The sequence below is a fragment of the Mytilus galloprovincialis genome, chromosome 1 (genome assembly GCF_965363235.1).
Source record: "Mytilus galloprovincialis chromosome 1, xbMytGall1.hap1.1, whole genome shotgun sequence".
NCBI lineage: Eukaryota > Metazoa > Mollusca > Bivalvia > Mytilida > Mytilidae > Mytilus > Mytilus galloprovincialis.
Window position 1 is genome coordinate 89,310,559 of NC_134838.1, and position 288,358 is coordinate 89,598,916.

Here is a 288,358-nt window from a genome sequence, read left to right on the forward strand (position 1 = left end):
TGGATATTCATCGATTCTAATGGGGTCACAATTGTTTTATTATACCGAACTAACAATGGGTGGGCCTTTTAACACTTTCTATATTCTTTTCATAAACAAACAGTGAAACACAAACTGACGTTGTCGGAAATTTCATTTGTGTTTTAGAATTTCTCGAGTGTACAACAAAGGTAGATTTTTTTTGTAAATTATTGATGTCCCTGAAAAGGACCGTTTATAAGATATATCATGAGATGCTGACACTCTGTTCATGCCTAAAACATTTTTTCCTCGTCTCAATTGGCTTCCAGTGTAACGTTAACGCTGCCATTTTGTTTATTTACGTCTGTGGCGTCATTTTCATTGCAGATAACTCGAGTGCAAATCAAGGAACTGAAAAGGTTATACGCCGGTGAATAATTGTGTTATTCAACGCTGGTGTAAAATTTTAGGGTTATTCGTCCTTCCCTGCAATTAAATGAAAACTAACTGAATTATTCCATGTCACGTGACAAGGTGTTACCCAATAAGATTGATTGTAATATATGTAAGGTATAATAATACCTAATGCGATAGATATATGTTTCTTATATTTGACGTGCGTTCCCACAGGCACTTGTTTCTATCCATTGGAAGGTCAACTATCCATATAAATATGGAATGGATAGTCGACCTTCCAATGGATAGAAATAAATATGGATAGTCGACCTTCAAATGGATAGAAACAAGGGCCTGTGTGCGTTCCCATCGATTAATAAAACGTTGTAAAATGATTTGGTCTATTCAACTTTTTATACCTCTGCTTTAAACAAAAATACAAACAGGAATATACTGTTTTGCCTCTGTCTGTCCGTCCGTCCAACGAGTATTTATGTTGCATCTTTCTCAAGAGCCACACAACAAGGATATCTGAAATTTGGTTTCAGGGACTTATATATAAGTCAGCTATACCGTGTGATGCGTTTTCAGATTCATCACTCAACAACTTCTAATTTACCGCCAAAATATACAATTTTTTTTATAGTAAAACTATTCAAAACATATCAAACGTTTTGTTTAATTTGAAGCACTACAAGACATTAAAAGGGTACATGCATGTGTAAGAAAAATTTGTTCCGGTCTGAGATTTGTTCCACTGGAACAAATTTCATAGGAAATATATTCCATCGGAAGTTAAATCACAGAAAATTTGTTCCAGCACTGTAAAATTTGTTCCGGTGTCATATGGTATTTTGAACCCCATGGTAAATTGACCCCGGGGTCAAAATACCGCTATGGTAAATTGAACCCCCCCAATGGTAAATTGAACCCCCCCTGTATGGAAAATTGAACCCCCATGGTAAATTGAACCCCCCTGTTTTTTTCATCCTAGATGATTATTAGAACATTTTACATTATTCTAAAGCTTATCGTAGATTAAAAAATCATTCATACAAGAAGGGGAGGTACATTTTCCATGCTTAATTAAAAGAAATATCTTTGCTTGGTATAAGTGCTCTGAAGTCTTAACCAACAAAATGTCATTCAAAATACTTATTGACACATCATAACTAGACCATATGTAGCTTGAATGCTTTAATTATTTGTAATTATAACATATGTATATATATATATATATATAAGGGTAGTTTTGATTTTCCATGGTAAAAAAAGGGGGAGGGGGTCAAAATACCATGGCAAAGTAAAATTTTAAAAATATCCTTTCCAGCAAGTTAAATACATACAAACTACTTATTGGTGAATTCTAACTACATAAAAGAGTTCGAATTGCCAGAATTTTGGAAATTAAAGGTCTAGAGTAGGGGGTTCAATATACCGCAGGGGGGGTCAAAATACCATGGCAAAGTTAGATTTTCAAAATATCTTTTCCAGCAAGTTAAATACATACAAACTACTTATTTGTGTATTCTAACTACATAAAAGAGTTAGAATTGCCAGATTTTTGGAAATTAAAGGTCTAGAGTAGGGGGTTCAATATACCGCAGGGGGGGTCAAAATACCATGGCAAAGTTAGATTTTCAAAATATCTTTTCCAGCAAGTTAAATACATACAATTTTCAAAATATCTTTTCCAGCAAGTTAAATACAAACAAACTACTTATTGGTGTATTCTTACTACATAAAAGAGTAAGAATTGCCAGATTTTTGGAAATTAAAGGTCTAGAGTAGGGGGTACAATATACTGCAGGGGGGTCAAAATACCATGGCAAAGTAAAATTTTAAAAATATCTTTTCCAACAAGTTTAATACATACAAACTACTTATTGGTGTATTCTAACTACATAAAAGAGTAAGAATTGCCAGAATTTTTTTAATTAAAGGTCTAGAGTAAGGGGTTCAATATACCGCAGGGGGTCAAAATACCATGGCAAAGTAAAATTTTCAAAATATCTTTTCCATCAAGTTTAATACATACAAACTACTTGTTGGTGTATATTAACTACATATAAGAGTTAAAATTGCCAGAATTTTTTGAATTGTCTAGAGTAAGGGGTTCAATATATCGCAGGGGGTCAAAATACCATGGCAAAGTAAAATTTTCAAAATATCTTTTCTAGCAAGTTAAATACATACAAACTACTTATTTGTGTATTCTAACTACATAAAAGAGTTCGAATTGCTAGAATTTCTGAAATTAAAGGCCTATAGTAGGGGGTTCAATATACCGCAGGGGGGTCAAAATACCATGGCAAAGTAAAATTTTCAAAATAACTTTTCCAGCAAGTTTAATACAAACAAACTGCTTATTTGTGTATATTAACTTCATATAAGAGCTAAAATTGCCAGAATTTTTTGAATTGTCTAGAGAAAGGGGTTCAATATATTGCAGGGGGTCAAAATACCATGGCAAAGTAAAATTTTCAAAATATCTTTTCCAGCAAGTTAAATACATACAAACTACTTATTTGTGTATTCTAACTACATAAAAGAGTTCGATTTGCTAGAATTTCTGAAATTAAAGGCCTATAGTAGGGGGTTCAATATACCGCAGGGGGGGTCAAAATACCATGGCAAAGTAAAATTTTCAAAATAACTTTTCCAGCAAGTTTAATACATACAAACTGCTTATTTGTGTATATTAACTACATGTAAGAGTTAAAATTGCCAGAATTTTTTGAATTGTCTAGAGTAAGGGGTTCAATATATCGCTGGGGGTCAAAATACCATGGCAAAGTAAAATTTTCAAAATATCTTTTCCAGCATTAGTTAAATACATACAAACTACTTATTGGTGTATACTTACTACATAAAAGAGTTCAAATTGCCAGAATTTCTAAAATTAAAGGCCTAGAGTAGGGGGTTCAATATACCGCAGGGGGGTCCAAATACCATGGCAAAGTAAAATTTTCAAAATAACTTTTCCAGCAAGTTTAATACATACAAACTGCTTATTGGTGTATTCTTACTACATAAAAAAGTTAGAATTGCCAGAATTTTTTTAATTAAAGGTCTAGAGTAGCGGGTTCAATATACCGCAGGGGGGTCAAAATACCATGGCAAAGTAAAATTTTCAAAATATCTTTTCCAACAAGTTTAATACATACCTCGCCATGTTATTTTGACCCCCCCTGTGGTATATTGAACCCCCTACTATAGACCTTGAATTTCAAAAATTCAAGCTATTTTAACTCCTTAACATAGTAATAATACTCCAATAAGTAGTTTGTATGTATTGAACATGATGGAAAAGATGTTTTGAACATTTTACTTTGCCATGGTATTTTGACCCCCCTACCATGGTATATTGAAACCCCTACTATAGACCTTAATTTTTTTTAAATTCTAGCAATTCTTACTTTTAACATTGTAATAATACTCCAATAAGTAGTTTGTATGTATTTAATACACTGGAAAAGATATTTTGAAAATTTTACTCAGCCATGGTATTTTGACCCCCCTGCAGTATATTGAACACCCTACTATAGACCTTGCATTTCAAAAATTCAAGCTATTCTAACTCCTTAACATAGTTATAATACTTCAATAAGTAGTTTGTATGTATTTAATATACTGGAAAAGATATTTTGAAAATTTTACTTAGCCATGGTATTTTGACCCCCATGCGGTATATTGAACCCCCTACTATAGACCTTGATTTTCAAAAATTCAAGCTATTCTAACTCCTTAACATACATTGTAGTTATGATACTCCAATAAGTAGTTTGTATGTATTTAATATACTGGAAAAGATATTTTGAAAATTTTACTCAGCCATGGTATTTTGACCCCCCTGTGGTATATTGAACCCCCTACTATAGACCTTGAATTTCAAAAATTCAAGCTATTCTAACTCCTTAACATAGTTATAATACTCTAATAAGTAGTTTGTATGTATTTAATATACTGGAAAAGATATTTTGAAAATTTTACTTAGCCATGGTATTTTGACCCCCCTGCGGTATATTGAACCCCCTACTATAGACCTTGAATTTCAAAAATTCAAGCTATTCTAACTCCTTAACATAATTACAATACTCCAGTAAGTAGTTTGTATGTATTTAATATACTGAAAAAGATATTTTGAAAATTTTACTTAGCCATGGTATTTTGACCCCCCTGCGGTATATTGAACCCCCTACTATAGACCTTGAATTTCAAAAATTCAAGCTATTCTAACTCCTTAACATAGTTATAATACTCTAATAAGTAGTTTGTATGTATTTAATATACTGGAAAAGATATTTTGAAAATTTTACTTAGCCATGGTATTTTGACCCCCCTGCGGTATATTGAACCCCCTACTATAGACCTTGAATTTCAAAAATTCAAGCTATTCTAACTCCTTAACATAATTACAATACTCCAGTAAGTAGTTTGTATGTATTTAATATACTGAAAAAGATATTTTGAAAATTTTACTTAGCCATGGTATTTTGACCCCCCTGCGGTATATTGAACCCCCTACTATAGACCTTGAATTTCAAAAATTCAAGCTATTCTAACTCCTTTACATAGTTATAATACTCCAATAAGTAGTCTGTATGTATTTAATAAACTGGAAAAGATATTTTGAAAATTTTACTTAGCCATGGTATTTTGACCCCCCTGCGGTATATTGAACCCCCTACTTAAAACCACAAATTAAAAAAAATGATAGCCAATAAATTGTAAATTAGATTATCTGCAATACTATTTATCAAAAACAGGGGGGTTCAATATACCGCAGGGGGGTTCAAAATACCATATGTTAAAAATGACCCCGGGGTCAAAATACCATGCGGTATAATGACCCCGGGGTCATTTTACCGCATGGTATTTTGACCCCGGGTTCACTTTTTAGGGGGTTCAAAATACCATATGACACCGGAACTAATTTTTAAACCAAATGTGAAACAAATTCCGGAACAAAAATCACAGCTCCAAGAATTTTTAAAAGTTTTAAAATAGCGAAAAAAGTTCCTGTGATTTAGTTTTAAACGAACATATTTCATAGAAATCAATAAATATTAATGGTCCACTCAAACCTATTTCACAGAAAATAAGTACCATTGCAACATATTTCACAGTAACATTTTTATTTTTTTGTTATACGTACCATTCAAATTTTAAGAAGTCATACTAACAAATAGATATCAAAGGTACCAGGATAATAATTTAGTACGCCAGACGCGCGTTTCGTCTACATAAGACTCATCTGTGACGCTCATATCAAAATATTTATAAAACTAAACAAGTACAAAGTTGAAGAGCAATGAGGATCCAAAATTCCAAAGAGTTGTGCCAAATACGGCTAAGGTAATCTATGCCTGGGGTAAGAAAATCCTTAGTTTTTTCGAAAAATTCAAAGTTTTGTAAACAGGAAATTTATAAAAATTACCACATTATTGATATTCATGTCAACACCGAAATGTTGACTACTGGGCTGGTGATACCCTCGGGGACGAAACGTTCACCAGCAGTGACATCGACCCAGTGGTGTAAATAGATATCAAAGGTACCAAGATTATAATTTAGTACGCCAGACGCGCGTTTCGTCTACATAAGACTCATCAGTGACGCTCATATCAAAATATTTATAAAGCCATACAAGTACAAAGTTGAAGAGCAATGAGGATCCAAAATTCCAAAAAGTTGTGCCAAAAATGGCTAAGGTAATCTAAGCCTTGGGTAAGAAAATCCTTAGTTTTTCGAAAAATTCAAAGTTTTGTAAACAGGAAATTTATAGAAAATACCACATTATTGATATTCATGTCAACACCGAAATGTTGGCTAGTGGGCTGGTGATACCCTCAACTGATGGTCAGTAATGAAATGCAGTATTTATGTTATCTATGTATATTTATTGTAGAATTATAACGTTTTATTGGAGCTGGTGTTCGTACTGTTGAACGTTATTGTGAGTATTGAAACAGCATGCAGTATTCCAAACAGACCTGAAATAACAACCTATTACAGCAGCGATCCTTACCCCAAGTATGTCAGTATAATTTCTTATTAAGAAAATTGGATTAATTCTATTTTAATACTATTTAATGTCAACAGAATATATCGGACAATTCTTATTGTCAAGCAAATTCAAAAAATGATACTATCGTCTATTACAAAACACATGTCAACAATGAATACAATTATGGTTAACAATTGAGTTTCATAATACAAATATGCTTCAAGGAGGTCTACATCTTATATTTGTGGTAGCAGTCCACTTATATAAACGATCCTATTTTAATCGATCTTGCTATCAAGTATTCTGTACATGAAATAAAGAAACAGAGCTAAAAATCATGATAGTAATTATAAAAACTTGAAAAGAACTTCTCTTTTAATTTCCATCTTCATATTTCATAAACTAACATTTCTTGTAGAAGACAAATAAAAAGGGAACTCAGACGCAATAGTGGTATCCGAACACAGATAAGAATAGCTAAAAGAAGTCTACCAAAGTTCACTGGATTAAGAAGACACAAAAGAAACACGTAATTCATTAAATTTGTATGATAATTTTTTTCTGGAACAATAAACAATACGGTAATCGGTAGAAATATAAATTGACTCTTAAAAGCAGACCACAACATGCAACACAATCAAGGAACAAACACAGATATTGCTCATCCATGTGTATTTTTGCTCAACTTCTCATGTTCGTACACATTTTTAGCTGTTTGGCGTTTGGAGCTGATTGTTCGTGGTGAAGATAACTTTATAAATCTAGAAAAGCGCTTTGAAATCATAGAGTATGTTCATGTTTTTAATGTTTTTCGTCAATGTTACATGAACTCTCACACTACTATGGTAATGAATTTTTATTGGAAAGAAGTCCGTCCTGTTATCTAGCACCATTAATAAACGAGAAAGTTTTAACATTAAATAAAGTATCTATATACATGTATGTAAATTTATTTTAATTTTTAATATTTTCACGTGATATACGTTGTCACCAGCATTTTAACAAACAAAACGAGAGGTTTAGCGCTATAAAACAAGGTTTAAGCCACCATTTTCTACATTTGAAAATGTGTGTACCAAGTCAGGAATATGACAGTTCTTGTCTATTCGTTTTTTTACTGTGAAATTACTTTTTATCTCTCAAATTTTATATACTTTTAGAGAAGTCAATCAGATTTTTAATGAAAAGATAGAGTTGACAGCAAACAGATTTCTCCTGCGTTTTATGGGGTAAAATTATTATTTATTACTTTGTTTTTTTATAATAAGGTGTACAAAGGTGAGATGTCTATCTGATTAAAACTCGTTCAAATTATAGAAACAGACATATAAAAAAGTAGAGAATTGAATGTTTAAGAAAAAGTAAAATATAACTTACCAACTATACAGGGGACACGAGTAATCTTGGAGGACAATGAATTACACATCAAAAGGAACGAGAGTACAGATCAACACAACAACAATAATCAAATTCAAAATCATAACTTAAGGATAGTTGCACCGTATTGACTAGATGGCAATGTCGGTGTCGGTGGAGGAAAAAAAACTCATTAAAGAACGGGATAGGCTTTATTATATGGTACAACAGGCACACGTTTCGTCTAAGGTTCATCAAAAATATTCTTTGGTTGTTGTTTCTTTGACACATTCCCCATTTCCATTCGCGATTTCATTAGAGAACTTAATCAATTTGAAGTTGAATAGAACTTAAACCCAAAATTCCTATATAAAATAAATACAGATGATTAATGATATATCATGTCATCGCAGAATAGTTAAATACTGGTTTCACGTTGACATAAAAGTGGTCATTGGCGATCAAGGCAAAACATTTGTGAAAGTGAATTAAGAACATTGTAAAAAATAAATCCTAAAAAGTAATATCAAATCTTGTTATTGTAATGTATTTTATGGAGTAAAAACCCCTTTATTGTTTCCAATAATTATAACATTTAATGAATAGTGAACAACCACATTAAATATATTTTAAGACAGTACACCTCGGGGCAGTAAAATTTAACCAGCAGTGACATCGACCAAGTATATTTTTTTCATATATAAAACTCATTAGATACTATTAAGTTTGTACCAGCATTTGCGTTCATTCTTAATATTGAAATGTAAGGGTTTTTTTTTATGATAATATATAACATATATAAAGTTTGAGGATGAACACGGATGCGGCCACTTTCGTTATTGACAAAAAACCACCTAAAAAGTTACATTTTTTTGGCATATTTGATAGATTTTTCATATTTAAGCTTGAATCGGAGCGTTTTTAATGACTACATCAGTAAAAATCTTTCAATACTAATTGAATCAACTGAAATAGACACTTAAGTGTTTAAAAAGTGTGCAAAATCTTTCGTCAGATGGACCTGAAATTTTAGGCCAAAATCTGCCCTTACCGGACCTACTTCTTTGTTTAGACCGAAATCAGCAATCGTTCACAGTACGTGATGTTTTTTCTGAATATATGTGTGCAAGTAATTGTGTTTATTCTGAGAAAAATTGACTTATTTGTGACGGCGTAAATTTGTTCCAATAGATGTGTAATTGGTATAGAGTTTTTTTTAGGCGGGACGTATTTTTATATATATTGTTCGACTTGTCGTTTGTTCTTCTGACTATATTTAATTGCGCAGTACGACACATCTAATTTTCATATTTTGACTAAAATCTGATTAAAACCGTTCTTAATATTTCATTATATTTTTTCATCAATATGTAAACTACTGTAACATCTGTTATTATCAAATGTAACTAGATTTTGGTCTTTTTGCACCTTAGATGCTCTCTATTAAATTTTAAGTATTACAACCCAAATGTCATTTTGGGATGATAATCGTGTAATGTTGTAGTTCTATCTTATGAATACTAAATGGGTTTTTTGTTTGTTTTCTACACAAACAATAAGAATATACGCCGTCATATGATGGTAAGAAAATTGGAGTGTAATATATTGCATGTACTATATATGTCAATTAAAAGATTACTCATTGCAATCAAGTAATAATTTATACATTGGAAATAAAAAAAAGGCAGGAAATTGTATTTGAAGCTTATTCTTTATCATATTCATTCATCGTCTTGTCGCAAATAATTTCAATAGGATATGTTTTTGCAATTTCATGTTATGCCCCAACAAAGGAAAGTTTTAGGGCATATTTTTTTTTACCCCTGTCCGTCCGTCTGTTTGTTCTTCTGTCCTTCTCTTTATGGGGAAATAGTTATTCAGCATAACACCTCCTACAGTTTGAATGCTAGGATGTTTTTACTTTGCTGATTGTTTGTATATGTATTGAAGATGTGGTCAGGGTTTTGATTTTAATAAATAATTGCTCTTTTGGGAGAATGTTGAACTTTGTCATTTTTGTAGCATTTATTTGTACCAGAGATAGTCCTACAGTGAACGATAAACATATGTGCTCCCATGATCAACTTTGTTTATTTTAAAATAAAACTTTGCATCTGCAGGGGCATCATCTGTGTCTCCCAGACACAATAATATATCAAAGAAAGTCTAACATTGACTTAAGTTATAATACAGTTACTTCAGATTGGAGTAAGGAGGGGGTCACTTTGTCTAGTTATGTAATCTTTCCTCTTAAATCGTGATTAATATACACGTTTTATAAACTTTCTCAATTAATAAGCATGAATATTAATGCTTTTGATTTATTTGCTGATTTCAGTTTTGGTTTCTCTGGAAGCCCAGTAGAAGAAGATATGGGACCACCAGTGGAAATAAGTCAAGCAGATTTTGATAAATTGAAAAGAACGCATGGTAAGGACAAGGAAGGGAGAGTCATAGAAATAACTGAAAACGAGTTTAATGAGCTCAAAGAAAAGGCTGGCGGAAAAAAAGCGACTACACAAACACATTTTCGTAATGTACCAGATTCTCAGTTTCCAGGTGTCATAAGCATACCTTCAAATCACCAAACTAATTCTCGGAATGTACCAGATACTCAGTTTCCAGATGTCATTAGTATACCTGCTAATCACCAATCCAATTCTCGGAATGCACCTGATACTCAATTTCAGGGTGTTATGAGTATACCTGCAAATCGCCAAACTAAAACTCGGCACGTACCAAATGCTCAGTTTCCGGGTGTCATCAGTATACCTGCAAATCACCAATCCAATGCTCGAAATACACCTGATACTCAATTTCCTGGTGTAATTAGTATACCTTCAAATCACCAAACCAATTCTCGGAATGTACCAGATACTCAATTTCCAGGTGTAATTAGTATACCTTCAAATCACCAATTCAGTTCTCGGAACGTACCAGATACTCAGTTTCCGGGTGTTATTAGTATACCTGCAAACCGCCAATCCAAAACACGAAATACACCTGATACTCAATTTCCAGGTGTAATTAGTTTACCTTCAAATCACCAAGCCAATTCTCGGAATGTACCAGATACTCAATTTCCAGGTGTAATTAGTATACCTTCAAATCACCAATTCAGTTCTCGGGACGTACCAGATACTCAGTTTCCGGGTGTTATTAGTATACCTTCAAATCACCAATTCACTTCTTCGAATGAACATGATACTCGGTTTTCAAATGCGATTAGTGTACCCGCAAATCTTCAAACAGATTGGGAAAATGTACCCGTTAACAAATTTACGGGTGTACAGCATATTCCAATGGACAGCAAGGTGCAGAAATCCACAGATCATCAAAATAACTGGCAGTTCTCACCGACAGTAAGTTCAAATAATATTCCTAATGAGAATGCATGCATTGCAACTAGACGCTTTTTCACATTCAAAGATAAAGTTGCATATAAAGGAACTGAGTGTTGGGTTCATAATGGCTTCAAAAACAAGAAATTTTCATTCACACAATGCTCGTAAGTATACTTGTATCATTCAGAATGTCAATCTGTGCAAAATTTACAATACTGTCCATGTGTTGGATAGTGATACATATTTGATCTTTTGATCTTTTATGTTATACTCATTAATTCCGTTCTGAACGTCAGCGGCAGTCGGTATATAAAGAAAATGTAAGGCGCGCTTGATCAATGCTACGTTAATTACAAGAAAGTTAGAACAAAGAATCTGTTTTGAACACTATTTCCAGTATAAGCGTAAATGATTTGTCTGTTATTTGTATTCCGAAACTCGAATTAAAACTACATGTTTGTATTCTTTTGTATAAACACTCGAAATACCATTTTGTTTTTTTTTTTCCCTCAAAGAATCACGACGAGTGAATACTTGGGATCGTTATAATTCGAGTGATACAAATTTTTGCGTTGAATGCTATTTAGTGATAGAGGTGTATGCTCTCATGGAGTTGTGGTAAGTTCGCAAATAAGTCTATTATCCATCCGTTTAATAATTCAAATGGCCAGAATGGAAACATCTCTAGAGAAGTGTATGGCATTCAACAATGATAAAACCTCATACCGTTTAGTCATTTAAAAAAAGTTTCGAAATTAAAACAATTGAAACTGGAAAACCAAAGGCCTGAATATGCTCGTATTGTTTAAACTTATTGTCTCAGTTTTATTTCAATTATCTTTTGTTATAACAGCAATTTATTTTTGTTGTCATGTATAGAAATCGAAGTCCAGATCATAATGTTATTCCTTATTTGTATCTCCTTTTCATTTCCCTTCTGATAACTTTTTTGTAAGTAAAAATCATCTTTTTGTCTATTTCAGGGGGTCGTGTTCCAGTAGACAATCAAACAAATGTCTACCTGCAGCACCGAGGACGTATGCTATTTGGTTTTACTGTACAGGACTATGGCAGAAATGGCAAAAATATGAACTAATACTTTCACAGCAGTGTAGTTGTATCAAAAACAATTGTATTTGAGTTGAAGTATACTTTTACATTGTTAATGTTTACATTGTTCGTGTTCTTTAAAAAAAACATTTAAAAAGTAAAATCACAAAAATACTGAACTCAGAGGAAAATCTAATCGGAAAGTCCATGGCTAAATTAAATGACAAAACACATCAGTAACGAATGGACAAAAACTGTCTTATTCCTGAATTGGTACAGGCAATTTCAAATGTAGAAAATGGTGGATTAAACCTGGTTTTATAGCGCTAAACCTCTCACTTTAGTGACAGTCTCATCAAATTCCGTTATATTTACAATTATGCGTGAACTAAACAGGCATAATAAATAAAATAGTCAAATTATGGGTACAGCAGTCATCATCGTGTAACAATCTTAAAAGGAACATTTTAACAGAATACAAAAAGATCTATCTACAAACACATTCATTGATTCTCGTGACTGACGTCAGACAATTTTATACGTCACATATTTTTGTCGTTCAAGGTTTATACAAACAAATTTAAAACTTCACATGGGCAATGTTAGCATACAGGGTTAAAAAAGTTAAAATTACGTAAGAATTAATTTCAGAAATAGACCGAGATTTAAAATAGTCTAAAAGTTCTATAGAATTTATAGGTAGTTCATTCCACGACGCGATTGAATAATTTTGACGTTTGTGGTTAAACCTTTTATATGTATTTCTAATTTCTTGTTTATAATATTTGAGACATCAATTCATCCATTTTACCACATCTTAGCTCGCGTCTCAGACTGTGGTTTACAACATACGCCGTCTCTCTGCTAAGTACCGAACGTGACGTATACCCGAATATGACTGTTTTTCAATAGGACATTCCCATTGCTATACGACGTGTGCCAGTATTTATAAATCCAATATGCATAATTATGTCTTATTGTTATAATAGTCAAGTTAATTTCCATTTCCGATGACGTATCAAATTATAAGCCTGGTACCTTTGACTATTTACACCGCGTATCAAATTATAAGCCTGGTACCTTTGATAGCTATTCTATGGATAAAGTATTATGTTATTCCAATTAATTATGCCGTCACAGCATTCATTTAAAATAGCCTTTCAAGAAACTAATTCTCAAATATTTGGATAGTGTTCCATAAAAGTGTATGAATTTCAAGATCAAATATACGTCACAAAAACACGACACCGTTTGTGGTGTGAATGGATGTCGTTAATGGGAGATGACAGTTGCTATTATGTGGTTTACATGTTACTTTTATATTATTCTTCTATGCATTTCTCTGTGCTGAGTGTTTATGAATTTGTTTGTACTGTATTCTGTCATGTAGTGTTGTCATTTTAGTGATATTTTTATAAGAGAGGTTAAGCTAGCCAAAAAACAAGTTCAGTCAATCATTTTATCTTAGAATATCCTTTACAAAGTCAGGAATATGGCCGCTGTTATCAAAGAGTCCGTTTTTATGTATGTTAACGTTTTTGTTGCCGTTCGTGTTTTTGTTGTTCCGTTTTTTTCTCTTATACATTGGTTCTAGTTTGTAACCCAGATTTGTTATGACTTTTCAATTTGAATAGCGGTATACAACTGTTGCCTTGATTAATGTCTACAAAAAGAAGTTGAACATATTGGACTGTTGGGCCTATAAAATGATTGCAATAACAATATAGGAGATCAAACAATGTTTATTCTGAACACAATTAATGTTTCCCTTAATTGAATATACATTTCAAGATACACATGCATAGACTGACGATAGTCATCTTGTTTTAAAGATTAGAAGCCATCTTTGCATATATATAGATATATAAGAAAAAAGACAATATAGGGTAAAAGTCAATAAGATAGAAAACAGATAATATAATATTCCATGATTTTGTACAATAGAGGAGAGGTCCGACTTGGAACTCCATTTTGACATGGATAAACAAAATTTAGAGGAGAACATACTTAGGGAGCAACCATTTAGCTTGAAAGGTCGTATATTTTTTTGTCAAATAAAGGCAACAGTAGTATACCGCTGTTCAAACTCATAAATCCATGGACAAAAAACAAAATCGGGGTAACAAACTAAAACTGAGGGAAACGCATAAATATAAGAGGATAGCAACGACACAACACTACAATGTAACTAAAACACACAGAAACGGACCAAGCATCAGACAAAATCCCACGAGAATAACAAATATAACATCAAAACCAAATACATGAATTTGGGATAGACAAGGACCGTGGCACGTCTTATCGCAATGTCAATTTGATATCTATATCATAAACGGGAAGCTTAATACAAAAATTTATGATAAAAGAGATGATTTTTCATTTCCTATTGTTAATTATCCATTTTTAGATTGTGACGTTCCCTTGTCACCATCTTATGGTGTTTATATATCTCAACTTGTACGATTCGCTCGTGTATGTAACAATGTATTAGATTTTAGCGAGAGAAATTTATGTATTACTGAAAAATTATTACACCAGGGTTTTCGATATCACAAACTGGTCAAAACATTTACTAAATTTTATCACCGGTATAAGGAAATAATTCGTAAATATAACTCAACATGCAGACATCTTATACGTTCAGGTATTTCACATCCAAAATTTTATGGAAATATTCTTTATAAAGCACAAAAATGTCAGTATTCTCCTCAGAAACTAACAAAACCTTTAAATAGACTTATTAAAAGGGGATATAGTTACGATACTGTTGTCAGGTCATTAAAGATTGCATATTTTGGATTTAACATTGATTCACTGATAGGGTCTTTGCATCGGAACTAAACACATTTATTTCTAAAAAAACAGTTGTTGGCATGACACGGGTTATGTTCTTCTCATATATTTTATGATAGTATGATACTAAACCCCTAACGGGAGGGATTGTACCTGATATTCATATGATGAAGACATAATCTTTCAATCAGTTTAATTGAGGTCTGGAGCTGGCATGTCAGTTAACTGCTAGTAGTCTGTTGTTATTTATGTATTATTGTCATTTTATTTATTTTCTTTTGTTACATCTTTTGACATCAGACTCGGACTTCTCTTGAACTGAATTTTAATGTGCGTATTGTTATTCTTTTACTTTTCTACATTGGCTAGAGGTATAGGGGGAGGGTTGAGATCTCATAAACATGTTTAACCCCGCCGCAATTTTGCGCCTGTCCCAAGTCAGGAGCCTCTGGCCTTTGTTAGTCTTGTATGATTTTAAAAAATTTTAGTTTCTTGTGTATAATTCGGAGTTTAGTATGACGTCCATTATCACTGTACTATTATGCATATTTTAGGGGCCAGCTGAAGGACACCTACGGGTGCGGGAATTCTCGCTACATTGAAGACCCATTGGTTGCCTTCGGCTGTTGTTTGCTCTATGGTCGGGTGGTTGTCGCTTTGACATATTCACCATTTCCTTTCTCAATTTTATTACACTCAAAAATAAGAGAAAACAAACGACGCAACGTTAAATTGTAACACACACAGAAACGAACTATAATATAACAATGGCCATATTCCTGACTTGGTACAGGACATTTTTAAAGGAAAAAATGGTGGGTTGAACCTGGTTTTGTGGCATGCCAAACCTCGCACTTTAATGGCAATGTTAAATATAACATAGAAATGACAACATAATATTACAGGACTATAATACAAATAAATAGGAAAACGTATTAGACAAAGAAACACATGATTAATGAATAACAAAAAGCATCAGGTTTAAAATTTAATACGCCAAAAACGCGCCTCGTCCACACAAGACTCACCAGTGACGTCCAGATATAAAAGATCGAAAGCGAAAAAAAGTACAAAGTTGTACAGCACTGAAGATCAAAAGTTGAAAAAGGTTGTGTCAAATACGGCTAAGTTTTTATGCTTGGGATAAGAACATCCTTATTATTTAGAACAATTAATGCTATTGCAAACAGTAAATTTTATCAAATGAATATAACAGATATACATAATGAAACTGAAGTATTAACTCATTACATAAAACAAACACGAATACATAATGAATGACCAACACAGAATAGACACACCCGATTCAGTCCAGGCTTATAATTGTTGAATTATTGTTTCTCAAAGTCAGAAATTTTTTTATAATTTTTTTTTTAGTTTTTCGACGCTATCGATCATTTTTTTTTTTTGTTCGAAATTTAACACTTTTAAACAAGGGGAAAATTTGGATTCAGCATTTTTTTTTTTTAATTAAAATGTGAATATTTTTTTAGGACCCCCGCCCCTTCTTTTTGACGTGAAAAAGTTGTTCTATAAAGTCAGGCACGTGAACATCTGGCGGTATTAAACAATTGTTTGATTCGTATTTTGTTTGTTTTATTGTATCTCAAACCTCTCCCTTATCAAACTTGATGAGACGCTTAACAAACATACATTATGTAATGTGTACAGGTAAATTCTTTAGTTTTCTATGTTGTGTCATGTAAACTATTGTTTGTATGTTTGTATTTTTCATTTTTAGCCATGGCGTTGTCAGTTTGTTTTAGATTTATGAGTTTGGCTGGCCCTTTGGTATCTTTCGTCCCTCTCTTAAATATATAGGAAACACAGTCTTGAGTATAGAATGAAAAGATATCAGTTGGCTGCAAGCATAATGTCTGAATTAACCACAGTTGATAAGTTATAAATTTTAAACAATATGACATATACATGACGTTTTTTGGTTTGTATAGTCTTATTTGATCCCAAAGTTCTCTTTGTATACGAAGGAACTTGGTGCCAAAGTAATTGCTGTTTCATATTTTATACTGCAATCAGGTATTTTACTATACAGATAAAGCTATACGTATAAACGTTAGCTTTATACGTCAATGACCTCAACTCACCTATAAGCCCCGCCTACTTACAACGTCACGTCACAACCATGACAACGTGTAGTAACAATGGTCAAACTTTTATGAATTTAAACCTGTTATGTCTTCAAATTGGTAATTTATATACCATGTTTATCAAATGTTATTAATTAAATTCATTTTCCCTTTCTAAATTCCTTAAATTGTCAATGCTTACCGCCTAGATTACGCCCATAGGGAAATACCCCAAAATGGTACCCCAAGGGGGAAATTCCAAACACTTTTTTTTAATAATATTTGTTTCATATTTTTATTATTTTTTTATTTTTTTATCGATTTCAGTATAAAAACAATATACGTATAGTGTCTTGAAATATGAAATTTATTTGTATTCGGCACAAAACGGGAAAATGCTCGGTAGAACCTCGCATTTTCCCGTTTCTAAGCCTCATACAAATAAATTTCATATTTCAAGACACTATACGTATATTGTCTAAATGCAAAATGTGTTTAACGAGGTTATCACTAGCCCAGCAGTCAGCACAGAAGTGCTGACATGAATTATCATTGATATGGTCATATTTATAGATTAAATTAGCCGTTTACAAAACTTTTGAATTTTAAAATACTAAGGCTTTTCTACCCCAGGAATAGATTACCTTAGCTGTATTTGGCAAAACTTTTAGGAATTTTGTTCCTCAATGCTCTTAAACTTCGTATTTTATTTTGCCTATTTAACTTTTTTGGATTCGATCGCCACTGATGAGTCTATTGTAGACGCAACGCACGTCTGGATTTAATACAAAATTTGATCCTTGTATCTATGATGAGTTTATTAATCATGCTCGAAAAGCATCAGAATTATTGTTTCTCAAATTAAATAATTTAACCATTTCAAGACGACATTTTGATTGGTCGTTAATAACATTCTTATGTGGGCCAGTACTGAAGCCATGTTAGCACAAATTTGAACTTTTGAAAAACTAAGGCTTTTCTACCTCAGACATAGATTACCTTAGCTGTATTTGGCAAAACTTTTAGGAATTTTGGTCCTCAACGCTCTTCAACTTCGTACTTGATTTGGCTTTTTTTTTTACTTTTTTGGATTCAAGCGTCACTGATGAGTCTCTTGTAGACGACACGCGCGTCTGGCGTATATACAAAATTTAGTCCTGGTATCTATGATGAGTTTATTTACAACCACTGGGTCGATGCCACTGCTTGTGGAGATTTATTTCCCCGAGGATATCAACCAGCCCAGTATTCAGCACTCGCACGTTTTGTGCTGACATGAGTTATCATTGATATGGTTATATTTATGAATTAACTGTTTACAAAATTTCGAACTTTTGAAAAACTAAGGCTTTTCTACAACCACTGGGTCGATACCACTGCTGGTGGAGATTTATTTCCCCGAGGGTATCACCAACCTAGTAGTCAGCACTGACACTTTTTGTTAGTCCTTGTATCTGTGATGAGTTTATTTAATGAATGAGGTTACGACCTTGGAATTGATGATAATTAAAAATGCTACTTTCTTCTTGCGAACATCTAACTTTCTGTGCATTAGATACGAATCTAACAAGGTTTTAGCTTTCTGACTTAGTACTTTTGGTTATTATCTTGTTCCAAAAAATTTTGTTGTTATTCTACAGGTCTAAAAAGTCATTTTTTTTCAAATGATTTCGATAATTTGTTTTTGTGTTCACAATAATGAGACAATCTTATTTTTAATATATGTGTATATAGTTACATACTGAATATTAGTGTATTCAACAAATAGACGTTTATTTAAAAATAAATGTCTTCCTGTACCAGTGATTGTGTTACGTCACCAAAAAGGTCATTGTTTATTCCTGTTTAAAGGCGGTAATTTGATACAGCTGTAGTATATATTTATTTACAACCCTAGTTCCTGCATTATACATTTCTTCAATCTTTTCTCCTCCCACGCAATATTTTGATATATCTCTCTGAGTCTCAGTCCGATTTTGAGGAAAATGTGATAACTTGTCAAATTTTAACTCAAGTTGTACAAATGAAATTTCCAGAGTCTTAACCCTAATCCCTTTGTGATTTTATGAGACCTCAAAAATATAATTACTGAGTTTTCTTTTATATGAAAATGTCCACTTTTAACATTGTATGCTCATACGTTAATGAATGTATTATAAAATGCTCAAGGAGTCATCACTTTTATTCATTGAACATCTAGTTTTCATTTGAATCCAATTGACGAATTAAGGTACCCATCGTTCATCTTCTATGAACATGTGGAGCAGGATCTGCTTACCCTTCCATAGCACCTGAGATCACCCCCAGTGTTTGGTAAGGTTCTTGTTGCTTAGTCTTTAGTTTTCTATTTTGTGTCTTCTGTACTATTATTTGTCTGTTCGTCTTTTTATTTTAGCCAGGGCGTTGTCAATAGATATAGGAAGATGTGGTGTGAGTGCCAACAGTTTATTTTCAATCTACGACTATCCCTCTGGTATCTTTCGTCCCTCTTCTAGACATAGGTTTTTTTTACCTGAATAAACTTTTTTTCTAATTTCTAATTTCAGAAGGTTTAATTTAAAAAAAAGTATATACTCTCAGTGTAACTTCTATTATCAGTATGTGTGCGTTTCATCTTTAGATATTGCTCATACATAGTTTAACCAGAATAGTGTGTCTAATAATGCATCAAAACTAATCATCCAGAGTGAGCCTGAACTTTAAGCAAAGTAAAAAGTAAAATCACAAAGTACTGAACTCTGAGGAAAATTCAAAACTGAAAGTCCCTGATCAAATAGCAAAATATAAAGCTCAAACTCATCAAACGAATGCATTATTTTGATTCAAAATGATAATAACATTTTGTGCTTGGACATGATGTCTATTTTTCAACTGATAGAAATGTAGAACATCATTTGTATGATGTTGAAGTCAATTTCGTCTTTATCGTTTAAAAAGGACAGTTATATCACATGTGCTTGTGTGCAGAATTTTGATATTAGTTTTGTTGTTATCGTTTTGACTGGATATTCAACCACATAATTAACACTACTATGTTTATATATTTATTGGCAAAATGAAGCCATTCAAGTACCAAGCCACTTTGACATTTTGTTTTCATAACAATAATTTGATCACTATTGATATTTTTAAATAAATTTTAATTACAAAGTTGCTTCATATATAAACTTCAAGAAAAATACAAATATAATATTTTTGAAATAAGTGTTTTCTTGTTCAAAGAAAATAATCTCAAAACTGAATTTTGACTTTTTGTCCTGTGACTTTCTGTCCTTCATTCTATGTTTCTACTTTGTTTTTTAGGTAAATTGTCAACTCGGATGCACTTCTTTCAAGTTTGTTTTGTTTGTATGGATACATGCAGTAAAATAAGGGATTGTATCAGAGATGATGTTTTCCATATCAAGTCAATACATAGTAAGAAATAATATGTATACAAGGAGATATGGTCGGTCCTATGTCAGAAACCTCATCCAATCTTTTTTGTTTTTGTTTTATAGTAAATAAGGAGTCAATGACAGATCTTTGATATTCCTATTCTATTCCCAGGTAATCATGGTAATTGACAATGGATATTGACACCTTGTTACGTATTTGTTGAAGAGAATATTTTGATCTCAATATATTTGCATTTGCTGTCTCATTGACATATCCTAGGTGCCCAATAATCTTCATAAAAATAAGATGGTTTAATACTACTTTAACTGCATACCAAATATCATTGACACTCTATTCATGTTTCCACTAAACCAAATTCAGAGGCGGATTTAGGGGGGCGCAGGGGGCCCGGGCCCCCCTTTTTGGGAAAAAAATTGGTTGCTTATATAGGGAATCATTGAAGCGTGACTGGAGCGGGCCCCCTCTTAGGTCAGTCAGTGGGCCCCCACTTATGAAAATTTCTGGATCTGCCACCGAAATTGACGATGTGTTTACTCAATGGCAGTTCAGACCATTTTGAAACCAGTTTACATTACAGTTAACGTGACATAAATATTTGACATTTCCGCTGTGGAGAGGATCATACCCAAACAGACTCTCACAAGGAAACGAAAACTAGAGGCTCTAAAGAGCCTGTGTAGCTCACCTTGGTCTATGTGAATATTAAACAAAGGACGCAGATAGATTCATGATAAAATTGTGTTTTGGTGATGTGTTTGTACATCTTACTTTACTGAACATTCTTGCTGCTTACAATTATCTCTATCCATAATGAACTTGGCCCAGTAGTTTCAGCGGAAAATGTTAGTAAAAATTTACAAATTTTATGAAAATTGTTAAAAATTGACTATAAAGGACAATAACTCCTTAGGGGTCAATTGACTATTTTGGTCATGTTGACTTAGTTTTAGGTCTTACTTTGCTGTACATTATTGCTGTTTACAGTTTATCTCTATCTATAATAATATTCAAGATAATAACAAAAAACGGCAAAATTTCCTTAAAATTACAAATTCAGAGGCAGCAACCTAACAACGGGTTGTCCGATCCATCTGAAAATTTCAGGGCAGATAGATCTTGACTTGATAAATAATTTTGGCTATGTCAGATTTGCTCTAAATGCTTTGGTTTTTGAGTTATAAGCCAAAAACTGCATTTTACCCCTATGTTCTATTTTTAGCTGTGGATGCCATCTTGGTTGGATGGCCAGGTCACCGGACACATTTTTCAAAGTAGATACACCAAAGATGATTGTGGCCAAGTTGGATTAATTTGGTCGGTAGTTTCAGAGGAGAAGATTTTTGTAAAAGATTACTAAGATTTACAAAAAATGGTTAAAAATTTACCATAAAGGGCAATAACTCCTAAAGGGGTCAACTGACCATTTCGTTCATGTTGACTTATTTGTAAATATATCTTCGATGAACATTATTGCTGTTTACAGTTTATCTCTATCTATAATAATATTCAGGATAAAAACCAAAAACAGCAAAATTTACTTAGAATTACCAATTCAGGGACAGCAACCCAAGAATGGGTTGTCGGATTCATCTGTATATTTCAGGGCAGATAGATCTTGACCTGATAAACAATTTTATCCTGTCAGATTTGCTCTAAATGCTTTGGTTTTTGAGTTATAAGCCAAAAACTATATTTTACCCCTATGTTCTATTTTTAGCCATGGTGGCCATCTTGGTTGGTTGGCTGGGTCACCGGACACAATTTTTAAACACAATACCCTAATGATGATTGTGGCCAAGTTTGGTTTAATTTGGCCCAGTAGTTTCAGAGAAGACTTTTGTAAAAGTTAACGACGACGGACGACTCCGGACTACGCCGGACGCAAAGTGATGAGAAAAGCTCACTTTGCCCCTCGGGCCAGGTGAACTAAAAAATGAAAAAGTCTATTACATATGTCATTGGAAACATATGAGAAATGTGGAATTGTTTCAAACATCCGTTCAAGATTTAAACAAATATGATTTCATTTAATAAAACTCAAGACAACAATTGACACTTTGTTTTTAAGGGAGCTGGCTTCTCAGTTTCAAAGTAATTAACTTTTCAAAACACTAGCATATATTGATAGGGGATTAATAAAGAGCAAAAAAAAATATATAGGTCACCGTGGTTGTTTTCGAGATATTAGCTATTGAAATTTTTGCGGGAAAATGTTCTCTCTTGACTTTTCATAGCTTTGTCATTGACAAGTTTAAGTCCTCAAAAACTTTTAAAAAGTAATTAAAATTTTATAAGAATTTAACAGACAGCTTATCATTATATGTGTAAAAGAATTATAAAAAGAAAAATGGGGGTCACCAGGCAAATTTTGTTAAGGCATTCAAATGGATAAAACCAGAGGATTCCGAAAATCTTACCAAAATTCCAAAACATGACAAGCGAGCTTCCTTAACTGCAGATGTGAAAGGAAATGTTTGCTGTGTTTTTAAAACAAGACTGATTTTCAACATTGGTAGACATTAAATTTTTCAATATTTTTACAATGAGAATAGGGAAGTGTAAAATACTGACAATTTAATGCCTTCCATGTTAAAAGGACCATTGGGCATTATAATGATTATTTTGACCCTAGTAAAGCCAGTTCATACTTGTTCTAGATCAATTAAGCAAAAAAAAAATCACTAAAAAAATCACAAGAAAATATTTTATCTGGTCCCATCTACCTTTCTTTCTTTGAGCGTGATTGAACTGCATGGAATTATAATGCACAAAACATATTCGTTAAAGACTAATAGATAAATCATTTGAAAAGTATTTTAAAAAAGTCTTCAAATTAGCTAAAAAATGTATTTTAATGGAATAAAAGTATTAAATGTCCAAGAAGAAATACAAAAAGTTGCATACATTTGTCAAAAATAAATGTGTTATTTTAGAGAGTGGATTTGTTTATATACCAAAAATGACATCACATATTAGAATTTCTCTTTTTTTCTGTGTATAAGATTGATTTTCATAGTAAAAAATAGCTAACAATGTTACGTACATCAAGAAAGATTATATTCCATAATGAAACAAATACAACATATTAACATCAATTCAAATATAAAAATGTGCAAAAATAGGAAAATCTTGATCTGACTGATCGTACTTTTATCCCACACACTATGAATTGGTTTCTTCATTTGATCCATCATTAATGTTTCCTATAGAACTGTTAATGCTATCTGCTCAACATATAAGTTGTATTAGCAAAGTAACTCTGTAATGGTATGTGCATCATTTCTACTAAGTATGCATAATTCCTCTCTGAAAAAAATAAAAGAAAGGTAAATAACAGAATCAATACCGGTAATGTGTTTGAAAAGTTGCAACCATTAAATGTCCTATTTACAATGGCAATTATTCAAATACTGTAATGCTGAGTTCACACGTAATTCGAATTTGATTCACATTAACTAATTTGAATTGGTTTAATTCGCATTCGAAACGTTTAACGGCCAAACGTCAATTCTAATTCGAATTGCAATGCGCGTCAAATTCGCTTTACTGTCCTAACTATGTTAACTTTTAATTGGTATTAACAAAACGCGTATTTCTAATGCAAATTAGTTTTCGAATCAATTCGAATTAAAAAAGAAGAGTGTGTGAACGCGATTAGCGAATTCAATTCAAATTAAATGTACATGTGAACGAGGCATTACTGTTCTTATGCATCAAAAATAAAATTTCTGTCAGCTTTAAAAAAAGATAATCAAAATAAAATATCTGCCAAACATTTTTGAATTATTTTTATATAGTGCATTAACTTTTGTTAAATTGTCAAATTCGCTTTACTGTCCTAACTATGTTAACTTTTAATTCGTATTAACAAAACGCGTATTTCTAATGCAAATTAATTTTCGAATCAATTCGAATTAAAAAAGAAGAGTGTGTGAACGCGATTAGCGAATTCAATTCAAATTAAATGTACATGTGAACGAGGCATTACTGTTCTTATGCATCAAAAATAAAATTTCTGTCAGCTTTAAAAAAAGATAATCAAAATAAAATATCTGCCAAACATTTTTGAATTATTTTTATATAGTGCATTAACTTCATGGCAAATGATGTGGTCAAATAAAAGAAAACTTTCACAATGAGTGTTATTCCATTACTTGTTTTATATACATTTATGGTATGAAATGTCATTAAACAATCTTATTGCATGTATAGAAGTAGGTGTTGATTCATTTTCAATTGCATCGTAATAGTCAAACATGTTGATTTAAAGAATTCAACATGGCTAAGCCTGAAATTTCCAGTGTTGAACATTTGACCCATGAAGCATGCATATCACATCACATTGTTCAGTTACAAATAGATATAGGAAGATGTTGTGTGAGTGCCAATGAGACAACTGTCCATCCAAATAACAATTTATAAAAGTAAACCATTATAGGTCAATGTACGGCCTTCAACACGGAGCCTTGGCTCACACCGAACAAAAAGCTATAAAGGGCCCAAAATTACTAGTGTAAAACCATTCAAACCGGAAAACCAACAGTCTAATCTATATAAAAAAGTCTGTAACACCAACCTAACAATCTTTGTTTTATGAAATTTTACACTAAAATAACAACTGAAGTGGACTGATTTGTTTATTTTTGCTTTACAATAGAGATAACTGCTTTGTATTTGAAAAATCGACTAAGAAAAATGAGGATGATACTGTTGCAAATTGAGTTTACCATATAAATCAGGTGGAAGGAACAGCCATTTTTGTATATTAATGTGTTTGTACTAAAGGTAGATATTGAATGTGAATAAACTGGTTGACAATATATAGTTCATCATAAAAGAAGAAGCAAATTGAAAGGAGAATATTTACCATTTTCAGGTGTAATAAAGCCATGCCTAACTAGGAAATCCAATACAATCAGAGCAGAATTAGGTTTAAAGTCATCTGATACTATGGCATCCATAACCTGTCAAAATAAAATAATTAGGGTAATTTTGATACGGTTAAAACAAGTTGGTGGAAAATGTTAATGTGTATCAATAAAATTTCAAAATTCCTACCAACACTTGTTTTATTAAGTATGATACACCACATTTTTGAAACAACATTTTCCCTTTCATCTGATACTTTGCATCTGAGTTAGGCCAGGATTTTTTAATTTGTTGGTTTACGGATCCGCCGTCCCTGTTTTGACGATTTTCAGAATAAAAATAAAATTGACTTTTCATGCTTTTTTTATTCCTGCTGACCCTAACAAATGCATTATCCCTGAAAAATAATTAAAATATTCTTTTTTTAAGAAATGAAATGCATTAATCAGTAACAAAATTGATAACACTTTCTGTTGTGAAAAAAAAAAAAAACCTTCCAATTTACGTTTCTAAATAGACAAATCAATTATAACTGACCTAGAAATGTGGTTTGCGCAAATAATATTGCGGAACAAAACCTGTGTTTAAAACCAATTACACAATAAGTTTGTTTCCCTTATTTGTCATCAGTCCGCAAGATGAATCATCTCAAAAAAATAGACTCGTCCAAATGTGGACAGGTCGGAAGACATCAAGTTAAAGTACTGAATATTAACAAATCATTTGGAATTTTCTTGTTTCGTAGATAATCAAAAAATATCGTCCATTTGGATAAAAAACAGGAATGCATGACAACAGATTAACCCGACTCATTTTTCCAGTGGATGAGTCTATAACGTTTTTGACATGTGTGTTGAAACTAATTTTTGTACGACTTTTTTTACATTTTTTTCTTTATCAGTTTTTGTGCTTGACGATCATTATTCACCAAGTTTTCTTGAATTGATTAAGAGCTACGCAAATCTGTTTTCCTTGTTTGTGAAATGGTGCACTCCCCCCTTTTTTACGGGAAATTGTTAGACAATGTCAAGCGATGTTTATGACAGCTGATCAATAATATTTCATCTAACTAAAATCAAAAAGAAATGATGACAAAATAGCATAACAAACATATTGTTAGAAAGGTGAAATAGATATTTATTTTGCATATTTTTCTGTCTTGAAAGATTTTTTTTCCCCACTGACCGACCCTACTTTTTCATGCAGAAAATCTGTAAACCAACAAATTTAAAAACCCTGGCCTTACCAATTCTTTATTTATAGCTATACTGTGAAGTTTTATTTGTACAGGTCAAAAGTAAGTCCCAGAAACTATAATGACAGAATTTTTGTCAAACCTCCCTTTTCCAATGTATTTTTTGGAACACACACTGTCAAATATTTGCCAAACTTGACTAGATGATTACCCATGAGAAAATCCACTATAGATTTTGGTGTCAATAGGTACAAAGTCAAGGTCAGCACCTATTGGCAGACTGAAAGTTTGACAAAAGTATTGTTTAAGAATGTTATCTTTTGAACCAAATTTGACCAAAACTAATTTCAATATGCCCCATGGGATTAAAAAGACCGTTATATAGTTTGGGGTCAATAGGTTAAAGATCATGGTCACAGCAGCTAGTTACAGAAGGAAATTTGATTCCACTTGTTGTCTACAAACAATCCAACCTCAGCTACAGAATGCTACTTGGAGACACAATAAAACCAGATGCTCTGCAGGGTGCAGCTTTATACAACCACAGAAAACTTAAAAAAATTTAAAATGGACATTTACCTATTATGGTCCAATATCCAAAATCTAAATACATGGTTAAATTCAGCATATCATAGAACCCCAAAAATTCAATTTTTGATTAAATCAAATAATGTTCAATTTTAGACCCTTTAGACCTCAATGTGGACCAATTTGATAACAGGGCCCAAATATTAAAAATCTAAATACATGGTTAGATTCAGCATATTAAATAACCCCATATATTCAATTTTTGTTGAAATCAAACAAAGTTTAATTTTGGCCCAATTTGAACCAACTTCAAAACTGGGCCCATAATCAAAAATCTAAGTACATGTTTAGATTAAGCATATCAAAGAACCCAAAGAATTCAATTTTTGTTAAAATCAAACTAATTTTTATTTTGTACCCTTTATACCTTAATGTAGACTAATTTGAAAACAGAAACATAAAATAAGAATCTAAATACACAGTTTAATTTGGAACCACATAATTCATTTTTTAATGAAATCAAACAAATAAAATTGAGAATGGAAATGGGGAATGTGTCAAAGAGACAACAACCCGACCATAGAAAAAACAACAGCAGACGGTCACAAACAGGTCTTCAATGTAGCAAGAAATTCCTGCACCTGGAGAAGTCCTTCACCTGGCCCCTAAACAAATATATACTAATTCAGTGATAATGAACGCCATACTAATTTCCAAATTGTACACAAGAAACTAAAATTAAAATAATACAAGACTAAAAGCTTAGTTTTTTACCCTTTTGGCCCCTAATTCCTAAACTGTTGTGAACAAAACTCCCAAAATCAATCACAACCTTTCTTTTGTGGTCATTAACCTTGTGTTAAAATTTCATAGATTTCTATTTACTTATACTAAAGATATTGTGCAAAAACCAAGAAAAATGCTTATTTGGGACCTTTTTTTTTGGCCCCCAATTCCTAAACTGTTAGGACCAAAACTCCCAAAATCAATCCCAACCTTCCTTTTGTGGTCATAAACCTTATGTCACAATTTCATAGATTTCTGTTTACTTATACTCTAGTTATTGTGTGAAAACCAAGAATAATGCTTATTTAGGCCCTTTTTTGGCCCCTAATTACTAAACTGCTGGGACCAAAACTCCCAAAATAAATCCCAACCTTCTTTTTATGGTCATAAACCTGTCAGTGTGTTTAAATTTCATAGATTTCTATTAACTTATACTAAAGTTATAGTCCGAAAACCAAATGTCTTCAGACGACGACAACGCCAACGTCCTACCAATATACGACCAAAACATTTTCAAATTTTGCGGTCGTACAACAAGAATGTGTCCCTAGTATATATTTTGGGGTCAATAGGTTAAAGGCCAACAGCAGCTAGTCATAGAATGAAATTTGATTTCCACTTGTTATCTATAAACAATCCAACCTCAGCTGGAGAAGTTACTTGGAGACACTATAAAAAATGTCAGTCTGTCATCGAGTTTACAAAGTTTAAAGTGAAAGATTGGGGAAAGTCTTAATTGGGGACATTTACTTATGAGCCATAAATCATATCATTCCTTATCTTTGGTTGAAATTGCACCTTAAGTTGAAAAATACTACTTTTGATTATTGGTCAAAAGGTCAAGGTTACAGAAGCAATAATCAGAAAGTTTGGGCAATTCCCCCCTTCCCAACATTTCACATACATATAAATTGTCAGTAGACTTTTAGTCTTAAATGTACTCAACACAAGCAAAAATTCTGCAAAAGATTTGTAAAGATCTTAACTTGGCTAATGCATCAATGGTGCTGATGCTTCTGTAATTTTTATGTTGAAGCATCAACACGGTTAAGACCAAACCAAACTTTTTTTCGGACATTTATGGGTAAGCACTGTTAAAGTCACAATGTTGCTCCCATAAACACAATTGATTTTTTTCTGTGGCCTAATGGGCAAATGGTGATTTATTTGAAATACCAATGGTATATTAGGAACACATCTGTCTATAGTAATATACACAAATAAACTACCTGTTCTATTGTCATCAGTTCAAAAGCTCCAACTTCACCATCAGCATTCACAGGTTGGTAATCAGCTGGTAACTTCAGGTCAAATAAATATTCACATGCAGGAAAAATTCCTCGTTTATCTTCCAATATATAGCTGTAAACATAATAAATTAAATATAATATCAACGCTTCATTTCTGAAAAGAAAAACATTTATTGTATAAATCGTTCAGTCTTTAAATGGAGTAAAGTACTGTAAAATGTGAAATTTTTACCAGAATCAGACCTTTACAAAAATCATGATAGAGAGAAATTCTAACGTTACTTTGATCTTTAAGGAAGACCAAAACTTGACTTAAAAATTGCTAAAATTAAATCTCATGAACAGGTTTTTCCTTAGAAATCATGAAAGTTAAGCACTGCAAAAATAAACCATTTTACAGTAGTACTTACAAAAAAAACGTATGTCCAAAACATCCATTTCTTTATTACTTAACATTTAGTAATGGACATACAATTGAATAACTCTTAAAGAATCGGCAGATTTTTGTACCTATTGCCGATTCAAGGGATACTCACGTTTAGTGGTTTCATTGGAATAGACCAACCATCAAGTATTACTCTGCTTATTCCAGAGGCTTTGCCCATTTAGAAATGGACCTCAGCTTATTCCAGAGGCTTTGCCCATTAACAAATGGACCAAATACTTTTTTAAGTTGAGGTTTATATTCATTTCTTCAAACTGATTAACTGTCAAAAAATTGTGGCCCATTGTTAATGAAATGTTGTACGATATGTTGTCAGTATCATTTTAATGTGTACTTAAGGGGGCTCGCGATTCTAAATCAATTTTTTTATTTAATATAGGATTTCTCTATATTTTTCTACAAATAAACTTTATCTTATACTTAATACCAAAATGAAATAAAAAAGGGGGTCACTGTTCATTTATGCTCACAACCTGCCTTTGAAAAAAGCATACATTTCTGTTAATGTCCCTTTTTTCTGTTAACTAATAGGAGAAATAGTGGTAATATTGAAATAAAAAAAGAACTAAATTACAGAAATCGCTCAAATTTTACAATTATTTAGTTTATGTACAGCTTATTCGAAAACAACAATTAAAAATATAGGTCACCGATGAGTTAAAAAAGATATTTCAATTTTAATGCCAAAAAAATGGCATTTTTGCACCAAAGGGAGATAATTTGGAGCACTTCAATGACATCTACATTTTAAAAGTCACCTGGGGCCAACATTAATTGATATTATGGAATTACTTTTGTACCATATGATAAAGTAACAACTACTAAAGGTAATAAATATAAATTTGTAATGAAAAATTAATGTTTAATTTTTTTCTGAAAATCTTATACCTGCGAGCCTCCTTAATACAACCGCACCTTCAAATATATACAGTTAACTTTCTGATATGAAAGCAAACGGATATAATATGTTTTTAGATTACTAGAAGCTGTCTCATCAACACATAATCACAAAAACAACTTCACAGATATTTTATTGATGGAACCATATATATGTATGTACATGACATATTTTGTAAACAATCCAGATGTTTCTAAAATACAATGAAATTCATCATCGTGCCCTCCAATTCTAACTAAAACCAATCATTCAAAGTGATTGATGTCTTTCCCAGACCTTGATATTAAATTTTCACATGGTTATATATACACAAAAATTTATCATAAACAGAAAGACTTTTCCAATCTATTCTTCCATTCGTAGCTTCTTCTTATTGAGTCCATTGTCTGAGGTGCATGTGTGTTTATAGTGACGTCTTGGATTTAAAGAATGTAATATTTTATCAAACTGATAATTTTGGACTAACCTGATAATAATTTAAAGCATGAAGCAATAATTTAAAATCTGTTTTGTTTTTCTACACAGTAATTTGGGTGGCATTACAAAAGATCAATCATCTGAAGTGGTTTTCCTGTTCTGCTTTTTATTCTATTAAAGTTCTTTTATGTAATAGCACATTTTGTATATCTATTGAGAAAGATAAGTAACAGAGATTAACAAATATTTGTGTTGATCCTGTCTCATTTGAATGTGCCTGTCCCAAGTAGGAGACCTTGTCAGTAGATGTCATGTGTTATAACTAAATGTTTGGTTTTTTTTATCTTGAAGAATTGTGTGTCAAGTGTATATCTTTGATTTTTTCGTTAAAAATGTTTTCTGATCTTTTATTAGTATGATTTAGAGCACGGCAAATTGTGTAATCTCCTGTGTATTGTTAAAGACTGTATGTTGCTTTCAAATTACTTATTTTGTTTGATTGCTATCTCATTGATATATATCCCACATCTCCTTTTAATAATATCCACATCCCTCCTGTACCTCTTTTGAAATAGAAATATTTGCCACTAACCTAACACACCCTACTCCTATTAGTTTGTCTGTCAGATCTTTAGGTATTGATGCTTCCTCTTCACATTCTTTAATTGCACAGTGTCTTACTTTTAATCCTGAGGCCAGCCCACCTGCACACTGAAATAAGTCATAAAAACATTCAAATCACATAGGTATATACTGTCAATAAACAAGCATTCTGTAAGTATTGCATGGCAATACATAGTCCCCTACAGGTTAAAAATTCATTGTATTGGAACAAAATTATAACTTGATCTATAATTTGGTGTAAACTACTTTATATATGTAGGACTCTAAAGTGCGATGGGGACGCTAAAGTACTATGGTCACGCTAAAGTGTGATGGTATACCCTAAAGTGCGATGCCACCATACGCTAAAGTCTGATGGTCCGTGAAAGTATTATGTAAGAAACGCAGTTGGATTATGACGTTAACAGTCGTTTATACAAACCCTTGTCCTGCAGCCGACTTGGCACTTTACTATATAAATACAAAACAGTATACACATAGGTTTCCTGTGTCCTGTTTCTACTGGAAGAGAACATGCATGTCCAATTATATCATTGTTTACGTTGCAGTTTAAAATATTATCGATTTTATTCAAAGTTAAGCGTACAAAAAAGTTTGTTCATTGTAGGAAAATATAACATGTATTTGTACTTGTTACAAAGAGGGAGAAAGCTTGGAGAATATATTGCATTTTCCCCATAACTAGATTAAAGCTTGTACAAATAATATTACTTGTTCCAACATTTTGAATTCGTAATTACAATGACGAATGTACAAAAAAAAGGTGGGGGCGTTTAGAATATTGATGAATTGTGTGAACGGCAAGCTACGCCAATTATCCAAATATTTTTAAATACGTTTGAATTGAAGAAAAAAAAATTATCAGGAAACACATTATTCGGTCACACCTAAATCATCTCTTTAGCAATTATTACGTGGTTCGTCTTCTATTTATAAACGTACTAAAGCAAACAAATAAGCATCGCACTTCAGCGTGAGACACCATCATACTTTAGGGTAGACCATCGCACTTTAGCGTGACCACCGCACTTTAGAGTACCATCGCACTTTAGAGTCCTACATATATATATATAAAATCAAGTCAATATCTTCAAGCATGAAGAAAAAAAGTGCAGAAGACTGATTATTTGAGTGAATTCAAATTCAAATTCCAAAATCCCAAGCTTAAAAAATACCCAATTCCGGAGTCCTGATAAAGGTCATCCCATCATTATAAAACTATATTTCAATTATCAAATCAATACGCTCAAGTGTGACAAAAAATGTGTGGAAAACTTATTATTTTTGTTAATTTTCTAAGTCAGAGGACCATAACTCTGCACAAAATCATCAAACTGGAACAAGTTCAAATTTTTATTAGACAGACAGACAGACAGACAGACAGACAGACAGACAGACAGACAGACAGACAGACAGACAGACAGACAGACAGACAGACAGACAGACAGACAGACAGACAGACAGACAGAGTGTAGCATAATTGCCAATGAGAAAACTATCAATAATGACCAAAAAACATAGATTCGACACAATCTTAATATAATATTTGCTTAAATATGCAAAAGTGATTAGACACAAGTCAATCAAACTTAGAAAGTCTTCTGAAAATCTTGCATCACTTTATATATGAGTATTCTTTCAATATTTATTCTGTGGCCATAATGGACCCTTTTCTTTTTTCTGTATTTTTTTTTCTCACCAGAGCCGACATTATCTATCTTCTCACCATGTTATCAAACTTATTAGGGTATGTAGGTTTAGTGGCTGATCTTCACCAGAGCCTGACCTAAGTGTCATACTAACCATATTATCTAACTTATTAGGGTATGTAGGTTAGTGGCTGATCTTCACCAGAGCCTGACCTTAAGTGTCATACTAACCATATTATCTAACTTATTAGGGTATGTAGGGTTAGTGGCTGTTCTTCACCAGAGTCAAACCTTAAGTGTCATACTAACAATATTATCTAACTTATTAGGGTATGTAGGTTTAGTGGCTGATCTTCACCAGAGCCTGACCTTAAGTGTCATACTAACCATATTATCTAACTTATTAGGGTATGTAGGTTTAGTGGCTGATCTTCACCAGAGCCTGACCTTAAGTGTCATACTAACCATATTATCTAACTTATTAGGGTATGTAGGTTTAGTGGCTGATCTTCACCAGAGCCTGACCTTAAGTGTCATACTAACCATATTATCTAACTTATTAGGGTATGTAGGTTTAGTGGCTGATCTTCTGGCAATCCACATCATTAACTGATTGTCTTTTTCTATAAAACCATTGATATGTACACCATAACTGATAGCTCCAAATAAACCTGAAAAATATTTGAGAATACAATTTTCTATTTGTATTTAATTATTTTTTACTGTTTATAAATATCTAATTTGAAATGAAAGGAAACAGAAGTAGAAAACCATCCGAAGACTGTTGCAAGTTTCTATGTCTATTTATGTTTTGTGTTAAACCTGTCGTTTATAATTATAACAGGGTCACTAGCCTATCAACAGTGTTAGTGGGTGATATAACTAATTGATAAGACAGTCCAGTCAGAAATTTACACAAAAAGTGAATAATGGGTGGGGGGTTAACTTCGATATTTTTTTGGTAGAGGTGTGCCATTTTTGCCTCAAAAAACGTATCCATTTTAATATAACATTCACTGAAATTCAGTACCTATAGTTATATAAATATTTAAGAAAGAATGACCTATACTTATATACAATATTTAAAATATGACCCATGCTTATATAAGCACTAACTCACAGGGGTTCATTTGGGAACTTATTTGAAAGCACTTTGTTTAAAAGGTGAACTTTCAAATGAATTGATTTAATTTAATATAATAATTGACCATTAATAATGTAAGATTCTCAATAGCATATTTATATATGATATGTAGATCATACACCAAATCTCGCAAAATTATGACCCATATTTTTGGCACATCCCCGGTAACATGGGCATAACTTTGGCTTTCAAAATATACATACATCCTGTATCTTATTTACATTCTAACATTTATTTAATATCTGATTGAAATTGAACTAGACTTACATACTCCAGACCTTTCAACTTCCATATAGGCTTTCTCTTTTGGTGATGTCCTAATGTCAAACGTCTAAAATATACATATTAAATATTGTATAACTAAACAGCTGATATAGAACTTATATTCTTTAGATATTTTCCCCCCATGATTATAGGTTGTATACTTTTAAAAAAGTTTGGTAAAATTTCATGATGGTTTGAACAGGAAGTTATTGATGTCTAAATAATTTAACAACAGACTGAACCTAAATGTTGATCATGGCTGTAGTAGCCACTGCTGTTATTTAACAATAGACTGAACCTAAATGTTGATCGTGGCTGTAGTAGCCACTGCTGTTATTTAACAACAGACTGAACCTAAATGTTGATCATGGCTGTAGTAGCCACTGCTGTTATTTAACAATAGACTGAACCTAAATGTTGATCATGGCTGTAGTAGCCACTGCTGTTATTTAACAACAGACTGAACCTAAATGTTGATCATGGCTGTAGTAGCCACTGCTGTTATTTAACAACAGACTGAACCTAAATGTTGATCATGGCTGTAGTAGCCACTGCTGTTATTTAACAACAGACTGAACCTAAATGTTGATCATGGCTGTAGTAGCCACTGCTGTTATTTAACAACAGACTGAACCTAAATGTTGATCATGGCTGTAGTAGCCACTGCTGTTATTTAACAACAGACTGAACCTAAATGTTGATCATGGCTGTAGTAGCCACTGCTGTTATTTAATCATGGCAGTAGTAGCCAATGCTGTTATTTAATCATGGCTGTAGTAGTCACTGCTGTTATTTAATCATGGCTGTAGTAGCCACTGCTGTTATTTAATCATGGCTGTAGTAGCCACTACTGTTATTTAATCATGGCTGTAGTAGCCACTGCTGTTATTTAATCATGGCTGTAGTAGCCACTGCTGTTATTTAAATACTGTGTTCAACAAAAACCGCTTAAGAAACAACAGTCCTAAATATCATCATGATCATGTAGGTTTATAAAAAAAAAATTGTTACCAGAAGTTTTTGTAGGAGGACAGAAAAAATCTATAATACATATTCCTGCCATCTCAAAAAACATTTCAGTTGAATTAGTTTGTATATCATACTTGTGGATTGGTGTAAATCGCAATGCATACATGTATGTATCTTTGTTTTTTCTCAATCTAATTATGACTTTTGAACACCTTGATACTACTGTTGTCTTTATTAATATTTACTATTTTCATGATTTTGGGGTACATACATACAGTATATCTTATAAAACCAGATGCTCCGGAGGGCGCAGCTTTATACGACCGCAGAGGTTGAACCCTGACCGGTTGGGGCAAGTATGGACACAACATTCAAGCTGGATTCAGCTCTAAATTTGGATTGTGATTAAATAGTTGACACAGGTTTCTGACACAGAATGAATGTGGTCTTATGAACTTAAAATACTTTTTTTTCCTTTGAGCAATTCACTATGTTGTTGAATATTAATCCTCTCAAAAAAATGTTTGAAGAAATTTTCTTTTTATTTATGAAATCTGAAATGAGAAAAATTTAACCCCCTCCCCCCCATTTTTTTTTTCACATCCCCCTTTCCCTTTTTCCAAAACTGATCTCAATTCAAATTTCTAATGTAGTTTGCAACAATAACTACTCATTTAAATACATCATAAAATATTAAAATGTAACAAAAGGTGCTTGTTATCACTGAATGGTTTAATTTATCAGTTGGTAGTAAAAGTGAATATACATTGTATATTGTATAAAACAATGATTTAAGTTGATTCAACTACTATTCTGGACAAATAAAGATAACTCCAATCAATTGAAAATTTCTTGCTATTGCACAATATTGTGCAATTAGATATTTCTTGCTATTGCGCAATACTGTGCAATTGAAAATATTTGCTATTGCACAATACTGTGCAATTGAAGATTTCTTGCTATTGCGCAATACTGTGCAATTGAAAATTTCTTGCTATTGCACAATACTGTGCAATTGAAGATTTCTTGCTATTGCTGAATACTGTGCAATTGAAAATTTCTTGCTATTGCACAATACTTAATATAATAATTTTGGATCCTGATTTGAACCAACTTGAAAACTGGGCCCATAATCAAAAATCTAAGTACATGTTTAGATTCAGCATATCAAAAAAGCTCAAGAATTCAATTTTTGTTAAAATCAAACTTAGTTTAATTTTGGACCCTTTGGACTTTAATGTAGACCAATTTGAAAACGGGACTAAAAATTAAGAATCTACATACACAGTAAGATTTGGCATATCAAAGAACCCCAATTATTCAATTTTTGATGAAATCAAACAAAGTTGAATTTGGACCCGATTTGGACCAACTTGAAAACTGGGCCAATAATCAAAAATCTAAGTACATTTTTAGATTCAGCATATCAAAGAACCCCAAGGATTCAATTTTTGTCAAAATCAAACTAAGTTTAATTTTGAACCCTTTGGACCTTAATGTAGACCAATTTGAAAACGGGACCAAAAATTAAGAATCTACATACACAGTTAGATTTGGCATATCAAAGAACCCCAATTTTTCAATTTTTGATGAAATCAAACTAACTTCAATTTGGACCCTTTGGGCCCCTTATTCCTAAACTGTTGGGACCAAAACTCCCAAAATCAAACCCAACCTTCCTTTAGTGGTCATAAACCTTGTGTTTAAATTTCATAGATTTCTATTTACTTAAACTAAAGTTATGGTGCGAAAACCAAGAATAATGCTTACTTGGGCCCCTTTTTGGCCCCTAATTCCTAAACTGTTAGAACCAAAACTCCCAAAATCAATCCCAACCTTCCTTTTGTGGTCATAAACCTTGTGTCAAAATTTCATAGATTTCTATTCACTTAAACTTAAGTTATTGTGCGAAAACCAAGAATTCTATTCACTTTTACTAAAGTTAGAGTGCGAAAACTAAAAGTATTCGGACGACGACGACGACGACGCCAACGTGATAGCAATATAAGACGAAAAATTAAAATTTTTGCGGTCGTATAAAAAAGCAATTAACACCACTGTATTTGTAACATATATTTGATTTAAATGATTAACAAAGTACTATATATTTCTTACTTCATTTCTCCATCCATTAAGAGTCACTAGTACTTTTTGTTCTCGTAAATCTGTCAACACTTTGTGTACTTTCTCACTTCTTTCCTTTAAAGTTTTCAGGTCATCAGACAATTTCAGCATGGTAGGGGATGAAATGAACACATCGGTGTATTTCTGTAGATGGGGTAGTACATCTGGTCGGATTATTCCTACTTGCTTGTCACTTACAAAAAATGGAAGACATTTCAGTTTCGAGGATCCTGTCGATTAAACATAATAAAATTAATATTTGTTGTCAGACTTTATAGAGATATGTACACTAAAAAACATACTGAAATGTGTGACAGCCTGACATACCTGCCAACTGTCACTATTTGCCAATAGGCCCCCAGGATTCCTCTATGGGTAAGGTCTGAGTCTTCTAAATGTAAACAGTCTTCAAGCTTGGCCTGTAAAATTGCTTTCGAGCTTGTAAAATTCTTCTCTACAAGCCAACAGAATCACCAATTGATCTTCTGGCTTGTGGACTAAAAAGTTAAGCACCAAGGCTGTATAAATATAAGAAACAGTGTTGCAGACCATGTTTGGGTATGTGAAACACTCAAAATACTATTAAATAAATAATAATACCAGATGAACAACTTCAAGTCCAGTCCATATTTTAGGAAAACCTGATTAGTGTTTACAAGATTATACAAAATTGTTCTTTAAATTTTCTGTTTGAAAAATGAAGTCTCTATTTTATATCCATTGCAATTTACTGCAACTTTAATTCTACAAAGTAAGACATTTTACATGTATTCCTACTCATGAAAGGTAGCAATCATGTCCTAAAAGCTTAGCATGTGGTCAACATGGTCAAGAAAACTTTGTTACTCTTAGTCATTGTTAATCAAAGTGATGGATATCACTCATGGAAAGATTAGAAGAGTAGTTTGAATTATTTCATATTAAGGTATGGTGGGGAAAAATGAACATTTATAAAGCGCTATTGCTGAAAATTGCATTTACAGCAGGTCTTTAGAAGGAAACTTGCTTTTCCAGTATGAGGATAAAATGAGCTCAAATTAAATACTATGGGTCTCTTAATTTGCACTATTTTATTTAAACTGCAGTTTATATCTTATCGAAATTATGTTGCCGGTTCTGAAGATGTTTCAAAAAACAAAAAATGCAAAAATTCTTCAAGTAAATGTTACCAACTATCCTTGTAAGACATAAATCTGGACCAACAGCTTAAAACTTTAAAGTGTCAACAAAAAAAATTTGAAAAATGTTGTTTTGGGGTATTTTATAAGTTGAAACAGAGGTTATATGGCATTGAAGATTAAAAGTTTTAGAGTGTCTATTGATCAATTTCTTAAGTATTTTTCAACACAGGGCATTGAAAAACTTATCTTATTGAAATGTGGATTCTTTCTTGAATGCAAAAATATATATTCACTTCTAAAATAGACTTAATGATTGATGGAAAATAAACTAATAAACAATGGTTTGTTATAATTAAAAGTTTTAAAATTTTTAAACTGTTTCAAGCCAATTCCTGATAAAAAAAAATGTACTAATTTAATTGTTGATTAATTACAGGTGATTATTGGAAATTTATCAAGTAAATTATAGGCATTACTTAAATACCTTTCATTTACTCATATTTATATTCATATTTCATTTTTTTTTAAGATCTTGTTAATCCATTTATCATTTATCTTTCAGATATAATTTACAGAATCACTTTATGTAATGTAGATCAAAAGTAATTGCCAATAAATAAATCTAGCATCCTTATATAAATACCAAACATCTAATATACACATTTGTGTATTCAATTATGAGGTCAAATACTTGTGTATTAAGAATTATATGTATATTGAGTGTTCTGTATAATTATGTAAGACTGAGGTTGATAGGTAATGTGGTCAATTTGATTGGCAGTTTAGGAGGTGGGGCATTGTAATTTCTTTAAGGTCCACCTTGTCTCTGATTGTTTACTGATAATGACAGTTGTCAATCATACTAGTTGAATCAATACCCAGTTTCCTAATCAAAATGTTTTTTAAAAAGCCTGCACATCAACACACCTTAATGACATACATTTTTGAATGAACTGCTCCAATAATATACCCAGTTTTTTTCAGTTTATATGTGTAGTATGTGCACATACATGAGAATCATAGGGAACTATATTTCAGTGTGAATACATTTAGTAACAGTAGCTAACCTGTCCTGTTGTTAGGGAGGCCGGTGCCTAAGTAAAGATTTAGAACAAGTTCTAATCTTTCCAAAAAATTAAATAATTACAAGCTATTAAAAGTTTTGATGATGTGAACTTACATTAATGTCAAGGTTGAATGACATAAGTCAGACTTACTCTCATTATAATGTTGCTTCATATTAGGTCTTCTTGAAGCTTGTTTAAATTATTGTTGTGTGAGGAAATTGATGATAAAATTGAAATTGATAATTGAGAATGATGTTGTCTGCTTATCTGGTTATAATTTATGTAAATATGTAAAGAGAACAATATTAACAATAGTTAGAAATATTTACCTGGTAACAGAAAATTATTGCATCTGTCCACCACATAAATGAAATTTCTGGCAGACATAATTTATTTTCTTATTTATCAACTTCTATATCTGCAAGTGATAACAATAAAGTCAATATATCATCACTAAACTATACTTTCATAGTGGAGTCATCACATAATGTGTTCACCTAAAAGACCAGCTGGTTGCTAGAAATTTCATACATGATATTTGGATCCAAACACACAAGAAGCTCTGCTGAAAAGTTCGAGTATACACAAAATCCAGCTGGAACTAGATAGGTTCAGATCACACACCTGTGACAAGGCGTCTGATGATTTTGCTAGAGTTGTCTTCCTTTGCACACTTTCTATTTCAATTAAAAAAAAAATGTTCAAATATCAAACATATGTTGAAACAAAACGATTGGATAAAAGGCAAAATCTGTTTAAATGCTTTCCTATAAGATGGATTGAATAATCTGATAGTTTATAATATGTTTCTGATAATTCATAGACCATTCATTCATTGTTGCAGTCAATCAAGGGAGGCAATCCTCCAACTTCTTTTTATTGGGTATGTTTATAACAAAGGATTTGTATAGTCTTACTATACAAATCCTTGTTTATAATAAATATATAATACATAAATATATATAATTCTGTCATATTTTAAACCACATAAATAAGTAATGGTAAAGTAAATGAAACATTAGTATATGATATATATTGACACAAATAAATAACCTTGTATCTATATTTGAAGACAGTCAAAAAGATCATTTATGAGATATGTTAAAAATAGATAAGTTTATTTCATTTCCTTTTGTATACATGGTAAACAATTGATTTAATTTTTATCAGTTACTTGTCATCTCTTTGTTTTAATATATACAATAACATGATGCCCTTTGTTTTTGGGAAGTGTATGTAAAGATTTTTGTCAAGAATGAATACACTATATCCTTTCTTTAGTTTGTTTTTTAAATGACAGACTTCTTTACTATACTTATATTTGTCAATCCATAATAATATGGACTCATGTACATTTTTTAAGTTGTTGGTTTTTCAGGTTTAAAAGTGTGTACACCAGTCAGAAAGTGTGACAGCACAAGGACAAAAGCTAAAGAAAATGCCTATTTCAGTTTAAAATTCAAGTTTATTGCTTTAAAAAGATAGTATTTTATTAAATGTTTGCTGAGTTTCAAATTTCTCACAATCTAGGGTCACGAGTGTGCAGACCAGTCAATTGTTTCACTTTACTAAAGTAATCCCACAACTATGATTTAATACAATAAATATAACTACACAATCATGACAATGTGAGGAAATACAATATATTATAAATAAAATATTGGAAAGTTTAAAATATTTATAAACAAATACAACCAATCACAGTGAGGATCCAGAAATTTTCATAAATGGGGGCCCGATTTCATCACGCTTCAGTGATTCCCTACATAAGCAACCAATTTTTTTCTCAAAAGGGGGTCCCAGAATCGTACAAAATCATTTTAAATGATTACTTATTTGGATATTATTTTAGATTCATTTTGGTCATATACATCTTTGGCTTTAAAAAGTTTTGGTTTAAGGATGTATTCTTCTGATGTTTCAGTCTATTAAATTCTGGAATTATTTCCAAAACATGTGATACAAGTGGAAAACATCGATGAATTAAAAAAAAAAATCAAATTAACTCTGTGAAAAAATTGTGTATTCACAATATTAAAGAAGTTTTTAAGAAATAGAATTTTCAAATTTTGATACCAATCAAGTCATTCTCATCAACCAAAATGTTTGGAAAATGGGTGAGGGATAAAAGAAACAATTTTACTAGAAACATGTACATCTCATATAAAAAAAATCTTTTCAAATTTCTTAAATATGTATTTTTCAATCATTAAAACGAAGAAGTTGAAAATACTATGCTTTTTGTTTTAAACAAAGAGAAAAATACCAAATTAACAAAATTGACAGCATGGTTAATTTGACACAAACAGCAACAACATTTTTATAAAACTTTCTTATATTAACACCTACCTATAGTTTGTTTAAGTTAACTTTATTCAGATTGGTCCTCTTTATCTCTACTGAAAGATGAACAAAAATTATATGTTAAAACTGTGATTCTAATATGAAGTGCTTCATTCGCTTTGTGAATAAACCCATGCTCTAAATCCAATAAAATTTGTTTGCGCATGCATATATTGACTAAGTACAGAATAATGAATTTTATCAAATTGGCATGCATTTAATATATTTCATTAACTTTAAACACTTATTCATTTATCATGATTGTAATGTGTTGCAATTCAAAATCGACATATTTGACCTAGCTAGATACGACAACCATTCATGCTGGCTGTTCTGCAAAACTATTCTTTCTGAAAAATCACATTGCCAGTGGTAAGCTTATTTACAAACAAAAAAAGGGAGCTTCATGGAATAGCCTACACAAACATGCTACACTTATACCGATCAGACACAGAAAGTACCTTAATTGTCCTGATCAGAATCGAAATAATTGATTGCAAGCTATACTTTATTGTAGTTTTAACATGGATAGGCATTATATTCATGTTATTTTGGCCCTCACTATCGATCGGGAAAAAATAATCACAAATATAATGCCTACCCATGTTAAAACTTCAATGAAGTATAGCTTGCATAAATTATTTCTTAATTGTTTTCATGATAAAAATCGATAAAAATGGGAAAATATCAGAATTGGGTACTTTCAAATGGCCATAGCAAAAACAGAAGTGCACCGCCTTATGATTTTTTTCTTCACCAATTATTTTTTACAGTCATATGTATACACAAAAAATCAGGTTAAGAAAAAAAGTTTAATTTTAGAAATTTTTGGCTCCTCAGAGGTTAAAGCAAACTGATGAAATACAAGGAACCAATCAATTGCTGGAAAATCTTAGTTTTATTGTCATTTTAACAAGCATTATTATTTTGCCATGGCAGGTATTTTGAGAACATTTACATTGATTTTGACTTAATTTTGGAATAATAAGTTTTTCATATAGGTTAAAAAAAAAGTTTAATAGGAAACAATTTTCTGTTTGATGTTTTTCAAAATGAAATAATCTTTGTTTTAAATTTTTTACTTAGATAAGTTTTATTTGGTTGAACACTTTTCAGACATGTATGTAAGTTACTCCTTTTCCAGGTAACTGAATATTTTTTTTCCCCTGTGCTGTAGACAAATCTAAACAAAATCATTTTTAATCAAAAATTATGTATTGCATATTTTGTCATTGTTTTCAGGATTTCTTACAATTTTATTATGCAAGATATGTCTAATATGTTGGTGCATTGTAGAGTTTGGATACTCTTTTACAATAACTTAACTAAGTGCAATATAAGATAAAATTCAAAGCTGTGAAATTTGAAGGCCAGGCTTATTTTTGCTACAGTAACAGATAGATAACCTTAAAAATAAAGAAAGGAAAATTGTGCATTAATTTTTCTTCTCTTAACATGATAATAGTTGTACTTGGTCTCATCCTTTGTTTGCTCTTTGAAATAGTCCCTTTGCTTTAGGTATTAGCGTTTTAAAGAGTTATTAATGTCTATAAAATGTGCAACATATTGTCTTAATAGATATATAAGAAGATGTGGCATGAGTGCCAATGAGACAACTCTCCATCCAAGTCACAACTTGTAAAAGTAAACCATAATAGGTCAAAGTACAGTTTTCAACACAGATTCTTGGCTCACACGGAACAGCAAGCTATAAAGGCCCCAAAAATTACTAGTGTAAAACCATTCAAACTGGAAAACCAACAGTTTAATCTATATACAAAAAGAGAAACAACAAACACTGTGACTTATGTGATTACCACATCAACAAAGGACAACTACTGAACATCAGATTCTTAAGTAAGGACAGGTACAAACAAATGCAACCAGTTTAAACCATTTAATAGGTACCAACCTTCAACCTTATCTGAAACAAAAGTGTAACATCACAACCAAGGGTCCGGAAACTGTCATATATGCCAGGCTTGACCGATTTGGAAACTCAAAAGTCCTAAATGATTTATTAGGATTTCTGTCTTTTTTTTTTACAGAATAATTTGGGTCATTTTATTGAGATCAGGGTTTTTCGGTCGCCATTTTGAACTTATTTTTGTTTGCAGGTCATCAAGAAAAATAGATTTGTTTGAGACAAAATAATTTTTTTACTGATTTGTGTTGCAACATAATAAATATTTATCATTAGTTTGTTGTTTATTCTATAGATGATATAAAGATTAAGATTAGTCTATTAAGTATTTTCATCATTCGAAGGTTACAATTTTTTATTATGTAATACTTTAACAAAAAAAATGTACCTGAGGATTCTTTGTTTAAATATAAAATGACATCATAAATCAAATTGTTACAACAAGACCAATATTGAATAGGTTTGCATATTTCAGTTACTTTTTCTAAGAATGAAAACACACACTTTACAATTTCATATTTCAGAAGCTCTTTATTTGATTTACCTTCATAAGTAACACTCATAGCCGAGGGGTGTAAAGGGCGGTATCTGCATGGAAGAACGCGAAATAATATTGCCATTTCACAATGAACGAACAATTAAAATGTCTCACAGGTTGAACATTTTATTGATTTCACAAAACACGGTGAATAAAGAACCTTTTTCACGGCTGCACGTGAAATAAAAATGGAAAACCAGTGAAAGTAATATGGAATTGATAGTACAAAAATAAAACACAATAGGCCTAAGTACATTGTTCATACACATTCACCAGGATTGGCTATTTTGTAACTATTCAGAATACGTAAATTACATTTAACATTTGCAGTTGAATTAGTTTTGAAAATAATATTATCCAGCTACATGTATACATGTGTCAATGAAAACAATGCTGCCTTGTTACACAGAGGTCAAGGGTTCGAGTCCCAAGGACAAAGTGATTGAGCAAAAAAAAACAAACATGCTCTCTGCTTACATTTGGCACTCAAGTATAAAACCACAGTGGTTTATAGAAGGGAGTTCTAGCTAAGACGTCACATGCGAGAGTCATAAAGGTATTAAGACTCTTGAGGTTAGGGAAATTTGACAGGATCCCTTCCCTTTATTATAAGATACTTAGTCAGCCTTTTAAAAGCAGTAAAGCTATGGAAGTACATCCTTAGCTTAGTCCGTTGAAGAGCTGCCTATAACATAAAGGTCTCAGGTTTGAGTCAAGGAAGAGACTAAATGATTTTGTAGAATCGTGTGCTGTGGTTACAGAATTTTCATAATATATTAATGAGAAAATAAACGTTTTGTAATAAAATAAAAAATCATTTGAAAGTACTGTCAATACTTAAATTTGTAATTGTCATACATGTGATGGACTGTGAAACTCAGATCAGGAGATTTGGAAATTTTGGTCAGGAGATTAGGACTCGTGCAGATCATGAGGTTTTTTATTGACATAAATTTTGTTGTAAATTTAACCGTATGATGTAGAAATTGCCTTTTAATGTGTTTTTTTCTTCAAATTTCCATCAAAATGTAATATGTTTATAGTGCCCTTGTTGCCTTTCTAATTGAATGATATCACATTATTGACTGTCTTAATTTGTGCTAAAAGTCCTAAAAAAAAGTTTTTGAATACCTCTTTTTAAAAAAAGATTTGGTGCTATTTCAATACCTGCCTTATATAAGTCGGTATAACTACCGGATATGGGAATTATTCAGACAAAAACCTGTCTAAATACAGTGTTAATTTTTAACATCTATCATTGTGTGTTTATTAGGTTTGGCCATGTGTGCAAAACCGAAACCAAATAGTGAAAGTACAGAAAGCGCATGGCAAACCGGAAATTAGAAAGACAATTGCAAATGGCGGAGTATTTAGACCTGTAGTTGAATGACACGGTTTACCATAAAGTACACAATGTTTCCAGGATAACTAACACGCTTATGCCCAAAACTTATCATAGTAAGTATTCTGTCCTCTTTAGTTTATAAAGCAGCGGGCTTAAACTTCAGCTATGATTAATGCGATGATTCACATTTCGATTTCCGTTTGTCAACAAGCTCAGGTCGACACTATTAAAATCCGTTGTTACAATCATTTAAGTCCCTATTTCCTTTCTGGCAAGTGCTTATATATATGAAGTCGTTAAACAATTTAGTAAACTTCAATTGACATGACAAACTTTACATGATTTAATGCCGTTTATTTGAATAAAATGCAGAGTTCTACAGTAAAATATCATCACAAAAAGACACAATTATTCCAAAGAATGCAAGATATTCATTTGTTATTTGTTTTTATTTTCAAATACTTAATACAATTTATAAACCTGACCTATATAATGTTGACATGCTAAGAAAGTGCACATGAATGCAGTTAGACTATCCACAGTATGCATTCACTAAAATTAAAAGTGTTAGTTATTTGAAAAAAGAACTGGATTTTAAAATACACCTTATTGCTATTTGTCTGCTACTACTGGACATCACACAGGTTCCTGTAAAATTTTGACGTCACAATACAAAATATCTGACACTACCATGAAAAAGTGGGTGTTCTTTGATGTCAATAGCTCAAGCGGGACAGGTTCTCTGGTCAGCCGTGAATAGCAATAAAAGCATAAAATCAGTTTTTGGGTTACGATTGCTTTCAAGCAATCGGTAGACTTTTACCAATTGCTCAGGACAATGCCCTCACATCAACCGTTTTATTCTAAACATTAAGGACCATCTCAGATTCTTATGATTGTCTTGGTTTAAAAGGTAAAAACAAACAAAGGGATTGAACTTAAACAGCTTTCCTACAATGTTCTTTTCATAATCTTCATGTTTGATATTTCCCTTGCCTTATATGCGTGTTTTTAACAACACGGAAAATCAGAATCAAGCAGTATTTATATTTAGTGTTTTTATAAATTTAGAAACACGTCAGAGGGAATTCCCCAGTTGTGATAAAAATGCGAGAGTTCTCAGCATTCTGATAATCTATTTCTGTCATATAAGAACTGAAGTGGAGTTTTACTTATATGTCACCGTTATTAAACTGATATTTGATATTGTACTTCCATAAAAAATAGAGAACCATTTAGGTTTAACATGTTTAATATATGTTCTTACTACAGGGTTTGTTTAGGTAATTATGCGCATGCGTATAGTTTTCTTGACTTCAAGGGGTACTAGGTTAAATGGTTGCTCTGGATTCCCCACTCGATTGATTAATTTATAACTCATGGGATCCTTTCTATGTATGTCTGCTATTGAGGGTTATTGTTGTTGCATAATTTTAAATCATATGCATCATTTAAATTAAAATAAAGTAGGCCAAATAAAAATATATGTGTGGTTCCAGTAACCCGACCGACCCTAGTTTAAACCCCCCGACCCTAGAACTTTTTTTTTCATTTCTGAAAAATAAATTTCAAACGATCTTATTTTGAGGACTGTGAATTAAAATAATATAAAATTCGTAGATTTCTGTCATTTGAATTTCCATAAGAAGTATCTGTTATTGGTAAAATGCAAGAATTCATAACAATTTGTTGTCAAATTGCAACAAAATTAATGAAAAACGAAACCAAACCAAACACTTTTAAATTGGCCGACTTCCGGTATTGACGTGTGTAATACTGAAAACAATTTCGGTAAACACGGGATTTTTTTCCGGATTTTGACAATCCTAAATAAAATTTAGAAAAAAATAAATAAAATTTGCCGACCTACCGACCCTATTTTTCAAAAGTATGTAACTGGAACCACACATATATTTTTGTTTGGCCTTAGTCCTCATTGTTCAGGTTTATTGTCAACACCCCTCCAGGCGAAATGGAGTCTTCCATATTATCTTTTCGAGTTGTCTCCCTTCGAGAAGTCACTTCCGTGAATTCTGATTCGAAACATTACGTTGAGAAAAATTAACTCGTTCTGTTAATAAACGTTGTATTATATTAAAAACGATCGCTATTTAAACCGAGGAATGTGTACGGAGAGGAGTCATGATCACTGACCCAAAGGGAATTAAATATTTAAAGAGATAGGAATGGGGTTCCTCCTAGAATTAACGTAGGAAAATTTGTGATAAGATACGAAGTGAAATACTTCTCTCACTCTGAGTTTCAGTGACTGCTGTACATGTGGAAAGTACATTGTCACACACTTTTAACCGGGCTTTGGCTATTTTGTAACTATTCAGATGATGTAAATTACATTTTACATGTGCAGTTGAATTAGTTTTGAAAATAATATTATCCAGCTACATGTATACATGTGTCAATGAAAACAATGGCAATCGTATCCCTCAGAGCAATCTGCTCTTTGATTAAAATTTTGTTCAATGTTGTTTTCTGGAAATGACTTGTGCTATTATGTTAATTATATATAATTCATAAATTGAACTAGAATTAACCCTTTAACTTTAAATCTTCTGTGTCATTTATTATTGATACCTTTATCTTTCTTCCATGCATTTCATGCTCCGTGTTTTATCATTGTCAAGTCATCTGGTGTTGGGTAGCAATATTAATTTACTTTATGTTTGGTACAAATGGAATCAGGTACGTTCGCCCTGTGTCGTTCGCCCTGAGTTCGTTCGCCCATAGAGTCCGCTCGCCCTACTTTAGAATATCAATATTCAGGGCATTGAAGTTGAATAATCTTATCCAGATATTTCTATGGTATATATTCTTATATTTAAAAGTTTATGGCTTGTTTAGGATCATTAGGATAATTAATTGTTCAATGACTAATATAAAATATTCAGCTTGAAATTAATAAAAACAATGATGTACGAACTGTAAATCATGAAACGGATTTTCAAGTACATTTATTATAATACTCTGGGACTAGTCTCATTTGAACTGCATACATTCGTGATTTGACAATTATTTTGCTAACAAATATCAATAAAGATATATTAATACATATTGTATTCCAAGTATTCTACTCTGCAAATCAAAGGGAAAATGATAAATTGATTGCGGCAATATAAATATTTTGTCAATTTTTCAACAAACTTTAACATATTTTGTTAAAATATTTAAAATTATGTGACTAGACAACAATTAGAAAAAAATAAAAATCAGGGCGAATGGACTCTGGGCGAACAGGTGCTAGGGCGAACACGAATCAAGGCGAACAGACCCGGATTCGGTACAAATGTCCCTAGATATTTTGAAAAATTTTGGTGCGACTGAGTTAAGGGACAGGACACAGTTGTTGTGCTTAGGCAAAAAAAGAAATGTATGTCTGTGTACGGTTACCCGTCCGACCCTATTTTGAGCGCCGACCCTAAGCCATTTTATATTGCGTAAAATGAAAAATAAACTGAACTCATGTTAAAAGTGAAGATAGTGTTGCCATATATACATCCCAATGTTCATAATCATAAATAAGATAGCTGATTTTGCAACTCGTGTTATGAAATAAACATTTTGCCGCCATTTTTTTCCAATCAATAACAAAGGGAAATTTTCCAATCATTAAAATTACGGGTAAATCTCGGACCACAACAGGACCAAACCGCACACTCAAAAGCATGTCACAAAAAATAAAATGAAAATACCGACCAACCTACCCTAGTTTTTTAAAGCATGTAACCTTAAACAGACATATATTTTTTTTTTGCCTTTCAGAGTTATTTTATTAAGTCCCACATAATTTTATTTATCTGTATAATTCTGAATAATTCAAAACACATAAAAAATTCATTGTTAAACTAATTTATCTGTACAGGACTCACACTAGCAGTATACTCAGGGGGGCAAAACACTCACTTTCCCCTATGTCACTTCGCTTTTCCCAACTGTCAAAAGCAATATTTACTCAACATGAGGTGTTGTTCAAAAAGTTTCAACTTTAATCAAGTTGACGAAACAGCAAGTTTTTGTCCCACCTAGGGATGTAATGTGATTTTCAGTCTGTGTGTTCATATGTCTATCCCACTTCAGGTTAAAGTTATTGGTCAAGGTAGTATTTTAATAAGTTGAAGTTTAGCAACTTGAATCTAGTACAATATATATACCCAGGTGTGAATTGAACAATATGTATAATATATATTTAAAAAAAATATAGTAAAAACCCAATATTGTAGGCCCGCAAACCAGTGAGCACTTCTCTTTCAAATAACACAGTAGAAGGAGAAGTGCTTTAAATAAAGTATTTATATTATTATATTATTATAAGTCTTTCGACTCTCCCTATCAATTTTCAAAAAGAAAAGTCACTTCTACCTATGATTTTGAAGAAGTGTGATCATGAGCTCTGCCTGTTTTTGCTGTTGTAAATATATATAATAATTTTTGTATCAGTATATTTGTAAATACTGTCTTTGTGTCTGCAAATATAACTTTTGGACAAAGCACAAACATGTATATATAGGGATAGTGAGGTTTGTCAGATAATTTTCAATGCTGCAATATGAAAGCATTGCAATTGTAGATGATATGACAGTTGGTGCTTTTATCAGTGGTAGTTATCTCCCTTTGAACATTTAAGTCTTAATATTTTATCTGAGAAAAAAAACATTCATTAGATTCTCAAGACATTATTTAGTAAGTAAGGTAATTTTCATTGGCATTCTTTTAAAGAAGAACAACATAAGTCACCTTGTTGTATGTGTCATGAAAGAGATATATTATATTGATGGATTTATCCAATAGGACTAAAAATAACTGTAAATATTGTCCATTTTTAGACATAACTGTATCCTTACAAAATTGATAAATAGAAACTATTTATGAAACAATCAGAGAAAGACAACTTTGCCATACATAACTTTCCTCTTTGTCAAGATTGAAACATTTTGTGGTGAAAGCAAGACATACATACATTTGTAGTGACAGGGCTTATGCTACCAGGCGACTTGGGCGAAGAAGTCGCTTTCCCAACCGTCACTTTGCTTTTCCGACCCCAAAAAGTGAAAACAAGTCGCCCTGTTGTTTACGATGCTCGCTTTCAGTCACTTACGTCATTAGACATTTTCAATTTTTAGTAAGTTGATAAAACATCCAATTTTTTATTGATAATTGAAGCAATTCAGACATAAACAATTCATTTTCTTCAGAAAGTCGCTTTCCCAACCGTCACTTTGCTTTTCCGACCCCAAAAAGTGAAAACAAGTCGCCCTGTTGTTTACGATGCTCGCTTTCAGTCACTTACGTCATTAGACATTTTCAATTTTTAGTAAGTTGATAAAACATCCAATTTTTTATTGATAATTGAAGCAATTCAGACATAAACAATTCATTTTCTTCAGAAACGAGGTTGAAGCATTGTCTTAACAGTGTAGCAGGTTATTAATTAAAAAAAAAGGTTTTACCCTTAATTATGAGTTGATTTTTTGTAAATTATATAGTGATGACTTTCAGAATGACTTTGCATTTAGCTCCAGTTCTGTTGACAGTAATTCATAAAACTGTAGGCTGAGGCAAACAAGATGTACAAAAATGTACCCACACATCTGGTTAACAATTATTGTAACTGATCCCTGAATTACAGTAACAAGCATGCCTACAGTACATGTGTACTTAACATTACATTTCACATGACTCATTGTCTTGTGTCAAAGCTTCATCATTTGACTGTTACACAAACTAGTTTTTGTCTTTATTGATTATTGATTAAATAATATGATGAATTTATACACATGTTGTTATGTAGTTTGTAAATGGTCAATACTTTTTCAAATCTATATTTTTTTTAATACTTTATTGCCTTAGTAACAACGTAATAACAAAGTCATATGATGTATTATTCCTTCTGTCACAGTCCAAGCACAACAGCTGGTGTAAATTTATATGTATATATAATGTATCGATCAAAATAAGGTAATTTCATGCATTTTACAAGCTCTAGTATAAACCAATGTATAAACACTGAATTTGAATTGAACATAAAAGGCAGATTCCAAATATTAGACTGCTTTACAGCAATTCTAAGATAGCAGTCTTTAAATGCTGTAATAATTGTACAGTGCATATTCACCCTTAATCAAGTGAAATAAAACTAGTTTTGTATCATTTAAAGAAATACAGTTTTAATCCTTTTATGCCAAAGAGCATTTTTCTTGTCTTGAGAAAGGTAACTTCTTTGCCAATGTGATGTCAGGTTATAAATGTTCCTTCATAATATACAAATGTAAGTTCCAATTAGAAAAAAACAATTTCTGGAATATCATTTCCACTGGAATGAATATTACAGTACTGTAAACATGTATCTTCCTAATTGGATAAATGGTATAGAATATTTGTTCTTATAGGAACAGATGTTATGACATTGTTTATAACAAAGTTTCAATTGGAACTTCTGTTTTAAAACTGGATCAAATATACATGAGCATGGGAACAAATACACATGCATGTACATTGTTGGTTGACAGTGCAACATTCAACATTTTGCAATTTCCTCCAATCAAGACAATTTATAAACATAAATGAAACAGCTTATTTCCAAAAGTAATTATTTATTTAAAATTTGTTGAATGTTGTCAGTTATGAAAGACAAACAATTCAGTGAAAATATGTACTGTTTTTACTAAGTCCACAAAAATGCAATTTATTATAAAACATCAAGTACAAAATATATGTATATTTTCAGGAATCTATGTTTCTGATGGCTTCAAATTCTTCACCTAATTTTTTTTCTTCAGAGAACTAAAATCCATGAATTTTTAAAACCCATGAACATGTGCCTAAACAACAAAAACTGATACCATGGAATATAAGCACTAGTGCTCTCACATTACTTAAGTTTTTTTAATGGGAATTGGGAATGGGTAACCCAGAACCAGAACATCAGTTAAATACATGTAACTTATAAATGTCTGATGCCAGCTCCTTAGAATCTAGCTGAAATGATGTAATGATGCGTGAGATGGTGATGCTCCAACTCATCAATGCATGTAGAACTTGTAATATATTTTACATTTGTAGCTAGTAACAAGAGAAGTTTTTTTCTAATTATTATTACCATGACAAATAAACAATAACATTTGTCTTGAAAAAATAATTGATATTTGTTTTGTACTCTATATATTTAAATTTATGAATATCATGAGAAATTATATCATCACTTCTACTCGACCTTGAAAATGTTGGTATTATTCAGTATACTGATGGATATTTAAATGTTAATGTACTGCAAATCAATGAGGTTTTTGTGGTTTCATCAATAATTTTCTACTTTCTCTGACCTGGAGATAGAATATTGTTTAAATGCTCTTCTTTCAATCAATGACTTCACAAACTGAGGGAAGCAAAAATAATGGAAAAGCTTTTAAAAAATGTCTATATATTGTGAAGACAAATAATTTTGATATCAAAAATATTAAAATTTATATGTCCTTTACAGCAGCTTATTGAAAGAATTATCAATTATCAATTATGCATTTGCAATCTTTTCTTCAAGCACAATACAAAGGGATAGAATTACAATGTACATGTTGATAGCTCTTTTACTGAATGATCTGTGGAACATATTGAAATTTCGATATTGATTTGTAAATAGGGCAATGGTATTTTAATCTGTTCAAATATAAGAGGATTCTATTTTGTGTTATGAGGCATCAACAGGGAAAACATTTTAAATCATTTGAACATTTAAAAAGGGTGTAGGATGTTCTTGCTATGTTGGAGATCCACTATTGGTAGCCTTTGGCTGTTTTCTGCTCTTTGGTAAGGTTATTGTCTCTTTGACACATTCCCCAATTTCCATTCTCAATATAAGTACATGTAGAACATGTATATTAGAAACATGACAAATATAATAAATTATTATTTAATAGTGATGTAATACACAATATGACACCATTTCTTACCTGTAAATCTTCTTAACCAATATATCCATTAATCATACATATTTTCTGTTGGGATTTACATTTTAATATTTTATCATGTTGATCACTAAAGAATGGAAAAGTAGGAACGGTCTTGTTATATAGTTGTGTGTTCAAGCTTGGGAGTTTGTAAATACAATAATCTAAATTGATGCCATAATATTTACGAGAAGTAATAATTTCTGTAAAGGAAATGAAATTATGAAATTTGTTCAAATATTTGTTGAAAATAAGGAAGTTTTGAAATGGTGCCTTGGTAAAAGAACATGTTTTGAAACTATAGAGGAACTATTTCTGCCTGTTTGGACAAGTCTTCATAGATTATTCTAAACAGTTCTGATGTTTTTATCATGTTTATGTGAAATATTTTTACCTTCCATCAGGTAACAGGAGAAAGTGTTTATAAGATAATTACGATATCATATGGTCAGTAATAATCATTGAAACCCTTGAGGAAGATCTTAGAGAAGCTCAATTTCTTACATTATATACACAGGAAGTGGTGAAATTTACATCATCAGATGATTTGCAGTTAACCTTTTGGCAGCTAAGATCATTTTCAGATCACCTGGAGGGTAAATTATCCATCAGAAACCTAGTGAAATGATCTTTTTATTGTGTAATTTAAATTTTGTGTAGTAAGCTTAAAGTCATTAAGATATCAATTTTTAAAAAAAGTGTGAGTTTGTTAAATAAAAATTCCTTCAATGCAGAAAGATGGAGAGATAAGTAGTTACATCAATATTTACATGTGTTAACAGGTGGAATTTCAAACAAGAGGTACATTGTACATTTTGTGGAAATTTTAGCTCTGGAGAAAATTCTGATTTATTTTCTTGATAAAAAGCTGCATGACTTGGAAATGTGACAAATGGAAAAGAGATAATTTGCTTGATGACCATAGTTTTATTGAATAGAAGATCTTACTAGGAATCTAGTATTCATCATTTTAATGAGATTAAATGAAAGGTGATCTGTCAGAAGGCTTTGGTATTGTCACGGTATGTCCTAATATTGTAACAATTTCATCAAGTGATAAGGATCTAAGTCTTATTTGTTGTGTATTCACTTTTTAAATAGAAATCTGCGTTTGCTTGGAGATTTTAGAGTAGTGATGTTGAAATTTTTTCAATAAACTTGGAATTAGTTTACCAATAGTGGAGATTGTGTGAGAAAAATACTGAAATTTCCATCACAATTGCAGGAAGGCTAATGACGATTTTCTTTCTTGGATCTTATTGTGATGTATACCGTTTTATTTAGTGTTAAACAGCTCCTTTTGTTAAAATTATTGAACATGAAAATTGAGCACATGGTTTAGAATTAATTGGTATTGACAAAATCCATGTTATAATTGATCAGGAAATCAACATTGCTTGAATGGAAATGTATCAGAATCATTGACTTGAAAAGAGCCTTCAAGGTAGCATATGTATAAAAAGATGTACCATTACAAACGATTATTAATTAGTTTGTACATGGATTAAGGATGCTCGTTAACATGATGAATGTGAAATCAATTGATGAATTACACAAGAGACTATAAATTCATTCCAGGAATATTTCGTTGAAGCATGGAACCTACTTTTAATTTAGACATTTTTTCCTCTGTTGAAAAGATTTTTGATGGAACCTATATATCTATGTTGTGATAGTTAAGAAAGTTCATAGACTGAACACTTCATATTACATATTTATTAATGAGTGTTGCTGATATTTTCTACTTGAAAAGTGCATAACATATATACATATATAATTTCATGGGGGAAATTATTTCAGCATTAAATTATAAAAGTTTAGTATATTTATGAAAGAAATAGTGAAAATTCAATATATTTTGACATGAACAATTGAAATATGAGTGTGATACAATCAAACCAATATAAATATATTGACTGTCTAAAGGTGTAATATATAAAATACAACAGACTTTTATGAATGAGTGATTACTTCAAACACGGTTTTTATCTAGTTTGTAACAATCAGGTTACATTACAAAAGAAATGAAAGAAAACTAATAATTGAAACAGTTGTGAAAGTGAAATTCCAGCATAACTGATCTAGGCGTTACTAAATAGAAATATTTGTTTCTTCATAATTATATTTTGAAAAACAAGTGGATTTTAAAGTGGTAAATATAATTGCTCCTTAGTAGTTGTCAATTTTGTTGACTCCTTAAAATTGGTGTTATGATATTTTAGGATTTTTCATATTAATAAGGAAGATGTTTTTTATAGTATTTGATGAGAATTTCATATGAGCAGATTCAATTTATGGTTAACAGATATGTGAACTATCTGTTTAAAAATCAGCAACTCTTGCAGATATCATAAACAGATTGTCACTTGTAGTGGGAAAATTTTCTTTGAAAATGTCAACCAAATCAAGCAAGTCGAACAAGTCTAACAAGAAAGTAGGATTTGTGGAAGATGACAAACCATGTAAATCTAGAGAATCTAGAAGTAGATTCAGGAGTCGAAGTGGTCGGGAGAGACGGTCAAAGTCTGAAGTGTTAGTCTCAAATAAGGAAAACATTCCTAAAAAAAGGGAAAGGAGTTTAGTTTCTATGGTTCGTGATGGAGGAAGAAACTCAGTCAGAAACCTTGTCAGACTTTTTGAATCTAAAACAGTAAGTAGTAACAGCATGTAGATTAAGACTTACATGTATGAAAGATGAGCCTAATTATCAATGATTATAAATTATTCTCAAATTTTAAATGCAAAGAAAAGTAACCAGAGAAAGTTGGACATTCAATTATATAAAAGTGCAGATTTTAAGAAATGTACAGTTCCTTATTAATCAAAAGTTAAGCAAGATAAGTACATGTAATGTGGGTTTCCAAATTTACAAATAATAGTATGCTGATTCTTTGAACAATGACATCTGATGAAGGAATGTTTTGAATGCACATCTTTCATTTGTTTTTATAAAACAAAAAATCAACCTCAAATTGTAAAAAACAACAACATAAAGATAAGTTTTTCACAAAATTTACATATAATTTGATGAAAGTTGGCAGGTATGAATTGGTGAAGCAGATCTGCATCAGATTAACAGTTTCGTTCTTTTGATGTGTGGTATTACTGCTACATCAATTTGTGCTATTTTTTGCTATTTATCCTCCTATTTTTATGTCTGATGAGAATACAGGAATTTCTTTGTTGGTTTAGATCAGTTTGTTTCATGAGGCTTTTTATTTGGAGCACAGAAGCATCATACAAAATTGTCTGTGTAGAGGTATTTTCAGTGCCAAAAAATTGCTTACAAATCAACCAAACCACCTTACACAGTAAGAGTGCAGTTGTAAATTGTAGTACATTACTGTAGATGTATAGTATTTGAGGTAAATTAATGGTAGCAATGGAAATGTTTGGGTGAAGCCTGTAAAACTAGGTATCTTTTGTTGATGGATGGGAAATATTAGATCAGAATCTGAGAGGTTATGAGAAGTTAGAACTTTAACAACTCTTGTTTTGGAGTAACTACATTGGTCAGTTGAAAGGCAACATTTATGAATCCATCTGAAAGTCTTTGTTTAACAATGACCATCATAACTCTCCACACATATTTTGATTTTTTTCCCTATCATCTTCAGGCTTGGGACATGCACATCAACCCTCTCCTAACCTGGGTTAGTGGCATAAGAACTAACTACAAAAAAAGATAAGTTGAAAAAAGCTGAACTCAATGGATCGATACATTGTCTTTTCTCAACACATATTTAATTTGTTAATCTGCATTTCTTCCTATTTATACACTTAATTATTTTTTAGCAGACTTTTAAAAGAATTTAATGTGTACACCTCACATTTTAATACAATGTAGTTATACATATTGATATTATGTTATCTCCCTTTGCCAAACTTGATTGTTCAGTGATAATCTGAAGGGGTCACATACTTTTTGTCTGCTACCCTCCTGACCGAAAGAAATCATAATAATTGATACTTCAACACTCTCTTCTGCAGGAAATGAAACTTTCGACCTCCAGTTTTTGATTCATTATTACCAATTTTAATTTGATTTCTGCGGTTTCTCATTGCCCAAAAAGGTTGTCATACAGTTCTTTAATGTGTTTCCTTAAATTTGTGATATCTACTAAACTCATGCTTATTCGTAGACTTCGTCAAGTGTATGATTTTTGTATTCCCAATACCTAAAGTTGGCCATATTGGATTTTTTTTGTGGCTTCATATCTAAATTTTGTTTATACCCTTTTATCTTTCACTATGCATTTGAAGGTATGAAATTAGCAGGGGCCCACAGGCCAATGGCCCCTAAAATTTGGTGAGGACTACTTAAATTTCTGCTTTTCTTGTATAGGACTATCATGACTATATATGTGGGCTACAAAATTTAAGCTGTGGGCTACCATTGCAAAAGTCTTACGTTCTATCCCTGCTATGCCAAGTTTCATGCTTATACCATTAAGTGATCAATTATTCTGATATCCGCTGGACTAGGGGAGGAAGGGCAAATGATCACAAATAAATATCAAATGAAAAGCTAGACTACGCAACAGAACCAAACCTCCGCAGATTGTTCTGCAGGAAGAGAGGATATACAGTTTTACTATTTTTAATTTGAACAAATATTTATTATTTATTTCTGATGATGCTAAAAGGCAAACAGGAAATATAGGAGACATATGTCCTCTATATCATGTATATATATATAGGAGACTCAAATCTGTATTTGTTCATATTATTATTGGCACTAATTATGCCCTAATGGCTTGTTAGCCAATTATTGAATCTGCTTATAGATGATATGATATTGCATTTTTCCTCAGATTGGGTGGTCATTTAAATTATTAATGAAAGTTGAAACATTATCATTTAATGTTACATTTTTTAAAGGAGCGATTTCGTTTGTATGGTTTTTTTTGGTGTGTTTTTTTTTCCAGTGCAAAAATAGTCTGCTTTACAGTGTATACATTCATGACATTATGAATAGGTATTGCATTATATTTTTTCAGAGTTGATGCATGATCATTTATATGTTACAATTTTCTTCTGTTTTTCATGTCACTTTTGAACTGATTGAAAAATGGTGCAAATGCACATTACCTGCAGTAAGGTCAAGGTCACAAAATTTTTCTTCAAAAAGAAGTTTTATTTGTAAAACAATACAATGAAAACTCTAGAAAGCTATATGGCATTTGTCTTTTTTTTAATCAACATAAACAATTTGTTAAGAGAAAGTTCAAATTGTATTAAATTACAAGTTTACCCTATGGTATCAAAATTAAAAACCCAATGATGGATACATACTTATGATACATTAAGATTATTTCTATCATATAGACAACAGTTGAAATAAGTATTGAATATTCATCCTCTTGGCAGATTGAGAAAGATAAACAAATTACAAGAGAATTATTACCAGCTGTTCTTTTGAAACTTTGAAAAATCAATCAGAGGGAAGGACAGGTAACATTATTTCAGATTGTTCTGAGGTCAATATTAATGTTCATGATACAATGCACTTTACTGAATATAGCAAGTATTTTCAAGATATGAAAGTTAATAATGTAGAAGATTTTTGTGCATGCAGAGGTAGCAATATATATATATATTTACACACAAACGTATGATTATTGTTAAGTTGACCTTCAGTTCTTATGAGTGCTAAACTTACTTGTGTCATGTATGCAGCAGAAATGTTTGCTAATATATAAAAGTCAAAGTGACAACCCATGTTCTCTAGCTCATGAGTATAGGTATGTCAAAATCATTAATTTGTTCATGTTGCTGAATATGAAGTTTTTGTTGAAGTGTTTTGTGGGCTGTTTGTCATTTCATTGTTCTACTTTGTGGACATGGTGTTATTCAGTTTTTCATTGTTCAAAAAATTGTTTAGATCTTCTAAATTATATGACACAAATGCCATAGAGGAAATTCCAAAAAAAGTATCAAGATTGTAGCTGCTAGATAGAGTATCTTATAAAAAGAAATTTAAAGGATTTGTAAAATCATATTATGTCATTATGGTATCTTTAGACAGGATACCCAAGACGAGCACTGAAAATCTTAAATGTGAGTAAACTGGGACTTGTTGGAAAGGAAAATCAAATATTGATGGACCAAGAAAGATTTCAATGATAGTTTTTATGCCCCATTTATGGGCATTATGTTTTCTGGTCTGTGCGTCTGTCTGTCTGTTCGTTCATCCATCTGTTTGTCTGTCCATTCGTCCATCGTCCTGCTTCAGGTTAAAGTTTTGGTTAAAGTTTTTGGTCGAGGTAGTTTTTGATGAAGTTAAATGCCAAATTAGAGATTTTCCCCCATTTTCACAGTCCACTGAACATAGAAAATGATAGTGCGGATTGGGCATCCGTGTACTGGGGACACATTCTTGTTAGTTTGTACAATTAAGTATGATTGAGTTTTCTGTGGAGATTGTTCTGACCTAAATCATGTTGATATTTATAGTTGTTGGTTAGCTATAGTCATATAAAGGAAATGTCATCTTCAAAGGAGACTCATCTTTATCTTGATATCCGTTCAAATTTGTCGTATCAATAATTAATATTTCTCTGAATAAAGGAATATAAGAACTCTGAATTGACCATGTGAACTATTGCCATCATTTTGATCTTTGTCTTTGTCAATCAAGTAACAATCAATATATAAGTCTAGTGTCAGAAACTTTTTGAAAAACATTGTATTCTATGCATACATGTCAACCTCTGACAATGGGAAATCATGTCATGACATGATATGACATGATATGACATGTCAAAAAGCGTGTGAAAACATGTGACGTAGATGCAGACTTTTGAATATGAATGTGGTCATGTTCATAATTTCACATACAAATTTGTTAATATACAAAAAACAATATATATTCTACTGTGAACTTTTATTGTATTAAACAGTGGTCTCTTATGTTGTTTCTATGAAACAACTAAACCAGATTCAGCCAACATGGCCAAACTGGGAATTAGTGATCTTTTGGATACTGTAAACCAACTTCTTTTAGCAAGCGATTTATTTTCACGAGTAGAAAAATATCGCGAATATATTCGCCTGGAATTTGTAAAACTGGGATTTTTCCTTACTTTACTACATCAAGGAAACTCAATAATAGCAAAATTAAAAGGCCACGAAATAGACTAGAAAGGGCTAAATACAAAAAAAAGTATCTGCGAAAATAAGTTGGTTTACAGTATTTAGAAGAAAGTATGTATAGTTTGTTCCTACCAATCAACCAACATGTCCAACATGAGTAAAAATAAATCATAGGGCTAAATGGGATACTATTTTTCTCAATGTGCTACACAGTGATAAGATATTCCTCACATCTTCCAAAAAATATAAGGGTTATGTTTAAGTTTATTTTTCCGTGACCAAGATATATCTGAAATCATGGCAAAAAAGGCAAAAAAAGTCGAAGCCAAATTATAGAATTTTTGAAGTAATTCAAATAAAATGCAGTGTTTTATTTGACTGCAGATCTTATTAAATATGATTTATTTGACTGTATGATACTTTGCACCTGAAGACAATGCATTTTATCTATTAATAAAAAGATGAGGCACTTAACTCTCCATGTGGCTACAATAATCCACAGGAAAGAAGTCATAAAAATATATACAGTAAATTGTTTAAATCATTAAGCATCTGTATTATTAAAAACCTTCAGATATCTAGGTCATGGATGGTTTGAAGAAGATTCTGAACTCTAAACATGATGAGTCTGCAATAATGTAATCAGAATTCTCTGTCATTACCATTGAAGACTGGTTTGAAGAATAAACTTTTGCTACCACAGGCCTAATGCTAATTGCAAAAAGATAAAAATCCCAGTAGAAGTTTTTACAGGCTTGACAGTAGTTTTACAAGACTGGGCTGGTGGGCCTGTTTGTATTGACTGCAGTTCATGTGACTAAATATGAAGAAATGATTTCTAAATACTAGTTTATTACTTAAGATCATATTAAAGTTGCAAATGTTCCATACCACCATTGTAAATGTTTGTGATTAAAACCTTGCTCTATGTAAGTGGATTAAAAGTTTCTTGATATTATGAAGGTATTATTTTCATCAAAATGATCATAGATAAGCCCATTAACCATTACCACATAATTTGTATCTGAAGTGTGAACAGCATTGTACAATAGTACTTATGATATGGACAATACTGTTTCTGCCATAACATTTAATAAACACTGGGTTGAGTCTTAACAATCTCCTACAGTATGAGATTAAAATTTGAAATTTAAAATTAAACTTGACTTTTAAAAGATTGAATGATAAGGTGTCAATGGAGCAAAGAGTTCTAGACAATTCATAAATTATGTTACAAGGTCCTTTTATAACATAATTACTTCAAGTGTTGGGTTTCATAACTAATTTCTTATTAAGTTTGGCCTATTAAGATAATCAGATTATGTCTGAAAAATTTTAATCAGGTCTTTACAAAAAAGACTTAAAATTTAATGAACTGTACAATAGAACAAAGGAGAAAATCGTCAAGACATGAAAAAATCAATTTTCAAGTTCAGTTGACATTGAATTTGTTTTATTTTCTTTACAACATACATGTAATATTATATGATATTCAATTTACCAGTCAATCCTTTACCTAAGTATTGACTGAGAAAGACGTATACACTATACATGATGTAAACTTGTGTAAATGGATTATCTAACTGAAATACCTTCAAAACATATGTTTTATGCTGTCTGCAATTGTGAAATGGAACATACGGCATCATACAAAAGTATAAAATATGATTTACAATAAAAAGTGGTTATGAAGTGAAATAATTAAAGTTTGAAGTTTAACAGGAAGTTAAAATGAGGATGAAGGAAAGAAAGGATTGTGTGACTGCTGTTGATGGCGTGTGTCCCTTCTGTGGTTAATATAAACTTCACATTATCATGTCAGTATTTTTGTGAATTTCCTAATTATATTGTGGATATAATATTGTCAAATAAACTATGTCTGGGACATTAAGAAGACGTCTTACTAAAAAATGGGTGAGTTCAATGAAGTGTAATTAACGCACAAGAATAGAACTATTGATACATATTTATATATAGAAAGTATTTAGAAGTCATTTTTATTTTTATTAAGTGCCCTTTGAAGTTGTATTATGATGAATTTTATAACATAACTTTAGAAAATGACTTCCCAAGAACATCTTAGTGTTAATGAAATCAATGTGTGTATCATTTTTGTTACAAACAGTTCAATTCTTAATGTTGTCAATTTGAGGAAATATTTCAATGGATAATTTTGTATATCGAAACCCACAACAATGTGAATAGAATGTTATAAAAGTTGTTTAAATGTCGTTTGTAAAAATACATTGTTAGTTGAATTTTTGTCTGGGCTACATTAAGTCCCGTAGATTGTTTAAGTTGTTATAAGTGATGATATTTACATTGTATATATAGAACATTTCGTCATGTTTTTGTCTCACCTTCTATGAATGTCACAGAATGCAAAATAAAGGGATGCTTATCCAGTAGATGTGTCTGGCAAGGTTCTTAACTTTTTGTATTATTTGAAGCTGAGGCTAACTTTGTTTCTGAAGATACAAAATGTAGAAGACCTGGATTCTTCACTTTGTAGACAAATGCCTTATGTTCTGATTTCTGCCTCTATACATGATACAGTGAACTTTCATTTTCCAAAAGCAGTTAATAAGTCCCATCCTTCTTCCTGGTTGACATCCTTGCAGAACCTATCTATTGTATCCGATATGTTTGCATGAAATATTAGCCACTGAACATTAAGCATTCTACAAGTAACAATCAGTCAAGTTAAACCATATGTTAGAAAGTTTATGTTTAGCATATGTCTGTTGACAGTGTTGTCCTTGACGTCATTAATGATTTTTATTGTTCAGTGACTGCTTTCTTATTACATGACTTTTTTTCATTTATAGGTTATAAGATAACTATATTCACCTGCATTTTAGTTTAATTTTACGCGGTTTCAGTCTTAAATGAAAGTGGCGGCATCGTGCTCATTCTTAATATTGAAATGTAAGTTGTATTTTATAATAATACATAACATATATATAAAGGTTGAGGATGAATGCAGATGCGGCCACTTTCATTTTTGACAAAAAAACATCTGAAAAGTGACATTTTTGGGCATATTTGATAGATTTTTCATATTTAAGCTAGAATTGGAGCGTTTTTAATGAGTAAATCAGTTATAATAGTTCACATAAACTTATTGAATCAACTGAAATAGACACTTAAGTGTAAAAAAATTGTCTAAAATCTTTCGTCAGATGAACTTGAAATTTGAGGCCAAAATCGGCCCTTACCGGACCAAATCCTTTAAAGTTGCAATGCAAGATACAAACTGAACTTTTTTTGTCATACATGCAAATTTAAGGATATTTACATCCTTGCACTAAAGTTAGACAGTAGAACAAATACACTTTTTCTGTCAGTTTATGTGTCTGCCAAAAGAAGTTTTTACTTACATGTAATCTGGGTTATTTACCATGTTGAGAGAGGATGACCCCTACATCAAGGTCATAAACATATATGTCAAGTTAGACTGATAGGAAGTTGTTGGGAGATGCTGCACTTTACAGTGCCCATCATTTTAATAATCTGGTTGACTTAACGATTCAAGCCTAGGTATATCCTTTTGATAAGATGCAGTTCAGAATTTGTAAAAATGAATTTTTACTATTGAATAAGAAGTATTTGAAAGAAGATTTTTAAGATTGAAGCTGTTAAGATAAGAACTGCAATAACAGTATTGGTCCTTCGGTTATAAGGTTTAATTAGTATTTGGAAATTTATGACAGATCTTGCAATTGACTGGATTTCCTACTTCTACTAGCTACATATAGCAGTATAGTACAAACAATATTAGAGAGTTTTCAGTTTGTATGATTCATCAGGATTTTGGAAAAGTTTTGTTTTAGGTTACCCATTTCAAAACCCACATTGGTCAATGCAATTTCCCATGTATCAGTAGTTTTATATGCAAGTAGAAATTGACTATATTTTAAGATCTAAAGGCTTGATCTATGTTCATAGCAGTATGCGTGCTGAAGAACATGTATAGAAAATTCTAATCCATTTTGTCTTGATTATATTCATGTACTACAAATACATTACATATAATCAGAGAGAGTGTCATTAATAAATGAGAGTCGGAAATCTGAGTATCCAATATCTTATTTTGAAGTTGAAGATATTACTTCTAAAAGAATAATTATTTTTTTATTTTTAAAACTTGAGAATTGATTAACTTTAGAAAATAAGCTAGCTAGGTACTAGTTTCCACCTGCTTTATAAAAGATCTTCATCTCTCAACACCTGGAGAAACATACATCAGGTGTTACAGGTAATCAACATCACTTTCACTGGCTCAATGTTGCATAAAACTTGATGTTATTCAGGAAGTATGGTACAGAAGTTTTATGCTGCATGCAGTTTGTGTTCTAAGTATATGTACCTACATCTTTGAAATAATGTACGTTTTTTAGGTCTCTTTACCTGTGTCTCTTATCTTGAAAAAAGCTATATATGTTAAAAAAAATCTGTCAGATAGTGAAATGTTCAGAATGTTGATATTTAGATTCTGTATTTTATCAAATCTGTTGCACAACTTCTTACAAAAGTTATTAACTTTAGGGGGGGGATCCCCCTTTTTGTTCCTTTTATTTAAAAAAAAAACTATTATAGATACAGTGAAACAAATAAGTCAACATTGCCCAAATATTCAGTCAACTCTTAATAGGAGTTATTGCCCTTATGAATATATTTTCTTTTGCTTTTGTTGCCTATTACCTGATTTTAAAGGCTTATATTGCTTTAACTATGAAAGATAGATAATATATTCCAAAAGTAAACATGATCAACAGGACATGATCTACAAACATGTCAACATAGCCCAAAATTGTCAGGGAAATCCTTATAGGATTCATTATTTTCCATAAATCACAATTTTTACCTTTTTTTTTTGTATTGTACAAAAAGTATAGATACTAGAATCTGTGACCAACAAGTTATGGTCAATAAAAAAGAGATTTTAGACTTAGTCTATAATATTCTAGTCTACTTAACAATGCATGTTGTTATTGTTGAAGGTGCATTCAGTCTTCATGATAATCATGAATCCAGTGGTCTGAAGCTCAATTTAATTACAAATTCAGTTAGTTCTTTTTGCATGTAGACATTGGGCTGATGGGTCTGTGGTTCAGTGGGAAGACTGTACATACATGTAGATCCATGTGAGAGACAAAGGCTCCTTAGAGTCTCTAGTTTTAACTCAAGTGGGGTTATGTGACCAATTGTCATGACTTTCTGTTCTTAAATTTCTCTGTCATTGAATATTCTTCATGAATAGGGAAAATTTTCAGAAGGACTATAAGCAGAACTGTACCAAAAACTTCTATCCCTAAGTAATCACCCTCAGGCTGAGAAGCATAACAATTGAATGTCAAGAAGTTTTAAAAACATGTTTCAGAGAAAAGTTGACTCATTTGCTAAGAACTACATATATAAAAATTCACATGTACTAAGATTCAAATATGAAATCATTTTATTACTAAATGTATGGAAAAGGATTAAGTAATGTGTCTACTGTATAGAACATTTAAGTTGTAAAAGCAGCTGGACAGGGTCCAAAGAATGGCTATTTGATTGTTACAGATATTATCCTTTAAAGATATTGTACCCAGATGACCATAGCATCTATAAATCAATGAATATTTAATGTAATATTGTTTAGGTGAACATAATATACAAATCAATGGGTTTATAAATGAAAACAATTAGGAAGCCAGTCTGTACTGTTGTAATGAAGCATTGTTAAGTATCTTCTGTGTGTGAGATTGATGATAGAGGAAGATAGATTTCTTATTGTTTATTTAGGTGTGAAGTCAAACTTTTTGTGATTTGTTGTCAATTCTCCAGCTGGAAGCTAGTTAAGGTGAGAATTTCTTGGTCTTACTGCTGAATGAGTGTGCTGATTCGAAATCAAAGGTGATTTGTTGCTGACCATTGTCAGGTTGTTCCCGGAAGTTGTGAATGGTCAGATGTCATTTTTTTAATGATTTGTATACTTTGTTTTAATAGGAATATTTCATTTTAAAGGATGAACTTATTACTTTACATTAAAGAGAGTGTAAGTTATAATCAGTCAACTTTTGATGTAGTTAAAAACTTTTTTACGTGTATGCAATAAAATTGGGGAGGAAAATAATTTGATTAGAAAGAAAAAAAAAATGCCTGGTCTATATTACATTTATTGTTGAAATGTGCCAAATTATTTTTCATTTCATGTATGTTGTTGTTAATTACTAATACATTTTGTACGATAAACTATTATTAATAAATTTTGAATAGCTTATATTTGAGGGTGGTCATACAGACCAAAAGACAGTAAAACAAGGTGAAAGTCAATGACATGCTTGACCTCATTTTTGTTCTCATTGGTCAAAAATAACTTAATTGTTGTATTGATTGTTTGGTGTACATGTAGTCTTGCTGGGTTTTTTTCTGATCTTGACTTGATGATGGTACTGTAAGTTAATGATATACCTGTAGTTGAACATTAAGGTTTTCAACATATGTTCAAACATGATCAGTGAAGGAACATGATATTTCAGTGTGTGCATTATTGTTTGAGTACTTTAAGATATTTTCAAATTAATTTAGATAATGATTAATAAACTGATCAACCTAAGGGCCAGTGTGTACAATTTGTTAACCTTTTACTTTAAAGTTTTGATTTGAAGTACAATGCATTGTCCTAGAATTTGAGTGTAGTATTACACCTATAACAAGGCTTATTTTAACATGAAATATTTATCGTAAAAATCTGTTTTGTTCAAGCCACAAAGTTTGCTATCCGTGAATATTCATTTTGGCAGGATCATAGCCCTGCATGTTAGGTCACAATAATAAACATTTAACAGAAGCAGATGTTTTGTAACACCCAGTCATGATATGATCAAAAATAATTATGTAATGCTTCACAAAAGAATTTCACAACTGGGGTAATTGGAGAACCTCCATTTTAAACATGCATACAATGCACCAACACATGTAAAATATGCAGTAATTGTTTTATCTGTGCTATTTTACATTTGTTTCTTTGATATTTCGGTTTTTTGGCAGTCTGGAATCATAAATTTTTGTAATGTTATAAATGATTATGAAAGTGCATCAAGATTGCAATGAGATTGCATATGATTCATTGTATCTTGGAGACTTTCACTTGCCATGAGACCAAACTCAACAAAACAAAAGACATGAAATAAAGTGTGAATGATGACTAAGATTAAACAATATTTAAATAAGTCATCTGTGTTTGTTAAAATTCCGAGCCATACTGGTTTGTCTGGACACATTAATGGACTGTCATATCTAGGCATTCAATTTTGTAAGGTGCTATTTGCCCAAGAAGTTTGTATCCACATAAAATAATGCTTATATTGACCACTATTGCTTTACCATCTTATTAGAATTGAAATTCTTGGTCCAGGTTAACATGTTATCATCCAAGCTAAGTTAGGATACGTTTGAATTTTGAAGTGGATATGATATAATATATAATTGGTGTCATTTAGATGGTAGCCCTCAACATGCAATGACTTCCTCACACTTGTCGTACTTGTCTCATCAGCAATTGAGAAATCCACTAATAGCAGTCACTGTACTCTTCAGAAATTCTATGGTTTGTTGCATAATTTGTAATGAAGTCTGAACATAATCATTCAAGAGAAAAGTAGAGATAATAAAGTAATCACTGTAAACAGTTTAGGAAATTGTTGATATAAAATTCTATTTAGATACATGAACTTGTTTCTGTGACAGATGTTTCTGTCAGATAAACTGCTGGATTCATTTGTTTTATTTCAAAGCACAATGTGGGGACACAGATGAGTTTAGTTCCATTCAATATATTGTCAGCTTAGTGACAGAAGTATCAATAAATAGAATAGATTATATTGATGGTGATTGCAGAGTATTTTGCAAAAGATGATGTGTTATACAAATTATAAAACAAAGAATTATTTTTGAAGCAGTTGCCTTATGAATGTTTATAAATATCAAAATATCATGGATTCTGTTGCAAATCAATCTTTTTCAAATGAACCTGCTCTTTATGACATGATATATTGTAATGTTGCAGTGACCTGCTGTTAATGATGAAATTAACAGATAAAGCTGAAACATTTAATTAAATTGATTCATTGAGTAATTGTAAGAATTGTCTACCAAAACCAAGACCAAAACAGTCAATATAGCCAATTGTCTTGAAACTGTCTATACATTATGATCCATACATTCAGGGAATATGGAGTAAAAAATGAAAAATTAAGAAAAGTTTCATGAGTCTTGCGTCTTAGCAATGTGACTTTTTTTTTTTATGACTTTAAGGAGCAAACATACAAAAATGTTTATTTCCGTCTTTATTTCTTTCAAAGTTGTTATGAAGTAAATTGAGCAACCACAATGCTATCAATGTCTTGTCTTTCTTCAATGTACTGCTTCTAATAAATGTTGCTGATTGGTTTTTATAGCATCCGAAATTACTGTATTGCTGTATAATGAAGATGATTGAATCCAATGTATAATCTTGATGCATATTAGACTTTTTTGTCAGAAATGATAGATCTTATAAAATGTACACAGTAAAAGACAAAAATTTGTCACTCTCATACCCTAGAAGATATACCTATAAGATAGACATTAAACCCTACAAGTTATTTACTATTATTATTTATTATAGGTCTTAAAAACTGTAACACTATGCAATAACAAATACAGTATTTGTTTTAGCTTTTTGTAATATATAAACTCTGTTCTTTGTTCCTTATTAAAAGTAGTTTAACAAGAAAAGGCCAATCGACAGGAAATCGTTTTAAGTATGGTAACTGGATCTATTATCCTGTTAGTATGAAATTACGTCTACTTTAGGCATTTTAGGGAAGTGCACTGAGAAACAGCTTCATTGTTGCATTATAAGTTGATTTTTTTAACATTTTAACAGGAACATATTTTATTTGTGAAACCTTTCATATTAAAATTCAAGGTAAATCTTTACAAAGAAAACAGCTTGAATAACAATCAATTAGAGTTATTTCCCCTATACCATTTATCAAATGTTTCCAACAAGGCATTTTTGCCATCAAAACAAGTATGTGACATTAGTTCCCTTTAAAGATATGAAGGTTAAAAGAATAAAGTCTGCTGCAGTATATGAATAAATAGAGATGTGGAGTATGCTTTAAATAAGACAGTAACCCGATGACACAAATAACCAAAAGACATAAAAAGGTCTAAAAATATGTCAAGCTTTAAATAAAGTAAGACCCAAGTGACAAGTCAATAAAGAAATTTTGAATTAATAAAACAGGAACTGTAAAAAAAATATTACCACCTATGAGGCAAATTATTCCCAAAAAAAAATTGTTTTCAAATAAATTGGCTGACGATTGCAAAGGAGCATGTACAATATTAGACATTATTTTAGAGAAACACAATAAGGTACACAGTTTGATTAGGTTGAGTTCTTGTTTACATGTAATAAAAAAGTAATTACAATGTAGTAATGAAAATTTGTTTATTTTCCAGATGAATGAAGGGAGGAAAAGTCAAATAGTATTACCAGATGAAAGGAGATTAGACCTACTCATTCAGGTAACTTAATGTTCACGTTTTCATGGAAACCTATCTATAATAAATACTCAAAGACAGTTAAAAATTCATTTGTGAAGCAATGATAATAACCAGACTTATTGGCTATTAGTGATGAATTAGTTGTTTGTTTGGTCTGCAAGTCTTTACTGTTGAGACTGTTGAAACGTAAAAGATACAGGTAATGTTACTCAAAAGAATGTACAGTCAGCTATACTGTATTGAATCCAGTATAATTGGTTTTCTGTGGTAGTTCTGCCTCAGTATTGGTATTTAGTTTAAAATGGATTATTTTTATCAGTGATTTAAGGTAGCACAATATAATGATTTGTTCACCTCCAATCAGACAGCTTTAAACTGGCATTATTACTTTATACTTTCATAATTAAGGAACCAGTAGAAAAGATTAGTTTATTTAATGGTTATAATTTTATTATTATATAATTAATTTCAGTTACTATGGTTATTGACTTATAAAGTTGGTTAGAGCTTATAAAGAATAAAACTTTTAAAGTGTTTCAAGATAAATTTTAATGATTTCATGTAATCTTATTTCAAGGTGAAATCTTCTAGGAGTGTGAGGATTCTCATGGCTCTGTTGGTTCCTTTTTATGACCCCACTGTAGCAGAGGGGGCATTTAGTTTAACCCTTGTCCATCTGTTCGTACATACCTCCGAAAATTGGTTCCTGCTCTCTCACTTTAGTTTGCCATTCATCTATCAATCAGATTTTCTTTGTTGATAATTTTCTGTCATAGCATGGTTGTTAATATAAAAAAAAAAGAAGATGTGGTATGATTGCCAATTAGAAAACTCTCCACAAGAAACCAAAATGACACAGAAAAAATCAGTATAAGAAATAGAACATTATTCATGATAATAGAATAAGTAGACAGCTTTCTCACAAGCAAAAACCCCTAACTGTAAAAATATAAGGGCATACACTACAGGCACAGGGAAACATTCTACTGATTCCACAGCACGAGTAACATTTAACCCTGCAGTAAATATAGAAAAGAAGATGTGGTATGATTGCCAATGAGACAACTCTCCACAAGCCTATATATGACATGCTAGCCTATAACATTTAATTTGAAAAGTGTAAATGATCTGTAATACTTATAGAACTGCAATGAATCAGATTATTTATTTGTCTTCATAATAGTTGTTACTGTAACAAGAATTCCATAATCCTTTTGAATATGAAGCAATTTTCTGTAATAATCCAAATTATATCAAATGAAGTTTTATTTAGTATTGATATATTTATTTTTGTTTCTTTTCAGCCAAAACTTTACACAAGAGAACTTTTAGATCTAGTTTCCTCCCATTTCAAATTAAAAGAAAAAGAATATTTTGGGATAAATTTTACAGATGATACGTAAGTATTATTAATGTTATGATATTTATTGTCCATTGAAAGGGAGACAATTCATTATCACTTTAATACATGGGAAGTAACTCTGTCAGCCTTATCTAATACTCAAAAACATGATACATATAACTGAAATCCACTTTAAGAGTTCATAAATGTGAACATAACTGTTAACATTTTAGTGAGTTTTGCATGTTGACAGTGAATGACTGTTAAATAAAGTGATTTGGCATATGAAAAACAAATTAATGGTACTTAAAAGTAGTCTTTTTTGTTGTCTAGGCAATACAATAATTAATTAGATAGTTGGGATAAAATGACCATTGAAGCAGAAAATTACATTGAAATATAAAGTGTTGGAAGGAGAGAGAAAAAACACCTTGATTTTTCAGAGGATGAGTTGGATTTGTAGCAATAGTTCAAAATATTGACATTTTTCAATAAATGTTTTACTCCAATAAATGATAAAATGTAATTTAAAAGAACATAGTTCTTTGCCAATTTGAATTGTTATGAATGTTAATTCATCAAATACTAAGTGTAAACTCATCCAAAGTTCCTACTGTAGGGACATATTATTGCATAACAGAACCCTCAAAATGCTTGTTTTAAAATAATTTTGTCAGGGTCAGTTACTCATAAATTTATCTTTTTAGGATTTTGTTGAGTAACATTTATGAGGATGCTGTAAAATGTAAGACATAGGGGTGTTAATTCAACAGTTACCTTATGTTCTAAAGTTTCCCTCTGGCAAATGTCAGTTGCCTTGGACTTTTACACATGATTTCTGAGGGGGAGGACAGGGGGGTACCCTTCTCCCTTCTCCCAACCCTCTTCTCCTTTCTCCTACGCCCGTTCTCCTTTCTCCAATTAGAATAAAACATCTCCTTTTGAGATATTTTTTCTTGAAATATTAGATCATTTTTTAAAAGGAGAGATATTTTATTTTTTCTCCTTTCTCCAACTTTTTCTCCTTTCTCCCAGCCTTCCTCTCCTTTCTCCTACCCCCTTTCTCCCTGTCTCCCTTACCCCTGTCCTCCCCCTCATTTCTCTGTTCTTATGAGTGATAGTACAACTATATTTGGTATATAAAATTATTTCAAGTTCTATATGTCTGTCAGACAAGGATTGTCGGACCTTTTATCCATTAAAATTGAGAATGGAAATGGGGATGCAAGGATGAGTGATCAGTGTTTAAAATTTCTCAGATACTATAAGCAAAATGTCAACTAATGGAATAATTGCAAGGTGTACATCTTCATATGACAAGGATCATCTCTGACCTTGACCTCATTTTCATGGATCTTTGATAATGTTAGTGTGATATTTGTAGTAAAACCTAATGATTCTAAAGATCTGCAATTACTTAAATCATGATCAATAAAGTAGGCCGATCATTTCAGTGTATGATCTCGACATACATCCTTTTTGTACTACAATGTGAATTCCTTCAATATTAAGTGCTGTCAGTTCCAGTGAATATAATCATAATATGCATGTTGGGTATTTATCCTTAAGACAGCAAACAAACAGCAAAAAGTACCTGCATTTAGAGTGCATTATATTCTATGAATATGTCAATGTCTTAATTGTTAAAGTCTATAAAAGTTGTGAATTATAAAGCAGAGGCATAATTATATAAAGAGACCTTTCATCAACACCAAATTCTCCAAATACCGAAAAAACATAAATCGACATATGTCAAAATAATGGTATTGACAAACATTACAAACAAGTACAAACAAAAACAAACAAAACAAAACAAATAAGATACAATTATACCAAAGAATATTTGCAATTATTGAAATCAGCTACAAGCTCAAAGTTCTTCATATGATGAAATGATGTAATATTTTAACTCCAACTCTCTCCTAAACATTTGTCCCCTGAGTCAGGGGCCTAACATCACTTTTTATAATGTTCAATTTGATTGTAAAAAGGCACATTACTTCGACCCATTCTAGCATGTTCACATTAAATTGTATTCAGCATTTTATCTTCATTTGTGAAATCAGCAATAGACTTTAAAAGAGAAATATTATTTTATATAATGTGGCTTATGTCAAGAAACCACAAATATTTTTCTTAAGTATCCGTTACGGTGTCATATATCAAGAATTTTCTCTATTTTAAAGTACTTAACAAAAGTTCAAAGGCAAACATTTAATTCCTTATTATCTTTGGATTTATTTTAAAGGTTGGTGTGAGTATCATGTAAAATTTATAGTTCATGTTCAAAAAGTTTTTTGCTTTCGTTGATATTTGTTTTTGTTGATATTTGTTTTTGTATTTATATCACCTTTTGGCTATCAATCATTTTTTTGGTGAATACACATCCTTCCTACCAAAGTTTGTATCACATGACCTGTGTGCCATGGTACACCTAAATGCCTGAGGGAGCACATGGACAAATGATGTATTGTAAGAAATAATCTATCACCATCAAGTATAAACATTTGTTTATGACTTTTTTGTAACAAGCACGTACTTAAATTTATCAGTGGAAATATATTTAATTCTCTTTGGTAAGTATGCTGCATTTAAACCTTATAAAAACATACTGTCATTTACACTGTCATTCACATCAAGTTTATTAAAAAGTTAACTAGTATTAAAGACTATTCAAACAGTATAGGTTATCTATGTTTTTGAAGGGATGGTGTACATTTTATATAAGAATAAGAATATTTATTATTTAAATAGATAAGCTTCATCAACCAAATATTTCTTGACAATAATTGGCTATACAACATGTCTATTCATTAAGCGAAGTCTATCAAGCATGTACATGTAGTAGTGGGTGGCAGATTTGGCAAATCTTTTGTTTATTGTCCCGAGATTAACCCGAAATCAAAAACTAGCATGTAGTTTCTAAAAATTTAAAGGGCTGAGAAGACATCAATTTTATTTTGTGTATTGAGATGACTAATTCTCAAGTTGTCATAATTCACTTTTCAAGCACAGGTTTGTTTTTATAGATCGATTTAGGATTGTACTTAACTTCGGATAAGAAAATATTTTACATACTTGCAACTATTAAATTATTTGAAAAGATTTTTTAATTTGAAGAAATCATATGGTTGTAAAATTCTGTGATCTATTAGGAAGTATAGGATCTATCAAAGGATTGGTTAATTCACTAAAGGTATGTGATCAATCTGTTTAATTCTAATTGTCTACAGATGATTTATTGAAAAAAAATCAGTGCTGATTTATGTATTTGCCCTCTCATTTTAAATGAAAAAAATAATTATCATCCTATAAGCTAACAAAACATGAAAATATATGATTTCACTTAGGTGCTTGTCTCCTGACACTTTTATAGGCTGTCATATAGGAGGTAATTTGTCTGGGTATAATGGGTTAGAGGTTGTTCAGGTTAATTAATGTACTAAGGTACTCATTCAATTTACCGGTACTATCATAAACTCTAAAGATTGATTCATAGATTTTTTACTAAAACTTTTTTTGTTAATTATTTCAAAATTAAGATTTCAGTTTTTCTAATTGAACCCTATTTTCAACTTTTCTATCAGTAAATGCAGTTAAAGTGAACAAAAATATTTTTTCTTTAAACTTTGGTGGACTGGAGAAATTATTACTGACTTATTTCCAGTGTAAACCTTGTACTTACTATGCATGTATATATGATATTGAATTAGGATTTACCTATCCCTGTTTACACTAGAAGTAATTTGCTAGGATTTAATACCATATACATTATGGCTGATTGATCTTAGTTTCTGTTAGACTTGTTACCGCAAGGTGTAGTAATAGAAATGGAGACAAATTTATTGCAATAATTCATAAAATCATTGAAGAGTAAATAATGATTATATATTAATGTAGGTGTTATTTTCACATACAATGTAGATAATGTGAGAAAAACTGTAGAGATCAATGGATGATTAAATATGGACTACATATAAAACAACTACACACCTTTGCTGTTAGCTATTGTTCTTGTAAACGTAAACATTAATGATTTAGCACAGGCTTGATAGGCTAATGATAGGCTTGACTTCAGGTTCCTTATATATGATCATGATATTTCAAAGGAATAGAACAAAAGTAGTATTTGCTTTCTTTATTCTCCAAAAATTGCATGTATACCATCCTTTAGACGATTTTCATATTACTGACTTTTGATTCCCGCTTTAAATGTATGTATTAATTTCTGACCTGTTACTTATTCTATGGATAGGACATCCTTCCTTGTACATTTTGTACTTGGTCTAGTGAGAGCAACCAAAAGAAGTAAAATCAAATATGATAGGTGCAATTTGGGGATGTGGGTGGCAGTTTACTGTTGTCTGATGATTTTGTCATGTATAGAAAACACAAAATATTGAATTGCCCCAAAAATTATACTGATTGAAGGATTGATTCTACTTCTTTACCTTGATCTTGCTTGACCAAATATCAGGATGTCCTACCATAGAGTAGAAAAAATATAAATTCCAGATTCATTAAGTTATAAGATTTCATTTTAAGGAGTAAATATTCATCGAACAATTGTCATTTTGCTGTGACTTCATATTAGGCTTTTTGTCTGCAAAAAGGGATACATTTTAGCATACAATAGATTCATTTATTTTTGTGGATTTGGACAGATTGTATTTTCATGGATTTTTGATTTCTGGATTTTCTTAAGTCTGCGTAAGTGTTTTATGTTTACCCTCCAAACCAACCAGGAATAATAATGAATCCACATTAAATTTCAAGTATTTTACCAAGCACCTGTTCCTATGATGTTTACCCTACATACTTGACTGAAATCTGTAGTGACCAATAGGAATCACTTCTGTCATCATGCATCCTTATTGTGGTCATTCACATCTCTTTCTGTTCATGTGAAACAGCTTGAAAACAAAGTGACAGAATTCAACCAAACTTTCAGAGACTCTACCAATAAAAATTGGCCACCGAGATATAGCTAACTATGCTGAAAGCAACATTATACACCAACCATCAATCAATCTATAATAGAAGTATTGTACAGATTCCTTCAGCAATGTTTTCTCTCATTTAACTATGTTTCAAATAATTCTTGATTTGTACTTACATCAGTGTGGTGATTGTTTATAACTGTATCTTTTCAGGGGTCATAGTAATTGGTTAAATTTAGACAAAAAAGTTTTAGAACATGATTTTCCAAGGAAAACTGGGATATTAACACTCAATTTTTCTGTCAGGTGAGTACGCTTGTACTTAAATATACCAGGATATATGTGGGCAGGTGAATTTGAAGTTTGTTTATATAATATTTATAACAGGAGACATGAAGTATATAACACATATTATTTAACCACAATCCTAAATTTTAGTTGTGGTATGAATGTTGATTGCTTAACATTTGACAGTCAGTAGATGAGTAGTTGAGCATGATAATAGTTAGGGGGAATTAACAAATTCTTTGAACTGATTTAAGGGGGAAACATAACTGTAGAAACGGAAAAAGATAAATTGATCACCTGATATTGTTGATAGTAAGCAATACTTGTGTATGCAACTTTATTCTAAAGTTATTCTGTAGTGGTTCAGATCATTTTGATGTATTCGCTTAAGAGATTTCAGAAGAGGTCCATTTATATTATAATAAGAAGATGTGGTGTGATTGCCAATGAAACAACTGTAGGTCACCGTAGGGCCTAGTTCATTACCAATTTAAAAACTAAGTGAAGTCAACTTATTAGAACCAATATGTTAATGGGATGTGTAGGTAATAATTCTTAAAATAAAATTTGTATTCTGTACTTGATAAAAGTGAACAGCTCAAACTCAGGCATTTTGCATTTACATGAAATCTGGTTTATTTTGAATTTGTCAATTGGAAGGCAGTAGGAGTGACACTTCTTGCATACTTTGGAAAATTCATTTGATTTTTTTTTCTCTGTGAAAAAACATATTAAAGTGTAGGAAAGCTTCCACCTGCCATTAAAAAAATGTTGTTTCATGGTAATGTTGCCTGATGTTGAGTGCTGAAGTTCATGTGTTTGATCCCATGTCTGATCCTGGAGTTCATCTGTTTGACCCAATGTCTGATCCAAACTAAAGACTTCAAAATTGATGTTTGCTACTTCACCACTTATTATATAACATTTAGCAATGAAAGCTAAGACTGATCGGCTCCTACAATATTATTTACAAGTAGATTGCCTTTTTTCATATGAAATGTAATTTTTTGAATGAGCATGCATGTTAAAATATTCTGTCTTAACAAATTGGTCTAGTAGCAAGGAGGATTCATATACTAAATATGGTCCAAAAAATTTGCACTGAGTGTCAACCATACATCTGTTAATCTAAAGTTAATCCTCATCAATAAGTTAGAATATATTTCACAGACATTGATCAAATGGAACAATATTGTGCTCACAAACAGACATGAGTTATTTGGATTTAAAATTTGGATTTTTCAAAAAAAAAAAATAAAGCTATCAATCAAATTGACAAAAAAAAAATGTTCCATTTGTCTGACAATCCTGTAGTCATCTCATTCCAATACCTGCCATGCTAAAAATCTATAATTCAATTTTGCTGTACATATTGTAAACAGTGTTGACATTTTATAAAATAGTTACATAACAATTGCCATAATGTTGTTTTAATTATTGTAGGTTTTACGCAGACTCTATTTCAAGTCTCAGGGACACAGCGACTGTAGAATTATTTCATCTCAATGCAAAACAACTTATATTTCGGGTAAGCCTTATTTCTTTCTACATTTAAAGTGTAGACATATTACAGTTGTTCCAGTGAGTCTCTATTGCTATCTTGCAGTGTTCTCAAAAAGTGCTGATCCGCGGGATTTGATCACAAAAAATTTGCAAAGGACTGACTCAATTTTGGTATTTTGTAACTGAATAAGTAGTGAGGACCAGCAGTTTTTCTTCATTGACCGCCAGATATAAAAATATTTCAAGCTCTGGACTCTTGGAGTAAGATATTTTATTGCTAGACTCTATCTATTATTCTTTTAGAAGTTATAGTGACCATCAATCCTATTATTGTAAGACTTAGGTACTTATGATGTCACGCATAGCAGGATAGTTGACCAGTAGATTGTTTGTTTTAGAATACATAGTAATGATTGATATGAATATATCATTGGTCAATGACCATGTTGTCTATGAGGTCGTTAACATGAAATTCATTGTTCTCTCTGAGACCAAGAGGTAGTGACTGGTACAAAAGTGATGTGTTTTCAGTGACAAAGTGTGGGCTTATAAGTTTATAGGCGATACTTAATATAGCCCAAATTAAGTCGTAATTTCAAGTGTATAATGTTTGGTCAAAAACACTGATGTCAGATATATATAAATATCCCATGAAGTTTAATAGTCATCACAGAATTATTTTAGAACATTGACTGTGAACATATTTGAGTAAAGTACATTTAGGAAATTCTGAATGAATTTTAACAGTTTGTTTAATTTCTGTTGGTCTTTAGAATAAAGATAAGAAAATAAGGAAATCTATTCAGTTACCAATACTTTGAATATAACTTCAGCCTATACTTATATTACTTGTTATTTGTTACGTGATGTTGATAATGCATTAGTTGTTCCTATACATTGTATTAATCTTTTTACAGGACCAGATAGAATGTGATAGTGATACTGTATTTGAATTGGCAGCTTATGTTTTACAAGCAACATATGGAGATTTTCCTGAGTAAGTCTTTTTAATAGCCATAGCCTTTTAGGAAGGAAAAAGGTCAAAAATTCAGGAAATGCAGAATCTTTGTACATGTATTTTCGATGCACCTATCTTTGCTTCAAAAGAATTATTGTTAGCATTGTTGATATTGTACAAAGCTTCATGTAAGTTCTATTCCTATATTAATCTGTTTTTATAGGCAAGGTCAGTCAAGATATAAGAAATCTAAATTTACACCAAAGTATAAGAATAACATGATCTCCTACTGTTTAAACTGCTGCGGATTTCAGAAATAAGATAATATAATTTCTCTATGGATATATTGTATTTTGAAAAGCTTTATTAAAGAAACAGTTGAATGTATATAACAGCTTCAGTTATTAGTAGGAACATCTATTACTATGATAACTTATATCACATGGATGCTTGATAGTCAGGGTGGTTGTAATCATAATAAAAACATCAGCAACGACCCTGATAAATCTCATCAAATAAAATTTACTGTATGATATGCATCTGTCTGCATGTCTTTAGTGCAGTAAATGTTGGTAGAAAGTGCAACTATTGTATTATGTCTTGAAATGTAGGTATAACTACAATTTCAGTCTTTTTTTGTAGTTCATTAATGTATCCCCAATGCTCTTTTAATTTGTTTTTCTGAATGTAAAATAGTTGGCAAATAATGAGATATTTATCATTTCTAAATTGTTTGTTTTTCAGTGAAGAAAGTGTGCGTTCTGAATTAAAAAAGTTACCTCTGATTCCAACAAGTGCCTTACGAGAACATCCATCCATTTCATATTGGTAAGTGTATACAACTTTAAGTAAGTGATAACTTGCTCTTTAAATAAAGGAATTTTATTTTGCTTTATTGAATACCTGTTTTCATAGCAAACAGAATTGATACTTTTATGTGTGTTTTCTAAAATTTTGATATAAAAAAATTTGTCTGGTATAAAAAAAAAATGATTTGATTTTGTGTTGATCCATCAGTGCTTTTCAGGTGTATGACCATGAAATTGAATTTTTCCAGAACAAATGTGGCAAACAAGTCTGCATCAGATAACAAAATGCATTAGAAAATGTCTGGGATGAATTTCTTTTCGTTTTACAGCTACTAGTTCTGTAATTTGTAATGTGGTTTGGTTTTGGTTTATTTGATATCCTTTCTTGTCATCAGGGACTGCTTATAGCTATCCTTTCTATTTTGTCTTCATATTAATGTTATTATTTCTGTCTATGATATTTAATCGGTACTTTGTCTTAACCATATATAGAAATAAGAGGACGTGTATGGAATATGTTTTTGAAAGTGATTTAAGGTCTTGTCACACTACTACATATCATCACAGTAATATAATCGGCTTACTTACTCTTATAAATTCTTTTGTATAGTTATTTGCTTGTCTGAAAATGACGAACAAAGTTTCGCAACCAGAAGACATGATGTATTTTTTTTCCAGTTTGAGAATTTTTGTTGTCACTGTTCAATAAAATGATTGATTTCTAAGGAAGGGTTTTGCATCACAAAGCAGTTTTATGTGTGCCATGATCTTCATCTCAAAGATGATATTATAAACAATGGTGGCTTTTCAGGAGTTATGACTGTTGTTATTTATTTGAATTTAGATGCTACCTCAGAGTAAAGTAATATAAAAGGGCAGGCCTTGCAAACAGTTGTAATTTATAGATTGCACTCAGAAATCTGCAATATTGTAAATTAAGCCATATTGCAGTCTATTTATATTCAATGGTAAACAGATTTTAATTATGTAATCTGATTGCATGATATTGATCAATAGAACTGATAACTGCTTGGAGGAAATTGATTTGAATGAGCCGACTTGACAGAAACTGTAAAATGTGATAATGCCAGCAATTTGCATTGTTTTTATTAGATAATAGTAAAGAAAATGTTAGAGGTAGGATCCTAAAGTTTAATTGAAATGTCAGTCTAATGGATTTTTGTTGGAATGGTTTTCGCATATTTGTTGATTTGTATGACATGCGAAGGCATTATTTAATAATGTTTTCTTCTCAGATGGAAGAGATTTTGGTTCAGACAAATAAGTTACGTATTGATTTTCATGTATGAACCGATTGCCATAATTTTGTCACCAACTCTAAACTATTACTAGATTGGTTAAAGGATAGTTCAGTTTTGAGAGTATATTTTGCAATAGTTAAGTGTTGAGGAATGTATGTATTCATGGGTTTGTTATTGTAGCTCTGGGCAAATTTTCATTGTTACGTAATTCAGATGTTGTTTGTTTATCAGGTAAGACTAACTACCTTACTAAAAAGTAAACTATAATGGCGATAAAATAAATGTTAGTCCAGATATTAAAATGAAGCCTTGATTTTCATGATAGGTCCGCTAATTAAAGCTATAAATCTTACTTAGATACATTTTGTACTTTTAGTGCCATGTATTTTCCCAAATATTTATGTCAGAGAATAATCACAATCTTTGTTTTAGTAAACCTTACATAGTACACACACTTAAACGGATAGTACTATGATTTTCATTAAAATTACTTTTTTAATCTATATGCCGGATTTTGTACAAAAAATAAAATAATTATGATTAAAACAATTACTGGTTACGTTCCATTAAGCATTTAGAAGCTTTTTAACGTTTAACACCTACATTTATTTATTATCTATAGATAATAATTCGATGTTAAGCCCAACCCTTATTCATATGACCTTTACTCTTCAGTTCCCAATGCGCAATCGCACATTGTGCCTCGAAGGGAAAATGGTCGAACAGGGGAATGTTATCGCGGAAATGGTACGCGAATTTACAGTTTCAGTGAGAAAAGAAACAAAAAAGAGGTGCAGACAAGTTATTGTAAATTAAAAATAAAAAGCGTCGATGAGGTCGGTCAATAAAATCACTCAAAACACCTGCGACGCAGGCAAAGTCAAACAGAAGTAGCCGACGGTTTGCGTAATGTTTACATTTCTTAAATTTTCCAGATCACATGAAAAAAAAATCAACGTGTTCATAATTGTCAAAAATATGTTTATAAATTTACGGGCAGTAATCTCCCACCTTAGAAGAAATTAGAAATCAACTTCCTAAACTTTAGTATTATTCTTCAAGTGTATCCTTCATGGAGGCCCCGATTTAACACACACACGTGCATACATTATCGGCATGGTTTGGTCATACAAATGTAATAACAAGTGTATAATATCGCCATTGTTGGAGAATCTTGGGTTGGAATAATATGCCGGTATTTATTATATTTTTTATTTACATAATTTGATAAATGGCGTCAAATATGTACGTTTAATAAAGAGTAATTATCAAATATGTAAGAAAACAAAAAGCACGTGTTCGTATCTATATATATCTTGGTTAGCTCACTCACTATGTCGGCAAAGTTCGGGAAGTAAACCCGATGCATAATTAATGAGGTGAATAGGCACACAACACGATATGAATTATCAATTATTAACACTTCTGTAGTTTATTAAAATATTTTAGCGATCTAATTGCTTATATTTAGTACATATCTTTGATTTTAGCAGCTTTAAAACTTGTTCATAATTTTGTCAAAATCGTAGCTACTATCCCTTTAAGATTTGTGTAATGTGTATAATTGGTTCATTAATTGTTTTAACACATTCCTTGAGATGTCTCCATTAATTATTTCTGTGTATGTGCTACTAAGCATAAATGCTTTGATTTATTTATGGAAGTGCTGAAATCATTCAGGTTAATTTTCTTTTCATAGTATTAACATTGAAAAGTCAGAATGCTTAATATTTAAAAGTAACATTTTCTGTAGCATTAAAATGACTATTCATAATATAAAGATAAGAAGATATGATATGATTGCCGCTGGGACAACTCTCCACAAGAGATCAAATGACACAGAAATTAACAACTATAGGACAAATGTCAAACGTGTTATAGTCCAAGTTTATTATAGCACAAGTTTGATCTGTGTAGTTCGTTAAAACTTGACAAATGTGACATATAATTCAGTGGCGGATCCAGGGTGGGTGTTCCGGGTTGGAACCCCCCTTTTTTTTGAGGATCAATGCATTTGAATGGGGACATATAGCTGGAACCACCCCTTTGTCCTTGGTTGAGACCCCCCCCCCCCCCCTTTTTTTAAATGGCTGGATCCGCCCCTGTAATTTGACACCAAAATATAAACTAGCAAAACATTGAAATAAAGACTGGTCAACAAAAGAGTTAGTTATATAATATTACAATTATGTACAGACTATATTTGTCATTGAAAGGACATTGGTCACTTGTCAATATAAAAGGTTTCTTCACTGGAAACTATTTGTAGTGGTGATAAAAAGGAATGCTATCCTGATTAAATCTAATCTAATGATAGAGGTAATGTCAATTAAGGAACAAGAAAATCATCATCCAGCTATGAAAAATGTAATGAAGAGCTTAACTTAGATTAGCTTGATGGAATTGAAGCATTTAAAACTAGTATCAGACCCTTCATGCTGAGTTTCTAGATTTGTTAAATTAAATTTTCAGAACCATTTAGAAATTTTTGTTAAGATTTTATCATAGCTTTATTACATACTTAACTTTTATGAGTTAAAGACAAACTTAATGTTAAAGTGAGAGAAAATCTAACAAAACATGAAATGCATATTTAACTTTATCATCTGATGAAAAATTGATTCAAGTTTATGGAACATGGTTGTCATTAAACAATCATAGTACATAGTAATTTGGATGTCATAAAACGCTATGTATAGCAATTTAATTTTTTTATAATGATGTATAATTCTAACTGAATCATATTTAATCAAATATACTTGCCTGGGAAAACTAATGTTTGAAATTAATGTTCAGATCTCATGACCTTTCATAGACTAGAAAAGTGACAATTAACCCCAAATAAAATATCAAACTAGGACAATAGAGTTTTGCAAAATGTAGCTTCCTTTTGAAGTTCGATAAATATTTTGGTCACATGACTGTTCCCCAGTATGGGGTTATCTAACCATCTCTAAAATGTATGCTTTTTATCATGACTGTGTATTGAAGTAGTCGGAGAAGAATCAACACAATTGTAAGTTGTATTTTATACTTAACTTTAAATTCATATTTTTGATTATTTAAACTGATTGAGTACAAATGTTTTAGTTCTGTTGAATAGACAACTTAATTTTAAATTCATATAAATTTTGCATTTATTATGCTTTTCAAATTCTATAAGGATTGACTTTGTGAGCTTGAAATATGCGAAGTTGGACTTGCTTTGAAACTGTTTAGTACTGTATAAAAATCTCGAAGCTTATATCTTTTAGATAACTATTTTACCTTTACAATAAGAAACACCATTTGGAAAATTAAAATCCAATTACCCTAATATCATTTATATGTTGTATAAGTTATTTTAATAACTTGACCAAATTAGAATAGAATAGGAAATGAATTTGTATGGAATTTCATAAAGACATATTTATTTTAGATATTTTGAAACCATTATATTATTAAAGCCTGTTTATGTTAGGGTATTAAGCAAACAATATGACTTTGGCAGGTGAGATTGACCTTGTTTATTTTTGCTGATAAGTATATTGATATAAGTAAATGGACTTACATCCACACCTAATATCCTGTGGCCAAGTAGGTTAAAAAATGCTATCCTGGTGAATGATTTTCTTATATCTTGAACTTTAACATTGGAAAAAATACTCAAAAAAGAAAATAAGTTATACCAGTAATTAAGTGTATTTAATAAGAAGTATCAAATTTATTTTACAAAGATTATAAATATTTTTTTAGATGCATTCATATGCATTTCGTATAAATGTCTAGTTTATTTTCCTAAAATAAAATGAATTAAATGAATTTTAGTTTACCTTGACCCTTCTCTTATGAGAACTAATCCTTTAATGATTAGATAAGACCTCCAAAAGAAAACATTGATATTACTTATGATTACATCACTAGTCTGGTCAGTGGTATATTTACTGTCCATTATTGGATATAAGATTATCTACTACAAACAGGAAATGTAATGGTATATGTTTTGTCTGTTAAGAAGCTCAGGTCCTTTATTTCACCAATTATTCTGATACAGAGAGGATTTATAGATGCTGGTGATATACTAGGAATAAGTTGTTTGAACTGTGTCTGATCAAGTGTAGCATCTCTATAACAACCTGATGACCTGGGATAAATGCCACATCAAGTCCAGTCTATGACAGTCATTTGCTGGTCCTTCTTAGTGAATATTGATTATCTAAATGTTACCATGTATTTATTGACATGTTTATAAGCGCTGTGAATATATATTTTATTGTAAAAAGTTACTGAGATAAAGGACTATTACTTCCTTACTGTAGCCCTCGTAGGGGCTTCTAATACGGTAAGATAAAAAGTTTGTTACTGTTAACAAAAGTGTTTGTGGTTAACCAATTCCTTACTTGCAAATGATTGCTGTATAAATTTCAATCCAGAATGTTTTAATCAAAAAGTCTCATTGACTTGAGACAGCTGTATTTTCATACTCAGAAATCCTGTAGGGTACACAGTTTCTATCGTTGTTTTGATCTGTGATATTGAAACCCTGTGGTATAAGATAAAAGTAGATTAATTAGAGATTGAATAAAAGTAACTGAGATGTCAGCAATGTTTTAAGAATGATAAACTTGGAATATTTAGGGTGCAATCTTAGCATAAAGTCATTTGTCATTTAAGATAAGATAGAATCAGAATTTCCACTGATAATTTTGTTGTAATATAGCTGTGAGAAATTAAACATACTGCATATTTATCAAAACATTTTTGGTTCTTACTGCTTTTGAACTGTAAACAAATTTTATGATTGAATCTTACAGTATACACTTATGCAATATTCTCTCCAAGGGAATAGATATCTTACAAAAACAACAATCATTTCCTGAGAAAAACATTTATTAGAACATTGAAGTTGTGGCACTTAGAAATATTTTTGAGGACTATCTTCTAATATAAAGAGATGTGGATTGAAATATCAAAACCTGGAAGACCTATTGAAATATCTGATTAAAATACGTTTTGTTTCCAGATAACAAGGTTTTAATAAATAGCGTACAATTAATTTTGATAAGATTAATTGACTTGTAGATTGATTAAGTGTATTAAAACTGCATCAGTTGACTTGGAATGTAGATTTAACTTGATCCTGTTCATATGCAGCTGTCTTCAAAAATATTAATCTGTCTATAATTTGTGAAGTATGGATGATAGGTATCTCAGTAAGATCAAATGTCATTTAGATTATGTGTTGAAAATATCTTGAAAGAAATATTAAGGAAGCTTGTAATGATCATCAAGTCTCAAATATTTCTTCCTCTTTAAATGTTTGGTCAATGATAATAAAAGACTGATTGCCACATTCTTCATCTTGAATCAATTTCTATTGTTGTTATATCAAATGTAATATATTTCCAAAGAGACTTGATTCAAGGAAGTTATTCCAGTGTCTCACAGACTCTGATCACATTTCTCTCATTCCTTTAGTTGTTATTAGGACAGCTTTTCTGATTGGTTATGATTTATTGTCACATTGTCAACATCTTAGTAGCAGGTACTCCACATTTGTTTTCTACATTGTCAACATCTTGGTAGCAGGTACTCCACAATTGTTTTCTACATTGTCAACACCTTGGTAGCAGGTACTCCACATTTGTTTTCTACATTGTCAACATCTTGGTAGCAGGTACTCCACATTTGTTTTCTACATTGTCAACATCTTTGTAGCAGGTACTCCACAATTGTTTTCTACATTGTCAACATCTTGGTAGCAGGTACTCCACAATTGTTTTCTACATTGTCAACATCTTTGTAGCAGGTACTCCACTTTTGTTTTCTACATTGTCAACATCTTTGTAGCAGGTACTCCACAATTGTTTTCTACATTGTCAACATCTTTGTAGCAGGTACTCCACATTTGTTTTCTACATTGTCAACATCTTGGTAGCAGGTACTCCACAATTGTTTTCTACATTGTCAACATCTTTGTAGCAGGTACTCCACTTTTGTTTTCTACATTGTCAACACCTTGGTAGCAGGTACTCCACAATTGTTTTCTACATTGTCAACATCTTTGTAGCAGGTACTCCACATTTGTTTTCTACATTGTCAACATCTTTGTAGCAGGTACTCCACTTTTGTTTTCTACATTGTCAACATCTTTGTAGCAGGTACTCCACATTTGTTTTCTACATTGTCAACATCTTGGTAGCAGGTACTCCACATTTGTTTTCTACATTGTCAACATCTAGGTAGCAGGTACTCCACAATTGTTTTCTACATTGTCAACACCTTGGTAGCAGGTACTCCACATTTGTTTTCTACATTGTCAACATCTTTGTAGCAGGTACTCCACATTTGTTTTCTACATTGTCAACATCTTGGTAGCAGGTACTCCACATTTGTTTTCTACATTGTCAACACCTTGGTAGCAGGTACTCCACATTTGTTTTCTACATTGTCAACATCTTTGTAGCAGGTACTCCACATTTGTTTTCTACATTGTCAACATCTTGGTAGCAGGTACTCCACATTTGTTTTCTACATTGTCAACACCTTGGTAGCAGGTACTCCACATTTGTTTTCTACATTGTCAACACCTTGGTAGCAGGTTCTCCACATTTGTTTTCTACATTGTCAACACCTTGGTAGCAGGTACTCCACATTTGTTTTCTACATTGTCAACACCTTGGTAGCAGGTACTCCACATTTGTTTTCTACATTGTCAAACCTCTAAGTAGTCTACAACTATATTTCTTGTTTTGTATATTTGAGGTCAATGTAATGTAGCTTGTTCCTTTCAGTTGACAGTCAACTTATATTTAATGTTTTCTCTTTCCTTAGCATGAGTTTTAATTTCAGCAGTTATTTCTCCAGCATTTGGTAAGCTACAGGTATTTTCAACATTTCTTCAGTGTATTTGATGAAAAGTTGTCAACATCCTGCCTGTTTACAGCTTTTGCATTGTAAGTCTTTCTGAAAATTGAGTTTCTATATTAAAAATGTTCAATTTCTGTTTTTAATGGTAAGGTATTTGTTAGACCTTATAATGATACGCTATAAACACATTTTTCATTGCAATATTGCACTTGTTGAATTCCAAATGATAAATAAAGAAACAAGATTGTATGCTCAGGTTGTCATTTATACAAATAGTGTCTGTTAATGTTTATAACAGCTGTCTTACCACAAAACAAACTTATGTCTTCTTTGTACTAAGTGTTTTCTTTTCATGGAAAAAACATCATTAATTGTAAAAATCAAAGAGAAGCATAAATAATACTACAACCATAAGGCTGTTCAGTACTTGATATATAAAACTGAAAGGCTGCTGGCAAAGAGTGAAAGTAACGAAGACAGTCATTCAGGTCCATTTCATTGCTGAACTTGATGTATATTGATAGTTTGGTTAATAATTCATTAGTTGATGTAGCTTTTGACATTGGACATTCTACATTCTACATTATTTGTATGTATTTAGTCTTACAAAGACTGAAGAAAACATTGGAAATATTTAGAATTAAATCTCTTGGTTGAAAACAGGTCAGTTGCTTTAAAAAGTTTGATAACAATAACATTTCTTTTAAGTGCATATATATGATAGCATTTATAAACAGTTTTGTTTTATGTTTAATATTATAGAGAGTGGTTAAAATTCCTTAGAGTACACTTATTGTTTCTGTAGATTGAGTCTTGTTTTTTATAGACAGATGCAATCTTGATTTTCTCCCTTCAGATTGTAAAAAATATTGTGTCAGCAGTCTGCAAATGATAGCTTAGTGATAATACATTAATAATCCTTAGTCCTTCTGAGAGATTATCTCTTAATCCATTATGATAGTGCACATGTTGATGCGAGTTACAGCAATGATAAATGTCAGCTTGAAGCAGTTATACAATTTCATTGCTGTTATAATGAAAATCCATTTCCTAAAGCTTTCAGCATTGCAATATTATAGCATGATTTTAATGAGGCAGACAAGACTTAACAGTGCCTTCCACTTCAGTTGTTACAGATAGTTAGAAGACATTTAATGCTATTATTAAGCAGACATTTGAAGGATGAACTCAAAGAGTTTCTCTTTTTTATATGGACAATTGATTTTCTACAAGTTCATTTTTTTTGCCTAAGTTCTTTATCTGTTTGGTTTTTAGGTGCATTTAGCTCCCAGTTTTCCGGTCATGCAAATTAAAGTACTTAGCAGGCATAATGTCAGAGAAATGATGAGTTTTCAAGGAGGCGTTTGCTTGTTACAGTTATGTTTTAGTGTATCTTGTAGATACATAAAAGTTTGGGTTGAAAAAAAGTCAGAAATACAAATAATAGATTGGAATAATACTTCAGTTCAAGTATATTTTTATTTTCATTTCTTTCTTTTAGTATCCCATTTTAATTAACATCTTCAGATATGATAAGTGTGTTATCATTCAAACACATGAATGGATTGTTTCAGAATTCTAAATTCTTATTTATTTCTATTTTCAGTGAAGACAAAGTTATAGGACATTATCAGAAATTATTAGGAATATCAAAAGGATTGGCTATTGTCAAGTAAGTACGATTATACCAGGGGAGATAATGCCGTATTGTTAACATGCATGAATTTGGAAATTACAGAATATAATTCAGTTGATAGACTTGGTGTAAATTATAAAACTTAAATGAATTAGTTGGGTTTTATTTTTAAATTGTAAAACTTTCTACCCCTTGAAATTATTAATTGTTATTGATGACCATTCCTCCTGACATTGTGGTATCAGAATTCTGATAACCTTATAATATATATATAAGAATATGGTTGCCAATGAGAGAATCTCTACAAGAGACCAAATGACATAAGTATTAACAACTATATGTCACTGCACGGCCTTTAACAATGAGCAGAGCCCATATTGCATAGTCAGTTGACCATCTTATAATGCTGACCATTCTGATCCTCATTGTTACTTAAGTTCACTTACCACCTGTGTAGAAGTAATTTTAAACTCGTTATCATATAAAGTTCAATGCACAAATAAGAGAAATGTACACACTCACAAACCTTCACAGTAAATGACACAAACAGATGTAAATATGTGTACAGGTATATACAAATATGGCATGGTATACCAATATTTAGAAAGAGGACAATATGATAAAAAAAAACATTTTAAAAGAAATCTTAGCTATTTTCCCTCAATTTCTTTAGGATGTTTACAGACAGATTGCCTATACTGAATGTTATCAAAAATCATTGGTTGTATTTAATGATCAAATAATTTGAGATTGTTTTTAATAATTATAAATTAATTAAGTTTTTTCAAGAGGTTGTAGAAGTGTTGAGGTAGACAGTGGTCTGAACCGAGTTTCCTTTTGTTTTACAGTTATATGTCCATAGTTGAGAGTTTGCCTACGTACGGTATACACTATTATGAAGTAAAGGTAAGATTTAACTATCAGTTAGTTTAAGATTATGGGGGGAAATTGTATAAGATTTAGTTAAAAAGGAGAATAAATCTACTATGAGTAACATTGTTTCAAAAAAGATATATTCTTATTGATTTTAATTTAGAGTTTTACTGATAATGCATTTAAAAACTCATAAAAGAATTTTCTATGATAATCATCAAAAGTGTTATTTTCTACAAAAACAAGTATTTATCAGTCATACTTAATGGAAGTAAGAGAAATTTAAAGAGGAAATAGTTAAAACCATAAAACAAAATGGTAACCATTCATTAGCTAAATTTATGATTGGAAAAAAGACTACAAGACAGTTACCCAGAAAAGCAAAATGGATTTATTGGTTAACTTATTTTCATTTTAGGACAAAAAAGACATTCCATGGTGGTTAGGATTAAGTTATAAAGGAATAGCTGTTTATGATAAATCAGATAAAAAAGAGCCAAGAAAAGTATGTTCAAATTTAGTTTAACAGTTTCTTCATATTTTCTCTAACTGAATTGCTCTGTAAGCACCACAAAAGTACTACAAGTAATTAACTACCATTTGAGCATTAAGTTGTAGTGTAGGACATTTGATATCCTCACCAACTGACCACATGATTAACAAATGCTGATCATTCCAGATCCTCACAGGTTCATATAACACCCTAGTAGTAGTAGTCATTTATAATAGTGTACTTTATATATATAAAAATATATACAGGGGGTGTTGAAACTTTTGTACAGTCCCTTTGGACACGATTATTAGGCCTCATCGCAGAGGATTGGGCATTAAGTGTTCACTTGTCCGTCTGTCGATACATAAGTACTACAGGATGTCCCAAAATTCATTTCCATTCTGTAACTTTAATAGTTTGTCTCAACCAAATGTAATGAAACATATAGACCACATTGTTTCTTCCCACAAAACACAGATGAAGGTCAAATATCGGTTGTGTTGTTTTTAACATTCTTGAGTTATGTCCCTTTATAACATTATATGCAAATAGGGGCAACTTATAAAGTATAAGATTTCTTTTTTTAAATACGGTTGAAGTATTTTGCGAAATTCTGACATAATGTCGATTTATTCCCTTAGAGTTTTCTAAGCTCTTTGATTATATAACAAATTGTGTCTTTTCAGATTTTCACATGGAAATTACTGGAAAATTTATACTATAGAGACAAGAAATTCTCAATAGAGGTTCATGACCCTAAACGGTAAGATTCATCTCACAAGTTTAGTACTTTCTTTTCTAATAACTAGCCATTTCTCTCAGTTCACGTTTAGTTTGATTTAGTTTATATTTTCTTTTGCATCATTATACACATCTGTCGTAAATTTTATTTTGAAGGAGCATGTTGAATGCTTTTTCTTTAGGTGAAGTTTTTTCATGAATTTATTCATATAAAGGAAGCAAAATTTCTATGTATATTTTTTTCTAGCTCATTCTAAACTTACATTAAATCTTGCATTTGTCCCCGTTGCTTATATAACAGAGCTATAATTAGCTAAGAGGCACATATTGTTTGCTTTTGTTAAAACAGACATGTTTTACTCTGCAGAGAGCTTGCTATTTTCTGCTTTGAACCTTTGAAAATATTTTTCTTGGCATCCCCCTTAAATGACGTTGCTTTTTTGCATTGCCAGTTTTCTATGTGTTACATTGCCAGTCTATTTATTACATAACTTTTACAATGCATTGAAGCTTTTGCTAATAACTGATCTATTTCCCTCTTACATTTCAAATTGTTTATGAAAACATTCTTAGCACAAGTTCATATGTGGAATTTACTGATTAGGCATTAAAAGTAGGATTTTGTTATGAAAGTTGTTTTTAAATGTAATGGTTAATATGAATTAAAATTAATGATAAACAATGAATATCTGTCTTATTCATATCTTTATGAAACAAAAACCTTTTAATTTCGTCTATTACATACATCTGAAAAAAACTTACCATTTTAACTTGGTGTCAGATAGATTTTAATACAAGTTATTTAGAAATCTTTGTATTTTCATAAACTCTATAGCTTCTTTTAACATGAGACACACCATTTTAACACATATCCAGTATTGATGAATTAGTCTTTTCAAATCAAACTTTCATTTTTAGATGATTGATAATAACATGTGTTTTATTTGTTATAATTGCTTTTTGGTTAATAAGCCAAAGTTACAATTTATGGGGCTTTTAGACAGATTTTTTTCTTAAAGTTTATGAAATGAATTATATGTATGTCTACAAAATTTAATGTTGCTTTCTAATTTATAGTCATAATCAACAGGTTTCAAGTTCAAGAAAATAAATATTAGAATTTGTAAATTTGAAATTTGAATTTTGAAAAGACTAAGTTAAAGATGACTGTGTAACGCATGGTTGTTGGTGTTGTAGTGTCATACAAACATTAAGCAGTTACAACTTGTATGAGGACGCGATCAGAGAACCTGTTGACGAAGGGGACGAACTCTCTGATGCCATCGTAGACCCAAGTACACAGTAAGTAATAATCCTGTCATCAGTAAACTTATTCAATCTTAGGTCTCTGTTGTCATAGTCTTAAGCTTTTAATCTTACCTATTTGTTTATATTGACTGGTAAACCTAGCTTTGTTCATGTCGATCTTGATATTTATTCCCTGTACTGTCACAGCTGCTTAGTATTCACAATAGCCTCAAATCTAAGATCAAATGTGTAGTAGATAGATATGCAGCGACTGCTTGTATCAGTCAATGTGCCATGTGCTAGCAGATCATGCTTTTCATTCTAAATGAATTTATTTTATAGAAACTAGAAATATCGTTAAAAACAACATTTTTTTGTATTTCAGGGGAAATAACTCTAGGCATGTTTTATTTTTATTCCTGCATGGTTTTTCATTAGTTGCCCTCATTATTTAGCCATCCTCATCATTTATGTTTGGGTATGCTGTTTTGCTTGAAGCTTTTTGTTGGCTGCAGTATATCAGACCTAGTATCTTTAAATGTCTACTTTATTGATATGTTATTTTAAGCTTGTAATTTTTGTTGACAAAATTTTCAGGTATTATAACCGATGGAGATCTTCCAGCTATGTTGATCCAGTGGACATAAAAAATTCTATGTATACTTCCATTCTCAATTTTATTTTTTTTGGCACTCATAATCCTCACAATTAATTATAACTAAGCACATACATGTGATCTGACATAGCCAATTTATATGTAAGAACATTTATAAGAATGATTTTTAATGCAACAAAATGACTTAATGGCCATCACATGTGTGTAGAACACAGCTTCTCAAGTGTTTTTCTGTAATCAGAATCAGCTTTATATATTGTATACTTATGTTCAGACAGAGCTTTATATATCTTAAGGGTAAGGAGAAAGAAATTAGAGTGCATGTGAAGCAATGTAAACAATGAAGTCATAAATCTTGAAATTATTATTTTACTAATGTCTTTTTTTAGCTCACCTGACACAAAGGGTCAAGTGAGCTTTTCCCCTCACTTTGCGTCCGTCGTCCCTCGTCGTCGTCGTCTGTTAACTTTTACAAAAATCTTCTCCTCTGAAACTACTGGGCCAAATTAAACCAAACTTGGCCACAATCATTATTTGAGTATCTAGTTTAAAAAATGTGTCCGGTCCCTGGCCAACCTCCCAAGATGGCCGCCATGGCTAAAAATAGAACATAGGGATAAAATGCAGTTTTTGGCTTATAACTCAAAAACCAAAGCATTTAGAGCAAATCTGGCAAGGTAAAATTGTTAATCAGGTCAAGATCTATCTGCCCTGAAATTTTCAGATGAATCTGACAACCCGTTGTTGGGTTGCTGCCCCTGAATTGGTAATTTTAAGGAAATTTTGCTGTTTTTGGTTATTATCTTGAATATTATTAAAGATATAGATAAACTGTAAACAGTAATAATGTTCAGCAAAGTAAGATTTACAAATAAGTCAACATGACCGAAATGGTCAGTTGACTACTTTAGGAGTTATTGCCCTTTATAGTCAATTTTTAACCATTTTTCGTAAATCTTAGTAATCTTTTAAAAAAATCTTCTCCTCTGAAACTACTGGGCCAAATTAATTCAAACTTGGCCACAATCATATTTAGGGTATCTAGTTTAAAAAAATGTGTGACTTGACCCGGCCAACCAACCAAGATGGCCGTCATGGCTAAAAATAGAACATAGGGGTAAAATGCAGTTTTTGGCTTGTAACTCAAAAACCAAAGCATTTAGAGCAAATCTGGCATGGGTTAAAATTGTTTATCAGGTCAAGATCTATCTGCCCTGAAATTTTCAGATGAATCGGACAACCCGTTGTTAGGTTGCTGCCCCTGAATTGATAATTTTAGGAAAATTTTGCTGTTTTTGGTTATTATCTTGAATATTATTATAGATAGAGATAAACTGTAAACAGCAATAATGTACAGCAGAGTAAGACCTAAAAATAAGTCAACATGACCAAAATGGTCAATTGACCCCCTAAGGAATTATTGTCCTTTACAGTCAATTTTTAACAATTTTCATAAAATTTGTAAATTTTTACTAACATTTTCCACTGAAACTACTGGGCCAAGTTCATTACAGATAGAAACAATTGTTAGCAGCAAGAATGTTCAGTAAAGTAAGATGTACAAACACATTACCATCTCCAAAACACAATTTTGTCATGAATCCAATTTCGTCCTTTGTTTAATATTCACATAGACCAAGGTGAGCGACACAGGCTCTTTAGAGCCTCTAGTTTCTTGCTGTCTCTATTATATATATATATTTATTTTTTTTTCAATTTTCAATGGTTTTGTAAATCCAATTGGACTAATTTTACAATTTTCAGTATTGAAATTCCTTTTTCCTAATAAAAAAAAAATGCTCCTTTATAGATTGTATTTTACTAAAATAGTTGGAATTGGAGAGGTAAAACTAAAAGAAACTATATAATCAGATCAACATTAACATGCATGAATATTTGGAATATTGTAAAATAAAATTAAAGTGCATAACTAGTCTAGTTTAATTGAAATAATTTGAAAGTTGAATTCGAATTTACAAATCTTAATCAAATCAGAATAAAATCTTTACAGGCAATTTCATTTTCTAAACAGAGTTATGAAACAATTGCATAAAACCTTGTGTTTAATTGAAAACATAAATTTGTTGTCATTAAATTTAATTGAAATACATTAAGTATATCATACAAGAACTATGTACTTTATATAAAGCAACCATTGTTCATTAGAATTTTTTTTCCAGAGTATCTGTAAGCCGTAGAACTTTCGGTCCTGGAAACGTTGCAGTCCATGCTTGGTTTGGTTGTACTTCTCAGCTCACAAAATGTATCTGGTCCATGGCCGTCGCTCAACATCAGTTTTATTTAGACAGAAAACACAGCAAGGTAATCTTACTAAGTCCCTATCAGAATGATAGGAGGATATAAAATTGAGAATGGAAACGGGGAAATGGAAATGTCACAGAGCAGACAACAGATTTTTATACGCCCGGGACGGGACGTATTATGGTATACCGTTGTCCGTCTGTCCGTCCGTCCGTCTGTCCGTCCGTCCGTCCGTCCGTCCGTCCGTCGTCCACACTTCGGACAATAACTCAAAAACACCTTCATCAATTTCCATGAAACTTAAGTGAATTGTTTATATCTATTGATGTAAGCTCCCTTTCGTTTTTTTTTAATTTCAGATTTTAAGTTTTGGATTTATGGGCCTTTATTCATAAAAAAAGGGGGAATTTTCAACACTTCGGACAATAACTCAAAAAGGCTTTCACCAATGTCCATGAAACTTTGGTGAATTGTTTATATCTATTGACGTAAGCTCCCTTTCGTTTTTTTTTAATTTCAGATTTTAAGTTTTGGATTTATGGGGCTTTATTCATAAAAAAGGGGGGATTTTCAACACTTCGGACAATTACTCAAAAAGGCTTTCACCAATGTCCATGAAACTTTGGTGAATTGTTTATATCTGTTGATGTAAGCTCCCTTTCGTTTTTTTTTTAATTTCAGATTTTAAGTTTTGGATTTATGGGGCTTTATTCATAAATAAAGGTTGATTTTTAACACTTCGGACAATTACTCAAAAAGGCTTTCACCAATGTCCATGAAACTTTGGTGAATTTTTTATATCTATTGATGTAAGCTCCCTTTCAATTTTTATAAATTTCAGATTTTAAGTTTTGGATTTATGGGGCTTTATTCATAAAAAAAGGTTGATTTTTAACACTTCGGACAATAACTCAAAAAGGCTTTCACCAATGTCCATGAAACTTTGGTGAATTGTTTATATCTATTAATGTAAGCTCCCTTTCAATTTTTATAAATTTCAGATTTTACATTTCCGTGTTATGAATTTTTATGCTTAAAAAAGGGGGGATTTTTCCAATTTTGGGACAATAACTAACATTTTCACAAAATTTTATGTATGGATGAAAAATTAAGAAAACAAACTTAGTTAAATTTGAGGTAGCCTTAATAGTGCCAATTTTTTTGTGCATTTTTATTTATTATTTGGGAGGGGGGGGGTATTTGACAGGGCTCACACTATTTCTAGTTGATCATATAAATTCATTTAAAGCATAAAAGACAAGTTAAAAGAGCAACGGGCGTATCATGCGCCTAAGCGCAGCCCTTTATTGGAACTGTAGTTGAACTTTGATATCAGCTGCAGATGTTAATAGCAAACTAAAGTGCCTCATGCTGTAGGACTTTAAACTGGTTTAGGAACTATGCTCATATTGCACTCTAGATGTGATAGTTTGTACAAAACATTCCAACATTTTAAAAACATACTGTAGAATGAAGGTATTCATTGAGAATTAACATTTTATATATTTTAATCATTGTTTCAATTGAAGTCCTAAACCTAGAAGAATATTGTTTTCCGTACCTCTGATTAAGACAAATGATATAGTAAGGGAGATAATTCATTTATAATATTTTATTTTATTTTGTATTACAGAGTAGTTTACACACAGTTAAAAGTTCCAGTGAAATCGCTGCAGATTTAACTTGTAGTAACAAAAGTTCGTCATCACTACCCGGTTCATTTTCTGATATCAGTCGCAGTGCAAGTTCATCAAGTCTTCCAAACTTGTCAGGATCAAGATTTGATAGTAAGTTGAGATTTTGACTTATTTATATTTCTTCATTCCCAGAATTTATGGAAGTCTTTTTGAGTTTAGATGTAACCGTCTTAGTGAAGCTCTTTGAAAAATTTTAAACGCAGATTAACATAACAAGTCCTTTTTGATGTTTTCTTTTTAATTGTCTCTGTTTAAAAATTAAAAACATAACTATAATGACAGTGGGAAAAAAACATTATTTCGATTGATTTTTTTTTTCACGAAATGCAGATGGGTCATTATTGGGTAGTAACAAAAGATTCTTTTTACATTACCTAATTTGGTGTCACAGTAAAAAATGAATTTGAATACTTTAACAATTTTTGATAAAAAGTGTCACCTCTTAACAAACCAGCAATGATAAAGGTGGAATTGAATTAACACTTTACAACATTCATACCATTTTAGATACCATTAATAATTCTAGGAAGTGTAAAGGAGTAGGTTCAGTAAGACCCCTTTTTGGCCCCAAAATATAGCAGTTTTACAAAAAGATGAAAATGTAATTTTTTAGCTATTTACTGGAAAGTAGAATGCTTCTGCTATATAAATATGGGCTCTTTTTGACAAAACAATGCACATAAATCGGGTACTAGCATCATTAAGTCATGGTAAATTACTGAAATCTTCACAATTTGAACATTTTAGTTAAATTTTAAACGGTTTCCGTCTAAAATGAAAGTGGCCGCATTCGTGTTCATTCATAATATTGAAATGTAAGTTGTATTTGATGATAATACATAACATATATAAAGGTTGAGGATGAACACGGATGCGGCCACTTTCATTTTTGACAAAAACCATCTGAAAAGTGACGTTTTTTGGCATATTTGATAGATTTTTCATATTTAAGCTTGAATCGGAGCGTTTTTAATTACTTAATCAGTTAAAATTCTTTACAGAAACTAATTGAATCAATTTAAATAGACACTTAAGTGTTTAAAAAGTGTCCAAAATCTTTTGTTCGATGAACGTGAAATTTGAGGCCAAAATCGGCCCTTACCGGACCTACTCCTTTACTTTTAAAAAGTCATTACTCAAACAGTAAGGAAAATTGTGTAAATGGGGTGTTATTCCTTGTTTGAAAAAGATATTTTTTAATTTGTGTCATTTGCTTTTAAGAAAGTGGGATTTAAACAACTTATTTTCATTTGAATTGTTTAGTTAAAAGAAATTTTAGTCAATGCCTACGGCAAAATGGACAATACACTAAGTGAACTTAAAATCATTTTACCAATTAGGACGTAAGAGACAGTCATTAGATTTAGTTACATCTTTATGAGACTATGAAACTTATTAAGTAAACTATATAAACATTATCATTAGCCAAACATTATTAACCTTGAAACAGTTCAGATTACCTTCTATTCATAAGTATAAAATTCATATAGTCCTAAAATTTGAATCCTTATAATAAAGGTGCATTATATGGAATAGTATAATTATTATGCAGACAAACATGAACATGAATATTAAAAAGAATAAATGAATTTTATACTGAATAACATGGAATATGCCAGCTACTGTTTCCAATGGGAATATAACAATTGAAAAGATATTTTATGAGGAAAAATAATGAATAGGACTATTATAATCAAAAGACCAACAGTTTATACAAGTTTTTAAAATGCAAAGTATTTAATGCTCTTATAAGTGTCTCTTTAAGAGGATAGCCACTTAGAAGTTGGTACACCTTAGTACAGGATATTGGAGGTATAAGCAGATTCTGAATCCTGTTAGATTGTTGTGAAAGTCAAGCAAAGGTCCTACTCAATAAAAGTTACACACTAGTTCCTATTATGTGTACTTCATCAAGGGCATCCTCAAATGCAGAAAAAAGTAAAATCACAAAAATACTGAACTCAGAGGAAAATCAATTCGGAAAGTCCATAATCACATGGCAAAATCAAATAACAAAACGCATCAAAAATGAATGGACAAGAACTGTCATATTCCTGACTTGGTACAGGCATTTTCAAATGTAGAAAATGGTGGATTGAACCTGGTTTTATAGCTAGCTAAACCTCTCACTTGTATGACAGTCGCATCAAATTCCATTATATTGTAACCGATGCGTGAACAAAACAAACAGACACAATAGGTAAAAATGTCAAAAATAGGGGTACAGCAGTCAACATTGTGTTATCATCTTAATCACTATAAAAACAACAAATGTAACAAAGAAGCACAAAAAGGCATACATCAAATTAACATCCTCATTTTGATTATATTATACGATTTTATTTGTCTATGTAAAATGCACCCATCAAGGAAGGAGGGTCTCAATATTAAATGAGACTGTAGGCTGACAGTAAAAGTCCTGTAAAATTAAAGGCTGAAGGATTATTAGGTTGTGGGAAACTTGATGAGGATTTATTGTGTCTTTATCTCTGAAAAAGAATAGTGAAATTCAACTAATTTTGTCAACTTAAATTGATTGACATGTACTTTGTCATCGTCAACAATGGATTTCAAATACTTCCATCTTACAGTTTTGCAAAATTTTAATATAAAATCTATGTTTGATTTACTTACGACATAGCACTTACACAGATTTTTCCTGATTACATTAATTCACATAATTTTACATGATGCTGTTAAGCGTTACAATGTTAACATTAGATTTAAACTATAAGACATTATATGTAGACCCCTGTTTGTTTTAAAATGCATTTATTAATAAAGACATTGCCACATTTTGACATTTCTGTCTTTGTCACCACAGTTGATGAGCATATTTCATTATAAGTTTTATATCGATTTTCTATAGTTATCATGGTTATTGTATGTGCTCATATAAGTATGAAACATTCTTAATGATAAGGTCTCAGTTTAATGTGAAATGATGGACACTGATAGTTGATTTAAAAGCATTAATCATTTAGTAATTATTAACTATTTACTCAAATTTCCTTGATGCTCAATTTCTTTTTGTTAGGGCTGTCTTGAACATGTTACCAAAGCTGTTTTTGTTGTTTTTCATCAGCATCTTTATGACTGTGAGTTTGAAATGTTCAGCATAAGTGTTAGACATCTCCCTACAATTATAGGGTTCCTCTTCTAAGTAGGTTATGTGTTTATGAATATAACAGGATACACTACAAATATGGAACTTAAAGAGTAACCCTTTAAATTTCTAGGCAATAAATATTGGAATAGTTGATATGAGGCAAAAGTTATACTGAAAACTGGCAAAAAAAATTTTCTAGATGCTATTATATGCATTTAGATTTGTAGTACCGGAGGTGAAAGTGATTGAAATCTGCTTGCTTACAATACATAACAATATTACATAAAAATAGATTTTGAGTAATTTTGGTTGAATGCAAACACTCTGATTTGTAGCTAAGGTATTATATTGGAATAAACAGGAAGGAAATATAATAAGAGAAAAAATATTTATAATTAAAATGGGACCACTGTTATTTATGGATATATAATATTTATAGAAATATAGAATTATAAGTGTAATGAAAATTCAATAATGTGTTTTAGATTATGTAATAAATGGAATTTTTTTATATAATAGAACATTTCTTTGGTGTAAAAATTATATCATCCAATTTATCAAGTAAAAGTGTAAATATCACTTGAGTTAACAACATTGATCATGTAGTAATCTTTCCACCTTACACCCTAAACAAAAGACCCACAATCATTAAAGTAAAAAGTCCTCAAGATATTATAAAAAAATCTTTGAACACAAAAGACAAGTAATTTGTAATAATTATGGGATTACAAAAGTTTTGTCCTCAGGTCATTAGGGTACTTTTGTAAACCAATCAGTGGTCAATTAACTACTTAATTAAACTCATTACTTCACCTGCAACAAATATGCTAATGAGGTCAACACACCTCATTAAGGTCATCAGAGGTGACAATTGTTTTTATAGGTATTCAATATAAACAGGTGATTTGTATGGAAGTTTGATCAGTCAGCTTGGTATATCTGTAGAATATATACATTTGTTTGTTTAGGACAGTTAGAAACATTTTGAGACATTTACTATAGCTTATGTTTGTGCATAGGGCCATAATGAGATGAAAGCAAAAGCTTTTGTTAATTTTGAGTAACTCAAAATAATTAAGTACTGGACAAAAAGGTGAAAGTACTTGGTGCCAAATTCATAGTGACATTTTGAGTTATAGTAGAAAGTTTTAGTTTATTGAGTTAGTTTGAAGTGATTACGACTTTGAGAATGAGCTTGCCTAGTTCATTTAACATGGATATTACATTGGATTCTACCGTCTTTGATACTTCAGTTATGTTTAACAGTAATTATACCAGTAAGTTCTTATATTATTCTTTAGTTTATAATGAGTTTATTGTATAATAGTTGGGCAATGTTTTCAGCTATTTATGTATTATTTTAAACTGCTAATACATGTAATAAGAATATTAACAAGTGAAAAGACAAACATGTTTAGGACAGTTATTTTGAAAAATTTTATGTGTATAATATTACATTCTTAGAACTATTTTTTTCTTTGTATATGTGCATTTTAAATTGAAGTCAATTATTGCAACTGACAACTAGTAAATAACATAGGAATAAGTGCTTGAAATTAAGGGAAAGTCTCATATTTTTCTCAACAAACGACAAATCTTTGTTAGAAAGTTAACTTTATTAAATTTAATGTTTTTATCAGAGACATTTAAACTATGTATCTTTTGCATATATGCATTTTGAATATAAGCAAAGCATTGCAACTGAAAACTATCCTAGGAAGTATAAGAATAAAGATTGAAAAAGATTTGTTAACTTATTAAATGTCATCATAAGAGAGTTATAATGATATAATGCCACAGAATGACAATTACCACATCATATGTAGAATTTATCATTTTATTGACATTTGTTAATTCAATTACATACATTTTTGTATATTAAGTCTATCCTGTACTGACAAATGTTATTACCTCTGATTTGTTGTGTTTATTTATTTTTTACCCTATAAATAGATTTAAATAGCACATGTTTTTAATATAGTATATATATTCCATATCAAAGTAAATAACGATGATATCAGTCCATCTTGTTAATCCAGTTAATAATGTTCTAACTTTAACACTTTGTCTTTTGACCCCAAAGCAGTCTTATCAAAATATCACAGCTTGTTTGATCAATTTAGAAAAATACTGAAAACAGGATTAACAAAAAAAACTGTACATGAATATTCCAAAGGCATAATTGTAAACCATGTCTAGACTAAATTATTATAAGTTCATAAGACATATGGATTATCCAGGTCCTTTGATGTAAACAACTAATCATAGTATCATCATATGATTTAATTGATATCTGGTTTAACTGATAAGATTACTACATGTTAGAGGCAACTGTTTTCTACTACTTTTTGGTTGGTTAGAGATCTTTATCGCTATAGAGAATCTTAATTTAGAGTGAGGAAATTAAATTTTCTTACCAGATTACAACGAGACATTACTCACTTATACATCACTTTGTTGTTATAAATTCTGGATGGGGAGAAAGTATTGTAACCATTGGTTGAGAAGTTGTAAGTTAAAAACAGATCTTGATTCTATTGCAAATTGTATATTTAATTATTTAAATTTTTTATTTAATTTAATACAAATTAAAACAGTTTTTATTAAATATTTGTTTTATTTTTTTTGTGTATAAATAGAATATGTGTTGTAATTGTTAGGGTGAAACATTTAATTTATGACTTATTAATCTTAATTATAAAAAGAATGCAGTTAATAACCACAAACTATAGGGTAAACAACTGTTGACATATTGAGAAATTTGTAGAATTTTAACCTGATTGTTTTATGTCAAATTTCATCTTGACAGGTAAAACTTTACAGTAACTCATTTTTGCAATAATCACAGCTCTAATGACAGAATGAGAAATTTTGGTTAAACTTTGTTACTAAATATTTCTTTCCTTTTTCAGTAAATCTAGACCAACTAGACGCCATCAAAGCACAAAGAGAGATGTTTGAAGCACTTAAAGCCAGAAAAGAAGCTTTAGACGAAAAGCTACGCAAGAAAACAGAAGAACTCAAAGTGCTATGTATGCAAGAAGGGGTAAGTTACTAATTAAGAATTATATATAGAAATAAGAAGATGTGTTATGATTGCCAACAAGACAACTCTTTAAAAGAGACCAAATGATTTAGTTTGAACATGACGAGGTACTTACAAATTATACTAATTCAAGTAGAGCAATCTTGTAAAATAATGAAAATTTAATGAAAATAAAGAATAACCATTATGTACTTTATGTATTTCTAATTGTAATATAATTAAATGGAAATATGAATTCACAATATTGTATACTGAAATCTTCAACAATGAGCAGCACTGAAATGTTTTATTTGAAATGCTGCAAGGTTAAAGTTAATGTTTAGAATTGATAATTATAGCATACATGTAAGTGCTGGTCCTTTGTTTTGAATATAGTCAAAAGTCTGTTTAGAATCTCTTCTCCACAGTTATTGTGAGAAAAAAAATATACCTCTTGAATTACCGATTATACCATTGTAATTGATTTAATTGAAAAATGGGTTTAAAAAGTATTCTATATTTATGAAACGATTATATAATTCATAATCTTACTAATGTTTTGTTTATTTTTTAGGAATTGACAGGCAGGTTACCCAGAGAATATCCCCTTGCCACAGGAGAACAGGCTCCTGCCATCAGACGCCGTGTCGGTACAGCATTCTCACTAGCATCAAAAGTACAAGATGACCAGGTATGTATTGGTGATTATACTTACAATAAATTAAAAGTCTTTTACATGTATTTAGTGTGTAATACATTTTAAAAAAATATGTGGTATGATTGCCAATGAGACAACTTTCACAAGAGACCTTGCTTTAGGATTATTCAATAGCTATTTGAAACAATACTTAAATAATCTGTTGTACAGAACTACCATAAAAAAAATATGAAAATGTTATGATTGACAATGAGACAATTATCCTTAAGAGACAGATGTAAGCAACTAAACTACAGCCTTCAACAATGTGCACAACTCATATTTATGAGTAAATGATTATCTTATTGTTTGTAAAAATCTTTTGTACAAAATGTATATAATCTGTAAAAAGTCAATAAATTCCTGCATGTTTTTGATATATTTAATAAGGTTTATTTTATTTATTGACTGGGATAAGTCAACTGAGAATTAAAAAGTATATTGTTATAATATCTGTTTGTTACTTTTGTTTTGACCTTTATGCTAATGTGTAACTTACTATTTTAGGCTGAGTCCTTGTCCAAGCTAGAGCTTGAGTATGAGTTACAGAAACAGATCACCCAGGCAGCAAACCGTCTCTCACTAGACAAGTCTGTCAGCAAGTATGTTCGTAAACAGAGACGTCATTCATTCCACAGAGCAGAGAAAAAGGTAGGTTTTAGTAGTTAATATGTCACTATATAAAAATAAGAAGATGTGGTATAATTGCCAAATATGTCACTATATAAAAATAAGAAGATGTGGTATAATTGCCAATGAGATAACTATAAAAATAAGAAGATGTGGTATGACTGCCAATGAGATAACTATCCACCAAAGTTCAAACTAAGTGGATGCTAGCAATTAAAGGCAACCATTCAAATGAAGTGCTCTTATTAAATAATTTTAATTCAAAGAATCATACAGCATGCCTTTTAGTTATTATTTTGTTAAAGAAAACAATTCTTTAATGTAATATAAAAAAATAAAATTCTCACTATCTGCATCTTTCAAAAGTGTAAAGCTATTAAAGTAAAGTAACTAACACATTTTCTGGATATTTGATTACATGTACCATAAAGAAATATTATGTATTACTATTTGTAACTTATAAAGTGTTATTTCCTTTTTTATTTCAGTTGAGAGAGATGGAGAAGAAGTTAGCTGATGGCAAGGGAGGTGACTCCACCCTTCCACTCGATGGTACGTACTGTGTTAACAAGAGTTTAGACGAGTGTGAACTTGACAAGTGTTTCTCCGACGCCTTCCTTGACGACATGTCTATCCGTGACGGTCGCCGTGTTAAGTCATCTTTCACTAGTCGTTTGTATAAGTCTTTCAGGGACAGGTATTCAGTTAAAAGTAAGTTGAATAAGTCTTTTCACGACATGGTAGCTAAGCGTCAGTTTGATACATCTATGTTGGACTCTACAGTGTTGTTTAATGCTACCGTTGCAGACCCACATGACATTACTGTTTCACATCGTGCATCATGGCATCACTACAAGTTCCAGAAATCCAGTCATCCATCAACAGAAAGCAGAGTCTAGTCAATTTGTGCAATTTTGTTATGAACTGTGAATAATGTGCTAATACTAATTTATTGATAAAAATCTTCCAATAGTGCCAAGAAAGATAATCAGAAAAACTTCATGGGAGATAACTCTTCATCATGACACTCATTATCATGCATAATAACACTTGCTTTGCTTTATTTGTATGTCTGCTTGTTTGTACTTGTGCATCTGCTTATTATATGCTTGCTTGTGTATTTACTTCACATCCTGTCTTAAATGTTTGTGTGTGTTTATGCATGTTTGTTTGCTTGTTAGTTTAAATGCTTGTGTCTGCATGAATGGCTGTATGTATGTATGAATGTGTTTGTTTGCATGTGGTGAAGTTTGATAAATATCATGGATAGTTAAAAACATTTCATGATATTTTCAATGCTTGTTATTAGATATGATTCAAAGTTTTAGACCATAGAATCACTTGATGTTTTTGCTACATACCAAATTTTCATCAAAAGTGTTTTATTCACAAATTTTTTATCCCTGAATGAACCTTAGATATTTTAGTGCTCATCGTTTTTCGTTTTTTGAAATCTGCTTCATGTTTTAATCAACAGTATCAGATTATAAGGTTTCATTGTTTTATCATTGTAATTTTTTTTATGACTGATGATTTTTATTCATCACAGTTTTACTGAACAGGGACCAATTAATTGAAGAACAACTTTGAATCATATTGTGTATTTGTATGTCATCTCTCATTTAGTTTTTCTACTGTCTTTCTAATAAACATTTTATATATTCATATTATATCTTTGTTCTTTCTTCCATCTTTGCTTACATATACAAACATACTTCTGCATTTATATATACATATATTCATATACTCAGTAGATCATCTGGTGCTAGAAACATTTATAAAGACACAAGAAATATATTTTTCATTTTCAACTCCATTGTTAACATTACAATTTGCAATGCAATAATTCACTTCCACTTATTACAAACATCTAATCATTTCAAAGAAAACATCACCATGCACAATATAGCTCATAGTATCATGGTCATAGTAAAGTTCATGGTCACTATCACAACATAAACTTATACGAGGGTTCCTTGGTTGTTGCTGTTTCAATGTGAAGGTTTAAAAAGTTGTATCACATCACATTTCATGCAATTCTCTAGTCTTTCACATAAGCCAATAAAAGCAAACGACATGCTTCAATAGATTTCAAGTTCAAAAATTACACTCATTTTGTTTTACTTTCGCATCATGTTTACTGTTAGCTGACTTTGCCCTAAGTTGATTTTTTCATGCAGAGAATGTAATGACATAGAGTTCTGATATATATAAGGAAAAAAAGAGAAAGGAGTTCAAGTATTCTAGAAATTAATTCACCAATAAAAAAAATAAGCTATGAAAAAAAAGTTCCAACATGTAATTTTGGTGTATGTTGAAAGGTTTGATATTGTGTATTTATGTGTCAGTGATGGTCAAGGATTAAATCTGTAGTTCATAGTCTCATTGGAGGAGTTATTGGGTCAAAACATCACCTTCCTGTTTATTTGTTTTGTGCTAAAATATTGAAAATTGTTTGAAGCTCTCTGTTACCAAGACCTCATTTAAAAGTTTCCTTGTAGTCACTCTGTTTGTAACATCATACAATAATACACCTGGTTAACCAAGAACCTTTGTAATGTTGGTTAAATCAGAAGACTAATGATCATAAATATACCTCTAAATGATCAGAGATATCACACGGTTTTATGTCAGAATAGCTGTGCATTTCAGACATGATAATAACATGCAACATATAGGGAATCTTACAGCTTTTTTATGTTCTTTTCACACCTGCTTTGTAAAGTGCCGATCTTATCTGGACCAGTAGGTACATCCTACTGTGAAAGTAACATCCTAAATCATGACCTCATTCTGAATCAGCTGGCACCTGGTAAACATTTCAAATAGTCAATTATGAGACCAATTTTTTTCATAAGTTGCAAAAAGATTACAGTTATTGCTTTTTGCCAAAAAATCATTTTATATAATGGAACATATGAATTCCAAGTGACTCTTAAATTTAATAGCAAATGTGATATTTGAATCTTTCTGAAGATTTATCCCTTGTATGTTTTGTTTCAAGGAAAAAATATGCAGATCTGCTTTTCTTGAAAAGATGGAACCTACACAATGTAAACAAACTAAACTTTTCATCCTAAATCAGATGGTTACAATACAATTCATGACTTTTTATATTGTTATACGATTTCTTTATAATGATACATTTGTAGTTATGAAATAGGTCAACAATATTGCATCATGCATAGGATATGCTCCATTTATAACATAATTTTCTACACTCTGCTGAAAAGTACATTTCACCCTATGACTCAAATTACAGTGAAACCTTCTTTACTTAAAATAAAGGAAAACTCTATCATCATCAAAATTCATATTTGCAAATCTGTCCACTGAATCACATGAGTTTACTGTAATTTAACCCCAAACAAAGTCTTTCCATCTGCATGTTGATGAAGAGATGCTTTAACAGATAATTAAATAAGATTTACAACCACACACACACATAAGCAATGACTAATCCTTGTTTAATTACATACGAAAAGAACATTCAATCCTGCATGGAGAAATCAGATAAGATCTTCTGATAACTGATAGTTTGGAGCCATTTCCTCTAATTACAGGAAAATGCATTTTCTGATTGAAGTTATGCACTCCTTAATTACCTTTATTTAAATAGATTTCCTGTCTTCCCAGTTGGAACTTTCTTAAAAATCTAGATCCAATGCAACTTTTCAAAAAAAAATAATTTCCTTTTAATTGTCACATGTTTGAAATACCTTTGATCATAGGATGTCTATTTTAAGAAGAATTGGTGCAGCAATCTTGTGTTTTCCACTGGATGTCTTTTGGATGTTGGTGAAATTAGGTTGCTATTTCATTGTCTTATACCCATATTACTTTTTGCACCTCACCTGACTCAATCACCCAGTGTGAGCTATTACCATCCATTTTGTCTGGTGTCATCTGTTTTCGGCATCATCTATTAATATTATCCTCTGAACTTGGGCAATTATATCCAAACCCAAAGGATATAGTGTTTTATACATTTGTGAGATGATTTTGACAGCAAACCAACAAGGCGGTCATGGTTGAAAATTATACATATGGACAAAATGCAAATATTTTCTATATCTTGAAAAGCAATGTACATGACAAAATCTGACATAAGCAGAATTTTTGAGAATATGTAGACCTACCAGCGGTCCATTTTGACCAAAATTGTTGGACTACTCCTTATTGGAGTATTTGCCCATAAATGAATATTTTTTTGACTAATTTTAGGCTTTTGGTTAAAAATTAAAGAAAATAGAGAGAGTCTGTTGACAGCAAAAAAGATCAGCAATACAAGATAGCTGAAATTATCTGTTCACTTTTCATTTATACAAGTGTTATTTCCCTTAAATTAGTCAAATATGAAGAAAATTGAGAGACACTTAAAAAAGTAATTAGCAAGACAAGTTCAACAAACATAGGTTCATAGGAAAAATTGTCAATTCACTTCTCATACATGTAGTAAAACCTTTTAAATTATGATTTTTTTACACTTTTTTTGCTTTTTGCACCAAAACTCTAGTAGAAAGCAACAGATCGACAAAAAAGCGATTTATTTATGAATTATATTGTAGTCTAAAATATTATAGGGTTACTATTGTTGATCATGCATATAGACCAATGTGAACTTCACAGGATCTTGGATACAAAACAGGAAATGAAAAAATTGCAGTTTTATTTTAGGCTTCAAAATACATGTAGTAGACAAATGTAATTTTTCTTTTTCTTTTTACAAATTTCAACTCAATTTGTGGTTCCAAGAACATCTGGCATGTTGTCTGTTTGTCTTTAGTTAGTTCATGAATTTGTAAGTTCAGATGCACAATTCTAATTAAAACGTGTCTGTAATATTTGTATTTACTGTAAATTCAGAAATTATTGCAATGTTTTTATTAAAATGCGACAGGCTTATAATCGCAATAACTTAAATTCACATTCTAATTTTTTATATATGAATTATATAGGATTTTACTTGATATCGCAAAAATTAAAATCGCACTTTAGTCTAAAATGACAAAATCACAATAATAAATGCACGCGAAAATTTCTGAATTTACAGTACTTAATTTATATTTCTGTGAGCAGAAGCATGCAACAAATGATGATTTTTGAATTGTTTATATCATGAATTAAACAAACAAAATTATTATATTAAATTTAACTATTTTAATTGCAGGAAAATACAAATCTGGTATGTCCAGAAACCAAAGCTTTGTAAGTATTTAAAATAGAATGCTAAGAACATATGTATACCTTTATAATACGAAAAACTTCAAAGTAGTGATTCATTTTTAAAATCTATACACCAGTAATAATTGTTATTATCTAGTAGATTATGTAATATTTTTGTAAATTACTCCACATCAATCAATATATCATAGAAAACTAAGTAATTGAATAAGAATAAAGATATTATGACACTAACCATGTTGATAAATTAATTTATATGCAGTTATTACAGTGCATGATTGGATTTTCATATTATCTTACTTTCACTTTGCTGACAAAATAGTTGTAAAATTGCACAACCTCACTCCGATTATTTCACTGCTATGAATCTGTTATCTCTCTGACTCTATGAGTTATGAGAATGTTACCCCTCTTAAAAAACTAACAAACATAAAAGTCTCAAAATGTTCACACGTTGTTATAGATTGATTAATCATGAGTTATTAAAACAATATTTTCTAATGCACGTTTGTTTGCATGTTTTGTCTGTTTATTTCCATTTAACTGACAGCATGTGTTTTAAACCATACAGCAGAATGTTTATTTTTCATTTTGAATTGGATAGCCAGTTTGCTCATTCAAAAATATCTCCACTGATTGGTTAACAATTAAAAACCTTAATTGTATAGTCTATGACTATTAGCTAACAATTAACTACCGGTATGTAGTAGAACCTTAGCCATACATAGCATAGTGTAATATTAGATGTACAAAACCATTATATAAAATGAGTTTATATTACTATGCTGTAATCAAATTAAAGAAATGAAAAAAAGTAGATAAACTTTGATCCTTCCATCTGCTGTATGGTTTACATGTAGTGTGCTTGTTCTTCTGTTTGCTTTCTTTATAGTGGATGCTAAAATCCACGTTATTCTTCAGTTTCTGTTACAGATGAATGACAATGATGATCCACATTCACAGAAACCTAGACGGGAATCGCCTAGTCGTCAGGTAGTACATCCGCCAATGCAACGCTCAAACACTGTCAGAGAATTGTCACCAACAGAAAGTAGGCCACCTTTAAGTCCAACATTAAGCAGGTATGGGATATGGTTAACATGGAATGCTTTGTTCTTTCAAGTAGTATTGGTAAACAAATTCACACAAATGTTTATATAAACATATTAAGATTTGGCAGTTGCAACTTTTCAATTTTTGTGTGGAATTTACTTGCATTTTATATGAATGAAAGGCGGTGTGAGTTATATATCAATAAAATAGCAACCAATTGACAAAAAAAAACGAGAGGTCAACTACCATCATATACAACAGACCGGTGTCGTATATGAATAAAAGTAGATATGGGATCTATGTCAAAAAGACAGCAACTATTTGACACAATAAAAATATCTACAGGTTGTTTCCATCATTAACAATAGGAAGCTGTCTATGTATCTATATGGCAAGGTTAAAATCCTAGAGTCTCATCCTTAACAATAGGAAGCTGTCTTTATGTATCTATATGGCAAAGTTAAAATCCTAGAGTCTAAAGTCTAGAAAAGATTGTGCATAAAGCTGCATACATGTGAATCTGCAGTCACCAAATAAATCTCCAAAGCTGAAATTTGGGAACAAATGTACTATTAAACAATGGTTAATGTTTAAAAATTCCAGAAATCTGTAGCTGATACAAAGTTAAATCTAGCACGAAAAGAACAGATTCCCCGTTATAGATTGAAATTGACTCCTTACAAATCATAACTTTCATGTTTGTAACATAGCCTATATTAAATAAAATAGTAGTACTGTGAAGTGTAGTTGTATATTTATTAGAATATGCTCACAAAATGAATCTAATTTACATTATTTTTTTAACTTTTCATTATTATGTTTTAGTCCTGCTTTATTTCGAGATTGTGGGGGAGGATCACAGTCAAGTAACCAACTTTACACACCTCTAACCAACCGGAGCCATTCATCTGGTAGTAATATGTCAAACCAGTCAGAATATGAAAACGTTAACAACTACAAAGACTATACCGGAAGTCAGGACAGTGGCTTTAGTTCGGCTAATAATATGTATAATTTAACTACTCAACAGACTTCACATTATGAAAGTTCAGACCAGCTCAAAACACCTACAAATAAAAACTACTCAGAGAGCTTAGAAAATGTATTTGAAGACAAAGCTGCAAACCATAATAGTTTAGATAGCAGTTATAGGAAGACTGGCAATCCAAAAAACTATGGTAGTTTGGAAAGAAATTCCCGACGTAAAAATGAAACGTGGCAGCCTCGTGATAGACAACATAGTGATAGTGATGCAAGTATAAGTCATCTGTCCGATATTGATACTTCTAAATATGGTAGTAAAAGAGCGTCTCAGTCAGAATATGATTTAACTGGACAAAAAAGTAATTTAATTGAGCTGCCAGTTCGACATGAGGAACAAGGAGATAATAGGCGACAGCATGGTCGTTGGAATGATGTGGCTCACACGGAGCCATCTCCCCTTATACAAAGTCCCAATCAGGACTATCGTGAGAGCAGTGAACCTCATTGTTATAGTCCGAGGAGTTATGAAGGAAAAAGACAAGGTGGGCGAGGAAGCCCTTACATAGAACGTAGTATAATGACTAAAAGAGTGGAATCTCCCAATTCTAGTGCTGTTGTAACTGTAACAAAAATGCAACCTCATCGTAGTGTAGAATTAGTATCTAAACCATTTGAAATGTCAGACTTTTATAAATATAGTGAAAAAATTCGTAGACAAAGAATGATTGAAAATTACCAACAGCAATTATTAGGTGACTCATTATCGCGGTGTAGTTCTCCTTCACAACATTCAACCGATAGTGGAGATGGGTCAACGGGTTATAATTCTGTACATAAATATCCACACCCTAACTACAGTCCGTCACATTCGTCATCTTCATCAGGTCACAGTCACTACCCTATGGCACCTTCAAATCATTCTACGCCAGTACGAACACAATCCCCTTATCTAACAAGGAAAGGAGATTATGATTCATCTAGTCAAAGTGCCAGTATGCCTAAATATCAGTCACAAAGTACACATGTGCAATATTCAGTGCAGACAGCTTCAGGAGGACGTGTTGTTAAATCAGTGCATACCACAACAAAACATACTCAATATCAACCATTGACTCCATTGAAATGTGACCCAATTCATAAACAGTCGAGAACACCATCCTCACAGAATTACAATCCAACAAATAGGTGAGGGTAGTATAATGGAGCACCAAATTCAGGTTGTATGTGTTTAAATGTTGCAAGTTGTGTGCTTGGATGGTGGTTATGTGACACAATTTGACATTGGGCCATTTTAATTCACTGTGAGTCTTGTTTGTGCTGTTCCATACATGCTATCATGGAATGAGGTCTGCACTTAGTGACAGTACCAAAAACAGTGGTTGCACACCTTTTTTCCATGATCAGAAAAAAGCTGTGCTAAATATGAACATTTAAACAGATTTCATGCTGTTGCAATATTTGAATATTATTATTCTTGCAATAATTTTATACTAATATAATGTTCAGACTAATTTTACATACTTTAATGAGATTATAATTGTTTTAGCATGTAATTGAATGCTTTACTGAATGGCTTTAAAGCTTTTTTTTTTCATTTTACATATTTGTAAACACATCAGTATTGCAGAAAGCAGATTATAAAATACAATTTAAGTATAAATACTGTTTCCATTACATGTATGATTCAATGGAGAACTTCCTTGGAAATTAAGGATTTGGAACTTTTGTCATAATACAAATGATTTATGCTAAATATAAAATCTTTGATACATTTATTAAAAAAAATTGCCAGATATGAACGAAGTAATAATTTATATATATTTTATGTATTTATTTGATGAAAACTATTTTATACAACCCTGTGAATTTTTGTAATGGTAACAGTATCTTAATATTTACAAATATATATGTAACTTTAAAGACTCCAAGTTTTATTTGAATTTTAAAAATTACTGATATTTTTTTATTTTCTATTGTAAAAAACTTTTTTTTTTTATATATCTAATTTTAGTTTTCCATCATATAACTCAGTATTTCTAATCGTAATTGAAATGTCCTATATTACTATCCTGAATGAAATTTTTGTTGTTTCTATTTTGACTTCTCTTTGAAAAATACAACATGATTTAGGACTTTTAACCTAGAAAAAAATCCAAAAATATCTTTCATTTTACATTAAAATTAAGTGATAAAAAATTGATTAAAGAGAGATAACTTTTGCATTCTTGAAATGAAGCTTGTTTTCATTTTTATTTGTTTAACTTTAACTTTTCAAGCAAAAGTAATGTCAACAAAGATCTCGTTCATGATTGTAAGGACACATGTTGAATTAATTACACAGATCTGATATATGACAAGATTATTTTTTATATAGATTTAATTTTAAAGAAACCTAACTTGATAATCTAGAAAAATTCTAGATATAAAGGAAATGATTAAAGGAAGGAGATCTGAAATTGTTTAAAAAAAACATTTAAACTTGTAATCATATGAACAAACGTGTCTTCTTACATATTTTGGATAAATGAAAATTATAAAAAGAAATTAGTCTTTCCACTGAAACTGAAATTATGTTTGCCTGTAAATTTTGTTGTTGGCTATTAAGAAGAGGTTGGGGTAATACAATATGCCATACTAGTCCTATTTGATATCTTATGTTAATTAGATTAATTTATTCCTACCAAATTTGGCTGATCAATTCTTTGCTGTATATTTTTTTGAGACATACATGATATGAGAAAAAAAGTGAAAATTTATAAAATTTATATATCTGTAAAAGTGACAGAAATATATTCTACAGTGTTTTGAAAGAAAATGCACATTTATTGATTTGAGTAACTAACTGCAAGTTCACTGCATAGGCACTTGTTTCAAAAAAAAATCTTATATATCTTATATTAAGGTATAAAGGTTTATTCCTTGCAGAGACACATACCTGTGATGATTGTTAAGTGGTAGTAATTTAAAAAAGAAACAAAATGCATTTACCATATATTAAAAGAGTCACTCTCCAACTTTCATCTAAATGCAAAAGCCCTAACAAACATCCAAAAGTTGTGCTACAATCATGACAATGAAAAGTAGACATCAGGTATTTAGAATTTTAGATATAAAGTTTGACATTGTTAATTTTATGATTACAAGTTTATGTGTTGTTTTGCAGTACTATCTAGTCCAGAATTGTATGTAGGTTGTACCGTTGAGCTTCTGGAACTAAGATTTATACCTGGTATTCATCACACAATACTTCATTTATTAACATTAACAGATTATTTTATAAAAAAGCATGTATAAATGCTTAAGAAACATTATAAAGCGGACAAGGAAAGTTTTGTTTTAATAATCAACAATCATCATACTAACTGGATGATAAGGATGGTTTATATCTTGGTGGTTAATTTAAAAAAAAAATATTAATGGTATAATACATCAGAAAATTATCTCACATTTAACCAAGTGCAATTTTGTTTACCAGGTGTGTACTAAGCAAATAAAGTGCAACAGCTTTAAGTTGTTAAATTCTCCAATACACAAATATTCTAAATACAAGTTTTTAAAAAAAACGGAATTCTATGTTTTAGTGGAATTTTAATGCTCTCATCTACCAACTGATAAAAATTGTGCACCTATGTGTACTAATTTAGGTACAGGTTAATAAGTAAATAAACTTTTATTGCAAAGCAGTTATGTTAAAAATAGAATTGTATTTTGACTATTTAACTGGTCACCAAATAAAGCGTTTGAAATAGCCGTATGTCAGTGATATTACTGTCTTGATTATATGATATTACTTGTTCTCAGTATTTTAATGACATTCCAAAGAATCTTACTGGTAAATTAAGTTTAATCCAAATCAATGAGATGGTTGTTTTTAAGTTCGATACTCCTATACTTTTAACCTCTGGTGGAGTAATTTAAGTTAATACTGTTATTTTATGTATGAATAAATACATGTGGTCAGTAACAAAAAACTGGCAAAATAAACACAAAAAAATAAATATATATATAATATCATTGTTTTCATTTACTGTCAAAACCCTTCCCTATCAGGCCACACAAGATTGTTATTTTCATGGATCTTTCAGAAACAAAATGCTCACAGAAAAGTTTGAATTTTAGAAAAATTAAATGCAGAACATGACCTCATATGGTGTGCCCTAGATGTTGAATATAAATTTAAGAAACATTGCTATTCAGAGGTAAAAATAAATAATAATCAATGAGGATTAAATTTTAAAAAATCTTCATTTCAATTAATTTCAAATATAAACATTAAACATGGAGAGTTGTCTCATTGGCACTCATACCAAATCTTCCTATATCTATTGGGTGGTATGTGGGAATTTTTTTTTAAACTTCTTTTAACAAAATAGAATGAGGACAAATGCAAAGTATAACAAATGAATGTATGGCCATAGAGCTTTGATGTGTTAACTTGTTAGCTCACCGGGGCCATCTGAGCTTATGCCATCACTTTGCGTTCGTCCGTCGTCGTAAACTATTTTAAAAATCTTCTACTCTGAAAGTACTGGGTCAGTTACCTTCAAACGTTAACGAAATGTTCCTTCGGGTATCTAGTTTATAAATTGTATCTGAAGTTTTGATCCATTGACAAACATGGCTGCCATAGCTAAAAATAGAAAATATTAGGGTCAAATGCAGTTTTTGGCTCATATCTAAAAAAAATATAGCTTTTAGAGCAAATCTGACATGGCGTTAGCTTGTTCAATTGGTCAAGATCTATCAGCTCTGACATTATCAGACGAATCAACCAACCCATTGTTGGGTTGCTGCCACCGAATTGATAGTTTTAACAAAATTTTGCCGTTTTTTGTTATTATCTTGAATATTATTATAGATAGATATAAACTGTAAACAGCAATAATGTTCAGCTAAGTAAGATCTACAAAAAAGTTGATATGACCAAAATTGTCAATTGACCCCTTAAGGAGTTATTGCCCTTTAAAGACAATTTTACACAATTTGCTATTTAAAAATCTTCTCCTCTGGAATACAGGTGAGCGATTCTGGCTCTTGAGAGCCTCTTGTTGCTTTTGGCCCTCCTAGCTTGTATGGCCAAATAAGCCATTGGTATCCTTTAATGTGTGTTGTGAAGGAATGGTGAAAAAAGCTAATGTTATCTGTTGGTGTATTGACTGAATGGACAAATAAGCTAATGTCAGCCTTTGATGTTTGAAATTTGTGAACTTGTAATGTCTGCTCTGCTTCCTTTGGTTCAATTTGAAAATTGTATTGTCATTTATACGTTTTCAGGTTCAATGAGCTAGAAAATTATGGACACAACTTTTTGCATATATACAAAATTTGTACAAGAAACTAGATTCATCTTAACAAGAAAAACTTAACGCTTGTGCCACTTATCATGGTAAAACCAAGGAATTATAAAAATATATTTGACAGGAGCTACAGAATTGATAATTGGTATATGTGCAACTAATGATGTTAATCATGTACAAAAAATACCAATATATAATAGGATATGGCACTACTTAACCACGAAACTGAGAGCTTATGACAGAATCCATACTATATGTGTTTCAAGTGACTAAGTTAATGAATGATATCCACAGTATAAGGTCACTTCAGATATCTCAAAATTCTTCCATTTAGTCCAAAATATTGTTATGTTATACATAGTTAATCAATTACCAGGTTGCTATTAGCAATGACATTTGCAGTAGGTACCAAAATGCAGAGATTCTCAGAATATCTTAGTAAGATCAATGTCAAAATGTTCAGACGTTACGCGCGATGTTCATACCTTTTACGTTTATGCATGTTTCGTGAGTAAAACTGCTCTGTAGGTGAAGAAAAAAACGTATTTTAATAAGAAAAAAGATATCAATTTGCTGGATATAAACGTCCTTGTTCATTTATCTCCATTAAAACACTATAAAACGCATTTGTTCGAGTTGATAAGCATTTAATTCTGGGTTTTTTGTTAAAAATGGGTTGTCCCGGGTAACATTTGACGATGAAAACTGAAGTATAAACCTTCTTTTCGCCTTCTTTTTTTATCGATTTTCTTAATTTTTTTTTTTGCCGCGAACCGCCATGAAATGGCAATACTTTATGACGTATTAGAATGGCGGCTACTGACGTCATATTCTGTTTCGCCAGGCAAATCGGCAAAGTTGCATTGTGTCCTATCTCCATTTCCGAAGCTAATTCATCGAAAACAGTCCAAAAATACGAATAAATGATGCCATCAGGTGAGAAATTGATAAAGCTAGTATAATGTTGTTTTTCTGTAATTAATTAATTTCAAAAGCAAAATCGTTTTAACACAAAAACAAAAAAAATGATACATTTTTAAATTTGGTGAAAAAATGTCACAAGTTCATTTTTCGCAAATACGTTGCGTACAGTAGTAATTTAAGTTAACTAGGTTTCGTTTTGCACTTGATTGTCGACAGTGGCATTCTAATATAGAAATGTTATTTTTCTGGTCTTTCCAAAATATCTATATTGATCTCCATAGCATTCGTACTTTCCGAAAAAAATATATTTGAAAAATGGTGAAAAAGATGTCACACGCATTACATTTATAACGGCGGCAACCTGACGTCGTTTCGAATTGTGAAAACAACAAAATACACGGCTCCATGAAAACACATTGAACAAGCGCACAACTTAGTCGATTTTCGGTGCATGCATTTTTAAACTAAAAATATATAGAGAGAGACTTTTTAAGCTACGGTTTGATTTATCTATATGTTACTGATTTTTCCGATCCTTTTTGTTATTCCGTGATCCTCGACGCAGAACAGATTGCATGTTTTATATTGCCCGCAAATTTTAACTTGGGTGCAAAACTTTCAATTTTTTTAAAACAAGTAAAACGTGGGCGCGTAATAGTTTGAGCATTTCTTTTATGCGTTTCTATCTTTTAGCAATAAAGAGGCTTCTTTTAACACGCGTTCCATTTTTCTCAATCATAATTTTTTGGTAATGATTTTAATTTGCAGTTAACAAAAGCACGTCTGCTTTGAGATTTGAAATGTGGAAGGAGAAAAAGGCACAGAAAAACAGAGAAAGGTGTAAACAAAAATACGAAATGAAGAAAAACGACAGAATCAATGCATTAAAACAAAAATGTCACAGTTGTGGTTATTCCGAAACTTCCGCGGCCAAGAGAAAAAGAAAAGAAAGGAAGATAAAAGCTGATAAACGACTTTATGAAACTGAACGGAAAAGAAAATATAGGAAAACTCAAAATAAAGATTCCGATATTCACACTATAAATGACATTAAAAACACGTTTTCGAATAAGATGGAGAAAAGCAGGGCTGTAAAGGCAATGAAGAGAGCACTCCCTACAACACCGAAGAAAAGAGTAGCAGTAATGGCCACGTATTAAAGCCTCGGTCACACCTTACCGGATAAGACGAACGGACGCCTAACGGATGAAAATAAAAGTTGTCCGTTGACAAAATTGTTATCCGTTGGGCGTCCGTTGATGTACTGACCAACTAAAGCGGACGCCTAACGAATGCATAACGGACATGCAACGGATATGCAACGGACGAGAAACGGAGACGTAACGGACAGAACGGATGTCGAACGTACATCCAACGGACGAGTACCGCATAAAACGGACACCTAACGGAAGCGTACCGGATAAAACGGATAAACAAGATATACGAAAAAATTAAAGGCGACAATAATAATACATGTCAATCGCATTAATATTGAAAATGTTCTAGTTAAGTAATTAAGTAAGTTGATTTTATTTCGAGTCGGCATATATATACATAATAACAGACAAAACATGAGCTCTGATGAACTTTTTAACCGACTATCACATAAAAAATCATGCAAATCCTACCAAACAAAACTGAAAAAACATGCAATATAATGAAAGCAAATCTATTTGTCAAAGTTCTGTGTAACTGGTTTTTGTTTGTTCTTCAAAATGCCGCTAAAGGGTAGTGTCTGACCTGAATAAGTTTAACAGCTGATTGATTGTGAAGATGTGCCCTTACTCTAAGATCGATTATGAATAATAAGAATTCATGAACCTTAAGAAATATTTTTGGCATTTCTGACGAGAAATTTTCAATTGGCATCAATTTTATCCGTTTCAGATCCGTTCATCATCCGTTATGTCCGTTATACGTCCGTTATACGTCCGTTTCTCATCCGTTTTATCCGTTAGACGTCCGTTAGAAGTCCGTTGGTGAATTTATCTGCCAGACCTCCAACGGATGTATAACGGACACGTAACGGATACAAAACGGACGAGTACCGTACAAAACGGACGCCTAACGGACGTCTAACGGACGTTCAACGGACATTTTATCCGTTAGACGTCCGTTCAAAGTTTTGAACATGCTCAAAATTTTCCACCGGACAGAACGGACGTCGACGGATAAAACGGACGCTTAACGGACATGCAACGGATAAAACGGACGCTTAACGGACATGCAACGGATATGGACGGACGTCTAACGGATTGAAAAAAAGTTATCCGTTAGGCGTCCGTTCGAGCTATCCGGTAAGGTGTGACCGAGGCTTTAGACAATAAACAATCCCCAACTGTTCAATCGCTTGAAAAAGTAAAGTTTGTTGTGACACCAGAAGAAAAAACAGACATTCAACTTGGCAATGCTGTTCTAAATGATCTCAAAGAGATAGTCGACCAGGCCAAATTTTCAAGATCTGATTCGGCAAGAACTGCCTTAAGTGTAATCGTAGCAAGCACAAGTGGTAAAAACATAACTAAAGAACGAAAGAAAACTTTGCTTTCAAGAAAGTTGGGACTACCCCTGAAACGGATATCGAAAGGAAAAAGAGTACGCACCCAAATATTTAGTTCTGAAAAGTCATGTTGGACATATATTGAGAGAAAAACGAGGAAAGATGCTATTACTGACGATGTAAAGAAAATCGCGTACAATTTTTGGACAGATCCTAATACGTCCCGTCCGTCTGGAAACAAAAATGACACGAAGCGTATCCGTATTGGCCCCAAACAATTTTTAAAACATCCTATTTATATACTTGATAAATCTCAAACTGAAGTGTTCAATGACTTTTGTATAAATAATCCAAACATAAAAATGAACCAAAGAACATTTGAGAGATTAAAGCCGTATTTTGTTCGGTCAGCAAGACCAAAAGATCGTGTTACCTGCTGTTGTCGCTACCACATAGAAGCCAGATCTTTGTTTTCAAAAACAATGGATTTTCGAAAAAAATACACGATTCCGAACATTTCAGATTTCGAGAAAAACGTATACCCTATTTATGAACACCTGACTGATATCGCCGTTGCTACTCTATGTGATAAGGATCAGGTTAATGATTCTTACTCGAAGGCATGTTTAGATCGTGAATGTAGTAAATGTGGACTTTCGTTATTAAAATTTACGGACGAAGAGTTGAATGTTTCGGATGATGCTCCCAATGTATCTTGGGAACGGTACGATTATATCACTGTGAATTCAAAGAAAAAACTTACTCTTGTCAGAAAATGCACTAAACCGGTTAGAAAAATTTGCAGGACATCAGTTCCGTGCACAGTGGCAAAATGCACAACTTAAATGTTTGAAAGAAAACTTATACCAAATCACTGTATAATAATTCATGACTATTCCGAAAACTACGGTTGCAAAGAAAAGTTTGAACTTCAACAAACTTATTTTCAGCGCACCGAGGTATCTATTCATGTGTCCGTAATTTATCGACATGCAATTTTGGAGGTAGACGGAGTAGAAAGTTTGTCGGATATTCCATTTATTATTACTGAGCATTTTTTTGTAATAAGCCCGGATGAGAAACATGACCAATTTTTTACCCAAAAAGTTCAAACCCTTGTCAAGGAGTATTTAGATTTGATTCAATATGATGTCAAAGTTATTCATGAGTTTACTGACGGTTGTCCGGTTCAGTATAAGTCACGAAATTGTTTTGGAATGTTAACCGACATTTGTTCCAAACACGAATATGAACTTTTTATTAGAAATTATTTCGAAACTTCGCACGCAAAGGGACCTCAGGACGCAGCCGGTGGCTTTTTAAAGAATCAAGTAGACATGGCTGTTTTTCGCGGGAAGGAAATAATACAATCTGCGGACGATTTTTTTAAATATTGCGAGAAACATTTGAAGGACACTAAGTCATTGTATTGTAAGCGCCGAATATTTAGATATGTCCAGAGCATAGATCGTGACACAATATCTTTTAAACCCGTTCCTGGTATTAGAAGTCTTCATCAAGTTTTTTCCTCTTTCAACGATGCTAATTTGACAGTTAGGTACCTGTCATGTTATTCTTGTGAAAACTGTTTGGTTGGTACTTACAAAGACTGCACGAATAATTCCATTGGGAGCAAGGCGACCATACCGATAGTTGTCGATAACAACCGAACCCGTCATTCGGGTCCTGAAGAATCCACGGAAAATTACGAAATGGAAGACCTGATTACACTTGGAACAATACTGGCAGTATACACTGATGAAGCAGATTCAAATTATTATCTTTTTAAAGCAGATGCTTGCCCCGAAACTCTTAAAAAGGACACCACTGATGATTGGGGCATAACTTACGTAAAGGGATCCAAAGTTGTTCGTGGTTTATACTTTGACCAAACCAAAAAACTGTTGTCGTATAAACTATTGGATAAGAAACATTCCATCATTTCCATTGCATCTGTTATTTACATTTCACCAACTCTTCAATGTTCGACGCGTGGAACTGTTACTCTTCCGGAAACTACACATCTTGACATTTTATCAGTATTGGATGAAATGGAAGGAGCACAATAAAGTTATTATTTAAAAAACTTCTTTCTTCTATAGTTATATCCCCTAACAAAAATAGTGTCGGGCTATACAGGAACCACCATGTCCTTCTGTCTGTCAATTTTTCTTGTTGGTGGTTATCCTTGTAAATTACTTTTGGATTTCAATGAAACTTTACATTAGTGTAGTATACTGTGTGTATAGGATGTGCATAAAAAATAATAATGTAGTCTGACAAATTTTTCTTGAGATAATCCTAATAATTTAAGGGGAGAAGGGGAGATGATCGTGACCACAGCTCTCGTTTTGTCTGTATTAGAACTACATTAAAATGAATTATTTTAAAAGAGGTCAAATTTTTTGCTAAAAGTGACGATATTCATTGTATTGGGAATACATATCATTATAATAGAATTGTTATAAACGTTACTTATTCTAGAAGTATTTTTGTAGCGTCTGAACCATAAAAAACGTCCGATTTTAGCGATAACGTCTGTTACGCTTATAGGCACGAACATCGCGCGTAACGTCACAAAGTTATTTGTATTACAAGTTACTTGTCTAGGTTTATCATTGAGATGGTACAGTATTCGTCAGCTATTAATGGAATGCTCTCGTGTGATGTTGAATAGTATAGTACAAACTGTCCATTACTTGTGTACTAGACGATTTGCTATCCACTGGTTATCTTTTATCTGCTCTTGGGTGATGTAGTGAAGTTGTATATAAATAAGTAACTGACCACTGCTTCTACTTTTACCTATTGCATGGATTGTTAATTTGTTCTCATCCTGAACATGAACAGAATATTTGCCGCTGGACATTAAGCCATCCATAATCAACCAATCAATCTACAATTACGTGGTCACCATCAATAAATTCATTATTCTGCCACTTTTGGGTGCTCATGTAAAATATTTAGAAAGAAAAAGGGTAATGTGTGTTATACATTCTATGACAGTGAACAATGGTGAAGTTGTAAATATGCTGGGTGGTGGTCGAGGTGGGTCTTGAAACATTCTAAGACTATCAGCACTGGTGGTGGCATATGTTAGGGTGTTCAACTTCTAGTTTATAATTGTTATTGAGGTCCTCTGTTCAACACGAAGTTACTTGGAATATGTAAACTGGTTTTTTTTTTTTTGGTGGAGTATCATTGACCATCCGTAAGCAAATGTGTACACCATCAACATTTTAAGTATAATTCTTGGATGCTAATAAAGGATATTGATCTAATCAATTCCCAAGACACAAGTAACTGACCATAATATTTAAATATCCAATAGTATTTTAAATCAAACAGTATTATCTATTCTTCTTGTTACTAACCCGACTGTACAATCAATGGAGACGAAGAGTGTTAGTCAATGAGACAGCAAACCAACACCATAAGCAATCAAACATCTACAACTACACGGCAACATACAGTATTTAACAATAGACGCGGGTGTAATTTATTCGTGCCAGTATCTAATTAAAGTTGTGAATTAATCAAATGAAAAGATATCAATGATCTCACGGCCAAAATTATGTACAGGTACATATATTTTCACCAACAACAAAAAAACCGTGAAGATGTGCAATAAGTCCAACTACTGGATTTGGACAGGTATTTATAGATACGGGGTTAAACAAGCTTTCTGATATTTCAACCATTCTGCCAGTGGACTACTCAACTACATAAAATAACACTAACTTTGAACAGTACAGACAAAGCACATGCTTGTTGTTTCTCTAAAAAAAAACGACATAAAAGATCAAGAAATCACAAAATGATAAACAATTGTATGTCGTATATATTACAGAATGTTTGCAGTAACTGTAAGCAAACTCAAATTCTTAACCATATAGCTGTTAATAAAAGAAATCATGGTCCTACAATCTAACCTGTAATATCTAATCGTTTGCATTACTTCATAAACAAGAGTGCACACGCTGAAATGTCTCGCCTTCTATACTAATCATTGATATTATGTTGATAGTCCTAAGTATAAAGCTTAGTTTTATTACAACTGTCTCATAAACTTAACATTAACCAAGATAACTAAACAAAGACCAATGAACCTTGAAAATGAGGTCAAGGTCAGATGAACCATGCCAGGCAGACATGTACAGCTAACAATGCTTCTATACAACATATATAGTTGACCCATTACTTATAGTTTAAGAAAAATAGACCAAACACAAAAACTTAACACTGTGCAATGAACCATGAAAATGAGGTCACCGTCAAATAAAACCTGCGCGACTGACATAAAGATCATAAAATATTTCCATACACCAAATATAGTTGACCTATGGCATACAGTATTAGATAAAAAGACCAAAACTCAAAAACTTAACTTTGACCACTGAACCATGAAAATGAGGTCAAGGTCACATGACATCTGCCCACTAGACATGTATACCTTACCATCATTCCATACAACAAATATAGTAGACCTATTGCATATAGTATGAGAAAAACAGACCAAAACACAAAAATTTAACTATAACCACTGAACCATGAAAATGAGGTCAAGGTCAGATGACACCTGCCAGTTGGACATGTACACCTTACAGTCCTTCCATACACCGAATATACTAGCCCTATTGCTTATAGTATCTGAGATATGGACTTGACCACCAAAACTTAACCTTGATCACTGATCCATGAAATGAGGTCGAGGTCAAGTGAAAACTGTCTGACAGACATGAGGACCTTGCAAGGTACGCACATACCAAATATAGTTATCCTATTACTTATAATAAGAGAGAATTCAACATTACAAAAAATTTGAACTTTTTTTTCAAGTGGTCACTGAACCATGAAAATGAGGTCAAGGACATTGGACATGTGACTGACGGAAACTTCGTATCATGAAGCATCTATATACAAAGTATGAAGCATCCAGGTCCACCTTCTGAAATATAAAGCTTTTAAGAAGTGAGCTAACACCGCCGCCGCCGCCGCCGCCGCCAAAAAGTTGCAGGCTCGACAAAAATTATACACTAACACTAGTGTAGAAAGAGAAGTTACCTTTTGCAGTAATTCGTTGTACTTAAAAACACACAAGTCTACTGGTTGTCCCTAACTTTTCTGTCTTTGCACTTACATTTTTTGTTGTACATTCCACCAGTTTTTGTTGAACCAGATTAAAATCACAAAAAAAAAAGAACATGCTCACTTTTCACAAATCCATGGAACTTTCGTATAAAGAATTCAACCGAACGCAGAAACTTAAACTCCATTGACAACTTACTTTTCTTACACAACTATAATTTATTTTGTGGTTAAATGTCATTCCCCATCTATTACACATCATGTTTGCAAAAAATGGTTGTTAAAATAAATTTATTGATATATTTTTCTAGGTATGGTAACAATAAAGTGAATGCTATTATTATAACAGAACCGCATTTTAGTAGAGACAAGAATTCACAATATCATGGGAACTATCATTTTGTGGACCCCTTCAACTCTCAGGAGGATTATGCACCTGTTGACCCAGTTCATGAGCAAACTCCTAAACACACTGCTTATGTTGGTAGGAGCATATCATATGAAAATAAATCCGTGATTGGAGGCTTCACCGACGAGATGTTGGAGTGGTGTAGGAAACATGGACTGAAACGGAGAAAATCTTATGTGTAATACTAAATATACTGTCTTCAGGTTGTAGCAACAGCAGCAAATAGAAAAAAAATCTACTACTACTGGACACGGTGCGTATTCCGACCTTTACCATGAAAAGTGATGGATTCAAAAGGGAAGGTGGTTAACGAAAACATAAAAGAGCACGGAAATAATATCATTGCTTTTGTCATAAAGTCGTACAAAAAGTATCGCATCGCTATGCTCGACTACATTTCTACCATAACAGACAATTAATCCACTTTTCTTTATCCATGTCTAAGGCCGCACACTACAAGGTCAAAAGAGGAAATGAACATTATATTTAATGCACACATTCTTTTTATTGTCGCATTGATGCCTCAAAATTTCGTACCTTCAGAGATGTTTTATACGGTAAAAAAATAAAAATTGTAAAAATCGAAACATGTTTTAGAAAAAACGATAAATACATTGTTTTATATTTAAGGGTGTTAGCAATTTTTTCACTGTGACAGTTTGGTCAGCCATAACTCATGTGCCATAACTCCTTTATTGTACGGAATAGTTTTGAATATATCGAATCAAAAAACTTATATCTGTCATATTAGATTGTCTTAATACATAGATGCTCCGTCATTAACAAAAACATAATTTGCTTCTTGTTATGATTTAGATTAAAAAATTGTTTAAAATGAAATGTATGTTTTGGATATCTTGGTTAATCTGAATCTATATAAATCTGGTTAACTATAGATTGTACAGTGTCGTATAAGTCGAATATTTGGTTAGCCATCAATCTTGAATAGATTACCCGTCGTTTGCATTTCAAACGAGTTAAACTTAAGAGTTACACATGGCCTGGACGGTATTCGAGTTTTCACAAATTTCATCTAAAAAATTCAAGAGCATTTACCAGGTCTGAAACAACTGATTCAAATTCCAGGCCTTTTCCAGTTACCAAGGTAAATTGTGATCTTGTTGATTGAAAAATAAACCGTGTTCCCTTTCCGATAAACGTCCAGTTGCAAAAGCTCATGCACACTCAGAAAGAAGCATTTCATGAAATGAAGGGTGTGAATGTCTGCTAATATTTGTTAATGAGTGCATGTTCGATAGAAACAGATGGGAGAATGGCACACTTTCTGAATAGAATTTTGAAACTTCAAAAAGATTGTAATTGAATGTAACTTGAATTGGCCCAGTAGTTTCAGATTACAAGAGTTTTCTAAAAGGTCTATATGACAGATGTGTAGCATAATAATGAACATGTTCACTTAGTTTGTTGTGTAGCTGGTAAATAACAGCATAATAACGAACATGTTCACTTAGTTTGTTTGGTCTCACGTTGAAAGGACAATGACTGCATGGTAAAGTTAAACTATCTAAAACAAAAACTTTTACATGAACAAAATACTCGCGCATTGCATGCTATAACATTTCACATGTTCGCCGAATCATGAAAATGATTGACTGATTGTTGGTGTTAAATGCCACTTTAAGTCATCATGGCTATATCGTGGCAGGCAGTTTATATTGGAGGGAGAACGAGTGCCTGGAGAAAACTGGCACTGCTAGTCAATTAAGAATGGAGACCATCCAGTCTCGGGATTCGAACTCACATCAGTGTTGACAGGCTAGATTATCTGTAGATGAACTGCTTAGTACACCGAGACCCTTACCTTGAAATACGAGGTTAAAACTATATTTGGGCAAACATTTATAGAAAGTTAACATCAACATGCATATTAACTTTCAAATTGATGTCACTCACATCTTCATGCTAAACATGCTTGGTTTCCCGTTTGAATGGTTTTACACTAGTAATTTTAGTTTGGGGCCATTTAAAGCTTGCTGTTTGGTGTGAGCCAAGGCTCCGTGTTCAAGACCGTACTTTTAACTGTAATGGTTTACTTTTATAAATTGTGACTTGAATGGAAAGTTATCTCATACCACATCGTCTTATGTCTATTAACAGTTTACCCAGACCATTAAGCTGATACTAGACGGACAAACTGAAAGAACACTGCCCAGAAAGCATTAGGCACCCTGTTATCATAGGCAGGACGTACAATTGATTTTATCTGACACCTGTCAAGTTATAACAGAACTGAACTCCATTTTACATGTTGGTGCTATTTCATCTTGAAGGTCGTGTTTTGACAGTCGCAGATGCTCATTTATTCAAACTTCTTTTAACAAAACACCAAATCTAACGAATATAATGCTTTTGAAGCAGACCCAGTAATTTTATTCATGAGTCACAACGTTTGACACCATCCATCGAAAGTCCCTGCATCCATATATGAATTTGACACAATATCCAAATTCTGAGTCGAGAAAGTTCTAGAAGATTTTGATTCAGAGCTGATTTAGTGTTCTTCTCATGGCCTTTTAGCATAATGGTAATGTGTTGTTATATTGCTCGAATGTTTTTATTGATTGTTGATTGCTTAACGTCCAGCAGCAAATATTTCATGCATGTACAAGGAAGAATACAAATTAACAATGAATACAACAGGTAGGTCTTGCAATAGGGTCAATTGGTATGAAGGGTGGTAAATGTCACGGTATGTGTATATCGGATAGGTACAGAAGTTAAGCCTTGCATCCAGACCCCTTAAAAGGTTGCTCAAAGGGTTCTTAACGTGCAGAAAGCTTCACGAGACATTGGATTTATTGTCATATTCTCAATCTGACCAGAATTGCTTGATTGTGTTGCTCTTTGATATGATTTTCTTACAGATTGTGTCATGAAAATAAAGTAATAAATTTTGAAATTAATTCTTGACCCTAGATGGCTTTGTAAATTGTTATAACCAGAATTCTATTATGAATTTTGGGGAGGAATTTTATGCTTGTTCTTTAATTCATTGTCTCTTCTTTCTTTCTTTATTTATTGCTTGGTTTTTAACTCCACTTTCCATAGGCGGATCCCAGGGGGGGGAGGGAGGAGGGGTGTACAAATTTTGTTTATTATATAGGGAATCACTGAAGCTTGACTAGAGTTGGACCCCCTGGATCCGCCACTGCTTTCAGTGACATTTGTTATAACTTATATTATGCTCTGTATTTATTGGCAAAAGAAGATAGAGTACCTGAATGAGAGGTCCTTCATCTGTAATTTTTTTTATACTGTTTTTCTCTATTCTTTATTTTTTAGGTCTATTTTTGTCAGTTCTTTATTTGCCTAGCCATTTATTCTGCACTTTTGTCCATTATACTCTATTCTATAAACCCCATCCAGACCCTCCTGTATAGGATCAACAACCAATGTCAGAAGAATTGGCTATCCTTGTCCTTTTAGATTAGAGTATAAAACACCTTGCCACTAGCTGGGTTTGACCTGACAACCTCAGATTTTACAGGTGTGTTTTTGAATAAATAAAAACAAGGACTTGTATAGTAAGACCACAACTCTGCACAAAATCTACAGACTGCAACAAAATTTTAATTTGATCTGTAACCTGTAATGAAAAACAATGTACAAATTATTAAATGAATATCTTCAAGCATAGGGGAAAAAAATGCTGAAAAACGGAATATTTGAGTGAATATTTGAAGTCCAAGACCATATCTCTGCACAAAATTTTCACACTGGAACAAAATTTAAATTTGATCTGTAACATGTCATGCATGTCATGATAAAACAATACAAAAAATATCAATATCTTCAAGCATGAAAAAAAAGGTGAGGAAAACTGATTTGCCGGACGTGGGGCAGGCAGCCAGACAGAATGACAGACAGAGTGCAAAACTAAAGTAGCCTTCGACTATGTCGGCATGAGATTAATAAAACTGATGACTAGAGGCTACAGAAAATTAAGAAATTAAAACTTCATAAATTTTATTTCTTTTTTCCATGTTTTGGTCTGGTATCAACATTTTGTGGGACTTTTTTGGTCTGTGGCATATAATTGGAGGTAACCTGCATCATCACAGTCAATGCCATACAAGATAAGCATGCCACACAGGCAAACCATGTTGTGCCATCAGCTACTGATGAAAACCATTCAGAAAACAATGCTAGATAAACTGTTATTGATATGCCTGTAAATGCAAGTAAGCCAGAAGTGGCATGATAAAGTTTCATGTCTACTAACTTTGCTGGTAAACGAAATATATTGTAGTATTTTAATCCAATGCCTCCTATTGTTTGCAATATCAAATAACATAAAGTTCCCACTCCAAACCATGAATGCCAGGTTTGAAAGTGTGGTTTATTATTTCTGTCTTTGTTCAGGTAAATAGCAGTGAAGCCTCCAGCTGCACACACAACTCCAAAAAACATCACGAACCCATGTATTGTCCCTCGAATCAATCGGCTCCAACTTAAAAACAATGAGCTTTGTTGGTTAAACAGCATTATAGCTTCAAACATAAGGAACATCATCTGAAATAAATGTAAAAGAATATTAATACATCGATCACTTGCATTAAATGTAGGGTAGACACTAGTCCGAGATTACTCTGACGTCCAACGGCTGTTTTGCCAGACAAGTCCCACGGCCCCAGCTTGTCTGGCAAAACAGCCGTTGGACGTCAGAGTAATCTCGGACTAGGTAGACACTATCTTTCTTTATTTTACTTTCAACTCGAACCATATACTACTAAGGGGAGACAATTCTCTGTTATTACAAAATGTAGAGTTTTGAAGTAATGAATGATCATGAATAAAAGTAGACATTTTTCCTCAAAAAATAATATTACTCGACTCATTCAAGCCAATATTTCAAGACAATTAGTATCCAAATTACTTACAGCTATTGTCATTAGTGTAGGATGCCATGAAAATAGACCTGAAATTTAAAAAAAAAAAGATGTTCATCTAAAAAACAAAAACTATATACATGTATAAAATAAAAATAACTATTACAAAATTAAGTTATAGATTATAAACCATAAAATCAGAAGATGACCGATAATCCCTAAATGGGTGGACATTCCCTTTCTTTAGGAGGCAATTTTTATAGTTTATCCGTCTTTTCAAAATCGCTTTTTAAATAAAAGTTTGCTGCTGCATATTCATGGTTTCTTTATGCTCCTCTGCAGACCTATAAATATATGTCTGATGTAACTTCAAATCACCAACACATATATTGATTGAACTGCAGAGGAGCAATTATTTTAATTCTATTTAAGAAAGTAATGCTCCTATATTGGCTGAACAGACATGTTAGTATATCTAAGCGTAGATGACCCCAATTTTAATCGCTACATTTATGGTGCCATGACCAGGAACACTAACCAGGAAACACGCTCAAATCAATAAGATCAGGGAACAGAAGCGTTTGATGACCTGAAAGGTATTTTTACCTTTGTTTTGATAAACAGTAATAATCAATCACAGAATAGATTTTCAAAACAACTCCATTTTTGACAGGTGGTGAAACTGAGGTGATTTTTGTCTTAATCATAAATGTTTACAGGAAAAGGGAAATTATAAAGTCTCTCTCATCTTTGTTTTAAAATAAAAATGAAGCTGTTAATACTTGAGCCTGGAACAGCCGAATATATCATAAATCCTGTAAAAAGGATAGTGGCAAAGTGTGCAACCATTTTTCAACTGTGAGTTTCAGCCACTACTCACAACTCCAAAACTAACTATCATGGGAAAGTGTTCATTTGAGACAAAAAGATACCTTTTCTAATGGAACTGTTTTAAAAAAATATTATGTGCATATAAATTGCATTTAATCATCAATTGTTTTATTTTCGTTTAAATTTTCAAAGAAACAAGAAGTTTTATAAATTTTCAGTAGAAAAAACATTTATTTTGATTAAATTTCCCTCATCACCGCGCACTGTAATCAAACACAAAACTGATTCAGACGATGCAAGCATCACATTGACGCTGATGGACGGCGTCTGTCACAAAGAAAAGTAAGAAAACACAACAAATGATTACAAAAACAATGCAGAAAACCTAAATTTTGGATAAAATCTAGTTTCTAATTGATGATAAATATCCAAGCATCATATATTAGTAAATGTGCTTTACGGAAAATGAAGCAGTAAAAAAGCAACCTATACAGGCTATAGTTTAGGCCTTGATTTCGAAGCATTTTTATTGCCATACAAGTTTGTAAGATTTTATTTGTCTTGTGCATGTTTACAATAGACACAGTGGAGTTCTGATGCTTGAGCTAAATTTACACGAATTCCATTAGGCCCAGCATGATACTGTTGAATAACACTAACAGAAAAAATAACTATAACAAAAAAGGCAGTGCCAGTGTTTTCCATCTGCCCCCGCAGTTACATGTATCAGGTCCGCTGACGCCCAATAGTCGATACACTTTCGCACCCGACACGTTCCCCCCCTACACTTTCGCACCCAATTTTTATTCAAATTCCAGTTCAATTATTAGTTATTTTTTTATATGCATTACCAATACACCTAATCGCTATTTATTCCATTCCGGATAAGTTCTAAAATTACACAACTTTTTCATCCAGTTGAAGCTATCTGGGACCATGTTTAAACAATTAACCATGCATGATACTTTTTAATGAGACCTGTTTAAACTACCGTAAATACTTCAAACAAAATATTTTTTTACTTCAATTTTAATTTCGAAAAAAGTGGATCATACTATATCAAAGGTTCTTGATGATCACTTTCTAAAGTTTTGTCTCCCTCAGCTCACTACTGGTGACCTCCATTTTTCGTCCGGTGACCCAAAACAGGAAGTTGTATAAATGACTGTTTTCCACGGAATGGACTAAATAGCAATAAGGTGTATACACCGGTACCTCGAATGACCGAATAACACTTGTAAATGTAATGACCGAATAACACTTGGAATTTCAATATTAGCACATATTGGTGACTTTTAAACATTGATTATTAATTAATAGTATATTATCGATATATTTTATAACTTATAAATGATTTACAGAAAGCAGATAAGTTCATAAAAAAACTTTTAAAATTTAGTATGTACATCGCATATGGCGACCATAGAAATCACAATGGCCGCCATCTTTATGAACTTATCTGCTTTTTGTAAATCATTGTTAAGTTATAAAATACATCGATAATACATTATTATTTAATAATCAATGTTCAAAATTCACCAATATGTGATAATATTAAAATTTAAAGTGTTATTCGGTCATTGCAAGTGTTATTCGGATAATAACAGTGTTATTCGGTCATTCGTGTTACCCCCAATACACCTTATGATCGTTATTTAGTCCAATCCAGGAAAAACAGTCATTTACACAACTTCCTGTTTGGGTCATGCCGCCGAAAATAGAGGGCTGAGGGAGGTAAAACTTTAGAAAGCGACCATTAAGAAACTTTGATAGAGTATGATCCACTAATGACTTTTTCGAAATTAAAATTGAAGTAAAAAAATTATTTTGTTTGAAGTATTTACGGTAGTTTAAACAGGTCTCATTAAAAAGTATCATGCATGGTGCATTGTTTAATCAGGGTCCCAGATAGCTTTAACTGGATGAAAAAGTTGTGTAATTTATCCGGAATGGAAAGAATAGCGATTAGGTGTATGTTATTTCAACTGATTCAGTGGAGCTTATGTCTTAATTTGCATAAGGACAGTCTATTTGAAGATGTGTGTGAGAAGGTGATTGTCATTTTAATATGAGGTAGGCATTACCTGTATATGGGGACGAAGTCTGTATGAATTATTTTTTTGTTACTGAAATATTTGTTAAAAAAAAGAAACGGAAATACCGTAGCGTTTCCGATTTTGGTTCTGTTGTTAGGGATTTTAGTTGTGACGTTATTTAAGTTATGACGTCATATGCAATGTAAACAAAGAAATGCTATCATCAGGTAACGTTTTTTCATATCAAGAAATTATTAAAAATGAAATTGGTATTGCGTTCCTTCCTATTTTATACTAGACAGATAAATATATATTTTACTCAAAATTTCATACAAACGAGACCCGAAAAAGGAAGTACATTGTAGATTTCTGCGCAGATGCGGGAATTCAAAACATGACATAAAAAAAATAGAACAATTTTAAGTTCATTAGTACAATGAAAATTTCAGGAAAATTGAACGATTTTTGTTTTATTGATTTTTCTACTGTTATTGGGGACTTTGTCCCCATAATAATTATTGAATTCTAATCACATGTCACCAAACCCATATACAAAAGAACTGAGTGTATGATATGGGATGAATAACTGGACACTTCATTAATGAGTTTATCCCAACATTCCTGTCTAAAAGATGGACTGGTCTTAAATAAGCAAACTTCTTAAACCGGCCCAGTCAAGTGAAATAAATTTAGTAATATATATTCCCCAAAAAATCCTGATAAAAATTGGGGAGTTATTACATAAAATGTTGTTTTTTTTCAATTTGATGATTAATTATTAATTACACCAAGGACTCCACTGTAATTACCGGTACATCGCCCTATTGGTTTACAAGGAACATTGCATGCAATTCATAGGGGAACCATACAACATGAACATGTATAACCAGAAAACAGTTGACAATTTTAATATTTTGGGAGGGATCAATGTCATTATATAATTATTTGATTGTCTCCCCTTTCAATTTTTCTTTCTCATGTGCATGCACCGACTATTCATTGTTCTATTAAATTATATATTATTATTTCAATGTGTTGAAAAAATCTATTTTTGAAATTTCGAAACCCAAGGGTCCATAATTAGTCAAATTAAGAATTTCTATATATATCAAAATCTGCCATTGTGGAGGGCATTGTGCATGTGAGCGGGGCTCAGATGGCTCTTCAAAGGTTCTTTTAATTTCTATTGTTTTAATTACATTTTAGATAGAATATGGGAGCTAAAAGAAAAAGAATATCGGCCATTGGTGAACAGCAGAGTGAAGATAGAGAAGAATCTCCTGGTCCCCCAGCTGGTCCATCAAGTCAAACTAAGAGACGTAAAAAATCACCACATTACAGTCCAGTAAGTACCGTTTACTAAGAGTATGAAAAATGCATTTTGTCATTGATTGAAAAATCTTTTTAATCCAAACTTTTATGTTGATTTTTTAAACAAACTTCATTATTTTTTTTCTGTATTTGTATTGTATTTAAGTAAAAACCGATTGATTAAGTTAAAAATCACTCTATCTGATGCTGATTGAAAAACTGAAATATGGCAATTTCAGATGTCAGATTGAAGTTATACAAGAATGAAGAAATAGATTTTATGAATCAATCAATTTATGACAAAACTGTTGGGAGTAAGCATTTGCACATTTGAAATGGAGAATGTGTGTAGTAGACTCCAGAGTATACATGTATCTTACATTGTAACTCCTAAAAACCTGGAGGATGCCAGAGCATGTACAAAAAACAGTACAATGTTACAGTGTTCTCCCCAGGCCGTTTTAGCACCGCGTTGTTCAGCGCTATCCTAATTTACCGCTGTGGTATTTGGGCAGACCGCAGCGCTATCCAATCAAAATCAGCGCTATTGTTTTTGAATTTTAAAATTCCAGTATTATTTTGTACGCAATCCGATCACGTGATCGACTGGTTGAAATAACCGAGAGATCGTTAATTCACCCAACATAGTCAAATATGGGAGGGGCCAGTTCAATAAATGAACAAAATGGCGCTATTTGCAAAACTTTTACTGCCAAATAAACATTTCCTTCCTCGAGTTTTCGCTTTAAAAAGATGCAGAAACTTCATAAAAGTAATGAACAGTGCTAACAGAGACATATAATAAAACATGTCTCTGGTGCTGAAAAGTTAATTTCTAAATTATATGAAGGAAGTCTTACCCCTTCTCTGACAGCGTGGTCTTGGCCATTTTTTGTTAACCAACTACGATTATTTCATTATTTTTATACGACCGCAAAAATTTTAATTTTTCATCGTATATTGCTATCACGTTGGCGTCGTCGTCGTCGTTCGAATACTTTTAGTTTTCGCACTCTAACTTTAGTAAAAGTGAATAGAAATCTATGAAATTTTAACACAAGGTTTATAACCACAAAAGGAAGGTTGGGATTGATTTTTGGGAGTTTTGGTCCCAAAATTTTAGGAATTAGGGGCCAAAAAGGGCCCAAATAAGCATTTTCTTGGTTTTTGCACTATAACTTTAGTTTAAGTAAATAGAAATCTATGAAATTTTGACACAAGGTTTATGACCACAAAAGGAAGGTTGGGATTGATTTTGGGAGTTTTAGTTCAAACAGTTTAGGAATTAGGGGCCAAAAAAGGGCCCAAATAAGCATTATTCTTGGTTTTCGCACAATAACTTTAATATAAGTAAATAGAAATCAATGAAATTTAAACACAAGGTTTATGACCACAAAAGGAAGGTTGGGATTGATTTTGGGAGTTGAGGTCTGAACAGTTTAGGAATTGGGGGCTAAAAAGGGGCCCAAGTAAGCATTATTCTTGGTTTTCGCACCATAACTTTAGTATAAGTAAATAGAAATCTTTGAAATTTAAACACAAGGTTTATGACCATAAAAGGAAGGTTGGGTTTGATTTTGGGAGTTTTGGTCCCAACAGGTTTTTAGAAATAAGGGGCTCAAAGGGTCCAAAATTGAACTTTGTTTGATTTCATAAAAAATTGAATAAATGGGGTTCTTTGATATGCCGGATCTAACTGTGTATGTAGATTCTTAATTTTTGGTCCCGTTTTCCAATTGGTCTACATTAAGGTCCAAAGGGTCCAAAATTAATTTAGTTTGATTTTAACAAAAATTGAATCCTTGGGGTTCTTTGATATGCTGAATCTAAAAATGTACTTAGATTTTTGATTATTGGCCCAGTTTTCAAGTTGGTCCAAATCGGGGTCCGAAATTAAACTTATAGTATAAGTAAATAGAAATCTTTGAAATTTAAACACAAGGTTTATGACCATAAAAGGAAGGTTGGGTTTGATTTTGGGAGTTTTGGTCCCAACAGGTTTTTAGAAATAAGGGGCCCAAAGGGTCCAAAATTGAACTTTGTTTGATTTCATCGAAAATTGAATAATTGGGGTTCTTTGATATGCCAAATCTAACTGTGTATGTAGATACTTAATTTTTAGTCCCGTTTTCAAATTGGTCTACATTAAATACCAAAGGGTCCAAAATTAAACTAAGTTTGATTTTAATAAAAATTGAATTCTTTGGCTTTTTTGATATGCTAAATTTAATCATGTACTTAGATTTTTGATTATGGGCCCAGTTTTCAAGTTGGTTCAAATCAGGATCCAAAATTATTATATTAAGTATTGTGCAATAGCAAGAAATTTTCAATTGCACAGTATTCAGCAATAGCAAGAAATCTTCAATTGCACAGTATTGTGCAATAACAAGAAATTTTCAATTGCACAGTATTGCGCAATAGCAAGAAATATCTAATTGCACAATATTGTGCAATAGCAAGAAATTTTCAATTGATTGGAGTTATCTTTCTTTGTCCAGAATAGAAGTTGAATCAACTGTAATCATTGTTTTATACAATACACAATGTATATTCACTTATACTACCAACTGATAAATTAAAACAATCTTTACCATTCAGTGATAACAAGCACTTTTTGTTACATTTTTATATTTTATGATGTATTTAAATGAGTAGTTATTGTTGCAAACTCCATTAGAAATTTGAATTGAGATCAGTTTTGAAAAAAGGGAAAGGGGGATGTGAAAAAAAAATGGTGGTGGGGGGGGGGGTTAAATTTGTTCTCATTTCAGATTTCATAAATAAAAAGAATTTCTTCAAACATTTTTTTGAGAGGATTAATATTCAACAGCATAGTGGTTACTCAAAGACAAAAAAATTATTTTAAGTTCATTAGACCACATTCATTCTGTGTCCAAAACCTATGCTGTGTCTAACTATTTAATCAAAATCCAAATTTAGAGCTGAATCCAGCTTGAATGTTGTGTCCATACTTGCCCCAACCGTTCAGGGTTCAACCTCTGCGGTCGTATAAAGCTGAGCCCTGCGGAGCATCTGGTTACGTTTACAACCGCTGTTGAACCTGTATTGCTTCAAGGAAGCATTCATGTTATCAAGGGATTCATTACAAGTCCGTATTTTACGATAAGTTAATGTCTATCCATTGGATCAGAGAAAAAACGAAACGAAAAATTTGTGTAAATATGTAGAAAATATCGATAATTGTCAACCAATCATCAAAATATATCAATTAGATAATGCTTTAAATTTAATATAAACATAAGATGGCTTGGATAAGGAATGGCATTTCATGCTACATAAGCCTCAGATGTAAACAGGAAGTTGTGTTAGCCATTAAGAGAGATAATTTGGGAGGGAAAGTCCTAAAAGAAGTATTGTCAAATCTTGACAAACTTATCTGGTGGCAAGTCTTCAAATGTTTATAAAATGATCTCAAACACAACCTCTAAATGTGGTAATTGTTTCAATTGGCAAACATAATTTATTTGATTGGTAATTCAACGTTAAAAATAAGATAAAAATCTTTAAAAAAAAAATTACATAGGATTTCTTTCATATTCATTTTGGAACATGTTAGCCTTTTTTAAGCAAGTCATTGATAACATTTGAATATTATTGAAAGGGCAATTTCATTTCTTCTTTTTAAATACTAAACTCATTTTTATTGAAAAGTTGTAATTTGCTAGAAATGTTAATAAAAGTTAATGAAAAAATACTAATCTTGTCATCATGGTCATTGAAAACTTCAGTAAATTTATGAAGTTGTAAAGGATGTATAACTAGTTTATAAGTCAAACAACTAAAAGTGCATACTTACTCTCACACAAAACAATTGGAAGGATGGTAATGAAATGAAATCATATAAATTATCTAGTCATTTTAATTTTTAAAACATAATATTTAAAATGTAACTTTTTTCCATTTTAGTAAAAGCATATGTAAACAAAATGCAGGTTTTTTAATATAAAATATAATATCAACAACATGGTAGTTATATATAAATGTAACATTATGTAAAAATGGTGAATGAATCGATCATCGCATGCTTACCACAGCGCTATCAAAAAATCCTGGGGAGAACACTGAATGTATATATGTTTATAGCAATGTTTGAATATAAATATATTTCGATACTGAAGATAGATCTTAGATGTACATATTAAATATTAATATACAATGAGGCCAAAAAAAAATATATGTCTGTTTCCTGTTTCCCGACCGACCCTGACTCAAAGCCCCCGACCCTAGATCTTTTTATTCAATTCCGGGAAAAAAATCGTTTCCGGTCCGGAAAAATTCGTTTCCGGTCCGATCCAGATCCGTATTTTACTATACCCAAACAATCAAAATGGCTGCTCCCAGCACAAATGTGCTACAATTAAGGTTTAAAAAATGTCGGCACTGGGAGGATTTATCAATTAAAGCTTCTTTAAAGAGATTAAATGATTTTAGGGTACAGGACCCTAACCAAACATGACATTTAACCATCTGCAAATCTGACAGGGAGTGCAAAAAAAAAAAAAAAATCCCAACCTACCGACCCTGATTTTTTTGCCTTGGCAGCAGGAAACAGACATATATTTTTTTTTGGCCTGATATATATAATATTTCATGAAAATTTACATTCGTTGTAGACTGAGATTTGTCAAGAGCTGTATGAAACAATACGTAATCATAAAACAGATGATAGCCGCTTTCTCTGTGAAACTTTTATCAGGGCACCCAAAAGAAGGTGAGTCAAAGAGTTTTAATCGAAGAATCTTGTTGGGATATTGATCCAGTTAGTAAAAATGTCAAATAGATCTAGTTATAATTGAATGTCAGGTTATGGGTACTTTGTAATCAAACTTTTCTCATTGCAAAGGGAGTTATAAGAGGTTTTTTTCTGGACTTTCTGAATTATAGCAAATCAGTTTTCCTTTGTCCCTTTTGTTCAGTCTAGTGTAAGGTAGCCACCACTATCCCCAAAAGCAAGTACATAGTGGGGGCAATCTTTAGGCAGACTGACTTGGTTATCAGTCAATACTTTCTTTACTCCACACATGACCAACTAGAAAACTAAAGAAATTCTGAAATAAAAATACAAATGTACTTAAAACACAAAATATACATGAATTTTGTCCGTTGATTTTATCCCTATAAGAAGTGATGAAAGGAAGTAACAATTTCCTTGAAATAACTTGAAACTGCTTTGACTAAATCTTTTAAATGAAAGTCAAGTTCAATTTCACAATTTTAACTTATACAGTTGTTGAGTTGTAGACCTTAATAGTGTAAAGTGATACTTTAATTGTTTTGGTCTTTCAATAACTGAACTCTACAAAAAATCTTTTTTTTTTTACTCCATCCTGTAATTTGGGGTCCAGATTTGCAAATATCATTTTCATGTAGAAAAATCTGACATACATGTACTTTTGTTTATGCGTTGATACATAAGGAGTAAATTACTTTAAATTTCTGTTTGATAATTTGTAGAACTGCAGCAGACTACTATGAAGTAGTTTCAACACCTATAGATCTCCTACAGATAGGTCATAAACTGAAAACAGAAGAGTATGAAGAAATAGAACAGTTAACAGCTGATATGGAACTGATGATTACTAATGCAAAATCATATTACAAGGTAGTTTTTAAATGTGTGTTAGTATTCAAACTTTAAAATCATAAGGTAGTTTTAATGTGTGTGCCAGTATTCTAACATCAAAATCATACTTCCAAAAACATTAAACCATTCAATCATTATAGGGTTCTTGGGTCAAAGCAAGCCCTAAGAAAACATGAGGTCTTACAAGTTCAAGTCCTGAAATAACTCAAGAAGGAGGTAAACTAAACAGCACTAGATGTCAAGTTACCCATTGTGTATTCATTATGATAGATATGATTTCATGAATAGTAAATTATTTTAGAAAACCAGCCAAGAATATAAGGATGCTTGTGATTTGTGGGATTTGTACGTCAACACAAGAAATGAGCTGATAGCTGAAGCATTAGGAGAATCCTCTAAACAAGATCCGGGACGACGTAGAAGTTTAAGGAAAGTTTCTACAATGGAGGGTGATGATGATGATGAAGATGAAGAAGAAAAAAGTGATGATACCAAGGTCTGCATTTCTATATTTTATACTTGTCTTGGTATCTGGCTCACCTTGTCTAATCTGTTTAAAAGAACTCTTGAAACCATTTGGTCGAATTTAATATAATTTTACCCCAACTTTCCTCAATGTTTGTAGTTATTATATATGAGATGTAGTGTAGTTGTCCATAAATAAAGGCCACTTTTATGTTCAATAAAGCTTAGAATTGTGACTTATAGATACTACTGCAATGGTTTGTCATAAAAAATAAACTCATCATAGATACCAGGATTAAAATTTTATATTTACGCCAGACGCGGTTTCGTCTACATAAGACTCATAAGTGACGCTGGAATCAAAAAATGTTTAAAAGGCCAAATAAAGTACGAAGTTAAAGAGCATTGAGGACCAAAAATTCCTAAAAGTTTTACCAAATACAGCTAAGGTAATCTATTCCTGAGGTAGAAAATCCTTCGTTGTCAGTGCAACTCCTTTGAAACTAAGCAACAGAATTTCATGAAACTTTACAGTAAATGAGGACATAACATGTAGATTTGCAGAAGAAATATTTGTCAATTGATTTTGTAGGAGTTTGTGTGAGTTTTCTACTTAGGAATATGGTGAGATTTTGTTTGCCCAGTGACAATGTGGGGGTGTGGGGTACATTGTATGTGAGGGTGTTTATAAAGGTTCTTTAATTCTAAATAGTATCAAATGTTTGTCCATATTTTAGAGTAATTGATCAAAGGTTTATTCTATTTCAGATATTAGATGATCAGCTGGATGACCCTGAAGATTTTGAGGCTTTATTTGGATCTGTTGTGACGGCCAAGGATAATGATAGGGATATTAGTACTGTGTTCCAGTTGCTGCCTCCTAAATCAGTAAGTTTACATTACAATTTTAATATTTTCATTTATCCTTTATACAGAAATATCATTATAAGTACAATGTTTAAATCCATCATAGCTGGGACCTTAACAAGTCAGAAAGTTAGAAGAAGTGTGACCATGGGGTATATCATCGGTTACGCTAATTTTTATATATTAACAAATAATTAAGATTCAGTTAATGGTTTATCCCTAGGTATTTTAACTGGAAAAGCCCTTGTAGACAAACTAGTCTATTTGAGATATCTTATCTTTAATTATACCCCCGCTTTAAAAAAGGGGGGTATACTGTTTTACCTCTGTCTGTCAGTCCGTCCGTCCGTCAGTCAGTCCGTCAGTCAGTCCGTCCCATGAAACTTTCGTCACATTTTTGAGATATCTTATCTTTAATTATACCCCCGCTTTAAAAAAGGGGGGGTATACTGTTTTACCTCTGTCTGTCAGTCCGTCCGTCCGTCAGTCAGTCCGTCAGTCAGTCCGTCCCATGAAACTTTCGTCACATTTTTCTCAGGAACTACACATCCACCCTTTCTGTAATTTGGTATCAACATTTATATATGTCAACCATACCGTGTGATGCGTTTTCAGATTCATCACTTGACAACTTCCTGTTTACCGAACACTTGTCTGATTTTACACATGATAGCCAAGTTGAAAATTTTCGTCACATTTTTCTCAGGAACTACAATACAAGGATTTCTGAAATTTGGTTTCAGGATTTATATAAGTCAGCTATACCGTGTGATGCGTTTTCAGATTCATCACTCGACAACTTCCTGTTTACCGAACACTTGCATATTTTTACACTATTAATATTATCCACTTGCGGCGGGGGTATCATCAGTGAGCAGTAGCTCGCAGTTTCACTTGTTTATACTTTTTATTAACATTTCATTTCAGAAATACCCAGAGTACTACCAGATAATTAAACAACCAGTTGACCTGAAGATGATTGCACAGAATATAAAACATGGTCGCTACAGGTCATTAGATGAAGTAGAACGAGATCTGTTGCAAATGGTGAAGAATGCTAAAACTTTTAATGAACCTAAGTCACTCATATATAAGGTACTGTTGATCAAATCCTATAATATTACCTTCAGCTGTCAACTTGCTTATGCCACCATAGGATAGAAGAAGGGCATTATATTCCTGTGCATCTGTCATTCCATTAGATGGTTTAAGTTTGGGTTTCAGGTAGTTTTGCCATGCAGTTGTGGCAACATCAACATGACACTTAGTACAGATATTCATTGTTTTAAAAGTATAAACCAAATTAGGGCTCTGACCCAGATTTCTGGATTACTACTGTGTGTAAGGCAAGGATTACATACATACATGTTTAATATAGACATATGTGTTGGACAGTTTTTAGTTTAACATTTTAGGTATTTGTGATTCAAAGCCTTAAACAACAACATATCCATAGCTTGAGAATAAATGTATCTGTTTGTGCCCAACACTGTAAAATTATATGCTTTATGATATGTATTTTTTATATTTATTTCAGGATGCTTGTACCATAAAGAAAATTGTTCAAAACAAAAAGATAGAATTACAAACAAAAAGAGCACAGCTTCCATTGTCTGATAGAAAGAAGTAAGGTTATTCTTGAAATAAAAAATCATACTGTTGTCTATGCTTCACAGATATAGAAGAATAGTAGAAATGTTAAAGTATTACATGAAAAAACCCCAAGTCAATCAAATATCTGCATATGGGTCAATATTTTGTCAAAAATAGGATTTCCCTTTTAGAAACTTGTTTTAATTGGTTGATTCCTACTTTCTATTTTTGATACACATTTGTATTGTTAGGACAAATGAGTAGGTCCGGTAAGGATCGATTTTGGCCTCAAATATCAGGTTCATCTGACAAAAGATTTTGACCACTTTTTAAACACTTAAGTACAGGTCCGTGTAAGAATCAGGCAAATCAAATAAAAACTGAGAAGTCCATATACACAGAATATGGTGAAATTTTGGGAACTTTGTAATCCATTAATAAAAGTGACAAAACCATAGTATTACATCAATGTATGGTATATTTGTCTAGAAAAAAATAGATTGATTGCATTCGCTGTCCGCATAGACAACAGTGTAACGCATGGAAAGTAATTCAACTTCGATATTGATTTTTTGTAAACAGCAGATGCCTAGCACACAATTTTTTTTATATTTGAAATCATTTGATACATATTTTCTCTTTCAGTGAATAAAAAGTTTGGAAATTTTTACTTAAAAATGTTATTCACTAAAGTAAAATCATCAAAATGCATCATTCACCGTATTGTTTATCTCCCTTGCTTGGTTACCTCTTTTAAAAAAAGGCGCGTAATCTGCACAACAACAATAACAAATGGCAGACGAGTCGGTCCCGCCAGACATGAAGTGCAGTCTAAGTCTGTTTTAACCCATTCATGCAGGAGGATAATCCTGTATGTAAAAGTGTCTATTTCATTTCAATCAATTAGTTTATGTGAAAGATTTTAACTAATTTAGTCATTAAAAACGATCCGATTCAAGCTCAAATATTAAAAATTTACCAAATATGCCAAAAAATGTCCCTTTTCAGATGATTTTTGTCAAAAATGAAAGTGGCCGGATCCGTTTTCATCCTCAACATTTATATATGTTATGTTTTATCATGAACTACAACTTACATTTCAATATTAAGGATGAACACGACTGCGGTCACTTTCGTTTTACACGAAAACCGTCTAAAATTTAACTAAAATGCTAGAATTGTAAAGATTTCAGTAATTTAGCATGACTTAATGGTGCTAGTACCCGATATATGTGCATTGTATTGTCAAAAACAGCCCATATTTATGTACCAGAAGCATTCTACTGTCCAATAAATAACTAAAAGTTTACATTTTAACAATTTTGTAAAACTGCTATATTTTGGGGCCAAAAAGGGGTCTTACTGGTCCTACTCCTTTACCCCCCTGTTTGCTTTCAAATATTTGGAAGTGATTGAATGAAAAACAAACAAAGTGACCTTTATCATTCAGGTTTTGTATGTGAAGTCTGATAATTCCAAGGAAGAGTTTAAAGGTTTAAAACTTAATAAAAAAAAATCAGGTCATGTTATTGTGAATTAATACATGCTCTGACTTAAGATTAAGTGCTTTGTTTTTATTAACCGGTACTTCACAAAAAGCTGAAATCATTTTCATTTAAAAGTCTGATTTCTTAATGAGAAACAAAAAATATTACAATTGAATCAAAAATTATTATAAAAATTTCTCTTTATAACATGTAAAAATTACATGTGTATCACTAAATACATAACCACTGCCATTTCCTTTGTATATGAATTTTTTTCTCAAGTAGAATCAATACAAGAAAACTCATCCTTTAACTTAGTGTGCATCCATGACTCTTGTTACTCTTAAGCTGATGTATTATCAAGAATGTAATCTTTTTAATTTAAGGAAAAGAGAAACTAAGATGATAATAAAGATGACAGATATATGTGCTGATTTACAGTACCCCACAGACGATGATGTTCCTCAGGTCCAATACGATGAAATTGATGAGGATGAGGATAGCATGCTAGAAAATAGTCAGATGGAATATGATGATGATTCTGGGGCTGAAACAGTCGCATCAGAAGATAATGAGAGCCCTTTCTGGACAATATTTAATGCTGTCAAATCTTTCCGTGATGCTAATGGACAGACAATTTATGAGCCATTTGTCAAACTGCCAAGCAGAAGGTTAATAGATAATATATATACACTTGTTCCGACTGAACTAGAAGAAATTAGAAAATAAAATAGTTCTTTTTACTGCATGCAAGGTGCCGATTTTATCTTTGAAATACCATCATAAATCTTTTTTTATTTTACTTGGGGTATCAATTTTTGTGGTAATAAGAACAAAAATCATTGGTTTGCGGGATTTAAAAATTATGGATTTATTATTATTTATTTTGTTTAATTTTTCATCCATAAATATGTTTTTCCTTATGCATTACAGTGACTTGACTGTTAGTGTTGCTATTCACCAATTGCAACTCATTCAAAATTTTGACCCAATTGCAATTTGTTTTATTAAATCAAATTGTTCAACTGGTCAAAAATTTGAACAAACTGTTCAGCCAAAATGTGAAAGTGCAAAGTGATAAAATAAATCATACTTACAATCCTATAAGTCTGTAACTCCACTGTATTGATGTAATTCCTAAATCAGTCTATCAATCTGTATAGTTATATTACAGCCATTACCATACTAAAGGTGAACTGTTTTATTTTGAATTGCTATAAAAATGTCAAAACTAAGCTTTTATAGAGTTTTTCTTTCGAAAAGTATTCTATATTTATAAGTATCACACATTATGTGAATAAAAACATTTCATATTCAGTAAAATATGTATGAAATAACAATATGCTTCCTTGGGGAGATAACCTAAAATACTATTCTTTTGAATAAAGACTTTTTGAAACCAAAAAGCGATTATCTCCCCTTCCTACAAACATATTGCAATTTCAAATATTTTACTGAATATGAAATGTTTTTATTCACATAGTGTGTGATTCTTATAAATATAGAATACTTTTCGAAAGAAAAACTCTATAAAAGCTTAGTTTTGACATTTTTATAGCAATTCAAAATAAAACAGTTCACCTTTAGTATGGTAATGGCAAAAATATAACTATACAGATTGATAGACTGATTTAGGAAATACATCAATACAGTGGAGTTACAGACTTATAGGATTGTAAGTATGATTTATTTTATCACTTTGCACTTTCACATTTTGGCTGAACAGTTTGTTCAAATTTTTGACCAGTTGAACAATTTGATTTAATAAAACAAATTGCAATTGGGTCAAAATTTTGAATGAGTTGCAATTGGTGAATAGCAACACTAACAGTCAAGTCACTGTAATTAAATTTCCTTTTTCTCTGGTACCACCATATCCATGAAAATTAGTGTTACAGGAACCTGTTTGGCTTTGTTGCTTGAAAACTAATTTTTTGTTTCTGTATCTTGAAAAAAGGACCTTGCTGACATGTAAGTTTTCTAGTTGTTCTCTTGTGTTCATCACTTTTGATTGTGTATTACAGGTTTTATCCAGACTATTATGATGAAATAGATCGACCAATGTCATTAGCAAATATCAGAAAGAAGATTAAGGTTAGCATGTTTTAAGGTTTAAGGTTTATTGATCACAATGTTCAAATGTTCTATGCAAAGCAAACTTCTTGACTGTTTGGAAAACATAAGAGAACTCAAGAAACAATATTCCTTTAGTAAATTTTTACGTTGAGGAAACTAATTATGCCTTCTCCATGTGAGTCATTTATCATTCTAGATTTTTTGAAAAATGCAAGTCTTGAGCTGGAGCATTCATATGCTCAGACACATTATTTTGTTATATAACATTATTTCCAACCATATGGTGTAGAAAATTTGAAAAATACACTTCACTTTAATAACATCAAGTATGATTGCATTTTCTTTTCAATGTTTCTAATATTTTTAAAAATAAGAGGCTGAATTTTGTTGTGAAAGATTCTGTGTTGTGGTGTTTCTATTCTATCAAAATAAAAGTAATAGATAAATGTACAAAGTTTTCTTTTATTACAAAGATTTGTTAAAAACTTATGGAAGTAGTAAAAGCATATATATTTTGTATTAATCACATGCTTGAAAGGACAGACCTGAACAGAACTACACATTTTCATAAAAACAAAAGTTGTATTGGTTGTTTTACAGAATTGATATCATCATTTGAAAATTTACTAAAACGTGATTAAAAATTTCAGTATAAGCAGTACAGAACAATTGAGAAAATAGCCACAGATTTGAACCTTGTGTTTGAAAATGCTAAACAGTATAATAAAGAGGAGTCTAAAATCCACCAGGTATGTAACAGAAAATATATCTTACTTTCAGAACACATTACAAATACCAGTAAATGTTATATATCATTTGTTATTAAGAAGTCTGTATGATGTTTTCACTTTTTTGGCCCCTTGAATTCAAAAGTTGATCAGAATTTTAAATTCTATAACAGTAGAATCTTTCAGATGTTTTATAGGTATAAGAAGATGTATGAATGCCAATGGGACAACTCTCCATACAAGTCACAATTTGTAAAAGTAAACCATTATAAATCAAAGGTCAAATCCTGATTGGAGGATATTTGGAGCCTAAAACATGACTTGTATACATACAGGTCCTTATCTCTTTTATTTAACAAATAATGTTGTGTGGAGCATGTCTTAGATATATAAGCAAAATTATTGAATGCTTCATTAGATAATTAAAATAGTTTGTTTATTTGATTTGTTTTGAAAGAAATTTTCAGAGTACCGGTAAACATTGTTTATTTCTTTACAGGATGCTGTGATATTACAAAAAGTTTTATATGACAAGAAAAAGGATTTGGATGGAAAGGTTAGTATAACAATGTATACATAAAATGTCAAACGTTCAGAAAAAAATCCTACATGAATCATAGCATGTCATGTTCATTAGTATTCCAAAATCAACCACACAGGCTACATGTACACACGGTGTCTGCAGCACACACTGCTTGGCAAACTAATGCATGTGCTGTTTGTGTGCAGTTGTACACAATGAAAAATGGGGTAAAAAGAATCTGAGGGTATTTAAACTTTATGTGAAGTGCAGACATGTACAATATCTGATTGATAATTCTCAAAACATAATAGAAGAAAGAAAAATGAAATGCTAAAAAATGGAAATTGCAATATTTCATTATCGGTTATAATTAAACCAATGAAAATGAGAAGAGATTATTAAAATGGCCAGTTGATAATGTAGAAAATTCATTCAAAACTTGACTTTGTAGTCAGATTGCCATAGTTATCATAATGCTCAGTAACAAATAATGTTCATTATTATATTTTAAATGTAATGACAAGATTTGAAGAAGATATTGATATCATAATGAACACTCAAAATTATTGCCATTATATTTTGAAATATATTAGTATTTTTAGGTTTTGGATATACTTTAATTCTTAATTTTAGATACTTAATTAATATTTATGATGATTTTTAGTTCAAATAGTTCCTAAAATGCCATTTGAGCTTTTTCATCACTTGTTGTCTCTGACATCCATTATCTTAAACTTTTTAAAAGTCTTTATCCTACTGTTCCTTAGGGTATTTAGTTTTAAAATTGTATCCAGGAATGTGATATATTAACAAACATGGATGGCTAGAACAGCAATTTTTGGTTTTTATCTCAAAAACTAAACAAAGAATAAATGACTTTAAAAATTAATCGCAGGTCCAGGTCTCTTTCATATAAAATATTTGAATAAAATCTGGGGACAATTCATTTTAGCATAATAACTGTCAACTTTAGAGGAGACAACTGTCAGTAATATGTGTTGATGACAGGTTAGTGAGCATACTTTATGCAATATCTGACTTATAATAATTTATCCTAAAGCTATTTTTGTATTAGCTTATCTAAGGACAAAGATGTTACCCTGACTTTGTTATTTCTTTTTTGTCTGATCTAAAATTTTGCTGTAGTTCATGAATACATGTTCTGTAAAATTCACAGCAATGGCTATTAATTAAGAATAAGACAGAATTATTCATATACATTAATCAGGTAAGGCATTTAAAGACTAAAAAAAAACTTGTTTAATTATGACATTTTATTTCTCTAATATATTTTTTGTTATTTTAAAGTTGATTTTTTAGCCTAGTTTTAGTTTCCACCACATACTTTATCTTCCTATATATCTTGTTCACTATAGGACTTTAGTATACTAGATGATAATAGCGTTGATTTTGAGGTGCCCTGTATCCCGGTGAGTGGTGATGTTGTCTTGCTTTAGATACTTTGTCCAGATACCAATTTTTGTTCATATTGAATCAATAGCTTACATATAATTACATAGATAAGTTATATATCTGTTATAAACTGATAAAATTTCTAACCTGTATTTCAAATATCTGTGAGATTATAAGTATGCTGCCCCATAGAACTATTGTTCTGGAGCTTGGTCATCTCAATGCTTTTGTAGAGCCTATTTTAAAGCTGCAGTGAGGTACAAATTTGATTCAATATGGAACCTATTTATTTAGATAAGAGTTGTCTGAGACAGTATTTTTTATTTGCTTTGAGTGTTGTAGTAGATTAGAACTTTCTTTTCTTTTGCATATATTTTGAATATCATATATTTTGATTAATGCTGTGTTTGTTTCAGTTTAGAATGAGTAATTTAGAATTATAGTTTCCAATGTGTATTAATGTATGAGAAATTATGTAATGTGACCCATGAACTACAACCTTTGTAGTTAGTATTCAATTATTTTACTTATTGATGTAATAACATGCTCAAAGTATTTTGACACCTAATGCTTTTAATGTAATATGATGATTTCACCATTCAATTGAAGAGAAAATTCTGACTTATATTTATATTTGTATTTACATTGAATGACTTTTGACAATAAGACAACTGTTTTTTGGTTTCTGTATGAAAGATTATTCAAAATGTAGTCAATCTGATTAAAATGTTATGGTACTCTACACTCCCTCTTTGGTGGAGAATATCATAGCAAAAACTAACAGCTGTTTTTAATGAGATTGAAATGCAGTATTGTGGAAAATTATATCTAAAATGAAAAACAATGGGTCTTCATCACAGCGAGAATAAATTGTACCCAGAGGCAGGTTTTAGGTGGTCCCTTTACAATAGTGTATACTTGTACAGAAAAATGGAGGCCACTCTAAAATTAAAAAAAACCACATTCTTACAATTTAAAAAAACACACACTAGACGTACAAAGGTTAGAGGTTCCTGACTTTGGACAGGTGCAAAAAAACAAAGGGTTCAACATTTTTTGTGAGATCTCAACCCTCCCCTTATACATCTAGCCAATGTGGAATAAACAAATACACAGTGAGACTGTTTAAAAGAAGTCTGATTCTGGTTTTACAACAGTTATAGTAGAAACTAAGCATAATGATAATGATCAACATTAATTACTAAAGGACTACCAGCAGTAACTGACATGCCAGCTCCAGATATTTATTTCAGCATTCATATTCATCATGAAATCCTCTATGAAAACCCAATAATTCAAAAATTATATTTTGCATGCTAATTCTATTTATTGAAATACCATAATCTTACTTGACTCATTCTTTTTGCATATTTGATATTAACAATATATTTTGTGGCATGATATTTTACATGTAAATTAATTTAGCAATAATTAGAATGTTTAAACTACAGACTTTGTAAATGGTGCTTGAAGTCATTTATGGCATTAATTGGTTGTTCAGATGTCACTTCTGTTATTCTCTTTTTCTCAAAATTTGTACTATATTTAGAAAAAAAAGAAAAATCATTTATTTGTTTTTCTTCAAATTATAATGTTTTGTGGATAGAGGTTATTGAAGTGAAAGATGATGAGGGAGATTGAGTTGCTCTTGAGATGTTGGAGGGCAAACATGTGATTGTGGTCATGGCAAGAAGATTCCTCCAACCTGAATCACATAAAATAAGGAGATGCTTTGCTTCATTGTTGATGACAAACAGATTCTTCATTCATGAAGTATTGGCTGATTTGAAGGTCGATGGCCTGCTTACTGTCCAGCACTTTCAATTAATATTTATTCTTCCATTCATCTGTAATTATATGTATCATTCTGAAATTTTCTCAATGAACTGATTTTCTGACTATGACAGCATATTTCTATATATTGACTATTGTAGTGTGTACTAATATTAAGGTGGAACGTGGGTATAATTAAAAAAAAAATTAATATAGGATTTTGCTATATTTTTTTATAAATGAACTTTATCATATACTTAATAGAAAAATGAAATAAAAAATGGAGTCACCGATCATTTAAGCTCACAATCTGCCTCAGAAAGAAGCATATATTTTTGTTTATGTCCTTTTTATACGACCGCAAAAATTGAAAATATTTTGGTCGTATATTGGTATCACGTTGGCGTCATCATCGTCGTCCGAAGACATTTGGTTTACGCACTCTAACTTTAGTAAAATTAAATAGAAATCTATGAAATTTAAACACAAGGTTTATGACCATAAAAGGAAGGTTGGGATTGATTTGGGGTGTTTTGGTTCCAACAGTTTAGGAATTACGTGCCAAAAACAGGTCCCAAATAAGCATTTTTTATTGGTTTTTACACAATAACTTTAGCATAAGTTAATAGAAATCTATGAAATTTTAACACAAGGTTTATGACCACAAAAGAAAGGTTTGGTTCCAACGAATTAGGGGCCAAAAGGGTCCAAAATTAAACTTTGTTTGATTTCATCAAAAAATGAATTATTGGGGTTCTTTGATATACCAAATCTAACCATGTATTCAGATTCTTAATTTTTGGTCCTGTTTTCAAATTGGTCTACATTAAGGTCCAAAGGGTTCAAAATTAAACTTAGCTTGATTAAACAAAAATTGAATTCTTGGGGTTCTTTGATATGCTGAATCTAAACATGTACTTAGTTTTTTGATTATGGGCCCAGTTTTCAAGTTGTTCCAAATCGGGGTCCAAAATTATTATATTAAGTATTGTGCAATAGCAAGAAATCTTCAATTGCACAGTATTGTGCAATAGCTAGAAATTTTCAATTGCACAGTATTGTGCAATAGCAAGAAATCTTCAATTGTACAGTTGTGCAATAGAAAGAAATATCTAATTGCACAATATTGCACAATAGCAAGAAATTTTCAATTGCACAGTTTTGCGCAATAGCAAAAAATATTCAATTGCACAGTATTGTCCCGTTTTCAAATCAGTCTACAATAAGGTCCAAAGGGTCAAAAATTAAACTTTGTTTGATTTCAACAAAAATTGAATAAATGGAGTTCTTCAATATGCTGAATCTAACCATGTATTTAGATTATTTAATATTTGGGCCCGGTTATCAAATTGATTCACATTGAGTTCTAAAGAGTCTAAAATTGAACATTATTTGATTTCATCAAAAATTGATTTCTTGGGGTTCTATGATATGCTGAATCTAACCATGTATTTAGATTTTGGATATTGGACCATCTATATTATTAAACGAGAAGACCTCATTTTGGGTGTCGCTTCTCTTCTTTCCACAATAAATTAATCATCATGCCTCTGTGTCCTATAGGTATAGTGCATAGTCGCATTTGTCATCCATTCATATGATTATTCAGATTGAATTATTTTGGGAGAAAAACGAGAAAAAAGGCGTCCGGATATGTTTCCGTCATTGGACGAAATTTTAAGTCAGATTAGACTTCCGGTTTGCGTTTTTAACATACATATACTACGAATACAGGACCTTTGTCGGGACGTCGGGATCAGGTGTTTTTAAGCTCGGAATTTCGGGATTTCTTTTTTCGAATTTCGGGATGTCGGGATATTTAATTTTTATTAAATTCGGGACCTCAGGATTTCATGTTTTTAAGCCCGGGATATCGGGATCGAGACCCCTCCGACCCCCCACCCCCCCACCCCCACCCCCCCGGCCCCTTTATGAATGTTTATAATATACAGATAAGCGCTAAAATTATTCATGTGTTATTAAAATTAATAGAGAACAAACAAAAAAATAGGAATTTTTTGGGAAAAAGGAGGAGGCGGGCTAGAAAAACAATTATCCTGTCCCAAAGATGTGGTATGATTGCCAATGAGACAGCTCTACACAAGAGACCAAAATGACACCGAAATTAACAACTATAGGTCACCTTACGGCCTTCAACAATGAGCAAAGTCAGATATAAAAGGCCCCGAAATGACAATGTAAAACAATTCAAACGAGAAAACTAACGGCCTAAATTATGTACAAAAAATGAACGAAAAACAAATATGTAACACATAAACAAACAACAACCACTGAATTACAGGCTCCTGACTTGAATGTTCATAATATACTAAATGTATGTTCATAATGAAATTAATAGACAAAAAAAATGGGAATTATGGAAATAAAGGAGGAGAGATAAAAAAAACCATTTTCCTGTCCCCAAGTACCTATGACTTTTGATATTTTTCCTGAAATTCTCAAGTCATTAAAACAAAATTCTTCCTACAACACTTTACATACTTTCAACCACGGTCTGAAAGCCCGCGATTTCGCGGGTGTGTTCTAGTAATAGGTAAATGTCCAATTTAAAAATTTTAAGTTTGTAAGTTTAAGTTCTTAGACCACATTCATTCTATGTCAGAAACCTATGCTGTGTCAACTATGTAATCACAATCCAAATTCAGAGCTGTATCAAGCTTAAATGTTGTGTCCTTATTTGCCCCAACTGTCCAGGGTTCAACCTCTGCGGTCGTGTAATAAAATTTTACAATTATCAAGTTTATGTACAGCTTATTTGAAAACAATAAAAAAGTTTTATATTCAACTTCAGTTCTTTGATACTTATTAACCTAAAACCATATTACTTGCTGAAGTGATGCATTTGTATAACATTCACACATCAAAAGCTAGTTACTGTGACCTACATTCATGTTATTTGATGTAAAGACACATCAAATTAAATTTGAAGGGCTTCTAACAAATGAAAGTTTATTTTCATCTTGTGCTTGCATTAGTTTTGATTATCTTTTGAAGCATTGTATTACATAGGATATACTTTGTTATCTTGAATAATATAACATTTGAGATCTGCTATGTTGTTTAATGCATATTGTGTGTGTGTGTTTTGGAACTAGTCATGCAGTTTGCTGCATTGCTGGTATAGATGGAAGTGAGCTAAATATTTCAAGATTTAGAAAATATAAAAATTAAAAAGTTAAATAATGTGAAAAAGTTAAAGTTAAAGATAATAATGGTTTTAAATGGTTTCAAGTTCAAGTCATAGTGTTAAGCTCAGATTAACACTGATGACAATAAAAATCATTATATTGGTTTGAGACCACAATTGTCGTCCCTTGATTTTCGTTGTCCACAAATATAATCCCTAGTGTTGACAGTGGGTTAATTGCCATTAATTTTTATACCCCTTCCAAATTTGTTTCTCCGTGTTTAATGCCTCAAATTGCAAATAGGGGAGTGAAATTACACTGTAAAAAAATTTGGGTCCAGAATTTTAAAGGAAAGTAGTGATTTGGTCCAGCTGAAAAAGTTTAAAAATAAGCACTTCTGAAGCTGTCAAAAGATTTCAAGACGCCCTAAACATAAAATGTCCATATTTTGAGTTAGAGCCGATGAAGTTTTTTATAGTTTTGATATAATTTGTCCGAAAAGTAGTACAACACACTGTAAAAATTTCATTGAGAAAGTGCAGGTGTGATTTTTTACATTTTCATTTATGTTCTAAAAGAAATGCACTACGAAATAATTGTGGTCTCGGACCTAATATATTGCTTTTTCTCTTCGATTATCTTCCCATGCCCAGAGAGGTGACTATTTGACCTCATGCCTTTGTTGCATTTTTCATAATGGGTAATCTAAATTTAGCGGATGCTTTATATCAAATTCAAATTAACATTGAGAAATATGCATTTAGCACATTTACATTATATGTGCAGCAATAGTGTACAGGAAGGGAAACAGGTCAAAATTAGAACAGAAAAAAACCATGAATGGTCAACTTTGCCTCGCAGTTGAAACATTAGTTCAAGCACTTTAACATTAGCTTATGAATCAGACATCAACAATCAAATCATATTATTACCAAGGCACTGTCTAGTGAAACATTTTGTTTAATTTAAAAGAAAGTTGAAATTTTCTGATTCTCATGTCAAATTCACACTATATTTAACGGTTGGTTAATTTGAAATTTTTGTTTGTGTGTATTTCCATTGTTATGTAACAGTTGATCCAATATTTATAGGTCAAAGGTTTGATGTTTTTTCTAGGTTATTTATGAGAGATGTTTAAACAATGAATGATGTTCTTGCAGATTATTGTCATGAGAAAACTTTAACCAGATTTTCTTACATGATCGACATATTGTAATTATATATAAGTACCAGTAATATCTGACAATCTTGAAAAATCTATTTGACTTTTTCAGAAAGTATCTCGTGAGTTATTTGAGGAGGACAGTCATCAAAGTATTCCTATAAAGAAACCTGGAAGAATTCCAGAGGCTGAGAAGAAACGTCCTGGACGTAAACCTAATCCTGATGTTCTCAGGAAGCGATTAATGACATTGTATAAATGTGTCTTTGATTACAATGTAAGGCGTATTCTATTTTATTAACACTAATTTAATAAAAAAATATGATCATTTTGAATAAATCTTCTTTTCATTGGAAAGTTGTTAAGACTCTTAAGACTGTTACTTTGAGCTTGAAAAATGTTAATTTTGCCATTTAAATGACTTTTTACAAATTAATTGTCATAATATTGATATTGCAGGAGTTGATAATAGCTATTTCTTGTATGATTTCTTCTTTTTTCATTAGGACAATGAAAGTCGTCCTTTGAGATTTATTTTCATGCAGCTTCCATCAAAGAAAGAATATCCTGATTATTATGATGTCATTACTAATCCTATTGACATGTCAATGATAGAGCAGAAAATCAAATCTAACCAGGTAAAATTTAATGTTTATATCTCACACTGCCATGGCGGTATACGTAACAATCTAATTGTTATACAATGATAGAACAGAAAATCAAATCTAACCAGGTAAAATTTAATGTTTATATCTCACACTGCCATGGCAGTATACCTAACAATCTAATTGTTATACAAGGATAGAGCAGAAAATCAAATCTAACCAGGTAAAATTTAATGTTTATAACTCACACTGCCATGGCGGTATACCTAACAATCTAATTGTTATACAATGATAGAGCAGAAAATCAAATCTAACCAGGTAAAATTTAATGTTTATATCTCACACTGCCATGGCAGTATACCTAACAATCTAATTGTTATACAAGGATAGAGCAGAAAATCAAATCTAACCAGGTAAAATTTAATGTTTATATCTCACACTGCCATGGCGGTATACATAACAATCTAATTGTTATACAATGATAGAGCAGAAAATCAAATCTAACCAGGTAAAATTTTATGTTTATAACTCACACTGCCATGGCGGTATACCTAACAATCTAATTGTTATACAATGATAGAGCAGAAAATCAAATCTAACCAGGTAAAATTTAATGTTTATATCTCACACTGCCATGGCGGTATACATAACAATCTAATTGTTATACAATGATAGAACAGAAAATCAAATCTAACCAGGTAAAATTTAATGTTTATATCTCACACTGCCATAGCAGTATACGTAACAATCTAGTTGTTATACAATGATAGAGCAGAAAATCAAATCTAACCAGGTAAAATTATATGTTTATAACTCACATTGCCATGGTGGTATACGTAACAATCTAATTGTTATACAAGGATAGAGCAGAAAATCAAATCTAACCAGGTAAAATTTTATGTTTATAACTCACATTGCCATGGCGATATCTGTAACAATCTAATTGTTATACAAGGATAGAACAGAAAATCAAATCTAACCAGGTAAAATTTTATGTTTATAACTCACACTGCCATGGCGATATCTGTAACAATCTAATTGTTATACAAGGATAGAACAGAAAATCAAATCTAACCAGGTAAAATTTTATGTTTATAACTCACACTGCCATGGCGATATATGTAACAATCTAGTTGTTATACAAGGATAGAACAGAAAATCAAATCTAACCAGGTAAAATTTTATGTTTATAACTCACACTGCTATGGCAGTATACGTAACAATCTAATTGTTATACAAGGATAGAACAGAAAATCAAATCTAACCAGGTAAAATTTTATGTTTATAACTCACACTGCTATGGCAGTATACGTAACAATCTAATTGTTATACAAGGATAGAACAGAAAATCAAATCTAACCAGGTAAAATTTTATGTTTATAACTCACACTGCTATGGCAGTATACGTAACAATCTAGTTGTTATACAAGGATAGAACAGAAAATCAAATCTAACCAGGTAAAATTTTATGTTTATAACTCACACTGCCATGGCGATATATGTAACAATCTAGTTGTTATACAAGGATAGAACAGAAAATCAAATCTAACCAGGTAAAATTTTATGTTTATAACTCACACTGCTATGGCAGTATACGTAACAATCTAATTGTTATACAAGGATAGAACAGAAAATCAAATCTAACCAGGTAAAATTTTATGTTTATAACTCACACTGCTATGGCAGTATACGTAACAATCTAATTGTTATACAAGGATAGAACAGAAAATCAAATCTAACCAGGTAAAATTTTATGTTTATAACTCACACTGCTATGGCAGTATACGTAACAATCTAGTTGTTATACAAGGATAGAACAGAAAATCAAATCTAACTAGGTAAAATTTTATGTTTATAACTCACACTGCCATGGCGATATATGTAACAATCTAATTGTTATACAAGGATAGAACAGAAAATCAAATCTAACCAGGTAAAATTTTATGTTCATAACTCACACTGCCATGGCGATATCTGTAACAATCTAATTGTTATACAATGATAGAACAGAAAATCAAATCTAACCAGGTAAAATTTTATGTTTATAACTCACACTGCCATGGTGGTATATGTAACAATCTAGTTGTTATACAATGATAGAATAGATAATCAAATCTAACCAGGTAAAATTTAATGTTCCTTACTGTTATAATAAACTTCCATGTTAGTACATTTCCAATTGTTATGCAATAATTGAACAGATAATTATAATAAGATCTTAACTAGTAAGATAAATTGTAACTTATCTTCGTTATTCAAAAAGCCTATTTAAAAAAATAGGATTTTAAAATGTCTAAGATAAAACAGAATACCATTTGTAATGTTGTTCAGTAGTTTAAATAATTAAGAAAAAATTGTACAAAGAATGCCTTGTTAATACAAGTTGAATTGACTGGTATCGAAATAAAAATTGAATAAGTTAAATATTTAAGATCTATTTTAAGTGAAGCCACCTGTTATAAGATTGTTAAAGATTGTTAATTTAACAAATGTAAACTATGCTATTTTGAAAAGAGTTAGATCCTTGTAATTTGTAGATCACTTAGGTCAAAAGTCAATAAATAGACCAAATTTATTTGTAATATTTATATTCCAAATATTATTTTCTGAATCCTGCATTCAATCTTTTCTGTGTAAATTGGCCACATGCTCATGCTTTTTCATTAGATGTTCTTACTGTGAATTGAACTGTTTATTTCAGTATGCTAATCCTGATGTATTACTGACTGATTTTGAATTGATGTTTAACAATGCTCGTCGTTACAATGAGGAGGGATCCTTGGTTTATAATGATGCTAACACATTACAGAAAGCTTTGAAATTAAAATGGAAAAATATTTGCCAGACTAATGAGGCCCGGAAAGCACTCAGTAAAAGGTTTGTGTACGATTCTAAAAGTTCTCTGATATTGAACTTTTAGGGTACTTGTATGATTTGAAGTATGCTCTTCTTTATTTTCACACAGTGTACATGGAAATTTAATATTGAAATGATGAAATCCAAATCTAGAAATGTCTGGTAGAAAATTTCTGTTTTTTGATACAAAACTTGTATTAACATAATAAGTTTAGAATACTATACAGGAAATTTCTTAAATTAATCTTTTTCAAATATACATAATGTTTATGTTGCAGTTTTACAGAAAAGAATAAGTTAATCCTCTGTACAATCAAATATAAACAGTTTATCATGCTTTTTGTTTGAGGAAGTATGTTTAAGTTGAGATCATAGCAACAATTAGTACACTTCCATCAAATTGAAAATATCAAGCAATTATTATGTTTCTAACATGTTTTTTCTAATTTCCATTTTTCAGCAGAGTTGAAGCCAAAAATATTCCAAGTAAGCTACAAAGACTGTATGATGCTATCAACAATTTTTCAGATGTTCATGGAAGAACATTATCTACACCATTCCTAAAACTACCATTGAAAAGTGTAAGTACCAGGGTTTTCAATAAGAGCCGGCACCCGGCGAAATGTCGCCATTTCAAAAGATGGAAATTGTTGGTTCAAATGATGAACCAATAAATATTTTTGAAGAAAATAAGATTAAACAGAGTTTTTATTAACCTTTTTGTCCCTTATGGTTATTAGTTTTATAGATTTTACAACTACGATGCCTTTTAAAAACCGACTAAACCATCAGGGTGTTGACTTAAAATCGGAATCACTTAAAAGATTTTACTGCATTCAAATACACTATTCAATCAATCGCCTGAATGATCCAGATTGTAAATGGCAAAATCAAGAGAGACCTTGAAATAACTAAAACTATGTTGAAAAGTTTTAGGAGGTAATTTTTTAAATGTCAAAAATTAAATGAAACGAAATGAAAAGAACAACAAGGATAAATGATTTCTTTATAAAAAAGGACAAAATAAGTGGAACCATGAACAGGTAAGACTTTTTAAGTTTTGTGAAGTTATGAGATTTAAAAGAAGGTTTGTACAGTCTCATGTTTATAAATAAATGAGGCCTGCCCAAGCTTGCCTTCTATGACCTTTTTATAATGTAACAAGTATTTTATTAATTATCACCACCCTTTAACTCTTGGGGAGGGAAGGGGGTTGAAAAAAGTGCCTAGACTAGGAGGTGTTCTGCCCAATTTTTTTCAAGTTTGGACTTTTTCTCTTTGAAGCAGCTTGTATTGGAACTAGTAGTAGTCGACTAATTGTATATATAGCTCTGGTTTTTCACTGCCCATTTGCTATGGATGGGGCCATAAAAAAAGCCTATGACCAGGAGGAATCCTTCCCATTTTTATTTTCAGTTGAAACTTTCCCCATTAGTTTTACTGAAGGAGGAGGGAGGGTAAGTGCCAAGGCTAGGGAAAAGGCTCTCTTAATATTTTTCTGTTATATTTTACCCTTTCTGATCTTAAGCCCTCTTGTTGAAAAAAGAAGCAATGATAGGATGGGTCCTGCCTTAGTTTGCTTTTTTTTTAATTTATGCAATTATGACTTTTTCCTTCTCAGAATGCAGAATTCTGCACCTAATTTCTCAAAATTTTCTTGGGGACCATGTCTTCAAACCCCACTTCCAAGTTACATACGACTAGTGCTGTGTACCATCAGTATAAATGAACTAATATATTTTCACCAAATCCAACATTTAAGGAACTTGTATTCCCAACTGCATGGGCCCTTGGCCCTTTACTCTAAATACTAGGAAAATCACTGATATATGTAGGTCAAATATAAAAATAATTAATAAAAAAAATCTACCTCTTTCAAGTAAAGAATGAAGCATCATATTGCCTCATAAAATTATGTTTTTGTATTCTCATTCCTCTCGTATAATTTCACCCTTCAACAATGAGAAAAATCCCATACCGTCTTTTAAACTCCCCCCCCCCCTTTTGGATGAGCAACTTAGTGAACAGCCTGTCCTCTAATTTCTTATTGAATACCCTGAGTACATTGCCCATGTCATTCCTTAAAATACCACTGAAAAGTGTAAGTACATTGCCCATGTCATTCTTTAAACTGCCATTGGAAAGTGGAAGAATATTTTTCATGACATTCCTTAAACTACCTCTGAAAAGTGTAAGTACATTGCCAATGTCATTCCTTAAACTACCACTGAAAAATGTAAGTACATTGCCCATGTCATTCCTTAACTACCACTGAAAAGTGTAAGTACATTGCCCATGTCATTCCTTAAACTGCCACTGAAAAGTGTAAGTACATTGCCCATATCATCCCTTAAACTACCACTGAAAAGTGTAAGTACATTGCCCATGTCATTCCTTAAACTACCACTGAAAAGTGTAAGTACATTGCCATTATCATCCCTTAAACTACCACTGAAAAGTGTAAGTACATTGCCCATGTCATTCCTTAAACTACCACTGAAAAGTGTAAGTACATTGCCCATGTCATTCCTTAAACTACCACTGAAAAGTGTAAGTACATTGCCCATATCATCCCTTAAACTACCACTGAAAAGTGTAAGTACATTGCCCATGTCATTCCTTAAACTACCACTGAAAAGTGTAAGTACATTGCCCATGTCATTCCTTAAACTACCACTGAAACGTGTAAGTACATTGCCCATATCATCCCTTAAACTACCACTGAAAAGTGTAAGTACATTACCCATGTCATTCCTTAAACTACCACTGAAAAATGTAAGTACATTGCCCATGTCATTCCTTAAACTTCCACTTAAGTGTAAGTACATTGCCCGTGTCATTCTTTAAACTGCCACTAAAAAGTGTAAGAATATTTTCCATGGCATCCCTTAAACTGCCTCTGAAAAGTGTAAGAATATTTTTCATGACATTCCTTAAACTGCCTCTGAAAAGTGTAAGAATATTTTCCATGACATTCCTTAAACTACCACTGAAAAGTGTAAATACATTGCCCATGTCATTCCAAAAAATACCCAGGTCATTCATTAGGAGGCGGTGCCGGTACTTTTACCCTCCTATGCTATTGACAAGTACAGCCTAAATGTAGAAATTTTTGTATAAGATATTCATGGAATAAATTGAAAAGTACCACCTAGAAACGTGGAAAGTACCAGTCAACATGAAAGATAATGAACCCCCTGAACTACCACTGAAAAGTGTAAGTACATTGCCCATGTCATTCCTTAAACTACCACTGAAAAGTGTAAGTACATTGCCCATGTCATTTTTAAACTGCCACTGAAAAGTGTATGTACATTGCCCATGTCATTCCTAAAAATTCCACTGAAAAGTGTAAGTACATTGCCCATGTCTTTCTTTAAACTGCCTCTGAAAAGTGTAAGAATATTTTCCATGACATTCCTTAAACTGCCTCTTATATAACAAAAAATAATTACCGGTAAAAGAATAGATATCTGATGTAAATGAATTAAAAAAATAAAATTACCACAAAGAGAAAACTAGACTTCTAATCTTATCTCTTTGAGCATAGAAATGTTTATATTCATTTATTTGTTCCTTAAGATGCATCTGAAAAGTGTGAGACGATTATTGACAATATTCCTAACCAACAGAAGAAAAATAAATCATTACAAAAGTACTGGGAGTTGGATAGAAGAAACAAAGCAAAATGTTATAACTCATTACTTACTGTTATTGTTTCCTGTTGTTTGTAGGAATATCCAGACTATTTTGAGATTATTAAGAAGCCAATAGATATGCAGAGGATACAACAGAAGTTATTGTTAAATCAGTATGAATCAGTAGAAGATATGGTTGCTGACTTTGTACAGATGTTTGATAATGCTTCTAAATACAATGAACCTGATTCACTTATTTACAAGGTAATACAAAAAAGGAAATATAAGGCAGTACCCTAGTAATACAATGAACCAGATTTACTCATTTACAAGTTAAAATGACAATGGGGATGTAGGGCAGTGCCCAATACAATACGATGAACTGGATTTCCCTCATTTACAAGGTAATAGATAAAAGGAGATGGATAAGATTATATAAAATAGGTGATGTTGGAAGGAGATTGATAAGATTATACAAAATAGGTGATGTTGGAAGGAGATTGATAAGATTATACAAAATAGGTGATGTTGGAAGGAGATTGATAAGATTATACAAAATAGGTGATGTTGGAAGGAGATTGATAAGATTATACAAAATAGGTGATGTTGGAAGGAGATTGATAAGATTATACAAAATAGGTGATGTTGGAAGGAGATTGATAAGATTATACAAAATAGGTGATGTTGGAAGGAGATTGATAAGATTATACAAAATAGGTGATGTTGGAAGGAAATTGATAAGATAATACAAAATAGGTGATGTTGGTATCTGTTAGTGATACAGTAGCCTAGCAACAACATAATTATACTGATTCATTCATTTACAAGATAATACAAAAAGGGGATGTAACTCAATGCAACAGCAAATCAGCAATAATACAATACACAGCATCTACAGATATCATTTTTATTATGAAAAGGTCTTTGATACTGACAATCAATTCAAACAATTTGGCAATTGTTATAATTACAGTGTATTTACTTTTCTTCATCAAAGCAAACAAGTGTAATAGCATCAAATTGATATACATTATAAAACAAGTTGTCTGTCCAATTTAATTATAGGATGCATTGACTTTACAAAGAGTATGTCTGGAGAAGAAGATGGAGTTGACAGAGGAAGGATCATGTGAAATACCTGATGTAAGACACATCATCCAGGAGCTCACAACCAACCTGTTTATATCTACATATAACTATCAGGTAATTACATTTATATATTAATCTATAGCCATATATGACTACTGCTCAATATCTAAGAGTATAACCCTAGTTTATTTTGGAAATGTTCCTAACTAATATATGAACCAATTAATTAAAAACTTGACATATAGCCCTATCATAAAAAGTTAATGAATGAGTTTCTTTCTGGTTTACCAATTATTGCATTATTTGTGCACTACCACTATATATTGGGGGCATGCTGAATATGACGAGATATTTTGCTGTGCAACAGGCCACCTCTAGCTTTCTCATAGAGTTGTTTAAAGAGGGCTTTAAGATGCAGAGAGCTTATCTCTTTCCCTACACGTGATAACAAATTAAACACACATTCTGAGCATTTGCAAGAAATAAATTTATATATGTACACAACTTTATGTTCAAATTATGTTTGAATTTAGACATTATTTACATTTGTACTTTAATTTGCAATAACAGGATGAAGAAGGACGATGTTTGAGTGATTCATTCTCTGAGTTACCTGAGAGAGACCCGGAGGAAGATTTAGAGACATCTAAACTTACAGAGTAAGTCGAGATATTAAATTGTATCATTTCTGTGTGTTTTCCAATATTAATCAATTGGCATACTTTAGATATAAAAGTGAATGCTTCTAGAACAAAATTCTACTGTAAAAAAAAACCACATAAAAACCCGTCTGTTTTGTCCTTATTTTCATGCTGGCTGTTCAAAACTCCACATTGTTTTGTCCTTATTTTTGTCGAGCCTGCAACAAAGCTCGACATAGGGATAGTGATCCGGCGGCGGCGGCGGCGGTGTTAGCTCACTTCTTAAAAGCTTTATATTTTAGAAGGTGGAAGACCTGGATGCTTCATACTTTGTATATAGATGCTTCATTGTTTATATATCTCAACTTGTACGTTTCGCTCGTGTATGTAACAATGTTTTAGATTTTAACGAGAGAAATTTATGTATTACTAAAAAATTATTGTACCAGGGTTTTCGATATCACAAACTAGTTCAAACATTTACTAAATTTTATCATCAGTATAAGGACATCATTCGTAAATATAGCTCAACATGCAGACTTCTTATACGTTCAGGTATTTCACATCCAATTTTTTATGGAAATATTCTTTATAAAGCACAAAGGTGTCAGTATTCACCTCAAAAACTAACAAAACCTTTGAATAGACTTATTAAGAAGGGATATAGTCACGATACTGTTGTCAGGTCATTAAAGATTGCATATTTTGGCGTTAATATTGATTAACTTATAGGGTCTTTGCATCGGAACTAAACACATTTATTCACAAACCAGTTGTTGGCATGACACGGGTTATGTTCTTCTCATATATGTTATGATGGTATGATACTAAACCCCTAACGGGAAGGATTGTGCCTGGTGTTCATATGATGAAATCATAATCTTTCAGTCAGTTTAATTGAAGTCTGGAGCTGGCATGTCAGTTAACTGCTAGTAGTCTGTTGTTATTTATGTATTATTGTCATTTTGTTTATTTTCTTTGGTTACATCTTCTGACATCAGACTCGGACTTCTCTTGGACTGAATTTTAATGTGTGTATTGTTATGCGTTTACTTTTCTACATTGACTAGAGGTATAGGGGCGGGTTGAGATCTCACAAACATGTTTAACCCCGTCGCATTTTTTGCGCCTGTCACAAGTCAGGAGCCTCTGGCCTTTGTTAGTCTTGTATTATTTTAATTTTAGTTTCTTGTGTACAATTTGGAAATTAGTATGGCGTTCAATATCACTGAACTTATATATATGTTTAGGGGCCAGCTGAAGGACGCCTGCTGGTGCGGGAATTTCTCGCTGCATTGAAGACCTGTTGGTGACCTTCTGTTGTTGTTTTTTTCAATGGTCGGGTTGTTGTCTCTTTGGCACATTCCCCATTTCCATTCTCAATTTTATTCATGTTACGAATTTTCCGTCAGTCACATGTCCAATGTCCTTGACCTCATTTTCATGGTTCAGTGACCACTTGAAAAAAAAGTTCAAATTTTTTGTAATGTTGAATTCTCTCTTATTATCAGTAATAGGATAACTATATTTGATATGTGCGTACCTTGCAAGGTCCTCATGTCTGTCAGACAGTTTTCACTTGACCTCGACCTCATTTCATGGATCAGTGAACCAGGTTAAGTTTTGGTGGTCAAGTCCATATCTCAGATACTATAAGCAATAGGGCTAGTATATTTGGTGTATGGAAGGACTGTAAGGTGTACATGTCCAACTGGCAGGAGTCATCTGACCTTGACCTCATTTTCATGGTTCAGTGGTTATAGTTAAATTTTTGTGTTTTGGTCTGTTTTTCTCATACTATATGCAATAGGTCTACTATATTTGTTGTATGGAATGATTGTAAGGTGTACATGTCTAGCGGGCAGATGCCATGTGACCTTGACCTCATTTTCATGGTTCAGTGGTCAAAGTAAAGTTTTTGAGGTTTGGTCTTTTTATCTAATACTATATGCCATAGGTCAACTATATTTGGTGTATGGAAATATTTTATGATCTTCAAGTCAGTCACGCAGGTTTTATTTGACTATGACCTCATTTTCAAGGTTCATTGCACAGTGATAAGTTTTTGCGTTTTGGGTAACTAGAAGTAATGGGTCAACTATATAATATGATGTATAGAAGCATTGTTAGCTGTAAATGTCTGCCTGGCATGGTTCATCTGACCTTGACCTCATTTTCAAGGTTCATTGGTCTTTGTTTAGTTATCTTGGTTAATGTTAAGTTTATGTGACAGTTGTAAAAAAGCTTAGCTTAATACTTAGGACTATCCACATAATATTGATGATTAGTTTAGAAGGCGAGACATTTCAGTGTGTGCACTCTTGTCTTAAGTTCTTATCAATTTAATATATACAGATTTTTATCCAAAGAGCTATTTTAAGAAAGGGTAACTTTTGTTATTTAGGTTGTATTCAAGGCAAATAAAACTTGTAATTTGATATAATATAAAGGATGATGGGTTTAAAAACTTTAAAAATTTTGACTTGAATTTTTGTTCATAGGAGTTCTCTGATAAATTATTAAATTCTATAGATATGTGTCTTATGATTGGTCCAAACAACCATTGTTATTAGTATTGACAATTATTTCTACTTACAGGAAACCATTATCATTTGATCAAATCAAAAGGAACATTGACAGGGTAGGTATTCTGTTGCATAAGTTAGATTAAAAGAAATTAATCCTTTTGTGTGGATTAGAAGGTATTACTAATGTTATAGTGTTCGGCCATCCATTGATATGATCTGAACTAACCAAGTATACAACTTATTGGTTCTCAAAGCATAGAAACTCATAGAAAGGAAAGTAGTTAAAAAACTAATCATAAATCTTTTATCATATATGCATTTAGATATTGCAAAAGTCATAATATTATGCAATATAACTTATTTGTTGTAGTCCGTCATTTAAAAAACTCATGTCAACATGCTGAAGAGTGGATAATGATTATCTGCATGATTAAAGAATTAGTGTTCTTGTTTTATATAATTATTGAAATATGATATTCTAAATGATAATTTTTTACAACAGGGAAGATACAGAAGAATGGACAAGTTTCAGGAAGATATGTTCCAAGTCTTTGAGAGAGCCAGACGACTCTGTAGAACTGATTCACAGGTAAAATTTTGTATAAAATTGCAACTTGGATGATTTCCTAAATATTTTCGTACATGGTTAAAGGGGCAATCCTATTTGTTTGGATTTTTTCCCTGATTATGATCATTTGTGATTGTTATGCCCCACATACCCTTATTGTTTTTGAGCTGTGAATATTGAAAAAAAAAGGTCTTGGAATTTGATTCCACTGTTCACTTAACATGGGCATTGTAACTATGGACACCCAATGTTTTAAGATATTTTCCATATTATTACTGTTATACAACATTGAATTTTTATACAGAACATGACAGCAAATGCATGTGAAGTTTTGATAATATGCCTGGTAACAATAGAGGTTAATTTTACATTTTGTAGGATAAGTCAAAATAAAAACCCATACTAGATATTAAAAGCTATAAAGAGTCCCATCATGACAAAATGACAAAATAAAAAGAAGCCAATCTATGCTTATACAGCAAACAAACAAAAATATGGTAGACAGCAACTTACAATAACCACTGAATTACAGGCCCTTGACTCAAGACAATCAATATGGGTTAGCCAAACATGTTTGTGAGGGCTCAACCGTCCCCTTATTGAGGACACAACATTAGAAAAATATTATAAAAATCATATTGGCTTAAAGCACAAATAAACAAAGAAAATGTAAATATGCATATACACATATCTGCTGTTGATAATTTTGTATTGTTTGATGGTTTTATTTGTTTAGCTTTATGAAGATGCAGTGGAAATGCAGCATTTCTTTATAAAGAAAAGAGATGAGATATGTAAGAATGGAGAGATCTTGTTGACTCCAGCTTTAAGTTACACAGAGCGCCACCTACAGGCAGCCCTGGATGCTGAAAGAAACAGGAAAATGCTTCTAGAGAAAGAAGGAACAGAAAAGGCTAAAAGAGAATCAGAAGAAAGACAACTTCAAAATGCAGTAATGTTTGATTCTAATTCATTAGGAATAATCTTTTAAATCTATTCCTTTGGAACCTATGATAATTCTTAAAATTTTGGAATATTATCTCTGTTGACAGTTGTGGTGATGTTATGAATGGCCATTAAACATGGCTACCACTGTTCAATAAAATGATGACTTTGACAAATCATTCATAAAAATTTTAAAAACAAATATAAGGATCCCAGCCAAAAAGATTGATGACCTTTAATTACCATTGAAAATGGCTGCAGTGCTACAAAAAAAAGTTTGACTGATGAGGAATTGAAACAGTTGTTATCCCTTTTTTATATACAGTTTATAACATAATTGCTAAACCAATACAATAGTTTAGAAACTTTCAATTGACCTTATAGTTCAATATTTTCTGAAATAATTATATAACTTTTGCCCCCTTTAGGAATTCTGGTTGATGATCACAACTACCATGTTAGATATGAATGCATGTAAATAATATGACTTATATTTTATGTTATATAGGTCAGTAGTGAAGATTTTTTCAAGTACAAAGAGCAAACATTTCATATTGGTGATACAGTTTACATTGAACCAAGGTAAGGACAAAAATAAAATGAAAAAAAATTAGTTGGGGAAGTAATTCCTTCAGAATTTAAAAAAAAAACAACAGTTGTGAATTGAAATGTGATGATGCTCATATTTTAAGATACCTAGATATTTTTTTAGAATAGAAGCTTAACAAGTAAAATTTTCAGAAATCTCTAAAACTATTAGTTCTTTTCACTATAACATCATTTTTTGGGTTAGCTGTATTAAAGTTCATAATTTTGGCCACTGATTTTGGCCATTCATTGGATTATAAAAGGATTTTAATGTTTGGATAGATCTGGTTTGAAGAGAAAATCTACAAGTATATACAGGTAAGTCCCAAGGCTTTATTATTTCATAATTTGCATGGTGTTTATTATATTTTCTGGCCGAGAGGGCCAGAGAGAGCTGTTGCCATCACTTGGTATCTGTTGTCGGTTAGAAACTACATGACTACTCGGTGAATAAATTAAGATAGCTACTATTATTCTAAGTGTATTTGGTTTAAACAATGTGTCTGATGATTCCATATCTGTCAACGTGACCATTATGGCTAAAAAAGGAAATAAGGGTTAAATACCAGTAATCACTTGATACTACAAATTAGGATATTTTGGTGTTTTTCAAATGTTCTGTGTCAAATTTTGGCTCTTTGAGTCAATCCAGGTTTAAATTTTTTGCCATATCAGATGTATCTATTAACCTCTGAATGTGAAAATGCAGGTCATATCCTGCAGTATGAAAAAAATACAGGTCATTATATTATAATAAAATTTATCGCTTGAAGAGTAATTATTTCATAGCATATTTATTAATCTATTATTTTTATGTAAAGATATAAAAAACATAAATTTGACCTTAAAGTGTTCACAATATTGCACAAAACTATTATTATGACAGTTCTAGTACTTCATGTATTAACTTTTCCTGTCAGTCTGCAAGTTTCAGTTTTGCAGATCAAATTGAGTTGTAATAACTTTGTGTTTCTAGATAGATATTCTAAGTAAGAGTTGATTTTCTAACTACTTGCATTTAAACATACATATGAATCAAGCATTGCTTTTTAAAAGTTCCCTGGCCATTTTAATTTTTCTAGGATCTGAGAAATATAGATAGTGTTATTATGCATTCTACTTATTCTTCAGTTTGTTCATATTAGTTTCTTAGGTCTGTTCGTCAATTAGTTATTATGGTCACACTTATCTATTCATATTTAATCAGCAGCTTGAAAGTCATAAGTTGTAATGAGTGAGCCTTCTTTAGAAACTGTCAGATATGTCAATACTTTGAATTTTCAATATATTGATTGAAATTAAACATTTTTGTCACACTTTCTTCACGGTTATTAAACATAATGATTTAATATTTAGTAAGCAGCTAATTGCAATGTGTGAGCTCCTTTGAATTAAAAGAGTTTACATATATGCTAATCAGAAAAATACCTGCAATCTTGTCCTATTTATTAACACTGGTGGAGGATATATTCTTTTAACTTAGATAGTGTTTTAATCAGATTTTGGGGTCTCCTTAACAGGAGTCCTATATACTGTTATCACTTGGCATCCATCTTTGTCTGTCGTCTTAAACTTTATTAAAGATCTTCTATAAATCTACTGATTAACGTTTGTGTTGTTTATTCCGGTCAGTCAACATTTCCTGGCGGCAAAGGCTAAAAATAGAACATCAGGCCAAATGCATTACTTTTCTCATATACATGTAGAAGAAAAAGAAAATCTAACAGGATTAAAATGGTCAGAATGTCAAAATCTATCTTGCAATTTCAACCAAAGTTATCCGATTACTCCTTATGGTATAAAAGATATTGTTTCTAGACAAAATCCTATTGACTAATTTTGGATTTTTTTCCCTTTCACCTCGAAACCTATAATAGATAAGTAGAAGTTTAAAATAGCAAAATATTGGTAGGTGAGCGAATCAGGCTCTTATGAGCCTACATTTCTTATTTTTTTTAAAAATGAATTAAAAAAATTATGTTTTACACAGGATAATTAGTGAAATGACACTATATTGTATTAGTGGCGGATCCATGACTTTTCATAAGGGGGTCACGGGCCCGCTGACTGACATAAAAGGGGGAGGGCTCCAGTCATGCTTCAGTGATTCCCTATATATCAAACAAATGTTTCCCACAAAAGTGGGGGGCCTGGGCCCCCATGACCCCCAATATTAATGTGTATTAATAGGTGTTAAATTGTCTTAAATAATAATGTTCAAATCAAATTGGCAGTATTTGGGGAAAAATTTTGCTCTAAAGATATCAAAAGTCTAACTGAATTAGAATACGGTTGAAAAATGATTCAAATACTAAAATCACAGGTTATTGAATCACCCATGTTTTTCAAAAACAAATTTTGTACAAGTTGTAAATCATCGAAATTTGTTTCTTTCAATGACATGATGATTGAAATAGAACTGCAGGTAGAGATTTTTTTACCTCTATTTAAATTACGCAAAAGTTGTAATGATAATTTTTTTTTATTTTCTAATCATTTAAAAGGGATAATTTAACTTTTGATTTGATGTGTTGATCCTACTAATTATATAATAAGTGTTTTATTTTCACTCATCAAATTGAATTATATACATATATATATGTTTTGGCTCATTTTATTAATAAATGAACATCATTGCCCATGATGTTCCACTCCTGATTTTGAAAATCACGTCTCAACTTATCTTTTATTTTTGTGTATTTAATATTTGCACTTTCATCTGAGGCACCAAATAAACTAAAATATTACTACTACCAAAATATCCTAATTTATGGTATCTGGAAAACAGGTAGAAATAATGGTAATCAGATTTGGCTAAAGTGTCCAAAATTTAGTGATCTACCTTCTCAGTATGGTCTGTTTGACCTGAACAGTAGGAACTATTGCCCTCTAATGGATAGTTGAACCTTTTTTGACTTTTTGGCTATTATATTAAAAACTAGAGATTGAAACTTTAAACAATTAAAATGATCATCAATACAAGTTATTGTTTGTTAGGTGAGCGATTCAGGCTATCGGGAGCCTCTTGTTTTGTATTCATTTGAATAATTAAAAGACAAGTTTAAAAAAGAAAAGAATATTTAATATTTATATTCAGATCAGAGTAAACCTTTGATTACTAATAATAGTTTTGTTTTTTGAATTTTATAGCTATTCATATACTGTTTTAAAAAATATTTTTTATTTGAATTTTCAGTTGTAACTTAGTGAAAAATATCTTTTGCCTTAGTTTTTTTAATGTTTTTTCCAAACTCAAATGTACCAAGCTTTTTTCTTCAGATCAGTCTCCATACTGTAAACAATTGTCATGAATTTAGCTCTGATCTCATGCATACCATATGTTTTTCAGAGAAGAAGGCCAGGAACCACATATTCTGTGTATTGAGAAATTATTTGTGGACAGTGCTGGTGTACAAACATTGTATGGCTTCTGGTTTTATCGTCCAAATGAAACCTTTCATTCTGCTACCAGAAAATTTCTAGAGAAGGTTAGTATGACTTGTTCTTATAGACATTTTCTTTGATTATAAAGTATCATTACCAGATTCATTTACTGTGACATTAGATGATGATACAATAAGTCAAAGGCATATAAAGACATTCCATGCAAGTTTATTAACAAATATTTGTCCAGCATTTACCTGTAATATCTAATGTTAAAAGTAGTCATGTGACTAATTTGTTACTAACATCTAGCTTTTAGGAATTATATGGTAAGCTGAGTTATGGTTTATCTTGCTTATATGGACTGATAAATGGTCATATATGTACTAGGCATTGACTCTGATGTATTAGATATTTTGCTAAATGTTTTTATTTTAATTTGCAACAATTTCAGACGGTTTATTGATAAATATACTAAAGTAAAACAATTAAGCTAAGAATTTATAAAACAAACTTTTTCTCATTAAAAGTACCATTCATAAAAAAAATACTTTGACAGTTAAATTAATGATGTTTGATACAAATTTGGATTCAAGTGTGCATATAGTTACAAAGAAATAAACTTATATTACTATATTAATTTAACCACCTGACTGTATGGAACTCAATTACAAGAACCCTAAATCAAGACTGCTTTTTCATAAGTGAATTCTCTTTTTCAATAATTAGGTAAGTGTAGTGACAAAATCAGACTTTAAAAAAATGTCAATGTACAATGCATGTTGTTCTTATTACAGGAAGTATTCAAAAGTGATGTGTACACAAATGTACCATTAACACAGGTCATAGGTCGATGTTTTGTCATGCATGTCAAGGAGTACTTCAAAATGAAACCTGAGGTAAGTCAGTCAATACTATGATATGTTATCTTAAATTTTCTTTTTAAATAACACCAGCCATTTGTTTGTGTGTGTAATCTTCAAGAGACAATTACATATACATGTATAAAGTAAATGTTTCTAAAAAAAAAAACTAATTATTTTATCATCTATAACAAAAGTTACAAAAAGTTACTTTTAAGAGGTATCGGCATTACGTTTAATGGCAGAGGTTACAACAGATAAACAAATATAACCTCAATAACTTTATCCCTACTTTCACCTCATTTGATAGTTTTCCTTTTGAAAAATATAATATTGCAACATGTGAGAAATTTTAGGGTTAATTCCTGTTGTAAGGGTTGTTCGAATGATAATGGTGAAAAGAAGAATAAGAAATAAAACTAAACCACCTAGACATTATATACTATACCTATATTTTCAGGGATTTTCAGATAAAGATGTATATGTGTGTGAATCAAGATACTCGTCCAGACTCAGAGGTTTTAAAAAGATTAAGGTAGAAGTCAAATTAAAAGCCTTCAAACAGTTTCACTACAGGATAATTCCTATGAATGATAATTTTTTTTATATTACTATTTTCAGTTTAAAAATATCAATAATAAGAATTATTCCTATTCTATGAAATTTTCCTTTAATCTTACTGACTGATAATTTCCTTTCTTGGCACAGTAGAGTGATATAAAAATTATCACTAGAAACTAAGGGTGCACATGCCATTGTCAATCTAAACTTGAACGTCGTCATACGCAAAATAGCGATAAAAAGATTATCATTAACCATCTCAACTTGATTGCTTTTCCCTGTACCGACTCAAGAGAGGAAAATCAATCTCATTTAGATAAATATCATTAATCTATAAATATCTCTATAACCTGCCACTGTTGTCACTTTTTACTTATTTCAGTACATTTACTTGTAGATTTGGCCAGTACCAAGGAATGACCAAGTGATATTAATACCTAGGGAGGTTCCCCTAGTACCTATCAGAGTAGCCTCTGTATTTGTAGACAAGGAGAAAGATGAAGCTGATGATGGAGACAATAGTGTCCTGGATAAAATCAGACTGGTAGGTATATTTCTGTAGGATACTTGTTAAAAGGGGGGGGGGGGGGGTATTATATGATTTATTGAGCATATCTGAATATTTAAGGTTTAAATGAAAATTACAATTTATATTTTTATGTCCATTGCTGTTTGTTTTGGTTATGTTATAGTTTTATTCAGCATGTCTTAATATTCAAAATTAAATAAAAATATTAATAGATAAGTGTGTGTGTCTAAAGTACTGTTCTGGATTTATATTCATCAGGAACACTCAAAACCAAATATTTGAAAGTGAAAATGTATATATACATAGAGCTGTATGACAAAAAGGGAACCTAAACTAAATAGCCAAATTCATCTGCAATTTTTCTATGTCAAACATCAAATGGTCAATTTACTTAAGGATGTACACCTCTGAGGAGCCAAAAATTTCTAGAATCAAACTTTTTTTCTTAACCTGATTTTTTGGTTTATAAGACTGTAACAAAATAATTGGTGAAGAAAAAATCATATGGTGGTGCACTTCTTTTTTTGCTACGGCCCTTTGAAAATGCCCAATTTTGCTGATTTTCCCATTTTTCATCGATTTTTACCTATTTTTGGGCTATTATCATGAAAAAAATCACAGTTCTGCAATTAAACTTTTTCTCATACTTTCTATAAAGATGAAGTGGACCAATCTGAATAAATTTTACTTACAAAAACTATAGGTAGGTGTTAATATAAGAAAGTTTTATCATATTTTGACGCTTTTTTTGTGTAAAATTTACCAAGCTGTCAATTTTGTATTTTTGTGATTTTTTCTCAGTTTTAAGAACAAAATGCATATTATTTAAACTTTTTTGTTATAAATGAACGAAAAAAGACATATCTAAGAAATTTGAAAAGACCAAAATGATATGGGATGTACATGATTCTTGTAAAATCATTTTTTGTATCCCTCACCCATTTTCTCAAAATTGTGGCTAAAAATACTGACTGGATTGGTCGTAAAATTTGAAAACTGGATTACGCAAAAACCATTCATTGTAAATACACAATTTTTTCACAGAGTTATATTTGATTACAACATTTTTAAAATTCATTGATATATTCCACTTCTATCACATGTTTTGGAAATAATTCAAGAACGAGATTTCAACGAGACTGAACGAGACTTAAAAGTCAGAAGAATACATCCTTAATGCATTCCAACCTTTTTTAATTTATTTTATAAGTCTTGGACATGTGAAGTATATGTTGACAATACAAAAAAAAATATTGTATGATTGCCAATAAGACGACTCTTCACAAGAGACCAAAAGAAACATAAATTAACAACAGTAGGTCACAATACGGCCTTCAACAATGAGGAAAGTTATTGTCAGCTATCAAAGGCCCTAAAATGTAACGAGAAAACTAATGGCCTAATTTATGTACAAAATAATGAATGAAAAACAAAAATGTAGCACAGTAGCATAGGACAACCAATTTATTTTTTTACTGCAGGATGTTCGTATAGAAAATATAGTAGGGGAAGAAGGTTTGACCTATTTTGAACAGTTGACCTGTAAAGCTGGTTCATTTAAAATTGGTGATTGTGTTTATGCTAGATCAGCCAAAGACAGACCTGTTATTAGTAGAATTGATAAGATTTGGTCCAATCAAGTGTAAGTTAAATAATCATTAGACAACTCCTTAGGATAGTTTACTTTTTGTTCTTATCTTGTGAAATGATATTGCTTTGTAAGCTGACAAATTTATGAAATTTAATAATCATCATTTACCATTTGAAAAAAATAAGGAGACTCAAATAAGAGCCATCACAAATATTTAAAAAATATTGTATATTTCCCCTGTTTGTATGTAATTGACAAAAAAATGAAAGTAAGCCAGAGCAACATTCTAATATATCAAAGAGTTATTTGTAAATTCATTCAAAAATACTGCCACTTTCCTTTCATGATTTGTATAATATGATTTGAAATACTGATGAATTTTTAAGCAAGTCTTACTCAACATTATTTTTTACAGTGGGGAACCCATTATAAACAGTACCTGTTTTGTATTTCCTGTTGATATTGAACATTCACCAACTCGTCTGTTTTACAAGAAGGAAATTTTCTTGACCACAACAGAAGAAACATTATCAATGAATAACATTGAAGGGAAATGTTCTGTTCTTCACATCAAGGATTACTACACCAGTAAGTTATTTATAACAGTATTTAGCTGACTTGTTCCAAAGGGCCAGTGTGACCTATTGCAATCACCTGGCATCCATGTTTCTGTTGTAGTTGATATCTTTATGAAAAGTCTTCTCTGAAACTACTGGAACTTAAAACCAATCTTGGCCGCAATTATTGTTGGAGTATATTGTTTTAATAATTAAATGATGATCATTTCTGCCAACCAAAAAAGACTAATAATAGAACACCCCATCTGTCTTCAATAAAGTAATTGTTTTACATATTTTATGCCCCGCCTACAAAAGAAGGAGGGCATTATCTTGTCTGAGTGTTTGTTTCATCCCTCTTTCCTGTATCATGTTAAAGATTTAGTTTTAAGGTACATGAAGTTGTGGGTACATCAAATTAAAGCTTAGATCACCTGCTTATTTTAATGTAAACGTTTTAGATATCTGACAAATTAAGGTTTGAACATTCTATAGAAAGAGACCAATTTCATTGAGCCTCAACTTCTCTGAAACCGTACAAAATCTGAAATATTTGTGATATGGCTTATAAATGTTGTGTTTTGTACTTCCTAAATTTGTTTTGAAACATCTTTTTTCCACAAAAAATGCCAACTTTTGAGAAAATAACCCAATTTGGAGACCATTATCTATCTGTGTCTTAATATATGGTTTCAAGCATGTTCAGTCCCAGTACTCCCTGCGACACTTGCCCAATTGTACTGTGATTTTGTGTACATTTTCTAGTGATTTCAAAGTAACCTTAACATGGAAATGTGATGGACACATATTCTCAGTAGATTCAATGAGTAATGGGCTTTTACCATTGTATTGTTTTATATTTCAGGTCGTATAGGAGACATACCAGAAGTAATGGGCTTTTACCATTGTATTGTTTTATATTTCAGGTCGTATAGGAGATATACCAGAAGTAATGGGCTTTTACCATTGTATTGTTTTATATTTCAGGTCGTATAGGAGATATACCAGAAGTAATGGGTATTAATCATTGTATTGTTTTATATTGCAGGTCGTATAAAAGATATACCAGAAGTAATGGGCTTTTACCATTGTATTGTTTTATATTTCAGGTCGTATAGGAGATATACCAGAAGTAATGGGTATTAATCATTGTATTGTTTTATATTGCAGGTCGTATAAAAGATATACCAGAAGTAATGGGCTTTTACCATTGTATTGTTTTATATTTCAGGTCGTATAGGAGATATACCAGAAGTAATGGGCTTTTACCATTGTATTGTTTTATATTTCAGGTCGTATAGGAGATATACCAGAAGTAATGGGCTTTTACCATTGTATTGTTTTATATTTCAGGTCGTATAGGAGATATACCAGAAGTAATGGGTATTAATCATTTTATTGTTTTATATTTCAGGTCGTATAGGAGATATACCAGAAGTAATGGGCTTTTACCATTGTATTGTTTTATATTTCAGGTCGTATAGGAGATATACCAGAAGTAATGGGCTTTTACCATTGTATTGTTTTATATTTCAGGTCGTATAGGAGATATACCAGAAGTAATGGGCTTTTACCATTGTATTGTTTTATATTTCAGGTCATATAGGAGATATACCAGAAGTAATGGGTATTAATCATTGTATTATTTTATATTTCAGGTCGTATAGGAGATATACCAGAAGATGATGTATATGTTTGTGAGTCCAAATATCAAGAACAAGAAAAAACTATCAAAAAATTAGGAAAAGGATTAAAGGTATATGGTCGTAAAAGTATTTTTATAAAGAATTGTGCCTGTGTTTAAATATGTAATAACATGTTCATTGTTCATATGCCGATTGATAATGATAAGTTACAATGAATTCAGGTTCTGGTAGATAGATTATTTTTGTTAATAAAAAAAGACTAAATAGCTTCTTATAGATTATTTTCGTTAATAAAAAAAAAACAGACTAAATAGCTTCTTATTTACACCTTATCCAAAATGGTTAATGAATACACTGTAAAAGTGGAAAAAATTTCACAGTTGTGAACTGCGCTAATTTTTGCAATCATATAGAATGCACACAGATATCCAAGCTTTTTCACAGAAATCATAAAGACAGTATTCTTTGGATTAAATTGAAATTGTACATAATATTTTATTCTGGTAAACAAGTGTCTTTGCAGAAATTTCATTTACCTTTAATAGAATGGTTTTTCCCTCAGATCATGTATTCACAAGCAGAGCTCTTGTGACATATCAGTTTTCAAGTTATTCTGTACTTTGAAATGATTCAATTACCTATGAATGTAATTTTCCAGAAATACACCCTGTCACCATTGGTTACAGATGATGAACTTTACTTCTTCAAAAAACCTCTAACTCTACAAAAGGTAAGTTTTATAAGAACTTTAAGGTTAAGGTCACATTAACAAAAAGAAAATTTATTTCCAATATAATGCTGTTGTTTTTTTTCTCCAGAATTTTATTTTTCAGAACACTTATTTTAAGATTGCTGCAATAAATGTAGTGGTATTTGGAGGGGTTCTAACTAATTTTGTAACGGTAATACGATTACATCAAATAGAAATGCTTTTCTTAGTGTTTGTGTGACCTCAGATTATTTTAAGTGTGACATTATAAATGTGCAGAAATGTAAAGATAGTTTGCATGGATTAAAAGCAACTTACCAAATTTAAAAGTTAAAGGTGTTTGTTCACTGCCACATGATTGTACAGTTTTAAATCACTTCATTTAGTACCCCTACCATAAACTGTTGACTTTTCTGATGATTAGATATAAAAAGTGTTTTCCATTGAAAATTTCAGACTTTAAAAATGTTTAAATTTTGTGTTAAATTTTGAATAGGAAATAAAAAATGTACACAGTTTCAAGAAAATGCAAGGGTTAAGAGGGTCATTAAAACACTTGTAAGATTGGAAAATGCTTAAAAGATTTAACAACCTGCAAATACCATCATATTTCGGAATTAAAAGAGGCACTTGCTGATAGTAGTTTGCCGTGTTTAAAGATGTCTTTCAAAACAATTGAATAGATTTGTAGTAAATGAGGCTCATTCAGGTCTATAATATATAATTATATACAGTGCACTCTCGTATAATTGAATGTAAATAGACAACATATATAGGCACTAATTGTAATATGTTAGGATCCAAGTAAATTATAATCTTGATCTCAGTACTACAATAATAGATTAATGCCAACAGTTCGAGAACTAACTTTTAAAGATCTTAATATGTCTTCTACAATAAATGAATTGAATTTTGTTTAGGGAAGTTTATTTTTGAGGAAATTGAATGTAAAAACCTACAATACCTGTTCCATTCAGAAAATATCATGGCATTTAAAAGGCATACTGAAATCACTATAATGTATTGATGCTTTTCAAAATTAGGTTTATGAAAAATGGTAGTAAAAAAATTTGTAGATGACTTTAACTGTAAGTTCAACAGAAATATTGTCTAGCTTCATCAGTGAGAAGTTGTGAATTAAATGAAAACTCTCAATAGAGGTGGTTTTAAAAATTAAAATCAACACAGTTAGCACTAATTATATGGGAAAATTTTGTAAAAATTGGAATTACATGTTTTTCGGGTGCCTGTACCTGTACATGAATTGAAAATAAAACGTTAGAAGGGACTTTCTTATTTATAAGGAATGCGGTATTTATAAAACACCTTATATTCAGTTTCATATCTCTATAAACATATACCTAGTTAGTTATTGACAATGTACATTCTTGCATGTGTATTTCCAGATAAATTCTAGTCAACTTTATGGAATCAAAACTACAGTAGGGATCTGTCTGTTGCTTTCTCATTGTTTATGTATTAGAGTTATTACAGATCATCAACATAAAACACTTGAGCTGCTATTTGTCATTTTTTTTTCTTTTTTCCTTTAAAAAAAATATTCAACTGAAAAAAAAATACAACATTGAGAAACATTGAGAAAGAGTGTCATATTTGAAAAGTTCTTTACATTACATTAAAAATAAAACCTTTTGTAACTGTTTTGACCCTTTAACCTACATAATATTACAAAAAAATACCAATTTAGTGAATAAAAAGAGATCAACATTTAAAAGCTTTACAAAGTTTGAAAAAATATTTCTGTAATGGCTCTTGATCATTCTTGCTTTATTTTGCCATTATTAGCTTTATGTTTCTTTACTCATCTGTACAGTCCTTTATATTTCTATGTTTAGTTAGTCATTTATTTTGTTATAAGCATGATGTTGATAACATTTGTATTTGTTAATAAGACATTATTTGTTTACATAGAAAGAAGGTATGATATTAAGTTCTTTTACAGTGGATTCATTATTATTTGTTGGTTACAGATTTTCTTTTGCCTTATACACAGACATTGGCAAAATTGAAGAAATCTTATACCCACAAAATTGCAAGATTTACTCAATCCACCAAATATTGGTACTCACGAAAAATAAATAAATCCATAGTAGTACATTGCTTTCTTAAGATATTTGGACATTGCCAATTATTAATGTTGTTTTTTTATTAATGGTACAACCTAATCCATTCATTTTATTGAAGGGATGGCATTGAAAAAAGGTATATGTAATCTCATAGATACAAATAATCATGTACACATAAGGGTATTGAGAGTATAGGATAGATATAAGAAGATGTGGTATGAGTGCCAATGAGGCAACTCTCCATTTAAGTCACAATTTGTAAAAGTAAACCATTATTGGTCAAAGTAGGGTCTTCAACACAGAGCCTTGGCTCACACCAAACAGCAAGCTATTAAGGGCCCAAAATATGACTTGTGTAAAACCACACAAGCATGAAGGAAAACGGTCTAATCTATATATAAAAAAAGAGAGAAACACTTATGAACCACATCAACAAACTGCAACCACTGAATATCAAGTTCCTGACTTAGGACAGTTGCAAAGAAACATTTGGTATCTTTTTTTTCATCATTAAGGTTTTAAATTTTCAAACTGCCTTATGCTTGCTTGATCCTTGGGGATTTGACAGTTTTCTAGTATTTGAATTTGTTCTAATATGTGTACATAAAGTACTGTATGTGTACATGTATTTTTAGTCTGGCATACTGCACAATTAGAATGAGGCAGGATAAAGATGTTACTTTTCACACATAAAAGATTTTGTTTGCTTTATGTTACTGCTCATAAAGATCTGTTATCCAGATATGGCAGATATGCATTTCAAGTTTAAAGAAAGTTTTTCAATGTTTTCCATGAATTCTTGTGTGTTAAGTGTACACATGAAATTTTGATGTATTTATCTCAGTTGCCAGAGAAAAATTTGAGGAACTTATCATATTGCAGTTCATTTGTAATTTTTATGCCCAACCTACAATCCACCTATGATAGTAAAGGGGCATTATGTTTTCTGGTCTGTGTGTCCATTCGTTCGTTTGTCCGTTCGTCTGTTCATCTGTCCAGCTAAGGTTTAAGTTTTCGATCAAGTGAAGTTGATGAAGTTGAAGTCCAATCAACTTGAAACTTAGTACACATGTTCCCTATGATATAATCTTTCTAATATTAATGCCAAATTAGAGTTTTGACCCCAATTTCACGGTCCACTTAACATAGAAAATAGTGGGGCATCTGTGTACTATGGACATATTCTTGTTTCTTCCAAATGTTTGCTTATGAGTTCAGTTCTGTTAGATGATTAAGTAATTATGATCAACACCTGTTGTCGAGTTTTATTACAGTCCAATGCTTATAAGCTGTAAACATAAAATGAACTCCCTGTCCTGTTTTTTTTTATTGATTGATGTTTAATGCCACTTTCAGCATTATTGGCTATTTTGTGGCAGTGGAAACTTATTGTTTTATTGGTGGAGGAATCTGAGGTGCCCAGAGAAAACTACTGACCTTAAGTAGGAAAAGTGTCAATTAAGATTATAGTCGAATTCACCTGCCGTGTACAGGATTCAAACTCACAAGCTAAGCGATACCATCAAGGCCTTTATGTCCTTTTTCAGGCTTTTTAGACAATCCTGTTAGTCTTTGTGTATATGTAAAGTTTTTTTTTAGATATTATGCATTTTCTGTAAGTGTTGTGTTGTTACTGTTTTTTGTCACTAACACCAAGTTTGCTAGCTTATGCTTTAACCTGCTTGTCTTGATTTTCAGGAGCCTTCTCCTTTGTTGATGAAAGTAAATGAAGATACCAACACTTCTTTTGTTGAGCAGGAGTCGTTCATCGATGAGGACAGTCGATCCATGGATACCAGTATAAGTTCTGTATTTGAATCGTTTACACCACAACCAGAAAAACAACAAATGTCATCTTCTAGTAAAAAGGTAGTACAAAAGAACAGATCTGGGGTAATTACAAATGTAAATGTAATTGCATGGAATTGATCACTAAGTAGATTAATTTAATGTTATGTGTAAGTGAATAGAAAAAACAAAGGATATGAGCATATTTTGAATTAAATGTACTTGTAAGTTAATAATTACATTGCCTTTTTCCATGTAATGGGGAACAGGGAATCTCATTCTTGCTGGTTCACATTTCAATTGAATGATACAGTTTATATTGCAACAGTAATCGACAAGTAATTAATTACTTTCTCATGAAATTTGACCCAAGTCTGCAAAAGAATCAGCTAATAGGATGCTTTTGGGTGTAAACCAATAGGAGCATTATTTGTTGATATCAACTGAAAGTTTTATATGAGACACTTTCATTTATTATTACTTTACTATCTATTTAAACTTTTTCTGGACTTTAATCCCTGAACACTATTTTTAGAGTTTACAAAATAGATTTGTATTTTCACAGAAGTGCAGTGAAGGCACTTGAATTCAAGGAAATAGGAAATTATTTTTTTTTTATTATTTTTTTCATAATTTAAAAAAGAATGGAATAAAAATGTTCAGTATTATAGCAGTTTTGATATTTTAGGCCAAACCAGGAATGAGGAGACAGATCAGTGGATATATTGTATATTCTGGAGTAATTAGAAAACAAATTCAGCATGATAATCCTGATTGTTCCTTTGGGGACATCAGTCGTATTGTGGGGACAAAGGTAAAATGTGGCATGTAGCCAAGTTGCCTCGTGTTTAACTGTGCATGATGCATGACAAAGGTCCATATAGGCAAACAAAAGTAAAACTAAGAAATTCTCTGTGACTATTACATATTTTGAATGTTTCCTAAATGGACCTTAGTAACATTATTTTTATGTTGCATTTTGTTTTGATTTATATAAATTTTGTAGGATAGAAAGCCACGAGTACCTAGCGGTTACATATTGTTTTCAAAGGACTTTCGCCGACAGACTCAACAGAAAAATCAATCTATATCTTTTGGTGAAATGAGTCGTATGGTGGGAGAAAAGGTAAAAATATCTAAATAACTTGATAAATGGTCTTACATCAGTAAGGAAGTCTTAATTGACCTTTAACCTCCAGAAAGTTACTTGTATTTATTTTCAATAGTAATCATTTCCCAATCTTACATATTTCTTTGATTTAATATAAAACTGGTACTATTTATAAATGAGATTTATCAATAAGGGATAACAAAACTGTGTTACTTGTTTAAGGTAAAGTGAATATTGTGTTGTCTGCATTTCTTAAGTCAAGTTGTCAGTTAAGATCCCATTTTGTTACAAACTAAAAATCAAATATTACAACAATGCAGGAGATGATTTAAACAATATCTGCTTAAGAATGCTTTTTTTCCAGAATTATGAAATTAGCTAGGTCTTAACTTAAGTCTTAACTTTTGTTTATAATTTGAATGAACTTTTGACATGAGAGTATAATTAAATTACAGTTTCTTTCACTTCCTTCACAATATTTTGGCAAAAGGGTAAAAGTTCTAGAAGCTTATTGAATGAGAGCATGCAAATGGTTTATTGGCATTTCAAGTGACATTTGTTTATTGGTCATCAACCCAAATCTCATCATCACAAAAAGTATGATCAGAAGATATCATTGGATGAATCTAAATAAAATTGAGAATGGAAACAGGGAATGAGTCAAAGAAAAACATCCCAACCAAAGAGCATAAATCAGCCCAAGGCCACCAATGGGTCTTCATCACTGTGTGAAAATACCGCTCCTTGTGGTATGCCTCAACTGGTCCTTAAACAAAAATGTGTACCAGTTCAGAGAAAATTGACATTACACTAAACTCCATACCATATAAATGATCCAAATTTTAAAAAAAACCTACAAGACTGAAAGAGGCCCTAGGTTCCTGACAAGAGCATCATTTCTTTTGTCCCAAGTATATAATATTACTTATATATTTGTGTCCTCTAAATGAGAAAGTTGTATCACATACATTTATTTATGTGTTGATGTGCTGACATGTTGTTACGTTTTGTCCATGTAGATGTATAATGTGTACTGTATATGTATAGTAGTACCCAAAATATTTTGTGTTTTTACATTCCCTGCATTTTGATTTTTGTTTTTAACCTAGAATAGATTGATGTAAATGTGTAATGTGCTAACTTATATGTCCTGTATAAACGAACATTATTGACCTCCTTTGCAAGATATATTCATAAATGTATGAAGTAATTTTTCACAATACTATGATCTGTACTTTCAAAGGAACTTAAGTTAAAACATTACTTTTGGTTTAAATTTGTTATATTAAAGTAAATAATATAAAGTCTGTAATGTGTACAATTTCTTTTTAAATAAAATAATCTTAAATACAAGCATGACCAATTAAAAAAAGTTTTGAGAAACAAGGTATCATGCACCTTATTAGAAAATAGTTGAGAAACTATAATCCATTGTGCTACTCCTAAAACTCAGAAGCATGCAAGTCGGATGGTAATTTTTGAATATTTCATTATTTTTAATTTTTTGATAGCATCATTTTTGATAGCATCATTTTAATATTAGCTTATGCATGTTACATATTCTATACATATTTAGTTACAAGGCAATGCGTTAAAGAACTTTTTCATGTTAAATTATTGAGATATAAGTTACAATAATAAAATATCAAAGTAAAAATTAATTTTATCGAAATGGAAAGAAAATGTTGATAGCTGGATTCATTATCTGATTATATCAAAAGTTGTTATGCATCAACAAAGAAAACCACAGTTGATTTTGAAAGGAAAAAAGTTATGCATAAATAGGCATTCAAAAGATATATTAGTTAATGCAAAATTAACATAAGTAGTTATTGATTCAAAATATTATAAAAACTGATAACTTTTGTTCGCCACATGGAGCAAATGATAATATCTCTATGGACAGAGAAAAAAATAACATGAAGTTTCCTGGGGTTTTTTTGCGTTTTTTTTTTTTTATTTAAAGTAATAGTTAAAGAAATAAATTTAAATCTTTAAACAAAAAATTGTAGCAATTACTGTGGGAAATTAAAGGTATAGATTTTGAGAAATTATAGAACACTTTTAACTATTTATAAACCAGTCTTTTGATTTGATTCATCCACTCATCATCCAAAGTCATACTAAAAAAAGGTTTAAAAAAAAGAAGAAGAAACACAAAAAAGCAATTAGATTTAGAGAAGAAAATGAAATAAATAAAGATAATTTTTCAAGAATGTTTGATCTGTCCTTTAGTTTAACATATTATTTAACATGAAAACAGTAAGTGATAACAGTTAAAATTCTTGGAATGCAAAAGGTCTTATTTCAGATTATTTAAAGTGTGTCAGGCCTGAGGTTGCAAGTTTCTGGAAGCCTTAAGATAACTTAAACATAAAGAGTGAAGCTTAGTTGATATAAAAGAAAAAAAATCAGGAGAATATATCAAAGTTATCATTCTTGACTTGTGTTTGGCAAAAGTAATTGAACAATAAAAGTAATTTTTGAGAATTAAAAAAAGAAAAGAAAATGTTTTGCCTAATGTGAAAATTTACTAATGTGCATGCTATATGATTTTTTTTTACTGTATTGAACTTTTAGTGGAGAAATTTAAGTCTTGATGAGAAACAAATGTATGAAGGTAGAGCCAAGAAAATAGCAGAGGAACAAGTGGCTAAACAGCAAGAAGCTGAACGGGCCTTCAATGAGAGCCTATCACAGCAGCAACAGCAACAACAGCAACAACAGAGTCCATGGGGAGATCTATCAAAGATGTCTCCTTCAATATCTAGACCTGCTACACCAGCTCAAGGTATATATCTAGAATAATTGTGTCAATATTGTTTGTCTTGTTCAGTGTAAATTTTCACCTTGAAATTTGTGTTTGTTTCCAGCATAAAAAACTTGTATTAATACGTCTGTCATTTATAACTGGTTTATCAATACTGTTTAATCCAATACAAGTCTAATGTCAGTAAGGAAAATAATATTTGCCTTTTCAGTTTTGAAAGTAACATTTTTAACTCTTTCAACCAAACGTTATGCTTCTTACTATAAAAACACAGCTCAAGTATGATTTTTGGTATTGTCCCCTTTACAATTCTCTAAATCTGTAATCTGAACAGTATGCAGTGTTGGAAACATGCTTTTGTATAAAAATTCAGACTTACATTTCCTTTAGATCACCAGGAGTTTCACCTGTCGAATTTTAATTTCAATAACTATTGCTTAAATGCTGTTATGATATGTAAAAGATTTAGCTACTTACAAAACTGGTCAACAAATGTATGGTACGAGTTGTAAATATAGAGCATGTAGAGCATTTTGTATTAACTAGACTTTTAAAATGACAAATACATGGTAGACTCAACACTTTGTTAAGTCTTGATAAATGCAACATAAAGTTACTTGGGATTGAGTATTGAAACAAGAACTGTTGGGTTATATTGTTCATTAGGTAAATGTACAATGCCTTAGTTTCTATATATTTTTTCAAATGATATTCTTTAATTACACATGTAATTCCTACAAAATTAGATTTTCTTCCTATTTCATCTCCTATAGTATGGTTGGGAGTGGATTGATATACTCTGCTTTGGCAAAACCAAAAAAAAAGCTTTTTATTTTAAGATTTTTCAAATAAATTAATAGGGGCTGCGACCTTTTGTATTTGAAATCTAAGATTTTAAATATGGAAGAATTCTAAGCACTTCATTTAACCTTTATTGAACATGTTCAAAATAAAAGAGCATCTCTACTTGAAACAGAACATTTACTTAATATGCTGACTCAAAAAAGTATTTTCTATTATTTTGGTTTATGCATATATCTGAATCTTTTAATTAAAAAAAACTTAAAACAGTTTCTATTTATCCAAAAACACAAAAATATACAAGACAAACACAGCTACTCCAAAAACCTTTATAAAATAAATTAAATGTGCAAGTTAAGTAGTTTAAAATATTTGACATCAAATCTGATGTAATGAAAGCATGTTTATATTGTTGTAACTTTTTAAGCATGATATCCCGTAGCTTCTTGTTGCGGGTTTTTATTTTTGCTTGCATGGTTCATTTGCTTTCTGTTGTTTCACCCTAAATAAAGGTTATACAAATGGATATCATCCAATGACACCAATGCAGAGAGGAGCAACACCACCCAATCAGAGATTTATGTCTCCATACCAGCAACAAGGTTTTCCTGGAATGAGACCTATGGGACAAGGAGGTTACAGTCCCTCCCCTCAGTATGCTCCCCACCCTCATGCACAACCGCATGCTAATGTGCCTCCACAGTCTATTGCAGGTATGACTGAAGTCAATGTATATGTATGAATAGTAGGAACTGTGGAATTGGGTTTAATATTAAAATGTCTTACCATGTTTTTAAGAATACCTTGTGTCTTCTCTGTCACCTCTGTATCCAATCAGGTTCAATTTTAGCTTAGACTTTGACTTTGTCAAATATTATTATACAAAATTATAAAGATTTATTTCAATGATCATAGCAAAAGGAAGGCACATCTTTTTTAATAACAAAAGAATAACTGTTTTTGGCTCAGTGTAAAATTACAGATTCTTGTTGAGCCAATGTTTCACTTTTGTAAAAGTTATTTGATAGTATGAATATTTTAATTATTCTTTCCACAGTTTCCTCCGCAATGATATTTTCTTACCTTTTACAAAAGATGGTGAAAGTTGAACACAAGTGTTACTTTTGGATTACAGAACCTGTTATAAATTAAAGTCAGATTTATTATGTCTAGACTAGAAGTGTAGATACTTGCTGTCAGTGAAGATCTGTTCAGTCGCGTCAACATCATAATGAATGGTCAGAAAAGGAACTGAACAGTACTGAATTGACTGCAATCAAATTGTCTAAATCTATGAATTGTTGTAATTACCACAGTTGATAAGTCTGAAAATTTTAATAAGTCTCAGGAGAGGGCATTTGTGTTGTACAGACACATCTAGTTTAATAATTCAAATTTTATCAAGCAAGTATTAGTGATGTTTTTGGTTTTGTTTCAAATCAAGTTATTATAGATATGCATGTATGGCATTGCTAGATTGTTGTTTTGATGTAATAATGTTTTAAATATAATGCATATACATTGTTTTTCTAATAACATCTACACAGTTTTCTATAGAATAATTCTGACTTTTTCCTTTGCTAACAGTCTGTGTCAAACTAAACATAAGAATAGTCCTGACATATCTCTTGCTAAGCAAGATGGTGTCTAAAACTGTAATCCAGGGATCTCTCTTATCTTAGTTATCTGTTGTTAAATACTGATTTACATAAGAGTGAGTGGTCTGTTAAAAGGAATAAACATTAACAACATGACAATTTTTTTCAAAATTGCATGGAACCATGTAGAGCATGTAATCTGCCAGGTTAAATAATGAAGTAGTAACATGACAAAATTTTAACACTCGATTCAAAAGTAAAACCAATAAAATGTTACAAAACTTAAACTGAAATTAATAAACTACAAATATTCTGATATTCTTATACAAGTTACATTTACAACCTATCCTTTTTTTCTTTTCTTTTTTTTTTTTTTAAACAAAACAAGAATGTGTCCCCAGTACATGAATGCCCCACTTGCACTATAATTTTCTATGTTCAGTGGACTGTGAAATTGGGGTCAAAACTCTAATTTGGCATTAAAATTAGAAAGATCATATCATAAGGAACATGTGTACTAAGTTTCAAGTTGATTGGACTTCAACTTCTTCAAAAACTACCTTGACCAAAAACTTTAACCTGAAGCAGGACGAACAGACGAACAGACCAGAAAACATAATGCCCCTCTACTATAGTAGGTGGGGCATAAAAAATAATTTTCAATGTAGTTACGAAGTTTTTGATTTTATGAATTGTTGAACAAAGTAAATAAATTGGTTCCATAAAGACCTGACAATGTTATGTGAGTGCTTTCTCTAGAATTGCATGGTTAACAGAATTTGTTGCTGTTTCTGTTTATAAAATGATTACATTTATATCATAAATATACATTTTCAAATTGTCTGTTTTATTCTTAGGACCTGTACCATTACCTCCTCCAAAGCCTCCATCACCTGTGTTTGTCAGCGTCCCACCAAGGACACAGAGACTTCTACATTCAGAGGCATATTTGAGGTAAGATATTTTATATAAATTAGCATTGATTACCTTACCAAAATTAATCAAGTTGTTTACAAAAGTGTCCCTGATAGTAAAATATACACATACTTGATATAGTATGCTTGTTCATATATGACTATAGATATTATGTTTTGGGGGTCCAAAGTTTATGGTTCACCAGTACTAAGAAATTTTAATATCAAAATATTTATTTTACTGAATTTGTTCAATTCCATGAACATAAAACTATTTTTTTGTCAGCAATCCACAAAATTAGGTATCTACTTACAAAGGTACTGTCAGAGTAACCAGTTAGATTACATGGTTCACTGATTATTTCTTCAATATAAGGTAAAAGCATGTGATGTATTTAGATATTTAGAACAATTCTTTGTTTTACAGGTATATTGAAGGATTACATGCTGATAAACCAAATGTTGGGGACTGGGAGAAGAATTTAACAGCAACTCCTGAAAATACCAAAACTGACGAAAGCCGAATGCCAGCCAGCTGGTTAGCTCAAGGTGCAGGTTACCATGGCAATGTTTCTAATGCATTATGGGCATTAAGGGATCTGATGCTAAAAGATACACTTAATATAACTAGAACAGTCCCATTTGAATCTCTTTGTAAGTACTGATTTACTGAAATTCATTTATTATATATTTATATTATATTGCCGTGCTATGTAGATTTTTTATGAACATAAGCATTGGTTACCCTAATGAGTTTTGTCTATCAAACTGAAAGACAATGTAAAATAACATTAAATTGACATGCATCATGTAAAGTTGAAGCTTAAAAAAAAACATTTAAAGGAAGGAGACCTGGAGTGTCAACCATTTATATGCAAGATAAACTAGAGACTGAGAGTGCTACCTCAGTAAATGAAGACTGTTTTTCATACACAATTTTTAACTGTTTTCTGAATGATAAAAAGAAAACCTAACTTGTATAATTTATCAGATACTTTTAAGAGTGGATAACACTGAAAAATTATAGAATCTTTTTGTAGAATTTGTTATAAGTTTTCCTTTCTATTTCTATATTTTCAGAAGGAAGAATATTGATCAACTACCACAACGTGAAAGGCAGCATATAGAAATGATACATTGTTTAAAGAGGCATAATTAATCACTTATTCCTTAAAGGAATAACCTTTATTGTGTTCATAACCAATTCCATTCTACATTACTAGTCCAGGAATGAAAAACACTGTGTTAAATATCTTATCAGATTTGTTACGTGTAAATGTTCTTAAATATCAAAATATTCAACTTATGTAATTTTAATTTTAATTGTCATGGATGGCATAATAAAGTAAACCTTAAGATTTTAAATCTATAAGATATATTGACCTATAGATACCTTTTGATTTTTGTATAACTCCACATTTTTTTATCCACATTATAACAGGAATACTCATAATCCCTATCTACGAAATTAATGCTGGCCTTGTATTCCAAGTAAAATAATTAATATTGTTATACAGCTGCATTTATATTGTACATGCTGGATGTCATATGCTCTTATCCTTTCTGTGTGTAAGCTATCTAGTTGACATACAATTGAACTACAATGTTTAGCTTTCTAAAACATTGAAATAAGTTCTTTATTGTTATATTTGTAAATTTGATGTTTAAATAAAAGAGAAATTATTGATATCTGTTGTAAATTTTTGATATATATGTTGGTTTATGACCTGATTTTGTAATAAATGTTCCTTATTCTTGCTTTAGGTTCTAATATTTAAAGCCATAATAACACTTTACTTTCTAAGTGAATGACTGTTTACTTTTATTGATTTTTTTTTTATTATTAGAAAATTACATGGAACCATAAAATTTATTTTAGAAATAGTAAATTGTATTACATATATAATTTGTTAAAGATTTTTCTAAATGGAACTTTTCAAGACACTAAAATAGATGCAGTGCTATACAACTTATATTCTGTAAGGAAACAACATGTGGTTTTCAAATTATATAAATAGCCACGATGTAAACACTTTCTTGCATGGATTAACCCTGATTCATTGTATTTTTCATCATTTTGTTGTATTGGTGCTAGTCATCATATTGTCATCTTACTGTTATGTAAAGTTAGGCCAAGAAAATATGTGTGTCTGTTAGTGGATTTCATGAAAAAAGTTAACTATATTATAAAGATTGTTTTTCCATATTCTATTAACAAAATGGGAAAATCAAAAGGATCTGTATTGTACAATTACTGACTGTTTTTGACAAGAGGATATAAATTTCTCCATCAAGAAAATGTTTTTAAAAAGAGATTTATTGTTAATCATAAATTGGAAATATCCAGTCATTGTCAGTATGTACTTTTAATGAATATTCTTTATTACAAGAATACACATATAAAAAGTTCCAGTTACAAGTATGTAATTCTCAACAGAGATATATTTTCTTTGGCCAAAGATGGAGTATCAGAAAAATAAATTTAATCCATCTGATCTGATTTTGTGTTTTACTTCATGTATATCCAAGTGCAATAAGCTACTTATCAGGACTGGGTTACATACCCTTTAACTTATGCAGTTACAGTGTTGAATAAGTCATTACCAAATATGAAAGATTTGATAAACTCTTAGAATTAATTGTGTTGAACGTTAATTGACGTTTATGCAACTTAGTCCTGTTAATTTTGTTTCCAGAAATATCAGCTGACAAAAGTCATACAAAACAAACATACTATACTCCCTGTTTGCAGTCTGAAGAAGAACTTTATCGCCTAAAATATAACATTAATAATATTTGTATGCAAGAGATGCTACTCAATGACCTGTTTCAAGCAGTGAAAAAATTGTTGTCATTGAAATCACTTGTTTCAAAGTAAAAAGTATGCTATGGTAAGAACTTGATTTCTGTTGTATTCTTGGAACATAGTTTACTTCTTAGGAAGAACCTGTCTTCCTTTCAATAAACATTTGCCAGAATCCCTGCACAGGCACATTAGAATGTTAATAGAACAAAGGCATGGGGGTTCAAAACAATGTTTATTGTATCCAATATTGAATTTATTTGTTCCCTTCAATATATAATAAGGAGATATGGTAAGATTGCCAATAAGACAAGTATCTATCAGAGACCAAATGATGTAGATGTTAACAATTTAAGGTTGTATATGGCCATCAACAATGAGCAAAACCCATACCTCATAGTAAGATGTACAAGGCCCAGACATAAAAACATAAAACAATTCAACAGAGAAAACCAACTGCTTAATTATTTTCAAAACATCAAATGACAAAAAAAAAGATATACATGAAGAAGTTGAAAAACGACAACCACTGAATTACAGGCTCCTAACTTGGGACAGACACAAATATAATGATGCAGGGTTGGATATGTTTGTGGGTTGCCAACAGTCACTTAAGCTTGGAAACCATAAAGTGTTATGAAATCTGTTGTCATACTAAAAAGTAAAATCACAAAAATACTGAACTCTGAGGAAAATTCAAAAATCAAATGGCAAAATCAAATGATGAAACACATCAAACAAATGGACAACTGTAATATTCCTGACTTGGTACAGGCATTTTCAAATGTAGAAAATGGTGGATTGAACCTGCTTTTATAGCGCTGAACCTCTCATCTACAGAAAGTGCAAAATAGAAGACTAAATTAGATGAAAAACAAGAATGTGTCCTCAGTACACGAATGCCCCACTCGCACATCATTTTCTATGTTAAGTGGACCGTGAAATTAGGGTAAAATCTCTAATTTGGCATTAAAATTAGAAAGATCATATCATAGGGAACATGTGTACCAAGTTTGAAGTCGATTGGACTTCAACTTCATCAAAAACTACCTTGACCAAAAACTTTAACCTGAAGCGGGACAGACGGACGAACGAACGAACGGACGGACGAACGAATGAACGGACGAACGGATGCACAGACCAGAAAACATAATGCCCCTCTACTATCGTAGGTGGGGCATAATAAAATTGTGTGCAAAGTTCCATTTTCTCTAACACTTTTTAAACTTGGAACTAAACTTTTAAGAGTAATTGGTGACTGAAAGTGCTTATCAAGTTTTCTAAATGAGCAACATCCATCATTACTAAGGACCAATACCGTGTCTGGTCTGCATTGAGTGCAATTAATTAATTTGATTTGATTATGTATTCTAATGCCACTTTTAAGCAGCACTTTTGGGCTATTTAATGGTGGCTCGTTTTTATTGGTGGAGGAAGCCGGAATCCCAGGGAAATCCATGACCTTCGATAGGAAAATTGACACTCCTGGTCAATTAAGATTTGAGACAAGTGCATCTACATGAGCGGAGTTCGAACTCACAACCTTAGTTTTGACTGGCTAGTGATTACATTAGTAACTACTTAGATGCAATTGATTGAGATATGACATATATATTGAAGATTTACTTATGATTCCCTTTCATTGAAGCCAAGATGAAAGTTATCTACCAAGGTCAGATGACACATAGAAATATGTATCCCACAAAAAAGTTGTTATTCTATTCATATTTGTATAATTTAAATAGCTAAAACCTTAAAATATTTGATGTATGTAGGTCGTATTTTCATTGCACATTACAAATCAGTATTGTCGATTTGCTGACCAAAGGAAGTCCTTCTGTTTTCATAGATTATGAGAAAAGTGTGACTCAAAGTGTTCATTCAACTTAAAAATTTATAATACATGTATTGGCAAAAAGAAAGAAGGTGTCCTACAGATCCCACATCTTCTTATTTATATGTGTACCAAGTATCAAGATATCAACACAACTTCATGATAAATTACCCTGACCAAAAACCTGATACAGGAGGGATGAACAAACTAATCAACTGATCCACATACAAGGAAACATTATTCCTTCTATTGAGGAGGGAACTTAAATATTTATCTGTGTGGAGTATGCTGACTTGGTAAAATATCTCTAAGAGTATACTTTAAATTCAGAAATGATTGCTTGCATTCATTATTGTGATTTTGTCACTATTGACGATTTTAATTATTGCAATATTAAGAAAAATCCTGTTTAATTCAAAATGTAAAATGCCAGTTTAAATCATTGCGATTATCACTTGGTTACATTTTTTCGCAATAATTTCTGAAATACAGTAAACAACACAAGAAGTCAACAGATCATTACATATTTATTGCATTCAAGATCTTTGAATTCCGTTCTTTGGCAATGCATAGCGGCTAGTATTATATAACACTGTACTTATTCCAAAACATGTCAAGTTCTTCCATCTTATATTACTTGGTCATCGCAAGCTTAGCTGTCTGCATGAAATGTCCATACAGTTTTTCAATTGAGTAGACTCAAATGGTTTATAAACCAAACTTATGTATCTATGTCAGTCATCAAGACTTTCACCATGTAAATGGGGCTCTTTCTCTCAGCATTCGTACACTGAACTGTTTCCATTCCTTCTGTCTAATCCATAATTCCTGTGCTGTATCGAGACAAGCTAGAACAGCAGCACCTTTCCAACAGGTAAATGTTGGATCCATGTCCTGGAAGACAAATACTTGACATGTCAACATTATAGTAAACAGCTCGTTATCTGATTGCAACATTATGAAATACACCAAACTAAGAAAACTATCAAAACACCTAAAAGTAAACATTTTGATATTTTAAATTCAGAAGATATTTTCAAATTATGTCTAAAGCATAACTCAATTTCTGAGAAAAATGAGGTCTAACATTTTTAAAAGTTGATTTTCAAAGTCTTTCTTTTCTTCAATCCAAACTTATTACATGCAATACTGTACAGCAGGTTATTTTCGCAGGGTGTAAATTTTCACTCATTGTAAAGAACAGAACAAAATTGCCAAAATAAATTCAGCCAATTTAAAAGTGTTCATGCAAAAAAATTTGATAAAAGTTTTGAATCGGCCAAAATATTTCGTATACCTTATTCGAGGAAAATCGCGAAATTTTACACCCGCAAACAAATATAACCCGCTATACGGTATGAAATCGATTTGGGTAAACAGCAATGCAATACAATAGAAGTATTAGGATGATCATCCAAACTAAAGAAACAAATCGACAGCCATATTCTTCAATGAACTAATGTAGCAGATGATCTTCAAGCAAAGAAGTTGACTCAAAAAGTGCTAGGAACCATAATAAATTTACATTGCTCTGTATTTACTGCCTCTCTGTGTCTTGACCATTTACCGTATGTGGCCTGAAGAAATATTTCTATGAGGACTCCTGAAGTGTCTTTTTCTTTATTGGATTAGCCTTACCCTATACAAGTATTATCTGCTCTATATATGACATACCTTAGGCCTTGTGATGACATCCATGGTTTCTAACATCAGTCTATACTGTGGTGGCATTCCTACCCACACTTTGTACTGTAACCACTGTTGTGCACCTTCAAACTTTAAACCTCCTCCGACAACTACTATACAACTGTACATTTTCTTCTTTATCTCATCATTTCCTTAAAAGATAACAAGAATGTCTCCAAAGTACAAGGATGCCCCAATCCCACTATCATTTCCATCTTCAATGGACCGTGAAATTGGGTAAAATATCTAATATTGCATTAAAATTAGAAAGATCATACCATAGGGAAAATGTGTACGAAGTTTCAAGTTCATTGGACTTCAACTTCATCAAAAACTACCTTGACCAAAAACTTTAACCTGAAACTTGTACTTTCATTTTCTATGTTCAGTGGACCATGAAATTGGGGTCAAAAGTATAATTTGGCTTTAAAATTAGAAAGATCATATCATAAGGAACATGTGTACTAAGTTTCAAGTTGATTGGACTTCAGCTTCATCAAAAACTATCTTGACCAAAAACTTTAACCTGAAGCGGGACAGACAAAGAACGGATGAACGGAGGCACAGACCAGAAAACATAATGCCCCTCTACTATCGTAGGTGGGGCATAGTAGGTGGGGAATAAACAAATATTCAAAAGTAAATATAAATTAATTTAAAAGTGTTCTATGATTTCTTTTACCACCTTCCAAACTAACAGTGTTTTAACTTATAAATCTGAGTCTGGAAGAATCCTGTATCATCCATCTAGCTTTTATGCCTATGTTTGAATATAAAAATGCAAATATTCTTAGTGAAATCATCCTGATAATTTGGTTCATGTTAGTTAAGATGTTAAACAGAAGAAATTCAATTGATTAACAAGAATAGGAGGCAATACAAATTACAATAGGCTAGTTGTTCAACAAATAACAATTTATTTTTAATGCTAATCAACATGTTTAACCCCGCCGCATTTTTGCGCCTGTCCCAAGTCAGGAGCCTCTGGCCTTTGTTAGTCTTGTATTATTTCAATTTTAATTTCTTGTGTACAATTTGGAAATTAGTATGGCGTTCATTATCACTGAACTAGTATATATTTGTTTAGGGGCCAGTTGAAGGACGCCTCCGGGTGCGGGAATTTCTCGCTCCATTGAAGACCTGTTGGTGACCTTCTGCTGTTGTTTTTTTCTATGGTCGGGTTGTTGTCTCTTTGGCACATTCCCCATTTCCATTCTCAATTTTAATCATCTTGTTTATTAAATGATGAAATTCTTTGGCAAGTGGATTCTATAGTACTACTTTATCATTATTGTGCATCCGCAGGCTAAACAAAAAATTGCAAATCAAGACCAGTATTAATATGTCATTGAAACCAAAGAAACATTTTTGCTTGATACTTTGCAGCTTTATTTTGCTAGATGACCTTGAAATGGCAATTTTTGTAAACCACAATGCAAAACAAACCAACCATGTATATACAACATGATTACTCAGATATGAGATCAGTTGCCCAAAAATTTAGTAGAATGCTTGCCTAGTTTATAAATTTTAAATAGTGTAATTGCATAGTGATTGCTCTTTCTACCAAAAAGCAACGAATGACCTGTGAAAATCTCCATTTAAAATAATTTTCTCTGCTTTATTTTTAACCACACTAATTGCATACCACATCTTTCTATGCTTTTGAGTATAGCTTGGTCTATCCCCATTAATTGTAAAACAGTTTCTGTATCTACATCAGTCTCCTCTTCCTCGCCCCTCCTCCCACTTTTCACGGTGTCTGTCACATTTAACGTGTCTGGTGCATCATTTGAGTCATCGTCCATCTGAGTCTGATGCTGAGAGTCATCCATTACATTTAGTTCAGAATTGTCTTTTGATTCTGTTGTGTCCTTTTTCTTCGAAAGCTTGGCCTGCAAAACAAAGGGTTTGCTAATGTATTATCACTGGATGATAATACACTGTATTATATTCAAACTTAAGTCTTCAACACAGAGCCTTGTCTCATATCGAACAGTAAGCTATAAAGGACACCTTATTCATAATTCACAGTATTGGCCATGGGGAAGTAAAATTTAGAAAGGAAATGGGGAGTGTGTCAAAGCGACAACAACCCGACCATAGAGCAGACAACAGCCGAAGGCCACCAATGGGTCTTCAATGTAGCGAGAAACTCCCTCGCCTGAGGTGTCCATCAGCTGGCCCCTTAAAAAATATGTATACTAGTACAGTGATAATGGACATCATACTAAACTCAGAATTATACACAAGAAACTAAAATTAAAAATCATACAAGACTAACAAAGGCCAGAGGCTCCTGACTTGGGACAGGCGCAAAATTGCAGCGGGGTTAAACATGTTTATGAGATTTCAACCCTCCCCTATACCTCTAGCCAATGTAGAAAAGTAAACGCATAACACTATGCACATTAAAATTCAGTTCAAGAGAAGTCTGTTGTCTGAAAAATCTGTAAAAACCTTAACATGTTACAATTGATCACTGTCAAGCTGCTGATCAAATATAAAGTCATTCTGTCAGAAATTCTTAAGGAAAGTGTGACAAATAATTCATGTTTGCATTCAACATATTCAAAAACTAGAAATATCTGTCAACTGACCAATCATCACTGTTAGGAAAATATTAGTTTGTTATTTAATACCCAAACTGATACATACAGATAAGGTGTTTCCATAACCCCATCTCCTAGAGTAGGAATATAATCTGAATATTTTACAAAAGTCCATTTCTGTGTAATAAAATCATTTCATACTTTCTTGCATTGGGTTTGTTAAACTCGTAATGACATGCAAAAACTATTTAAAACATAGAAGTGGATAAACACATGGAAAAATGGGTTGGCTTTTTTTTTAAACCATAGATGTGATTCAAAAATAGCAAATATCATAAGTTTTTCTCTTTATATAAGATCTTAATCAAAACATTTTCTAAATAAAAATACCATGAAAAGACAATCCAAATTCTTACCTCCCTTGAAGTCATCTGAAGATAAAACTCATCATGGGGATCTTCTGGGTCACCAGTACAACGGCCCTGGGTCCTTACGAGTTGTGGTCCCATAATACCTAGCAGTTCTGGATGAAACAATGACATAGGTGCTACAATAGCCTCATCACCCAATTTAACAGGATATTTCACTATGTGTTGCTGAGGTTTTCTAATTAACAGTGAATGATCTTGTATACCAGTTTTATCCTAAAAATAAAAAATAAAATCTGTAAACAAATCCTTAAATATTTTCAATTTTTCTTCATATACATGTATCAATGTGTAAAGGATACATTAAAATTACAGCCAAATTATCATCAAAACTGACATTGTTCTAAACAGCCTTTTGGTTTCAGAATCTAGACGTATAAATATATATATATATATAACTCAATTCTTTGATCTTTAGCCAGAAAAGAGTTCAGAAATATATATTTTCATACCTTTGAAGCTTATCCACAAATTTAAAACTTTCATGAGGCAGACAAATTCCAAGAAGGCTTGGAATGAAGAAAATAATTTACCAGGATATAATATTATTCACATATTCTAGTATTATCTATTTACTGCCTTTACTTGCAATTATTCAATATTCCATCTTCCTTTAAAGAGAACTAATTTTGAGATCAGAAATAAATTTTACCTGATCTAAATGGCAGTAGGATTCTTTCATTTCCTGCATTATATTACAATCTGTCACTTTATTCAGGTCTATTTCCTTTGGATTGAACCCTGACCTCTGAAGCAGCCAATGAAAACATCGAGTGACATCACTCCCACCATATTCCATTGTAATTCTGATGTATGTAAATGTCAGTTTGAATCAAAATATTACAGTGTAGAATTGATAATAGTTTATCAGAAGGTTAGGAACTTGTTTTCAGTATAGCTAAAACACTTTCTGTAATATGTTAACTTATTGTGGATTAATTTGTGATTTTGCTATCTATTTATTACACTGTTATATAAAAGTTAAATGCTTCTATTGTACTGATTTTCTTATTTTTTCTCTCATATGTTTTGTTTGTGTCTCGTTCAAGATTTATAAAGGGGACAGTTCAGATTTCAAACCCTAGCTAAAACTTATCCCATGTTCTTGTGCACTCCCTAGTCAGGAACTTTTTCAGTGGTTGTCTTATGTCATACTTTTGTTATTTGGGGAATTTGGTGTTGATGATAAATTCTAAACTGTTTCTGTGATGTTTATTGACAACTTTCATATACTTGGGACAATTTAGAGCTTGACAAATTATATAGATATATATAGTCTGTTATTGAAGAATATTTGTTAACTTCTAGATGTCTTATTGTTGTTTATTTGTTGGGTTGCTGTCATTGACATATACCCCATATCTCCATTATTTGTACAAATAATCACATGGAAGATTTAAACAGATTTTAGAGAGTTTCACTATTAGTCATTTTTATTTCTATTATAACAATTTTGCATTAATCATAAAAGAAAGTTTTTCAGATTCCTAACTCTTAAAATCTAAACTATACTTTTTCATAACTTTTTCACATGCTCTGTAAGTAAGCTTAAATTATTTCCATATATTTTATAGTTTGAGTCACGAAAATTTACATTAGACAAACTTATCATTAATAATTACATTAGATATATATTTCATTATTAAACAATTTTTTTGATTGGCTAACAGCAATCTCATACATATAATTTTACCTTGTTTTTAATGTAGAATTTCCATCTTCTACACAACACACACTGACTTTCTGATCTCCTATATCAACAACACATGCACTACCAACACCAGCACCAAATGTAGCACACACAGACTCCTGTAAATTATCATATATGTTATTAGGTAATGATAGTTAAAGTTCCAAATAAATATTTAGATATGGGTTCTTTTAGGTTTAAAAGAGTGATTTGCATGTAGGCACCACACCAATTCTTGACAGCTTGTTTCTTCATTAGCTTTCTTGATAAGTCATAAAATATATTTTAACTCATCGATTAAACAAACAAACAAAAAACACTGAAAATTACCTTTGTAAGCTTTAAAGAGAGTAGAAATTGTCATGAAACACATTTTGAACCAATCTAATGGATAGGATTTTTTCAAAAGGCAAAAAAGAGGGTTTTAATCTTGTATATAAATAGTTGAACAATTGCTTATTTATGTTTACACCTAACACTTATCAGCTTCCTGTTTACCAGATACTTTGAACAGGAGCATTATTAATATGAATGAAGCAAGCACCAATGTTAGATTTTTTTACTCAGCAATTATCTGCTATCTTGCACTATCAACTATTTTTTGCAAAATGTAAAATAAAATGAATTGCATATTTAAGTCACCATTTTTTGACTAAATGTTGTCATACCTGTATAACAATAGCTGCACCAAATCCAAGTTTATTTAACAGTATGTCTGTCATGTGTTTAACATGGTTATGTACAAACACATCTGGCACAAGAAGTAAAACTTTATATATCTGAAATATAAAATAACTGTGGTTGAGCAAATTTGTGCATTTTCAATAACTGTTTATTTTTCAAACAGCATTGTATCAAAATGTCAAATACTGGTACTATACTGTAGATTAAGAAATTATTGTAATAAAGGTAAAAAGAAAAATTCATTTAGAAATAGATATCAACTATATACAAGTACAGCTTAAAAAGTAAAATATGAAATAAAACAAATACTGTAATCTTAAAATGTAGTCTCATGTTGATATCCTTTTTTAAAAGGATAACATATGAAAGCATGTCCACTTTTCACCAGTGAGGTTATATAGTGTATATCGCTGAGAATAAAAAATTAAGAAATTTGGAGGAGGCATTGAATTAATTGAATTTTAGTCACAAATAAAGATACAGGTTTACTTTATTTATCAGATATTCCTTCACTGTGTAATGTGTTAACAAGGGATAGAAAACCATTAAAAAATTACTAAAACAGTTACTTGCTATTGTCTTTAACTATTACCAGGTAAAGAAGAGCATGTCACGGATCACAAACATATAGCATAAATTCTAAAAAAAGAAGCTGATTCAATCATAGTCATGTATTATTTCAAGAGATAAAACAAGTTAAATCAGTGAAAGTGATCTATCTTAGACATTTAACGGTTTGTTTTTTACAATACAATTCTACCCACATAAATCATTACCACTGCACAAAAATGTTGATCACATCTTATATGACATATGTAAAACTAACAAATGCTCTGTGTTTGAGGTAGTAATTTGACCTACAATGGTAAAATTTTTACACTTGGATGGAGAGTTGTCTCTTTGGCACTCATGCCACATCTTCTTATTTCTATTTAATATTATTAGAAAAAAAAATCCTGAAAGGAAAATTAATTATATATAAATCTATCTCTTCCAAATGGTAAAAGATGAAGTCATCCTTCATTCCCTTTACCTTCAGATCTTTAATAGGAATATCAAGATAAGTCTGTATAGCAGCAGACCAAAGAGTTTCTAAGTCTTCCATCACAGCCGTCAGAGTGCCCCCTGGTCCATCCTGTAAGTTCAAACGCCCTCTTCTCATTGGCCAGTGAATTCTAAATTTATCACTTGGTTTAATATGTAATGCCTGAAAGAAATAAAAGTTTGATCATTATATAGTCAGTTATGAAGGTTGAGCAGACTAAACAAGTATACTAAGATAACTTTTATACTCCATCTAAAATAAGCTGTGGTATGTAAGGAACCTGTAACATGTCTGCTTGACCACTCACTTATAGTTTTCTAATGACCACAAGAAAACAGACAAGTTAGCAATCTGAGGACTTGCTTGACAAATAGATGATCAGACTTGAGTATCATTAATATACAAATTCAATTTTAAAATAACTGAAATATCCACAATGTTACAATCTAATGCATAATTTATAGGAACAAAGCAGGAGCTCTATTTCAGCAAAAAGTAAGTTAAAGTAAAATGAAAGCTTTTCCTTATCATACTAAAATATAATTTTGTATCAAATGCATAAAAAGAAAAGTAAAGTAAACAAGAATGTGTCCCAAGTACACGGATGCCCCATCCGCACTATCATTTTCTATGTTCAATGGACCGTGAAAATGGGGGAAAATCTCTAATTTGGCATTAAAATTAGAAAAATTATATCACAGGGAACATGTGTACTAAGTTTCAAGTAGATTGCACTTCAACTTCATCAAAAACTACCTTGACCAAAAACTTTAACCTGGAGCGGGACAGATGGACGGAATAACAAACGGACGAACGGATGAACGGATGAACAGACGGACCCACAGACCAGAAAACATAATGCCCATAAATGGGGCATAAAAACTGTGTACAATTTCATTTCACTTTAAGGAATACTAGATGTATAAACTAAAACCATTTTAATTTTAAAATTTTGTTTACTTGCAAAGTTTTCTTCTCTTCTTGCTAATTAATTAATATATGGAACACAAAAGCTCTTTAAGGGATCTTTTTCGTGATAAAATTCACAAATGAAAGTTTCTGGTCGTGGTACATCTATCGATAAATTATCTCTGGAAAATTCTTGTACTTGGTGACTCTCACTCTGTTATTCATTAAAATTCAGAATGTCAGGTCTATGATGCTAAATTTTACTTGTTGCATAAAATGTAAAAATGAAATTTCCAAACAAAACTTCTGCTGCAGTAAAGGAAGAAAAAATCATGAATTTCTGAAGGAAAGCTGCACGTAAATTAAATAAATTTAAGACACAATCACGAAAAGAAAAAAAACTTAACCTCTTCTCCTATCAGAAATGGTGTTTGTTTGGTGTCTGACCATTTTTGTGGACAAATTACATCAGTTACTTGGCCTCTGGCATTATTATTATAACTGTATATCTACAACAGAAAAAGAACATTATTTTTCAACAATGATATATAATGCTTAGTTTATCAAATATAAATAGATAATAAAGTATTAATTGCACTGCAATGAGAAACATGCACACATTTCATATGATTTGATAAGTACAACAATCTTATTATTCAAAAACTGAATGCACTTTTATTCTATATAAATACATGTGTCTGATATTCATATGATGAAGACATAATCTTTCAATCAGTTTAATTGAAGTCTGGAGCTGGCATGTCAGTTAACTGCTAGTAGTCTGTTGTTATTTATGTATTATTGTCATTTTGTTTATTTCTTTGGTTACATCTTCTAACATCAGACTCGGACTTCTCTTGAACTGAATTTTAATGTTTGTATTGTTATGCGTTTACTTTTCTACATTGGCTAGAGGTATAGGGGTAGGGTTGAGATCTCATAAACATGTTTAACCCCGCTGCAATTTTGCACCTGTCCCAAGTCAGGAGCCTCTGGCCTTTGTTAGTTTTGTATTATTTTTAATTTTAGTTTCTTGTGAACAATTTGGAGTTTAGTATGGCGTTCATAATAACTGAACTAGTATATATATTTGTTTAGGGGCCACATGAAGGACGCCTCCGGGTGAGGGAATTTCTCGCTACATTGAAGACCTGTTGGTGACCTTCTGCTGTTGTCTATTCTATTATCAGGTTGTTGTCTCTTTGACACATTCCCCATTTCCATTCTCAATTTTATGTAATAAAGCATAATTCAAATGAAGCACTGAACATCTCTTGCACTATTTTGTGCTTCTTTATTCTTTAAAACTTTAAAAAATCTGTATTCAATCCTTAACATCTAAGGCTAGTAAACTTTTAAAAGTAAAATTGTTCTTAAAATAATTGGATACCGATAACAGATCTATGTTTTGGTAGGTTTGTCTCAGTAATAAACAATACAATCAGTCTAGACTCAAAATTTGAGCTTGATAAATGGCACAGACACCTGTCTATGACTGAAGACACGTTGTCTTTTCAATGTCTTTTTATGGATTATCATATTGTATTGTTAATGAGTCATAAAATGCTTACACTCAATTTCTTTATTAATTTTCAAACCTTTTTTGCATGAAATATAGTTTAATTTTGTATGTTTACTTTTGGCACATTACAGTTTAAAAACTTATTAGTGATATAGCAATGTTTTGTTTATGGTAATGTAAGATGATTCTATAACTGTTGAATCATCATATAACTATAACTTAAATTGCATGTTAAAGAATATCTGACCAGTTTTTGTGAAGTTGGTTGTCTATATTCTCCAGTAGATGTTGGTCTTGAGGCCACAGCTTCTTCAGACTGTTTCAGTCCATACTTCTGTAATGCTTTAACATCACTGTGCTAAAATTAGATCAACATTGGTCGATCATTAAATACAAGAAAAAGAAAAGAAACATGTTTTTGGTTGGCCATTTTAAACTATCATTGTATATTTAAGCTTTTAACTATCAGTTTTGTTCAAGGCAAGATTCCTATCAGTAAATCACATACATGTACAAGCAATATAAAAGAAAAACATTATAGGATTATTCGGACTTTTATTCAGTTTGTGAGTTAATCGCCCCGGTTTACACATCAATAACCTCTAGAAAAAATGTGTTTAATCCTTTTATGTTGAGTTTGTGAGTAAGAGCCCCGGTTTACACATCAATAACCTCTAGAAAAAATGTGTTTAATCCTTATAATTCTTCAGCCAAACATTTTTTTTGTTGATGGCTACTATATATATTTACAATCAAAAGCACAATGACAAGTCGTAACTAAGGAGTTCGCAGGACTGTACGCTGCCATCTTGTCTTTCTAAAAACCATAAATGTCCGATAAATACAACGGAATCTTAAATGAAATAGCACCTACCTCAAAAACTTCATTTTGATTAAATGTTATCGGAATTTGAAGCGTACACGTAACGAAATAATCTTTCTCTTGAAAATTTCCATTCGTATGACGTCGTGTTTTGCCATGACGTAAATTTGCCAAATCCTTCATGAAATTTCTTGGAGTTTTATTAAATTTATTTTTTGTACATTTTCGAAGCTTTAGTGCAATAAATTTATTTCTTTTTTTTTGTTATATATGCACTACAATAGTCACAACTGTTATGCAATTGTTTTTTAATCTCAATTTGCTGAAAATCCCGGGATCACTGCAAGCTTGTGTATCGCTTATGAATAGATTACAAAAGTAGTTTCGGAAACATGGTTTATCAAAGTGTAAACTTAGAAAAATTCTAATTGACCAATCCAATTCAAGTATTTATAGATATGCAAATCATATAAGAATTATATTAAAATTGGTAAAACAATTAACATTTAATTTTTTTTTTAAATACAACATTGCATAGGTTTATTTTATTTTGGCCTAAACTTTTCAAAGCAAATAGCTTAGAATCTCCAATTGAAACCCCACCTTCAATCACTGATAATGAAATGTATACCAAATATTCTTATACCATATTGGTGAAAATTATGCTATTTTTGGGAAGATATGCTACACAAGTCTACACATGGACCACAATGTCAATGAATATTATATACATATATACAAAATCATCAATTAGTACTCTTTTAAAAAAAAATAAACCATTTTACAGTTTATGTTTTTACCTGACATTCTGGTCTGCTAATCCATGGTTCTGTTTTCTGGTATGTAGTTCTCCTTGCTATACAGTGAGGTATGGTTACTGGATAGGTGTCAGATGCCCTCCCAAGTCTTAGATTTAACGATCCAGGATGTATAATCACTACAGTTGCTGTTTGTATAGGCTAAAGAAAAAATAATTCAAACTCAATGGTTTTTATTTAAATTATTATTATTAACAAGAATTCAATAAGAAAAATTGAAAACTCTTAAATATCACAACACTTTGTTAAGAGCAAAAAAGACAGCCAACAACAATCTTCCGAGTTACAAAAAGGAAAAATCATATGATGCACGAAAAACACATGGGAACGAAATTGTTTACAAAGCAAGCCATTGACAAATCCAATAAATAATGAAGCCCATATAACAATTACCAAGCAGGACATATGAACAGCAACAAAAAGAAATGACAAGAAAGTTGTGACATTAGAAATGTAGGTAGATTTGATCCATGATTCACATTGATTCAATCAATTTTATATATACTATTGCCACAAAATATTACACTGAGTTGAGTAAAAGTGAAAAAATAGCCTTTTAAACTCAAGACAATTTAAAGTACATGTACCTAGTTCCAGAGCAACACCTACAGTAACCTCTTTTAAAGGGATGTGGTTTCCTTGGGAATTTTGTAACTTTGCCAATCTTCAGATAAGGTATTGGTACTCATATGGTGATAGTTATGCAACTCTATAAAAAAAATATCATTGACTTTCATAAGTAGTTCTAACCAAACTAATTTATGCAGATAACTTTACATTGAAAATTGGAAATTAATAGAACTTCACTGGACCATGACCTATGGGGCAAGGCCTTGAAATAGTCGTCAAACTGATATGTACTGATAGTAATACAACTCTTTAGAAAATATTATTGATCTATCACAAGTATTTACTATCAAATAGAAAATTTAGATGATCTATCACAAGTATTTACAATCAAACTAAATTAAGCAGAAAAGTTGATGGTTGTTGATGCCACTGACGGGGTTGAAGCTGTCAAAAAAGCAACATCTTTGTCTCACCTTCCACGTCTTTCATCCATGCAATTAATCAAAAGTGAAGATGCACAAACTCTTTGTTACACTGACTTATGTGGCTAAACAGACCATAACAAATGTTGACAAAATATCCTTCAACCGAATATTAAGGTTTATGACCCCTTCTGTAGCCATTTTTGTACGAACTTTTCAAACTTCAATTGTATCAAAACTAAAGTAGTACAGATAAAGTGAATAATAGAGATAGGCCATTTTGTACATATACCAAGGGGAAACTTGATGCAAATCCATGAAAGCATGATTATTTACTGTTTCATTGCATATAATAGAAAAAGAGTACCGGTACTTTGTGGCAAATAAACCAAGATTTTTATAGAAAATCGACAGCCTTTAATACAGAGATTTTTGTTATAAAATTTGAAACATAGATTACTCACTTGCTTTTCTATGATGTGCTATTGTTTATTTTTTACAAAAAGTTCTAACCAACCTGTAAATTCCAAAATACCTTGTGATGAGTCACAAAAGTTGAGCGCACCCTAAAAGGTGTACTTGAATTGGTCCATATTTTTATTTGTTTTAACCAATAACTACATTAATAAACTTGCTTTAAGGAAATCAATGCTAGCACTGTTTGCAATAATCCTATATCTATCGGTCATCAAATTGCCAAATATGAGAGAACAAGGATAAAGGCTGTGGTATTTCTATAAAACTTCAATATGTTTTATAGCATTAAATCAACACAAGGATCGTCGGTACATAATCCTTAAACAGTAATGTAATTTCATTTGTCCTGCAAGTCTGTATATATGCTTGTTGACATAACCGCATATCAATGGGTTTCTAGGACAAATGTAATCTAAATACAGATCAACACTTTTTTGTGAGTGAAATTGTCCTCGTCTTAAGGCGTTTGTGCTATTAAGAATGCATGTGACTGCACACTTTCCATAGAAAATGCATGCAGTCATAGCACTTATTAAGGTTCATGTGGACCCTATGGCTAAAATGGCCGTATTTTCACCTCAAAATTTACTCTGAGTACAGACAAACCTGCGCATCTGTAACAAATTTCAGGCATAGCATGCCCTAGATAAATGGATTTTAAGTATGTTTCATGTTTTAGAAAAACAAAAACTTACCAGGATTTTGCCGTGCACTTTTTTTCATTCCTCCAGAAGATGCCAAAATAAACTAAGTTGGGAAACAGGTTTGAGAACTTCCCCACAGGTAAAAATTAAAGTGAGCATTTTTATTGATATGGACATTACATGGACAATAGATACCTGACAATAATTGGTTATTTAAACTGTGTACCTGAGTGGACCATATCAAGGTAAACTCAACTGTTTGTTAATTTTGTTGTATTGATAAAGTTGGTATTTAGTCATACCGGAAACCGGAAATATAGAACAGCTGACAGCGGGAACTTGACGATTTGAATCAGTTACTTGCAAACAACCTCTGTGTCTAGACGTATACTTAGAACTAGAGACTTGATTGATAACCTAGTTGGTTGGATACTCCCGACTAAAAGGTAACTCATATATTCACACATTCACACATACTCATTCATTCACCATTCGCCCATTTACAACAATTTTATCATCTTCTGCAGAGACGAAAAAAGTGTACGGCAAAATCCAGTTAAGTTAAGAATTTTCTAAATCATACAATGCATTTGAATTCTATTTATCTAGGGCATGCTATACCTTAAAACTTTTCCAGATGCACAGGTTTGCCTGTACTCAGAGTAAAATTTGAGGTGAAAATACGGCCATTTTAGCCATAGGGTCCACATGAACCTTAATATGACAGACGAAAACATATCATCCGACTAGTCCAAATAATAAGACGTCTTGAAAGGCTATTTTTTTCTGGAATGCCTTCGTCTTAGAATTAACATATCCTTGCAAGACATTAGGACTTATGATCTGACCATAATATCATTCTAAAAGGTCAAACCACTACCATTAGGATTAAAATCAACTGTGTGAAGATTAATATTTGTCATGTTTAGCTTTTTTTTGCATTACTTCACTCGTTGGGTCCGGGGTTTGTGTATAAAGTCTTTTTGTTGCATTTGTAGGCATGATTTTTCAGAGCTTTGGTTCATGTGTTGTGTTCACGTCATCATTTTTTGTGGAGAAATATATAAAATGCAAAACGGAATCGGATATGGTATCTGATCATTGGAGGGTACAAATACAAATACAAATATTTTTATTGGCAACAACTCATTAACAATAAATGGTTAAGACCTATTGCATTAGGTCCGTGTAACACTTATCAATTCAAAGTTTTAAAAAGTTTTCAAATTTTAGATTTTTGGAAATTTGATTAAAGTTTTAAAATATCAAAATTCCAAATTGTGTAAAAGTTTTGAAATTTTGAAATTTTAACCAAATAATTAAAATATTAAAATTCTAAATATCGTGTATAAATTTGAAAGTATAGAAATTTGATCAAACTTTAAAAATACTAAACCCAACGTGCAGTTTTGATAATTTCACTTTTTGAAAATTTGATTTTTAAAATTTTTGACTAATTAAAAGATATCATAATAGAAAAGGGGCGAAAAGAGGGGTACTAATAAACTGCGAAACGAAATAAAAGCTTTTTTTTAACGCTGAAATTGAGACTAAGAACAAATATTAGTAGCTTGGAGCCATGATACTGTTATAAGGTATCTACATAAACTCATCATATATAGATACCAGGATGTAAAAACATTATTTTCAGCCTTCATAATTATTTGGGCGTTTTTCAATAAAAACGTACTTTCTTGTCCCAGCCACTTTAAAAAAAAATGTGTTTGATCTTTGCAAGTAATTTTTTGTGCAGTCAGTACATTGAATTAGATATAACATTTTTAAGCAAAGAAACAGTTTATTTTTAAAGGGATTGATAAGATATTGATTCCTGAATGGTCCAAAACAACCAAAATGGCATGTCCCTAGACCGCCTGTTCAACATTCATACTCACAAATATCGTAAAAAAATGTAGAAATAAATATTAATTTTACTTAATATAAGTTCTTTATTAATTCAAAAGTATGTTTAGAGCCAACATATTTTAATAAACAGCTTTTAACATAGGATTTTTTATTTTAGAAGGTGTGTCCCTAACACAATGTCCACTACGAAACGAAGTCATTAAAACTTGCTTATAAACAGTTTTATAAAATCAATGTAATTTTTTGTTTGCAAGAGATATAAACATTAGGGTCTTACAAAAGAAGTGATGCTTTTATAACGGCAATTAAACTGTTGGTAAGAAAAATTGAGCACATCAAATGGACCAGAGTGATACCGTATTTTTGTAAATGTCCACTACGAAACGGGTCAAATCTCCTTCAGTAACTGGTTTTAAAATTATGACAAAAATATCAGTGTACAGCTTAATAACGCTTTGATGAATACAGTCAGTCTTGTTACTATTGCAATATTGGGGTTGTGAGAAAAAAATAAAACATGTGAATACGTCCCCTACGAAACAAGTTTGGGAGAAAAACGTTTCGTAGTGGACACTACCACTACCATGCGGTCTTTTTTTACTCTTTTTTCAATTATATTCGTGCAAAGCAAATAACAAAGGTTAGTTTCATGTAATTTTTATTATGTTTTTATTAACATAGAATAGGGTTGATGTCAACTACGAAACTTTTTGTCCACTACGAAACGGTTTTGTCAACTACGAAACGCATCAAAATGTCCACTACGTAACATGAGTTGTACCTTCATATGTGAAGTACTGTCTAATCTTTATCGATAAAAAATGGTTCTCCAATTCAGAAAAAAATGAGATTTTTCTAGTATATAAAGTAAACAAACTGGAATGTCTATAGGAAACATTTAAAATTGCAAAAATATGTGTGTTTAGAAGCAGTTTCGTAGGGGACAAAAGTCCCCTACGAAACAGTACACAAATTATGAAAATAATATAATTTTAAAGAGTATTTAAGATTGCACTTTTTGTTTACAAACAGGTCTATAATAGAGGTATTCAAAATAACTCTTGAATATAAATTTTAGACTAGTTGATTTTCCATTTTTTTTTAGGTCTGAAAGGAACGCTTTTATTGAAAAACGCCCATTTATGTTTTAGTTGCCGCTGTACATTAAGCGCCCATTTATTCATTTGTAGGTGTAGGCATTCCGACAATTGATAATTATTTTCAAAATTTTATATCAGGGAAAAATGGTAATATTTTTGGGAATCCGATATATACATATTGTCACTAAGGTGACACTGTTTTTTACCTGGATACTTCCAGGAGGGGCTTCAATAATGGTACATAAGTTGGAAAGGGATTAATATAAGTTGTAAAACTTGTTTCCCAATCCACTATAAATAAATATGTTTAAAACTAATGGTACATAAAAATATTCGGATCCGAAATTTGATAGGGAAAAAACTATTTTGAAACCAGATTCTCCCCCATGCTTTATGGTGTAAAATTTAGAACCCAAATAATTTGATTAATAGCGATTAAAAAAAAACATAATAAAATTGTTAGCGCTAAGCGCGTTTTTTTTTTTTTTTTTTTTTTTTATGTACTTCTACAAAATAACCATATCCACACGTTTGAAGTTGAAGGGTTGCTCCCTTAGACAACGCTTGGACTGATGCTTGTAAAAAGTATATACATTTATCATATACGTAGCTCCGTTAGGGGCCCTAAATGAACCACTGTTTTTAAATAGCAAATAAAAGGAACAGGGATTTTGTTGTATTGAGGGATATCAGTGTTCCGTATTTGTTATAAGTGCATTTTTAATAATCGTACGACAATCAACTTTGAGCAAATTAAAGGAACACAGTTACGTCCAGTCAGAATGGGGCGTGTTAAGAGAGTGAGTGCCATGCTGTCAGCTGCATGATGGACTTTTCTATTTTTGGCCATACACCAATGTTTCTCTTGAAAAACAAGTACAATGTAAAATGCTGAATTTTAAGTCACCTACGGAACGCTGAAATCTGATTATTTGAAAGTCAAGTATATATAAGAACCGAAACAATTAAAGAGGTGTTTGGCCAAAGTGAAGTTGAACATAACAAAATCCATCTATAAGGGCTTCTTTGCCCGAGGGAGTTAAATCCTAAGTTTTTTTGTAATTTGTATGTTAACAACCTATTTTGAATTATCCATTTTTGGTTACCAGTGACAAATATTTCATGAATGTTCAGAAACAAATTATAAATATAGCAATAAATACATCAGGAAGGGATTGTACTTGTTATTCACTTGATCAAGACATAATCTTTCAATAAGTTTATTTGGAGTATGGAGCTGGCATAAGTCAGTAACTGCTAGCTTTATATATAGTTGTCCTTTGTTAATTTATTATCATTGTCATTTTGATTAGTTTCTTTTGTTTCCTATTATGATATAGGACTTTGATTTCTTTTGAAATGCGTTTGACTGTGCGTATTGCTGCACGTTTGTTTTTTTCTACATTGGCTAGAGGTATAGGGGGGGGGGGGATTGTGATTTCACAAAACATGTTTAGCCCCGCCGCATTTGTGCGCTTGTCCCAATTCAGGCGCCTCTTGCCTTTTTAGTCTTGTATGATTTAACTTTAATTCATTGTTATATTTCGGAGTTTAGTATTACGTCTTTTATCACTGAACCATCACTGAACCATCACTAAACCAGTACACTTGTATATCTAGGGGCCAGCTGAAGCACGCCCGCCCAGCACAACGTTCATTGCGACACCATACATTAAGTATTCCTCCCGTATCATTACTTATAACTATAATCAATCATAAAAGGCAATATATTATCATCATGCAATCAATAAAAAAGAAAAAAAAACGTTTAAAGTTGCATGCGACCGAAGCGCTTTTTCTGGATCTACCTTCATCAGCAACGTCAAAAAGGCGAATAACTAATTGACCTACTGCGAGTTGATCAGTTTTCACTGTTACTTCTAAATGTTGGGCACTGGGGACACCAACTATATCTCTGAATTATTGATCTCAAACGCTAACCTTATATTAGAGATTTAAATCAACCTATTTGATGCTGGTTTAAATAAAAAAAAGTATATGCTCTAGAAAATTTATGCTTGAAAAAACAATTTTATTTTTGAGTGGAATTCTACCAAGCTCAGCACGACAAGCATCATTTGAAGCCTTGTAATGAACACCAAGTGCTTCTTTAATAAATTTAATGTGTAATTTTTTCAAAGGATTCAGAGTCCCTTAATGATGAGTTAATACCCCAAATTTCAGAACAGTGCATCAGTATAGGTGATATTAATGTATCGAACAATTTTTCAAGTAGTCTACATGGATTATTCTCTTAATTTTGAAATAGGCCTTTCTTGCCTTTTCCATAAGAGTATTAATGGCTAAATTGAAATTACCATTACATTTTATTACAATACCTAAATAAGAATAATGACTATTGTATGAAGTATATTAGTCTCACAGATTTGAGATTATTTTTCTTTGAATAGGAAAACGCTTATTAAAAAACAGTGACAACTCTACAACAAATTCATTATGCCATCGTTTCATCAAACATCAATACAGCAGAGAACCTGGGTCAGTAACTAGCCTACTGAATGAGCTAAAACTACCACTATTAGAGACTAGACGGGAAATAAAAAGGCTTTGCTTGTTTCACAAAGCTTTACATAAAAAAAAAAAATATTCCAGATTATGTAGAACAACAGGCAGGACAACACGGAAATACCACCAAAGTAAATTTAGAAACCTTAAAAAACATCAACAAACACCTACAAATACAGCTTCTTTCCACGTACCATCAAAGACTGGAATACCCTACCAATAAGACTGTTAAGTATAGAAGATACAGATGCATTCAAGAACAGCCTCACATCTTATTTAACAGAGTAATTGTATTGTTATAAACGAATAAAACTCGATACTTTGCGTTGTGTTACTTTTATGCTCAAATTCTATATCGAAGGCGCCCATACAAAGGAACAAAGTAACTTTATAAACATAAGACGTAAATTTATACGGGAAACATGACGTTAAGAACTTAACATTTGCATTATATTATCAAAAGTAGTCACGCAACAAACATTTGATTTTAATTTCACATGTAAATATGTTTATAATGAACATCATATTGAATGACCTAATTAGTACTTGCGTGATGGGTCTTAGACCCTTTGCATTTCAACGATGTAGATCATGTAGATGTATAATGGATCACCAGCAGTGATGGTTATGCACGAGGGTGACTGGTAATGCCTTTACCGTCTGGCATCATTTTCGGCTACCGTTAGCGTCAAATTGGTTAACATTTTACCGTGATTTGTCAAAATATCCTTATCGTGATTCGTCAAATAATTATCGTTAACGTTATTTTTGGGGGAAAATACAGTGATTCGTCAAATTCAGCTGATTTTTTTTATCGTCTAAAAGAAAGGGTGCATTTCATTGTGCTAAAAATTATCGTTAGAATACGTGATTTGGCAAGAAATTTTACCGTTATACGTCATGAAGGTACCCATAGTACTACCCTCATACACAGCTGTGTACTACATACTGTATATATGTAAACCTCAGATCTGTGTCCTCATCAACCGAAAATTCTGCATGGGACATTGAACGTTTAGCGGAGAAATATGAATGCCTACTCAAATCCAAGCTATTAGAAACATTATTACAGAAGAATGTCCACCATGCACTTGCACTGCACTATTATTAATGTAGTAGAATAGAACGATATACACATGGATGAAAATTATATATACATGTAACTGTAATATACAAATATTAATATGATATATATAACAACAAACCAGAGTGTACTGATGTTATCCTTACAATATAAACGTTACTACGATGAGGTTGAATTTATCATCCACGCACGAACTTGTCTCAGAAAAAAAATTATGTACTTTAACCACACTTTCAGGTAAAGAGATGTGATTTTTTTCTGAGACAAGTGCTTGTGACCATCCACAAAAACTTGTAGCAATCCGATGTTCAGTACTTCAGTACTTTGATTATAGTTTGTTTGAGTTTGTATTATTACACCACTGTCTAAGGTTAGGAGAGGGTTGGGTGCACGCTAACTTGTTTAACTCCGCCTACAGTCTTTATGTTTGACTGTGCCTGTCCCAAGTCAGGAGCCTGTAATTCTTTGGTTGTCGTGTGTTGCTTTGTTACATATTTTATTTTCGTTCATTATTTTGTACATAAATTTAGCCGTAAGGTTGGATTTTTTGTGTTTTTTTTTAAATTGTTTCACATTAGTCATTTCGGGATCTTTTATAGCCGGTATATGTTTGTTGTTTAAAGCCGTACGGTGACGTATAGTTGTTAATTTCTGTTTTTTTTTTTGTCCTGAACATGAATGAAAATATTTGCCACTGGACGTTAAGCAACCAACACCCAATCAATAATTTCTGTGTAATTTCATTGGTCTCCTTTGAAGGGTTGTCTCATTGGCAATTATACCACATCTTCTTTTTTTATAGATTGCATATTACTCATTTTAATAATAAAAAAAAGATAGGAAATATCTTGCTGATACTTTTTACTATATTTATATATTTTCTCTTGCCGAAAATGAACAAGTTTCTATCCATTTATATGATGTTTCTAGACAAAATGTATATAAAAGGGATAATATACTACTCGTCATGCCGGTGCAAATAACACCAATAAGGCGTCGACTGACAGTTAAAGCTTTATTTACATTTTGGTAGATCTAATCTGGGTAATATTTTTGTTGCCATTTATAGTTTTTAAGAGGCAAAATATTGAAAATATTTTAATTCGTCATTAAGGTGCAATTACTGCTGTAAGAAGGTGTCTGACAGTTTTGGTGTAAATGGGTTGTTGGTGAATATCATATTCTATACAGTTTGACCAGTCAAATTTACCCTTTATCTATCGTGGATTCCAGAATAATAAAACAATGCATTTTACACCGACAGTCGTCAATGTTAGTTGGCAGGTGGGTTCATCGTTCACAACTTGATACCCCAATGATGAAATATGGCCGAGATTAGTTTGGGTAGAGTGAAATAAAAAGAGGTACAGATTTATCGAAGGCAGTATTACTGTTTTATTTGTGACATTAACATTTACATTCATATTCTTACATCAAGTTTTGGGTTATGTGAAAAGTTAAAAAAAAAATGCAACACTTCATAACTCTACGTTTCAATGTATAAAGTCTGATTTTTGAAGCTTGTTAGTTACTAATCGTTTATTATAGGGTAGTACAATCTTTTTTTGATCGTTCTCGCCAAATTTCATTGCGAATGTTATTTATTTCCACTTTAATTTTGTTCTCTCTTTGTTGATATTCCTTCCGCAAATCTGCATCTGTTTCGTTTCGTATTCTTTGTTGTAATGCAAGAATTTCTCGTTCTTTTTGTGCCGTCTCTTCTTTAATTTTTTCTTGAAGTATTTTCTCTGCTTTTTTGTAATCATCATTTGTATGATGGGATCCTCCATTATCCTTGACCATTCTCTCAATAAGATTTATTAACCTTCTGACTTGCTCATCTGCTTTATTACCTTTTCAATTATTATCGAATGCAATATAGCGATTGTTGCATTTTTGAAGAAAATTTCTAGGACATTGACAGCATCTAATTCTTCTTGATAAATCTTCCCAATAGGCACACATAAGATGAAGGCATGTGGGCCTGGTGTTGTTAGATCAATTAAATCTGCTATAGTAATTTGGGTGCTATCATTATCTTTCCTTGTATAAAAAAAACTCCTGGCATATCTACAACGTACACAGTCCTGCCAAATCTCTTTGCCACCCCAAAATCGCATGTTTCTGTCATTGACTCAGTACTGCATCCAGATTTGAATTCTTTCTTTCCTAAAATTGTGTTTCCTGTTTTTCTTTTTCCATTACTTGTCTTGCCAAGTAACACTATACGCATCCTTAGGTGCTAAGTGCATGTTTTCAAATGGAAATTGCGCCATTTTCAAATGTATTTATCTGAAAAAGAATATTAATGTAAGAAATAAAGAAATAAATTATAACTAGAAAAATTACAGAAATAGTTCTCTTGGGCTGTGGTATTACTTCAAATGAAACACCCGTCCACTATAGGATGTAAGTAACTATATATCACTGTATGGTGTTCAACAAAAAGCAAAACCAATACCTCATAGTAAGCTTAAAAGAACTCGGCATGATAAATGTAAAAAACTCAAAAGAGAAAATTTAACATATGGCATAATAAAGATTTAATGCTGAAACGACAACCAATGGAGTACAGGTTCAGGACTGGGACAGAGGTGTCACATCTTAACATAGGAACAAACTATTAAACTTAGATAGGAAAGGTTTTACTCATCAGATAAAAACAAAGCACATAAAAACCCCATAAAAATAGAAATCTGAAGTTACAGATCTGAGATTACTCCAAGCTAGTGAAAGTTATTTAAAGCCAATAATTTCATCTCAGAAGACTTTTCAATCGGTACATTTTTTTTCTCTGAATTTTTATGCTAAACGTATTCACAGCTTTGTTGGACTCAAAGCGGCTTGAAGCTTGTCATACCGGTTTTGTATTACCAATTGCACAATCAGATAGTATGATAATTGGGTATCATTAGCTGCATACGTATGGGACTGAAAATTATGCGGCGTTTTTGCCATCATTCATAAATTGAACGTCAACCGACCATTCATCAGTGGTTTTTTTTCAATTAAAAATAATTGAATCAAAATAATCATAAATTTTCGAAAATGACTTGCCGCTGTATAGCACTTTAAACAGTTTTAACAACTTTCAGGTATTTATGGACGCTCCATATTTTTTTTAAAACTAAGTCAAAGTGTTACCAAGCTGTATTTAAATAGCATACGTGGTTGGAATTTACATTCGTATTTTTAACTTCATTGACAAAGTTGGATTATAAACTGCTATATTTAAACTTTTTCAACTGCTATATTTAAACTTTTGTATACCTTATGGAAAAATCGATTTAATTTTTTTGCAAAATTGCAAATTTTTAAAATAAAAGCTTTCAAAAATTGAAATAAGATCGATTTTCCATACTTAATTTTGGGAATTAGTTTTTACATATTATCGTTTGACAGAAAATTTCAAATAATAATTTGGAAAATTGAAAATGGCTAAAAATAACATCGATCTCTACATAATAAGATGATACTTTTTTTGCTGTCAACTCGGAATGTAACTTTTTTTTAAATTTTATACGCCGCCAATCTCAATTACGCAAAATTGCAAAAAAAAACTAAGAAATGTATACCCTTCTGTTCATGCATTTGCAAATCTGAAATCGTTGTCCTGATTTTGTCATACTTTTGATCCTGTTTAATTAAGATTTTTCCAAACTTTTGGTCTCAAGCATCATTGAAAAGACATTCATTGTCAATAAGTACACATGTGCAATAACATGATACCATTTAATTTTTATTAGGATATTTTCCTACTATGGCAATCCTATAATACTTAAACTGATACCATATGTTCATAAAAAAACTCATCATAGATACCAGGATTAAAATTTCATATTTACGCCAGACTCACGTTCAGTCTACAAATGACTCATCAGTGGCGCTCGAATAATTTTTTTTTTAAAAGACCAAATAAAGAACGACGGTGAAGAGCATTGAGGACCATTCTGTATTCGTTGAACATGTGTTTATGTTTACACAAAAATCACTCACCTGTTACAAGTTGTAGCGTTGTCATTGGCTTATCAAAATATCGATTTTCTGTCAAATCTGATTCGTTCAATGGCGGACGTAGGCGGTTATTATTATCACGTGACTAGTTGTTTTTTTTGCACACGGCACCATCATGAAACACCTCCTCTGCTCCATATATATGTATGGTAACATTTCCCATAGAGGCATTTTGAAACATTGAAAATTTGGAAGAGTTTTATGATCATTATTACTCCAGGTTTGTTGTACTATAAAATGATTCATAATTGTCAATGGCATTCCCCACAAAAGTTCCCGTAAATTTTGACGTCGAAATAAAAAATATCTGACGTCACAATGGAAAAGTAAACAACCGATACCGGAAACACCGGAAGTAACTTGCACGAGAGGCACTATTATGGGTTTTGTGCACGAGATGCACCTGATATGGGTTATCAGCCCGGGTGGGAAATTATGGCTTGTGTACTTCCGCTCATTACACATATGCAAAAGCTATCATATCAATGCTAAATATATGATAAATAGAGAATAATACATGGCAAAATCCGTATCATATGTCGTATCATCCCGAGACATCGATATCAGCCCAAGGGCCTTTAGGCCCGAGGGATGATATTGGTCGAGGGTGATACGGCATGTGATACGGATTTTGCCATGTATTATACGCTTTATCATATATTTCAACAGAAGAGTATTATATTACATGAACTGTTTTCTGATCCCGATAGATTAGCACTGGGTTACCTTCAGTTCTGCTTTTGTCTTGGTTCAAAGCCTTAAAATAACTGCTTATACAAAGCACCTGGGTTACCTTACCATTTGCCTGCTGCTGTTTTAAAAATATTTTGTTTATTATTGTATTTATTTGAGTGTTTTGTATTTTTTATAGTTGCATTTAGTGTGCCAAAAAAATATGCAAACTTGATGTTCGTGACGTCACATACAATATGAAAACTTGACGTTCGTGACGTTACATACCAAACAATGACGTCATTAAAAAAATGACCTATTTTGAGGAAATTTTTTCTTAAGCAAAAAAAAAAAAACAAAAAACTTTATGTAAAAAAAAAAAAAAAAAAAAGGTATGCGATACGGGTTTTACCATGCGATACGGGGTATGCGATACGGGTTTAGCTATGCGATACGGGGTATGCGATACAGGGTAGGTGATACAGACTGGAAAAACAACCTTTATTAGATATACAAAATAGCTGTATTTTGTACTAAATATATGATAAATGTATATAATAAAGTGTATATGATATGGCTTTATCAATATCACACACCGTATCAACCCTCAACCAATATAATCCCTCGAGCAGAGCTCTTGGGTTTTTTTTTTTTTATGTACTTCCACAAAATAACCATATCCACACGTTTGAAGTTGAAGGGTTGCTCCCTTAGACAACGTTTGGACTGATGCTTGTAAAAAGTATATACATTTATCATATACGTAGCTCCGTTAGGGGCCCTAAATGAACCACTGTTTTTAAATAGCAAATAAAAGGAACAGGGATTTTGTTGTATTGAGGGATATCAGTGTTCCGTATTTGTTATAAGTGCATTTTTAATAATCGTACGACAATCAACTTTGAGCAAATTAAAGGAACACAGTTACGTCCAGTCAGAATGGGGCGTGTAAAGAGAGTGAGTGCCATGCTGTCAGCTGCATGATGGACTTTTCTATTTTTGGCCATACACCAATGTTTCTCTTGAAAAACAAGTACAATGTAAAATGCTGAATTTTAAGTCACCTACGGAACGCTGAAATCTGATTATTTGAAAGTCAAGTATATATAAGAACCGAAACAATTAAAGAGGTGTTTGGCCAAAGTGAAGTTGAACATAACAAAATCCATCTATAAGGGCTTCTTTGCCCGAGGGAGTTGTATGTTAACAACCTATTTTGAATTATCCATTTTTGGTTACCAGTGACAAATATTTCATGAATGTTCAGAAACAAATTATAAATATAGCAATAAATACATCAGGAAGGGATTGTACTTGTTATTCACTTGATCAAGACATAATCTTTCAATAAGTTTATTTGGAGTATGGAGCTGGCATAAGTCAGTAACTGCTAGCTTTATATATAGTTGTCCTTTGTTAATTTATTATCATTGTCATTTTGATTAGTTTCTTTTGTTTCCTATTATGATATAGGACTTTGATTTCTTTTGAAATGCGTTTGACTGTGCGTATTGCTGCACGTTTGTTTTTTTCTACATTGGCTAGAGGTATAGGGGGGGGGGATTGTGATTTCACAAAACATGTTTAACCCCGCCGCATTTGTGTGCTTGTCCCAATTCAGGCGCCTCTTGCCTTTTTAGTCTTGTATGATTTAACTTTAATTCATTGTTATATTTCGGAGTTTAGTATTACGTCTTTTATCACTGAACCATCACTGAACCATCACTAAACCAGTACACTTGTATATCTAGGGGCCAGCTGAAGCACGCCCGCCCAGCACAACGTTCATTGCGACACCATACATTAAGTATTCCTCCCGTATCATTACTTATAACTATAATCAATCATAAAAGGCAATATATTATCATCATGCAATCAATAAAAAAGAAAAAAAAACGTTTAAAGTTGCATGCGACCGAAGCGCTTTTTCTGGATCTACCTTCATCAGGAACGTCAAAAAGGCGAATAACTAATTGGCCTACTGCGAGTTGATCAGTTTTCACTGTTACTTCTAAATGTTGGGCACTGGGGACACCAACTATATCTCTGAATTATTGATCTCAAACGCTAACCTTATATTAGAGATTTAAATCAACCTATTTGATGCTGGTTTAAATAAAAAAAAGTATATGCTCTAGAAAATTTATGCTTGAAAAAACAATTTTATTTTTGAGTGGATTCTACCAAGCTCAGCACGACAAGCATCATTTGAAGCCTTGTAATGAACACCAAGTGCTTCTTTAATAAATTTAATGTGTAATTTTTTCAAAGGATTCAGAGTCCCTTAATGATGAGTTAATACCCCAAATTTCAGAACAGTGCATCAGTATAGGTGATATTAATGTATCGAACAATTTTTCAAGTAGTCTTCATGGATTATTCTCTTAATTTTGAAATAGGCCTTTCTTGCCTTTTCCATAAGAGTATTAATGGCTAAATTGAAATTACCATTACATTTTATTACAATACCTAAATAAGAATAATGACTATTGTATGAAGTATATTAGTCTCACAGATTTGAGATTATTTTTCTTTGAATAGGAAAACGCTTATTAAAAAACAGTGACAACTCTACAACAAATTCATCATGCCATCGTTTCATCAAACATCAATACAGCAGAGAACCTGGGTCAGTAACTAGCCTACTGAATGAGCTAAAACTACCACTATTAGAGACTAGACGGGAAATAAAAAGGCTTTGCTTGTTTCACAAAGCTTTACATAAAAAAAAAAAAATATTCCAGATTATGTAGAACAACAGGCAGGACAACACGGAAATACCACCAAAGTAAATTTAGAAACCTTAAAAAACATCAACAAACACCTACAAATACAGCTTCTTTCCACGTACCATCAAAGACTGGAATACCCTACCAATAAGACTGTTAAGTATAGAAGATACAGATGCATTCAAGAACAGCCTCACATCTTATTTAACAGAGTAATTGTATTGTTATAAACGAATAAAACTCGATACTTTGCGTTGTGTTACTTTTATGCTCAAATTCCATATCGAAGGCGCCCATACAAAGGAACAAAGTAACTTTATAAACATAAGACGTAAATTTATACGGGAAACATGACGTTAAGAACTTAACATTTGCATTATATTCTCAAAAGTAGTCACGCAACAAACATTTGATTTTAATTTCACATGTAAATATGTTTATAATGAACATCATATTGAATGACCTAATTAGTACTTGCGTGATGGGTCTTAGACCCTTTGCATTTCAACGATGTAGATCATGTAGATGTATAATGGATCACCAGCAGTGATGGTTATGCACGAGGGTGACTGGTAATGCCTTTACCGTCTGGCATCAAACGGTCATTTTCGGCTACCGTTAGCGTCAAATTGGTTAACATTTTACCGTGATTTGTCAAAATATCCTTATCGTGATTCGTCAAATAATTATCGTTAACGTTATTTTTGGGGGAAAATACCGTGATTCTTCAAATTCAGCTGATTTTTTTTATCGTCTAAAAGAAAGTGTGCATTTCATTGTGCTAAAAATTATCGTTAGAATACGTGATTTGGCAAGAAATTTTACCGTTATACGTCATGAAGGTACCCATAGTACTACCCTCATACACAGCTGTGTACTACATACTGTATATATGTAAACCTCAGATCTGTGTCCTCATCAACCGAAAATTCTGCATGGGACATTGAACGTTTAGCGGAGAAATATGAATGCCTACTCAAATCCAAGCTATTAGAAAAATTATTACAGAAGAATGTCCACCATGCACTTGCACTGCACTATTATTAATGTAGTAGAATAGAACGATATACACATGGATGAAAATTATATATACATGTAACTGTAATATACAAATATTAATATGATATATATAACAACAAACCAGAGTGTACTGATGTTATCCTTACAATATAAACGTTACTACGATGAGGTTGAATTTATCATCCACGCACGAACTTGTCTCAGAAAAAAAAAAATGTACTTTAACCACACTTTCAGGTAAAGAGATGTGATTTTTTTCTGAGACAAGTGCTTGTGACCATCCACAAAAACTTGTAGCAATCCGATGTTCAGTACTTCAGTACTTTGATTATAGTTTGTTTGAGTTTGTATTATTACACCACTGTCTAAGGTTAGGAGAGGGTTGGGTGCACGCTAACTTGTTTAACTCCGCCTACAGTCTTTATGTTTGACTGTGCCTGTCCCAAGTCAGGAGCCTGTAATTCTTTGGTTGTCGTGTGTTGCTTTGTTACATATTTTATTTTCGTTCATTATTTTGTACATAAATTTAGCCGTAAGGTTGGATTTTTTGTGTTTTTTTTTAAATTGTTTCACATTAGTCATTTCGGGATCTTTTATAGCCGGTATATGTTTGTTGTTTAAAGCCGTACGGTGACGTATAGTTGTTAATTTCTGTTTTTTTTTTGTCCTGAACATGAATGAAAATATTTGCCACTGGAAGTTAAGCAACCAACACCCAATCAATAATTTCTGTGTAATTTCATTGGTCTCCTTTGAAGGGTTGTCTCATTGGCAATTATACCACATCTTCTTTTTTATAGATTGCATATTACTCATTTTAATAATAAAAAAAAGATAGGAAATAACTTGCTGATACTTTTTACTATATTTATATATTTTCTCTTGCCGAAAATGAACAAGTTTCTATCCATTTATATGATGTTTCTAGACAAAATGTATATAAAAGGGATAATATACTACTCGTCATGCCGGTGCAAATAACACCAATAAGGCGTCGACTGACAGTTAAAGCTTTATTTACATTTTGGTAGATCTAATCTGGGTAATATTTTTGTTGCCATTTATAGTTTTTAAGAGGCAAAATATTGAAAATATTTTAATTCGTCATTAAGGTGCAATTACTGCTGTAAGAAGGTGTCTGACAGTTTTGGTGTAAATGGGTTGTTGGTGAATATCATATTCTATACAGTTTGACCAGTCAAATTTACCCTTTATCTATCGTGGATTCCAGAATAATAAAACAATGCATTTTACACCGACAGTCGTCAATGTTAGTTGGCAGGTGGGTTCATCGTTCACAACTTGATACCCCAATGATGAAATATGGCCGAGATTAGTTTGGGTAGAGTGAAATAAAAAGAGGTACAGATACATCGAAGGCAGTATTACTGTTTTATTTGTGACATTAACATTTATATTCATATTCTTACATCAAGTTTTGGGTTATGTGAAAAGTTAAAAAAAAATGCAACACTTCATAACTCTACGTTTCAATGTATAAAGTCTGATTTTTGAAGCTTGTTAGTTACTAATCGTTTATTATAGGGTAGTACAATCTTTTTTTGATCGTTCTCGCCAAATTTCATTGCGAATGTTATTTATTTCCACTTTAATTTTGTTCTCTCTTTGTTGATATTCCTTCCGCAAATCTGCATCTGTTTCGTTTCGTATTCTTTGTTGTAATGCAAGAATTTCTCGTTCTTTTTGTGCCGTCTCTTCTTTAATTTTTTCTTGAAGTATTTTCTCTGCTTTTTTGTAATCATCATTTGTATGATGGGATCCTCCATTATCCTTGACCATTCTCTCAATAAGATTTATTAACCTTCTGACTTGCTCATCTGCTTGATTACCTTTTCAATTATTATCGAATGCAATATAGCGATTGTTGCATTTTTGAAGAAAATTTCTAGGACATTGACAGCATCTAATTCTTCTTGATAAATCTTCCCAATAGGCACACATAAGATGAAGGCATGTTGGCCTGGTGTTGTTAGATCAATTAAATCTGCTATAGTAATTTGGGTGCTATCATTATCTTTCCTTGTATAAAAAAAACTCCTGGCATATCTACAACGTACACAGTCCTGCCAAATCTCTTTGCCACCCCAAAATCGCATGTTTCTGTCATTGACTCAGTACTGCATCCAGATTTGAATTCTTTCTTTCCTAAAATTAATGTTTCCTGTTTTTCTTTTTCCATTACCTGTCTTGCCAAGTAACACTATACGCATCCTTATGTGCTAAGTGCATGTTTTCAAATGGAAATTGCGCCATTTTCAAATGTATTTATCTGAAAAAGAACATTAATGTAAGAAATAAAGAAATAAATTATAACTAGAAAAATTACAGAAATAGTTCTCTTGGGCTGTGGTATTACTTCAAATGAAACACCCGTCCACTATAGGATGTAAGTAACTATATATCACTGTATGGTGTTCAACAAAAAGCAAAACCAATACCTCATAGTAAGCTTAAAAGAACTCGGCATGATAAATGTAAAAAACTCAAAAGAGAAAATTTAACATATGGCATAATAAAGATTTAATGCTGAAACGACAACCAATGGAGTACAGGTTCAGGACTGGGACAGAGGTGTCACATCTTAACATAGGAACAAACTATTAAACTTAGATAGGAAAGGTTTTACTCATCAGATAAAAACAAAGCACATAAAAACCCCATAAAAATAGAAATCTTAAGTTACAGATCTGAGATTACTCCAAGCTAGTGAAAGTTATTTAAAGCCAATAATTTCATCTCAGAAGACTTTTCAATCGGTACATTTTTTTTCTCTGAATTTTTATGCTAAACGTATTCACAGCTTTGTTGGACTCAAAGCGGCTTGAAGCTTGTCATACCGGTTTTGTATTACCAATTGCACAATCAGATAGTATGATAATTGGGTATCATTAGCTGCATACGTATGGGACTGAAAATTATGCGGCGTTTTTGCCATCATTCATAAATTGAACGTCAACCGACCATTCATCAGTGGTTTTTTTTTCAATTAAAAATAATTGAATCAAAATAATCATAAATTTTCGAAAATGACTTGCCGCTGTATAGCACTTTAAACAGTTTTAACAACTTTCAGGTATTTATGGACGCTCCATATTTTTTTTAAAACTAAGTCAAAGTGTTACCAAGCTGTATTTAAATAGCATACGTGGTTGGAATTTACATTCGTATTTTTAACTTCATTGACAAAGTTGGATTATAAACTGCTATATTTAAACTTTTTCAACTGCTATATTTAAACTTTTGTATACCTTATGGAAAAATCGATTTATTTTTTTTGCAAAATTGCAAATTTTTAAAATAAAAGCTTTCAAAAATTGAAATAAGATCGATTTTCCATACTTAATTTTGGGAATTAGTTTTTACATATTATCGTTTGACAGAAAATTTTCAAATAATAATTTGGAAAATTGAAAATGGCTAAAAATAACATCGACCTCTACATAATAAGATGATACTTTTTTTGCTGTCAACTCGGAATGTAACTTTTTTTTTAAATTTTATACGCCGCCAATCTCAATTACGCAAAATTGCTGAAAAAAACTAAGAAATGTATACCCTTCTGTTCATGCATTTGCAAATCTGAAATCGTTGTCCTGATTTTGTCATACTTTTGATCCTGTTTAATTAAGATTTTTCCAAACTTTTGGTCTCAAGCATCATTGAAAAGACATTCATTGTCAATAAGTACACATGTGCAATAACATGATACCATTTAATTTTTATTAGGATATTTTCCTACTATGGCAATCCTATAATACTTAAACTGATACCATATGTTCATAAAAAAACTCATCATAGATACCAGGATTAAAATTTCATATTTACGCCAGACTCACGTTCAGTCTACAAATGACTCATCAGTGGCGCTCGAATAATTTTTTTTTTAAAAGACCAAATAAAGAACGACGGTGAAGAGCATTGAGGACCATTCTGTATTCGTTGAACATGTGTTTATGTTTACACAAAAATCACTCACCTGTTACAATTTAAGTTGTAGCGTTGTCATTGGCTTATCAAAATATCGATTTTCTGTCAAATCTGATTCGTTCAATGGCGGACGTAGGCGGTTATTATTATCACGTGACTTGTTGTTTTTTTGCACACGGCACCATCATGAAACACCTCCTCTGCTCCATATATATGTATGGTAACATTTCCCATAGAGGCATTTTGAAACATTGAAAATTTGGAAGAGTTTTATGATCATTATTACTCCAGGTTTGTTGTACTATAAAATGATTCATAATTGTCAATGGCATTCCCCACAAAAGTTCCCGTAAATTTTGACGTCGAAATAAAAAATATCTGACGTCACAATGGAAAAGTAAACAACCGATACCGGAAACACCGGAAGTAACTTGCACGAGAGGCACTATTATGGGTTTTGTGCACGAGATGCACCTGATATGGGTTATCAGCCCGGGTGGGAAATTATGGCTTGTGTACTTCCGCTCATTACACATATGCAAAAGCTATCATATCAATGCTAAATATATGATAAATAGAGAATAATACATGGCAAAATCCGTATCATATGTCGTATCATCCCGAGACATCAATATCAGCCCAAGGGCCTTTAGGCCCGAGGGATGATATTGGTCGAGGGTTATACGGCATGTGATACGGATTTTGCCATGTATTATACGCTTTATCATATATTTCAACAGAAGAGTATTATATTATATGAACTGTTTTCTGATCCCGATAGATTAGCACTGGGTTACCTTCAGTTCTGCTTTTGTCTTGGTTCAAAGCCTTAAAATAACTGCTTATACAAAGCACCTGGGTTACCTTACCATTTGCCTGCTGCTGTTTTAAAAATATTTTGTTTATTATTGTATTTATTTGAGTGTTTTGTATTTTTTATAGTTGCATTTAGTGTGCCAAAAAAATATGCAAACTTGATGTTCGTGACGTCACATACAATATGAAAACTTGACGTTCGTGACGTTACATACCAAACAATGACGTCATTAAAAAAATGACCTATTTTGAGGAAATTTTTTCTTAAGCAAAAAAAAAAAACAAAAAACTTTATGTAAAAAAAAAAAAAAAAAAAAGGTATGCGATACGGGTTTTACCATGCGATACGGGGTATGCGATACAGGGTAGGTGATACAGACTGGAAAAACAACCTTTATTAGATATACAAAATAGCTGTATTTTGTACTAAATATATGATAAATGTATATAATAAAGTGTATATGATATGGCTTTATCAATATCTCACACCGTATCAACCCTCAACCAATATAATCCCTCGAGCAGAGCTCTTGGGATTATATTAGTGTCTCGGGTTGATACGGATGCGATATTGAAAACGCCATATGATATTCTCTATTTAACATACCATTCCGTCAGGTAAAGACGTTGGACATACCTTCCCGTCAGGTAAAAACGTTTGACATACCGTTCCGTCTGGTAAAAATCTTTTACGTACCGTTCCGTCAGGTAAAAAAGTTTACATACCATCCCGTCACGTAAAAATGTTTAACATACCATCCCGTCAGGCAAAAACGTTTAACATACCGTTCCGTCTGTTAAAAAATTTTACGTACCGTTACGTCAGGTAAAAAAAGGTTGACATACCGTCCCGTCGAGTAAAGACGTTTGACATACCGTCCCGTCAGATAAAAACGTTTGACATACCGTACCGTCAGGGAAAAAAGTTTAAAATACTGTTCCTTCAGATAAAAAAGTATACATACTGTCCTGTCAATTTCAATTACTGTGGATTCATTTATTAAAGTGGAAAATTATTTTAGTAAATTAATTGAGAATAATATTTTCCTGGAAAAGGAGTTTCGAATATGACTTTATTTACTTTCTTTATTATCAAAATTCACTGCTAACCTTTATCCCGAAATCAGCGATTGGTCATTTGCATATCACTTTGTATTTGGGTAATGTTGTTGAAAATGTTAAATTAGCCAGTTTCAACGTAGCAAGCAAGCATGGTGAAAAAAGGCGGATAAGACTCGAATGAGATTGTTGTTGATAATTTTGACGTCATGTCAAACCTATAATCTGTATGACGTCATTTCAAACCTCCTTATCTGTATGACGTCATGTCACATAAAAAAACATCTACTTGAGGTATATGTATATAATAAAGTGTATATGATATATGGCCTTTTCAATATCACACATCGTATCAACCCTCAACCAATATAATCCCTCGAGTAGAGCTCTTGGGATTATATTGGTGTCTCGGGTTGATACGGATGCGATATTGAAAACGCCATATGATATTCTCTATTTAACATACCATCCCGTCAGGTAAAGACGTTGGACATACCTTCCCGTCAGGTAAAAACGTTTGACATACCGTTCCGTCTGGTAAAAATCTTTTACGTACCGTTCCGTCAGGTAAAAAAGGTTTACATACCATCCCGTCACGTAAAAATGTTTAACATACCATCCCGTCGAGTAAAGACGTTTGACATACCGTCCCGTCAGATAAAAATGTTTGACATACCGTCCCGTTAGGGAAAAAAGTTTAAAATACTGTTCCGTCAGATAAAAAAGTATACATACTGTCCTGTCAATTTCAATTACTGTGGATTCATTTATTAAAGTGGAAAATTATTTTCGTAAATTAATTGAGAATTATATTTTCCTGGAAAAGGAGTTTCGAATATGACTTTATTTACTTTCTTTATTATCAAAATTCACTGTTAACCTTTATCCCGAAATCAGCGATTGGTCATTTGGATATCACGTTGTATTTGGGTAATGTTGTTGAAAATGTTAAATTAGCCAGTTTCAACGTAGCAAGCAAGCATGGTGAAAAAAGGTGGATAAGACTCGAATGAGATTGTTGTTGATAATTTTGAATGCAATGATATAGAAAATGGAGGAATTAAAATTTTTACTTATATTGATGGACGCTTTTATTCGTACTAAATAGTGGAGTGACAGATCAAGAAAAAGGTGCTTATTTTCCGACTTTTATTATTCGTACTAAATAGTGGAGTGACATATCAAGAAAAAGGTGCTAATTTTCCGACTTTTATTATTCGTACTTAATAGTGGAGTGACAGACCAAGAAAAAGGTGCTTATTTTGCAACTTTAATGGACCGGCATACCTGCAGGCTAAAAACGATTTTTTGCAAATCCAATACCTTAAGCTTAATTTTTTTGCCCGCTCGTAGACATTTTTTGCGGTGCAGTTTTTTTTTATCAATTTGTTTATTCAAAATGAAAAATTAGAATTCCCTAAAAAGATAATTTTGTCTATTTTCACTCAGTTTAACGAAAGCATATTCTGTATTATTTTAACGAAGTGGTTACAACATTTGGAAATTTAGATTACATTGATATTTTCATGATTTTCCTAATTAACATGTTTTAAACTTCCTAATGTAAAGTTTCGGAGCCATTCCAAGTCAGTATTTCTTATAGATTAACTTTAATGAGGATTTTTAACTTTGCATTATAGTTCAATGAATATGGACCTCCTCGTTATTCTGATATTCATTGAAAGATTGTAGTAATGTTTCTAAACTTCTTGTCGACAAACTGCGAAAAGTCCTGGCAATAACAGAATGCATACTTGCTTTAAACATAAACATAAACATGTTAACCCCATTTCATCTTGCTTTGGTATTACAATAACACCATGAGTTTGGCTCTAAAAAAATTATAGAAATTTTAAACTCTCATGGTTTTTGTGCATCCTATTCTGAAGTACGTCGATATTGGACTACTTAGTAGTTTAGCAAATTTGGAAATAGACAGAATCCAAAACATGTCCTATTACCTTATGTTATTGCTCTATTTAGAAAAGGTGGTCGTATTATATAGGAGGGGGCAAAAAAATATTGACTTAAATGCTGAGATAATCGATGGTAAACATACATTTCACTCCATGGCTAGAGAGTTGTATTTCAGTATCAGAACGAATCATCAAACGCCCAAATAACGGGTACTAGAAAGATCTTTGAAGTTGAATGATTCAAATACCAATCTTATGGCATGTTTACAAGTCAACAGAACGGTATGTACCTCCTCGATATTCTGATGTTTATGGTAAAATTGTGTGGGTTGTTTCATGGAAAACCGAGATATATATGTCCTGTCTTTAGTATTTCTGACACTTCTTCCAACAAAACTTAGATTCGATTCCATTTTCTGCAGAAAGCACTGAATAAATTGTTCCATTTTGGACCGGTTCTTACAAAAGGCTCAATCTGAAATTTCGTTTGTACCCTATGCTTCGTTTATAGATGCCAAGCCTTGCGACATGTCAATAGTATTTACAACTATGAAACATTGGTTAGATATGTCAAAACGTGCTGGTCAACAATATATATTGCAAACATTTTACAATTAATTGTATGTTATTGCCAAAATTTAAAATGGTCTATGCCAGACGTGTTCATGGATTCACTTGGGTATATGCGGCTCTCGTGGCTCTTTTGTTTAATTTAAAAGCATTCTTCAAGTGGTGTAAAGACGAAAATCGTGTAATGAATATTGAACCAAACATATGCAAGACGTTCTTTGACGGTGACAGTTCATTTGCTGAAACACCCAAAAGCACTGAAGGTATTGAACATTTTTTTCTAATTTAAAAGAACATATGTTGCTATTGTTTGAAGGATTCAGAATACCTTCTTGTAAAATTTCACCAACCTTCGCATTTTGGGATATGTTTCTTCGTGCAGTTGAGATATTGTTACAGAAAATAACGGCTTAACGAAATGGGTTGTGGCTTTTACATTTGAAAATGGTAGCTGCAATGTTGAGATGCTTTTTCATTACCAATTGGACGAACTATGCTAGGTGGACACCAGCCTACATATCGGATATGTTGAATCTATCTGAAACGGTAAAATCTGTCTTTATGTTAGGTGAGTTTTCAATCAGACATAAACATGGAGCCTTAAATAGTATCTGGAGAGATATGACCACAGAGAAAACTATTATTAAAGATTCCAAAGGTTGTAGAGGCATCATAGGACTGTCAAGGGGAAAAAACCGCTTTACTTGGATGGATGCTTACAAGACACATCCTTGCGCATTTTAGTTCTGAAATGAGACCAAGATCGTGATAAGCCACAGATGCAGAAATTGAACACGAAGAAAACAAGCTAACGGCAATGAATAGAGACAAGAAGAATGTCTCTGATTTGATAGGGTGTATGCATTCAAATATGACCGATCCATTTAACGTTGCCGATCATTTTTAGTCATTGATAAATATTTCTACAGAAATGAAAGCCTCAATGAATGTTTAGGATTCTATTCTTAAATCTCTTGAACGTGGCAACCAGATGATTTAATCTTTTGTGGAAGGCTTTTCTAATGAGTCTGAAACCCATGTCTTCTACAGTCCTATGTCTCAATACTTTCGATAATACAACCAAGACCTCAAAAATCAAGTTTAAATCAGGTGACTTTCTTAAGGCACAAATAAACCCAGTAAAATTAGTTCGTCGTGCTTAAGTTCTTGCTAATATTCGTGAGAATGTGACTGTAGTCATCATATTGACATATCCTATTGATCCCATACCTTCAGCTCTGTTCCATAACGATGGTTCCATGTGAAAATGTTGTAAATCTGATATAATTCACCTCCTTGAAGAGGAAAATTGTTCTTCTTTCAATTTTCCATGTTAGGACAAAATTTATCAAAGGTACCAGGCTTATAACTTGATACACCAGACGCGCGTTTCGTCTATATTATACTCATCAGTGACGCTCAGATCAAAATAGTTAGAAAGCCAATCTAGTATAAAGTTGATGAGTATTTAGGACCAAAATTAAAAAAAAGTTGTGCCAAATACGACTGAAGTAATCCATGCCTAGGATAAGAAAATCCTTAGTATTTTGCAAACAGTAAATTATACAAATGACCATATATAATTATAATTGATATATTTTAATGTCAACACCGAAGTGCTGAATACTAGGCTGGTGATACCCTCCTCCGGTAAGTTTTCAAACGGGAGATCAGGAATAGCCGTTAATATTGGAATTCATTTATCGCCTCATTGTATGATCCGAAGGGAAAGTTCAGGTATCTTCATAATGATCTAAAATACGCTAAGCGTGGAATTTGCCGCCTCAAAGAATGCCTGTCTCGTGAAAATTCCCCCATGTGAAAACACGTTTTTACAGCACATCCCACTAGCAATGCTTCAAAACCAGTGGTCATACTTTCCAAAGACTATGGTTGGCAAGAGGGTAAAAACGGTTTGCTCTCGGTTTTCTTTGAGGGACCTATGTCAGTAGATTTCCTTCAAGACCTTGTATGTACGTATACGGGCTAGAAAAACACCTTGCAATAACAACTGTGTATGCAACCAACAGAAATCCGCGAATACAAATATTTATTCACGTGAAGGGTCTGATGGTTGTAGAAATTATTCAACTCACCGAGCAATATTGGAAGAAGACGACAATGAAATCGATGACTGATGTCAGGTTTTCGAAAGTCGTCATGCCCCTTTTTTTTGTTAAAAATTAAAATAGCCATACAACCACTCTTTCTGGGGGGTGGGGCGGGGGGGGTCCATGTGTGCTTTTGTAAGACAAAGGCACATACAACCTAAAGACTTAATAGAGCTAGAATATATCCTGAAACATTCGTCCATCATTAAACTCATTTGATTTAAAAACTCAATCACCAACCTTTAACCTTATTTAAACAAAAATTGCACCATGTTTCAATTCTACGACTAGGCAATAATTAGAGAATAAACATTTCTCTTTCAAAAAAGTCATTATTTGGACTCCAGGTAGGGTGGTCCATTAAAGTTGAAAAAATGTTGGCTTGGTCACTCCACTAAAAGACCTTCTTGGAAAGAAAGCCTTAAAAAGCAGCGTTCCCACATGTATTATTTTTCATGGCAAAAAAATGTAAAAAGGAGCATGTTTGTTAAAACAAATCTTCATATATCAAATATAAATACAAGTTGTACTAATCTGAGAAAAATATAACTGTCTTTTTAACGCTCTCGTCGGTATCATTTTGTTTCATATCTTAATAAGATCTATATTTTGAAGGGTATAATGTTAACTGCAGGGTCACCATATTTAAAATTTTAGGCTTGGCTTTTTAAAGATACTGATCGTCCGTTATTGGATAGAACATGATGGACCCCGCTGTTCGTATATGCGTATATAATTATCACGATTAATGTTTTTGATTTGATCCCTAAGATCCTTTAACTGGCTTTCATAACCTTTCCTCACTTCAGCTTCGACGTCTTGCAGTAGGACAACCGGATGTGCCTTTTTGGCCAAAATGTGATTCGGCGGCGCTCAGTAGTCCTACGCCGAATATTGGACTTTTTTGCGTCGGCCGACGTCAGCTGAAAAATGGCGCGCTTTTGTAAAAACATTTCATTCGTTTACAGCAAAGTACCGGCGGTAAATGCTGTTGATTGTAAGCACATTTATAAGAGAAAAATATATGAGTTTACTTATTATTTACATGTTTGAACAAAAAAATAAAAGAAAATCTTATTTTTTCACATCTGAACATAGAATTTCGGATTTCGATATTCTGCACTGTAGAATTAAATAGCGATATTAAAAAGGGGTACAAAAAAAAGCCTATCCTTCAATTACCTTAAATTTTTTACATCGTAATTTCGCTAGTTTTTCAAATCGAAATCCGTAAAGAAAAGGGGTGTCCAAAGTAGGGCAAAAAATTGTACCCATTTTAAAGTAGGGGTCTAAGTTTTTGAAGGTTTTTCCCTGCATGGCCGGTAGAATTAGCAATTGGAAAAGATTCTGTTTTTAAAGTAAATATTCATTCAACGATCAAGAATAGCTGAATCCTTATATATGTAACCCCTATAAAAATATCAATATGTGTCAATAAATTGTAAAATTATAGATTTTTTTTCGAAAATGAAGAAGACGCCATTTTCGCCTATTTCTCTATTACGTCTATTGGTCTGCTATAATTATTAGATAATTCTAAAAAATCTCCGCCTCGATTTTTTTTATACTTTCATTTTATAATCTTTGGTACATAATGCAGATGTTATGAAAAAATTAGGCACTTCTATCGAGTAGAAATGGAGAACGGTCATCTTTATTTTGTATGTCCCCACTATGGGGGCGTGGTCATCCTTTCACCTTGATTCTGAAGTACACGATAGCTATTCATCTCTCGAAATTAATTATCAAATAAATATCATTGAAACAAAATGAATATATTTTAAGACATCAATAAATTTTAAGTGCTACTGATTTGTTTAACAGAATATGCCGGAATCGACCCCATCCGATGTTGTGTCAATACATAGTTCAACGTTGTCAATTTCCGGCGCCGAAAATGTCAACGTAAAATGTCATTAAAAGTTGGAATCTTTTCTTCTTTGTGTCAATTTGGTTTATCTTAATGTCAAGAAAGTCATGCAATATGTTGAATCCATATCAACGTTATACCAAAACAGGCCTTACTTGTTAAACTAACAGTTTGAGGCCTACATCATCACCATGAGATTGACTTGTTGACATCGTACTTGTAGTTGATCAAGATTCATTTCGTGCATGTTGTTACCAGGTTACCGGTCGCTGAGTTTTTAAAATGAACAACTTTTCTGTTTGGTCATATTGATTTCTTTCATAATTTTCCTTTCGTTCGTTAATACATTTATCGTTATGTGTTTTGTTTTGTTTCCTTTTTTTGGTCAAAAAGGGGGTTGGGGTGGGGGTGCTCTTTTAATTTTATCAAAGACATGCGTGATTTTTAGGGCCGGCTTATGGTTCTCAATTTCTGGTTTGCAGTTAAGGTTCAATATCTACTTGACTTTACTTATTTCAAATCTGCAGTTTCTTAGATCAATGATTATTTATAATTACTATATTAGTACTACAAATATATAGTAATATATCTTGCATAGGGGGAGGGGGTGACCATTTGCTTTTCTAGGTATGACTAGGTGGTGGGAATTCAAAGAGAATCCTGGTGTGTTTGTTTTAGTGCTAATATAAAAAAGAAGATGTGGTATGAGACAACTATCCACAAAAGACCAAAATGACACAAACATTAACAACTATAGGTCACTGTACGGCCTTCAACAATGAGTCTTTCAAACAATTGCTTGTCTGTCCTAGGTGCTTTACCTTTATATCCATTCAAAGGTACCTGTTCATTTTTTTTTTGTTATTTTGTTTACTGTAAATTATTTGAATGAAGTATGTAAAAGTTTGTTGCCAACTTTTTTAATAAACCGCATAAACCATAACATTGGGGATCTATAGGATTTTTTTCTAGATTGACTATTTATTAATTTGCATCATATGATTTTATTTCTAAATATATTTCACTATTGCATACAGACACAGAATATATTCCTTTTCAGGTCGTCTTGTGTCATGTTATTTAGGGGTCTTTTGTATATGTAGCTTACTATACGTTATTGGTTCTGCTAAAATAAATGTTGAAGGCTGATCATAAAATATTTCCATACACCAATATAGTTGACCAATTGCATATAGTATTAGAAAAAAGACCAAAACTACAAAACTTAACTTTGACCACTGAACCATGAAAATGAGGTCAAGGTTAGATGACACCTGCCAGCTAGATATGTTCACCTTACAATCATTCCATACACCAAATACAGTAGACCTATTGCATACAGAATAAGAGAAAAACAGACCAAAACTCAAAAACTTAACTATAACCACTGAACCAAGAAAATGAGGTCAGGTCAGATGACACCTGCCAGTTGTACATGTACACCTTACAGTTCTTCCATACACCAAATATCCTAGACCTATCTCTTATAGTATTTGAGATATGGACTTGACCACCAAAACTTAATCTTGTTCACTGATCCATGAAATGAGGTCGAGGTCAATTGAAAACTGCCTGACGGGCATGAGGACCCCGAAGATATGACATACCAAATATAGTTATCCTATAACTTATAATGAGAGAATATTTAATATTACAAAAAATCTTAACCTTTTTTTCAAGAAGTCACTGAACCATGAAAATGAGGTCTAGGACATTGGACATGTGACTGACGGAAACTTCTTAACATTAGGCATCTATATACCAAGGATGAAGCATCCAGGTCCTAAACCTTCTAAAATATAGAGCTTTTAAGTAATTATCTAACATCGCCGCCTTAGCAGCCGGATCACTGTCCCTTTGTCTAGCTTTCTGCAACAAAATTCGCAGGCTCAACAAAAATGAGGAATCTTATAAATTATACAACAGTGATATTCCTTTGAAATTTTTTTTTCATGAAAACAACTGAGACAATAATCTGAATTTTTTACTAAATATGGTGACATTTCACTGTCACTTATGCACATTTTAATGTTGATGAGTCTTGCATATTTCAAAATCCTCTTTTTACTACACATTGAGCCCATAGTCAGCTTAAGACTGAGTTAAGTTTCATTTATTCAAATCCTGCACAAGTTCAACAAAAATGTCTGCTAATAACTCTTGAACCACCTCGGTTACCATTCTGTACATGAATATATCTCTCATAACAAATTTCATATAAATTTTGCTGATTCCAGGTATCAAAATTTTCATCCTCCAGTAAAATTATTTTTCTGACAGGATGTGTTGTGTACTGAAAATCAAAAAAAATATTTTGTTATTATTAAATTAAGTTTGTTGATTCAATTGAAAAGTAATGATGAATGATAATTAAATTATATTATATTTCATTGTTATTGGCATCTTTGACCAAAATATGGTCTGCTTAAGTCATTCTCTTATCTGAAGAAAATGGTCAATTTTATTAAACCACTTCATTCTCATGGATATGATGCACATCAAGTAAGAGTTAATTCCCTTATATTGTTTTTTTATCTTTATAAATTAATTTTAAATTACAGTACCCTTCATTCTTGAAATTTGGTTTTACATCCAAATGAAACTATATTGAAATTATACAGCATAGATAATAGTATAAAATCTTTAAACTATTAAAAGTATACCATTTGGCCTTCAAGTCTGTGTATGATTTGACCTATAAATGTGCATTTCATAAATAAATAAAAACTATAAATTTTAACTTCCATTCCCAATTTATTCCATTGGCAATTTTCTTGTCTGACTGTTAAATGTAAGATATTTTCAGTCTATTTCCTTATCAAAATAGTTTTAATACATAATCATGAAAATGTCTTATCATGTTTTTGTTTCATATTTTAGGGATTGAAATCATAGCGCATTGTAAATAACCCACTGTTGTAACCCTGAACAGACACATTTGGATTACTTACCCTTAATATATTCTAGTCATATTATTTTGTATTAACAAAATAATTTTGCTTTAGACATTACTGGTTGTTGACTCTCTATTTGATTACTGTTTTCCTGCTGTATGTATATCAATCATACATGTGCATGTACTGCAATTGCTTTTGTTGATATATAAAAGTCCTCTGTTTTGAATTTTTGATTCATAGTGAACATCTTTCTCCATCCTGTATATATAAAGCAAATGTACATACAATTACTAAATAAGCTGAATATATACTAAATTATTCAAAGCAAAATTAAACTTTGCATTGTTATTATCAACACATGAATACAAATTTGCCAAATAAATTACCTAGAAAAAAACATATTTTCTTGCTCCAATGAAGACCCATTGGTGGCCGTCGACTGTTGTCTGCTCTTTGTTTGGGTTGCATCAACTTGCTGGTTCTTTGACATATTATCCATTTCCATTCTCAATTTTATATATTTATTATGTATTAGAAATTGTTATGCCTCTAGCATTTCTGCTCAAAACATAAAAGTTACAGGCAAATAAAACATACATGTATTATAATAGTGTACATAAATATCTAACATGTCAATTGTACAATGCAAACTGAAATTTTATACATTTTGGGGGCACTCACAACCTAGTTTTAATTTAAATTCATGAACCATCACTGTCATAACACCATTAATTGGATAATATTATGATATTAATGAAGTTGGGGTACATTTTTTTAAAGTAATTACTACAATGTATTGTCAATGGATTATCATTTCTAATTAGTTTGTATATATATATATATATATATATATATATGACTATAGCCTATAGGATTAATATAACTTGATGGATATAAAGAAATTGTACAGGCATATTAAATTTGTAACATATCCTGCCATTCCTGGTCATGGGGATACATGTTAATGCATGTGTAAGCTCCCTAATGGGTGGGTGATTCAGTGGTTAATTTCAATGAGTAAATTTCTTTTAAAATATGAGATATAAATTTAGAGAATGTTGACCAGTTTGAAAACGGATGTTGACAACTTGTGTGGGTGTAATATTTCCGGAAACAAGTGCGGATACCTAAGACCGAAATCCGAATATAATACACCAGTAAATAGTTGATTAAATACTAGTATATGTCAGAAAAGGAAATGATTTCAATTTTCATCTTTGATATAATTTTACACTTTATTTTTACCGTTTAAATCATTTCTTTGGATCCGACTTATTTGATAATAATTAACTAAAATATCTGGAATAAACATTTACCTTTTGTGTTGTTTAGCATAAAGTGTAAGCATCCAAGAATGGCATAAATGCAACTTTTCAGAGTGGAATGCCAAATCCAACGTCAAATAATGGCCGCCATTACGTGTTGACAACGTCGTCTAGTGAACCGTATCACTGAGCGCCGAAATCCTTACTCAGGCGCTTCCGGTTGTCCTACTGTTGTTTTAGTTTTTGTTGTACTGCAAGTATTTCTCGTTTCTTTTTATCCTCATCTTCGGCAATTTTTTCCTGGAGAAGTTTCTCTGCTTTCTCGTAGTCAGCATTTGTATAATGGGATCCTCCATTATCCTTCACCATTTTTTCAATGACATCTACCAACCTTTTAACTTGCTCGTCTGCTTGATTACCCTCTAAAGTATTGTCGAATGCAATGTACCGATTATTGCATTTTTGAAGAAATTCTTTTGGACATTTTACCAATGATTCAATAAACAAATCAATATTAGTAACCCCTTCATCACGTTTCCAATCATCAAGTCTTGTAAACAAGACTATCACATACTTCATCAAGGCCTCACCGAAATGGCTAACAAAATGATTGACAGTTTCTACATCTTCTCCAGTAAACCGCCCAATGGGCACACATAAGAGGATGGCATGTGGACCCGGTGTTGTAAGGTTAATACATCTTTTTATTTCTTCTTGAGTGCTTTTATTTTCTTTCTTTGTGTCAAACACCCCTGGTGTGTCCAACACTTTAATTTCCCGTTCAAATCTATTTGTAATCCTTAACTGGCACTTTTTTGTTATTGAATCACTTCTGCATCCGAATTTGAATTCCTTCTTTCCTATAATAACATTTCCAGTTACACTCTTTCCACTTCCCGTCTTTCCAAGTAACACTATACGCATTTCATCTTTAGGCGCGTGATCCATTTTTCAAATACCTCCGTCTGAAAGGATTAGAAATAAAAAAAATAATGTAAAAACTAGATATATAGCACAATAATTCCCTTCTAGTCTGAAATTCTCATTTTGAGCTCACCTGGCCAAAAGGGCCTTGTTTGATTTTCTCATCATTTGCTGTATGTCGTCCGTAAACAAAAATCTTCTCCTCTGGAAATATTATCATCAAGTCACAATCAAATTTCCCTGAAATTTTCAGACGCATCAGACAACCCGTTGTTGGTTTGCTGCTCCTGAATAGGTAATTTTAAGGAAATTTTAAAGCCTTTGGTTATTATCTTCAATATTATAATATATAGAGATATACTGTGAACAGCAAACTTGTTCAGCAAAGTCAGTTCTACCAATAAGTCAATTGACCATAATTGTCAATTGACCCCAAAAGGAGTTATTGACCTTATATAGGGTGAAAAAAGAGAACATTCAGAATTTAACCAAAGTTGCTTTATCTCACAGATTTAAAAGAAATCAACTTAAATATGAAGTTTTATCAATATTTCATGAAGATTGATAGAATCCTGGGTCTTAGATATGATGACTCAGCATAAATTCACAGTTTTCAGTATGCATAGTTTACTGAAAGTCCTGAATACAAAATTAGTTCATAATATAAGTTAAATTGTTAAGAAGTGCTTATATTTACTCTTCGTAGTCATTGAAACTCATCGATCCTTCCTGAATATTATTTATGGGATGTTTGTGTCCTGCCGATAACCCAAAAGTAAGCCGTAACACCTAAATCTGCATTTTTTTGTCACCACGGCATAAAAAATACAAGTTAGAAATACACAAATGTCTCTTACAATAGTGTGTTCTATCCTGAATATGTACTAAATATTGCTAAAACAGCAGAATAATTTAGGAAATTTGAGGCCCCAGGGACAAAAAAACATAGAAAATTGCCTACCCCCTGGGTCATAAATCAAATAATTTAACTGTAAATATTATGATTTTATGATTTTTAAGTTCTTGATATAGAAAACAATAACTATGCTTGGAAGTTATGCAAAAATCAGATGTTAGCAGTCATCTCTATAATATTTTAAGTGAATTTATATCTCAGACTGGTATCTGCATACATACAACTCTTGCAAATATGACTTTGTTTGAACACTTCTAGTATATGTATTAGGTCAATTGTGTCAGATATATGTTACAGATGAAACTGTTATGTTAGGATTGGATACTTTATATAATCTTGAATACTGTACTGATTGACTGCTAAACATTACATTTATAGTATTCTGATATGCTTTCAATATGTTATAAAAACAGTTTTAAACAGGTTCTAGGCATTTTATATCAGAAAATATGCTAATAAGGTAAGCTGGCAATAATCAAAGTTTTGTTTTCAAATTCTTTTAAAAATTGAAACAGGGGAGGAGGTATAAAATGTCCAGTAAAAAACACTTACAGGATACACAGTGATTTCTTTAAGGCTATAATTCTGATAAAGGAGAATTAATGTGAGAAAAAACTGATTTTAGAGAGTTTTCTATTTGAATAAATGTTTGTATGTGTTGCACAGCTAAATACAGCTGTTTCTCAAACCATGCCTCTTTTGGGGAAATCTAGAATATTCATAGAAAATTAATTTTGTTTACATACTGGTTCCCAGTAATACTCTCTGTGTTCCATCTCATAGAGACCAAACTTGGGGATTGTTACCAGTAAATATACATGTGCATATTGTTTATATTGAAATCTGTGGTAACCCTTCATTCGAGGTAGAAGTAGTTAAGAAAATTGGTGTTAGGTTTAACTCTGAAAAGTTCAGGGCATATATACGTTTAAATATGCCGCACAGCCCTATATTTTGATCTTTGAAAACAATTGCAGTGCATATGAACTTTCAATTCTAGGATAATTCAAAACTTCATAGTAAAAGTGGTACAGTTTTAGCTGTAAAAGGAGTTCCTATGGGAAATTGCATTGTCAATATTTACAGAAATGCAACCTATAAGTAAATTTTTCACAATTTTACGTAAATTTTTGTGATCTTTTAAAAAAAACTGTTGTTGTGTTGTTGCCCCTCAATTAGTAATTTTAATGACATTTTTTTCATTTTTTGTTGTTAATATCCTACATTATATTAAGTAGAGGTTAACTGTACATAGCAAAATTGTAGAGTAGATTAAAATCTGAATATAAGTCATCTTGACCAAAATTGTCAACTGACCCTATAAGGAGTTATTGGCCTTTAAAGTACTTTTTTCACAATTTATCGTAAAATTTTATAACCTTTACAAAAATATTTTCTTTTGATGAAACTACTGGTCTAAATTAAACCAAACTTGGCCTTAATCATCCTTATGGTATTTGATTTTTAAAATGTATCCGATAACCCCGCCAATCGGGTTTTACTAAAGAAATCTATGAGAAAATCGTAAAAAAAAACCAATTTCATATGGTCACAACTTAAATACTAATTTAGATGATGATTAGGGATCGTCAGAAACTATTGTAAGACTACAATATGACGTACTGATTTTAAATTAACTACTGGGCTTAATTAAACCAAACTTGCTCTCAGCCATTATTGGGATATCTAATATTATTAATTATGAGTTTAACCTTATTAGAAAGAATTTCAGAAACCGCAGGTAGATACAGCTGACCGACACAGGCTTTTGAGAGCCTCTAATTCATGTACTGCTAACCTTTGTGAACTCGATTTAGAGCTTGACATATTGTTTTAACATCTGCCTATTGTTGAAGACTATATTGACTTCAAGACGTTTTTAGATTGTTTGTACCGTCGAGTTCCTGTCTCACTGGCGCCCTCCTGTTTTCCATTTGATGTTGGTACAAACATTCATTAGCCAGTGCAAATAGATACTAACAGTCCAGAAAATTTGGTCCAATAAAATCCACCAATGCCATATTAAAATATATTTACAATGTCATAACATAATTACGAAAAAATACAGTGTGTACGTTTTATAATATCTACATTAAAATGGTATAGAACTGATACCAAAAACCTTAAACTATCGCTTTAAAAAAATATGGAAATTAGTCCAAAATCTTTTTACAGAAAGACTTACCGCTGAATAGTTCTTTAAACAGTTTTTATATACTGTTATAAGCTTTATACTTTAAACATCTACATTCAAATATTTAAATAACCGAAGTGTTTGGAATTTACATTTGTATTTTTAGCATTATTGGACTTTTAAACTTATTTCTGGAAATTTATATGGTTATATTTAGACTTTTAGTACGTTCGGGGAGGGTTCGATGTTCTTTTCAGCGACTATCAATTTTTGAAAATCATCGTTTCAAAATTTACAGTAGTACAGAATTAAAAATAGTCGCTAAATATTCGCAGTTTCATGACATCAATCTCAACAAAACACTTATGTCACATTAAAATATGGAAAAGTTTTTTTTATCGTGGTATTTTATTTTAAAAAAGCAGCTTAACTTCCTTTTAATATCGTATAGACGTGGGGTAAATTAATTGCAGTCTAAGAAATCACCCGTCAAGTATTCAAAGCTCTTTAATATGCCGAGTGTCTTATCAAAATAGAACTTATCCCAACTTATATTATAATCCTGGTAACTTTGGTAACTATTATCTGGGATTATTTAAACCATATATGCATCGTGTGTAAAGAAATATTAAACACCGTTTTGACATGTTTTTTAACTGTCCGAAGAAAGTTCTATCGTGTTTAACTAACTGCCAGGTGGGTAAAAGAGGGGCAGAAGATACCAGAAGGACAGTGAAATTCATGGATTGAAAATAAACTGACAACACCATGGCTAAAACAAATAAAACAAGCAAACAAACAAAGTATTGTACACAGGATAAACACATAGAGACTAAGCAACACGACCCCCCCCCCGAAAAAAAAAACCAACAAAAAACAAACTAGGGATGATATCAGGTGCTCCAGAAGAATAAACATATTCTGCTCCACATGTGGTACCCGTAGTGTTGGATATGTTATAACAAACCCGTTGAATAGTCTAACTCAGTAGGTCACATTCGTAGTGAAGAGAGAAATGGATGGTAGTACGGCATTAGGAAAATATCCAATATCATCTGTGAAACGGTTATTTCATACCTGTCAACCAACTCGTGATGGCGGCCGTACAATTTACGAAGGGATGATTTCAACTTAACCAGTTGAAACTCTTGGTTTAATCGCTTTCTTGTGAGCAGCAATAGCAAATAAAAGCCCGCGAGTATTGTATCAATTGAGAGATATATACTCCGTGCGCAGGCGCTGCTGGAATGTTACTACATAGAAATGGGAAGTTTACAATTGGGAAGCGGAAATCATCTTTTTTGGCGAAAAGTTTTGTTTTCAACCGACCCTCATTGTCAATTTCTATATGTAACTCAAGATATGAAGCAGACTTAGCTGTATCTGTTGAACCCTTTATCTTTAGTTCGATAAAATAGATATGTTCAACATAGACATCAAATTTTGAATTATTTAGTGAGAGAACATCATCTAAATAGGTAAGATTCTTATCCCTACTCACTGGACCTGCCATTGAAATGATACCATAGAAGTCCACCATTTATTTAAGCCGGTAACGATACATTAGGAGACAAATACTTGATTTATCGCCAAAGGCTGTAGGATTTAAGACATGAATATGCTGATCTAGTGCTAGCTGGTACAAAAAATAAAACACGTTTATGATGATATAAATAATAAATGCACAAGTTTTAACTCCATTGTAGTTTTTTGCCTCAAGAGTTTAGCAAGTAACAATCCAACAATCCAACTTATTCCATTTATTGAGATAAATAGCAAACAGTGTTTAATCATCCATTGAAAACATTCATTTGTAAAGCTTATGCATATGATTAAGCAAATCTTACCAAGGTAAATAGAGTGAGAGAAAGAGAAAAGGTATCATTAAAAACAGCGGTTATATCAATTCTGCGGAAAATGATGACAAAATGCCCCGTAATTTTGAAGTGCAAGATTTTTAGAAGTCAAATCCGTGGTGCTTGATGAATTCCTTCAGTAATTTAGCAGGAAATAAAAGAGATACATGCATTTTTTCTCGATTGAACGTTCTTTTTGTGTTTTCGTTATTTATATTTCGATATGATCAACACTTTTACCCGATAGATATTTGCTACAAAAAGAATTTTACAAATATATTAATGTGTATTTAATATTTGTTATGCGGATGAAATGGTTATTTTAGGCTAACTACTTAAAATTCGACATGTGTATGACGTCATTGTGACATCACTAGTGAACTTCCCAAAAAAATCCCAATCTTAAAATAGACTTTAAAATTCCATTGATATGAAAGTCCACGGAGGGTCATCAAAGTTATTTTAATCAACAACTGGAATAAAATATGTTGTCGAAAGGTTTGTTGCCACTTATTCGTTATTCTAAAAAGTCCACGAAAACAATCAAATCTTTCTTTAAACAAGTGATGATTTATATTTGTAATTGGTACATCAAAAGATTGGATTTACATGATTAATTCCCCTTCACTTTTGTATGTGAAAAGATTGATGGTTCAATGCCATTGGGTCTGATGATTTTATAATACTACACCAACTAGTTTTCTTGTAAAAATAAAAGTCCGTATGTCTGTTCTGCATAGATTTATGTTCTTTTAAATAAAATTGAGAATGGAAATGGGGAATGTGTCAAAAGAGACAATAACCCGGCCGACCATAGATAAGACAACAGCAGAGAAGGTCACCAAAACATACAACGGTAAGTTTCTATTGTTTTACGTTAGTTGCTTTGTGCATGTACTGCTTTTTTATTTAATGGAATTGCAATTGATTTTTCAGTTTGTTGTTATACTGTTCTGTAACACCGAGGTCCCAGGTTAGATGAAGTTTAAGCGCTTACAAAGATTTTAAACTTCAAGGTATTTATGTCTCTGTCTATAGATTAGGTGGTAGTTTTTCTGATTTAAAATTTAAAATAATGATTTATTTTTTGGAGAAGAATCCATACCACATGGTCGGCAATAAAAGGATCAGTCCACACCACAGTCCAAAAAGGAAAACAAATGAAATATCCAAATCTAGATAAGGACAATTACTAGTATTGCTGTCTGGTGTATTATTTGAAAATTCATTACGATTAAATGCATAAACTCTTAATAAAAGAAGGGCGAAAGATACCAGAGGAACAGTAAAATTCATAAATCGAAAATAAACTGACAATGCCAGTCTTATACATTAAATACAGGGCTAGGGAAATTGTAATATGCTGTTACATGCTAATGGAATTATCGAGCCTCAGGTGAGAAAGCATGCAAACGGGCAATGGACTGAGTCTTTTGTTCAAAGATATATCGTTTGATTCCAACTCATAGGATTCTTTTTTTTTCAGTATGGTTAGTATCATTTCTGAATACTATCAATTAAGGGTATTGAAATGATAATTATAACTAGAAACTTGTCATCATGAAATGTATTGGTACAAGTCGATGTCTTATAATAGAATTAGTTGTTTTACTGAGGTTAACTTTGATGAATGTTTATTTTGATTCCTAGCAATATATCTTTGAGTCGCAAAGTAGTCATATCTTCAGAAAAGAAAGACGTGTTTGGATTTCTTTGGATCGCCATATGTATCAACTTTGCATTTATTGAAGTTCTTTGATATATCTTATTCGAGTTGATAATTGTGATTTCAAGGACTGAATAGTCTATGTCTGGTTTCTTTAGGTTAGATTTTATTGTCTGGATGGCCATTCTCTGTTCAAGATATTTTTAATAGAGGTCTTTGTTTTGATACCATCTTTGCCGAAAAATAAACCGAAGTTTTCGGTCATTTTGCGTCTATCAATTATTTTAAAGATCACTTGAAGATGCTTAAGATATTCGTTTAGGGTCTATGAGAAAACAAGAATATAACCCAAGTAAGTAATTGCAAAGTATGCGTGATTACACACCTTGTTTAAGTATTTGCGAAATTAGGCTATACTTCTTTTACTTTTTTGCTTTTTTTAGGTCTTTATTCTTTAATAAGTTTTGGATTTTCAAATATGTTGGCATCGAACATCACTGTAGAACCATTTATTGTCGTACTCAAAATATGGTGAAGCAGATTTGGCATTGTTCATGGTAATACTACCATTGTGTCGATTACTCTGCTAGAAGGTATCAGCGCAGCCCACGCAGTAGCTAGTATTTCAGCATTGACAAGAAACATTAACATTTGATGTTACAAAATGTGTCGAATGACTTTAAGTTAAGGGAGATATTTCCTTCATGCTAAGCCACAATTCCTTGCCTGACTTTGGCTATACTGCTTGCCTTTTTTATTTTTATCAGCTATTCAAGTGTTCAATAAGTTTTGAAGATTCAAATGTTTGGCTTGAGCATCCGTTACAGTTAAATTGGTTCCGATATTGTTTTTACTCTTTATTATCAATTGACGAGTGTTTAAAGAGGAAGGGCTATTTTCCCCTGTTTTCGTTTTACTTACAGGGTCAACTTCGAAAGTATTCAACTTGAATTAGTAAAAATAATTTCCAACATGAAGGCATTTTGATACAAAATTGCAAATTTAACCTTTTTGTAAAGTTTTGCATTGAAAGGAATCACTGACTTATATGGATTAATTCACATACCAATGACAATGGAAAGCTGTATTTCAAAAATTTCGGTTCTTTTTATATAATGGGTGAGATTAATACTCAAAACCGGTAAAAAATTATCAAATGTATGTTTTGTGCTATATTTTGGCATTCATAATTAGGTGATCTGTTTAGAAATCAGCTAGGATTTGGTCAACACAATAAAGTACACTCATTTTGCTGTGATACTGTGAATTACAGTAAAGATTTTAAACTGCCGTGAAACAAATTCAGGGGCCCTTATTCCTTTTGTTATGTCAACATGTTCGTCAATTATCATCTGATGTGTGAGAAACAAGCTCCTTGACAGGAAATGCATGTACAAAAATGGGATGTTTACTGTAGTTTTCCATTCGTTCGATGTGTTTGAGCTTTTGATTTAGCCATTTGATAAGGTACTTTCCGTGTGGAATTCCGTAATTTTGGTATTTTACTTTTTAGTGCTTCAAATGCGCGTTTTTGTGAACATAACACTCATCAGTGGCGCTCAAATCGAAATTGTTAAAATATCAAGAATAGTGTTCGAGTGCATTGATAAATAAATATTTTCAAAGTTATTTAAAAGTCGTAGACAGGGTCTTTCAAACCATTTATCTACTTCAAGTTTATTATGTACACTTTTATTTAAGTAAGTTTTATTCATAGCTCACCGTGAATTAACACCATTTGAGGACTTACTTATAGATTTTTAACGACTTTTTTTTGGCTAAATAGCCCTCGCAAGGTGAGGTCGGTTTAAGAACTTCCCAAATGCTATTAATAAGTATTTTTGAAATTGATCTACTTTTTGTTTTATTTAGAGAATATACTTTTGTCTAACATTAATATATATTGACTTTCGTGATATTCTGAATTCATAATTAAGTACTTATAATTCCATTGAAATTAAATATCATCGTATGGGTTAATACATAATAACTGAATTTCCCAAACAGTTGTTATTTTTGTTAACGGTGTTCTTATATATTTTTGGGATAAATACCCTGAAAACCTAAAGTTTGATTGGTACTATCTTCTGGCATATATGAATATTCATGTATATCTACAAGTCTATTTTTTGTATGATACTTCCATAATTTATAGTAGATCAACTGACACTAGGCGTTGTTACGAGCTTCAAATGCATTTCTCAAATAATTATATAACTGTTTGGCATTTGCTAAATTGTTTGAACTAAGTAAGTATATTATTGATTTGATTTCTATTGAACATTAATAAAATTACAAAATTTGATCCACTTCGAGCTCACTGTGTAAATTTGTATTTAAGGTAATTGTATTTATAATTCACCTTGCATTAACCCCATTCGAGTACTTCCCAGGTGTATTAATAAGTCGTTTGGAAAATTTACCTACTTTTTTTCTTATTTAGAGATTATACTTTTGTTTAGAAAAAAAAATCCACTTCAAGATCATTTGAACATTTGTATTTAAGTTAGTTGTATTTATAATTCACCGTACGTACATTAACCCCATTATAGTACTTCCCAATGCTATAAATATGTCTTTTTGGAAACAATTCATTTAGAGAATATACTTTTGTCTAAACATAAGACTTTGACTTTCAGGATCTACTTTTAATTAAGTACAAGGGTAAATCCATAGGAATTCAATTTATTCGTCTGGTCAAAACATAATAACATTATTTCCAAAAGATGTTTTAAGTTTGTGTCTTTAGATATTCTTGCGATCAATACCCCGATTTTTTTTTTTAATTTGTCAAAACATTGTTTAATGCTATCTTCTGGTATATGACTTCAAATATTGTGTATCTCCTACAGTGTAAATGTGGTCAACAGTATGTTGGCGAGTCAGAACAGCTGTTTCACAAACGAATGAACGGTCATCGTAGCGACTACCAATGCAAGCCAGACCTCCGTGGTCACACTAAGGCAGATCTCAATCGACTGACTTACATGCATTGATCACAACTCTGCTTGGTCTAAGGAGGATGGACTCACTCGGGAAAGATTTTGGATAAGAAAATTAACAACTTTGGCACCAAATGGGATAAATGAAAAGATGTAGTTCGACTCCATGCAGTGCTTTACATTTGGATTATATTACTTCTTATTACAGTCTCTGTTTCTATTTCTTTACCTTACTTACTCATCGCTAAAATAAATCGGTTAAATATAACAATTTATAATTGCTTAGTTTTTTGAGGTATGTAAAAGTACCAAGCCACGTTCAAATAGTTAACCTTAGTCAAAATGTATTTATTATATTTTAACGACCGTTTGTTTGCGATGTTTAAATACGCAGACTCTGATGTAACTACTCTACCATTGTCAAATTTGAAATATTTACAAATTTATATCGTTCAGTGCTGTTTATTTGGAATTCTTATTGACGCAATCGTTCTTGTAACATCATAATTGTCGACACCGTTAAAGTTTTATAATTGTGCTAGTTCATATCGCACATTCTTATTTTTATTTAAAGCATATATTTGAACTCTCTGTTGTAATTAGTCATATAAACTGAACCTATGTCGTGTTTAACAAATTTTTAGAATTGTACAAGCGTCTTGCCAGGGTGAGTTCAATATCGCAGCAGCTACGTAGTGCTACGTAGATTTTGACTATTGAACGGGTAGCTATAGACTAGTTGCTACATATATGTTGATAGCAGCTACGTAGCCGCTACGTAGCAGCTACGATATTGAACTCAACCCTGATGTTCGGTTTGGCTTTTTTTAATTGTATACATTTCAAGATTGTTATAGTTTAATCTAAGTAGCCTGATAAATGATTCATTCAACATCACAATCATATATACCGATGAAGGATAGCTGTTATTCGAAATATTTATAAATAATTACATTTATAGTTCCTGTTTTGGTTATTGGTGTTGTTGTGTACACTTTGTAGGCGTTTATATATATATATGAAAGTCTATTCTTAGTATGTAACTTCCGTAGTGTACACAATTATCGAAGCCAGCAAGAGCTCTCCTGCAGAGTAGGTCCGGTAAGGGTCGACTTTAGCCTTAAAATTCAGGTTCATCTGATAAAAGATTTTTTACACTTTTTGAACACTGAAGTGTCTAATGTAGTCGATTCAATTAGTGTATGAGAAAGATTTGAACTGATTTAGTCATTAAAGACACCAGTAATCAAGCTTAAATATGACAAAATCTATCAAATATGCCATAATATTATCTAACTTTTTTGGGGGTCATAAATGAAAGTGGCTGCATCCGTGTCATTCTCAACCTTTATGTATGTTATGTAAAATCATCAAATACAACTTATTTTAAAATATTAAGAATGAACACAAATGCGGCCACTCCCATATTTAAGACGAATTTGTTAAGATTTCAGTAATCTAACATGTGCATTATATTGTGAAAAACAGCCCATATTTATGAAACAGAACTATTCTACTTTCCAATTAATAGATTAAAGTTTACATAGTAACTATTATGTAAAACTGCAATATTTTGGAGCCTAAAAGGCAGCATAGTTAGCGTCGTATAATGAATGCTATGATGTCGTTGGCGTTGGCGTCGGCGTCGTCCGAAGTCATATTTTGTTTCCAGAAAATGACTTTAGTTTAAGGGAATTGATCTCTATGAAATTTTACCAGAATTTCAATACTATGGAGGTTAAATCTATGGCAATATTTACGCTAATATAAACAAACACGTATGTTCAGTCATAGCTTTAAATAACAACTCTTCATTTGGACCTTGGCACTATTACAAACGGAAGGCTGGGAATGAGTGTCGGGGTAATTGCCACAATCGTTCAAGAATTAAGGGACACATTTTTTTAACATTTTTTACGAATCTATAATTTATTATCGACAAATAATTCATTCTGTGATCGTTGATCGCAGGCTTATTATCTTTAGAGTTTGTTATCGAAGTTAACTAAATCGTGACATTGATAATCAACAAAGAGCTCGTAAAAATAAAGTGATAGAGCCATGATGGATTTTCGCGTGTTCCATACATTCCTACTTGTTAATTTAAAAATTTCATTAACAGTTGTCCAATGGTTTAGTCCCTTTAAATGTTCGTTTTTAAGCATCAGTAATTACTATTTACCTTCCAGAGCACATTCTTACATCACGATTTTTTTATAACATAAAGGATTTAATTTACAAGAAAGGTCACGTACATTTGTTTTATAATAAAACTTAGCAATTACAGTATGAAACTCTTCTTCTTCTTCTTCCCGTTACGAGTCGAACTCTGTATTAAAGTGTAATTGACTCGGGCGCATCTCAAACAGACAGGAGGCCACTCCTCTGGCCAAAAGTAAAAGTCCAGGAAATAATCTGGACAGTATTTACAATAAACATATGATATTAATTACATCTATGTACACTGGTTATCCTGCTGTCTATTTCAGATGTGGCTGGGTCCAGGGGATGGTATTCACTCTGGCCCTGAAGTCCTCTAGGGATCCGGACTCCACTACAGATTCGGGGAGTTTATTCCATTCTCTAGTTGTTCGTGGGAAGAATGAGTGGTAGTATACGTCCCTCTTCACTCTAGTTTGTCTAAGTTTGTGGTTGCCCCTGGTCCTACTGTCTCCTGTCGTGTAGTATTTGGCTGGATCAATGGCAATCATCTGATGTTGAGTCTTGTAACACAGCACAAGACTCTGTTTCCATCGTCTGTGTTGCAGTGATTCCCACTGAAGTTGGTCCAGTAGCTTAGTTACACATCCAGGAGAGTTGTCCTGGTAGCAACTATAAACAAAGCGAGCTGCTCGTCTTTGTACCTGCTCTATGTCGCGTATGGTGGTGATTTGGTGAGGATCCCATACTGGGGAGGCATATTCCAGGGTTGGTCTTACGAGCGTAGAGTAGGCTGTGGCTTTTGTTGCTGGAGTACACCTACCAAGATTTCTCCGTAAGAAGCCAAGTGTCTTTGAGGCTTTCCCTATGGTCTGGTTAATATGGTTTGTCCAGGTGAGGTCTTTGTTGATAGTGAGCCCGAGGTAACTCTGAGAAATAAAACATTTTTTTTTAATTGGAATGTTTCATATAACTACAAAAATAATCTATACAAATCTACCAAAAATCAACCTGTACCATGATGTTGATATCTATATAAATTATATAGTACCAATATTTAATGTACAAAATGTATCGGTAAATTAGATGTTAGGTGAAAAGGACGAAACAACGGTCACAATGCATGCCAAGTAATTGCTTGTTTTTAATCTTAAAAAAAAAACTTTCGACACCTGAAAATATTGAAAAATGATGAAACAAAGTCATAAATTATTTCTCGTATAAGACAATGGACCAGTGCACAACCTAAAATCTGTTACCAACCGATATATTTTGGGTTTCATAATAATATTACAGGATAATACCATATAATTTTCCATATTCTATAAATGAACATTTGAATTTTCATTTAAAATAGATATTATTTGAATGGAAAAGTCCCACAAAGCGTAATAAAAGTAGTATATATCAGACCTTAAATACCAACTTGGATATTCGAACACGTTCACAGTAGAAACAAATATATTTGAGGAAAGATAATTACTATATGTTTAGAATTTTAAAAAAAATACTGTAGCTATTAATTGACAACAGCATGCAGAATGACTTTGCAATGTTTCCTTATAAAGACTCTCGCTACGCTTTTAAATATTTGTTCCTTCAAACATCTTTCATAGTATAAATAATTAGTCATTATAATGGAATTGTTATCTTATACAATACTATAAGTTCTACAGACCCCTGGTCAAAACAAATACTACTACTAGTAGTAAACTGTCGTTAGTTTGTTTTTAAGAATCAGTTTTTACTATTTACCTTCCAGAGTACATTCTTACATCACGACTTTTTTTTATAATATAAAGGATTTAATTTACAAGAAAGGTCACGTACATTTGTTTTATAATAAAACTTAGCAATTAAAGTATATAATACTCTGAAAAATAAAACATGTTCTATTTTTTTTTATTGGAATGTTTCATATGACTAAAAAAATAATCTATAAAAATTTACCAAAAATCAACCTGTACCATGATGATAATATCTATATAAATTATATAGTACCAATATTTAATGTACAAAACGTATCAGTAAATTATATGTTAGGTGAAAAAGATGAAACAACAGTCACAATGCATGCCAAGTAATTGCTTATTTTTAATCTTTGAAAAAACTTTCGACGCCTGAAAATATGGAAAATTGATGAAACAAAGTCATAAATTTTATCTCGAAATAGGTAATGCAGTGGTCCGTTGTCTAAAACGTCGTTTTAGACAACGGACCACTGCAAAACCTTAAATCTGTTACCAATCGATAGATTTTGGTTTCATAATAATATTACAGGATTATACCATAGAATTTTCCGTATTCTATAAATAGACATTTGAATTTACATTTAAAATAGATATTATTTGAATGGAAAAGTCCAACAAAGCGTAATAAAAATAGTATATATATCAGACCTTAAATACTAAATTGGATATTCAAACACGTTCACAGTAGAAAAAAGATATATTTGAGATAAGTTAATTACTATATGTTTAGAATTTAAAAAAATACTGTTTCTACAAGATTTCTGTTCAAAACTGTCAGTTATTAATTGACAAACAATCTTTTCAACAGCATGCAGAATGACTTTGCAATGTTTCCTTATATAGATTCTCGCTACGTTTTTAAATATTCGTTCCTTCAAACATCTTTCATAGCATAAATGATTGTTCATTATAATGGAATTGTTATCTTATACAATACTATTAGTTCTACAGACCCCAGGTCATAACAAATACTACTACCAGTACAATGTAGTAGTAAATAGTCGTTAGCTTGAAAAATTATTCGCTATCAAAGGGTCACGATCAAGAGTCTGAATCGTAACCCTAGCAAAGATGGTAGAACAACACAAAACAAAACCATATAAGTATGTGTGTAGTAAATATGGATTATTTCACTGAATGGAGTGAGATACGAACTATTTTCCCAGCCTATTAAACATAAGATTTGCAAAGATGAGCTACATTTCTCTAATGATTTTTGCGCATGTATTCCACGTGTAAGATATGCTTGCATTTATACGTGGCCACAATAGATAGCAAAATAAGAAATAGAAAACAATCGCTATGTATATCCCTAACCCCAGCCACCACAAAAACCACAAACAAACAAAGAAAAAACAAAAAGAAACCCAATTAACAAATGCATGTACCTAGTCAGGAATATGACAGCTGTTATCCATTCGTATGATGTGTTTGAGCTTTTTATGTTGCCATTTGATTAGGAACTTTCCGTTTTGAATTTTCCTCGGAGTTGTGTCTTTGGTGATATTTACCTTCCAGAATCACAATTTTGATAATATAGAGGATTTATTTTACAAAAACGTTAACGGATATCGGATATGTTTCATATGTCGTAATTGCATGATCTGATAAGAATTATAGAAAATTAATTTTATCACATATTGCATCAATACTATATATAAATAATGTATACAATTTCAGGTTAAAACAGGAAAATGACAAATGTCAGTAAATTAAGATTGGTTCTGATAGGGAAAACCGGAAACAGAAAAAGCAAAACTGGAAATACTATATTCGGCAAACAACTGTTTGTCGCAGGATGTCAAAGCGGTTCTCTCACACAAATATGTCAGAAAGAAAACACTAGTAGATTTGGAAAAGAAATAAGTCTAGTTGACACACCAGGAATATTCGATACCAGAACGAATAATGCAAAATATTCTTTTTGAAATTAAAAATTGCATATTTCTTACTCTACCAGGGCCGCATTCGATTTTGTTATGTGTTCGTATAGGTCGGTTTACACAAGAAGACGTACAGACCGTTAACTTTTTCATCAAACATTTTGGAAAGCAGTTGATGAAACATGTCATCGTACTGTTTACGCACTTTGATGACTGGAAACGCGACAACAAAGATGATTCACAAACATGTCAAAGTATAAATGAATATATCAACTCGTTGTCAACTGAACTGAAGTCATTCCTTGGACAATGTAATAACCGATACATGGCCTTTGACAATACTCTAAATGGACCTTCTGCTGATCAACAAGTACAGAATCTGATTGCTTTAGTCGAACGCACAGTTAAGGAAAACGGGGGAACTTATTATAGTATCTCCGATTATAAAGAAGCCGAAATGAAAGTGAAAGAAAAGGAAGAACACAGAAGAAAACAAGAAGAAAGAGACAGGCAAATGAGGGAAGAAAATATTAAACGACAAATGGAAGAAAAATTGAAACGTGAACACGAAGAAACAATAAGAAAAATGCAAGCTCAGAAAGAAGCTCAAGCCCAAGCAGCTGCAGCTAAAGCAGCTCAAGATGCTATAGCTCGAATTCATGCAGCTCATGCTCGTAGCCTTTTTTCACATTTTTTTCCACTGACAGACGCGTTATGAAGTTCTTTGACGAAATAATAAATATGATGGATAATAACCACTTTAGATGTGTTAATAAAGTTATGTTTAACGATACTGTCATTTACAAAAACCTGTTTTGTTGTTGATGGTTTTTGAAGTTTTCAACATATTTATATATTATGATGGTCTTGATGCATAGATTCTACGTGCTGACGTTGTTTATCATCTTAATAACGCGTTAAATTATCTTTTATTTGTCTTTGTTCTATTATTAATATTGCTTTTACTATTTGGTCTGTGATATCCATTTGACGTGGCTCGGTACTTATACATCCCGTCAATGTGTTTGTATTATCTTATATTTTTGCTGGTGTGTTTTTGTACGCGTGACTTTTTGTGTGACTTTGGTACATATAACGGTGCTCTGTACTTTTAAAGATCCCGCCATTATGTTATTGTTCTATTATAATTTTGAAAATACTTTGAACGACAAAATTATTTTACTCGTGTAGTGGTATTAACCATACGTGGATTCTTAAAAATTGTAAAGAACTTCTGGATAATTTTAGTTCTAACAAAAACTTTGGATTTTTCAACCCTGTATACCACCATTCCCATGTGAAAAAATGATAATTTTGAAAATGCCTTGAACGACAACATTATTTTATATTTTTTCCCATGTGACGTCAAACACGCGACTCTACACTATAATAATTGATAATTGATGTGAATGCAGTAACTTCAAATATTTCAATCCTTAATTATTGGTTGTTTTAAAATACAAATATAATAGTACGGTGACCGAGTAAGGAAAAGTCGCTTATTTAAGGAGTTTAATTGTTATTCGGACTATACGGCCATAAATCATAGTATTGGTAGTTCAAAGGTTAAACTTAACATTTGGCTTGTCGTCAAAAAATCGTACGGTTCAATTTTCGTAAAATGGGCTTTGAAGTACGTTAGTTTACATGAACGAAAATTCGACTAAGAAAAGTTTTGAGGTCAACATTGTAAAATAACATCCGTGATATGATTTCTATTATTATATACATTGTTGTTACACCTTATTCATGCAAAATTGATTCGTTATTAAATAGTTTTTGTAAAAGTTTAACACTACGAATACTTTGCATTTAATAGAGTACGTTCTAATTTAATTTCATAATTTTTTTAACGCAAAATGTAAAATGATTAACATTTATATGATATTTCATACATTTGTACCTTTATTTATCAATAATATCAAATTCATTTGTCTCAGAAGCACTATTTCAGCAATTCAAGCCAGACAAAATTCATAATGCTCATATGACGGAGTTATTCGAAGCTCATATACAGCCTCTTATAGATACATATACGCAATTGGAATGTGATGTATTACTTACATTTACTCCTTGAAGCAGTAGACATTTAGCTGTCAAATATTAGAGCAGAACGAGAGGGAAATTAGTCTCTTCATGAGATCGTCATCTCTAATATAACATTATATTTTTATAACTAACCGTACCGCACGAAGGTGGATACTCGATATGCTTCAATTTTCTGAGAACATTCGATCACCTTTTATAGATGGCTACTTTGCCTTTTAGACAGATTCCTGGACATTTTAACAGTACAATGACATGACAACAGAAAAGACCGTTATAAAAGCCTCAAGGGGATTAGGTGGCACTGTAGGCATAACAAATCAAAAGTCTGCGCTTGTTAGATAAACCCTTACTAGACATAGAATCCATAAAGCCTGCCGAAAGGGAACGCCGCACAGAGACTACATGTAGCTTCCATCAAAGTGTATCAGATTATAGAGCGGAGAAGTATTCCTGACTGAAAAACTTTGACAAATCCTATAATATTTCACCTGATGAGAACTTTACATAGTCAGAACGTTTGTTAATTCCGAAATTGTCAAAGTTATTTATACCAACACTGTTCATGGCTGTCGTAGCTTGTTCAGCACTCAAGATAAGGCATATACCCAATACCTGAAACTGACACGGAGTTTAGGGAAATGTGAAAGAATGGAAGAATAATCATACGGACCTCTTATACAATTGTAATTGTTCTGTGTGTTCGCTACTATATAAAAAAATAGGACACATACAAGCGAGTTGTGGTTGCAGATGTGGAACATTAGCAGTGTAAAGGATGGGCGGAGATGTTCACCCATTCAATTACTATAAGTCTGTCTTTCCCCAACAATTTGTAAACTATTGCCTGCTGCACATGCACTTGCCGGATGCGACGCAACTTTGTCTCTGTTTGGAGTAGGTATACAAACTGTCTACAAGACTTCGGGTAACACGGGTTATGATCTTCTCATATATGTTATGATGGTATGATACTAAACCCCTAACGGGAAGGATTGTGCCTGATGTTCATATGATGAAATCATAATCTTTCAGTCAGTTTAATTGAAGTCTGGAGCTGGCATGTCAGTTAACTGCTAGTAGTCTGTTGTTATTTATGTATTATTGTCATTTTGTTTATTTTCTTTGGTTACATCTTCTGACATCAGACTCTGACTTCTCTTGAACTGAATTTTAATGTGCGTATTGTTATGCGTTTACTTTCTACATTGGCTAGAGGTATAGGGGGGAGGGTTGAGATCTCACAAACATGTTTAACCCCGCCGCATTTTTGCGCCTGTCCCAAGTCAGGAGCCTCTGGCCTTTGTTAGTCTTGTATTATTTTTAATTTTAGTTTCTTGTGTACAATGTGGAAATTAGTATGGCGTTCATTATCACTGAACTAGCATATATTTGTTTACGGGCCAGCTGAAGGACGCCTCCGGGTGCGGGAATTTCTCGCTACATTGAAGACCTGTTGGTGACCTTATGCTGTTGTTTTTTTTCTATGGTCGGGTTGTTGTCTCTTTGGCATATTCCCCATTTCCATTTTCAATTTTATTCGAAGGACACGCACGACTATTTCAGTTGTTTTTAGAGTTTCGATAATATTGACATTGATGAAGCCCTTGTTTTGGCATGCAAGATAATTTCAAAGGTTTATGATCAGAACTATCTCTTTAAAACCACTCCATCATAATAATTATTCAAGTTTGCCACTAGTAAAGATGTAAATTTAGTCAGGTTACCTTTCTGCGAGACGGCACTGAAACAGTATATTTTACGTACTTCGTTTCAAACTAAAAATTTGGACCGCATTACACATTGCTAAACCCCTATCCGGTCACCTTAAGAATACGGCGAGAGTAAAATGATGCATTACACCCCGTGTATTTTAAAGAGCATATTTCAGCAGAATTCTTGCAGGATCGTGTGTCTTCATTGAAAGGAACATCTGCATGTGAAAGAGTCATGTGTTTGTTCACTACAAAACCTTACATGTCCGGAGCTTTGATCCTGTAAAGGGTCAGAATTACGAGAAAATTTCAAATCATGTTCCTTGACAATTAACCAGAAGATATAATTCTGTTGTGTGGATCTCTTTGATTGGAATGTTGAATTGTAACTATTTTCGAAGTATTGAGTGCTTTTTAGTTTTAATGAATTTCATGAATGATCTTATGCAAAATGTAATATTTATCATTTATTGATGAGGTTGAATGTCAGCCGGCAAGGTAACTACTGTAATTTTAACAGAATATATGGGATCTTGTGTAATAGAACAAATATTTGAAAAACGCCAATTTCCAGAAAAAATCTATTTCTTATTCATTTTTTTTTACATTTTCGAGATAATTCATTGATAATTGATATAAGAAAATGTCTGTTTCTAGAATTAAACCTAAATTTTTATATATTTCTTCAAATTTTGCAAGTATGGAAGAAAAAAATAAAAACAGAATTTGATCTTTGACCTCATTTTATGCAAAACTGTTACCATCGACATCGATATTTCAATAGTACTAATTTTTCCGAATCCAATGATATATAATATAGCCATATAGCATGTTTGACGATTAAATCTAAATAAATATTGGGTCTGGTCACCGTACTATAAATAGCAATGATTGTGGTAGTTAAATTTGATAGATGCTTTTTGTGCTTCCGTATCAAATATTTGGTTGTTTTGAGATTGTGACACAGTGATGACTGCTGTACTCATATTTTGAGTGTGTGACGGTACTTATCTATCCCAAATTCATGTATTTAGTTTAAGTGTTTAATGTTATATTTGTAATTCTCATCGGATTTTGTCATATGTGTTGACGTCTTTTCTATTATATTCATGTGTTATGGTAAAGAAAATTAATCACCGCCTTCATTTATAAGATTTCATTTTGTTCAACGTAATCTGTACGATGTTTTACGTTTGAAGTTAGATTAAAAACAAATCGGACATAGCTACCTTAGTTTGCTTAATAAGCATTGTAATGTGCATTGTTATTAAATGTAATATCAGTATTTTGTTCAAATATAATCTTAAATCAATCCTAATTCTATCTTATTCATTCAAATGTGACGTCATTTTTCATTTTTTTGATGATCTGTTTTACAAATTCAAATGTGACATAATTTTTTGGTAATTTTTTACACTTATTCGGATGTGTCTATTTTTTGTGATGCATTTGTCGGGTTATATAATGTATTTTGATTGTTTCCTGTAATTAGTTAATACTTCAGTTTTATCATATATCTTTTGTACAGTCATTTTATAAAATTTACTGTTTGCAAAAGTATAATTTATTCTAAATAATAGGGATGTTCTGGTACCGTTTATGGCACAACTTTTTTGAACTTTTGGTCCTCAATGCTGTTCAAATTTGTACTTGTTTCGGCTTTCAAACTTTTGTATCTGGACGTCACTGGTAAGTCTTGTGTGGACAAAATGCACTTCTGGCGTATTAAAATTTAAAACTTGTTGGCTTTTTGTTAGCTATTATTCGTGTGTTTCTTTGTCAATTGTGTTCTCCTATTTATTTATATTGTAGTCCTGTAATGTTGTGTTGTCATGTTAATGTTATATTTCACATGACCATAAAAGAGGGAATTTTGGCATGCCACAAAACCAGGTTCAACCCTCCATTTTTTCCTTTAAAAATGTCATGTACCAAGTTAGGAATATGGCCATTGTTATAGTATAGTTCGTTTCTGTGTGTGTTACATTTTAACGTTGTGTTTCCGTTGTGTCGCTTGTTTTCCCTTATTTTTTAGTGTGAATTCACATTACTACAAGACGTGTCACGGTACTTATCTATCCCAAATTCATGTATTTGGTTTTGATGTTGTTATATTTGTTATTCTCATAGGATTTTGTTTAATGCTTAGTCCGTTTCTGTGTGTGTTACATTTTGTTGTTGTGTCGTTGTTCTCTTATATTTAATGCGTTTCCCTCAGTTTTAGTTTGTTACCCCGATTTTGGTTTTTTTCCATGGATTTATGAGTTTTGAACAGCGGTATACTACTGTTGCCTTTATTTGACAATGCTACCTTTTATGTCTGTTTTGTAAGAGGTTTAGCGCTATAAACCCTGGTTCAATCCACCATTTTCTACAAAAGAAAACGCCTGTGCCAAGTCAGAAATATGACAGTTGTTATCCATTCGTTTGATGCGTTTGGGCTTTTGATTTTGCCATTTGATTAGGACTTATATCTAGAAAATGAATATGGGGGTCGGTTAAAAAACAGATGCCACATCGGCACTATATTTACTGAGTTTCGAGTTGATTGGACTTCAACTTCATCAAAAACTACCTCGACCAAAAACTTTAACCTAAAGCGGGACAGACGGATGGACGAACGAACGCACGGATGCACAGACTAGAAAACATAATGCTCATAAATGGGGCATACAAATTTATTGTTGAAAGTGAAAGTAGTGATTTAGCAAAAATGAAAGTAGGGTAGAGATTAGAGGCCGGAGGCAGGATCTTTTTCGGGACGTCGTGATCGATTGTTTCTTAGCTCGGGATTTGGGGGTTGATCCTTACGGGATTCCGGGATATGAATTTCTTTAAGTTCTGCATCTCGGGTTTCAAGTTTTTAAGCCCCGGATTTCAGGATCAGGATGCCCCCTCGACCACTCCTCAAATTATCCTTACTCGGTCTTCATCATTTATACAAGATTCATATCTTACCATTGACATGTTAATAAGGCTCTCAAAAGAAGATGGATTGTTCTAGAAGCGTATTTTATTAGACTAATAATGGTATATATATAAGTAGTTACATTTATTTCATGTTTGAAGCGGTTCAAATTTTAAATTTAATTTGACTTTTACCAAAAAATGTATTGTAGCAAAGGAGAAGAATAATTGTGGTCTGAGGCCAGACACACGAAAATAATTGACTTTAACAGAAAGGAAACAAATATCGGACTTTGGAAAAAGGGAGACTGGGCTTTTGATACCTTTTATGAAATTCTTCATACATAATATCTTATACGAAAAAAAATCATCCTACAACAGTTCACAAGCTGTATATGCCCGCGATTTCGCGGGTGTGTTCTAGTATTCTTTATACAAATGATATCGGATATGTCCTTATGCCGTTACTACAATCCCCTTCCCTTTTCACGACTGTGACCAACCGAATTAGACTATTTACCGACTTTTTAACAACATGAACGACACGAAGGGTGCCACATGTTGACCAGGATCTGCTTCCCCTCCCGGAGCACTTTAAATCACCCCTAGTTTTTTGGTGGGGTCTGTGTTGTTTTTACTTCTATTTGTGACTTTTTGTACACGCATCATTGTCAATATAATGGAAATTGATGTAATGCATTACAAGTGAGAGGTTAAGCTCAATTGTAACGATATCGCCTCGTCCTAATTATAAATTTTGGGTTGAGACTAGCTCAAGCAATAAAAACACGTCTTACGTTAACGACATTTAATAAAAGAGAGAGTGTACATAAAAAGGCGTTTCCGGACATCACTTGTACAATTCCGTAAGACATATATAACTGAATGACACATATATAAAACATATATATCTAAATATATAACATCCCCAGGCAGAAAGAAAATTCCCAATGATTTTTTGCATATGTGGAATTCAGCTCACAATCAAATAAAAATACATGATCAATATCACCAATATATCTTTCAAACTTGCATAGTATTCAAAATTCTCTATCTTTCAATATCTAAACGAACAAGTAACTGGTGTGGATAACTTTGTGGAATAAGCATCTTGTAACACATTGCGGAATACTTCATGTATAAAAAAACATTTTGCTCGTCATAAACGTGACAATTAATATCATATGATATAAAATACTATGAAATCACCAGAGTCCTTACTCTTATTTTGTAGATACATGCTAAAGGTGATAAAATATGTACACATTTAAAGAGTCTCACACAAAAATACAATACAAGACCAGCTCATAATACTCTCATGCACTCTGCATTTCTCGTGAACCATACAATTCGCAGCAATACTACTCAGGTTATTTGTGATTAACATATTAAAGTCACTGACAGATATTCATACAATCTCATTTGGTTATCTATGCTATACTATTCCAATTTCCATGTTTCGGGGGTATTCAACTTGTTACATTAACAATTTGAAACTTTCGAACTAGTAGTGTTATGAAAAATTACATACAAATACAATGCGCATAAATCCTAAATTCAAAATAAAGGGGGAAAAAAACATATATCTTCTAACTTCATGTTGTATATAATTCAATGAATTTTCCTCTTAAAAGTAATATCGGCTAACTGCCTTTAAACTCTTATAAAAGCTTCATTGCATAACAAAAATCATCTCAATCAAACAAACTGATTTTTCATGTTATCAATAATCAATACAAAATACGATATTTCAATAATCATATTTAGGTAGTACAAAATGTAAGTGATGCCGGAATGATATATCAAAAACACAAATGCATAATTATACAAAATATAATAAAGAAACACAAAATAAATGTTTCATATTAGTCTTTTCGTTTGCCTCTATGGTTCATCTTTAGCTGAAGTTGCAATTTGCCGGAAATCTTACTATGAGATAAATCTCACATATAAGTCTACTGAAGAATATTGAGAAACAGATGGCACTAACAATATCATGAAATAAAATCACACAGATCCTGACGAATTATAATATTATGAGTCGATGTTCCAAATTTCGTGAAATGTTACGTTGTTCATAGCTACTTTATTAAATAGTCATGAGATAAATCTCACAGACAAATACTAACTTGTCAATATATGTATACAAACAGCTGATAAAGTTGTATGCGCACGTACTCATGAGATAAATTTTCCAAGTCAATGAAAATCGTAGAATCCAATTAAATGAAGGTGATGTTTTTGCAATATTTTCCTGATTAAAGGATGACATAAAAACAATCCACTGAATAAAGAAAAGAAAATGTTTAAATATGTGGCGGAGGTCGACAATTTACTTTGGTTCGCTATATTTCACTAAAATTAATATTTTTTTGATATTTTGACCTGGCCGGTAATTTCTTGGTGCGGTTCGGGCGAGACAGAGCTTTGTTATTTTGAACAAATAAAATATTGTCTGAGTTGCTCGTGTTTTCGGAGACTGAAATATCATTCAATAAATTGTCATAGATGATGTTTGGGTTAGTTTTAACAGGCATATACTATCGGGATAATCCTCATCCATAGCTATATGGTCTTGCAATTCAATGTCGTCGAGTTTCGTTAGAACAGGTTTCATAAAATATTTTAAAGAAATTGCAGATGGTTTCAGCTGTCAGGCACACGTACTCATGAGATAAAGCTAACGAGTGTAAATCGTTAATGCTAGTATTATTAAATGAAGATGATATTTTTACAAATCATAAAAAAAAATCCAATGAAAAAAGAAAATACAATGTTTAAATTTGCAACAGAGGTCGAGAATTCAATTTGGTCTTTGCCTTGGGTCCAAACTGATTTATATTAAGCCACATTTCGGATTGGGCTTGTTCACCAGCTATATTAGTAATATTAGATATATTTGATAATGTTCAGTACTAGCTAGGAATCTTTCAATTTTTACTTGCCTGACCACATTGCCGAACCAACCACGTGTGCTGTCCTCGTGTTTGAGGTTTACATGTATAGTATGCACGGACGTCACATTTTCAGAAAATAATTTTGTTTGAAACTTGCACACATATTCTAATCGAAGTCTTGAAAATATCTTCTTTAAATTTATTTTAGGGTCACTCCACCATGTATCGATATCGCCTCGTCTTAATTATAAGTTTTAGTTTGGGACTAGCTCAAGCAATAAAAACACGTCTTACGTTAACGACATTTAATAAAAGAGAGAGTGTAAATAAAAAGGCGTTTCCGATCATCACTTGTACATTTCATATATAACTGAATGGCACATAAAACATATATATCTAAATATATAAAACAATAAATCCAAGTTCAATCCACCATTTTCTACATCAGAAAATGCCTGTACCAAGTCAGGAATATGACAGTTGTTGTCCATTCGTTTGATGTGTTTTATCATTTGATTTTGAACTTTCAGTTTTGAATTTTCCTCGGAGTTCAGTATTTTTATGATTTTACCTTTTTTTTTTTGTATGTTTGATTGATTTTTTAAATCAGTTGTGTTTTAGTGTCTGTGATACATATTTATACAGTTTTTGGCTGCTGGATCCCAATTTATGTCACGTTTACCTTTGATAACTATTTACACCACTGGGTCGATGCCACTGCTGGTGGACGTTTCGTCCCCGAGGGTATCACCAGCCCAGTAGTCAACACTTCGGTGTTGACATGAATATCAATATTGTGGTCATTTTTATATAAATTTCCTGTTTACAAACGTTTGAATTTTTCGAAAAACTAAGGATTTTCTTATTCCAGGCATAGATTACCTTAGCCGTATTTGGCACAACTTTTTGGAATTTTGGATCCTCAATGCTCTTCAACTTTGTACTTGTTTGGCTTTATAAATATTTTGATATGAGCGTCACTGATGAGTCTTATGTAGACGAAACGCGCGTCTGGCGTACTAAATTAGAATCCTGGTACCTTTGATAACTAATTACCAATATTAAATCTGTTTGAGCGACCCATCCTATTTTGTCAGTAAAACGGAATTATATAAATAAGTGGGAGGTTTAGCTAGTTAAAAATAAAAATCATGTTTTACCTAATATTTTTCTTCAGACAATGTCTGTACCAAGTCTGTTTTCTAGTCGTTTCGTTGGTTAATATTGTTGATCGATTGATTTTGAGATTTTATGGATTTCTCTCTTTTTTTGTTTACCTTGGCTTTTAAATTAACTTTATAGATTTTCAACTTACCATTCCATTCAGACAATTGATTATTGCTCACAAAATACACATTCGTGTTTATACCTTCTTTTTAGCTCACGGGGGGAGGGGGGGGGATGGCTCTATATGAGCTTATGCTATCACTTAGCGTCCGTCGTCGTAAACTACAAATACCTTTAAACTTTAAATGAATTTTATTCAGGGTATTTAGTTTATAAATTGTATCCGAAGTTTTGATCCTTCAAAAAATATGGCCAGCATAGCTAGAAATAGAACAAAGGGGTCAGTTTTTGGCTGTATCTCAAAAACTAAAGCATAGATAGTAAATCTGACAGGGGTTAACATGTTCAATAGGTAAAGATCTGTCATCTCTGAAATTTTCAGACAAATCGAACAACCCATCGTTAGGTTGCTGCCACTAAATTGATAATTTAAAGGAAATTTTGCATTCTTTTTGTTATTATCTTGAATAATTTGATAGAAAGAGATGAATTGTAAACAGCAATAATGTTCAGCAAAGTAAGATCTTCTAAAAAAGTTAATATGACCAAATTGTCAATTGACCTCTTAAAAGGAGTAATTGCCATTTAAAGACAATTTTACACAATTTGTTCATCATTTTTTGCCAACTTTTAAAAATGTTCTACTCTGAAACTACTGCGCATGGGCCTAATACATTTAAACTTTAAATGAATGTCCCTTTAGGAATCTGATAAAATTGAGAATGGAAATGGGGAATGTGTCAAAGAGATAACAAATAACAACCCGACCATAGAAAAGACAATGTTCAGCAGAAGGTCACCAACAGGTCTTCAATGTAGCGAGAAATTCCCGCACCCGGAAGCGTCCTTCAGCTAGCCCCTAAACAAATATATATACTAGTTCAGTGATAAAGAATGCCATACTAAACTCCAAATTGTACATAAGAAACTAAAATTAAAAATAATACAAGACTGACAAAGGCCAGATGCTCCTGACTTGGGAAAGGCGCAAAATTGGTTTATATACTGTATCCGAATTTTTGATTCATCAACAAACATAGCCCCCATGATCAGAAATGATATAACCAAAATATTTACACAATAATAAATGGGCATGCAAAACAAAACAATATTGAAACGACCTCATACACAAGAGCCAAATGTTTATATGTATAGGCTGATATGCAGTTTACATGTATATTACCATTAAATTTGACCTCCTTATTACAGGAGTTGAAAATGACATATTTTGTATACACGTATTTGAATTGTTAACATCTGTTTTATTGTAGATGCATAATTCATGATATTTTGCATATAAAATGATAAAAACTTTAAATTACAAAAAAAAACATGCATATGTTATTTATAACTAAATGGCTAGTTTTTATTATTAAACTTATGTACATATATTTTTTTATTGAACATTATTTTTCAATTTGTCCAATTTGTCCAAGTCCCGCCGTGACTGAATAAAAGTATCTTCTTAAAAAATCTTTCTGTTTGAACACGTCAACCAACCTTGAGCTTATCAATTATTATTTGGAAAACAAAACGGTCTGGAATGGAATAATTTTTAATCAACAGCATTGTCATATATAAGTTATAAATAAAGTTATATTCTTGGATTCGTCGTATTTACGTCATGTCGGCTAACAAATACGAAACTGTACCTACGCCTTTTTTTAAGTCTAGAATAGATTTTTAGTATTCGTATTGTCATTTTATAAAGTCATGCTGATTAAAATACTAAAATAGAAAACAATGTGACAATGATATTAGTGTCAACCCTGTAATTATGACCCGATTATATAGCAAATTCTACTAAATACACCGTTTGGAGGTGCGCCTGACAAATGCGGAACGTACAGATAAGGTAATAGGTAGCATGTGACGTATAGGCGCCACGGTAGTATTTCCTGGCCCATAAGGGATAATGATAGCCTTTTTAGAATTTTCACCACTTTCTAACACTGCAAAAAAATCTACATTCACAGTTAACTGAAGTCCTTTCATTTTACTATTCAGAAATGAATTTGAATGTGTATCATGACCGTTTACTTTTTTGCTATTTTTAATAACCTAAGGCCACTAACCCCTTAAATGACATTACTAAAAGGAAATCGCATCGGATAGTCCCGGAACTTATAATGTGTCTAATTGCTTATTGTTTTAAACATTAATCGATGTAAAAGGATAAAATATTCAGTATACCCTATCAAGTATATATACCCTTATATAAGTTTGACTTGTAGCTTTCTTCGGTTACACGTTTATTAGGTGAACTCAAAACGGTCTTCAGATTTAGTAGTATAGATACATACAATGGTTCAAGAATTGGATTAACATTATTTTTACGGTGTGATCATGTTTCTCAAACAGTAAAATGATAACATTAGATGTATGTTTTGATAAGTTATTTTGATTGTCTAACAGTAATATCGCGTCCTTCTGAAATTAACATTCATTACACAATGAAATGTAACATTCAGAATGACACCAGGTCCCATAATAAAGTGCACAGGTAAATTAATAAAAAATTGTTAAAAATCATGTTTTTATTATCCTAGCTAACAAAATGTAATTGTAAGTATGGAATGCTTCTTTTTGTAATATCATAGGGTTGTAAAAGCGTTGACCGTGCGCACATTTTTAGATTGAAGTTCTCCCGCGCTTCATACAAAATGTATTTCGGTCAACGCTTTTACACCCCAAAGAATTTACAAAAAGCAGCATGGATCAATTCTTATGAATGTGACCTACCGAATAAGACAAGTTACCGGATTTGTTATCTCACAAACAACACGACGGGTGCCACATGTGGAGCAGGATCTGCTTACCCTTCAGGAGCACCTGAGATCACCCCTAGTTTTTGGTGGGGTTCGTGTTATTTATTCTTTAGTTTTCTATGTTGTGTCATGTGTACTAATGTTTGTCTGTTTGTCCTTTTCATTTTTAGCCATGGCGTTGTCAGTTTATTTTCAATTTATGAGTTTGACTAACCCTCTGGTATCTTTCGTCCCTCTTCTTAAATACAGGTAAAGAATTTTTGTTGGAGAAACATGATTTGTTTACATTAGGGATTTACGGAATGTACTTGTAATTTGAGTTACAGTATATCCCGCCAAAATGAACTTTTTAATAATATTTTAATGATACCAAATGAAAAAGTTAAAATTATAAAAGTATATATATTTATTGTTTCAAAGAGCATTTATAGCATGCAAACAACAGGATATATTTATAAAAAAAACACACCAATATAAGCACTTATAAACAAATACTATAATAAGAGAAAATCTTGAAACGCTTTAAGTAATAGCATAATTCAACCAAATGAACTTTCTAATCAAATAATAATAAGACCAAATGAATGTCAAAATTATAAAAGTATGATATATTTTTATTTAACAAAGAGCACTAATATCATGTATCATACAGAAACACAGGGACCGGTTTTATGAAGCCATCAAAAGACCTGTTGTAAGATATATCTTAGAACATGTCGAATGATCCTCTTATGACTATTGTAGGACATAGCTTAGACCTCGCCTCGAAGCTGTTTTATGCTTATCCTAGCAAAGATATCCTAAACATGTCACAAGTTCTTTAAATTTTCAAATTTGAACATGGATTTATGGAAGATTTATGTTCATGTAAAATGTATTTGCCATAAATAACTAAGCGTACTAATTGATAAGTAGATAATTTACAAATTCAATATTTATAACCTATAAATATTAATACCCCGATATACATATAAAAATTTGAATAAAAAATTGAGAACAAAAGTAAAATGATGACATGGTTTGAAAGGTTGAGGCTAAACCGCCTGGTCGAAAGACAATTTTGAGTTTTGACGTTTAGTAGTTACTGATCGTCATTTACTGGATAGAACATGATGAACCCCGTTCGTATATACGTATACAATTATCACGATTAATGTTTTTGATTTGATTTCTTAGTTCCTCTAACCGCCTTTCATAACCGCTCCGGACTTCAGCATCCACCTCTTGTCGTATTTTTTGTTGTTCTGCAAGTATTTCGCGATCCTTTTTTGCCTTCTCTTCGGCAATTTTTTCCTGGAGAAGTTTCTCTGCTTTCGCGTAGTCAGCATTTGTATAATGGGATCCTCCATTATCCGTCACCATTTTTTCAATGACATCTAACAATCTTTTAACTTGCTCATCTGCTTGATTACCCTCTAGAGTATTGTCGAATGCAATATACCGATTATTGCATTTTTGAAGAAAGCTTCTTGGACATTCTACCAATGTTTTTATATACAAATCAATATTAGTAACTACTTCATCACGTTTCCAATCATCAAGTCTTGTAAACAAGACTATAACATACTGCATCAAGGCTTCACCGAAATGGCTAACAAAATGATTGACGGTAGCTACATCTTGATCAGTAAACCGACCAATAGGCACACATAAGAGGATGGCATGTGGACCCGGCGTTGTAAGGTTAATACATCTTTTTATTTCTTCTTGGGTGCTTTCATTTTCATTATGTGTGTCAAACACCCCTGGTGTGTCTAACACTTTAATTTCCCGTTCAAATCTATTTGTTATCCTTAACTGGCACTTTTTTGTTATTGAAGCACTTCTGGATCCGAATTTGAATTCCTTCTTTCCTAAAATAACATTTCCCGTTACACTCTTTCCACTTCCCGTCTTTCCAAGTAACACTATACGGATTTCATCTTCAGGCGCGTGATCCATTTTTCAAATACCTCCGTCTGAAAGAATTAAAAATAAAAAAAATAATGGAAAAACTAGATATATAGCACAATAATTCCCTTCCAGTCTGAAATTCTCATTTTGAGCTCACCTGGCTCAAATTGCTAGTTTGATTTTCTCATCATTAGGTGTCTGTCTTCCGTTAACTTCTACAAAAATCTTCTCTTCTGAAACTAAATTTAATGTAAAACTGACAAGTTGGAAAAATTATCATCAGGTCACGATAAAATTTCCCTGAAATTTTCAGACGCATCAGACAACCCGTTGTTGGGTTGCTGTTTCTGAATTCGTAATTTAAGGAAATTTGAAGTCTTTTGTTATAACCTTCAATATTGTTATATATAGAGATATACTGTGAACAGAAAACTTGTTAAGCAAAGTAAGATCTACAAATAAGCAAACTGACCAAAATTGTCAATTAATCCCGAAAAGAGTTATTGGTCTGTAAAGTAGTTTTTTCACAATTTATCGTAAATGTTTATAATCTTTTACAAAAATCTTCTCATTTGAAACTACTGGTCTTAATAAAACCAAACTTAGGCTAAACCATCCTAATGGTATTTTATTTTTAAGATGTATCCGATGACCCCGCCAATCAACCAAGCTTGCTGTCAGGGCTAAATATAGAACACAGGGGTTTACTAAAGAAGTCTATGAGAAAATTGTAAAAAAAAATACTATTTCATGTGGTCACAACTTTAATACTAATTCAGATGATGATTACGGATCGTCAGAAACTGTTGTAAGACTACTAAAGGATGAACTGATTTTAATTGAACTACTGGGCTAAATTATACCAAACTTGGTCTCAGTCATTATTGAGATATCTAATATTATCAATTATGATTTTAACCGTATTAGAAAGAATTTCTTAAACCAAAGGTAGATATTGGTGACCGACACAGGCTCTTGAGAGCCTCTAATTAATGTACTGCTAACCTTTGTGAACTCGATTTAGAGCTTAACATATTGTTTTAACATCTGCCTATTGTTGAAGACTGTCTTGACTTCAAGACGTTTTTAGATTGTTTGTACCGTCGAGTTCCTGTCTCACTGACGCCCTCCTGTTTTCCATTTGATGTTGGTACAAACAATCATTAGCCAGTGCAAATAAATACAAACAACCCAGAAAAATCCACCAATGCTATATTTAAATATTTTTACAATGTCATAACATAATTACGAAAAAATACAGTGTGTAAGTTTTAAAATATCTACCTTAAAATGGAATGGAACTGATTCCAAAAACCTTAAATTGACGCTTTAAAAAAATATGGAAACAAAATGTCCCAAACAAATTTACAGAAAGACTTACCGCTGTATAGTTCTTTAAACAGTTTTTATATACTTTTATAAGCTTTATACTTTAAACATCTAAATTCAAATATTTAAATAACCCATGTGTTTGGAATTTACATTTGTATTTTTAGCATTATTGGACTTTTAAATTTATTTCTGGAAATTTATATGGTTATATTTAGACTTTTAGTACGTTCTAGGAGGGCTCGATGTTCTTTTCAGCGATTATCAATTTTTAAAAATGATCGTGTCAAAATTTACAGTAGTACAGAATTAAAAGAAGTCGCTAAATTTTCGCAGTTTCATGACATCAATCTCAACAAAACACTTATGTCACATTAAAATGTTTTTTTTTTTATCGTGGTAAAAGTTTATTTTATTTTAAAAAAGCAGCTTAACTTCCTTTTAATACCGTATAGACGTGGGGTAAATTAATTGCAGTCTGAGAAATCACCCGTCAAGTATTCAAAGCTCTTATGCCGAGTGTTTTATCAAAATAGAACTTTTCTATTTTTAATTTATCTTAACTTAAATTATAATCCTGGTACCTTTGATAACTATTATCTGGGGTTATATAAACCATATATGTATCGTGTGTAAAGAAATATTCAACACCGTTTTGACACATGTTTTTTAACTGTCCGAAGAAAGTTCTATCGTGTTTTACTAACTGCCAGGTGGGTAAAAGAGGGGCGAAAGATACCAGAAGGACAGTGAAATTCATAGATTGCAAATAAACTGACAACGCCATGGCTAAAACAAATAAAAAAACCAAACAAAGTATTGTACACAGGATAAAACATAGAAAACTAAAGACTAAGCAACACGAACCCCCCCCCCCCCCCGCAAAAAAAGAAGAATAAACAGATTCTGCTCCTTATGTACATGTGGTACACGTCGTGTTGGATATGTTTTTACAAACCCGGTGAATAGTCTAATTTAGTAGGTCATATTGGTGGTGAAGAGAGAAGTGGATGTGAATCGGTTATTTCATACCTGTCAACCAACTCGTGATGGCGGCCGTACAATTACGAAGGGATGATTTCAACTTCACCAGTTGAAACTCTTGGTTTAATAGCTTCCTTGTGAGCAGCAATAGAAAATAAAAAGCCCGCGAGTATTGTATCAATTGAGCGATAAATACTCCGTACGCAGGCGCTGCTGGAATGTTACTACACAGAAATGGAATGTTTACAATTGGGAAGCGGAAATCATTATTTTGGCGAAAAGTTTTGTTTTCAACCTACCATCATTGTCAATTTATATATGTAACTCAAGATATGAAGCAGACTTAGATGTATCTGTTCAACATAGACATCCAATTTGAATTATTTAGTGAGAGAACATCATCTAAATAGGTAAGATTCTTATCCCTACTCACTGGATCTGCCATTGAAATGATACCATAGTCCACCATTTATTTTAGCCAGTAACGATACATTAAGAGACAAATACTTGATCATTGCCAAATGCTGTAGGATTTAAGACATATTCGCTTCAATATGCTGACCTAGTGCTAGCTGGTACAAAAAATAAAACGCATTTGTGATGATATTAATAATAAATGCACCAGTTATAACTCCATTGTATCTTTTTGCCTCAAGAGTTTAGCAAGTAACAATCCAACAATCCAATTTATTCCATTTATTAAGATAAATAACAAACAGTGTTTAATTATCCATTGAAAACATTCATTTGTAAAGCTAATGCATATGATTAAGTAAATCTTACCAAGGTAAATAGAGTGAGAGAGAGAGAGAGAAAAGGTATCATTAAACACAGCGGTTATATCAATTCTGCGGAAACTGATAACAAAATGCCCCGTAATTTTGAAGAACAAGATTTTTAGAAGTCAAACCCCTGGTGCTTGATGAATTCCTTCAGTAATTTTGAAGGAAATAAGAGATACACGCATTTTCTCTCGACTTTAGGTTATTTATGTGTGCTTGTTATTTATATTTCGATATGATTAACACTTTTACCCAAGAAATGTTTGGTACAAAAAGAATTTTACAAATATATTAATGTGTATTTAATATTTTTCATGCGGATGAAATGGTTATTTAAGGCTAACCACTTAAAATTCGACATGTTTATGACGTCATTGTGACATTACTAGTGGACTTCCCAAAAATTCCCAATCTTATAAATGGACTTTAAAATTCCATTGATTTGAAAGTCCACGGTGGGTCATCAAAGTTATTTTAACTGAAATAAAGTATTTTGTTATATGAACATGATCATTATGGTGTAAAAAATAAATGAGGCATTTTAGATCACTTTATGCCCAAAATTATAATTGATATTATCAAACATGCAGTTGTCAATATTGCTCTTCAAATATACACGAAGTCCATTATTGTTCTAAAACGTAACACGAGAAGTGCATGTTAACATGTGTGTGTCTTTTCAAAATTTTCTTTTTATCAGTTTGATTTAAAAACTTGTAGGTAGATTTACTACAACATAAAACATAAAAAGAAACTTTTAATCAGGGGGTAAATCAGGGTTTCCCCTGGGTCAATTATTTTTTTCGCCACCTCTTTCGCCAAAAACAATATATTTTTCGCCACTTTATTATTTTTTTCGCCAAGTATCATAAATATATTTTTCGTTTAAAATTTACCTTTTATCTACCCCCCCCCCCCTTTCCCTTAAATAATATGATTTTGCTTTCCCTCAAACTTATTTTAGAGTCTACATTTTAATGAATAAATACTAAACATTTACTTTAAAACAACAGAATTTTTTTTTAACTTAAAAAGGAAAAATATTCATTGTATTTTAAACAACTTTCCTAAAGAGGGGCCCACTATACTTTAATACTAAAGAAGATATAAGTCCTGGAATATAACAAAATTAATGGACATGTTTATGTCATATAATACCAGTATAGTTCGTAGGGAAAGTTTCTTTAAAAGAAAAATACTAATGTGCCCTTTTATACTAAGAAGTGGTTTTTACAACTAAACAAAAGCTTTTATCATATGAAATTGAGCCCTCATTTCATGTGTAGTCATTACATTAAAGGGTTACTCTTATTCGAGGGTTTTTTCCCAACCTTTTGGATAGATTTCTTCATAACGACAGTTTCTTTCCTTGACCATAGTAAATGAAAAAGTTTAGAGTAAAATTATGCTTGATACACGTGTGTCACTCAAACGACTTTAAAGTAGTCTCCCTAATCAATTACGTATATTAAAGCAGAGACACATATATGTCTCTGATTAAAGTCAAAGGATAATTAAAGTTTTAAATCAGAGATTTTTCTTGCTTTTGAACATTTTTCGTCACAACATCTTTCTTTTCTGAACTATCTTTAAGAGGAGAGGAGACGTCAAAAGTTTGCTTCAAACACGTGCGTCGCAAAGTGGTAAATAAATCTGTATGTAACATTTAGTGGAAGCCATTTAACCGTATCATTTTGTCAAACAATTCAATCAACACCTTTATTAATTAATCTTTTGTTGTCGATAGCTATAAAATGCAATTACTGATTTTCTGTCCAAATCTTAATGAGGTCAAGGTAAATTCCGAGTATTGTCTGATCAGGTAAAGTCCGAGAAACTCGAAAAAAAGTAAATAAACAAGATGGGGGAAAATAAATCGTTGTTTATATTATTATCGCCAAATTCTTTCGCAAATGACGAATTTTTATCGCCACAATTATTATTTTTTCGCAAATTGCGAAAATGGCGACCGCCAGCGGAAACCCTGGGGTAAATTGCTAACAACAGTTTATTTGTACATGTGTACACAAGATACAAATTACGATCAATTACGATCACTTCTTTATACTGTGTCCGTATTTTGAAAACTGTTGGATTAAAACAAAATGTAGTTTTAAAGAGTAAATTAACTGTTAAGATACAATTTAAACGTTTAATATTTGAAAACAAAATATCTGACGTACTATGTTTATTTATTCATTTTTAACAATGGTTTTTTTTCTTCAATTTACAAAGGGTATAGCATATCTGATCAAAAGACAAAAACATGCCTATGATTTTTTTCCATGTTTATGAATAGTCTCAATGTAAAATCAAGGGTGACAGTTTAAAATCTTAAATCAATGCGTGGTACTGTTGAATTTATTTGATGTTATATGAAATTTACATTAAATATATGTACATACAACGGTAAGTTTCTATTGTTTTTACGTTAGTTGCTTTGTGCATGTACTGCTTTTTTATTTAATGGAATTGCAATTGATTTTTCAGTTTGTTATTATACTGTTCTGTAACACCGAGGTCCGAGGTTAGATGAGGTTTGAGCGCTCACAAAGATTTTTAACCCCAAGATATTTATGTCTCTGTCCATAAATTAGGTGGTAGTTTTTCTCATTTAAATTCTACATGATTTTTTTAGAAGGATCCATACCATATGGTCGGCAGTAAAAGGATCAGTCCACATCACAGTCCAAAAGGGAAAAAAAATGAAATATCCAAATCTAGAAAAAAAAAATTACTAGTATTGCTGTCTGGTGTATTATTTGAAATTTATTACGGTGAAATTCAAAACTCTTGAATAAAAGAGGGGCGAAAGATACCAGAGGAACAGTCAAACTCATCAATCGAAAATAAACGGACAATGCCAGTCTTATACATTAATTGCTCTATCAAAGGTTTTCCAAATTGTCGTCCATCATAAAGGATATTTTTGTAAAAAACGTATTTCTTCAGAAGTTACAAGTCAATATATACAGGGCTAGGGAAATTGTAATAGTATGCTGTTACATGATAATTGAATTATCGAGCCTTAGTTGAGAAAGCAAGGCAAACGGGTAATGGACTGAGTCTTTGTTTAAAGTTATATCGTTTGATTCCAACTCATAGGATTCTTTTTTTTCAGTATGATTAGTACCATTTCTGAATACTATCAATTAAGGGTATTGAAATGATAATTATAACTAGAAACTTGTCATCATGAAATTTATTGGTACAATTCGATGTCTTATAATAGAATTAGTTGTTTTGACTGAGGTTAACTTTGATGAATGTTTATTTTGATTCCTAGCAATATATCTTTGAGTCGCAAAGTAGTCATATCTTCAGAAAAGAAAGACGTGTTTGGATTTCTTTGGATCGCCATATGTATCAACTTTGCATTTATTGAAGTTCTTTGATATATCTTATTCGAGTTGATAATTGTGATTTCAAGGACTGAATAGTCTATGTCTGGTTTCTTTAGGTTAGATTCTATTGTTTGGATGGCCATTCTCTGTTCAAGATATTTTTAATAGAAGTCTTTGTTTTGATACCATCTTTGCCGAAAAGTATTCGGTCATTTTGCGTCTATAAATTATGTTAAAGATCACTTGAAGATGCTTAAAAATATTTTTTTGGGGTCTATAAGAAAACAAGAATATAACCCAAGTAAGTAATTGCAAAAAATGTGTGTTTAAAGAGAAAGGGCTATTTTCCCCTGTTTTCGTTTCACTTACACGGTCAATTTCGAAAGTATTGAACTTGAATAAGTAAAAATAATTTTCAACATGAAGGCATTTGATACAAAATTGCAAATTTAACCTTTTTGTAAAGTTTTGCATTGAAAGGAATCGCTTACTAATATGGATTAATTCACATTCCAATGACAATGCAAAGCTGTATTTCAAAAAGAATTTCGGTTTTGGTTAAAGGTAAGAAGGTTCTTTTTATATAATGGGGGATTAATACTCAAAACCGGTAAAAAATTATCAAATGTATGTTTTGTGCTATATTTTGGCATTCATAATTAGGTGATCTGTTCATAAATAAGCTAGGATTTGGTCAACAAATAAAGTACACTCATTTTGCTGTGATACTGTGAATTACAGTAAAGATTTTAAACTGCCGTGAAACAAATTTAGGGGCCCTTATTCCTTTTGTTATGTCAACACGTTCGTCAATTATCATCTGATGTGTGAGAAACAAGCTTCTTGACAAGAAATGCATGTACCAAAATAGAATGTTTACCGTAGTTTTCCATTCGTTCGATGTGTTTGAGCTTTTGATTTAGCCATTTGATAAGATACTTTCCGTGTGGAATTTTCCTTGGAGTTCCATAATTTTGGTATTTTACTTTTTAGTGCTCCAAATGCGCGTTTTTGTGAACATAACACTCATTAGTGGCACTCAAATCGAAATTGTTAAAATATTAAGAATAATGTTCGAGTGCATTGATAAACAAATATTTTCAAAGCTATTTAAAAGTCGTAGACAGGGTCTTTAAATATTTTATCCACTTCAAGCTCATTATGTTCATTTTTATTTAAGTAAGTTATATTTATAGCTCACCTTGAATTAACCCCATTCGAGGACTTACATATAGGATTTTTAACGACTTTTATTTTTTTGCTATAACATAGTCCTCGCAAGGTTGGGTCGGTTCCAGTACTTCCCAGATGCTATTAATAAGTATTTTTAAAATTGATCTACTTTTCGTTTTATTTAGAGAATATACGTTTGTCTAACATTGATATATATTGATGTGTATTAATGTTCATTAATTAAAGTTTATGTAAGTGTTTATTTCCTTGCAGATGCAATTTGTTTACTTTATCTCTTAATCTTGACTTATTTATGGAAGTCTGGGAATTGTCTGACCGCAATGTTAATAGTCTATCTTGTTTGATATAAGGCATATCAATCTTAAGTAACTCCTCCCTTACTTGTCTAGGGTACATTTGAAATTTAGGTAAGTTGCAGTTGTAATTTTTATATGGATTAGATACACATGTTTATTTTATGTAATATTTTTATTTGTAATTATTGACCCTCCATCCGCCCCTTACACCTCCGAGATTGTGGTTTGTGCTTTGGCAACATGTGTAGCAATTCGTTCAGGCAATGTAATAATGAATTTCATCCATTCTTTACTTGTCACAAAATTATTACCTGAGTTCTCAGGCAGCCCTGAATAAAATGGATAACTAGGCAGCCCTCTCGTCGGGTGAACGAATCATTTGTTTGTCCATTTGACAGTTCTTTTGGATACATGTTTTAGTGTGCAAATGGTTTTTTCACTTGAGGTTATCCGTATCAGGTTGCAAAGTGAGCCAATACCCTCTAAGCATGGGCTGGGCCAGCGCTCAACATGCAGGTATTAAAATTAATTAAAATAAACTAAAAGAGTGGGTATACTTGAGTTACCTATGTTTGACAAGGGATGGGCCAGCGCTCAACATGTCACTCGTAGAGAGGTATTTTGAAGTAAGATATTGTTCTTTGAATTATGCTTCGAGCTCTTGTAAATACTCTCTTTTAAAAGGCTCGCTTTGCTATTAGGTTCACATTGTTTGAGGTTTCATTCAATACTCTACGAGTTATGTTTCTGTTTGATGTATACTAAAGTGGCTCGTGACTTTCTCCATAAAGTATATGGTCAAAGTTATTTGAAGTCACGGTACCACATCTACACTCTGTCGTCAAGTGCAAGTGCCGCGATAGATGCTCGAATAATGTAAATTTAATTGAGATATGTATTATTTTTATTTTTTAAATACATATCAATTGCTAGCATGTTGCCCGTAACGCCAATTTTATATTTTGTATTATATTATATTATGTTTTTTTTTATTTCTTTTGTATATATTATAACTTGAATACAAGCCTGTGTAATTATATATAATAAATATTAGTCATTCTTAATTGATTTGATTACTTTAACTGAGGTGGCAGTTTGCTAAACTTCATCAGTCGTTCTAAGTCTGTATCTATGACAGATCTAATCTGTACCGTTACACATTTAAATCTTAAACAGCTGGAGAAAGTTCATCGCTCATTCAAATCTTTATCAATAGAAACACGGCTCATAAACTGTCGGGATTATTGAATTCATTATAAAGTACATAGAAATTAAATATCATCGTATGGGTTAATACATAATAACTGAAATTCCCAAACAGTTGTTATTTTTGTTAACGGTGTTCTTATATATTTTTGGGATTAATACCCTGAAAACCTAAAGTTTGATTGGTGCTATCTTCTGGCATATATGAATATTTATGTATATCTACAAGTCTATTTTTTATATGATTCTTCCATAATGTATAGTAGGTCAACTGACACTATGCGTTATAACGAACTTCAAATGCATTTCTGAAATAATTATATAATCGTTTGGCATTTGCCAAATTGAATATATTATTGATTTGATTTCTATTGAAACATTAAAAAAATACTAAATTTGATCCACTTCGAGCTCACTGTGTACATTTGTATTTAAGGTAATTGTATTTATAATTCACCTTGCATTAACCCCATTCGAGTACTTCCCAGGTGTATTAATAAGTCGTTTGGAAAATTTATCAACTTTTTTTTCTTATTTAGAGATTATACTTTTGTCCAGCCAAAAAAAATATCCACTTCAAGATCATGTGTACATTTGTATTTAAGTTAGTTGTATTTATAATTCACCGTACGAACATTAACCCCATTACAATATTTCCCAAATGCTATAAATATGTCTTTTTTGAAACCTTCATTTAGAGACTATACTTTTGTCTAAACATAAAACTTTGACTTTCAGGATCTTCGTTTAATTAAGTACACGTGTAAATCCATAGGAATTCAATATATTTGTCTGGTCAGAACATAATAACATTATTTCAAAAAAATGTTTGAGTTTTGTGTCTTTACATATTCTTGCGATTAATACCCCGATTTATCAAAACATTGTTTTGTGCTATCTTCTGGTATATGACTACAAAGAATGTGTATCTCCTACAGTGTAAATGTGGTAAACAGTATATTGGCGAGTCAGAACAGCCGTTTCCCAAACGAATGTACGGTCATCGTAGCGACTACTAATGCAAGCCAAACCTCCCTCTCAGTCGACATTTGAGACCCCCTAGCCACACAAAGGCAGATCTCAATCGACTGACCATTACAATCATTGATCACAACTCTGCTTGGTCTAGGGGGATATACATGCAATGTTTCACATATTACTTATTACTACAGTCTCTGTTTCTATTTCTTTACCTTACTCATCTCTAAAATAAATCTGTTGAATATAACAATTTATAATTGCTTAGTTTTTTTTAGGAATGTAAAAGTACCAAGCCAAGTTCAACTAGTTAACCTTAGTCAAAATGTATTATTATATGTTCACGGCCGTTTGTTTGCTATGTTTAAATACGCAGACTCTGATGTAACTACTCTACCGTTGTCAAATTTGAAATATTTACAAATTTAGATCGTTCAGTGCTATTTATTTGGAATTCTCATTGACGCAATCGTTCTTGTAAAACCATTATTGTCGACACCGTTAAAGCTTTATAATTGTGCTAGTTTATATCGCACATTAATATTTTTATTTAAAGCATATATTTGAACTCTCTGTTGTAATTAGTCTTATCATATACTTAGACTAAATAACATATATTTTTTACTGTATGATAATAGCATTAAATTTACGTAAATTCCATATTTATCGAATTGGTGCTTAGCGGGCTGATATGAAAAGTTTATCACATACTTCGATTGTTATCACATGCCTTTCCGTAACGTTATCGCATGGCATTCTGGTGATACTCGGCATATTCCGGAAAATACACCTCAATGCTACGTTTTCAGTGAAAAACATTACAAAATAGTTTACAAAACAATTATTTGGATACTGAAAAGTATATTGTATAAAATATTAATAAAAAAAACAAATAAAAAACAAACAAATTATGAAATAAATGCATTTTTTAAAAGTTTCAAACACAATTTAGAAAGTTACTTTGAAAAAGTTGACTTTTCCTAAAAGTGTTCATTATGTATATTGAAGATTTTTTTGGTCAATTCGTCCATATTTAAATGTTTTGCTTCTCTGTTGAGCATATGGTAGAAAGATTTCATTTCGAATGTACTAAATTTGGGGTCCGACGTCCGTGAACTTCTCACTCTTTGAACTTCTGTTTGGGAACCACGTGAAAGGATTAATATATGAATCTGTTATGTTTCTCCATTGTTGAAGCATATGATAAAAAGATCATAACATGTCATTTTTCATATCGCATGTATTATCAGCCCTCGGTCAATATCAGCCCTCGAGCCATGCGGCTCTTGGGCTGATATTGAACCTAGGGCTGATAATACATGCGATATGAAAAAAGCCATGTAATAATCTGATAATATAACCTATGTCGTGTTTAACAAATTTTTAGAATTGTACAAGCGTCTTACCTGATGTTCGATTTAACTTTTTTATTGTATACATTTCAAAAATCAAATAATTTGTGATAAAAGAGATGATTTTTCATTTCCTATCGTTAATTATCCATTTTTAGATGGTGACGTTCCCTTGTCACCATCTTATGGTGTTTATATATCTCAACTTGTACGATTTGCTCGTGTATGTAACAACGCATTAGATTTAAGCGAGAGAAATTTATGTATTACTGAAAAATTATTACACCAGGGTTTTCGATATCACAAACTGGTCATAACATTTACTAAATTTTATCACCGGTATAAGGAAATAATTCGTAAATATAACTCAACATGCAGACATCTTATACGTTCAGGTATTTCACATCCAATCTTTTATGGTAATATTCTTTACAAAGCACAAACATGTCAGTATTCACCTCAAAAGCTTACAAAACCTTTAAACAGACTTATTAAGAAGAGATATAGTTACGATACTGACATATTTCCCATTTCCTTTCTCAATTTTATTTCAAGATTGTTATAGTTTAATCTAAGTAGACTGATAAATGATTCATTCAACATCACACTCATATATACCGATGAAGGATATCTTTTATCCGAAATATTTATAAATAATTACATTTATAGTTCCTTTTTTGGTTATTGGTGTTGTTGTGTACACTTTTTAGGCGTTTATATATATATGAATATATAAATTTGAAAGTTTATTTTTGGTATGTAACTTCCGTAGTTTACACAATAATTGAAGCCATCAAGAGCTCTCCTGCGGAGTAGGTCCGTTAAGGGTCAACTTAAGCCTCGAAATTCAGGTTCATCTGATAAAAGATTTTTTAAATTTTTTGAACACTAAATTGTCTAATTTAGTCGATTCAATTAGTGAATGAGAAAGATTTGAACTGATTTAGTCATTAAAGACACCAATACTCCAGTTTAAATATGACAAAATCTATCAAATATGCCATAATATCTAACTTTTCAGATGGTTTTTGTCATAAATGAAAGTGGCTGCATCCGTGTTCATTCTCAACCTATATATATGTTATGTAAAATCATCTAATGTTTAAATGTTAAGAATGAACACAAATGCGGTCACTTCCATTTAAGACGAAACCCGTCTAAAGATTAACTCAAATACTAAATTTGTGAAGATTTCAGTAATTAAGCATGACTAAATGATGCTAGTACGCGATATACATGTGCATTATATTGTGAATAACAGCCCATATTTATGTAACAGAAGTATTCTACTTTCCAATTAACATATAAACTATTTTGTTAAACTGCTATATTTTGGAGCCGAAAAGGCAGCACACTTTGCGTCGTATAATGAATGCTATGATGTTGTTGTCATTGTCGTTGGCGTTGGCGTCGTCCGAAGACATATTTAGTTTAAGGCAATTGATCTCTATGAAATTTTACTGGAAGTTTCAATTCTATGGAGGTTAAAACTATGGCAATATTTACGCTAATATAAACAAACACGTATATTCAGTCATAGCTTCAAATAACAACTATTCTTTCGGACCTTGGCACTATTACAAACGGAAGGGTGGGATTGAGTGTGGGGGTAATAGGCCATTTGCCAATTCCCGTATTTGAACCTGTAATTAGAGATTCCTTTTTTAGTTGTCTCCCTTATGAGGGACATTATTTTAATTACAGGTGGCACGGTAGTATTTCCTGGCCCATAAGGGATAATGATAGCCTTTTTAGAATTTACACCACTTTCTAACACTGCAAAAAATTCTACATTCACAGTTAACTGAAGTTCTTTCATTTTACTATTCAGAAATGAATTTGAATATGTATCATGACCGTTTACTTTTTTTGCTATTTTTAAAAACCTAAGGCCACTAGTACTTTTAGGTCTTTTATGGTGCAGTGAATACAAAATTTAAAAAAATTCTCAAAAATTCATTTTCATCTGTATGTAAAATTATTTCATATTTTTCTACACCTGATTCATCACTCAGTTTGGGAAAGTATGTTCAGTTGATACTGTATTTTTTGTCCAATCACACTGTTTAGATACATTTACCTAAGTAGGGTACACAAAAGAGCAACCTAAATTCTGGAATGCAAATACTACCATGCCACCTACAATGGAGAGCTAGCAGAAAGAGCAAATTTACCTGTGCGTAATGTAAGGAATCTTTAAGGTTTTCAAATCTTTTAATTACATTAATTCGTTGTTCAGCTAATTACTTTTGACATCAGAAATTATTTTTCATGAAAAATTAGTTAAACCGCCGATTCATCACTTTCAATTCATTATACAGACAATTTTGTCCGGTATTGAACCAGTCTACGATTGACAAAGGGAAGTAATTTGTATAAAAAGTGTGTAATAAAAGAATCAAATCGGTAATTGGCAAATCAACTATTGCCACAATCGTCCAGGAATTAAGGGCCAAATTTTTTTAACATTTTTTAAGAATCTATAACTTATTATCGACAAATAATTCATTCTGTGATCGTTGATCGCAGGCTTATTATCTTAAGAGTTTGTTACCGAAGTTAAATAAATCGTGACATTGATAATCATCAAAGAGCTCGTAAAAATAAAGGGATAGAGCCATGATAGATTTTCACGTGTTCCATACATTCCTTATTGTTAATTAAAAAATTTCATTAACAGTTGTCAAATGGTTTAGTCCCTTTTGATGTTTGTATTTAAGAATCAGTTTTTACTATTTACCTTCCAGAGCTCATTCTCACATCACGATTTTTTTTTATAATATAAAGGATTTAATTTACAAGAAAGGTCTCGTACAATTGTTTTATAATAAAACTTAGAAATTAAAGTATATAAAACTCACTTTGAGAAATAAAACATGTTCAATTTTTTTTTTAATTGGAATGTTTCATATGACTACAAAAAAATCTATAAAAATCTACCAAAAATCAACCTGTACCATGGTCTTCATATAAATTATATAGTACCAATATTTAATGTACAAAATGTATCGGTAATTTAGATGTTAGATGAAAAGGATGAAACAACGGTCACAATGTATGCCAAGTAATTGCTTATTTTTTAATCTTTGAAAAAACTTTCGACACCTCAAAATATTGAAATATGATAAAACAAAGTCATACATTTTATCTCGTTTTAGACAACGGACCAGTGCACAACCTAAAATCTGTTACCAATCGATAGATTTTGGTTTCATAATAATACCATAGCATTTTCCATATTCTATAAATAGACATTTGGATTTACATTTAAAATAGATATTATTTGAATGGAAAAGTCCCACAAAGCGTAATAAAAGTAGTATATATCAGACTTGGATATTCAAACACGTTCACAGTAGAATAAAATATATTTGAGGTAAGTTAATTACTATGTGTCTAGACTTTGAAAAAAAATACTGTTTCGACAAGATTCTGTTCAATACTGTTAGCTATTAATTGACAACAGCATGCAGAATGACTTTGCAATGTTTCCTTATATAGATTCTCGCTACGTTTGTAAATATTCGTTCCTTCAAACATCTTTCATAGTATGAATAATAAGTCATTATAATGGAAGTGTTATCTTATACAATACTATTAGTTCTACAGACCCCAGGTCAAAACAAATAC

At 31.7% G+C, this 288,358-nt stretch overlaps 6 protein-coding genes and 2 long non-coding RNA genes across 32 annotated transcripts in view; 3 read left to right on the forward strand and 5 right to left on the reverse strand.

The window, feature by feature from the left end:
• Positions 1 to 23,436: 23,436 nt before the first annotated feature.
• On the reverse strand, positions 23,437 to 45,853 carry LOC143043814 (uncharacterized). 7 transcript variants are annotated; one of them, XM_076216011.1, is made up of 10 exons: positions 45,723 to 45,853; positions 42,096 to 42,145; positions 40,076 to 40,164; positions 37,550 to 37,788; positions 34,469 to 34,532; positions 33,601 to 33,728; positions 31,377 to 31,495; positions 29,004 to 29,136; positions 25,264 to 25,360; positions 23,437 to 23,702 (listed from the first exon to the last, which is right to left on the reverse strand). In XM_076216011.1, exons 3-10 carry the CDS (start codon positions 40,131 to 40,133, stop codon positions 23,617 to 23,619), a joined length of 924 nt encoding a protein of 307 aa, XP_076072126.1. In that variant the 5' UTR covers positions 40,134 to 40,164; positions 42,096 to 42,145; positions 45,723 to 45,853; the 3' UTR covers positions 23,437 to 23,616. The 7 variants fall into 7 exon arrangements, with proteins under 7 accessions (XP_076072126.1, XP_076072141.1, XP_076072150.1 ...); XM_076216026.1 differs by lacking the exon at positions 40,076 to 40,164 and adding an exon at positions 40,278 to 40,423 and having other exon boundaries at positions 45,723 to 45,852; XM_076216035.1 differs by lacking the exon at positions 40,076 to 40,164 and adding an exon at positions 40,244 to 40,423 and having other exon boundaries at positions 45,723 to 45,852.
• Positions 45,854 to 45,861: 8 nt separating this feature from the next.
• Positions 45,862 to 127,541, forward strand: LOC143043767 (uncharacterized). 7 transcript variants are annotated; one of them, XM_076215988.1, is made up of 24 exons: positions 45,892 to 46,009; positions 66,737 to 66,794; positions 70,448 to 70,513; positions 71,797 to 71,891; positions 76,988 to 77,080; positions 78,506 to 78,590; positions 79,483 to 79,562; positions 80,268 to 80,351; positions 90,050 to 90,115; positions 90,928 to 90,985; positions 91,371 to 91,457; positions 92,132 to 92,208; positions 93,384 to 93,488; positions 94,032 to 94,091; positions 96,231 to 96,372; positions 97,946 to 98,099; positions 104,031 to 104,164; positions 104,718 to 104,834; positions 105,348 to 105,491; positions 105,959 to 106,022; positions 110,641 to 110,678; positions 111,576 to 111,736; positions 112,533 to 113,876; positions 126,812 to 127,533. In XM_076215988.1, the coding sequence occupies exons 3-24, from the start codon at positions 70,448 to 70,450 to the stop codon at positions 127,089 to 127,091; spliced, it is 3,534 nt and encodes a 1,177-aa protein (XP_076072103.1). In that variant the 5' UTR covers positions 45,892 to 46,009; positions 66,737 to 66,794; the 3' UTR covers positions 127,092 to 127,533. The 7 variants fall into 7 exon arrangements, with proteins under 7 accessions (XP_076072097.1, XP_076072103.1, XP_076072070.1 ...); XM_076215982.1 differs by lacking the exon at positions 66,737 to 66,794 and having other exon boundaries at positions 45,862 to 46,009; positions 126,812 to 127,532; XM_076215955.1 differs by lacking the exons at positions 45,892 to 46,009; positions 66,737 to 66,794 and adding an exon at positions 55,816 to 56,501 and having other exon boundaries at positions 111,588 to 111,736; positions 126,812 to 127,541.
• Positions 127,542 to 130,879: 3,338 nt separating this feature from the next.
• Positions 130,880 to 132,693, reverse strand: LOC143044055 (transmembrane reductase CYB561D2-like). Its single transcript, XM_076216055.1, has 3 exons — positions 132,542 to 132,693; positions 131,811 to 131,848; positions 130,880 to 131,442 (listed from the first exon to the last, which is right to left on the reverse strand). Exons 1-3 carry the CDS (start codon positions 132,606 to 132,608, stop codon positions 130,897 to 130,899), a joined length of 651 nt encoding a protein of 216 aa, XP_076072170.1. The 5' UTR covers positions 132,609 to 132,693; the 3' UTR covers positions 130,880 to 130,896.
• Positions 132,694 to 132,826: 133 nt separating this feature from the next.
• LOC143043917 (protein polybromo-1-like) lies at positions 132,827 to 193,648 on the forward strand. 13 transcript variants are annotated; one of them, XM_076216042.1, is made up of 41 exons: positions 132,828 to 132,932; positions 135,833 to 135,971; positions 140,575 to 140,672; positions 141,416 to 141,563; positions 141,847 to 142,041; positions 142,779 to 142,898; positions 143,805 to 143,972; positions 144,415 to 144,503; positions 146,344 to 146,628; positions 147,982 to 148,051; positions 148,684 to 148,782; positions 149,261 to 149,317; positions 150,661 to 150,714; positions 156,894 to 157,058; positions 157,288 to 157,419; positions 160,088 to 160,263; positions 160,703 to 160,823; positions 163,977 to 164,144; positions 164,946 to 165,083; positions 165,540 to 165,628; positions 168,209 to 168,251; positions 168,641 to 168,727; positions 169,443 to 169,658; positions 170,160 to 170,233; positions 170,522 to 170,557; positions 173,589 to 173,727; positions 174,421 to 174,522; positions 174,947 to 175,021; positions 175,445 to 175,591; positions 177,058 to 177,218; positions 177,583 to 177,755; positions 179,383 to 179,480; positions 180,029 to 180,100; positions 181,486 to 181,521; positions 183,865 to 184,059; positions 184,643 to 184,768; positions 187,646 to 187,856; positions 189,149 to 189,349; positions 191,092 to 191,188; positions 191,576 to 191,802; positions 192,229 to 193,648. In XM_076216042.1, coding segments are annotated over exons 2-41 (5,022 nt in total). In that variant the 5' UTR covers positions 132,828 to 132,932; positions 135,833 to 135,839; the 3' UTR covers positions 192,231 to 193,648. The 13 variants fall into 13 exon arrangements, with proteins under 13 accessions (XP_076072168.1, XP_076072157.1, XP_076072162.1 ...); XM_076216047.1 differs by lacking the exon at positions 184,643 to 184,768 and adding an exon at positions 184,961 to 185,080; XM_076216048.1 differs by having other exon boundaries at positions 183,865 to 184,035.
• Positions 193,649 to 196,299: 2,651 nt separating this feature from the next.
• Positions 196,300 to 211,113, reverse strand: LOC143043868 (actin-related protein 8-like). Its single transcript, XM_076216041.1, has 12 exons — positions 211,001 to 211,113; positions 207,925 to 208,083; positions 206,549 to 206,659; positions 205,187 to 205,288; positions 203,859 to 204,032; positions 202,810 to 202,920; positions 202,145 to 202,260; positions 201,104 to 201,257; positions 200,440 to 200,667; positions 199,120 to 199,366; positions 197,460 to 197,623; positions 196,300 to 196,679 (listed from the first exon to the last, which is right to left on the reverse strand). The coding sequence occupies exons 1-12, from the start codon at positions 211,055 to 211,057 to the stop codon at positions 196,536 to 196,538; spliced, it is 1,767 nt and encodes a 588-aa protein (XP_076072156.1). The 5' UTR covers positions 211,058 to 211,113; the 3' UTR covers positions 196,300 to 196,535.
• Positions 211,114 to 239,324: 28,211 nt separating this feature from the next.
• On the reverse strand, positions 239,325 to 241,752 carry LOC143043884 (uncharacterized). Its single transcript, XR_012968589.1, has 3 exons — positions 241,570 to 241,752; positions 240,308 to 240,511; positions 239,325 to 239,649 (listed from the first exon to the last, which is right to left on the reverse strand). It is a non-coding gene; the product is annotated as an uncharacterized LOC143043884 (long non-coding RNA).
• A 30,211-nt stretch (positions 241,753 to 271,963) lies between these two features.
• On the reverse strand, positions 271,964 to 274,676 carry LOC143048787 (GTPase IMAP family member 4-like). Its single transcript, XM_076222688.1, has 2 exons — positions 274,645 to 274,676; positions 271,964 to 273,328 (listed from the first exon to the last, which is right to left on the reverse strand). The coding sequence occupies exon 2, from the start codon at positions 273,309 to 273,311 to the stop codon at positions 272,466 to 272,468; it is 846 nt and encodes a 281-aa protein (XP_076078803.1). The 5' UTR covers positions 273,312 to 273,328; positions 274,645 to 274,676; the 3' UTR covers positions 271,964 to 272,465.
• A 13,381-nt stretch (positions 274,677 to 288,057) lies between these two features.
• LOC143043895 (uncharacterized) overlaps positions 288,058 to 288,358 on the forward strand; it is a 2,104-nt gene continuing 1,803 nt past the window's right edge. Inside the window, exon 1 of the long non-coding RNA XR_012968592.1 lies at positions 288,058 to 288,104. This is a non-coding gene — a long non-coding RNA (uncharacterized LOC143043895). The remainder of the gene's footprint in view (positions 288,105 to 288,358) is intronic.

Excerpts from the sequence above, each read along its gene's own strand:
- LOC143043814 (XM_076216011.1), bottom strand. The coding sequence starts at position 40,133 with ATGTCTGCCAGAAATTTCATTTATGTGGTGGACAGATGCAATAATTTT. Across the intron at positions 34,533-37,549 it reads TTAATGGATGGAGAAATGAA|ACGTTTGACATTAGGACATC; the intron begins GTAAGAAATATA and ends TGTATATTTTAG. Across the intron at positions 25,361-29,003 it reads AACTGATGACAATAGAACAG|GTTATGGATGCCATAGTATC; the intron begins GTAGTTTATTTG and ends TTATTTTGACAG.
- LOC143043767 (XM_076215948.1), top strand. The coding sequence starts at position 56,244 with ATGTCAACCAAATCAAGCAAGTCGAACAAGTCTAACAAGAAAGTAGGA. Across the intron at positions 79,563-80,267 it reads ACATATGGAGATTTTCCTGA|TGAAGAAAGTGTGCGTTCTG; the intron begins GTAAGTCTTTTT and ends TTTGTTTTTCAG. Across the intron at positions 110,679-111,575 it reads TGTCCAGAAACCAAAGCTTT|TTTCTGTTACAGATGAATGA; the intron begins GTAAGTATTTAA and ends GTTATTCTTCAG.
- LOC143044055 (XM_076216055.1), bottom strand. The coding sequence starts at position 132,608 with ATGGTTGCACACTTTGCCACTATCCTTTTTACAGGATTTATGATATAT. Across the intron at positions 131,849-132,541 it reads TTCGGCTGTTCCAGGCTCAA|GTCTATTTTCATGGCATCCT; the intron begins GTATTAACAGCT and ends TTTAAATTTCAG. Across the intron at positions 131,443-131,810 it reads CTACACTAATGACAATAGCT|ATGATGTTCCTTATGTTTGA; the intron begins GTAAGTAATTTG and ends CATTTATTTCAG.
- LOC143043917 (XM_076216042.1), top strand. The coding sequence starts at position 135,840 with ATGGGAGCTAAAAGAAAAAGAATATCGGCCATTGGTGAACAGCAGAGT. Across the intron at positions 144,504-146,343 it reads CCATTGTCTGATAGAAAGAA|GAAAAGAGAAACTAAGATGA; the intron begins GTAAGGTTATTC and ends TTTTAATTTAAG. Across the intron at positions 177,219-177,582 it reads AAGATTTGGTCCAATCAAGT|TGGGGAACCCATTATAAACA; the intron begins GTAAGTTAAATA and ends TATTTTTTACAG.
- LOC143043868 (XM_076216041.1), bottom strand. The coding sequence starts at position 211,057 with ATGCCTACAAATGCAACAAAAAGACTTTATACACAAACCCCGGACCCA. Across the intron at positions 202,921-203,858 it reads TTCCTATTAAAGATCTGAAG|ATATATAAAGTTTTACTTCT; the intron begins GTAAAGGGAATG and ends TTTATATTTCAG. Across the intron at positions 199,367-200,439 it reads TTCAGATGACTTCAAGGGAG|GCCAAGCTTTCGAAGAAAAA; the intron begins GTAAGAATTTGG and ends TTTGTTTTGCAG.
- LOC143048787 (XM_076222688.1), bottom strand. The coding sequence starts at position 273,311 with ATGGATCACGCGCCTGAAGATGAAATCCGTATAGTGTTACTTGGAAAG.